The sequence below is a fragment of the Gasterosteus aculeatus genome, chromosome 14 (genome assembly GCF_964276395.1).
Source record: "Gasterosteus aculeatus chromosome 14, fGasAcu3.hap1.1, whole genome shotgun sequence".
NCBI classification, from domain to species: Eukaryota; Metazoa; Chordata; class Actinopteri; order Perciformes; family Gasterosteidae; genus Gasterosteus; species Gasterosteus aculeatus.
The window spans coordinates 6,718,425-6,980,924 of NC_135702.1; the positions used below are offsets into that span (position 1 = coordinate 6,718,425).

The 262,500-nt window shown below is 45.1% G+C and overlaps 26 protein-coding genes and 2 long non-coding RNA genes across 79 annotated transcripts in view; 18 read left to right on the forward strand and 10 right to left on the reverse strand.

The window, feature by feature from the left end:
• The window catches only part of dnm1a (dynamin 1a), a 39,641-nt gene extending 17,764 nt beyond the window's left edge, over positions 1–21,877 (reverse strand). For 8 of the 18 annotated variants that reach the window (XR_013452481.1, XR_013452480.1, XM_078087747.1 and 5 more), the window contains exons 1-16: positions 21,454–21,877; positions 14,838–14,911; positions 14,304–14,453; positions 13,987–14,190; positions 13,661–13,759; positions 12,656–12,816; positions 12,379–12,521; positions 12,165–12,300; positions 11,016–11,083; positions 10,221–10,359; positions 4,635–4,721; positions 4,423–4,493; positions 4,243–4,294; positions 3,428–3,439; positions 2,108–2,137; positions 1,674–1,787 (exon numbers count right to left, since the gene is read on the reverse strand). Coding sequence is in view for 16 of the 18 variants with exons in the window: in XM_078087747.1 (XP_077943873.1) it covers positions 1,674–1,787; positions 2,108–2,137; positions 3,428–3,439; positions 4,243–4,294; positions 4,423–4,493; positions 4,635–4,721; positions 10,221–10,359; positions 11,016–11,083; positions 12,165–12,300; positions 12,379–12,521; positions 12,656–12,816; positions 13,661–13,759; positions 13,987–14,190; positions 14,304–14,453; positions 14,838–14,911; positions 21,454–21,614 (1,701 nt within the window). In the remaining 2 variants the exon portion in view is untranslated. Of the gene's footprint in view, positions 1–1,673; positions 1,788–2,107; positions 2,138–3,427; positions 3,440–4,242; positions 4,295–4,422; positions 4,494–4,634; positions 4,722–7,110; positions 7,250–10,220; positions 10,360–11,015; positions 11,084–12,164; positions 12,301–12,378; positions 12,522–12,655; positions 12,817–13,660; positions 13,760–13,986; positions 14,191–14,303; positions 14,454–14,837; positions 14,912–21,453 lie in introns of all 18 variants that reach the window. The other 10 variants (XM_078087756.1, XM_078087754.1, XM_078087752.1 and 7 more) reach the window with 5 other exon arrangements.
• Positions 21,878–22,284: 407 nt separating this feature from the next.
• On the forward strand, positions 22,285–31,303 carry ciz1a (cdkn1a interacting zinc finger protein 1a). Its single transcript, XM_040196874.2, has 16 exons — positions 22,285–22,627; positions 23,050–23,300; positions 24,510–24,637; positions 24,722–24,921; positions 25,679–25,796; positions 25,950–26,037; positions 26,181–26,290; positions 26,407–26,486; positions 26,635–26,826; positions 26,978–27,108; positions 27,291–27,384; positions 27,516–27,629; positions 27,731–27,847; positions 28,048–28,126; positions 28,249–28,370; positions 28,633–31,303. The coding sequence occupies exons 2-16, from the start codon at positions 23,131–23,133 to the stop codon at positions 29,137–29,139; spliced, it is 2,250 nt and encodes a 749-aa protein (XP_040052808.2). The 5' UTR covers positions 22,285–22,627; positions 23,050–23,130; the 3' UTR covers positions 29,140–31,303.
• Positions 31,156–32,925, reverse strand: bbln (bublin coiled coil protein). The gene is made up of 2 exons (XM_040196881.2): positions 32,351–32,925; positions 31,156–32,076 (listed from the first exon to the last, which is right to left on the reverse strand). Exons 1-2 carry the CDS (start codon positions 32,427–32,429, stop codon positions 31,835–31,837), a joined length of 321 nt encoding a protein of 106 aa, XP_040052815.1. The 5' UTR covers positions 32,430–32,925; the 3' UTR covers positions 31,156–31,834.
• Positions 32,926–33,236: 311 nt separating this feature from the next.
• On the forward strand, positions 33,237–35,383 carry surf2 (surfeit 2). 3 transcript variants are annotated; one of them, XM_040196880.2, is made up of 6 exons: positions 33,237–33,447; positions 33,583–33,734; positions 33,899–34,002; positions 34,491–34,673; positions 34,774–34,907; positions 34,995–35,383. In XM_040196880.2, the coding sequence occupies exons 1-6, from the start codon at positions 33,373–33,375 to the stop codon at positions 35,088–35,090; spliced, it is 744 nt and encodes a 247-aa protein (XP_040052814.2). In that variant the 5' UTR covers positions 33,237–33,372; the 3' UTR covers positions 35,091–35,383. The 3 variants fall into 3 exon arrangements, with proteins under 3 accessions (XP_040052814.2, XP_040052813.2, XP_077943883.1); XM_040196879.2 differs by having other exon boundaries at positions 33,312–33,447; positions 33,899–34,059; XM_078087757.1 differs by lacking the exon at positions 33,237–33,447 and having other exon boundaries at positions 33,632–33,771; positions 33,899–34,059.
• Positions 35,384–36,765: 1,382 nt separating this feature from the next.
• surf4 (surfeit 4) lies at positions 36,766–43,133 on the forward strand. The gene is made up of 6 exons (XM_040196878.2): positions 36,766–37,136; positions 39,267–39,453; positions 39,985–40,061; positions 40,154–40,197; positions 41,062–41,248; positions 41,888–43,133. Exons 1-6 carry the CDS (start codon positions 37,089–37,091, stop codon positions 42,152–42,154), a joined length of 810 nt encoding a protein of 269 aa, XP_040052812.1. The 5' UTR covers positions 36,766–37,088; the 3' UTR covers positions 42,155–43,133.
• Positions 43,134–44,035: 902 nt separating this feature from the next.
• ass1 (argininosuccinate synthase 1) lies at positions 44,036–63,558 on the forward strand. Of its 2 annotated transcripts, XM_040198139.2 has the most exons (15): positions 44,036–44,245; positions 44,738–44,861; positions 45,752–45,820; positions 46,044–46,232; positions 47,073–47,129; positions 47,263–47,337; positions 47,857–47,927; positions 48,007–48,037; positions 52,850–52,940; positions 56,288–56,372; positions 56,711–56,775; positions 59,253–59,384; positions 60,708–60,864; positions 63,059–63,124; positions 63,239–63,558. In XM_040198139.2, exons 2-15 carry the CDS (start codon positions 44,760–44,762, stop codon positions 63,285–63,287), a joined length of 1,239 nt encoding a protein of 412 aa, XP_040054073.2. In that variant the 5' UTR covers positions 44,036–44,245; positions 44,738–44,759; the 3' UTR covers positions 63,288–63,558. The 2 variants fall into 2 exon arrangements, with proteins under 2 accessions (XP_040054073.2, XP_077943887.1); XM_078087761.1 differs by lacking the exons at positions 60,708–60,864; positions 63,059–63,124; positions 63,239–63,558 and adding an exon at positions 60,159–60,416 and having other exon boundaries at positions 44,109–44,245.
• On the reverse strand, positions 44,554–45,620 carry LOC144388203 (uncharacterized). The gene is made up of 2 exons (XR_013452482.1): positions 45,503–45,620; positions 44,554–45,412 (listed from the first exon to the last, which is right to left on the reverse strand). It is a non-coding gene; the product is annotated as an uncharacterized LOC144388203 (long non-coding RNA).
• A 3,321-nt stretch (positions 63,559–66,879) lies between the features above and the next one.
• fubp3 (far upstream element (FUSE) binding protein 3) lies at positions 66,880–90,005 on the forward strand. 7 transcript variants are annotated; one of them, XM_040197887.2, is made up of 19 exons: positions 66,880–73,961; positions 78,396–78,507; positions 80,107–80,140; positions 80,559–80,608; positions 80,780–80,851; positions 81,101–81,158; positions 81,377–81,536; positions 82,149–82,247; positions 82,435–82,539; positions 82,650–82,752; positions 83,089–83,189; positions 83,472–83,601; positions 86,520–86,680; positions 86,944–87,017; positions 87,139–87,218; positions 87,608–87,664; positions 87,903–87,953; positions 88,076–88,203; positions 88,597–90,005. In XM_040197887.2, exons 1-19 carry the CDS (start codon positions 73,752–73,754, stop codon positions 88,603–88,605), a joined length of 1,794 nt encoding a protein of 597 aa, XP_040053821.2. In that variant the 5' UTR covers positions 66,880–73,751; the 3' UTR covers positions 88,606–90,005. The 7 variants fall into 7 exon arrangements, with proteins under 7 accessions (XP_040053821.2, XP_040053822.2, XP_040053823.2 ...); XM_040197888.2 differs by having other exon boundaries at positions 87,142–87,218; XM_040197889.2 differs by having other exon boundaries at positions 80,110–80,140.
• Positions 90,006–94,177: 4,172 nt separating this feature from the next.
• Positions 94,178–97,860, forward strand: prdm12a (PR domain containing 12a). Its single transcript, XM_040197926.2, has 5 exons — positions 94,178–94,579; positions 95,877–96,067; positions 96,178–96,333; positions 96,588–96,702; positions 96,889–97,860. Exons 1-5 carry the CDS (start codon positions 94,363–94,365, stop codon positions 97,320–97,322), a joined length of 1,113 nt encoding a protein of 370 aa, XP_040053860.1. The 5' UTR covers positions 94,178–94,362; the 3' UTR covers positions 97,323–97,860.
• A 726-nt stretch (positions 97,861–98,586) lies between these two features.
• LOC120831960 (uncharacterized) lies at positions 98,587–99,545 on the reverse strand. Its single transcript, XR_005714134.2, has 3 exons — positions 99,397–99,545; positions 99,023–99,112; positions 98,587–98,931 (listed from the first exon to the last, which is right to left on the reverse strand). It is a non-coding gene; the product is annotated as an uncharacterized LOC120831960 (long non-coding RNA).
• Positions 99,546–99,808: 263 nt separating this feature from the next.
• fbxw5 (F-box and WD repeat domain containing 5) lies at positions 99,809–108,211 on the forward strand. 2 transcript variants are annotated; one of them, XM_040197924.2, is made up of 11 exons: positions 99,809–100,027; positions 101,422–101,617; positions 101,693–101,850; positions 102,198–102,381; positions 102,495–102,643; positions 102,782–103,099; positions 103,202–103,385; positions 104,726–104,873; positions 105,015–105,227; positions 105,892–106,237; positions 106,334–108,211. In XM_040197924.2, the coding sequence occupies exons 2-10, from the start codon at positions 101,431–101,433 to the stop codon at positions 106,220–106,222; spliced, it is 1,872 nt and encodes a 623-aa protein (XP_040053858.2). In that variant the 5' UTR covers positions 99,809–100,027; positions 101,422–101,430; the 3' UTR covers positions 106,223–106,237; positions 106,334–108,211. The 2 variants fall into 2 exon arrangements, with proteins under 2 accessions (XP_040053858.2, XP_040053859.2); XM_040197925.2 differs by having other exon boundaries at positions 99,849–100,027; positions 106,337–108,211.
• Positions 108,212–109,883: 1,672 nt separating this feature from the next.
• Positions 109,884–120,579, reverse strand: traf2b (Tnf receptor-associated factor 2b). 3 transcript variants are annotated; one of them, XM_040197214.2, is made up of 11 exons: positions 120,285–120,579; positions 116,825–117,027; positions 116,028–116,106; positions 115,729–115,827; positions 113,845–114,006; positions 113,686–113,760; positions 113,187–113,261; positions 112,298–112,519; positions 111,914–112,217; positions 111,540–111,688; positions 109,884–111,445 (listed from the first exon to the last, which is right to left on the reverse strand). In XM_040197214.2, exons 2-11 carry the CDS (start codon positions 116,998–117,000, stop codon positions 111,227–111,229), a joined length of 1,560 nt encoding a protein of 519 aa, XP_040053148.2. In that variant the 5' UTR covers positions 117,001–117,027; positions 120,285–120,579; the 3' UTR covers positions 109,884–111,226. The 3 variants fall into 3 exon arrangements, with proteins under 3 accessions (XP_040053148.2, XP_040053145.2, XP_040053146.2); XM_040197211.2 differs by lacking the exon at positions 120,285–120,579 and adding an exon at positions 120,088–120,189; XM_040197212.2 differs by lacking the exon at positions 120,285–120,579 and adding an exon at positions 119,835–120,068.
• Positions 114,617–124,637, forward strand: coq4 (coenzyme Q4 homolog (S. cerevisiae)). Of its 8 annotated transcripts, none has more exons than XM_078087767.1 (7): positions 114,617–114,633; positions 121,459–121,614; positions 122,799–122,895; positions 122,978–123,080; positions 123,198–123,327; positions 123,524–123,617; positions 123,961–124,637. In XM_078087767.1, the coding sequence occupies exons 3-7, from the start codon at positions 122,801–122,803 to the stop codon at positions 124,142–124,144; spliced, it is 606 nt and encodes a 201-aa protein (XP_077943893.1). In that variant the 5' UTR covers positions 114,617–114,633; positions 121,459–121,614; positions 122,799–122,800; the 3' UTR covers positions 124,145–124,637. The 8 variants fall into 8 exon arrangements, with proteins under 8 accessions (XP_077943893.1, XP_077943890.1, XP_077943892.1 ...); XM_078087764.1 differs by lacking the exon at positions 114,617–114,633 and adding an exon at positions 120,219–121,327; XM_078087766.1 differs by lacking the exon at positions 114,617–114,633 and adding an exon at positions 120,262–120,402 and having other exon boundaries at positions 121,462–121,614.
• A 1,042-nt stretch (positions 124,638–125,679) lies between these two features.
• On the reverse strand, positions 125,680–130,656 carry bspry (B-box and SPRY domain containing). Its single transcript, XM_040197215.2, has 7 exons — positions 130,535–130,656; positions 129,737–130,174; positions 129,135–129,233; positions 127,739–127,969; positions 127,581–127,606; positions 127,359–127,483; positions 125,680–126,942 (listed from the first exon to the last, which is right to left on the reverse strand). The coding sequence occupies exons 2-7, from the start codon at positions 130,115–130,117 to the stop codon at positions 126,407–126,409; spliced, it is 1,398 nt and encodes a 465-aa protein (XP_040053149.2). The 5' UTR covers positions 130,118–130,174; positions 130,535–130,656; the 3' UTR covers positions 125,680–126,406.
• Positions 130,657–131,723: 1,067 nt separating this feature from the next.
• On the forward strand, positions 131,724–137,718 carry zmynd19 (zinc finger, MYND-type containing 19). The gene is made up of 6 exons (XM_040198091.2): positions 131,724–133,111; positions 134,225–134,284; positions 134,379–134,485; positions 134,731–134,871; positions 135,073–135,253; positions 135,376–137,718. Exons 1-6 carry the CDS (start codon positions 133,061–133,063, stop codon positions 135,517–135,519), a joined length of 684 nt encoding a protein of 227 aa, XP_040054025.1. The 5' UTR covers positions 131,724–133,060; the 3' UTR covers positions 135,520–137,718.
• Positions 137,719–139,506: 1,788 nt separating this feature from the next.
• On the forward strand, positions 139,507–141,808 carry tmem141 (transmembrane protein 141). Its single transcript, XM_040198229.2, has 5 exons — positions 139,507–139,780; positions 139,885–139,951; positions 140,540–140,623; positions 140,778–140,900; positions 141,108–141,808. Exons 1-5 carry the CDS (start codon positions 139,727–139,729, stop codon positions 141,167–141,169), a joined length of 390 nt encoding a protein of 129 aa, XP_040054163.2. The 5' UTR covers positions 139,507–139,726; the 3' UTR covers positions 141,170–141,808.
• A 3,006-nt stretch (positions 141,809–144,814) lies between these two features.
• Positions 144,815–154,731, forward strand: sapcd2 (suppressor APC domain containing 2). Of its 4 annotated transcripts, none has more exons than XM_040197098.2 (6): positions 144,815–146,265; positions 148,705–148,838; positions 151,865–152,011; positions 152,293–152,394; positions 153,129–153,239; positions 153,342–154,731. In XM_040197098.2, exons 1-6 carry the CDS (start codon positions 145,545–145,547, stop codon positions 153,468–153,470), a joined length of 1,344 nt encoding a protein of 447 aa, XP_040053032.2. In that variant the 5' UTR covers positions 144,815–145,544; the 3' UTR covers positions 153,471–154,731. The 4 variants fall into 4 exon arrangements, with proteins under 4 accessions (XP_040053032.2, XP_040053033.2, XP_040053034.2 ...); XM_040197099.2 differs by having other exon boundaries at positions 153,132–153,239; XM_040197100.2 differs by having other exon boundaries at positions 151,865–151,987.
• Positions 154,732–155,288: 557 nt separating this feature from the next.
• Positions 155,289–158,276, forward strand: LOC120831578 (proteinase-activated receptor 3-like). The gene is made up of 2 exons (XM_078087770.1): positions 155,289–155,401; positions 156,084–158,276. The coding sequence occupies exon 2, from the start codon at positions 156,103–156,105 to the stop codon at positions 156,979–156,981; it is 879 nt and encodes a 292-aa protein (XP_077943896.1). The 5' UTR covers positions 155,289–155,401; positions 156,084–156,102; the 3' UTR covers positions 156,982–158,276.
• A 2,191-nt stretch (positions 158,277–160,467) lies between these two features.
• Positions 160,468–162,282, forward strand: hcar2 (hydroxycarboxylic acid receptor 2-). The gene is made up of 2 exons (XM_078087772.1): positions 160,468–160,587; positions 161,286–162,282. The coding sequence occupies exon 2, from the start codon at positions 161,305–161,307 to the stop codon at positions 162,181–162,183; it is 879 nt and encodes a 292-aa protein (XP_077943898.1). The 5' UTR covers positions 160,468–160,587; positions 161,286–161,304; the 3' UTR covers positions 162,184–162,282.
• Positions 162,283–163,014: 732 nt separating this feature from the next.
• LOC120831581 (uncharacterized) lies at positions 163,015–166,722 on the reverse strand. The gene is made up of 2 exons (XM_040197109.2): positions 166,411–166,722; positions 163,015–165,551 (listed from the first exon to the last, which is right to left on the reverse strand). The coding sequence occupies exons 1-2, from the start codon at positions 166,613–166,615 to the stop codon at positions 163,939–163,941; spliced, it is 1,818 nt and encodes a 605-aa protein (XP_040053043.2). The 5' UTR covers positions 166,616–166,722; the 3' UTR covers positions 163,015–163,938.
• A 58-nt stretch (positions 166,723–166,780) lies between these two features.
• Positions 166,781–177,644, forward strand: LOC120831579 (uncharacterized). Of its 2 annotated transcripts, XM_078087769.1 has the most exons (17): positions 166,781–167,042; positions 167,870–168,259; positions 169,824–171,311; positions 171,560–171,641; positions 171,792–172,104; positions 172,236–172,832; positions 174,289–174,369; positions 174,456–174,568; positions 174,687–174,745; positions 174,834–174,923; positions 175,010–175,053; positions 175,141–175,313; positions 175,547–175,617; positions 175,713–175,858; positions 175,944–176,088; positions 176,609–176,755; positions 176,844–177,644. In XM_078087769.1, exons 3-17 carry the CDS (start codon positions 170,031–170,033, stop codon positions 177,132–177,134), a joined length of 3,633 nt encoding a protein of 1,210 aa, XP_077943895.1. In that variant the 5' UTR covers positions 166,781–167,042; positions 167,870–168,259; positions 169,824–170,030; the 3' UTR covers positions 177,135–177,644. The 2 variants fall into 2 exon arrangements, with proteins under 2 accessions (XP_077943895.1, XP_040053039.1); XM_040197105.2 differs by lacking the exons at positions 166,781–167,042; positions 167,870–168,259 and adding an exon at positions 169,333–169,474.
• A 6,001-nt stretch (positions 177,645–183,645) lies between these two features.
• Positions 183,646–194,978, reverse strand: pax8 (paired box 8). Of its 6 annotated transcripts, none has more exons than XM_040198526.2 (12): positions 194,797–194,970; positions 192,524–192,681; positions 189,852–189,993; positions 189,545–189,742; positions 189,269–189,345; positions 188,920–189,045; positions 188,147–188,322; positions 187,869–187,989; positions 187,387–187,638; positions 186,902–187,003; positions 185,586–185,672; positions 183,646–184,636 (listed from the first exon to the last, which is right to left on the reverse strand). In XM_040198526.2, exons 2-12 carry the CDS (start codon positions 192,543–192,545, stop codon positions 184,566–184,568), a joined length of 1,374 nt encoding a protein of 457 aa, XP_040054460.1. In that variant the 5' UTR covers positions 192,546–192,681; positions 194,797–194,970; the 3' UTR covers positions 183,646–184,565. The 6 variants fall into 6 exon arrangements, with proteins under 6 accessions (XP_040054460.1, XP_040054459.1, XP_040054461.1 ...); XM_040198525.2 differs by having other exon boundaries at positions 189,852–190,017; XM_040198527.2 differs by lacking the exon at positions 187,387–187,638 and having other exon boundaries at positions 189,852–190,017; positions 194,797–194,978.
• Positions 194,979–207,396: 12,418 nt separating this feature from the next.
• Positions 207,397–211,119, reverse strand: LOC120832141 (ADP-ribosylation factor-like protein 3). Its single transcript, XM_040198206.2, has 6 exons — positions 210,165–211,119; positions 209,166–209,315; positions 208,919–209,035; positions 208,762–208,812; positions 208,343–208,528; positions 207,397–207,713 (listed from the first exon to the last, which is right to left on the reverse strand). Exons 1-6 carry the CDS (start codon positions 210,165–210,167, stop codon positions 207,675–207,677), a joined length of 546 nt encoding a protein of 181 aa, XP_040054140.1. The 5' UTR covers positions 210,168–211,119; the 3' UTR covers positions 207,397–207,674.
• wbp1 (WW domain binding protein 1) lies at positions 210,287–216,765 on the forward strand. Its single transcript, XM_040198205.2, has 4 exons — positions 210,287–210,859; positions 211,673–211,775; positions 212,023–212,190; positions 213,014–216,765. The coding sequence occupies exons 1-4, from the start codon at positions 210,797–210,799 to the stop codon at positions 213,553–213,555; spliced, it is 876 nt and encodes a 291-aa protein (XP_040054139.2). The 5' UTR covers positions 210,287–210,796; the 3' UTR covers positions 213,556–216,765.
• lman2la (lectin, mannose-binding 2-like a) lies at positions 216,713–221,192 on the reverse strand. Its single transcript, XM_040197291.2, has 9 exons — positions 220,496–221,192; positions 220,072–220,190; positions 219,578–219,695; positions 219,411–219,493; positions 219,282–219,314; positions 218,940–219,101; positions 218,690–218,804; positions 218,428–218,559; positions 216,713–218,289 (listed from the first exon to the last, which is right to left on the reverse strand). Exons 1-9 carry the CDS (start codon positions 220,680–220,682, stop codon positions 218,147–218,149), a joined length of 1,092 nt encoding a protein of 363 aa, XP_040053225.2. The 5' UTR covers positions 220,683–221,192; the 3' UTR covers positions 216,713–218,146.
• A 12-nt stretch (positions 221,193–221,204) lies between these two features.
• Positions 221,205–225,038, forward strand: mtfp1 (mitochondrial fission process 1). Its single transcript, XM_040197292.2, has 4 exons — positions 221,205–221,364; positions 222,756–222,883; positions 222,995–223,227; positions 223,324–225,038. Exons 1-4 carry the CDS (start codon positions 221,295–221,297, stop codon positions 223,388–223,390), a joined length of 498 nt encoding a protein of 165 aa, XP_040053226.1. The 5' UTR covers positions 221,205–221,294; the 3' UTR covers positions 223,391–225,038.
• Positions 225,039–225,324: 286 nt separating this feature from the next.
• Positions 225,325–226,120, forward strand: LOC144388205 (uncharacterized). The gene is made up of 3 exons (XM_078087777.1): positions 225,325–225,485; positions 225,624–225,839; positions 225,932–226,120. The coding sequence occupies exons 1-3, from the start codon at positions 225,428–225,430 to the stop codon at positions 226,075–226,077; spliced, it is 420 nt and encodes a 139-aa protein (XP_077943903.1). The 5' UTR covers positions 225,325–225,427; the 3' UTR covers positions 226,078–226,120.
• An 8,301-nt stretch (positions 226,121–234,421) lies between these two features.
• LOC120831900 (mediator of RNA polymerase II transcription subunit 13-like) overlaps positions 234,422–262,500 on the forward strand; it is a 53,668-nt gene continuing 25,589 nt past the window's right edge. For 6 of the 7 annotated variants that reach the window (XM_040197778.2, XM_040197782.2, XM_040197784.2 and 3 more), the window contains exons 1-3: positions 234,474–235,726; positions 236,005–236,172; positions 247,816–248,053. In XM_040197778.2, the coding sequence (XP_040053712.2) occupies positions 236,101–236,172; positions 247,816–248,053 (310 nt within the window). In that variant the 5' untranslated portion in view covers positions 234,474–235,726; positions 236,005–236,100. Of the gene's footprint in view, positions 235,727–236,004; positions 236,173–247,815; positions 248,054–262,500 lie in introns of all 7 variants that reach the window. The other variant, XM_040197779.2, reaches the window with a different exon arrangement.

Here is a 262,500-nt window from a genome sequence, read left to right on the forward strand (position 1 = left end):
TTAAACATGTTGAACTTGGATTGAAAACTAAATGGAAAGTTTCTTTTTTAATTATTTAAATAACTTACAGGGCCCTTAAGCCTCCGCGCTGAGCTCTAACACCAGCAGCATGTGTTGGTTTTGTGTCTCGCCCCACCCTCGCAGCTTCGCGTTCAAATAAATATACAGCACAAGAAGCGAGGGGAAAGAAGGAGGGTGGCGACAGGAGAAGGGGAGAAGGGGACAAGGAAAGAGTGGGATGAAGAAGAGGATGAAGAGGCCGATGACGGGAGGGTGAAGAAATGTTTCCTCTCGTTTTGGGGATAAACTTTTGAGGATGAATGAGGGAGCGATTCTAAATCAGCAATATTAGGATACAAAATACTTCCACCAAAACCTTTTCTCCTCCACCCTGCGCTCTGTGCTTGCATCCCTACCTCCCCCTCCCCACTTCTCCCCCCTTCACATGGTACTTGTTACGCCTGCTGCTAACCAGCTAACAAGAGACCCTCCTGCCTCCTCCTCCCTCCGCCCCGACAACCCAGCCCCTCCCCTACGCTGTGCCCCTTCTTTGAAATGAAGGTTATTCAAAGCAGCTTGTGTGTGCGTGTGTGTGTAGGTGTGTAGGGGTGTAGGGGTGTAGGTGTGTGTGTGTGTGTGTGTGTGTAATTGGGAACAGGGCAGGGCAGGGGGCTCTGGTATGCACATGTGTGTGCCAGCTTTGGTGTTTGACATGCTGGGGGGTCCCGACTCTTTGCAAAAGGCCTTCTTCATTCTCCACACACACACACACGCGCGCGCGAGTACACACACACATGCATCGTTATGTCAACGGCTGTGGCGAAGGCCTGGAGACAGTGGGATTGTGGTTAGCTCCTAATAGTTTCTGCAAGGCATCATGGGATACCGCTTTGACCAGTTGCCCCAGTAAGCAGTCGGGGTCAAATCAGCTTGGAGCAGAAAGTGGAAAAGAAAGTGTCTGGTGGAAGCACGTTGGAGAGTAAAGACATCCAGCTGGAATTATAGCCCTGGTTTAGTAAATTGTTGGAAAATATAATAAAAGTGACGTTGTTAAAATGATTCAGTCACACGGGGTGAAGTCTCGGGTTGTGCGGAGCAGTCACAATAAATCGTAATGTTCCAGTGTAGCACATAAAAATACAGTCCAGGGGGCTTCTTCACATTCCAATACGACCATTTATCTATTTAAAGTAACTTGATGATTGTCCGATCAGTTTGGATATTCCACAAACTCCTGAAGGCCACAAACAGACTTCAGCCTAAATTTGAGACCAACCTGACAGATGCCGACTACACTCTGGATACCAGTTTAACACATCGACCTTGTCAAGCCACGAAGGGGTTTCAGCCTGATGTGATTATGTCCGATAAGACAAATGTGTAACATACCGCAGAGAGAGTTCAGACACCACAGCCAGGCACTGCACTGCCCGCAGACAACTCCTACACACAACCCCAACCAAAGCACAACCGTGGCTTGCTCAACTGGCTATTTAAGATTTATTTTGCGGTAATGCACGCAATTGCAAGGTCACGCAAACGTGGAAACGCACCAATGTTAACAGAACATAATAAAATAATAACAATAAGACTACTTTTGGACAGTAATTCTGCTGGGTCCTTTATTTTCTAAATAAAGCAGCATAAATCCTGTGAAGTGAACAGCATCTCACCTCGTCGTCTTTATACCAGGACAAGGACTCGGCCGTGAGGACAAACCAGTACTCCTTGGCTCCTCCCTTCATGATGCTGATGTTGTTGATGGTCAGCCAACCCTTCCTGATCACCTGAGAGACACACAGACAAACAGAGTAAAGGGAAAGTGAATAATAATACAGCAGGCTCAGATCAGCATCCCCCACATACATTCCTCTAACTTCGCCGCCCTGTTCGTCACTTTTGTCTCTTTATGTAACACACGTACGTACCTGTGCTGTATGTATGAGGCAGCACACTCAAATGTGATATCACCTCTTCTACTGGAGATAAGAGGCGACTGCCACAAACAACAGCAGGGTGACGCACACCTACATGAACACATTGCTCACACTCTCCACCAAACAGAAACTATAGACACAAACAGTAACATGGTGTGCGTGTTATTTACCTTGAACCGATCGCTAACTCCTCTTTCCGGCTGAATGAGAATGTGGAGAGAACGCCAACGCAAGGCATTTAGTAAAGGCCAAGCACACAATGTTGGTCAGGTACCGGCACAATAAAGCTGGCTGCTGGGACGGCAGCAAAGGGGACAGCAAGCAAGACGGGTAGGTGGGGGGGGGGGGGGGGGGGGCACGGGAAGTAAGGAGGCTACAACAAGAGTGGTCCATGTCCCAAACCTTTTTCAGGCCATGCAATGAAATGCAGGAGCCGGACTGGTTTATACTGGTACGAGGACTGGGCTTGCTTTTCATTTCTTCCTGTATTACTCTTATTTTGAATTAGAGAAAGAGTTACAGTCCCGCGTATTCCATTCTATATCTGCCATTTTTATTTAGGACTCACAGACCAAAATGGACATTTGAGTGACTTCCAACCACAGATGTTATTAAACATCTGTGTGCGGGCATCTTTTTACCCATAGCCAGAATTACAAAGTTGCAAAAACTTGGACTAATTGGCAATTCAATGTAAAGAAAAGCCTTACAATTCATCCCTGCACATCTGCACCCATCTGCACCTTTTTTATACATTCCCTGATTTATTCATTCAGCAATTGTATTTGGTATCTTTAAAAAATCAGGAGGACAGAAGCAGCGGGGTCAGCTAGGTCCATCCGTAAACAGGAAGTGAAGATCACCACTATGTGCCCCCGACCTCTGACCCCGGTCCGGGTAGTTGTTATTACAACTGACAACCATGGAGGTGACATATCTCTAGCACACCGCGGGGCTTCATTCCCTCTGGCCTTCTGGAGGAATCGAAACAGGCAGGTCATAAAAAGCGGGGACAGAGAGTGGAGGTCCAGTGAAAAAAAGAAGACCTCTTGCGAAGCAATTCTAGATCGCACGAGTGACTTTCTCTTCATCTCGTTGAAACTACGGCCGGGGGGGCAACTCGTCGCCGCCAAAGCAAACTGTCCTCAGCGCTGAAGCCTTAAGTGAGCCTTTCAATACCAGACAGCACGACGCAGCGCAGGACGGTATTCGGTATTCTACGGCACACTTGACATTGTGTAGTGAAAAGTCTGTGCAGCAGCCAAGCATCCCACCCATCACAGCCAGCTGCCCTCCTACTGGGAGTACTGGTATCATGAAGCTCCTTTCACAGACACGCGCTCAATCGATCAATCCACTACCAGACGCACAAGTGTACACAGGTATGTGTGTTCTGACATATGCAGAGCGTGAATGAAGAGCGCATACGCATGAAAGCCTACCTGAGGCATGCGCACGCACAAACACTCACACAGACACACACAACTCACCATGATCTCATCCTGAAGCAGAGAAAACCACAGAGAGGGAGAAAAAGAGGACGAGAGACAGCGAAACGAGAAATCACTCGGAGGAAACAGGAGACAGCAAAACAATTACAGCTGAAGAGAATAAGTAAAAAATAATACTAATAATAAATAATAAAATGTGGGAAAAGATTCAGAGGGCAGTAGAATGCCAATCATGCAACACATTTGAGACATACTGTATACACTGATCTGATATTGTGACGTATTTGAAGCAGCCACTGGGTGTTTGTCAGTCTACGTAGTGCGTTTGTTAATAATTTAAGCACAGACCAAAAAAAAAGGTTTCGTGGAAAGTAAAGCCATGACAAAAGGCGTTATGGGATATTTTGAGGTCATATTTTTTCCTAAAATTGCAACCACTTCTGCTTTCCTATGATGCACATCTGCATTGTATTTAAATACAAAACAACATACTTAACATACATACCAAAAAAAAAAAAAAAGAATCAGTTTGCAATCCAGATAAGAACAACTGCTTTCCATTGGCGTGTGACGTGCACATGAGCTGTACAGAGCTGCATTGTGTACGACGTGGACTTTTGCCCAGGGTAACAAGACACTGTGCGGCTGTGCTAAATTTAGCATAGGCAACACATACAGCTGAGTGGGTAACCTTCTTATATTCAGTCTATGGTGCTAACGAAAAACTGTTTGAAGTTCATGCTGCTGCACAACCCAGAATCCCACTGGAGGAGTTCAGTCTGGAGTCGTGTTGTTTTTGACCTGTAAAGTGCAGGTAGGGATGTCTTTGCTGGACACGAGTGTTATCAAAGTACCTGGTTGCCAGCGGCTTTCTTCTTGTTCATTTGGTTGATCCTCTGCTGAGCGCTGCACGATAAAGCACATCGGGAGAAATTGCATTTCTGCACTGCGAGTGCTCACAAAGTGTGCGGCGAACGCAACGGTGACTTTTTTATCCTCTTGTAATGAAGACGAGAAAACACATGAAATCTTACTTGGCAAATCCAATGAAGTCCTCGTGGTTGGTGTTCATGTAAGACAACTCAATGTCTATCAACAGCATCACCTGAGCACAGAGAAAGAGAGATGTGGAACGGAGAAAATGAAATTCCAAAACTTTTACAAATATAGTACAGTATACGCTGTATAATATAGTAAATGATATATAACGTATTTTTCTTTTTCATGTTTCATGTGTTCATGTTACCTGGTTCTTAGTGCGGTTTTCTCTGTCTCTGATGTGCTGGGTGACAATTCTCTCCATCTCCTCTCTCAAACTGGGATACTGAGCCAGCTGTGAGCACAGAGCACAGTGGGTAGGCACCAAAAACAGACGCGCCAACAATCACAAATCTACATTCGGACGAAGCAACGCTGGATTTGGAATCTCAATAAGACAACAAATTATGTTAAATAAACGTGAGTAAACATGTCATGTTATGCGTAGTTTATCACAGACTTAGCTCTAGTCTCTGCACACTCTCACCAGTGGATTTCAACTCAGAATGGATTTTATGTGCAAAATGTCGAATTATTGTCAACAGGGAACAAATGCAGAGGAATAGTGCAAAGTCTGTGATATTACCACACAAACAGAATAAACAATGTTTCTGGCAGTAAAGCTTCTTTTTCCCGGCACACTGTGGGTGCTTTTTTCCATGAGCTCATCGCAAACCCACGAATGCAGACAAGAAGAAAAATCCTACACCCAAAAATCATAGCGCAGGAAAGAAAGATGTACGCTGTTTTTCTTGCAAGTTACAATGCATCTTTCATGTCTGTCAGGTGGTTTTATCAGTCGACTGGTGCGAGTTGATTTACTGCTTCCTGGATTTGGTTCAATTACAAAGTAGACAACACCCATAATGAATAGTGTGCTGCGTGAGTGAGTCCTAAAACCCCCCAATGTGTTTGCATTTTTGAACTTCTGGTTCCCTCATTTATAGTCAGCCAGTTTTTTGAATGAGTTTTGGTTAAACGCCTTAAATGAGGTCTGTGGTTAACACAAGTTTGGCAGATTTGGATGTTTTGTTTGACGAAAATACATCAGTCAAAACAGAAAACATAGATTTTGAAGCTATTATAGCTATAAAAAGGTGAGTAACAAGTGGCTTAATGAGGCAAAAGAAAACGTCATCACAACCTACTTAAAGTTCTATATACATTACGTTCTCATAAATATTTGTTTTTGCACATCATGAAAACTCAAGAACGATGTGAAACAGCCACACATCTTTTTTTGTAAATAATTCCCTTTACAGCACCTGGTTAGTTTCATGTGTCGACAGTTTAGTCAAAACACAATTAAATTTTTGGTTTTAACATATTTTGATCATTATTTGATGAGGATAGCCATCTCATTAATTCACTACGATGCTAGAAAATTGTGAAACAACAACATGAAAGTAAGAAAAATAAACGGTGAATGGGTGGAAGGAAAGTTGCATTGTAACAGGAAGACTGTCCAAAGCTGTCAAAAGCTAGTGATGTGTTCAGTGTCTGAAAAAACTGACACAGAAGCACAAAACGGAGAAGGAAACCAAGGCAGCACAGAAGCACTCACGGTGATTCAAACTAACATGCAATGCAAAGGAGCAGGGAGGGAAGGATGAGAGAGAGGATGATGGAGGAAGACTTCCAACTGACCCCTTTGTGGATTTTCCCAAACACTGTATATTATAATACAGTCTCTTTAAATACAGTTTGTCTCTGAAAGTGAAATCAAGATAAAAGTGTGATCGAGAAGAGAAATCCAAAGGAGGTCACGCCGTCTTTTGGTCATTTGCTTTGCAGGGAGGCGGCCGGTTAAAAGGGTTAGAAGACCACGGGATGGAGAGGACGAAGGGGAAATAAAAAGAGAAGTCGGCTCAAAATACGTCAGTCGGTCAGTGGGTCTAACTACACAATCAGGCAATCCACTATATTAAATCACACGGATTGAGGCAGAAACAAATAGGATTTTGATTAACTTAAAACCAAAAAGGAATATCATACATGAGGACAAATATTAAAGAAAATGATCTATCATGCAGGTTGAGAGGGACTCCATATAAGTCCAATAACTGACAGAAGACAAATGACAGATACATTTGGATAACAATGCAGACTAAATAGTCTAAACAGTAGTAAGACCTGGAGTGAGGATAGACCGATACCAGCAAGCTCAAGTTTATGACCAATGAAATACCTGCAATACTAAAGGCATTCGCATCAGCCTCAGCTTAACTTCAGCACTGATCAGAAAACGTTATCATGCTAATACTCTCAACTAAGACGATGATGTCAATACGCCTGGTTAAAAGCATTGCATAACATGTGGACCTGTAGATGGAAGCGTTTTGCTTAGTACAGGCCAGACCACACAGAAATGCTTGCTTAGCTGTATATTCTTTGGAACATTTGAGGGAGTTTTGTGCATTTTTGTAAAACATTCTCTAAAACAACAAGACTAGAAGTCAACATGTTTGGTTAATATTGTTTTTGCTGCAGTCTTTGACTTCATGTTAAAAGTGCTGCTGTTTGTAAAGAGTAAACCTCAGCACTTTTTTAAAAATAGTACAGAGAACACAGCAGTTCAGGCCCGTTTTTTTCTTTCTCATACATATTTGAATGCTCAGCCATCGGTCTACCCGTACCCTTTAATGAGATCGTGAAAGCCCCTCGGTTTCTCTTTGGCCTTTTACCTTTTGACTACCCTTTCGTATGGTGGAGGTGAGTTCGCTCACAACCATATCTATACACTTCAGTGTGGGCTCCTTCAGCTTTTGGATCTGCTTTTTCACTATGGCCTCAAAGGCCAGGTCAGGGGTGAACAGCCCCGTCCTGTAGGGATAGGCAAGGAGCGCGCGAGAGGAGTCCAAATAAAAAGGAGATAAGGAGGGTAGATGCAAAAGCACCAAATGAAGAGTTGGAGAGATGCAGAGAGGGATGGGTAGAGAGCCGATGAATCACAAGGGAGTCAAATGAGATGGTGAGGTGAAAAAAGGGGACAATAGACGGATAATGGAGTATAACAATATATGTAAGAGGTATGGAGGTGTGGGGAACGGGGGGAAGCGGGGGGGGGGGGGGGGGGGCACAGAAGGAAGGAAATGCAATTGAGACATTTGGTTACCCCTGGATGCATTCTGCCACAGAACAGCGCGGGAGTCTCTCCCTCCCTCCACCAATAAGGAGCAAACATTTAACATTGCACAAGTAAAGAGAGACAGAGAGACGAGGAAACAGAGAGATCTCCCACCCTGCACGGTGCCACCAGCCCAAAACTCAAAGCGTTGCGCCGCCAAGCAGGCCGCAGCTGTGCATTCAGCCGGCGCGCCCCGATCCCTCCACCCATCGCTTTGTTTCATCCGGCTTTGAGCGGGAGGTTCAAGCGCGAGGATGCTTGCAGTGAAGCCGCCGTGGGAAATTGTTTTGGTCACAGTGGGTCGATTTGGCTAAAGACTGGCGCTTTTTCCCCTTTTGGCCGCACTCACGAGCGTCCGTGGCTGAGAGTGCGGCCCCAGAGGCCCGTTGAAGATGAGTTCAAACATGACAGCCGTGGCTGAAGGTGCAGAGCCGCGGCCTCGCGCACTGGGCGGAGTCTGGGCGCTGAGGTCATCGAATATCGCTGTCAGTCAAACTAAGACTATGTGACTTGAGGACTAGTGAATTAATCAAATCGATTTCTAATCCCTCCAAAGAGGTGATCGTTGTTTCTTTACCACAAAGCTTGAACAGAGACGGTCTCTGGACAGACAGACGGTGTCCTCAATTCCACAATAAATACCTTCGCACTCAAAAGTGCTGTACGGGTTTGATATTTTAGACATGTGTTATTATTTCCTGTTGGTGAGAAACATTAAAGCACACCGACCTCTTGCATACTGACAGCACAGCCCACGATTGAGTACATAGTGTGGAATTGGGACGCAGCGTGAGATCAGTTCCGAGTAGAGACGTCTCGCTCTGTGTCGTTGAATCTTTTACATGCAGCAGCATTCTGATGACCACTCAGCCTCCACACTGGTTTCCATAAACACAGACGTCCATCACGGCCATTCTGTCCAGCCAAACAAGTCCGAGGCGATAACAGTAGGCAGGCGGGCAGGTGTACCACCCTGCCCCCTCCAAGGGGGTATTCCAGAAAGGAGGTTCAACAAACTCTGAGTCTATCCCTGAACTCCGAGTTGACTTACTCTGAGACGGGAAACTCTGAGTATCCGGTTCCAGAACAGCTGATCGACTCGGAGTATGTTCACCTTGAGTTAAGCGCGTGCATGACGATAATAAAAAGCCATCATCAATGGAGCCCCGATAGCACGAGTCACCATGACAACAGTAAATAAAAGAGCGAGCTATTTCACTGCGATGGAGTTGGAGGTCCTTCAGCAGGCCTACGGTGAGCATGAGGATATATTTCGCTGCAAATGCAATACAGCTGCAGCAGCGAAGGAGAGAGAGACTGCGTGGGGAAAAATTGCTGGCCGAGTCAACGCGTAAGTTTGAATGTACTGTTCCATTGACATAACATTTAACCGTCGCAGTCTGTAGTTATGAATATAAGTAGGAATGTAATCTGATTTTAATTTTAGGTGCAATCCAACAGGTATGGCATCTATTGCTATGATTGCACCTCACTTTAATTTTAATTAATTTTCTTTAATTGACTTCAGCTATTAAACAAAGTAAATATTAATTCAGTGGCTACTTGAAATAGTAAATTAAACCCCTAATAAAATGTTGTTCTTACACGTCTTTTCACTTAATATCCCACTTAGGAGACACTTACAGACACATTTTTGGAAGACTGGAGTGATAGTTGCTGGAAATTGGCCTCTATACACCAGATATATATGTAGATATTTCATTCAAAACCAGATGTTTCCATCTAGAATAGTCAATTACCACATTAACAATGTATAGAGTGTATTTCTGATTCATTTAATGTCTTCATTGAAAAAAAGTGCTTTTCTTTGAAAAATAAGGACATTTCTAAGTGACCCCAACCTTTTGAACGGTAGTGTGTGTATGTGTGTATATATAGCCTACTTTTTAAGTTATATATATCCACCCACCCAACAGTTGTAGATGGTGTCATCTGCACAGTTATACCCTGCAGATACTCAGATCTTGCCTCAGATTAGTAGTTAACGGCAATGTGTCTTAATATTATCTACTGGCAGTGCTCTGCCCTTTCACATTCTAAAGTGGAATTTGGATATTCACATGTAGACTGAAGTGATGAGCATAGATAATGGCTAACTAGCACATTCTTGTCCTTGAACAGAACATGGTGGGGCATCACCAACCCACAGCGCAGCTTCAAACCGTGAGATTTTCGGCCAATACCATGTTAAATGTGGAACTGTAGGAATTACATGTCGTCCATATGTTTCCTAGTTACCAGTAAAGCGGTAGCGTTCTAACAGAAATTCCTCTGGAAATGATAAAACGTCTAATCTGGGTCGGAAGACTCTCTGAGAAAACTGCGGGTTTCTCATAGTAAACCTGCCAGCGAGCAGGTTATGTTCACAGAGTCTGTTACCACGGTGATTGACTCAGAGTTTCAGTTTCCTCTCTATCTGGAATGAATAACTCAGAGTTTCCCTGATCTCAGGGTTAACGTACTCTTGAGTTTTCACATAACCCGCTTTCTGGAATACCCCCCAGGTGTCCCCTCGCTGTCCAAAAAACAACAACAACAACAACAACAACAACGAGGGCTGGAGAGAGCGAGGTGGTCACAGTAAAAAGGGAGTGAACAGCGGAGGGACTTCACACAGGTTATCCACTGGTTGCTATCATTTTTTACCTTCTTGGTACACTGCCTAACCGTTATGACTAGCTCAGAAATGACCATGTCCACACATTTGGCGCAAGGCTCTTTAATCTTCCCAATCTGCCTTTTCACAATGGTCTCAAAGGCCATGTCCGGGGTGAAGAGGCCAGTTCTGCCCGACGGAAAGAGAACCGGCCACAGGGGCAAACAAAGAGGAGCGTAGTGGAGAGAGAGAGAGAGAGAGAGAGAAGGAGGTTTGGGTAAAGAAAAGAGTGTTAATTGGGAATAATTATCCTCTTTTTCTGAGCTTTTCCCCCCCAAAACATGGACACAAATTAGACAGAAAGAGAGAGAGAAATAGAATGGAGATATAGAACTAAAACTAAATTTTCCCTCAAGGGTAAATAGTTAGTGGGTCACTGACAAGCCTGAGTGTTGTCCAACAAGAGCATTTACGAAATGCATGGCTATGAATATGGATACGACCACTTATAAAAGCCAATTATCAACAAACCTCCAAACATTACCATTTATTACCATTTATTACCACCTATAGCATCCTGACCATAATACTTTATAATCTATTTCGTACATTCCACACGGGCTCGTCATGTCTGCCGCTTCTCACTACATCCCGTTATAATCTGTTTCAGACGGACCAAACTATGCGCCCTGATGCCATTAGTATTCGACAGAGGTCTTTGTGATTAGATAAGCAAAGTCAGTTAGATGCAGTCCGGCCAGCAGAGGTGACAGGGATGGAGAGAGAGAGAGGGGAAGAGGGGGGGAGGTTTGGGGGAGGAGGGGTGAGTTGAAGGGCGGACGTGCCTGATTCCGTGAATGTTCTTGATGGCGTAGCTGATCTCCTTGCGGAGCTCTTTCTCATCGAACTCCATCTGCGAAGGCAAACGGAGACCACGGGTACGATTAAGTGCAGTAAAATACTCAAAATTCAACTTTACACACACAAAAACATTAACAACGGCTGAATTACTCGCACACCCTTCATTATTTCTTAAATGTCTCTGCTGCTTTGGTTTTGCTGACCTTTTAACCCTCTTCCTCCCCACCAGAGATACATTCTGTTGCATATACTGTATCATCGGAAGTACGATAAATAAGCATTCCCACAAAATCGTTTTTTAAATTTATTTCAAGGCCCCACTTTTATTCCCACTTACCTTGAAAAAGTTTCACATTTCCTTAAAAGCAATCTAAACATATAAAACATTTTTATTTTATGAGTCAGGCTTCTGGTTTGGAAGCAAACTGCTCTGTTCTCTCGGTGGGAAACCGAGGCCTCGGTCACGGGCAGAATAAGATTTATATCCTCAGAGGGAGGATGAGAGGGGACGAAGGAGAGACGTGGATTAAAGGAGGGAGAGGAATGAAGAGACGGCTATGAGGGCCGAATGAGAGAGAATGAGAAACAAAGGCTTGAGCATGTAAAACAGGGTTTTAGGTAGAAAAAAAGGGCTAAAACGATGTGAAAGGTGAACAGAGAGAATGTCGGGGTGGGATGAACAGAGACACTGAGAGATGTTTGTCATAAAGCAAGTACAGCTTTCATGCCTTTGCGTTTTAACGCGATCCCAGCAAATTCCCTTTCTTTCCAATGATTTGCTTTGTCTTTATTTAAACTTTGCTTTATGTCCAAATGAGTCAGCAGTTGTTTTTTTTCTACAAACTAAACTAGCTAAATGAGAATGACAAGTTTCCACAAGCCTGTCAAACGTTTTAACGGATTTGTGGGCTTCAAAATGTCTTATGCACAAATATTTACAGCTATAGAACTGGCGTGTTTCGGGTTTGGTGGTTAGGCCAAAGTCTCATGTTTCTTCTCTATTGCAAATACATCCTGGGAATCCCTTCCATTACCTCGTGGTGGTACAATTTATACTATATTTTGAAATACTAGGGTTTTTTTTTTTCTTAAGTGTAGGATCTGGATAAAATATAGACTTAATTTGAACACACCTTGACCAGTTCGAAGGGGAAGCGTTCGTGGAAGATGCGATTGATCCTGGCCCCCCCTGACAGCTCGGCTGTGTCAATCTGGTCCCCGGAGCCCTCTATGCATTTCTCAAAGTCCACAGAGAACTGCTGCACCATCCTGCGGGCAGGTCAGAGATGTCACTTCATCCATTATTCTGCTTTCCATCTGACGCTCCTGAATCCTGGATCTACTCACTGGAGCAGAGCCTTGGTCTTGCGGGACGGATCGTCGGGTCTGAAGTTCTTGTATTCCTCCACCTCTTTCTCTATGGAGAGAAGCTGACTTTGCAGTTTGGCCCGCAGATTAGGCAGCGTGTCCCGGATGTGGTTGGTCAGTTGCTGGGCAGGTTCAAAGGTCAGAGTTAGATCACTGGGAATATGGGGATTGTTTGTATGAAATACTGCCTTCGTTAATGGCCGTCCTATGGTCGCCTGTGACCGAACCTCTCATCCTCTCCTGCTCTTTTACACACCTGATTGAGGATTTTCTGCAGGTAGGGAGTCCCCATACGGTCAGCCAGGTGTCTGTATGACGGGTGGGAGAGGAAGAACTTCCTCTCAGCAGTCATAGCGGCGTTGATGTCCTTCCTGCCATCTATGTCCTTCTGGCTCCTGTTCACCACACCGATGTAACCTGGACAGACGGGGGGGGGGGGATCCTCAGGCATTTACAATTCAGTCTGTGGTGACAATGGCAGAAAAGTAAGTCTCATAAGGTCTTTAGGAAAAGCCCTTTCTTAAGAGACGTGCGATTCCACAAAATATATATAGACAAAGGATAAATAGAGAGGCGAACAGGGGGAAGGGGGATGAGTAAATGTCTGAATGTGTGTGTGTTTTTATAGAGAACTATAGTATATATATAGTAGTATCCTATTTTACCTCCCGTTAAGTTTTCTCATGCATCACTTTGGTTCGAGGCTGTTTCATGCTCTGTACCTAATGAAGCTTTGAGCCAGCTGCCTTGTAAATGTGGACATCCAGATTACGCAGAGAAAGACGAGAAGTCAGAAGAAGGAGGTGGACGTAGAAAAAAACAGAGGGGACATGGAAAATATTCAAACGCACATGCCGGAGTTCTAACCAAGTGCAAATGGAAAAGAAAAGTACCTCATCAGCACATTGCAATAAAGAGAAGACACACACGCCCTTTTCCAAAACAGTGCTTTTCACTTTTTCTCTTTTTGCTGGTTCTGCTCTTCAACTTTTCCCTCTTTCTGTCCGTCTGTTTATTTCCCAGCCGGTCCGCTCTCATCACACAACTCAACGCAATCTTTTTCTTTCTGTTTTTTCCTGTGTTTGGAGTGTCGTCCATTTTCGGTACGATCGCCTCACCACCACAAGGGGGAAACAGCGTGTCGACGCGTGGTGTCGCAGTGTCTCAGAGTGTGTGTGTGTGTGTGTGTGTGTGTGTGTGTGTGTGTGTGTGTGTGCGTGTGTGTGTGCGTGTGTGTGTGTGTGTGTGTGTTTGTGCTCACCCCTCCTGAGCGGGAGCAGCTTGTTCTCCAGGATGTCCTTTGCATCTGTCCCCTCGTCCATCAGGTCCAACTTGGTGATCACGCCGATGGTCCTCATGCCTACATGCACACACACACACACACACACACACAAACACACCATGATTCTGTGTTAGCAATATTTTAACGTGTCTGCAGGTGAAGCTATTTTTAGCTTTTAGCATTGATTTGTGTTCAAAGTGGCATAATGTTTCACATCAAAAGGAGCACAAAACAGACATAGACAAAGTGATCGTTTGTGATAGTGTCCGTGTGTGTACACGTACTGTCCGTGTGTGCACACTCACCCTGAGGGTCGACCTCTTTGGCGATCTTCAGAGCGTCGGAGTTGGCCAGATCAGAGTTGGCCGGGGAGACGGCCAGCATCAGGCAGTTCTCTTTGGTGACGAACTGCATCAGCATTTCTCTGATCTGGGCCTCGATGTCCGCGGGCTGGTCACCCACGGGCACTTTGGTCATCCCCGGCAGGTCCACCAGGGTCAGGTTCAGCACTGGGGGAAGAACGAGGAGCAGGAATGAGCAGAGCGAACTGAAGGGAGCTTCCTCGGATGCATTCTCGCCAGGTAAAAAAGCTCGGCGGGTATCTGAGTGGAAATGGCCTCACCGTTGGGGGAGTAGACGCGCAGGTTGATGGGCACAGCCGAGATGCCCTTGTTGGCCCCGGTGATGCGGTCGGTCTCTGCCTCGATCTCCTGTCGGACCTCATCAAAATCCACAAACTTTTTGCCCTTACAGTGAAGGAACTCAGCGTATTCTGGGGGAGATGGTAAAAAATATACTTTTATTCTAAAGAATGAAAAAAGGGCAAAGAGATCCATTTTTAACAAAGATAATGGCAATATTCCCACTTCATTACACATTTCGATGGATGTTGTAACTATGGCATCATATACCTTGATATAGGGGATAAGTTTAAATAGCATCTACTTGTGTGGCACCCAAAGCACGCTGAATTAGCAGTTGCTGTTCAGAATGTATCCCACAGATTTCTGTTCAGACTAACTCCATGAAGCAGCTAAATGTTGTGTCTTTACTGTGGTCTTTTCCCTGACAAATCAAAGGCTACTTACTGAAAGGGAAACAGGTTTTGCTGTAGATGTTAAATATCAAAATCTGGGTGGGATGTTTTTCTTTTTACCTGTGGGGCAGTTCATCAGCTGCAGAACCAAAGGACGGCGAGTCACAATGCCCGAACCCCGGGGAAGGAAATCCCTGTGAGACAACCGAGGGGTCAGCAAGCAAGACAACCGCAACCGCAACAGTGTCGAGGGGAAACGGTGCGAATCACCAAAATGTGAAAAGTAAAACATGAGTCAGTGACGATGAATCATGAGGCTTCACAAAGTACGGCCGACAATGAGTGTTAATACGTGGGTGTTTGTGTGAGCAGCGCAGTGCTGAATAACAACGAGTCCTAACACAACGCCGCGCGACACTGTAAAGTGCGTGTTTATGAATACACAAAAGTGTGTGCGTTTCCATTTTTGTTTTTATTCATGAACTGTGCACTGTTTTCCTTGAGGGTGTTCAGCTGCTTATGCAACATGGTAGTCACCTCGCCTCTGGTACTCTGTGCTCCTCAACCAGCTGACGGGACATTTCGTATCCAGTGAGGCTCGTTGTGTGTGTCTGTGTGTCGTTGTGTGTGCGCAGCAAGACCAGTAAGCTGCTGGACACGTACTGTAATTTTCAGATGCACACACCTCATCATGGGAGCCAATGAAACATGAGTCAGCTGAATTCCCTAAACTAGAAAAAGCTAATTCAGCAATTAGATGTTCAACATGAGGATCACATTTAACTGTCCCTGTTATATCATATATATATATATATATATAGTATTTGTGTATTCTTTCTGAGTGTGTACTTTACAGTATATTGTGCTCAGAAGAATAGGGAAACGTTTTGGGAAATATCTGCTTTCTGCTAGGAGTGAGAAAATATCAATATCACGCTGATGTCTTTGTGCTGAACATGAAGCTGGAGCTGCTTTGCTCCGTTAAACATTACCAAATGAATAAAATGGAAACAGCCACGCTGTCTCTGTCCAAATGAAACTACGTCTGTGTAGCAGCACCTCGAAAGCATACTAATGTACACACGTCTTACAGGCGAAACATGAGAAGCAAGTTGTAACTGTGAGATTGTCGATACCGTTTGCTAAACCCCACCTACACGTGCTACACACGGGCCACAGCACCAACCGGGAGCTCCCTTGTTGTCTCACTGTTTGTTGTAATAGTGCATCTTTTCACAACAAAGCAAACCCTGCTCTTTCTCTCTAACCCTAACTGGAATATTGATAGACAGCGAAGGATAAATTAAAATATACCTTTAACAAGCACTTAGACACAGCGTAAGTGCACTCAGTAGTCAGCGGGTGTCTAAAAGCACTTCACGTCTAACAGAAACAACTTTAACATCATTGTACAGGAACGTCCATTAGGATCTTCAGTGTGATCGATCTATAGTCGGCTCTTTCTGTCTGGGTTTATTAGGGTTGGTTGATATGGTAATACACACCATTTTACAACAGTTAAAATAGTCACAACTATCCTTTTATATCTCTTCTCTTCTCTTTCTCTGGTCATTGCTGGTTATTTTCTAAATCAATAATGATATAACAATAATAAAACAAATTAAGAGAAATTTAGTATTTTGATTTAATTTTTGCTCAAATGTGGAAAATTGATTAGATTTAATTAACAATAAACAAAAAATGTCCTCTCCCCCGTGGTTATTTGACCCTTTAACAGTTTCCTAATTCATTTTCCATGATTCACAATTCAGCTTCACTGAGTCACAGCTGAACCCTAATGTGTTTAATTCATTTTATAGCATTTTGTGTTTCCAATTCCAATGAAACAAAAACGTATAATTGAATTCATTAATTCATTCTTTGATGTTTGCCACACACACAAACATCTGGTGGATGCCAGCTGCTGTGGAATAGTGACTCCCTGCTTCTTTGTTATGAACTGCACACATTTTGTGGTGTACAAAGCCAACACACAGAGGACGCTCGCCCACACAGAGATGACCGATTCACTCAAGAGGAGAGAATTAAAAACGGCATGAAAGGGCTTCAGATATAAAAACAAGCTGTAGGCGCTTCTTGTGTTCCACATTTCCATTTTTCCATTTTTCTCCTCTCACGTTTAGTTTTTTGGTGACGCTCCGAGGAGAGAACGGCTGATGAAAGAGTGAAATACAACCCGTTTATAGCAACGAGTGTAACAGCTCAACCTCAGCGCGCTGCTCGGTCGGCCTCTTCGCGTGCCTCACATCACTGCCGATTCCCTGACACATCTAATCCTGCAATAACAACTCTGACATTAGTCAGCCAGAGCCAGCGGGCAGTTTCCCTTCCCAGCACTGCTCGCGTCTTGGACAGACAAGGCTCCTCTTTCAGTGAGGACTTCTAACAACCGCGCGTCGCTGTGCGCTAACGGTGGAGCAGGTTGCTGGATGTTGTACGTCCAGATTAGACCGGAGCCAATGGGCGGACGTGCTGCAGGTAAACAGTGGCCCAAAGAGAGAGATTAGTGGTAATCCTCTGCAGCCGTATCTCCTCTCTTCTTCTGTCTCTCACTCGCTGCTGTTCCACTGTGTCCACGCACTGTTTTAACGTCTCCTTCAGTCTGAAACGGGTTTCCTTTACGAAAAGCAGTTTGTACAAATCAGAGCAGAAATAACGTATCAGTTAAATGATTGTTCATTGCTGAGTATTTTCTTGTAAGAGCTTTCAAAAGAAGCAAAATGAAGATATGTCCATCCATCCATTACTGGAAAGTATCCTTTCCACCATTTCCTCTTTCACACAACCTTGACACTACAGATTCCTACAGAGTTTATTTCAACATTTCATGCTGCGTAGTTTATCTTCGGCGCCACATCGTCCTCTAGGAGTCCTTGCCGGCCTCTCCTTCCCCGGGTATCTTTTCTACTCTCCTCCGCTTTCATCTGACAAGAATGACGGCTTTGAAGGAGCGCTGCACCGCGGTCGGCTTTCACATGAGTGAAGCCGCCGCTGGCCTCTCTTACATAACACATTGAACCAGCAATATCATTAACTTAATCTCTGCATGGGGGGTTGGAGGAGTGATGGCAGCGGGTAGTTGGAATCGTCTGTGTTGTGGTTTTGTGTTCCCGGTTTGTGCCCGCGTGCCAGCAGCCTCCACTGATGATAAAAGGGGCTTCGGGTCGGCTAATGTGCACAGCGACAGCCTCCCGGGTTTGAGTACATCCGAGGAGAACGTGGGAGCGTTTGTGACCTTTTCACTCGTTTCTCCTTTTGCAAGCCGCTTATTAGCAATTGAACTCATCGGTGATGAGAAGAAAAAAAAAAGAAGAGTGCTCCTTCAGATCCGTTTCATGGGACTTGAACAATAAATGCATTTGTGCTAAAAACAAGGATCAGACAATCAATCAGAAGTGCATCAACAAAAAGCCTTTATGATGTTTTCTATTATCCACCGCAATAAAAATAAAACCAGGTACCCTTGAATTGTGGACATCATACAAGGAGAATAACTGGAAAGTGATCATATATGTACTGTATGTTGAGTATGTGATTTAGGGGAAGCCAATGTGGTGCTTACTCACTATCAGCTGGTTCGGGCAGAGCTGTCCGTGGTGCTGAACATGCACGATGTACAGCAGGAATAGACAACTTACAATAACCTCTGTTTTCTTTGACGGCCTCGATTTGATGTCTTTTTCTTCAATCATCCACATTTTCATTACAACTATGTAAAAACAAAAACAACTGAAATAATTGACCCTTTTTTAGAATTATGATGTTGGAACATTTTGGTCAATAAAGCTTGATACAAAAATATAGTATGAATAAAACACAATACACTTCAGAGAAAGGGCTTCAGCAAAATATGTTTCCTCCGGAACTGCAGTTCAAGATAGAAACTGTGTTGCTTCTGGTCAAAAATCCCCATGTCCCCCTGCAAGAACTGGTTTTAACCAGCTGGCAGTTTGGGGCTACGGAGCCCATTAAAGCTTTGCTTGTGCTAATTGGACTCGTGGGAGGCTGAAGAACAGACTGGGGACGGATGCTGGAGGAGAATGTGAGGTTGTGCTCAGCATCACATTCGTGAGACGTCTTCTTCTCTGTTAAATCACAGGCGGGCTGCTGGGACCAGGAGGCGACGATGCGAGTCTTCAAGCTATTTAAATTAATGTCTGTATTGAGATATTTATGTTATTCATTCAATAAGATATTAAATAAGAGCCGTTCACAAAGGCAGCTAAATACCAATTGTCTTGTAGAGAAAAAATGCATGAATGAAAACAACAGTCAATGAAAACAATGACTGAGACCGTTGTTTCAGGAGGCTTGAAGACGGCTTTCTTGATAACTGTGCGTCTTTGTCTCTCTCATTCTAGACTAACCTTGGTGCCTCCCCGTTGGAGTTGAGCACTTTTATCATTTACAGCAACAAAGCCCCTTTGAGGAGAGTTTGACCTGAGTAAGACACTACAAAGGCTGAGAATGTGAATCTATAAACAGAGAAGTGAGCAGTGAAATGAAAGCAGGATCAAAAAGCCTCTGAAGGACGGACAATAAAGGGGAATATATCAGTTTTGTTAGTGTCCAGATGTACTCTTGTTCTATAATGTGTCAATACAGCTTGTCCACTGCTCGATGGGCTGTTCTTGTCTCTGAGTCGCAGAGGTCGACTATGCTTCAAAATCGAATCCCCCGAAAGCAAAGGTGTCACATCCCATCCGGAGTCAAAGTGAACTCCTTTCAAAAATGTTTATATTATTCCTGAAGTTGGCTAAATTGATTTCAGAGTAAATGGATTATGAAATAAGTGATGTAAATATCTCTCCTTGCTATCGATCGGCTGTGCTACTGTTAGGAGCAGACTGAGGGAGAACAAAGCTTAAACTCATCATTAAAAAAGAGATTACTGTCCATAGAAATCCATTTAAATGGCTTTCTGGTGACATGTAAACACAACGCGTTTTAAGTGTGTGTGTGTGTGTGTCTGTCGGATTGGGCAAGATTAGATCACAACAACGCAAATGGGCCACTGGAGGAGCAGGAGGACGGGAGGCCCTGATTGACGTCACTGCAGCTGGACCAGGGAGGCACTTGCATCGACGCACACACCCACACACACACACTAACGGCGCGCGACAGGATGCAGATTCTACCGACACGCACGAACAAATCATTCCAGGCCTTCGTTACTGTTAAACCACCTGGTGGTACTACGATGGTGCATCCCACTGCTCCCCCCCGGGTTAGGCAACGTAATTAGGCACAAGCTGTTTCCATGACTACAGCTGGTCGAGCAGCAAAAAACGTGGCCCTACTGAAGAGGTTGCTTCAACGGCGTCTACTCGAAACTGTTGTTTTTGCTGCTGTTTTAAAGAAGGCATAAGAAGAGGCTGTAAAGCGGGGGACAAAGGTTCACATAAAATGCTGGTAAAGCACTGTTTTTAAATGTATCTACACGAAAGACACATTTGAAACAAAGTACCATGAAATAGTAACAACGTGTACTTCTAATATTTGAGTTCATTCAACTTGTGATTTCAGGGCAACGCCAGTAATTGGACACATGGAAGTGTGTTGCAGGTTTTGAAGGGTAGGCTTTAGCTCTAGAGGGAGTTGTCTATCATCCGATATATTTCCTTAAGGTCACTTGAGTCATTCGCTGGGAGCTTGTGGCCATGACGTGAATTATTTGAATCTACTGTTAAAAAAATGTAAGACAATAGATTGAAGTGAGAAAAGAAATGTGTTGAAATAGCAGGCCCTGTTTAGTGCGGGGTTAAGCTGGCTTGGAGCCACAGCACTTTGCTATAGGCAGGAAATACTGCACACTCAGTGCATCCGAGGGATTAAAAGTCCCCGTCTAGTGAAACACAAGCAACCGGGCTGATAAACAGTCAGCCAGTGACACTCATGTTGGGCCTTCGGTAAGCTTCGCTTACAGCGTAAGCACCGGCAGACAGATGGATGAGCTGAGCTGGAAGGGCTCAAAGCTCATGAGGACTCTCTCTCTCTCTCTCTCTCTCTCTCTCTCTCTCTCTCTCTCTCTCTCTCTCTATCTCTCTCTCTCTGCAAGGTCATACTGCAGCATAACAGATCACATTTACTCGCTTTGCTTTGTATCAGCAAACTGAGAACTGTGCTGAGAAGTTTGCTTAAGAAGACTGAAGAAACAACTCTTTCAACACACACACACACACACACACACACACACACACACACACATATAAAAACACTCATGTTGCCCCCCCACCCGCCTCAGAATTTTACAGCATGAGGGCTACAAAAACAGAGGCACTGCTACAGCAACACACAGCACATCCCCCGAGCTGCCTGCAACTGTATCTGCCACACCGGAAGTCAGCATACTAACTACCCCTCTGTGACTGACGTCATTGAAACAATGATACGTGTTGTTGCCATTTTAGAAACGTTATGAAGTGTAGAATGTGACATGGGGGTCATGTGACGTCATTGGTTCGCTCCCCTGAATTGATCAGTCCAGAAGACACTTCCCTGAGGATTTATGTGGGCCTAGCTGTAAAATAATCTCCTCGCCTCGGTGTTTTGTGGTAAAAGACAACGTGACAACACGATAAGACTGGTGGATTCCGACCTGCCTTACAAAAAAAAGGAAGGGAGCAGGACTTTTGGATGTGCGTGAGGTGTAAAACACACACACAAAAAGGCGCCGATGCAGCAACATGCGCTGCAGCCCGGAAAGGCCACTTACTTCCCGACGAAGTTCTCCAGCACCGAGCTCTTCCCGGCGCTCTGGCCGCCCACCACGGCGATCTGCGGCAGGTCCAGGTTGGAGTTCTGGCCGATGGCGGAGAAGGCATCCTGCATGCGGTTCACCAGAGGAATCAAATCCTCCATTCCCTGGTTCCCCATTTTTGCGATGCCAAGGGGGGGGTTGCGTAGATCTTCCTTGTCGGAGCAGCGAGGGATTTATTTCCCCACTCGCCAATCTTCCGCTTAGAGGGCGTTTTTTTTTATTGTTTCTTCTTCACTTTTCTGTCAGCCCCCTCGTGGACTGCGCCTCCTCGGCGTGTCGGACAACCTCGGCTGGAGGACCCTCTCCAACGCGTATAGTCCGCACTCTTTCTGCACCGAGCGCAGCAGCAGCAGCAGCAGGGGAGGATGAGGATGATCTCTTGTATTTCCCCCCAGGAGAGATCTCTGCAGTTCTCCGCGCACACCGCTCGGTGGCGTGTCACTGGTTTACTTTCACTGTGGTTGTCTGTCAAATTGTGAAGTTTACAGTAAACCGCGTGTGTGGGAGGTCAGCGAGAGTCTTTAATTCAAAACAAATTTTGGTCGATTTAGGGAGGTGAATGGAGACCGGGAAATAGGAGCAGATCTGTCCATGGTGCTGAAACTGTGAGCGCCAACAACTGAGGCTAGACGGCGCTATACAGCGTCTTGTGTGTTTGTTTTTATAATGCACAACAAGCATATGCGTGGATCTATCCATCCACTCGTCCATCCATACATCTACACATCGATCCATCTATCTATCTATATAGATGTAAATTCATATATAACTATGTATCGAACATATGTGTTATAACGCAGAACCCTAAAATACTACATTTTGTATAAAATTTACGAGGCCATTTGGGTTTGAGAACTAAAATCCGGCCGTTTAAAATATAGATAATACATTAAAAGCTACATTTATTAGGCAGACATCCATTTTGTTCAGTTCTCCGGACAACCACGGGGAGGCGACAGAGTGCAATAACTTTCCTACACTGGAAACGCTGGTTGGGGGTTTCTGTTTTATGCGAGTTGCACTCGGGACAGAGAGGACGTATTCAACCTTGCGCTGTGTTTTCAGTCGGCTAATTGCTCACGGATTGCCACATAACTCGGCGAAGGAAGTCGTGACCTGCGTGGCTACGGTAAAGTGTAGAAAGTACCCGAGGAAGCGCAGCTGGTTTATGTGCGACTTAGCTAGCTAGTTCGATGTGTTGCTAAGCTAACTTGTTGTGTGAGCGGAGACAAATGTAACGTTAGCTCATTTCTTTTTGGAGCAGGTGTAGATTGTTCTTTTTCTGTCACAATATTTCCATGGCGTTTGTTTTGAAACAGCATGCCGGTCTCTCTAAAGAGTTGGTTATGGGTACAAAAAACTCAATTGAGAAAATACCAAAAAAGTAAATTGTTGTTAGCGCACTTGCTAGCGCTAGCTAACGTCAGTTAGCATCACGAAATACGAGGGCGACCTGTTGTCTTTGCAGATGCGCATTGTTATCGAGCGTGTCTTTGCAAACAGAGACATCGGGGCCCATTGTGATACACCTTTTTGTTCCCTTCCATTCAGATTAATTTAACTTGAAAGGGGCGTCAAGGCGTTTGCCGCTGCGTTTCCCCGCGGTGTAACGGAGGGAATTTAAAGCCCGTGATGTTCAATCCGCACATCCATCATCAGCAGCAGCAGCAGCAACAGCAGCAGCAACAGTTTCACCAGCACCTGCGGCAGCTACAACAACTTTTCCAGCAGCAGCCTCCGCCTCCTCCTCCCCAGCCGCCTCCGGGGCACCATGTCGGCCATCACCACCACCAGGGACAGCGGTAAGCACATTAACTCGAGACCGGGGATTAGACATGGGCCTCCATGGGGGGAGACGTTCGTGGCCGGCGGCGGATGAGCGTGCGACGATTTGTTGTTATTGTCTCGGTGGATGATCTGTTTGTTAGCACCCTCAGCACCTGGGATGACTTTGAACACATTTAGTGTGTTACTTTGACGGAAGACAACTCCAAACGTAACATCGCACAGGTCCTCTGTTTGGTTGTCAAGCGATGTTTTGTGTATGCTTTATAAAAACATCCGGCTACTGCAACTTCATAGGAAGACTACTGGCCAGTCCTTTTTAGTTCTAGTAAAACTCTGTGTCTAAACCTGTCATCTTTGTTTCCTCGATCTGTAATCCATGTTAAGAGCGGTCAGACAATACAGGGCTCTCGTTTGTCCGATCTAAAAAGATCGTAGCCGACCCCTCTCACCCCGGACAAAACCTGTTTGTGGACCTTCCATTGTCGTACTGTCTGCTGTTACGCACCAACCGCCAAGTCAAATTCCTTGTATGTCCGACATATTATGGCAATACATGTTTCCTGATTCCTGAGGGCCAAAGGGACAGGCCGTGTAGCTTTATCAGACTAGCCCTCCATATCGTACCTGTTGTTTTGGACATATTCCCTTGCTGTCATTTGATGAAACCCCTTTTTTGATTTTTGACCTTTGCCTTGTGACAAAGATTTTATTGTTCGGACGGTTGTTTAATTGATTTAGCATGTGATTATATCGGGTCATGCTTGAGATTGTACGACCATTGATTTCTAAACACTTGCCGTTTAAAGGTCATTGAGTAATGCACTATTACGTTCTTTAAAAAATATGGAAGGAAAAGAACCTCTGATAAAGGATAATCCATGTCAGAGCTGTAACACAGTTATCACTATAATAAGGAAAAATAACCCGGACTGCTTGTGTTTAAGAAAACCTGTGTCCGCACATGTCATCAAGTCATTTGGCTTTTCACTTTGTATTTTCTGCGTCAGGATTTCAGCTGATCTAAAAATGGTACAGATGTGTCAAATAAAAATCCCGGTTAGTAAGATGATTTTACCCAAAGCGCTGCTCCATTTTATTTTATTTATGAATTTATTTTGCAGGGGCAGTGCACACCAACAGTTCTACTGTAAGTTAGCCAGAGAGGCTAATATCCATCTGCTGTCCCCGGCCAGATGATTTACACTTGTTTATTTGTTGTGCAGATCTATTCCTGTTGGTTCCCAGGGAGCTCCTCCGCCCAGGATGGTCAACCTGTGCCAGGCAACCCAGACTACCCTTATTGCCCCCAATCCCATGCTGCAGGGGGCCCTACTGATGCAACAGATGCAGGGTATGGTTCGGACTATAGTGAACACACACACAGGGTTATGATGTTTTCTTTGCTTATTTTGTTCCACGCTTTGCTTCAATCCAGGTAACATGCGGGGCTTCAGGATGGGTGGACAGCAGTTCCGTCAGTTCTTCACCGCTGGGTCCAGGTCCTCTCTGCTCGGGCCGGTTCCCATGGGAATGGCCATCAAGTCCCCCATGATGGGATACCCAGCCGGTCGGCAGTTCCACCCGCATGCTCGCTACTACAACAACACCGCAGCGGCTTCTTCCATCACTTCTGCTGTAATTACAACAGCCACTACTACATTACATTGATTACAATCACTTTGTGGGTTACTTTCTGTCAAGCTATTAACGTACACCATATTTGCACAGTGGACAAATGCAGCAGGTTCGATTGACTAGATCAGAATCAGTGGAAATGACCTCATCGCAATATAAGGTGATTTCAATATGGTCCACTCAAAGAAAAACTAGTGTAGATGAGAGAACAACAAGCATCAAACCATTGGCAATTATAAAATGTCAGCATATCATTTCATTGTAGCGAAGGCCAATATGAACCAAATACAATAATATAGAGCAGAAAAGATTTATCAATAAGTAAACCAGTTGACCGTGGGTTTATTGTAAATTAAAATATAATCAGTCAGTTATCGTCAAAGCCGCTTGTCCTTTGTACAGCGCCGCGGGGGGCTGGATTCAATTCAAAATATTAATGTGTCTAAACCTTTATATTTTCTGGCTTAATGGAAAAGATCCATATTGTTTTGATAGTACAAATGGTTAGGACCCAGTCTTCAACAAGTTGACCATGCTTTCATATCATTGTAACAGTTGTCATTAAATCTAACAACATTATTGAATTACAGGGGCTATCATTAGTTATTTGTCAACACAGCCTTCGGCGCACATTAAAAATCAATTATATCAAGCTCATTATGTCTAAATGGTGCTTTTGTTAAATTCCCTTTTTTAGTCTTCATCTTCCTCTCAGACTTTGATGTATATCAGTAATCCTGCTGTCCTTCTTGTGTAGGACGCCGCAGCTCGCCAGCCCGACAGGAAGAGAGACAGCGACCACATGGCTTCAGGGAGCACAGACGATCAACCAGCAGCCGGCGGCACCAATGAAGCTTCTGACAAAACCGACACAGGTAGCGCTCCAAGCTGACCAGCTGCTTATGGCCGCCGGTGATGCAGCGCCTGTTGTATCTCGAATTGGAGCCGATCGATGGTTGACATTTGTTATTCCTGCTGTGTGTTTCCAACTTATTTTTCTTCTAAATAAAAATCTTTTCAACCTACAGATGGTGCTGTGGGAGGAGTGGATGAACCCACACAGCCCTCTGAGGAACAGCTTGAAGAACCTGAAGTGAAGAGGCTGAGGACAGATGGGTAGGCAAAACAATTTCTATTACTGGAAATGTATTTGTGCTGGGAAAATCATGAGTGTCCACCGTCTTGTCAATGGAAGTAGCAAAAGAATCAAACCGAAAACTTACATCTATTTGTTCTTTTACTCTGGCTGTTTCTCTCAGGTCAGAGGAACCCAAAGACCAATGTGTTGTTGAGTCTCTCCCCATTGCAGATACTGACGGGGAAGTTCTGTCTTTAGAGTCCAACAACCCAGAGGACAGCCAGCCTGACGGTAAGACACAGAAACCCAAAGTAGAATGTTTGAAATACTTTTTATTGTAGTTTAGGTCAGTTATGATGAAAACTCTCCATAAACGGTGTGTTTGGTCACCTCTCTTCTTTACCCAGACTCCCTCGTTCTGGAAGAAGGAGGCTCCACGAGGGCATCGGATGTGGTTGTGGCGCTGGAGAAGAGCGTAGCTGCTGATGTAAGAGGAAACTATTTGAGATGTCATTTTGGGCCCAAAGCTGGTTGCCAGCATTTGTCAACCTCCTGTATAAAGGTTCTATTCTTCCTATCTCGGTTTATTTATCTCATGACACTGGATTAAGTTCTGGTTTGCGACCTCTCTGTAGGCGCACAGCTGCTTGTTGGCACCGTCCCCGTCTGGCAAGCCGAGTGAAGATGACCAGCAGGTTGATCTACTCCCGGAGGAGATGCCACACGGCAAGGCCTCACCCGAGAACCAGGAGGGCGAAGAGGAGGGCGTAGTGGAGGGCAACAAGTTTTACTGCTATCTCTGTAGCATTACCTGCTACAACCAGCAAGTAGGTTAAATGTGCACACTCGTTAAGATACGTAAGGAAATGGTAGAATTGGGTATTTCTTTTTGCGGAGATAAATCGCCGATAAAAAAGAAAGAATTCTGGCAAATTTATTCAACTCTTCTCTTCAGTCTTGTTTTTTGTTTTTCTTCAGAACTTCAGGAATCATATGAACAGTGTTTCCCACCAGCAGAGGATGATGGAGATCCAACACATGAGCAACGCTTGTCTGGTCACCCTGCTGCCAAGAGTGCAGGAGTCTCTACAGGAAGCAAACAAAGACGGGTACGTTTTGAAACCTACAAATATGCTTTCGCTTTGTTTTTTTGTTTTATATTCTTAATCAATATCGAGTTTGGACGGTTAGAGATAATTAAACCCTTTTTTATCTTTTTGAGGAATGGCTTTTAAAAGGAGTAAATTATCCATGCAATAATGATTGTAACTGATGTGTGTGTTTTCTGCAGCGTAAAGAGGGAAGACTCAAAGCTCTGGTGTCCCACCTGTCACACCCACTTCACCTGTAGCATCACAGACCACCGTCACACCGAGGAGCACAAAGTAAAGCCACTCACTTTATAGACTAGTGCAATTCCATGCAAACGTAAATGTTGAGTTGAAAAAGTGTTTCAATGCTTTTTGTAACATCTGAATAATCCACAATGATCCGGTGTCTCTTCTTCTCTGCTCAGCTCGCCAGCAGAACAGCCATGTCCTCCTGCACGGTCTGCAAGAAACACTTCAGGACCTCCCAGATCTTTGCGGAGCACTTGCAGTCCCAGGAGCACAGGCAGAAGGTGGAGAAGGTGATTTAAAAACATGACTATAAATACATGACAAGCAATTATTACTCCCTTAAGTCAAGAGGGAATCAAATATTCACACGGAGCGTGCTGCTGTTGAATAGCTCGGGGAACAGGACGACTGCGGGGCCTTAGGCAAGCTGAGCACGCCGGACGCAGAGGGCTTCACATTGGAGGAGTCGGAGTTCAGTGAGATGGAGGAGGAACGACCAAATGAACAGGTGATTTGCATACACTCGTTTTGTAATTCCCTCCAATGAGACGTTTGGGAGGATGTACGCCAGTGAGCTCAACGTCCCGAGATCTTACTGAGTTCAACCTCACTTTTGGATAAGATGTGAGATTAACCCTACTGGTACTCCTGGCTGGTGCATTCTGTCGTGGTGCAGTTGTTCACTGTGTCTCTGGTGACTTGGTGCAGGATGACTGGTCCTGCCACAAAGAAGTGACTTCAAAGGACATGGCCAGCGATGAGGAGTACGACTCTAACACCGTCTACGGTGAGTGATCACAAACTCCAGGGGGTTGAATATTTTGTGTGGTCGTCTCTGCTTATCCTCGTTGGTTTGGGTAAAGTGCTGACATTGAAGTGACGACTTTTCTTGCGTTCCCTTTACCGCAGGGTCCGGTTTTTTAGTACCAGTCGCAGGTTTTATCTGCAGACTCTGCAACAAGTTTTATCACTTTGAATCTTCTGCCCTACACGGCCACTGCAAAACAATGAAGCACTTTGAGAACCTCAAGGTTGGTGTTTGATGACTTCTCTTGCCTTGTTTATTAAATGACTCATGTTTTACTTTTGAGTATATTATTACTATTTGTGTTACGCTGTTTGTGTTAAGTAATTAGTTTCATTCATTCTATCATCACAGCTACAATCCAAGAATTAGCTGGTGTGCATTAACTCGCGTGTAAGATTGAGGGGCTTCAATGAGAGTTCTCCTTGAGGGATTGAATATTACAAAATATCAAATTTCCATTGTTTGTGTATGGATTCTCTTCTCAGAAGTACAGAGACTTGCGGAGTCAAAAGAGTGCAGCCGTTGAACCTTCCAGAGAGTCTCCCCTAGCTACAGAGCGCCTCCGGCCCCTAACAGGAACCACCGCTGACTGTTCTGCTGAAAACTCCCACTCCGATGACACTGGTTTAGGGACGGACCTGAACTCCATGGATCCTATCGTTGCGCTGAGCGCAGTGAACACGGAGACCGAAAGCCAGCCACAGGAGGAAGCGGCTGAACCTGACCAAAACACCCGGGACGCGGGCGACACGGACCAGGAGCTCTGCCTCCATATCAAGGAGAAAGAGCGCACGTCCCCGGCCTCCGCGGCTCTGGAGAGTCCAGCTGAGCCGTCTGCCGGTAGCACAGAGGAGGCGGAGTCAACGGCAGCAGCTGATGTAGAGGAGGAAGCTCATGCAGAGGAGGAGAAGGGGAAAGCAGCTGTCCCACGGAAAAAGAAGGCAAAAACAACATCCAAACGCAGGTCAGGGAGGGCCGGAAACAGACGTTGAGTCAAAAATAAGATGTGGGAAGGAGAGGAAACCTCTAGGACCAGACGGGTCAGTATTTGAAGAGGTGCATTCGTCAAAACCGAGACGAAGAAGTGAACAGACCTGCCTCTCCATGTTGGAAAGTCTGAATCAAGCACAAAACAAGAAATAGGAGGAGTGCTGGTACTTCACAGTGTAAACAAGACCTCTTATTTGATGCTCTCCCAGGGTGGGAAATTAGCACCTGACGCTATCGCATACATGTTAAATCAGTGACTGGTGGGAACGTATGTTTATGTTGGCTCCCATCGAATCATCTCTAGCCTCCACTTTAGATTACAGCGATCAAAATGCGATCATTACAACGTAAGCACACGTAGCTCAGAACAAACCCTTTTCCTTTCATTCAATTAAAGAAATACATTAATGTGAAAATACACAAATGGCAGATAAAAATTACTTTTGGGCCATCAAGGCTTCTTGGCGCTCTAGGTAACAACCACTGGATGAATTGCCCAGTGACTTGGCGCACACACACACACACTCATGTGCCAATCCGGATGGAAATTGGAATTTCCATAGTCATTGTGAGCATGTCGGCTTGTTGGCTTGAGGATTTGTCCCAAAGCACCACTGTGCTGGAGTTGTCCTCTCAGAGCTGCCGGCATCGCTCTAGACTTGTTTGTATTGTATTTGGAAAAAGCGGTACACCATCAGAATAATACTGAGCTCCATTAGAATGGGATTGGGAAGCTAAATTTAATTTATACATTATTTAACAAGTAGTATTACGTGAGTTTTCTAAAAATGATAAGGAAAACGATATAATAATCCATTTCATTTATTAGGTTACCTCGACCATATTTAAAAAATCAGGTTATGTTATATTTGTCTTTCAACTCCATTATACTTGTGCCCTTTTAAATAGCTGGAATTGCTTTTGTCCCTTAAAGGAATGGCGTCCAGGCTTTTTAAATGAAGCTGGGTTTAAGAGGAGAAAGAAGGGTCTGGATCTTCTGTTTACCGGTCTGTGAAACTTTCATACCGAAAAGTGAATTTCCCACCCTGGTATCCTCGATTATCACAATGTTGATTGTCCGATTTGTCTCGCTAGATAAATAACGAATACAACCTTCAAGCGGAGACAGTTTCAACATCTCTTACAACTTAGCACATGCTTTTAGCGAGCTGACATGTAGAATTTAACCGATTTGAAGGATTAGAGCGAGTGGTTTAAGGAGTGTTGGAATGGATGAAAGTCTCATTACCGGTTTCTTTTTTTTGAGTTCCAGTTGATGATCAGGTCCACGCCAAGTAGTTCTAAGCAGCTGTGTCCTTCTCACTAAAATGGGATCAGCAACTGGATCAGTTTTAATTTCATTTTAATTAAATTTTTTTATGTATTGGGATTCATAACGTTCTGTAGGAGCTGAACTCGAGCAACTTGTCGGAAAAAACATTTCACATCTGCGTAAAAAAAAAGAAACCCTCGTATTCATGGACAAAACTGCATCGTGTGCATTTTTCTTATTTTGACATTTGAAGAGCTTGTTAGACTGAAAAGGTTCATTTCGTTTCCATTGAACGATAATGCAGTTATTAGTAGATGCTTGTTTTTTTGCATTGCTTTTCTTTTCTTAATGTTTTGTTGGCTTTATACACTGGATAGATGGGATCACAGTTGACGTCATGAGAGGATGAGAAACTGTGCCGTGTTTGGAACTCCTTGCAAACCGTAAATTTCTAATTTTGACTAGCAGTCCCATTTGGTAGATTCTACAAATGTATATTTATAGTTCCTTTATTTCAGCAGACAAAGATTCAAGACTATTGTGCTTTGCTGGACACATTGGAGGATGTTTTAAACCACAATCTGTGGTTGTATGACGCATGTAGAAGCTCTTGTAGTCATAGTGGTGACTGTCACATGGTTAGTTCTGCATCGTGTTCTGGCTGAAGCAACAAAACATGAAACTGCTTTGAGAACAGAAGGGAGAGAAAAACAAGGGCATGTAAAGGATCATTCAAACTCCGCTGTAAGTTTGTTGTATTTTTATTCAGCTAATGACTAAATTGAGATGAACAAACAGGTGTGGTTTTCTAACTGCTGGAAGTTGTATGTATTTTGGTTTTCTGTTTTCGAGGGTATCATTTTAATTTATATTAAAATGTCTGACAATTCCCACACTTGACTTTGTGACTATCATTTGAGTTACACATGAGCTCATTCACAGCCATAGCAGGTTAATACATTATTATACATCATTACTTTTTGGGATAAATCAAAGAGGAACAGAGATAAGCTATCACAAAGCAACACACGTACACCAAATGGATCTGCACAATTCAAAGAAGTTTAACTATGACCCCTATTTGGTCAAAAAGACAAATGCTTGAGATCAGGATGAACTCTCGAGGAATGTCAAGTTACTGTCAAGTGACATAATCAGCTTCTCAGATATGACCATCAACACAAACACACCGTGACAGTCACAGGTCACTACGGCGTGCAATTTGGCTGCTAGAAGTCAAACAATCTGAACCCAACATCAGCATTTCACAGCTCAACAAAGAAAACCACGTTGAGGTGATTGAGAAGCAAAATGTCACATCTGCCGTTTGTAGAAAATAAAGAATCCGATAGGGTGGAACCTTGCAGATTAAGGGTCATTTAGTCCGACACAAGAGTGAGGAGTTTACTAAATATTTCGATCACTCATTTGGAATCCTCATTTTCGTTATTCACGTCTTCCTTGACGCCCAAGGAGGGATCCCCGTCTGCAGGACGTTGCTCTTCCTGGGTCTGGGAGCTGTGCCGTTGGGCCTTGAACTCCAGCCTGGCTTGCTGGTTCGACTCCATTAGTTCCTGCAGTTTGCCATTAAGTGAATCATTGCGATCATCCAGGTCATCGAGGTAGGAGTTAATCTGATCCAGCATGGAGTTGATGGATTCGTACTCTGTGGATACGCAGCACCAAGATCAGATCAAGACATCTTAAAATCAGAGTAGATTTGACCTGTGAAGAAATTACTGCGTGTTTATTTTTAAATACCCTATAAAACTTCATAAAAAATACATTTTAAATTTGAAGAAATACAAAATATGGACTGATATTGCTTTTTAAGGCCGTTGAAATCAAATAGAAGCTTGCTGGCCGAGCAAATCCTTATTCTGTTAGAGAAATGGAGGATTTGAACAGGGATCTCCAGTTGAAGCTCATTGGCGCATTACCTTCGTCATCAAATTCATCTTCGTCGTTGATAATACCCTCGTCAATTGGGATATTTGGATCTCCATTTGGTCCAGACATAATCAACCTTAATCCTTCACGTTAATTAACGTTACTTAATAACAAAGTGTCACGCTTACAACTAGCTGCCGAATGTTAACAAATGACTATCGCTAGCTAGGTTGCCAGCTAGTTAGCATTTGCAAACTAACAAGCAAACGTTCAAATTCAGCAAAATGATGAACTAACGTTAACTCAATATAAAATATGTAACGTATTGTTAAATAGTTTGTATAACTACGGACTCCAAGAGGAAGTCTCCGATGGCGCTAGCTAGCTTGACAGTTGTCATTGGTGAACGTCAGGTATTTGTTTACTGACGTGTTGAATGCTGGGAAATCTGTGGGCGGGACTTTAACGTCACGGTAAAGATATTGTTGTAGTGAGAAAGAGCACTCACTCTGTACAGAAATAGAGATGATTAGCCGAGTTCAAATGTCTTAAATCCTACACCTTAAATAATCTTCCCGGAACAACAAACAGAGTGAGCCATCTTCAATCGTTCTTTGTTATTCCGAGCTGTCTGATGACCTCAGTCAGCTGAGGCCTGACATACTAGCGCCTGACATAAGCCAGTAAATAGTTATGTTCACACTGCATGGTTACCTGAGCTTACTCCGTTTATTGTCACAATAGTGGCAGATATAGACTTCAGTTACGGCTCTGTGCTGAAGCAGCAGATGTAATGTGTTCCGTTAAACAATACTATTTTGCTGCTTTATTTTATTTAATGAGTTTCCCCGGGATAATGACTGCAAAATCGGTACCCCCGAATCCATTTGTTTTTTGAAAGATAGCGTGATAATTGCTGAATGCCTAATTCGGACCTTCCGCACTGTAGTCGGTGGGTGGCGCCACATATCATGTAACACAGTCAGCGTGGACGACCCACGTGTACTCATTTCCTGTCAGGGTGGACCGATCAACACTCTTTGAAAAGTCTTCCTCGGAGAGTTTCTACGCCATGGACGAGTTGGCTGCGGACCTCAGAGCGTTTCTCCTCAACCACCCTTTTCTCCAGCTTACAGATAGCAAAAAGGTTCGCCAGCTAAATCCGCCCGATTACGCGAAACCCCCCACTGTCGCGCGTTGTTATGCTAGCCGCGCTGCTAGCGTTTCCCCCACGAGCCGCGACAGTTGCGCTGTCTGCTAAACTCTATTTTGTGGTTTTCAGATAAAATGCACTCTGAACGGCCACGAGATGCCGTGCAGCCTGACGGAGCTGCAGAATTTCACTAAAGGGAAGAAATATGTGACACTGAGTGCAGCCGCGGAGTTCAACTACAGCCAGTATGAACCTCATGTTGTCCCCAGCAGTAAACAGCCGTAAGGAGGAATTCCTGACATTTTTCCCCTTTGCACCGTAAAAACACCTTCCTTATCTTACTTGACACAGTCGCAATTGTTAAGAAATTGCTCCAGATGACGACACTGCTTTGCATTTGTTTCATTGTGTAACGGATCCGATGCTTCCTGTCTTGTTTTCCCAGTAAGCAGTTGTTCTGTAAACTGACCCTCCGACACCTCAACCGGCAGCCACATCATGTCCTGCGGCATGTCAACGGGAAACGCTTCAAGAAAGCCCTCTGCAAATGTCAGTGCATCGCTTATCTACATGCACTGCACTTTCCTTCGCCGCCTAAGGAGACACGTACGCTCTCTGCGTGATGCTCACCGCCATTCAGGAAGGAAATCAGAGCTATCTCTTGTACATCTGTTGATGCCATAGTTTATAATTTGCTTGGCCAAGATTTTCAAACCTATTTCTGTAAATGAACAAAATCAGAACAACAGCACTGCCATCTCCACGTCATCCAAGCAGTTATCAAGTCACAATAGTCTCGTGGAGTTTTGATTCTAACTTGATAGACATGTAATATTCAGTCCTCATCAAGCTGTATGTTTGCACCCTGACACAGTCAAATATTTTTAATTGGAATAAACATCACCCAGATCAGAAGCTCTTTTAATATTCCATTAGTAATGTCACTATACAGTCCATGTCCACCGCTGATATATTGGAAAATTCACACCGTCAACCTGACCGCTGACGTGACGCGTCTCCTCTCCTTCCTGCCCTAGATGAAGAGTGTGTGAAGCAAGGGATTGAGTTCGTTCCAGCCGCGCTGAAACAAAAAAGGCCCAAAGGCACCAGAGAAGACCCTCGCGAGAGGCCCTCAAATCAAGGGAGTAAGTCGTGGGAACCCTCATCCAGCGACGACGACCAAAGCGACTCCGAAGACAGCATGAGCGACCTCTACCCTCGTCAGTATGCCAAGTGTCTCACTTAGTACGATGGCTGTTATGGTCCGACGGGCCGTCCTGAGTCCGCTGTCTGACTTTGCTGCATCGTGTGTTTCTACAGCGACTATGTTCACTTTGAAAAACCAGGCTGAAGACGCTACGCATTGTGTTGATAATGAGGCGGAAGATGACTTCAAGACAGACGAGGAGGAGGAAATGGAGGTGGAATCGCAGGGCCTGCAGAAACGGAAGAAGGTCTGTGGAAATATGAGATGACATCTTTCATGTGAAATCAGTTCAGACTATTTCCTTGACTGCCATTAATGCTGTTCTCTCTTTCAGGTACAAAGCGGTGGTTTTCAGAAGAAATTCAGAAATAATAATTACAAGAACAAATCAGGGCGCAAGAAATCTGGAAAAGTCCCAAATGGAAAATAACCGGCACAACGGCATTCTTGCAGTATTTTTGGAACTGTTAATTTGTCAGGAAGCGACTCTGCACTCCTAGGTTGTAGAGTAGTATTCCTCTCTGAGCCGGCCTGAACTTTTGTGCAGTTGAACACAGAGTAGATTTTTCATATTATTAGCATATGAAAGGTCTGTTTACCAAGGTGTGATGCTGCAAAGTTCCAAAGAGGCTGATTCACGTGGCGCAGTGTCCACTGGATGAGTTGTGTTGTATGGTTTGTCCAGGTGTGCTGATGTAAAATACAACTGTTTGGACTGGAAAACATTGTGTGTGTTTTTTTTCACTATAGATATATCTTTGATAAAAAATAGGAATTACCTTTACAAACAGCAGCTGTGTCATCATGTGACATTGAAGTACTATTTATAAAATCATTTCATTCATTTGTCAAGAGAAATATAGCTTAACATGCATCTAATTTTCATACATCTGTTGCACACATACTTGCTTATAGGGTTTAGACATTTTGCACCGGGGTCTTCATTACATGTCATTGGCCGACGCTTTTATCCAAAGAGACTTAAATTGCATTTTTAACCCATGGTTAATCAAATAGACAATATAGAAGCTGAAGGTAGAGCATGAAAAACAAAGAAATGATAACAAAACCTCAATAAATATGTTCAGGATGAACAGGTTCTGCCAAAAAACATTCAATCAAGAAATATCACTTTGTCTCCTGCCACTCGATGCAGCAAGTTCTTGTTCTGATGTAAAGGGTAATTTAAGATTCTGACATCTTGTCTATCACTTTTGTGTTCTAAACATCTAGTAGTAAATTACATCAGCTGGAATAATGTACACTAAACTACAGTTTGTGAAAACAAGTTTTTTTTTTTTGGTTGCTTGGCCAACCGAGTCCACGTCAAGAGTTTCTCTGTGTCTTTGGTCTCTACAGTTAACAAGCCGTCAGGCCCCCTTTTACGCCTGCACGGCGTTCCCCTTCACGTGGCTCCGCTCTCTTGTTGCAGTCTTGTTCATCATCTTTACTCCTAGTAACCAACAGCCATGTATTTGTGAGTGAATTAGCAGGGCTGTTAGCTGAAGGCAAAAAGCAAAATAAGAAAATAAGCTACGTGGTTGAAGACATTTATGGATTTTTCCCTGCATCTTAAAAGACAATGCTTTCACCCACAAGCTTTTACATTCACTGGGTTTTGACTGTACATCCATAGCATGGACAGACCTGTTGGAAAGCACTCCGTCACCGTCAACATCATCGAAATCCCACAAGTACCTCCAGTACAAGAGAAATGGCTCAGCCCCCAACACTAAGATAATCATGATGGTTTCTGCAATATTCATCTATATGCAATGCTTTTTTTTGTCAAGTTCTAATTATTGTATGATAACAAAATCATCCAAAAATTCTGCAGGCTGATCGCTTTGCCACCGGAATCATAACTAGAAATAGAAAATGAACTTTAAATATAACATGTGAAATGTTTGTTTGTTTTTGAATGAAAGAGCTGTTCAATAGTGAATAGCTCTTCATTTTCATAATCGTAATTTTCATTAATAAAGGATAACAAAGTTTGAGAAACGAGTCGAGATCTGTCACCAAAGTACAACCTTCTACACGCGGTGCACGGATTACATCCGCAAGGTTGAACACGCGTTACAAATTATAGTTAAAAAAATAATAATTCAATTCGGGTTGTAATGATCGTGTGTTTTTGCAGCACGCCGCGGCGTCGGGCCCCTGGACGGATGAGTATACGTGGCATGCAGCCGTTGCTGTAGCATGTAGGGGGGGCTCTGTCGCTCTCGGCTAACCGCGGGGCATTGTGGGGCGGAGGCGGCCTTTTCTCTGCGTACAGCCGGTCGGGGAAAATCTTTTCAAGTAAATAACGTTAACTGGGGGGGGGAGGAGCAGTCCTAGTGCAGCCTGCGACAAAACAACACATTCAAAAAAAGTGTGTGTCGCGCTGAGCTTTAGCTGTTAAAAATCGCATTATTACACAAACATGGGACAGGAGGATCTCATGAGCACAGCCGAAGACGTGGCGGACCAGGTAACTTCGACCGTAGCACGGCGGTCGGTCGCGCTAGCCGCCGTTAGCATGGTAGCCGCTAACTGCGTTAGCTAGTTTAGCCTCAGAACCTAAAGTGACGTTCGGCTTTTGACGTATTAACGTATCTGCACATTTACAGAATACAACCGCCTGGCGTTCTCCTGTCATTTTTTGTTTAAATCAACGACGATAGCTAATTTGTAATGACAAATATCGTACTGTCATGTGTCTCCAGTTGGATCACTCAGCGTTCACGCCGACCAAAGTGAAACTGATGTTTTTATTTTACCAAGCTGTCTTAACTTCACCACACCGGGTATACATATGGCTGTACCGGTTAACTTGTTGCCTTGTATCTGCCTGGTTTATTGACAGTATCCCGGCCAGACCGTTCCAGACAGCAGTTGTGAAATGACTCCGTTAAGCCTCCCAAGTTCTGCGCTAGCAGTTAACGGTTATGTGTCAACGTGTGATTTAACCACCTCATCGGTTGCCATTGCTCGTGGCTCAGTGTAAGAGAAGCATCGGTTTTGTTTTTTCTCCCTAAACCTAATGTCTGCTTGTGGTCTTGACACAGCGTGTCCATCTACACAGCTCACCCCATAAAGTGGACTTAATTAAACATACCACAGCTGTTTTTTTTTACTGCATCTAATCCACTGAGAGGGGAGCTGAGATGCAGAAATCCGATTACAGGTGTGCATGTGACCATTGTAGCAATGCAGGCGAGTTCCATATATTTGGTTTCGTATCCTTGTGCAGTTACTGCTTATTATTTTTATTTGAGAAAGTGACTGTGGTCTGGCTCGTAAGAGGCCGGTGTGCTGGACATTGTGTCTTTGCGGGGCTGGACAGGCTTTTTAATGGTGGCCGTCACCGTTATTTAAATCAAGTCCTACAGTCAGTTCTGTCCGTGTAGGTTTATGGCAGCTGTGTTGACTGAGCTCGCTCACTACACATGTCACAAATACTGCAGGGTTTTTTTTCTCCTGTTCCCTAATCCAATATACAAACAGATGACCTAAACTCTGGTGTATTGTATAACATTTAAAAAAAGGGAAGTCTTGCTTGGTTCTCTTTGTAATAGGCCCATAATAGGGACCTAAATCACCAAGGGGCACTAAGCTAACGTGTTACTTGCTCCAAAATGGTCTATTTGCAGACTGTTGCAGGGCCTCGTTCCTATTGGCTGCCATGTCGTCCATTCATGTCCCACGTGGAAGTCACAGTGGGAGTTGGTGGACGCCGATAGGCTGTCGACGTCTTCCAGTGCTGATGTGGACCGCTGTGTGGGCGGGGCCGTGGGCACGTTGCTGCACCTCTACTGGGTCACTGTACTGACTGAGGATCTGTTCGTTAAATATGTTCGCGAGAAGATTGCAAGGCGGTTTCTTTCTGTTGTGCAACCAAATGCTGTACTGCAGCTCATGGCAACACCAAAAGCACTTTGCATTCAGAACTGTAGCTGGGATGCACAGCAGTTATTGTCTCGCCATTTGTGGGCCGTGACAGAACTTCAACCCTGCTTTCTTATAAACTTCAATGTGTTCAAATCCAGTTAAGTGTTTAGTTAGTACATTTTAGCATCTTGTCTTATTGCTTAAATATTCAAGATGAGTCATCTGTAGGAGTAGAACATTGTATATGGTATGATCTCTTCGTCTCTTTTTTCATTTCTGTAATATTTTAGAGAGTGAATAACCTGTGTTGATGTTTCAAACGGCACCTAATGTACCAAACTACTAATCTGGTCTAACTTAGTAAAGTAAATACAACGAACAGTGTGTACTTTGAATTTACTTACTAAAACAAAGTAAAAAAATAAATTAAAAAAAAGCTGGTTCACAAGTTGGAATTCCACACAAAGCTGCCATTCCTTTAAATAATGGACTGTTTATGTTACTGTACAAGAAGTTACAGATCAGAATATTCTTAGTCTAAAATGGACTGTTCATGAAATCCAGTTGTGTGTGTTGCAGCATGGTCACCCAGTAATATGGTTTCCTGGTCATGTTGTTGTAAGCAAGCTCAGGATCGCATCAGAAACCACATCCTTTGACTGTTCTGTACACTTCAAACCTCCGTTTTTCTTGTCAATCATTTCCTCTTCACTTTTTCTCTGTTGCGCAGTTCCTGAGGATAACCAAACAGTATCTGCCCCACCTGGCGCGTCTGTGTCTCATCAGCACCTTCCTGGAAGATGGCATCCGCATGTGGTTCCAGTGGAATGAGCAGCGGGACTACATCGAGGCCACCTGGAGCTGTGGCTACTTCCTGGCTACGTCCTTTGTGCTGCTCAACCTCCTAGGACAGCTGGGTGAGACATGACCTGCTGTCCCTAGTTTTTGTGGCGTTATTGGGTGGTGTGTGATTCCAAAACTTGGAACCAAACTAGACCACCGCCATTGTGTCTACAGTTTGCAGAAGGTTATGCAATAGATTGAAACAAACACTGCAAACTTGCTGTCATGGGTGACCGACAAGACTGGTTGAAGGAAGCCAAGTGGCAGCACACTTTCCCACAAATCGGTTGCAGTGTTGCATCCTTAAGCTCCTTGAACTTTGAAGCAAATAGGTGGGAAGTTTACACACTGTTGAAGGCATTGATCAAAAATGTAGCAAGATCTCATGTTCTGTTCCAGTAAATTCTGGAATAGAGGCTACAAAGCTATATTACCCTGGTTTCCTGTCCTACGATTCTATGACCCCTTTTGATATATTGCATAAGAAAAGCTGCATCGTAACAGCAAAATTCACGGAAAAATAACTGAAATGAGGGGTTTAATCATGTTTAATAAGTTAAACATAAGACACCGTCTTTCTTGTCTGTCTTTCTTTGTCTTAACAGGTGGTTGCGTCCTCATCCTTAGTAGAAATTTTGTACAGTATGCCTGCTTTGGACTATTTGGCATCATAGCGCTACAGGTGAGGACAATTGCATTACAATGACATTTTTTATTTTCACCAGCAATGTGTCTTTTGTTATCTGATCTGGAATGTCTTTTTTTCCCCACCAGACTGTTGCATACAGCATTTTATGGGACCTCAAGTTTTTGATGAGGTAAGTGTCTCTGTGTATATGTTTTAGTTTTTTTGAACCTATAAAGTACAACAAACTCTTTAAACAAATTATATATCTGGCTGCACCAGCTTATTGTCTCCCAAACATCCTTGGCCATCCGTGAATACCAAATTGTTAATTCAGTGTCTTAATAGAGTATTCATTCAAATGTGTGGAATAAAAGGTCCAAATCAGAATATTATTTGCCAAAGGGGTGTACATTCATTGTAAATCCTGCACTGACGGGTGTTTTCTGCTGTGATTTATTTGCATTTCCCTGCTTGTGAACATACAGGAGAAGTGTCTTAATGACTTCTACAGCCTGCAGTGCTTTTTTTAATGCAGCATTGAACATTTTGTCCTCCTAGTGAAGGAGGACAGTTCATAATTGTTAAGCAGGCACCAACAATTAGTCACCAAGACCTGTGATTTTATTTGAACGGCAACAAGTCATCGGCCGTTAGAGAAATCCCTTAAATACATATTGTTCTGCTTCTGCAGTCTTTACTTTTGCACCTTTTATGCAGTTCGTACTAAGTTACGGTGAACTTGAGTTCTGAAAGGCAATTTAAGTTATTAATGATTGATCTTTTGAATTAGTTTAAAATACCATATTTAGACATTTCAAAAATAAAATAAGCCTTGTTGGGGTTTACATTTGCAATTCTGTTACAAAGCGAGTAAGTGGCTTATTGAACAAAATACACAGATTCCTTGATATTAAGGAAGCATAGTATTGTCAATGCTTATTTCAGTCGGTTGTACAATCAGCGGGACATCTGACTGCGTGCTCCGTAATCGAGGGATTGTTTTGCAGAGGTTACAGACACTGTCCAAAGGTAACCGTCCTCTCACCTTCCCCAGAAACCTGGCCCTCGGAGGTGGTCTGCTCCTGCTGCTGGCCGAGTCTCGTTCGGAAGGAAAGAGCATGTTCGCCGGCGTCCCCTCCATGGGAGAGAGTTCGCCAAAGCAGTACATGCAGCTGGGTGGTCGAGTGCTGCTGGTGCTCATGTTCATGACTCTGCTGCACTTTGACTCCAACTTCTTCTCTGTGAGTGCTGACAACGAACAATAACCCTAGTTTCATTAGGTAGACACAGACATAGTAAAATAAAGCTGTTGGACTAAGGCGAAGATGAAACTACACTTTATTCACTTATCCAAAGACTTATGACCCATGAGAAGTGTGTGGCGGTGTCCCTCTTACTCTCACATCTGTGTTTTTGACGTTTCCTGGCTTCGGAAAAGAGGCTTTGGGCCCCACGAGGCTGCGTAACCCCCCCAGCCAGTGAGCGCGGTCTGCAGCCTGTTCTCATTCCCAAGGTTTAATAAAGCGGCTTTGGCAACACCCACGGCACCTTATACTGTGACGAAAGGCAGCCTTTAGCAACTGTGTGACACTTAACAGCAGAGAGCCGGTTATCGGAGTTCTTTGTGCTTGTTTTGCTACGAGTCTCTCTGCCTGCTATCGTGTCACTTGTCGCTGTGTTGTGTGGAGGGCTAGATGTGTTTAATTGTTTTAATGGCTGTGAAACAACTAGCAAATAACTGAAGTGCTATATTAAATCTGTACAGAAATCCAAAAACAACATTTCAGTTTTTGAGACTTTCCCACTTGAAGCTTGCCCGTCAGTCAATGGCCATCTGTGTGAGTGCAAATCTTCACCCACCTGCTTTAACTGTCCCACAGATCCTGCAGAACATGGTGGGAACCGCACTCATCATCCTGGTGGCCATCGGCTTCAAAACCAAGCTGGCGGCATTAACCCTCGTTGTGTGGCTGCTGGCCATCAACGTCTACTTCAACGCCTTCTGGACCGTCCCCGCCTACAAGCCCATGCACGACTTCCTCAAGTACGACTTCTTCCAGACCACCTCGGTCATTGGTGGTCTGCTGTTAGTGGTGGCACTTGGACCTGGCGGAGTGTCCATGGATGAGAAAAAGAAAGAGTGGTAGGCCAAGCGAGGTAAAGATCAGAGGACTGCACAGCACCACTAACTTCCCCCGTCGACTGGGACTCGAAGAGCTCCCGTTCCTCCCACCAGGGTACACGTTATTTTCTTTTTTTTCTAGTTTCTTTTTTATTAATTCATTAACACCACCTCATCCATTTATGGACTATTCTTTTTTTTTATTTTATTGTTTTATATATATATTTTACGTTATACATGCCAGATTTTTTTTCATCACAAGAATACAAAAGCCCTATTTCAAAGTGCAAGGTTTATAAATGATGCATAATTCTTAAAGGTTCATTTGTTCTGTTTGCAGAAGGGATTAAAGTAATGTATCGTATTTTGTGATTATCATGCCATAAATTATAATAACTCATATTTTCAATCTGGCACTGGCTTGGCTCTGGATGCTTGTCTTTTTGGATCTTAGTGTCAGAGACGTACTCTTCATATCGAACTTGAGCACTGATTTGACAGCAGCTCGCCTCGACTCTCCAGGTGACATTTTCCCAGTTTTTTTTTTTCTCCTCAAACTGTAGCCTTTCAAACATCTTTGCATCTTCACTCTCAACTGACTTGGGGGTTGGGAGGGGGGGGGTTGGACGGGGTGTACATTCTGTTCAAATTGGTGCATTGCAGTCATGCTTAATTGAAAGTTGTTAGCTCCAGGACTTGTTTTTTGCCATTTTGTACTGTACGTCTTTGGCGAATGCCTAACTAGTGAACTGTATGTGATGGGGGAGGATGAGCGGGAGGTTCAACGTGAAACAACGTAATCTGCGATGTAGAAAAGCAAAGAGGACTTCGCAGAGTCTCTAGATATCTGGACTTGCTCAGTGTTTTTCTGCCCTGGGTAAGAAATAAATAAATAAAAAAATATATATTCAGTGTATTGATTTCAAAAGTTTATATTGTATTTTTGATCACTTGTTTTTTGATTTTGGAACTTTGTGGCGAAGAAATAAAAGCTCAAATAAAAAGTTACTGCCTTGGTTTTTAGTCCTTTTGATGTGCTCAGTCTGAAGGACGTTAGCAGAACATATAATGAAACAAATGTTAGTTCTGCCCCAATTAGGTAGCTAATGGAGTACGAGCATAAAGCTGCAAACAGTCCTCTTCAGGACTCATTATATATAACAGCTTTTCAGAAAAGAGTTATTAGAAATTCAGAAAATATTGTTTTTTGTGACTGGAGGAAAAGTTTATATGGACGTGTGTTCAAAGACTGACCTCTAATGGACAACGGTATCATAACCTTGCTGTAACAGGACTTGTGGAGCTGGTAGGGTGTTTGTTGTGTCTGTTCATATTTGTGTAGCATAATAGTATGTCACACATCACAATCAAGTCAAAAGTGGACACAGTTGATAGTGGGTTTGGCCTGCTGGGGATGCAATGGTACCTCAAAAACACCCACGGACTGAAACTATTGTACAATTGCTAACAGAGCTAGAGTGCAATCTATTACTAATGCGTCGTGGACTGAAAGTATGCCGCCATGAACATTTTGTAGCATTCCGTTCTCCACATGGGAACTCTGGGCCGGATATTTGCATCAGGAACTCTGTCCTTGTGTGGGTTCATTACAAATTGTCAATAAGAAACCTCAAAATACACACATTTAAACACTAAACACTCGAGGGCAGTGGACGAAATATATAGTCAGAGATAAAAACATAATGCAAATAAATAAAAAGAAAAGGATACACTAACTATGTTACATTGTTGTATATATGCTGTATATATTATTATGGCAATGTTGGTATAGCATTTGGGATTTTTAATATATTTCAAACTTTATTTAAAAAAAATAAATCTTTGTAAACATACGTAAACGTATATAGATTTCGGCATAAATAATCAACACCTTCATCACTTATGTCCTTTTTCTGCAATTCTTCAGTCAACTTCGCGCAGCGGCGAGGCGATCGCTCCTGACTCTGCATCCTACATTTCCCACAACGCCCCTCGGCATGATGCAATGTGCATTGGACCAATCAAAACGAAGCCATCTATGAATTAAACACGCTGCGCTCGCCAGTCCGTCAGACAGCGACAAACCGCCTCCTTATCTCACATAAATCACTCTTTGGTAAGTAGAAGCCACCCTCTTGTTTTTTATGTATTTATTTCGATATGATGGTTTTTTTTTCTGTCGTGATTTCAAAAGACGTCCGTGGTCGCCAGCTGCTGCGACACGATGCAAAATCACTAGTGATGCGACATCATCAGAAATGTCTAACGCCTGTTGACCGCAGATGTAAAAAGAAAATGTGTTGACAAGCAGAGGATGGCTTCACCTGCTCAGAACTCAGATGTTTCAAAAACTGCCAAAAAATACTCGAATGGTAGATGACACTTAAAATGCACCCAAATCATTAACGAGATGAACCCCTGTGGTGTTGTTCATGTTTTTTATTTCTTAATGCATTTTGTTTTTATTTTGGTCCAATGAGCAAATAATGTGAAAAATCCCACTTTTATAGTCAAATGTTGATAGTTCACTCAGGTTATACATCAACAACGCTTTGACAGCAGGTGACCTAAAGAAAGAAATGGCCTCTTCTATTTTGCCTCCCCTCAGCTTCTCCACCTGTTGACTCATCATGTCTAAAGGTACGGTGGTTCTGGCCTACAGCGGGGGACTGGACACGTCCTGTATTCTGGTCTGGCTGAAGGAACGGGGCTACGATGTGATCGCCTTCTTGGTAAGATTTAGGGAGAAACAAGTGTCTCCGTTTGTGCTTCCTACCAGCTGCGTTTGCATGTCAAGCCTCTTCACGTTTTAACGTTTTCAAGCAGCTGACGCAAGCTGTCGTATGAGCACTTTGGAGGTTGTTGGTGAAACCTGTCGGAGCTGTTGCCAGTTAACTCCCAAGCCACGCTGGATTTGGCTCCAGAATGTCGGCGCAAATCTAGGTGGATTTACTTTTTGCCAGGGGGGCAGTTTGGGAATGAAAAGCAGGCAGATTTTCGTGACGTCCGACTTTTCATTCAGAGGCTTTGTGGTTTGTGATTGTCTGTAGTTCATTGACGTGAGGCCCGGCCCTCCACCTCTTTTTTTTCTTTTTTCGGCTATGGCTCTCCACGGGGGGAGGAGAAGAAGAAGAAGAAGAAGAAGAAAAACATCCGTCAATGATCCAATTCATAATTCGTTGTGTCTGATCACACCATCCTGTCGCTTCTGGAAGTTTACAGACGATTGCATCAGCAAATCAGCAGTCAGTCAGGTTTTCCCTGGAATGTGAAAGAAGGAGCCCTGTACATGCAATCCACAAGGAATGGGAGAACGTTGTTTTAGCACCACTGAGCGTCACAATCAGGTTTTGTCAAATAAATAAAACCTCACCAGCACGGTTCGGCGTTTAGCTGCATGTTTGGTATCGTGTCTTTTCAGGAATGTGTTTCCTTGTTCAGTGTTCAGCTTCTGTGAGGCGATTCCAACGTGTCGCCAGATGTGATCTGAATTACAAGCTCATGGATTGGCAGAATTAACGCTTGCACAGTCACGAGCGGGCGTGTGTGTACATGGGGCTTGCATGTTATTCCACAAGCGCTCTGAACGGAAGCTTGACTAAATCCGGTGTGTCTTTTATAGGCCAACATTGGACAGGAGGAAGATTTTGAAGCTGCCAAGAAAAAGGCAGTAGATCTTGGCGCAAAGAAGGTAAGCGACAGAACGAGTGCCCGTTTCTGTCACAATGTTGGATCTGAATCGGGGGAAATAGAATATTGACCAATTCAACAATTATTATACTATTTTGGAGTCTAATAGGAAAGACAATTACCAAAAGGTTATATGTCAAAGCATGTGGTGATGATGAATGGGAATCGTTTTCTGCATTCACATCACATACTCGCCGCGTACTGACGTACGTTCTTGCTTACAGGTTTTTATTGAAGACCTGCGTTCCGAGTTCGTGGAGGACTTCATCTGGCCCGCGGTTCAGGCCAACGCCGTCTATGAGGACCGGTACCTGCTGGGCACCGCCGTAGCGCGGCCCTGCATCGGACGCCGGCAGGTGGAGATCGCTCGCAAGGAGGGCGCCCAGTTTGTCTCCCACGGTGCCACAGGGAAGGTAAACCTGAGACCGCATCGAAGGAGAAGAAGCCTGCTCATGTGACTAAAGCCCTGACCCAAATGAAATCTATTTATTAGTATATTTTCATTTCAATGTTGGAATGCTGAAACATTCCAGCAATTCTTTAATCGGTAGAGCGCCAAATTTTATAGTGCAGCCGGGACAGAAGGGAGTAGATCTGGGGGAAGAGACCACTTTCTTGCACTGGATTTGAACCCTCAACACTTAACACATAACTTTCCGTGTGGCTAATCCTCGTGGATGAGTCTTCTCTAAATGCAAACTAATCTGGTCCGTAGTTTGTACCGTACAATTTGGGCCAGTTTTGGAGGGTTAAACATTAACTTTTTTTTGACCAAAGAGCAACTCAGAAATCTGCCCCTCCCAGAGCCGCAGCTCATTTATTTTTTGAAGAAATCCGATGTTTTCTGCCAATCTGAGACTGACGTCATTGTCATCGTCGCCGTCTGCTGCACATTTCAGTTGTTAGTGAAATACAGATTATCCAGTTTTCCTGTAGATGGAGACAGAAACCACATAAATTTTGGAAACTAGACCTCGGTGCGCTTTGCTTCCTTTTTTAGATTTTATAATTCATCCCCTTTTAAAAAAACAATTAATGGAGAACAAAATGAAAACACCGATCCGAAAACCTCAGTCCGCTAAACCACCACTGCACACTGGCGCTGAATTGTTTGGCAGTTCATCAATTAGCGGAGTGACATAATTTAAATAATTACTTTGAGTATTTTCTTGTGGTGTTCTTTGTATTCTATGATATGTTAAAGACATGTAGAGTTGAACACTGCTGGCCTCCTTTCTGTTTGCGTTTCTCAGGGCAATGACCAGATACGCTTTGAGCTCACGTGCTATGCCCTCTACCCTGAAGTTAAAGTAAGTTTACTGTTTGTTTTTTTTACTGGATGGAGGTTATGGCTTATTGTGTGTGGCATCTGTCGAGATGATGATGATGATGCTGCAGCAGCCGGGCTGATTCCTCCTCTCTCTCTGTGTTGGTGCTGGTCAGATCATTGCACCGTGGAGGATCCCTGAATTCTATAACCGCTTCCAGGGGAGAAAGGACCTGATGGAATATGCACAGGTAAAATGTGACTAAATGAGCACAGTTCAATTCGGTGGTGTTAGTGCTGCCAACTACAGATTAATTCCATTATTAATAAATCAATAATTCAGTATTTGGTTTGTCAGTTTTTACTTTGCTCCATTATCAATTATGTTTTGAGTCTGTATCTGGCCGGAGATCAATTAACTGTTGTTTAGATGTTTTGTAAAAAAGCAACAGTTTTTAAACAAAAGATGAAATCCTTAAATCCCTTCACTGTGTGTATTGATTTCACATATCTTTAGTGAAAGATCCAATAGTAATATATTGCATCCTTACACTTTGTCACACAGGTATGGGTGGATTGCTCATCAGGTTTCCTTGGACGTTTGTAGTTTTTCCCACTAGAGGGTGATCATGTTTTAAGGATCAACGCGCTCTCGCTGGCCTCTGAACACTGTATAACACTGAACTGTTGACTTTTCCTTTGAACGTGGGCCACTTTGGTTACAGCAAACGGTCTGTAAGATAACAACATCTCTCTCTGTCAAACCGTAGAAACGTGGCATCCCCGTGCCGGTCACTCCGCAGGCCCCCTGGAGCATGGACGCCAACCTCATGCACATAAGGTGGGTCAGACCTCACATTCTTGAGCTTGCTTCAATATTTTATTCTTTCAGTCATTTTCTTAATTATGTTTCTTTGCAGTTATGAGTCCGGCATCCTGGAAAATCCCAAGGTAAGACCAGTTCACATGTCGATCAATTCCAGACCAAAAATTTAACTGGAGACATTTATATCAGTAGTGACGCCGAAAACGTGAAGAATAAGATAAAACTTAAAACTTATCCAAAGATAAAATCTTTGGATTTCTACATTAAAGAATCTGGGTAGTCAACGTTCTCTTCAGATCAGATGTTAGAAATCTATTGTACTCCTCCATAAATGATCATCACTCTAGTGCTAAAACAAACAGAACAACCAGAGACAAATGACACATTTGTCACCCAACAGAGAAGTAGAACTCAAAATTGTTTTTCTACTATTAAAAGCGCATCCTTCACTTGCAGTGACAGTAAAAATATCACGCCGGTGAAGCTGCTGTCCCTTCTGCTGACCCATGCCAGCGCCATCAGAGACCAGCACCACTCGCTCTCCCACATGTCCATGGGCGAGATGGAGTTTGATCTCTGCTGGGGTCGGGGCGGGGGGGGGGTCAAAGCAGTACGCACAGGTTGCCCTCGGTGACCCCGAATCTCCCATCCCTCGCTCGCTGTGTCTGCGCCTGTGTCTCTCCTCACCCCGGGTCTTCGCCGGGCCCTGGGAAGAGCCCGGGACACACAGACACTGACTTGTCGTCAGCAACGCTTCGACTAATTCCCGATTTCATGGGAGCCGGGAGGGGGGGAGGAGGAGGGGGGCGGTGGGGTGGGTTAGGGCGTTGCGCCCCAGCTGGGGCCTCCTGAGTTCCAGCCCCAGCTCCTCGGGCCCTCATTGTTCCACTGGTTGCGGCGCCGCGGGCTGCGACGTGGGAGGGGAGCCATTTCAGCGTGACACCGTGACACCAAAATGTCACCAGTAACAGTAAAGTACAAAGGCGGCGCACCAGACGGATGAGTCCCCAATGGACGGGGTGTCACACGGAGGCGAGGGGGTCCCCGCGCTGCCGGAGTGGAGATGCAGGGGCAGAGCCACTGTAACTCCGACCTCTATCTCTCTTTCTCTGTCCCTTTCCCACCCCTCCGCTGCCCCTCTATTGGTCGTCCTGCGGAGAAATGTTTTAAAAGAGAATGAGGCGAACCGGCTCAATAGCATAGCAATGTGTGATGACCGTATTGTGTAACTGATTCATTCAGGGGGGGGGGGGTTGGACCAGTTACCCCAATATTGAATCGATTAATGGCATTAAATACAATGAAATATTTATGGTGCAAGGGTCCACAGTGGTAAAAGGATTTGAATATATTACCCAGGGCACAAAATTATGTATTGTCCTTTTGAACAGGCAGTTTTTTTTGAACTGTAGTTTTTTTGTGGCCACAACCTCTGCCCCCTTTCGGCAATTGTTCCTTTTATAAAGTATGTTTGTTAATGAGGGTCAGAGTAAACAATGCCAACAACACAATAACTAACGTAATTCTCAGGCTTAATATTCATCTAAATGCATTTTAAAGCTGGACGTTAATGCCAATAGGGAATTGGAAGAACTAAGTTTCACATCATCATGATGCATTTTCCAACCAAAATGCTCAAACCAACATGACAGATTTTGCTCGACCTAGAAGGTCAACCCTAAAGAGGTCATCTTGTTCCTGGTATCTCCCCTCTGTATCGGACTCTCCCTCTCCTCCAGTTACAGCCCTAAAGGCTCAGGGCGGACCTCAACTATTCAAACCCCACAACGCCCCCGCAAGTGATACAAAAGCCCCTCTCTGCTCAACGCAGTCAGATTAGGAAATGTCCGAATGGTCGCTCATATGTTCTCCTGTAGATAAGAGTCAGCAGAGTTCAGATTACTCTGTGATTAACGCGGTATCCTTCCCGATAACCCCGAACCACCTCACCTGTAGAACAATGGCCTATTTTTACTTTATTTTTTTTACTCGCCTCCATCTGGCAGCATCTTAACCCTCCGTGAAGACGTGTGCGGTCACTTTTAATATTAGCAGTGACCTGTTGAGCTAGTGGTTGATTGGACATGGCCGCATTGCAATGCAACAATGTCACATGCTTAGATTTAAAGCATATGGTCCAGCCGTAGTTGGCGTTGCCGGATCCGGTTGCTGTTACCGTTCAGTATGCTACATCTCTAATGTTACATTAATCGGATCTGTTCAACAATACACCAATTAATAGAATCCCCCCCCGCACCCAAGAGTTTGTCCGCCACTTCCTCTCTCTGCCTCTCCACACATGAGCACCCTGAGGCCGCCCGACACTCGTCCCCGATCATTAAAACATCACCTCTGTCTTAATTATAGCCCGTGTCAGTGAGCCTCCTCGGGCCCCGCTGCGCCCTTTGATCAGGGGGGGGCGAAGGGCCACCGCTCGTGTTGACCAGGAGTAAAGGAGCGTGACGCCAGGCCCCCGCTCACCTAGAGGAAATGAGAACTTGTTTTCTGCTGGTCGCATGGCCGGCTGGAGAGAAGGCCGGGCTGAAGGCCGCCCGCAGGGGAAGGAAGCGGGCCTGCCGGTGTATGTGTGCCTTGGAGCAGAGAGGTCAGCGTGATTGGTCTGACCTGTAATGCTTAGCGATGGCTCCCTGTGTCCCACTACAGCCTTTCCCTCCACGTAGAGGTGCGTGTTGTTCCCCACTAAATTCGGCCGAGGTTCCGACATTAACCAAAAAGATGTCTCCTCAGCAAAGCAAGTGTAGGATGTTTTCTTCTTGTCTGAGTTTGCCATGTTTGCATATTAAAGAGAAGAACCGCCTTGAAACGTGGTGATTTAAGCGTCATTTCCAACCCATTGCGCCAAAGATGTTTTTTTGTTTTTTTACCGTCCTCTTCTATCTCCCTCCCCTCCTTTCCTGCCCCTCTGCCTCTTTGGGCTTCGATTGAAAACCAATGAGGCAACTAATATGTGGAAAGATAGAAATTTACTCGCTTTAAGTTCATCCACAGCCTTCCTCTGTGCTGTATGGGCCGCGTTTAGCACAACAATATGGCAGAAGTAAAGACTGCCAAAGGACCTGCTCTGTGCTACATGATGGTGAGCTTCATGCCCCATTTCCCACCAATGCCCCCGGCCCCCGCCCTCTCTCCCTCTACCTTTTCCACTCTTTCAGGGCCATGGCTTTGGGACAGGTCCACCTGCAGGGGGTTTGAATTGAAATGCATTGATCTCTGGCTCACTGGAAACAAGCCTATTCCCCTTCCCTTTTTTTTTAAATTTCTTTCAATTTAATCGGCCAATGGTAAGTTTAAGCTCTCACGGTTCGAGTAAGCACGGGTTTTCAAGCCCCCGCTCAACCAGAGGCATGTATTTGTATATCTCTTTTTAAACTGGTGTTTTTGAACGTTATTTTCACTAAGCCATGATGCATCATGTATGCTTTTGTTGTTTAAAAGCAGTAAAGTGTGTGGACAAGAAATCTTAAAGCATAAAGATACCCTTCAATTAGCTTGCTCAAAAGAGTTCCTGGGACCTCTTCTTTTAATGAATGCATAATATTTAAAATGTAAAGTTTTCCCTTTTTTTTTTCTTCTTTAAAAAAAAAGTGTAATCTAAGCCAGCAGTGGCTCATTGCCTGATTCTTTTTTCTTTTTTTTGAAGATTAAAAACAACAATCAATCTTTTACAACCAACATACCATAAGATGCATAGACTTTTGAATCCTGCAGTATTTCAAATTCAACCCCCCCCCTCAAAGCGTATGCATCAATAGGCCTTTTAGGGTAGTGATTTCACCCCTCTCCTGCTCGCTCTCATTTGGCATCTTTCAGGGCACTGAGGCAGAAAATAAAGGAGGGGAAGACGGGTGCCTTGCCAGTCAATTTTGGTGTTTAGTTAAAAGGAAGGAAAGTGATTGCGTTGCTCGTTGTCTCCTCACTGACAGGCGACGAGCGGATGCCGATTAGTTATTGCACAATGATTTAGTGTCTGGTAAAGCTTTCCATTTAAATGCACCCAGTAGTTATTTTGCGTAGTCTGCCCCCCCCTGCAATTTGTCTCAGCTCAGGGGACATTGGCCATCGTCCTGTCCTAATGTTGTGTAATTGTCGGAGAGGGCCACATCGCTGGGCAGACACGTCAGACCGCCACGCTCTTTTGGGTCCCAGTCGTGACTTAGGGAAATTGTTCCTGGCTCTCCCCATCTGGAAAAAAAGATGACAAACATCTGTCACCCTGGACAACTTTAGTAGATTCGGGGTGTGGACTGTGAGGCTTTGTTGTGTGATGCCCGCGTAGCAAAATTCTTCATTTTGAGAAAAAAAAAATGGAGCGGAAATGTCACTCAGAAAATCAAAACTGGAACGCGGGTAGATTAGACAAAGTGAAGTCTTTTAGGGCAGAACTGTTTGCACGTGTTGCAGATCTGACAGACAAGCAGAACCTTTATTGACACACCGTTGCTCCAATAGCTTCGGACATCGTGTCAGGTGTGCTTTGACTTGTCAAGTGTTCACTGTTTTTGAGGATGTGAGTCATTTATTTCTTTTTCCCCGCCATATGTGGCTCCTTGTCGCTGCAACACACTTTTCCCCACGTTCCCTGCGGTGAAGTGCCATGCAGGGAAAATGAAACCAAATAGAGGAGAAAAATGGAACATTGATTTATTTTTTTTCTTCTTTTATTTTTTTTTGCCCTTGGTCGACTCCTGATGGTGTTTTCAGGTTTCTCCTTTTTTTTTTCACACATCGTCCTTTTTCTTTTCTTCTCCCGCTACGTCTCGAGTTGTCCATTATCGCCTCACTCAATAGTCTCCCTTACTGCAGTGCTGTTGTTTGATGAGGTCTCAGAAGGTCCTGGCTCTTCATCAGAGCAAATACAAGTCTGTGAAATAGAGAGGGTTTAGTGTGTGTGTGTGTGGTTTTTGTCTGTTTTCCAGAGCCATGGTCCGGCTGACCTGTACCTGATGACCAAGAACCCCGAAGATGCTCCCAACACCCCCGATGTCCTGGAGATAGAGTTCACAAACGGTTTGTGTGTCCGTTGAGTTCTCTGTCTAGGTTTTACCTACCTAGGTTTCCAAAATCGGAATGCCAAGAGGGTCAAATATACATTATCAAAACTGTTTATTTGATTTAATCTAAATAAAAGCTCATGTACTTCATATATGGGCATGATATATTAAAATACAGGGAAATAGATTTAAAAACAGATAAAGAATACATACAGAATAAAACAGTAATTTAAATTTTTTTTTTTTTTTTTACTTTAAACTTTTATAAACTTTTTTCTGAAATGTATCAATATTGATAATATACTTCTATATATATATATATATATATATATATATGCTTTTTTTTTTTTTTTGTAGTCATTCACACACGAGGCATAAGATAAGAGCATTTAATGAAGTATCTGTTTGGAGCTCCGACACGTTACTTATCACCGCAGGGCTACAGCGCTTTCGCTGAACCGGTTGCAGTTTATCACCATTCCCGACCACCCAGACTCATCCTTAACCCCCTCGCAGCATTAGTTGGTCCAAATCTGCCGTGTTTTGGCCCGGGGGCCGCACACAGGCCCGGAAGTTTTAAGTCCAACTAATACACCAGGCCCCAAGGGGCCAGAGAGACGCTCATTAGATATATTGCCACGAGGGCCGAGCTGAAAGTGTCACATGTTTGCGTAAAGAGAATATGGCGAGAAACATCCTAGCCTGGGGGCAACCGGCACAGATGTCCCTTCATCCCTGGTCACCAGAGGAAGCTCTAGAGCTCCCGACATCAATCGGCTCAGAGACACTAGGCCCTCTGATCACACGGGCTTGATGGGCCGCTTTATGAGGTGATATAAGGGGTGTTCAGTGGGTCGGCAGAAGGTTTCGTGGGAATATGTGTGCCCATTAAGAGCTGCTAAAAGCGATGAAATGAAAATGACACTCCATATTCAAAATCCATCCGCACTGAAGTGGCGTCCGGAACATTTTCTTTTGGGGAACTTGGTAAAGTGTTACCAGCTTCCCCCAAAGAAAAGGTTTCATACAACAAGCAGGTTGGTGTCAGTTCATCTGGAGTTGAGAATGCCTTTGTGAGACAGCGGTGCAGTGGTAAAGCCCGGTCTGGTTTCGCGGGTCCTTTGCAGGCCTGTGCTCCGTTTTCACACATATTCTCTGTGCCTTTTATTGAGCAGCCTATGACAAAAGCTGTTTTAGTTGTTCACACAAAGGGCCGAGGCTACTCCTCCCTCTGAGCACAAGATCAGCAAAAGAATGTTTCATTTCATTCCCCCTCCCACCTTTTCATCCCTGCCTTTTCTCCCCAAAGTTTTCTCACTGATTAAAAAAGAATATTTAACAACAGCAACCTTTTCCCCCGTCAAACACTCCATTCCTCGATTCTCTCCCTTTTTTTTTTTTTTTAAGAAAGGAAAAAAAAATGTCATCCCTCCCTCCTTTCATGCCAAAGAAGTGGAGAGGAAAAGGAGACAGAGTGGAAAAATGTAAAGCAGTAATTTTTCCTACAACTGTGTCTGTGCTTCCATTGTCTGCACTGTTAGGCTGCAAAAAAAAAAAAAACACTGAAGAAAAGGATCACGGAGAGAAAAAGACCCCTCGGTGAATGATGGAACCCGCATGATGGAGAGCGCAGGGACGAAAGGCCGGCCCCTACACTCCCACGTTCAGACACTTAATTTATTTGAACCTTTTAATCTAATTATTAGGTATCTGGGGAGGGGGGGGGGGGGGGGTGGTTTCGATAATGCACCGTCCACACTACCCTCTCCTGCGCTGGGAGGTACTCCCCATTCTTCCATGGGAGCCGCCGCCATTCCCGCGATATGAGAATGGGCCGTCAACAAAGCCCTTGTCTGAAAAAATTTGTCATGTCCTTCACGTGTCGTTCCTACGGGGGGCTTTTCTAGACGCCGGGGTTGAGGGGCAGAAGTGCTGCTCGCCTCTTCAAAGCCACGTGACTGACGGTGGGCACGCTGAAGTATGCAAAGGGTTGGAGAGGGAACATCGGCAGATCTTTCCTGAGGTCCTCTTGTGTTTTGTTATATTCCCTTCTCAACACACGCACACACACGAGGCGTGTGTGTGTTTTTTTTTTCTCGCCGCCACCTTTGGCCCGTGTGGCTTACTGAAGGCCACGAATAAGCAGGTCCATGACAGTGATTGATGTGTACTTGGTCTAAGTGGCTTTAGAGAGGAAGTGTGTTGTGCAAGTGTGGGTGTTTAAATAAAAATACAAGTTAGACGTAGGATGATCGGTGATTCTGAATCTGCAAGAAAGTGTTTTTTTGCGCATGAACACACAAATACTCAGTGACGCAAAGAAATCTCAGCGTAAAAAGAGTTTGGGTAACAAAGCTGCGCGTGTAATTGAATTAGGAAAAGGCCTGCCCACAATTTCACTGCTTTCAGATGACCAGGGCCTTTGAATTTATTAGCCTTTTCTCGCCGCCTCCTTTTGTAATGGCTTTTACTTTTAGCTGACAACTATTGATTTCAGTTACTGAGATAACAAGCACTTGTCAGCAGATTTGATCAACTATTTTTGATCAACTAGTTTTTTCTTTCTCCATTGTTTTTAAAGACATTTACCAGAACTGTTGATTAACTGTGTAAAGGTTTAGTTTGAATCTTTGTGGGCCTTGAGTCAATTTATCTTTGCGCTTCATGGAAAAAATTTCTCCTGCAGACAGTTAGCAATGAGACCATAACATTTAAGTGCCGTTTATAATTGACTGTTTACATTATAGCTTTGTATTTAAGGACATCTGAAAAAATATGATTTCTTTGACAACAACAACGACTATCTGAAACATTCATCGGACAACTTCTTGTGTGAGAGATGAAGCACACATCCAAGAACAAGTGCGACCCTTTAAGATTTTGCTCTTTATTCTCATAACGTGCAAATCAACCTGCTGTGTTGTGTCAATTTGCCTTTCAGCAGCTCTCATCCAGCCATATGGTCGCTTTTGTAATGCTTCATGCATATATTTGTGGTGGGAATGTTCACTGCGTTTAACAGCCTGAGTAACTGGTATAATAATGGAAAGGTATTCCACCCAAATCACCAATAAAGTGATATCATGTCATAGAAAATAATTTGCACTTAAGCAATTGATGACACTCATGGCGGTGCAAGTATTCTAATTTTGTAGTTATGGTTTTGACTGAATGTGTAGTATGAGGTACTATTTAACAGCTCTGCTTTAGCGCCGTCTCTAATTGATTTGCATCAAAACAGTTGAAAATCACTTTTTAAATAAAATTCTTCTTTTAGGTTTCGTTTTTATGAGCTGTGGGGTTTTATTGTTATTGTTATTTGTAAATGGATGTTTTTGTTTTTTGTTTTTTTTTCCCCTTCAGGAGTGCCTGTAAAGGTGACTAATATTAAGGAAGGCCAATCCAAGGACTCACCGCTGGAAATCTTCTCCTACCTCAATGAGATTGGGTTAGCATTTATTTTTCCTAATGTCTAACATATTTAATCCAAAACACTTTTACCTCCCGTGTGTAATTTGATAGAATAGCGAGAGAAATGTTTCTCTCCCGAGCGAACGCAAGTGATCCCAGAAGCGGCGCATTGGTTAAGTCCACCTCTGGAGTGATGTGTGTCGGTCGCTGCTGGCCTGGGATCAGATCCCAGCACAGTGTGGCCTCCCCTGCCTCCTCCGCTCCGTCCTCCTCCTCTGCTTTCCAACTGTCCGCAAAAATGAAAAGCACCCGAAAGAAAGAAAGCAAAATCTTTCCTCATCTTTCCACTAAAATGTGTCCCTCTCTTTCTCTTAGTGGAAAGCATGGTGTGGGCCGGATTGACATTGTAGAGAACCGCTCCATTGGCATGAAATCCAGAGGTAAGCAATTAAAAATTATATTTATCTTCACCGGTCTCGGTTGTGACGTTTTATTCTCTTTGTTAGTCTGACAGGCCCCCTCGCTGAAAATTCACTTCAAATGCAGTGAGACGGAGACATTTGCACTTTGAGAACACGTCTCGGTATTTTAATTTTAAGGTCCATTCAAAAGCTTTCCTTTCACTGTTCGGGGCTTTCATGCAATTTGCAGTTATTTTACATGAGTGCTTTTTGTCACACTCGCTGTTCCCCCTTCCATAAAAGCAGCATGCCAAGCACACCCTCCTCAAAGCAAATGACTTCCCCTGGTTCACCTGGACTCTCAGACACTGAAGTTATTTCCATTCTCTCATGCTCGCACAAACCTATAGAACACACGCGGCGCACACGCTTCACCGGGTACACACAAATGCACAGTCAATCGCATATGTGCACATGCAGTTGCACAGGGACGCTTTTTGTCTCTTTTATCTTTGGTATCAACAGGCAACTTGAAAAGCTCCTTTGTTAGGTCTCTACATGTGTTACCACAACTAATATACGAGGGCAGTGAGCTGTTCTGGCCTTTTATGACACACACACAGCCCCCCCCCCCCCCCCCCATATGCGCTATGATTGGCAAATTGACTGGCCAACAGACTTGTAGCTGTGGCGCAACATGGCAGGTAGAAATTGGAAAATGGGAAGCCCACTTTTCTCTCCCCTCGACTAAACAAAAGATCAAATCTTTTTCCATCACGGGAGCAATAGGGAGAGGTGGAGCACGAGGTGTCCAAGTGGTTGAATAACTGCCATCAAGTGTACATGTTGCTCTCCTCTGGACTGGCAGTCGCGTTCGCACAATAGATGATGGGAGGGATTGAATGGGCACATGTCATACCCATTTGTGTTGGGTCATTTTTATTTGTGTTGGGTCAGGGAGGCGCGGCGGATGGAAACGGTTTGTCAAGAATGTTTGTCACTGTGCTGGAAAAACAGACCAACACTTCCCTCCCGTCAAAGCGCCGTCAAGCTCCTGACCTGCGCGCTGCGGGGTGGTGTAAGCTGAGGCGCACCCATCGAAAGCAGTCGGAAGTGGCTTTAATGAACGGCGCTCGCGTCCAGTCAGGAATTAAAAAACAAACAAATCCAATTTCAAGATATTCATGTGCTTATTTACATTTGTTTGCCTGTTTATGCTGGACTAACAGTCAGCCTAAAAGGGGATAAGCTCAAGAAGAATTAACTCCTAACCCTGCAGCCCTTCAGGCCCGTAGCATGGTTAGCATACCTGCAGTAAACGTATAAAAGATTAAGGCCTCAGAAACCACTGGGGGTGTTGTCTCTTCAAGCTTAACTAAACGGCCACTGTTGGAGCTTACCCAGATAGCGTTTCATTGTTTGCTCCTCTCTGATAAGCCGGCTCTCTTTTGGAGCACTTAAGTCGGGTTGGAGGGCAGTTTTAACTTATTTATCTGGTAGAGCTGGCGGAAATGTCCCTACATGCCCTCCGTGGCCTTGGATCGTCAAAAAAAAGCCACAAGCCGTTGAGGCTGAGGTAGCAGCCTTTTTGAGGTATTAGACAATTAGCAGCATTGCTAAGCTGCGTTTTTTCGGCCGGCAGCGCAAAGTAAGTGCTTCTCCATTTTCAGATCAGGAACGGTGCTGGAGTACAGATTGGAGCTCCGCTGCTCGCTGGATTGGAAGAGATTAAAGCGTTTATCTGTTAAATCTCCAGAGTTTTGGGAGTTTGAACACCACTTTGGGCGCCTGGTGTCGGTTGTAGAGAAATATCCGTTTGGCATGTTGGCGGCCCAGCTAAAATGTGTGTCCTTCAAATTGACTGATGTGCGGAACCATGTGTTGGATACGGGAACAACACTTCCAATTCCAGCTCTCACAGAAATGGCTGTCACTGATAAAGCTCCTATTTCTCGTGTCAAATCTGTCTGGTAGCATTTACCCTGCAATCCCTTTTTTTTGTTTTAGCTGACGTTTGAGTGATGGCTTCATTTCTCCTGTCATCTACCTCATCCTTTCACCCCCCACAACCCTCCTTCCTTTGTCCAGAGGGGGGTAAATTGCAGGGTATGCAGAGCCCTGTGTCCGGGCTGCAGGCTGGCAGGGGCCTCCTACCCTGTCATTTACTCAGGACAGGCTCATCCATGTTTCGGATGAGGCCCGTCACTGTGCTATCTGTCACAAGGCTGATGGCTAATGTGGGTTCAGATGAACACGGCTTGCGGTCGGTGTTCATACGAGTGACCTCTTATGATGACAGTGACTCTTGGGATACACTCGGGTGATGTATTGGAGGGAAAGGTTGTGTGCCATCTCTCTCAAAATCGTGACAACCTATGATGTCGAATGAGACGACATTATACAGGGTGGCTCCCAAAGGTGCGTAGGTCCACTTGCCGGTCTGTTCGTTCTGGTTTGAAAAGGGGCTCGTTGTTGTTTGGTGCTGATGCTTATTCATTTTATCTTCCTTTCATCAGGTATATATGAAACCCCGGGAGGCACGATTCTGTTCAAGGCCCATTTAGACATTGAGACCTTTACCATGGACAAAGAAGTGCGTCGGATCAAACAGGGACTGAGCATCAAGTTCTCCGAATTCATCTACAACGGTAACTTCCCAATAAACCATCTTTATTAGACAGTATTGCTAATGCTGTTCTTTGCATCGTTCATACCCTTTTGTGCTGAAGCGTAGTACATTTTTAAAATACAAATAATGATGGGATCAGCAAGATTGTTTATCTTATGTGTATATTTATAAGACCCATTATCTATAACCCGATCATCCGCAAAAATCCAGTATTATTCAGACAATAAGGGGGAAGGCGCAACGTCTCTTTGGCGTTTATATAAGACATGTGTGCCTGCGTGCGCGTGTGTGTGTGTGTCAGCTTTTCTTGGCTCAGGTGTCTTAATCATCCCTTCTGCTCGCTCTCCAGTCCCCCTGCACCTTCATCCACATAATAGGATCAGTGCCATTAGAGACTGACTGCTAGGCCACTTCAGTTATACCCTCCAGTGACACGAAGCGCGCACACACACACACACACACACGTGCATACACATAGAGGTGCTACCTTGAGAAGCAGGGCAGAGATTAAACCCATTGTGGGTTTAAATCATTAATAACTCTGCAGGTAGATAACAGACGGCTGGCAGTGGGCTTTACGTTAACAATCCACCTGTCGTGCATCTGTTTTGCATTAATACACCATGATTTGCCCAAACATGTTTGCACGAGGGAATCTGCAGCTTTTAAAAAGTGAAACGTAAGCTGCAGCTACACATCTATAATTGCTAAATTAACAGTTCTAATTTTTAGAACAAAAGATTGAAGCATTCATCAATAACATTACAATTTTACCCAAATGCCCTCAACACAGACACGCGGACGGAACTAACGGGACGATTGAATAAAAAAAAAAAGAGAACTGGGACCTGCGTGCTATTGTCAGACACCTTGCGCCAATCCAGAGGCAATGAACACAAGGAAGGATTGTGTCTTTGAACATGGCCAGACGACGAGGTGGAGGTCAGCTGATGAGAGGAGGACCCCTGCTGAGTGGGGCGTGTCCGACCTCTGAACATATACAGACACTTCCCTCGCCCATCTGTCTCCGGGATTGACGGGCCAGGTCAACAAAATGGGACAAAGGAAAGGGATTGTATGAACTTCACCTGAAACAGAAATGAGACCGGAGCAGAGGAAGAGCTTTAACACATGAAAAGGGACGGCGTGGGCGCCCCACACACCGCTGTGCTTCCTGCTGCTACTATTTCTCCATTCTGTCTATTGTTTGTCTCTAAGAATCAATATGAATACATAATAAACGTTCATTCAAAAAAATGAACATAATCTTTAACTGTTTTTGAACGAGCCTTCACGGCGATACTTGATACTAATGTGTGGCTTTTGTCCCGTCTGGACCTAGGATTCTGGTACAGTCCAGAGTGCGATTTTGTGCGTCACTGCATAACCAAGTCCCAGGAGAACGTGCAGGGCAGAGTACAGCTGTCCGTCTTCAAGGGTCAGGTCTACATCCTTGGACGGGAGTCGCCCAAGTCCCTTTACAACGAGGAGTTGGTCAGGTGAGAGGGGACACAATCAAACCGTGTACGTGCTTTTATAGAACACAGGAAGCCGCGCGTGTGGGTCCGAATCACAGCGTGCGCTTGTTCAGGCCTCGGCGGCCGCGTTCGGCTACATTCGGCTTCTCCACATGCTCGGCTCGCCCAAGTTCTCTTGTGACCTCCACGTCGACGCACTAAACCGCCCCCCCTCCCCGCCTCACAAAGACATCAGAGAAATGTCGAGCTGGGTTCCTGGAGGGCAGACCCGACCCCTCAGCGCGGCCCAGTGGCCTCTTAGCCGCGGCAACAGTGGGTTTGTTCAGGATGCTGACCCTTGTTGCCCTCTGGGCAGGCTCAGCGCTGACCAAAGTAAAGACCCCTCCATATGCCTCTCCAGCTCCACTCCAGCCTCTCCAGCAGTACCCTGGAGTCAAGAGAGCTAATGGCATTTTTGGCCAGAGGAGGGAAGGGATTTTCGCCGGGCTTTTAAGAATGGGAGTGTAACCCGGGTGTCGTGCTAGTTAAGTAGGTCCGAAAGAGGGACAATGCGAGTCACACCCGGCAGTCCGACAATTTTATTAGACTGGTTTGGAAAGTGGGAGAAGCCAGCGGAAAAAAAGCCACCAAGGTATATTTTGTCCTGCGTGAGCGAGGGAGATGAAGAGTTTCACTTTACTGATCTGATACAGACGTGGCAAGTCCGTACTAATAGTAATATTTAGGTGCAACTATAATTGTTTTCATTTACATCTCAAGGACTTTTTTTATTCTAATATCAAAGGTGATAACTGTAAATATGAGCACAGGCATTAAATTTGATCAGAAATGTCGTTTTTTGAAATGAGATCAAATCCACAAATAAAAAAATAAATATATTTAACTTCAATGAATAAATAGGATTTTTGCGTTGGTTTACTGTTTGAAAGTTAATGGTTGCAAAATGAACATGTATTTTTCTTCCAAACTTCTCCTGGCTGTTGTATTAATAATAGCGTGTCACGTACGTGACAGTGATCCACCTGGAAGCCGCAGTTTCTCCCACGCGCACTTATTCCGTCACTACAAGACGACCTGCCACAATCGCACACATCACAGACCCGCGCTCGCACACACACACACACACGCGCACACACGCACACAGAGCAGATTAGGCATGAAAGCCCCGCTGGCATCCTGTTGGCTCTCCGCGGGCGACAGTAAACGGCGTCATTAACACAGTGGTAATACAGCCGGTCATCGCACACCCGTCTGAGTCAGAAATGTCACCCTCCTCGCCGTCCACTGGCTCCACTCTCAATTAGACTGCAGGGTTTCTTAAAGGAATACACAAAATATCACATGCTTAAACACACGCACACACACGCTCTCAGCAGCCACTTGCTCATAATGGCGTTCAGGTGCCGGGTAGGGAGCCATGTATTGAGAGTTGATGATTTAGTTGTCGGCCTTTTCTTTTTTTCTTTCTCTTTTTTTTTTATGGTGTTTATCCTATCATTTGTTGGCAATTTCCTCTTTTGCTAAGTGCTTTTGAAGAAAGAGTGCAAGCTGTACAGCGGTAGTCGGGGGTGTTGTAGGGAGGCGAGGACTCGGCGAGGGAGTGTATTAAGCGCTGCAGGTAGAAACTGCTGTAATTACACAGCACACAGACGCACTTTGTGCGACGCTCGCACACACGAAGACGAGATGACAGCCCGAACGAGCAGTGGCACAAGTTATGGATTTGGGTGTTTTGTAGAAGAAGTGGGTGAACTTGAAGACAAAAACAACAGATTAGAAAGCCCTCTAGTCAGTTAGCTCACAGTTGATATGATGGGATTGTTTTAAAATGGGGGGTTTTTGTGCGTCTGTTGTGGTCCTGTGTACATGAGCGCGTCTTTCCTCCCGCGATATTGATTCCATGTCATTCGGCGCGAACAATGCTAAAGAGGAGCATTCGGGAGAAAATCGATCGGAACATTATTTCACAAAAAGTAGCTCATCAATGAGCCAGTTATCCCAGTAGTTGATGGGGCCCCACGTCTCTTATGTTTACTGCAATGACACCAAACATTTCAATCATGTTTTCTGTTAAATATCCTGTAACTTTTTTTCCTTCAGTTCTCTGTTGCACTTCAGCTAGGTTTCCTTCCAAACCCCCCCCCCCCAAAAAAAAAAGTACCGATCGCTCCCCGTTGCCTCACCTGCCGCTTACCTTTCATTCTGTTCACTCCAGCATGGACGTGCAGGGAGACTACGACCCATGTGACGCCTCTGGATTCATCAGGATCAACGCCGTCAGGTTAGCGCCCCTTTACAATAATTCCAAACTAAACGGTTGAGCGTAGTCTTGGGAAATGGGACTCGATCGCACTCTGAACTCCCCGTCGTATTCTTTGTCCTTCTTGTGCTCCAGGCTGAGGGAACACCATCGCTTGCAGAGCCTCGCCGATAACAAGCAGTAACTGTCGCAGTCCTGTCAATCCTATTTCTTTCTTCCCTTCCCGTTGTGTCTTAAGAAGCCGCAGCAGGATTATTAAATTGTGTGCCTCCGTTGCCACTGTTAGTTATATTTAGAGTACTCGGCACACTATTTCGAGGGAGAAAGGTGTATTTAGAAATGTGGGTTGGCATTGTAAAAGTATGTATTTCGTAATATTTTCTCAGTCTTAGCATCTGTAGGTCTGCACAAGTATTCCAACTGAATTCTTTGACAGAAATAAAATGTGAAGTGAATTGTGTTTCCTCCTCACTGCTTTACGTAAAGCATTTTCAGAGAAACATATTCCGATCATTCCATGCAAACACTGTTGAGATGCACATCGGCCCCTGACAGTTTGAATGCGGTGGTGATTAATTGTCCTGTCTTTGGCAGACAGCCCATTTATCGGCGTCCGCCTGTTTAACTCTCGTCGCTGCCCCGTGACGATTTCAGGGCAGCGACGCCGCCGTACCTTTTTATTTTACAATATGTAGATAAACGGTAGCAGAGCATTAGATGGACACCGATGAACACAAGTCAGACGGAAAGAACCAATTGACCACGTAAGTATATTACCCCGCTCTGCATGGGGTCTCCAGGCTTACGGCACAGAGCCAAGATGGAGACGTCTTTTAAAGAGTCTTGTGTCATTCATTATAACCATGTTTTAAAATAGATAATCCCATATTAAAACCATTTTTCAATGTGAAGAAATATATGAACTCTGGAATTAAACGAGATATTTAACATGTAAATTGGTGACCTTCAGGATTCCTGGTCGGTACGTTCGGTCTGGCTAGCTGGTTCCCCTGCTTCCACTTCATGCTAAGCTAGCTTCATGTTCACAGTACAGACGTGAGAGTGGTATTGATCTTACCATCAAACTCTTCCCAAGAAAGTGATTAACATCACTTGCATTTTAAATCCTATTAATTTCCATCTTGCGAGAGCCGCCGGTTCTTTTGCAGGAGGTTTGAAGAATACAAGAAACCTTTTACTTTGGAAATCAACCACTGCTCCGTCTTGGCTCTCACCTATTCAGAGATGAATGACACAATAATTTAAGTGATTTTTCTGAACACTTAATGGAAGTCAAGCTGCCTTAACGGAAAGTTTTAAATATGTAGTCATCCCCCACTTAGCTCAGAAAGGCTCCACTGTTTGATGAGCGAACTCCCAACGCAGTGTTTGGTGTATCAATAACCGGATTTTCTGAGAAGATGTGTTTGAAGTTTGTATACTGTTAAATGATTTTCCCCTACACGTTGCCTCATACCATATTACTTTCAGTCGGTAAGATACAGCAGCTGTTTCTGTGCAATCCCCGCCGCTGAAAGAAGTCCGTCCTCCATGGAAGTGCTGGAAACGGTGTGGGCCTCAAGGTGGAGTGCACAGACACAGGAGACCCCCCGCCGGGTCTAATGGGCAATGAGGGATCCTCAGACCCTTTCAGTCCCGCAAGAGCCCCTCAGCTCCTGCTCAATTACACGGCAGGCGTCTCAGTCTTTGCCTGGTCAATTACCAGCCAGCCCCTGCATTTACTGTCGTGCACTCACAGGTTGCAAGATAATCAGTGTTGAAAATTGCCCGGTTAGAATGGAGGGACGGATGGAGAGGTATTCAGATTAGTCAGTCAGGCTGAATGGGAGGTAGGAGGGATGGCGACAGCTATCAATCTCAATCTGGCTTCAGCAGTTGGAGGGGGAGGATCGAGGTGACCTTTCAACTTTTGTTTCTGGAAAGACATGATCCCGAGGAATCTTTTTGCGGTTGTGAAAACGCTCTTGTGCAAGATGTGTGGTTGTGATTTAGGAATAGAAAGATGTTTTTTTTGTTGCAAGGGAGGTTCTCTTTCTGGCTTCAGTCTCATTGAAGCACCGACTTCTTTAATTAGCAATCCTGACTGTGCGTGTGCATGTGCGCCGGGACACGCATCCACTTACCGTCTCGCCTACCGCGTCTCATATTCCACACTTCCCCTCCCTCGAACGCGTCTACCCAGCCAGCCAGGTATGAAAACTAGCTGACACCTGACCAAGGGAATTAATCATCCTTGACCCTGTACCAATTACCCCTCATTACCCACTCTGTATCCACCTCTCAGGGGAGAGCCGCGTAACAATGGCGCAACATGAAAGTCAGCGACGTCACAGGGCCGAGCCCTAATGGACACTCCCGTGCGACCGCGTCTCCTCGGGAGTCCAGGTCGACTAACCTTCAAGTCGCTGTCACTCTCCGACGGCACGGGTACAAAGGAGGCTATTGTTCAGGACCAGGGTCTGTGACCTCTCGAGATGAAGTGAAGAGGGCCGCTGGCGATGAAGAGGGAAGTCTTGTTGGAAATGGATGATTTTAAAGGGTTGAGAGAACAAGAGAAAGAGACACTCTGTGAAGAGGGGAAACTTTCTAACGAGACACTCCTTTTTAATTAATGGTTTGTCAGAGGAAACTATTTGCTAATGATTGCATTGTGATATTGCCAATCCCTTGATTTAAATTAACCTGGGGTTCCAAAAATCAAAGAGGCAGTTAAAGTCCTTTTTAATAATGGGTTCACAAAAACTATATATAGCAGCTGTCAAAAACAAATGTCAGTACATGGATCTTGGTCTGGACTGTTCACAGGCCTTTTCCAGCAGGGCAGCCAAAGTGATGTGTTATGAATGTTAATAATTGAACTACTTAAAAGTGAGTCTTAATGTTTTTGTGAATATGTATCATTACTGATTTTTTCTGTTTCCAGCTCACTATTCTTCCTCCGAATCGCTGTCTTAAACACACTTGAAGTGCAGGATTTATCAACATTTCGTACTCATGAACTAAAACAACAGTCCACGCGGGATTACCCTGCATTCATTCATTCATTCAAAGCATGATGGGGCTTTCTTAACCCACTAAGTACAAACGCAAAAATCAATGATCTTGGAATTGCCATTCTTTGTGTGGGGGGGGGACTATAACTGAAATAAAGCACACAGAATGTCATTCATTGATCAGAATATTTTGTGGTCATTCAATCTGTGTTCTTGAGCTTGTCTGTGTGGAAAAGGCCCCATGTTCACTGACCTCTCCTCTTTAAACACAATGAGACAAGAACAATGACCGTGGGGGTTAATTACCACCGATTACAGGCAGAAGTGCCTTTTCTCCACTATGCTTTTTGTAACCTGAGCTCAGGAAGCCAAATATCTCGTCAGTCTCCAGAGTTTTAGATTTTATTCAACTTGAGGATAGACAATTAAAACATCTGCTAATTAAATGCATTATACATTTCCAGAATTTGTTGAATCACTAGATTTTCTTTTGATTTCAATCCCTTTTTTTATTCGTTGGTTACTTTCATTCTCCCTTTAGTTGCTTTTATAGTCTTATCGTTTTGAATCACAGGTATCCACATATAATGCCAATTGCTCCTTGTTTTCTGAACATGTCGCTTAATGCTGTTTTACTTGGCAGGTAAGGGGTTAATGGACTGGTCCCCTGTAGGAAGCTAATGGGCCAGGCAAAGATAATGAGGTCACTCTCTTACTGCTAAGAAACAATGAGCGATTTACCGGCCAGTCCACCGTGCCAATAGTGCTGGCTTACTATTGATGAATTATTTATACTTTTTATATCCACGGGTAGCACTCATTGAAGTTGGATAAATGATAGCAACCAGATGTTGATCCACTCATATTTTCTGACCTCTGAAGGCTCTGAGGATGACTAACTTAACTTGACGTTGTAGCTTACTAAAGTAAGATTGTGGAAGGGATGCTAAGCAGAAAATGCATCGACTACTAGAGGAGTGGACATTCCCGACAGTCGTGATTGGTATTAATTTGTTAATGAATCCCGTGGCTCAGGTCCCACCACTGACGCACTCCAGCAGAGCCGATTTGTCCCAGTAGCTGAAATTGCACTCTTGAAACTTGATCTCCCGCTACAACATGAAGAGCCCATCTGCGAGGAAACATCCAAATACAGCGGGATACGCTTTGCCTTCCAGGCTGACTAACATCCATGCAGCCTGTGAGTGCAGTGATTTTTCCTTGATCTCAAAGCCTATTTTCTGGTGTCAAAGGACACCAACACACTGACGTGTACGTCCTCAAGATCTATAGACAGATGGGACCATTAAAGTCCAAGCCCCTGGCTTTGTTTGGCCTCAGCCTGTGATGAAATATTGATGGAAAAATAGAAATATTTTGCCTGCTGCTCAATGTTGCCCAACTAAAAGGGTTAATGAGTGTGATGACTTCCCAATCTCCTGTTACAACAAATGGGAGCTCTACCACCCACTAACATTGACTAGACCGGGCTGTGCAGGCTCTACGGGGCTGACAAGGATCAATATCTTTCTAAATAGTGGATTAAGTTACCCTGTTTTCAGTTGTTCTATAGCAGTGTTTGTGTCCAGGTGAAGGTTGCAAACTTCTTGGTAACAAACACTTATTGGAACATTTTAACATTTTGGGAAATACTAATCTTACATCCTGTGACTTCCTTGAAGCTTTACAGGTGTTTGTTGGTTTTGTTACATGCTGTCGCAGGCCAGCGGTTTGCAGTATTTAGTCTTTACAATTAAGCTGTTTATTTATTTATACATGAACTGTAAGTTTACAGGTAACTTCTCGGGTCGACTCTTACTCACCCAGCAGCGCCTGTGTGCGCCTCGGTACGTGTATGACCGGCTGTGATCCAGATCCATGTGGACGGCTAAACAGCATCCATCTGCTGCTTGTTTGTACACAGATCCTTTTGCCTGCTGTTGAGCCCGGCCTTGACCTGCCTGTTTACTACTTCATGTTTAAGACCGACTTCAGTTCAGGCGCGTTATGTAATCACAATATGATTGTGTCTTTTGCATTTCCTGTCAGTCCTGTGGCCTTATGCCACTTTGAAGCTCACAATGCTGACAATACGTTAACCATGTACAGTGTTTTTCATGTTTTAACCTTTTAATTTAGCACGTCAGCAGGCAAACATTGGCTCAGTAGCACTAAACGCAACGTACAGCCGAGGCTAGTGAGATTTTGGAGAAGTTATCTGTAGTGGAAGTGCAACGACAACTCCAATCTGTTCAGTGTTTCATACATTTCACCAAAAGCCCAAAATGTCTTCATCTCAGTTGAGAGATTTTAGTCGGGAATAAAGTCACGAACAAACAGAGTTACCGCCGTCACCATTACACCCTGCTGCACTTCCCAAATCCTCCGGGGCAGCAACAGTAATGCAACACGCTGATCTCAAATCAATAGGTTTATCCCCCTCATTTCAAAAGGGACTTGGTTGCTGTTCTCCTCCTCTCCCGGGGGTCTACTGGCGGGGTTTGTTTGCTGGCACAAATTATTCTCTGTTCTTCGATCTGTTGGTCTGCGAGGTGGTGGACGGACGAGGGGCCTATCGGGTTCAAGGAGGCTGTCCTGGCAGCTTTGGCTTCCCCACTCTGCGAATCCCTCGGTCAGTCTAAATGTTTAATGGCGCTGGTTATTTGGTTGTTATGGCGTGTGTAATGATGGATTGTAATGCATTGTCTGTTTTTTTTTTCATGCCGGCCGTTTGGGTTGGGTGTTTTTCATTTTGCTTAGTGGGCCTGGTATATTCTAAATTTATTGTATAAGGATTTTTATTTGATCAACTGTTCATTACTGTTACTAAATCCTTTCAACATACAAATGGTGTAGCTTTAGCCATACAATTTAGTTTTTCATACCTACAAAATGTCATCACTTCATCCCATTATAAATTTGAGACATTTTAATAATTAGTAAATATAGATTCTTGAGTTATGGTAAAACGTTGTTGTTTTTTTGGAGTGGCCTTGAGCTTTGACCTCTGAACACAACGCAGGTCATCCTTGCGTCCGAGCGGACTTTGTGCCAAATGAGAAGAAATTCCCTCCAGGGATTCCTGTGATATGGTGTACACGACAATGGACCCATTAGACACACACGGTACTCCGTGAATTCATGAAGCCTGTTGCAGAGAAGAAATGGTAATATTATGCATTTTAATGCACTTCCTTCAGGTTATCAGCCTGACAGTGGTACAGATTCATGGGCTTCGTGTCCTTTTTATACAGCAATAGAACGTCAGCTAAATCTAAGATCTGTGACGTTTTGTTTGCATAAAATGAGGAAGACTTGTTTTGCTTCATGGGGCTCGTGGATGTTTTGCCAAACTAAAGCTGTTCCAGTCGCACATTGAGCATTCAGCAGTGGGGTTTTATCTTCAAAGTAGGTTCCACTCCTACAGGGCGTACATCAAAGATAGAAAATGCCTCCGACCCCAGTAAGCTGCGAGTTTAAAGTGGTGAAAAGAATCACAACACTGCTCTTCTTTTGCTGTAGATGAATAAAAAAGAAAGAATACTGTCCATCTCTGCGGCTTTTATTTCTCTCATGCCTGGTGTTTTGATTTGAACAGCGCACCTCCTGTCAGCCTTAAAGTCTTTACGGTGGCTTGTTGTGTAGCAAAACACTCTTTGTCAGCTTCCGGTGCTGAGGACTCACAAATAAGGCCATTTAGCTATTATTCCCTCGCAGATACACACACAGCAAAATAAACGTTTATCACGGAAAAATAGGCGACTGGGAGAGGAGGGAAATGGGACAGGTGGAGAGAGGGATGAACGGCGGAGGAGGAGGAGGAGGAGGAGGAGGAGGGTGGGGTATTGGCGCCAGGGAGGGGTCATGGTGTCCCAGTGGAGCGAAATAGTGGAAAACATCCGTAATTTTCACCGCAGGATCCCATGTAATTGAGTCATTTAAAATACAGATACAGAGCTGAATCAAAGCAAAGTGGCTTGTGGAGGAGAAAGAGGAGGAGAAGACGGCAAAGTAATATGAAAGAGGTAAAAAAAACAACGAGGAAGAGGTGTATACCTGCTATTATTTGACAAAGCTGGTCTGTTTATCCTTTTCTCCTGTCAATCATCCCTCTTAAAGACAGGATGTTACCTTTGTTCTTACTCCTCAATTTCTTTTTCCACTTTCTCAAAATGTATTTTATTTTGCAGTAAGTATACTTTTTTAAATTTTATCCCTAGAAATGTATTTTTCACATTTTATATATCATTTACCTATTCCACTTTCAGAGATTACAACTGAACCTGCTAAGTTTTGTCGTGTATTGTCTTGAATTAAATAAACGTTTAACACAAATTCCCAAAAACATCATTTAACTGCAGTTAGAACACTAGTAAAAGGCTAAATCATGTGCAGAGTAAAGAGCCAAAGCTTTTTCATAGATCTGCAAGTCATTATAATTTGTCATTAGTGTCTCATAATTCTGACTTCACAATGATAACTTTCAAACTCAATTATGACTTAGATAGTATCTTAAAACAAGGATTTGACTTCTTCTTCATCTTCTTATTATTTGAATCGTTATTATGACTTACGGTCTTAAAATTAAAATGTTGCATTCATTGCTACTATTACCTAATAATGATTATAAGATGCTAAGTCATTACTCTGGGATCCTAAAACACTATTTAGGAGAAAGTTGTTTTTTTTTTTTTTTTTCATTGCAGTGGTAGAAACAGGCCTCACTATTGGGATTAGTACTGCATATGTGAAAAAAAAGTTGTATTTGGTTTGTTTGCAGGCTCGAGACGTTTTTTTTCACTTAGTAATCTGGGAATTGAAACCCATTGTAGATATTTAGAAATTGTAAGATTGAATAAAATAGTCAAATAATGATAATCATACAAAACATTATAACCCAAACCTGAAAAAACAATATTATGAAAGAAAATTTCATTTCAATTGACTTTTATAAATTGGTCAAATATTTGATGTTGATTTTGTTGGGTTTGTTTTTTAAACATGACGGCTATGAATAATATTTATTCACTGGTTCCCACTGCATGAACAATGTGTTTGTGAATGAAAGCTATGTGGGGATACCTTAGAGGTCTCACAATGAAACACTATCCCTTTCTTGTGTCCTGCCTTTATAAATGTATGCCCATAGCAGAAAACTGTGGTAATTATCAAGCAATTACAGTTTCGTATGGCCCATTCTTTAGAGATTGAGGAGAAGAAAGAAGGGGGTAAAAAGCTCAGTATTGAAAGAGAGTAAGTGTGGCAATGTTGATGTTCCTTTCTCTTAATCCTCAATTGTCAGACTGTGTCCGTCCACTTTCCTCACCACAGAAACGTTAAACTCATACACATCATTGAAATGACAATGAAAAGAAAGTGGATCAATTACTCAGCACACATTGATGATTTCTTGAATTTTTTAATTCTTGATGGACCGAATTGCTTCGCTGAAGACAAACTCCATTCACGAAAGTGAACCCTGGGAACAAGAATCTATTCTCTGGCAGACAATGACAGGCAGGAAACTGTGTTTGTGTGTGACACTTGATCAGCCTGCTACGGTAACACCATCCACACACACACACACACACACACACACTTGGTCAACTGAGTCAACTCCCGCTGCTTGACTGGCAGGATGCCAGAGATCTACACCTGCTTTATCTGCCTTTACTTTCCAGCCTGTTTGACCAGATGGGGCCTGAATTCATGATTGTGTGTGTGTGTGTGTGTGTGTGTGTGTGTGTGTGTGTGTGTGTGTGTGTGTGTGTGTGTGTGTGTGTGTGTGTGTGTGTGTCCGTACTTATGTCTAAACCGCCTGGCTGTATATGATGACCAAAACCTGACTTACCCTTTGATACTGGAGCTCTAAAATCATGTCCCAGCCACATTGAATACATTGGAGAGCACATGGTAGCAATATGTTTGAGAAGCCGGGATCATACTTCAGTCACGCTAAATTGGAGGTCTTCATTTAGAGGTGCCGGTCTGGGAACAGCCTTCAGCTCGCACTTAATTTCCAGGCTTCTTTTTAGGAGGTGATAACATGCCCAGGGGCTGACAAGGAAGGGGAATTGATATATGTATGAATGTCTGTTAGGCGCAGCACGCCAATCTGTTTGTCTCAGGTTCGAGGTCAATCATCCCTGTTCAAGCAGCTGCATGAGCATGTTGCATATAGATGTAACTGCATCAGGAGAGAGTTATTTAAGTGTAAGGAAACAGCACACAAGTTATCAAATTTATCAGAGGCTTCAGACGTGGGCATTTACTCAAACTGCTTGTGGGGTCATGTTTTAAAATAATCTGTTTGGCCTTCAGAGATTCGACAGATTTGAGCCTTTAATGTTTGTTGGCCCTTCTGGACATCATTTAAACAATGATCCAAATGCATTTAGCCTAACAAAAAGCCATGTCAGAGACTCCGAAACAAATAAACAAACAAACAAAGCCTGGAATATGTCTGACTGTTTCTTTCTCTGCTGGACCACACAAATACGTTTAATACTACAGGTCTGACTTTGCTCATAAAGGTTTGCATTCGATTTATGGAGCAGGAACTGTTTTGCATAAACAGTTTGGGAATTTGCAGCAATTTTACTCTCTTCTGTCTGCTGGCCTTTTCCAGATGTGCAACAAGATGTTTCCACATGTGCAAGGGAAAAAAAAACAATACCCGTGATGTGGATTTTTTTCTTCACCAGATGGGATTTTTTTATTATTCTGACAAGACAGCTTGCAATGTTAGGACAATACAAAAAGTCAATTTGAAAGCATCTATATGGCTTTTTGAAATTTCTTTTTTAAACAAGGTTACAGATCTTGTTGAGGAACACGAGGGAACAAGGTGGTTCACTGCAGATGTCTCGGGTAACTGAACAACTTCTCCACATGGCTTCCTCCTGACCATAGAGGCCTTCAGCAGGACCTGCTGATTGGTTGTCTTGTTTCAACTACAGTCGCCGGCCACTTTATTAAGTACGTGTAGTTGAGGTCAGGACGACTTGCTGAAGTTAAAACCGAGCATCAGAAAGAGGATTGATGTGACTTTGAACATGGCATGGATGTTGGTGCCAGGCGGACTGGTCCAAGAATGTTAGAAACTGCTGATCGACTTGGATTTTCACGCATAAGGGTTTACAGAGAATGGTCCAAAAAAAGAGAAAATATCCAGTGAGCGACGCTTGTGTGGCTGAAAATGCCTTGTTGATGTGAAAGGTCAGAGGGGAATGGGCAGACTGGTTTGAGATTATAGAAAGGCAACAGTAACTTAATTTAACAAAGGAATGCAGAATACCATCTCTGAACGCACAACACGAGGAATGTTCTACAGCAGCAGAAGACCACACGCTGGGTCTCTGAGGGATGTTTCCAACACCTTGTTGAAAGTATGCCACGAAGAATTAAGGCAAGGCATTAGGTGTACCTAATAAACTTGATCAAAATGACCCTATGCCTACATGGAATTTGATCTTTGTTTTTAAACCATCCTGGGAATATAAGATAAAAAAATAAGATAAAAGAAAAACAAATAAGAAAAGAGAAAGAAAAAAAATAGAGAGAGATTATTTGTATTTCATTGGTAATAAAAATGAAACGTCTTTTACAAATAAGTTACTTCGTATTTTCTGGCGATGTGCTCCTCGATCCACTCGCGAGATCATGTGACTCGCGCGGCTTGCGTTTGGCACGTGTGCCTCCTTTTTCCTTTTTTTTTTTTTAAGAGTGGCTCTCAGCTGCCGAGGCGGATGATGATGATGGCGGAGCTGGTTCAGGGACAGGCCTCGGTGGCTCAGCCCGGAACGAAAGATGACTTCGCGGACACGATACGCCGGGTTCGACAGGTAAAATGTTCTCAAGCGAACGCAAGCGCGGCGCTTTCTGCCCGCAAGCCACGCGTTTGCGTGCGGGAAGGGGCAGAACTTTGGTCGGGGAAACCCGAACCCCCTCACCACAAACACTCCTCATGTACCGAGTAAGCTAGCAAGCTAACGTTAAGTAGCCGAGGCGGTGTAGCTGAGGGGACAGATTAGAGTTTACACGAGACACGGAGACGCATTAAGTCACCGAGTGAACGCTGTAAAAACGATCCCACAAACCACGTCTGACGCAGAACAACGAAGGCCCCTCGCTGTGTCGAAGTTTGTGCAACTTTAGTAAGTTAACCCGACACACTGCAACCTGTTGTCAAGCTAAATAAGTTGCAGTTAGCTCAGCTAGCTTACTCGCTGTCACAAGTGTGATATCCCGCAGGTGTGAACCGCGACGTTATCGTGGCTAATGCTTAAGTTTAGACGCGAAACCTTAACCAAACCGACCTGGCCGACACGCTGTCAAAAAGTTAGCTTGCTAGTGTTTGGTCATGAGTTAGCTCAAGTATCACCCCCGGTTAAAGACGCGCACCAACCGCTTTAACGGCCATCGCGTGCGATACCGCCGTCGATTCCCCGTCTTTACCCCCCGCAGACTAATTTATAAAGCGTTTTTTTTTTTTACGAAGTAGCACGAGTGTGACTAAGCTAGCTAGGCGCTGGTGTTAGCTAGCTAGCGTGTGTCCCTAAAGGCAGCGTTGGAGTAAGGCCATGTAATGTAACGTCATCTGTTCAAATAAGCCCCCCTCCGCTCCTCCTGTTGAGCACACTTGTGTTTTTCCACCGCTGCCTGGAAAATATACACAAAATTAAAAAAAAAAATCTAACTTCACTGCAACCCTGCAGACATTGCCTAATTTGAGATGATCGTGAGTGGTGCAGAGAGTCTCTGTAGTTGGGCTGCCATTTAAGTTGATCGAGAGGAACGTTGGCTGTAATGGAAGATAAGCATATCACTGTCTGCTGTTAACGTGTTGAGGTGGACTTTAGTCACCCAGCTAGCATTTGATCAAGATTATGTCCCAACTGGCAATGTTTGGCCCTGTAATTCACACGCTAGTAATACAAATACACGTGTTGAATCTTGCATAACTGACACGGAGCTGTATGCACCTAAGGGAATTAATACATTTGGGGACATGTAGTCCAATTCTGAGTGCACCCTGGTACAAATACGGTATGTCAAGTAACTACGTGTAACCCGATTCTTTAGATCCCTCCATCAATCCTCCATTTTCTCAATTGTATGTTCACACCTGATATCAGATTAAAACAAAAAGTTGCCACATGAACGTTTCAGGCCAGCCTCTTGGCAGTGACGTCAAGTTTAATGGCAATATTAACATTAATTGTACACAATTGTCATGACAAATAACCTCTTATACCGTGTAAAAAAACATTTTTTTAAGTGTCTGCCACTTTGTATTTGAGGCTGATGTCACAAAAAAGGGAAGTCATCTTGTAGGTTTTCTTGTCATGATTTCAGACGTCCAAGAGATTAGATGGGAAGTGGAGGCCTTGTTTTAATGCGGTGTTACGGATGTTCCCACTAATGCAGTTACAACTATCGCATGTTCTCTCCGCGAGCAGCCAGTGAGAGAGAGAAGGATTTAACATTTTTAAAATAAATCAGATGAAATTGCTTTGCAATGCGTTTCATGTTAACTACTTTTGTCTTTAACGGAGTAAACGACAGTAAAGCACACAATTAACAATAACTCGTCAGCCTCAATCACCAGATGTTGAACTCTCCAGTCGGTTTCCCGTTTTCTTGGTATTGCATTCTGCGTCCTTCAACTTGATGCTTCTGGTTTGTTCATTTGTTTTTCCAACTGCGAGGGTCACAGCCTCATGTAATATGCCAATGTTTATCCTAAACATACCCATTAACATCAGACCACTGTAAACCTATGAAGACAAACCCACCAATTCTTTCTTTATGTGATTACCACGTCAACTGAAATTGAGCTTCCTGGGTGGAGATAAGTGACCACAGTTGTGCCTCAGCGGCAAATGGACAAGGTGTTCTCGGACCCTAAATATAAACCATACATACTTTGGTTCCCATGTAACCACATGTCACGTGACTTCAAATGTGTTATTCTTAGACAAATCTGACATTTAGTACATATTATAATGCTTAATAATGAAACTTAATTATAGTTACTATTCTTCTTTCTGTGTGTATTCAATCAGCAAAAATGTATGTATGTATGTTTAGGTTATTTGATCTTCAAAGCTGGCCAGACCGAATTTATAGTTATACCAGTGTAGTTTATTATAAAGGTTTTTGTGAAGTCTTAATAACCTAAATTAAGATTAATAATTACAGATTACAGCCATTTTAAACAGTTCAATATGCCGCATAAAAACACACGTCCACTTACACTTTTAGCTAGTTTATTTTCTTTCAAAGACCAAAGCTATGGTCACACATATTTACATTTTATTCATATTTACAGTTGATTATTTTTTAATGAATACCAACCTCTGACTGGGGGAACTTTTATAATTTTTTATATATATATTCCACAAAAATTAAACTTTTTTTTTTCTGTGCATACTCAACATAACCGTGGTATTTATGATTTAATCCACTGTGGAGATTTCATTTACTTAACAACGATGCAGTACTTACAAAGAGAACAGTACGTTTTTAAATATAGTCTTTCAATTCGGACAAAGTTCGTTGGTCTTTCAGACTGAGCAGCCGTCTGCATTCAAAGCGTTTGAATCGTAGGCTTCATTACAAACTCTTTGTGTTGGTGGAGCTCATTCAACAAGCAATAGATTAGTGTGAAATCAACCATGTTGCACCAGCAATCAACAGTAGCCCCTTGGACTTGAAATGAATCAAGATAATTTATTTTCTGAACTAAACCCATCAACTAAATTCAACACGTCAATACTGTCCCCTGATAACCAGACCGGGCTGGTCATTTAGGAGCTCCATCTCAGGTATTTGCTCAGCTGTAGTGAAATGTATAAGTGAGTGAAACTAATCAAACTTAAAGTTCAAGCATTCTCTTTTCACTTTGACGCGGCTACAGAGCCGTCATGGGAAAAAACGCAAACCCACACCTGCTTCCTTTGCTGCCTTCTTGTTCCAATTGCCCCCCTCATTTCAGCCGGTGGGCACTGAAGTAGATAATCATTCCTGAAAGTGATGCAAGACTAATTGCTGTCACTATATTTTCATATTGTGAAAGAATTTCCCATCAGGCACTGATGTCAATTTGGTGTAATTTTCTGAAAGGCTATACTTTTGTATGGAAGGAGAGGTGGAAGATTAACAGTTAGTGGAAAATGCTGTTGGTGCCTTTTGTGCAGCGTGACTGAAGATTTCAAATGTACATCACTGCAGAACATGCATATTTACTTTGGCAAGTGGAGGATTTTAAAAGTAGAACTATATCGTTGTTTGTTTAGCTACTCTGATGCAAATAACTGGACTCTTCAGGGAAGTTATTTGCCGAGAAATGTCAGTCTGCGTTAGCCCTAAATATGCATTATTTAAGTGATCATTGTCTTGGATAATTCTGTCCAATTCTGTTCTTGTTTTGGAAAAAGTCAACTTTACCAATTGTTTTGAACTGTGTTCTTTCAGACACGATGAGGTGTGGGTGTGAACCAAGACCCTTTTAGTTAGTTGGTGCCTTTTTAAGAGTAAAAACGGTTAAATTGCTGACAGCTGGCATTGATTTAAATTAGTTTTGCCATGTTTTATTAATAGTTGACAAAGTTCTCGCACAGTTGCTTGTCTGACACTGCTCAATAGCACAACAATTTGATTTAATTTTGGATTAAAAATAAGTTGGGCGGTTGAATGGTCTTTAAGAGGACTGAATGTAAATATGGACTTTGGCCATCCCTTTTCTTTCGCCTGCCATTCCTCATCTCCCGTACTCTACTACTGCCACTTAAAGCTGGAAGAGGCTTCACTCGATTTAGGAAGTGGAAAGCTGTATTTTGTGTCATTTTTGTGGGTAGCCCTGCAATATGTTCTAAGTTGTAACACCTTCTGGCCAATTCAATATTTTGAGGAACTGACGTGTGCTGTGATGATCTGTGGAATTCTTTCAGCAAAAGCGTGACAACATTTAGGTTAGTCAGTGAGAGAGCTGCCACATGACCGATGTTTCAAGGAAAACGCGCACCTCGGCAGTCTAGACCCCTTCAAGCCGCTGCAACATTGTGCAAAGTGCAGTTTTCAGCTACTGTCAAAAAGATAACGCTCTGCAACAGATGACAGCAGAGCTGATGCTTTTAAGAAATCAGGAAAAGAGTTTCACATTCTTTATGAAGGGTTGTTTTGGAAAAGGAAGTGTATTTCTCAACGTGACTTCCTAATATCTCCACTTTTCACGTTTTTTTTATTCCATCTGTTTTTGTGTTCTGTGTCTCCAGATGGCAGCCAAGATGGGAGGAGACCAGATGCCCAACATGAACAGTTCCCCTCCGGTCATAGACCACTCCCTCTATGGCTTTGGGGGGCAGAAACGCTCCCTAGACAATGGAGGTAAGAAGCCTTCAGCACTAAGCCATACATGTCATGGTAGAATGTTCTGATGCATTCAATCGGCTCAACTCAAGTCCAGCTCGACAGTTTGAACATATTGACCTTGTTGTACATTTTCAGTTTTCACAGATATGGTCAGTGAAAAATAGTGAAATGTACAAAAATGAAATCAACCCTGATAATAGACTAACGGTAATGATGAGAACTACTTGGCTTGTTACAGCATGTCTGTTGCTGATTAACAACCTACAGGTTGTGGTTAGCTTAAGCAAACATGTCTGCAGACCGAAGCTTTACCTATAAACTAAACATTTACATTTTTGAGATTTGGACACACAAGTGTGAAAGTACACCGGCAACTGGACCCACATAACAAAGCGATGCCCCCAGTGTGATCCACTCTTAATTTGGGGGCCCGATTTTGTTGTTCCAACAAAAATTTCTGTTTGCACTGGTGTGAACTCACCAAAACACCCGGTGTTCCTCGAGGCCTCACAAACATGCTAAATGTATTTGCTCAAAGATGATCTGAATTAGCATGGTTTACAATCAGCATCATACCAAAAGCAGATCCTTACATCCCTGACCTACTTGGGGAGGGATAATAAAACGCAACAAATCCTTTTGGAGTCAAGGAGCAATGCAGGAGATACAGTGCAATCTGAATCAAGAGCCCTGCCATTGTAATTTCATGTTCCTATCGAGTATCACTGCGGTGTCGTGAACAACGTGTCATTCTATCTCGCTGTCCCTCGCACGCATATCAAAGATTCCTTCCGTTTTGTTTCCATGAAGTGGAAACAAAAACTCTTTATCCCCGTTGTCCTCTTGTCACAGTTGTTTGTGTGATAATTCAGCCCTGAAAGCACGGATAGATGAATTGACTGTAATTCTGGTTTAGTCTTGTTTAATGCAGCAATTTGTCTTCAGTCTCTTTCTGTGACCGTTGTCCCACAATATAGTGGAAAGAACGGTCTCTTTTTAGCTCAATATTTAGTTAGCAAACGTACAAGTGTTCAAATATACTCACGGCATTCCCATTTTCTCTCAACAGTCCAGTCCTTGTATAAATGCGATAGACCTCCTGTTTTATATTCATAGCTGTTCTGTTCTCAAGCGTTGGCCCCAGTGCATTTCCAGAGGAAGTGAAATCAGTGCAAAGAGCCATAAAATTGATTTGAAGTTGCTAGATATCAACTCAGGTGCTGGCGTTTATGGCGCCCCATCCTCCGGTGACCCTGCAGGACCCTTGCTTGGTGCTACCCGTCAAAAATGCAATTCCGCACCAGCAGCCGCTGACCCGGCTGCTGCCTCTCCTTTCTGAACGGCTCTGATTGAAACACTCACTCAAACGCTCACAGACCTGATTACCATGCCGGTGAAAGCCCCCCGCTGTGGGTCAGACACCAACACGAAGGATTGGCAGGACCATCTCCATCTGCTCCCCACCCCTCTATGACTCGCTGATTTTTTTTGTTTGTTTTGTTTTTGTTCTTTCTTTGGCTGCTTCGTCACTTTCACTTTTTTAAAGGTTGTCCATTTTCCTCCATGATCTCAGAAGATTTCATTTGTGTTAATTGGTTTGCTTTCCTCTCTCAGTAGGGAACCACCTTGGTGCGATGGTACATCAAAGGTGAGCAGAGCCTCCTCATATCTGTTTCTTTTCATTTTGAGGCACTTGAGTGTATTCTTATTTTCCTTTGTGCCTTTTGTTGACTCCCTGAACCCAAAGCAGTTTTGGGGCCTATTTGTTCCCTGCTTTTCTGGCCTGTATGTCTTGCTCAAAAGTTACCCGTTTTATTGATTAAATTTTTAAGAGGGATTTTACAAAAGAAAATACCTCTTTTACCATGATGCAAAAATATGTTTTTTTAGATGAATCTGTTACACCAATTATTTTGATCCATAATGTTAAAATGGTTTAGTCCCAGATTTAAAAATGTGAATATTTTATTTTTGGGGGGCGTCTGTCTGTTTTCTGTTTGGCCTTTTTACATCAGAGAAAAGAAGCAATCAGAATGCATTATTGATCATGTCCTAATCTCTCCCAGGGCTCTTGCTACAGAAGACTACAAAGTGCCTGATAAGATGGTGGGATTCAGTAAGTAGCTCTTCAGGTCATTGCAGTCAGTAATGTTTCATGTAATCATCAGTATTGACGTTCTGCTCTGATTTCTGATTTTTTGGGTCACTGCTTAAGGCCCCCTGTCCACATTTTTTTTTTTTTTTTTTCCAAGCTGATAAACTGTTATTTTTTCTCCTGCCTCTGTAGTCATTGGAAAGGGAGGAGAACAGATCTCAAGAATTCAGCTGGAATCAGGTTGTAAGATCCAGATTGCTTCAGGTGGGTCCTAACGACACACTTTATCTAAGCCTCTGCTCTCTGTGTGAATTTTCAAGGTATTCGTTTAGTCTCGTCAAAGGCCAAAAAACCTTTTTCGTTTTGTGTTTTACCCGAGAGGCATGAACCGTAAACAATTGGACCCTTTCAAAATAAAACCGTTCTACTGTGAGATAGAGGGCATTTAAGCATAGTCATTAGTGTATTTCTACACATGCAGTATCGTTAACAGTTGTGCCCATGTTGTTCCAGACAGCGGAGGCATGTTGGACAGGCCCTGCACGCTGACTGGAAGCCCAGAGAACATTGAGTAAGTCGCACCTTTGGCAGATCTATTGAAAGTGATTGTCGTGACACCGGAGGGCCTGAACCCGAAATCTCTTTTCACGTCTCCACTTGATTAGTCGCTGAATCACCTGAGCGCCTCTTTCACAATTGACAAAGAAAGAAATGTGAGGTGGAGTTTTTGTTTTGTTTTTGTCGGGTGTAACCGTTGTGATGTAATTCTTGCGCCTCCTCCCCCAACAGTCAGGCCAAGAGGCTGCTGAGCGAGATCGTGGAGCAGTGTCGGTACGGTCCGGGCTTTCACAGTGACATGGACGGCAGTTCCATCCAACAGATCCTCATCCCTGCCAACAAAGTCGGCCTCGTCATCGGCAAAGGAGGAGAGACCATCAAACAACTGCAGGTCTGGTATTGCACCACACCAACGGAAGCGCAGCGTGTGTTCTCTCAGTCCGCAGGGATTTTGGCTGTTAAACATTTGACTCACCGACTCTGCGGTGAAATATGTATTTGGGTTGTCAAATTTGCAGAGCTTCTTTCATTGTTTTATTTCAAGTATCCATAGAACTCCGTCACTATGAGGCCGAGCTGATTTTATTGCTTAATAGTCGTAGCTCATTTGAGAAGGCTTCTTTACGTTGTCTTCAGGTTGAGATCTCTGGCTAAATGTGTGCATTTGATCGTGACTGTTTTCAATAACCTTAAACAGCCCTGCCCCCCCCCCTTACTTCTGAATTTGAATCTGCTATGAAATGGAGTGAACTTGGTTCTTTAATACTGTAAGGCACCATCAAGCTGTTTGCTAAATGTTGTATAAACTGCTCTGCTTCATTTTCACATCATTCATGCAGTAGGTATTCAGCTTGTGGTCCGGATGACCCAGACTGCGTCAAAATATAGAACCCGTTCTTGGAAATGTGGCAGATTTCCCTCCCTTTCGGCGTGACTGGTCTTTAGAGCCCCAGGTAACTCTTTGTTGTGTGTGTTTCTGCCCCTGTTGATTGTACCCCTGCAGGAGAGGACTGGAGTGCAGATGATAATGATTCAGGATGACCCGATGCCCACCGGAGCAGACAAGCCCCTGAGAATCACTGGGGATCCCCACAAAGTGCAGGTGGGTCTCAGAGGAGCTCAGTGTGCTGCTAGCTTGCCATTTTACACTCAATTTTACACATTTTGTACCTTTTTTAATGGTCCAGTTATTGGAAAGTCCCTTTGTTTTTATTGAGAGTTCTAGCTGGATCTTTAGGATTCACATTCTTATGTTTTTAATAGAATTTTGTCTTAATCTTTTCTTATAGCAAGCCCGTGAACTGGTGGTGAAGCTCATCCGAGACAAGGACCAAGGAGACTTCAGAGTTGGCAGAGCAGACTTTGGATCCAAAATGGGGGGGAGCAGTCTGGATGTAAGAGTTTGTAATTCTGATTTATAAAAATGTCAAACAGCTAAGATAGTGTAATTTGGAATAATTTGCATAAGATACTTTTGTAATCATCTTCTGTCCTCTTTGTCCAGGTGGTTGTGCCCAGATTTGCTGTCGGCATCATCATCGGCAGGAACGGGGAAATGATCAAGAAGATCCAGAATGATGCCGGGGTCAGGATCCAATTCAAACAAGGTAAGCGCTTAATCCCTGAATCTGATCATCATACTAATGCTGAAAGGCAACTTATTTGTGCCCTAAAGACTGATGATTTGCCTCTGGAAAAGAAACAAGTTTGTTGTGTTTCTCATCCGGTCCCTCTTGATGCTAATCGTAGTGCTTGGTGGCTGATTCCAGTCTATCTGGAATTGATCTTTTTTCTTATTTAACCCCCTGCTCACTTAGGGAGTGAAGTCCAAACCTCAAGATTCCATCTCCAGGCTTTTGCATAATTCATTGTATTGAAAGCACTCAAAGTAACTACGTATGCAGCCGTAAAAACCTTTTGTGTCCCTTGTCTTTGTCGTCCAGATGACGGAGTCAGTTCTGACCGCATCGCTCAGGTGATGGGTCAGCCAGACCACTGCCACCATGCGGTCCACCTCATCAATGAACTGGTCCAAACTGCTCAGGTTTGTTCCCGCTTTGTCCTCCGTGTTTACATCACGGCGTTGCATAGTTTTATCGGAATAAAGCACATAGCCGAGGCCCAACTTTTTAATAATTATAATATATGATTTTATTTTGCCATGTTGCTACCCAACGTAGTGAAAATTAAATGAATTTTCCTGAATGATTCTTAAGAATTGAGTGCCGCGGTTCGATATCTATTAAATTACATTTCCTGAATTGGAGGCTTCTCCTGCAAAATGCTTGTTTGTGTCAGAAACATGTCTCTGCTTCCCTTCCCGTAGGAGCGAGATGGATTTGGAGGTGTAGTCGGACGTCGGGGGCGGAGCGACTGTAACATGGGAAGCTCTCCGGGCCTTCAGGAGGTGACCTACGCGGTACCTGCCGATAAGTGTGGACTAGTGATTGGCAAAGGTACGTTTAAGTTGATAAGTGTGGTTGTTGTGCTTTGTATGTATTCCTTAGACTATTTTGTGACAGATTTCATTGTGAGCGTTTCCGATATGATCAGTTTCTCGCTTTCTGAGAGAAATACTAGTCCCTGAACATGAACAGCCTTAACAAGAGTATCTCCAAAACGCCAGATTGCCTTTTCCCTTTAATAACTGAATACCGTTTGGTGTTCGGCGTGAAACTGATGAGAAGAGGGGGGGTGGGGGGGGTCAGTGACCACCCTCCTATTCTCTCCCCAGGACTCATGTATACAGCACAAGTGGCATTCATTGGCTTCACTAAGGGCTTAATGACGGGGATAATGCGTGTAATGTGACATTAATTGTTAAAGGTGCATAATAACAGCCCTCAATCATGTGGAAGGCTGCCTGGCATCTAATGAGGGTCTTTCAGCTCAATGGAGTGCAGCGAGGGAATGAATAGAAGGAATTAGCTTATTGGCTATTCATGCCCACTCTATTGCCAGCTATTTAAAAGTCATTGACCATTGCATTGGAAGGAGCTTGTGTGTGTGCGCAGTGTGTGTGTTTCCATGCATGCATGTTGCCCTGGTGTGTGTGTGTGTGTGTGTGTGTCTGTGTGCGTGCAGTAGTGGGCGGGTTCGGAGCGGGCCTCTTTACCTAAGATAAAAACATGGCAATAGAAATGTCAAGTGGCTTTTGTGCATGTAGTGGGGCGAGGGAAACAAATAAACCTGGGCGTTGCGTCCCCTTCTCTGTGCATTAGCATATGAAGTGGGCCAATATGGTGGAGATGGCGGTGGGTCTGGGTGCTGTCAGCCGTCCCTTAAAGAGTGCGGTGATTAATATCTTTACGATGCCATATGCAGCCCTTGGTCCCTCTGTCCTGACCCCCTACAAACACACACACACACACACACACACACACACACACACAGCTTGATGAATCAAGCCACCCACCAACCTGCTCTCTGACTTTCTATCTGGCGTAAGTTCAGTGCGAGAGCCGAAACGGCATCCAACAACTTTACTCATGAATTTTAAAGTGAAAATTTAAACTCTTGAGGTCCACGAAAAAACTTTCAGTCACTTTAGTTGAAGTTCACTGGTAAAATGGACCATATGCATTCATGTTTATTTTGTAAAACTCTACTATTGTAATTGTTTTACAGCCAACCTTAACTTCTCATTTTAGTTTCACGTGGTTTTTTATTCACTGGAGGGGAAGAGGGACTCCATTCAACTCTTGAGGATAAGCACAGATGTATTATGGGTTAATGTTCAATTGCTTTAACTGATCATGTCAGCTCAATAACAGTGTATAACTTATAAGAACAATTACCTAAACAAACTAGACTTTTCTTTAAGTTATTGTTTGACATACAACTAGATGAATCATTAAGGGCTGATCAATTTCTTTGAGTATACTAAACAATCTTTCCTTTTTGAATGTATTGATGTAAAACTATCTTAACATAATATTGATCTCAACCATTCTGCCCGCCACTAGTTTCATGTAAAACTGCTTTTGCATTATAAATGTCCCGAGATCCGCACTCTGCTGGTGGTGTTGTCCCTCGTGGCCTGAGAGTTTCATCCCACCAGCAGCTAACCAGTCCATCGGGTTCGCCTTGAATGCCGTCACCAGTTGCACTTTTGTATCCCCTCCTTTTTCTCCAGCTCACTAAACCAGTCTCATTAATAAGGCCCGTATTATCTGCCCTCACTACAGCCCAGTCCATGAAATGAATAGTCGGGGTCTTCATTGCACTCTGCTGTCTGACTAGAAGAGCTCATAATGGCTTCATTAAGGCAGAAGTTTCATTTGGTTGACAATGGGTTAATGGGCCGTGTGCAGTCTGTTGGCAGCGTGGAATAGGCTTCGGGAGGAGGAGAGGTTTTTGATGAGCATTTTCATTCGGAGGTCAGCCGGGGTCGTCAGAGTGTCAGCCACAAGTGAACAAATGTGTAATTGATGTTGGGACAGCCCCGGTGTCCCCCCGGGAAGCACCCTCAGCCTTTTTTTCGTTTGGGATGGGTGTTGTGAAGGAGGCGGGGCACTGTCTATACCCCCCCACCCTCCCTTCGTTCACTCCCTTCTCTCATCACAGAGGACAACACAGAGTCAAGAATGAAAAGGGTAAAAAAAGACAAACGATATCCCAGGAGGAGGATACGCTTCAATTTTGGTCCTTTTCTCCTGCCAGCGATGTTTCATTTCTCTCTGCTGGTGTAATTGCTCTCCCCACACGTCGGGAAGCTGGCATCTGATGCGGCGGAGGGGGAGGTGGGCAGGAGATGTCTCCTTTTGTTTCCTGATTTGCATGGATGTTGCCACAGAATGGCAGATAAGTGGTGAGACGCAAGCCAGCGTCTTCGCGGAGTAAGCAACATCACGCCACTTTGCAGCGGCTCAATGCTGCGTTCATCTTAAATTGGAAGGATGTTGCGATGGGGAAGATTCAAACATGTGCAAGCGTTCACATCCTCGGACAGCTTAAGACAAATGCATGATTACACACTTGGTCAAGTTATTTGATTTGTCTCGTCTCCCAGGCATTCTCTGCGTAGAGCTGCTTTCTTCACAAATAATGGTATTTCGTGTGCAATGAAGCGATTACGATGCGGTTTTGCTGTGTGGCAAGCGGTCCGTCTTATGTGCGGTCTGTGCTGTGAAAGTCTGACTGAGCCGAGTACACAGCTTGTGAATGAATGATGTATGAATCTAAATAGTTTAGGCCAGTTTTATTTCTCTATCTGTGATTAACACTCGGTTTTGGACATTATATGAGACTAAAGAACTCGTTTGGCTCTCGAATCACTTCAATCATCTGACATTCTTTGGCAGTTCCACCAATACGAAAAGCAACCATTAGCTTCGGCTCCGGTTTAACATGGTGTATAACTTGCCGTCTGCAGGTGGAGAAACCATCAAGAACATCAAAGAGCAGTCTCGTGCCCACGTGGAGCTGCAGAGAAACCCGCCGCCCAACACCGACCCCAACGTGCGCATCTTCTCCATCCGAGGCACCCCTCAGCAGTTGGAGAAGGCTCGCCAGCTGATCGATGAGAGGATTGGGGTAGGTGGTCTGCCTCTGGCCCCCAAAAAGCTATTGTCTGGACCGATTATTCATGAGCGCACATGTCAATGCGCGGAGCGGCGGGTTGCTGTGGTCCTGGTGGCCGGCAGGATGTCACCAGAGGTTAAACATAAAGAATCCATCAAATGGACTTAATGGAGTGCATCAGCGCCCGGCCCTGCCCTCTGACCTTGCCTGTTGGCTCTCTTTTTAAACACAAGTGTGGTCCCTCACTCGCCTCCTCTTCCCTTTCTATGCTCTAGGGCCCGGGAATGGGGGGCAACAGCAGCTTCGGTATGAATCCCTACAACCAAGGACCAACCACTCCTCCTCAACAGTATGCGTCCATTTCTCTTCAGTCTTACATTTTTGTATAATCTTCCCGTTCAAATGTGGACCGACAGTAAGGAACTGATCGTCTTGTTTGTTACTCATGTTGTCTCGTTTCCTCTTTGCATAAGTGGGGCTCAGACGTTCATGACCGGAGGCTGGGGTACGACTTTTCAAATCTGGCAGCCTCAAGGCCAACAGGAGCACAGTGAGTAAAATGCACCAAGAACTATTGTAGCTGCTACGGCAACCTGACCACCAGCAAACAGCCATCTGATCCTTTCCCAGCTGCAGCATTCTGCGCAGAAAGAGAACAAAAAAATATATATATAAATGGTATTTGATGCGTTTTTTAAATATGGCTCTGAAAGCCTAGCCAGGCTGGTTTTATGAGTCATGTTGCTGCAGTGTATTCAGTTTTCAGCAGTCTAGCAAAGGCTGGCTCCGCTCCCTGCGGCTAACCGCCTCTTTCCTGCACGGACGCACTTTAAATTTGCCGTCTATGGAAATCATTAAACGGATGAGAGCAGAAGGTGCAAAAGAAAAGCGAAGCACGCTCTCCGTAACTCTGGTGGTGTTATCTGTGTCTGGTTTCAGGTCACAATGGATCCCAGACGAGCCAGATGGACTGGGAAGAGTATTATAAAAAACTAGGCAAGAGAAAAGGATTTTTATTTTTTTTATAACGCCCACTTTTCTCTACAATATTTTGCCTCACAAGCTTTGGTTTAAGTCTCCCATTTTTTAAAGTTTTATATGTCCACACAGACCTGATGAAGCCATTTATTTACTCACCATGTTGGACAGATGAGCCTAAATCCTGCTTGTGTCAAATTGTGGTCTCAAACTGTTCTAAGAAAACAAAATTATAACTCATCTGTTGGGTTTTCAGGTCAGCAAAACCAAGCCCAGAGCACTGCTCCTGAATACAACAAAGCTTGGGGTGAGTATTTCCTCATGGGCCCAGAATGATTTTAAGTTTCAGCCTAAACCGGCGGACTGACGTCATTTTCTTGATTCTGACATTTGTGATTTCTTCCTCACGGATGTTTTCCCTCCTTTCAGGCCAGACAGCTGGTCCTGCATCTCAGCAGACCTCTAATCCCGACTACAACGCCTGGGTTGACTTCTACAGGCAGCCGATGGCCTACTTCAACCAGGGCGCACAGCAGACACAAGCCCCGGGCCTTCAGGTGGGAACCAGCCGCCTCCGGATTCACCACGATGAGGCCGCCATCTTTTCTTATGGCCGACAAGTCCCATACAAAAAGACCAAAACGAATATGTTGCTCTATTTCTCAATGCCTCTTTACGCCGTTACTGGGACTGCGGCTCCCGCTGGTCCCTGTCTACGATGTTTATGTTTTTACAAAACAAAGGATCCACACAATTTAAGTGCATTTAACAATTTGACTTAATATGTGAAATATGTTTTTAGTGTTTCGTTGTGGAGCTCTGTATTGTGTGTTTTCTTTATTGGTTGGACTGGTCGCCAGTAAGAAAATATAAAATATTCAGAAAACAGATTTCACTGGCGTTGAGATTTAATGTCTAACAAACTTTTTTTTTTTTTTTTTATCCCCCAGGATCATTAAGAGGAGCCGCCCAGGTGAAAGACTTGAATCACTGAGGATGAAAACGACCCTTTTTTAACAGAGGGGTTATAGATTTGAAACGCCTTGAAGACTTTTTTTCTTAGTGAGAAACACTAGCTGTAGAATGACTTATATGATAAAGTAATATTTCTAAAAATCAGGAACAGTTATTTGTTACTAAATGCTTGTGTACACTGTTATTTTGAATAGACAGTATCTGGGATCCCTTTTTGGACTTGAGAGAGCTGTTTCGTTTTTCTATATTTTCTTGTCTTTGACTCAGATTGTACCGCCAAAACTGACCCGAGTTGTAACATTTCAAAAGGCAATATGATCTATTTTTTCTAGTTATGTTTAAAATGAAACCATGATTATGTGCTTAGCAGTCTTGAATACCGTTTGTCATAAGATGTTAAAAAGCGTGTTAAAATGTTTTTTCCTTTTACACAATTCAGTGAAATGAAACTGTGATGTTTTGTTACAGGAAATGTATTTTTGTTACACGGTTTAAAAACAAGGATTAATGCCAGCCACCGGCAATAGTTCCATTTAATTCCTGTCGTGCATTGTATGCTGTTTTTCATTGTCATGTTGTTGTACTCTGGTTTAAAAAAGGTGCAATATCTAATTTCACTTTTGAAACAAAGATGGGTTCTTTAATATTTTTGACAGACTTTTAACTTGTAGTTTTAAAAGTTATTTTTCTTTCTCAAATTGAAATGTCATAGATAATGTATTACAATTATCTGTTATGATAGGATTTAGGGGGATGTTGCAAATAGCTTTTTTGCCTTTGCTACCTTGTAAAACTATGTATATATGCTCATATATTTGACTGTTAATTTAAAATATATATGTTACATATATATATATACTTATATAAAAATTATTTTTTCCTGCGATCAGTTTTGCAGGAAAATTGTCCCTCTTTTTCTGTTCTGTTTTCATACTGAAAATGTTCAAAGATTGTGAATGTGTGATTTGAAATTTGATGTTGCATCTTGTTATGAAGAAAATAAGTGATAGATTTTTGTGTATGTTCTGTACCAGGGTTATTCAAGACTGCTAAGCCTCTGTACTTCTACCTGTGTAATAATTAATATAGTATTTTTATGTTTTAAGTATTATGATCAAAAACGTTCTTATTTGGTACCTCCCAGTTCACCAACTCCCCACTGAGCCTCGCTGTGGACTCAGTGGGGAGTTGGACTCAGTCCAACGCTAATAACATTTTAATTAATTTTTTTATTTCTTTGTGTGCTCAGATATAAATTATATAAATAATGATTCTGGTATTAACGTCATTTCTTAATGAAAAGGGATATAATTTCAAAATGTCTAATTATGGTGTTTTTTTTCCTTTGTGTACAGTTAACCATGTATTAAAAACATCCAGACTACCTTTATGTGTACTAAGGTTTTTCAGTTCCATGACCTTGTAGTGATACTCGGCGTTGAATATTCTACTATCGCTGAGGTGATGAGAATATATAGAACTGTACGTTTGCATATTTTTTACGCAAACTGTTTCATTTTATGGTCTTTACAATGATTTTTGCATTCAAATAAACTTCGCACAAGCCTCTTGTGGTTCACTTGAACTACATTCAGTTCTCAATTCTAACTAGATTTTTGTTTATGTACACATGACTGTGTATTATCCCCACAGGGCTGAATGAAAAAGCCAATGCTCAATATTTGGTAGATGGAGAAATGTTCATATCGACTTTAGTCTTAATCTATCAGCCATTTACAATAATCTGACAAAGTGAGGTGTTAAAGGAAACTACTGATTGTGTTTGTCAACATGATTTTGCATCTGACTTCATGGAGGCTTTATAAGCACAATATTCTTCTCTGGCATCGATCAACACGTTTTGTTAAATGAATCGGATCTCAGGTGTCATAATTGCTGCTACGTAAATTGAATGTTGACTATTCTCATTCGGTCTCTGTTCCTCTGCAGAATTGGGTTTGCTTCTCACAAGTTAAAACCGTTTCATTATTCGTCTCCACATTGCTCCACCTCCTCCACTCGTACGTCTCGTTGCTCCCTGTGAAACGTTTCCATCCTTTCCCTCTGTTACGTTTCCACTCGCAGCGGCAGTACGTCCTCCCTCAGTTCTCCTGTCCCCCAGACCCCCGCCCCCTCCTGCCCCTTCCAGCTTTGTCACTGCACATCTTTGCACTCAGCAGGGAGACGTCTTCCACAGTGGCCCCTGCGCGGCCCCATACCGTCCACTGCATTGATGCAGTGCAGCTGTTTCCAAATCCAGCCCTTGATTTTGATCCTCTTCCTTCTCTTTAACAGCGCCGTCCCCGTGGACTCCTCTGACCTGGTGGTCCATTGTGGCCGTCTAATGATTTAGTTGTTCCCGGATCATTCACAGGCTGAGGCTGAGAGGCAACATTATTATTCATACAGACCTTTTTTGTACATTTTTGTACACCTTTGCTCCTTCGGGGGGGGGGGGGGGGGGGGGTTGTTTTGAGAACCATCCTCCATGCAAACAGGAATTTATATAGTGTGTTTGTGGATTGATTTGTTGTACAGTGGACAACTCTTTAGGGGGAATTTGATGTTATGCTAATTTTAGTTACAATACAATTAAATACACATGATTACAAAACCTCCGGAACAAGAGAAACTAACAGGATGTTGCAGGGAAATAGATTGTATTTGTTTTGGTGATTTCCTTTTGATCTTATAGCTCAACTCTAATCTTTGAAGATTGTAAAACTGTAGTTTCTATGCGTTTACTGGTTTCACTCATGTGTAGAATTTGTATTTTTTGCTTGTGTTACTATTAAAACTGAGATAATGGGCTTTCCCAAATAACTTTATTCTGTTTTACTTTGTTACAAGTCATGCAAATAGCATTTACACGATTAAAGGTTTAAAAGTATTACCATTAAATATATATTTTTAAAAGCAAAATTGCCAATTTGGAAAACATATTTTTGGTAAAAAAATTGTTTGATTGTTGATCCATTGATGCACTAAGATTGCAGCTTGTAAAGGTGGAGCTATTTGGAATCTATTACATTAAATCGTAAATGTTTAGCTGATTATATATTGTACCTCCACAATAATTTGAATTGAAAGAAATTATAATTGATTAAATCACATAAAGAAAAGTATGAACTAGTCAGTATGAACTAAATTCCTCAAAGACTACAACATTTTTCTTAATTGAATGTTTCTCACCACTGTTGTTCGATTGAGAGATTTTTTTTCCTAATAATTGGAGGTGATGAATCCGATTTTCCAATTAAATATTTTAGTCTAAACAATTTAAAACCCGCTCTCCTCGCTGCGTAAATGGAATGAAAACGGCTCCTCCACATGAAGCAGGTGTCCTGGCCGACCACCACACTCCCCCCCACACACACACACACACAGACACACACTCCCCCAGCGCCATCCGACAAGGGAGGGTGGAGGAAAAACGCTCTTTTTTAGGTGGGGTAGGGGGGTCGCGGGGGGCTTCCAGCGGCACCTCTCTCACCTTTGCAACAGATGAGCCGATCTAAAGTCTCCTGCACGCTGGGGCCGCTACCTTAATCTGTTTTTAATGACCCTGCGGAGGATCCCCAGAGACTCTGCGCTCCTTCCTCCCAGCTGGGTGAATGACAGCCGTTTTTCAGACGTGTGTGCGTGTGCGCGCACGCGGGCGTGTGTGCCCAAGTCACTGATTCATAATGGGACTTGGATTTTTTAGCCAAATGTGTTTTAAAGGGGATTATTATTTCAGCGGGATACAAGCCTTTTTTTTATATAGTATTTCCTTTATAAACGTGTATTTTACTTCTAAGTTATTTCGTCATTAAAAATGTAAACGTTCACATGTATTACTTTGACGTGAGCGAGTTTATTCTCCCCACTTTTCTTTTCTCCTGATTGGCGTGAAACTCCGCTTTTCACCCACAAACAAATGCTTTTCATTCATAGGTTTCCCACCGGCTCTTTGAAATAAAACAATTACCGTATTCTTTGTGCAATAATTGTCAATCATCCACATTAAATTGATAAGCTTTAAATGGACAGAATAATAGCTTAAATTGTTTTACAATGGAACAGCTAAGCAGGATGATTTGCTATTGCTGACATGCCCGCGGCTTTACTAGCCCCAGATAATGCCATAGGTTAATGCATAAATAAGCAAATCAAATCCATGCGTTACCTCAATTCAATTCATTTAATTCCTCTTTAATAAAGAAGCGGCCCCGCCCCCTGTCCTCCGCCATTTACCTCGGATTTGTGCGATGAATGCTATAAATGTAAATCAATCTAGATGAGAAAGAATCCCATTGAAAGCGCAGAGAAATTTCATCTGGGAAAAGGAGACAAATGTAGGCGGGGCCCGCTCATAAAAAGCAGCTGTTTCACAGTAATCTTTTTTCGTGCCCTGTCACTCACCTTGCCTTTTCTCTATCTCCTCAGCTAAAAAAAAAGTTTTAAAAAAAACCCTGCGCTATTGTATTTAGTTGCCATATCTTCTTTCACGTTACATCGCCATAATCCATATTCGTCCAGAGAGGGAGAGAGAAAGAGAAAAAAGGGAGAGAGCGCAACTTGGCCGTTTTTTCGGACAATCCCCTTGTAGTTGTTGGAGTGAAAGGAGGAGTGCATGGATGTCAAATTGCCCTCAAAACACCATGAAAGATTGATTTGCAGCACTTTTCAGAGCCCTGACATTACTTGGAGGGGAGCTGAATAGGAAACCTGTGAGCCGGGGATGGAATAAAGATGTCCTCTCTGCTGGAGAAGAAGGAAAACTGCCCATTTAGCCCCAGTCCATCAAGCCCGAAAAATAGGCTGCAGAGGAAAAAACACAGTGGACTGTGACTATAGAGAAGAAAAGGGCCGTATATACTCATCTAAACGTTGTCACAATACCGAGGGGGCTCCGAACAGCCATGAATATTAAACCGCTTACCTCAACAAGGGCTTGAAAAAGTGAACCACATCCAAGCAGCTTTGCATTTTTTGCATGCGAACAATGCTGTAGAAAAGAAGAAAAGTCCACGTCGAGCTTGTTTCCATTCTTGTTATTCCCGCGCTAACTCCTCACAAAAAAATAATAATAATATTACCACCACATGAATAACAAATGCATGAGAAAAAAATGGGCAAGCAACTCCCAGACTCAGTGACCCACTTGTGCGCACATACTCACTTCATCACCTCAACTTCCAGAAAATGTCCATTTCTTATTTTTTTGAAATTCTCAAACCTGGTTGCATTTTTTAACGTTTGTAACGTTTTTTAGCTTAATTTGACTGCACAGCGTATATCCTGTTATTTGCACTATAATCTATGACATTCGTGGGCTTTTTACGCACGTTTTTTAAAAGTTCACAATTTCATCACCATAACTGTATTTATCAACAGCGAAATTTTTCACAAAAACCTTGCCAGATAATTACCAAAATAAAGTTTGGGCCAAGACCCCCCGCCCTCCCTCCTCCCCTCTCTTTCTGCGGCCGTGTCGTGGTGAGGGGTGTGTCATTAATAAGTAATTAGACAGGGGTCACCCTAGCCACTTATATAAAGAGACCCTCACAGCCAGGCAGGGCAGCTTTACGCACAGACCGTTTGGAGCAGAAGGACGCACCGAGGAGCAGCTCCGGTCATTTGTTCTTCTCTTTTTTCCCCCCACTTCTTCTCCCCCGCCCGCGTCTCCTCCATCACTCCAGAGGGCTTTGCTTCTTCTTCTTTTTTTTTTTAAACATTTTTTTATTTTCATCTGCATCATGGGCTCCGTGCTACCCGCCGACGCTTTGGCTCTCAAGTCTGGATTTAAGTGTCCGAGTCGCTCGCTCTCGGACGTGATCACCTCGGACATCCTGCACAGCTTCCTGTACGGCAGGTGGAGGAACGTGCTGGGCGAACACCTGGCGGAGGAGCGGCACAGCGGCAGCCCCAAGACCGCGTTCACCGCGGAGGTGCTGGCCCAGTCCTTCGTCGGAGGTATGCAGGCTGCTTTGCCGCGGTTCGGTTTCATTCCCACCTCAATTGTTTTATCGTCTTATTGTTGCGGGTTTGCAGGTTTCATATTTATTTTCTTCCTGTAAATAAAACGCATAACTTGAGTGTAGTTTTAATTAATAGTATTATTCCTGAAGTCCAGGAGGATTTCTTTTCCTCGTCTTTGCACTGATATACAGATGTGGGAATTGTGTTCCAATATGATTCATTTTTAAAGAAGACACCAGAACCAAAAAAACAAAGTCCACGTCTCCTCTCAAACGTTTATTTCCCCAACCTTTCTCCCACCAACGTGTTGCTGTTTTTCCTCATTTTCCCTCCTCTGCTGCTTTTATTTCGACCCATTTAACGCGTTAAGCCTTTGAGAACTTCCAGACCTCGCGTTTAGAGGCTTGTTAGGCGCTGATTGAAAGACGCGGGGCATTAAATTCATTTAGTTAACTTTGTGCTTGACCTGGGAAAGTTTCCACTTTAAACCCCCGAGGAGAGAAAGGGTTCCTTTCTCTCAGACGTCCCGGGTTTTTATCCTGCATTCATCAATCTCCGGACAGTCTCTTTTCCTCTCTTGGCAGCTATGGGGCTCCGGAGCTTTTCTCTTTCTCTCCCCTTAAAAGATTTGCTGTTCCTCGCATAATGCACCGTGAAGGCTAAATCTAATGCTATTCATTGCATGTCAACCATCTAATCGCCTTTCCATTTTTTTGTTGCAGAAATTCCTGAGTCTTTTTAACAACTCCTCGTTTCATTCAGCGCAAATTTATTGCTACAAAGTTCTTAAAAGGATAATGAATTTGGAATTAGCCGTTTCTTTTCCAGTAAACTTTAATGAATATCACATCTGAGGCGTGACGAATTGCTGGACCCTGAGCAATAGAGGACCATTTAACCCCTATTCGGCCCGGCGTCTTTTTCGAAGCTTACCAAAAAAAAAAAACGTTGATTTTGACATTAAAGAAGCGCAGGTTTTTTTTTCTTTTCCCCCTTTATAGTGGGGATAAAAATGCTTTCCGAGGGGGGGGGGGGTTCTCTCCGCAACAAAAACGTCCAATTCAACCAAATAATCGAATTAAACGGAGGATAAGTTTAATATTTCGTGACTAAAATAAGATCCAGTCCATTTCTGCTTTCAGGACTTTTGCAGTGCTTTTTCACCACCACCTGTTTTTTTTTGGTTTCTGTCATTTTTGCTCGTGCACGTTTTGCTAATGCCCGGTTTCTATGTCTGACACGTGCACCTCCAGCGCTCAACATGCCGCCCTTTCCTCTTTGCCCCTTGCAGAGGTGCAGAAGCTGTCCAGCCTGGTGCTTCCCAGCGAGGTGATCATCGCCCAGAGCTCCATCCCCGGGGAAGGCCTGGGCATCTTCTCGAAGACCTGGATCAAAGCGGGAACCGAGATGGGTCCCTTCACGGGGAGGGTCCTGTCCCCAGAACACGTGGACCTGCTCAAGAACAACAACCTCATGTGGGAGGTGAGCTGACACTTTCCGATGGGATCCGGGGACACGATGACGGGATGCGAGGCGGTGCGGGACAGAGTCCGAATTCCGCGTTGTATTAACGTCCTCGCTGTTGCGCGCAGGTGTTCAACGAGGACGGCACGGTGCGCTACTTCATCGACGCCAGCCAGGAGGACCAGCGCAGCTGGATGACCTACATCAAGTGCGCGAGGAATGAACAAGAGCAAAACCTGGAGGTGGTGCAGATCGGCAGCAGCATCTTCTACAAGGCGTCCGAGGTGAGGATCTACTTGTATTTGTTTTATCTGGTATCTTGTGGGAACCAGGTTATAGGATGTGGAAACTTCGAAAGACGATCGGATCGCTTATCATTTAAATGGCCTTTGGAACAGCGCCACCTGCTGGCCAGATAAATAAACGGACTATGAGACGTCTGTAATTCAGATAAATGGGTTGTCGCGTTGAGCCAGCCACAAAGAGCCTAAATCAAAGACACTTTCTGAGGAGCTGACTTGTGCCCTTCTTCCCTTAGACTATCCCACCGGATCAGGAGCTTCTCGTCTGGTACGGAAACACCCAAAACACGTTCCTGGGGATCCCCGGAGTTCCAGGGATAGATGAAGAACACCTGAAGAAAACCAGGAGTGGTGAGTGGCATTTACTTCTACAGCATGAGTACGAGGCTCAGAGCCTGTTTTTATCAGTCTGAGGTGTCAACGTGTAGTTACCCAGTTCATTCATTAATTTGTTACGTGCGTAATTAAAAAAAAATATTCCCTTTCGAGACAAACCTCATCTCATCTTCTTGTTCCCTTTTTTGTCACCTCTACCAGAAGACTCCCACCCCTGCGAGGGCCCTTCCTCCTGCTCCCCACCCGCCGCCACCACCACGGCCGGCCGGATGCGCTGCGTCATCTGCCACCGCGGCTTCAACTCCCGCAGCAACCTGCGCTCCCACATGCGCATCCACACCCTGGACAAGCCCTTCGTCTGCCGCTTCTGCAACCGCCGCTTCAGCCAGTCGTCCACGCTGCGGAACCACGTCCGCCTGCACACCGGGGAGCGGCCCTACAAGTGTCACGTCTGCCAGAGCGCCTACTCCCAGCTGGCGGGCCTGCGGGCGCACCAGAAGAGCGCGCGGCACAAACCGGCGGCGCACGCCGCCGACGTGACGTCCAAGGTGTCCCCTCCTCCCCCGCAGATGACGGCCGTGCCCCACCAGCACCAGATGCCCATGGTGCACCACATCCCCACCATGGTGCTATGATGACGGACGCGCGGTGGGACTGTCGCGCGGAACAACGTTGCACTTTATAGGTTTACAGCCGGTGTGGAGAAGAAGAGGAGATCCGGATCGGACAATGCCTTCGTTTAAGGAAATAAAAGGCAAAGCAACTTACAGACGTTTAAATAGGTTGCCTTGTTTGTATTGCTTGTTTCTTTGGCTATCACGTGATCAGAACTCCAGCAGAAGATGTTTTAATGTTTGTCTGTATTTTGGAAAGCCGGAATGTGCTGAAAAACCCTGAAGATTTTACAAAAAAATATGTTATTCTCGTGTCATTTTTAAAGTGTCATAAATCAATCCAAATGTGAGACGAAACGATATTTTCTACATTTTAAGGGACAGGATGTGGTCACCAAGGTACATATTCAGCTGCATCCTCACTGTAAACTGTCACTTTAATCTTGCACAGGCTGTTGTGTAAATGTAAAATTGTATTGTATGCTATATACTGTACATGTGAATGTAAATACATTTGTGCTTTCTTCTATTCTAAATAAATATGATAAGATATAACAAATGATGGTATTTATTCTCATAAGCCATGCACTGATCAAAAAACACTCCTAATAAAAAACATTTTGCAGAATTTTTTCAAAGATGAAATAGAAATGTGATCGAGTCCACCACTTTAACATTTAATTTAATAAGAAATGTCCAATACTTTGACGGTGAAGGTTTTTCAAATAATCCCAAACTTTATTTTTATCTTACTGTTAAAGTTTCAGTAATCTGAATTGGCAAACTGGTTCAGGGTTATTTTTTCCACAGGCAGTTGGCTTGTTTATTTCTAAAAGACTCCGTTTTAATCTTTAACCTTGTTTTAATGAGTATTCCATTAATTTTATTTTCCATAGTGTCAATATTCTTACTTTATAATTTATGATGTTGTATCGATGTTTCAATGAGTTGCAGATGGGCCAAAGGCATTTTCCACTTGTGTGGACAATGAAGCCCTCTTAATAAAAACATGTGAATTCCTGTTGCAATTAATAGTATTCAGATAAAAAATAGTGTTTGATTTTTGTCAAAGAGCTGGTATATATGAACATGTGTTCCAATGGTATGTACTTCATGTTCACCCTAAGTTATAAAGTAAGTAAATGATAAATACATTTGTGAGTTATCTTGCTTCGATCTCCAGGTAATGTAGTTGTTTCTTCTGCCACATGATGGCGCCAGATACCCAGAAAAAAAGAATCTTACGGTAAAAAGGGGGCCTCTCGTACAGAAACGAGACAGTCAATTACATGATCTTAATAGGCATTTATGGAATTCTTTAAATAAACAGGTGCCGATCAAATTGCATTCATACCATATAAATGATCGGTGAACATGAGATGTAAGCCTCTTCTGAGTCACTGCTGCATTTGTCCACAATCAGACATTGTCCAACTTCCAGACAAGGAGTTTTCAGACAAGTCATCATTATAACAATTACAGAGCAGCACAGATCGACTCACTGAAAGTTATTGAACTTAATATAATAATTAAGAATGTGGAAAGGTGGACATCTCTTCCGTCCAGAAGAATTAGGGAGGATTTTGACTAGATGTTGTTTCATCACCAGAGACAGTCCACACTTTCTGCCCTGGACCAGAAAGAAACAAATTACAGTTAAGGCATCACATCCATATGGATCACTTTTCTAAAATGTATCCACTTCAACAAACACGGAGTACCTTTACACTGGTACAGTCGTCCTCCAGCTGCCCTGTCCTTCATTGAGGAGCCACAGCACGAAGCTATCCATGCAGCGGCATTGCGCAGAGCTGGAGGAAGGAAGAAAAACATAAGAATATTAGCACAACACTGCTGGTAAGATAAAGTTGTGGCAGGAAACCTGATTCCACCCGTATCAGGTTCAATCTGCTCCATTTGGCACACAATCCTACAATGCAATTCCATGTTAAAAGTCTGTAGCTCATTCAAATAGTTTCCCACCAAAGGGAAACTAACTGGTAATCTATTGGGTAAATAACATCTAGTTTAAAAAACCTTTTGGTCCAAAGATGAAACTTGCTGTAATATATTTTGAGAAAGTTTGAACGCTTACCAGATATTATTAGTCACAGCATAGATCAAAGTGAATATCTTCTTTTTGAGTTAGTTTGGACTTATTTGTTCCGATGTGATCTAATGAGTGTTCCTTCTGTTACAGAGACTAAACTCAGGTGGCCACTGAAGGCCACTACACAGAGACAGGAAGTGTCGTATTACTGCTGTGGGCTTTCCTTAATGTTTTAGTTGTTTACTCTAAAACAGTGAAACAAAGACATATTGGCACTGACAGTTATTAAGATTATAACTGTGTACACAATTATGAAAAGGCCTCTTTAAAAAAAAAGATGTCCATTTTGGATATTTAATTAAAATAACAACTGCATCAAAGTTCAACGTTTTTTATTAAGGAAAACATTGTAACACGTTAAAGAAGGAAAAAAAAGAAAAATGACAAATCAGAATTAGCCTTTTGGTCATTTTGATCATTGAAGCAGTTGCCGAGCCTGAATGTCTTTAACCCGGGATCGACTGAGTTGGTCTCGTTTAGGTCGATGATGCTGTGATCTGCTAGTACAGTCTTGTCGATTCACCGTTGCTGCAGGATTGTTGTCATTTTTTCTGTGGCTAGCCTTCAGCGCTAGCAAGCCGCTCGATTTTCTCAGGAACATACTTCGTTTCAGCAGGTGGGTCACCGTTTATGTCAGCAAGTGTTAACTGATGAACTCCTAAAACGAAAGCATTCGTTTGTAACAGCGACCACGCGTTGTCAGAAATACACGTCGTAGCTAAAAGTTGAAAGCAAATGTCAGCTAACAGCTAGCTCGCTCGTTAACAAGTTAGCTAGCTTAACGTTAGCTCCAAAGACATTTCTGCTAGCTGTTTCTGCTAAACTGATTTTGAGTTAAAAACGCAAACACCGCTGGTCGGGTGACGTTCGTCCTCATGGCTCGATAGTCTATTTTCATTCTGAAAACACTTGTTACGAGTTCTAACAGCACGGCGACCAAGATGTCCATGTTAGGTCATCGTCTCCCGACGGACCGTCGCCCCCAAGAAGAGCTGCGTTAGCACATTACATTAAAAGAGGGTACCGATTGTTTTTTTGTTAAGTTCGGATGCATTTTGCCAATTCTAGCCGTTTGATCTTGCAACCCGAGGAAATGACAGGCTAACGTGGCTGTATTCTACCAGCAACTAACCAGGAGTTTCGTCCTCTTCGTTGGGCCTTTTCTTTACGTCGAGCTGCTCAAATAACCGTAAAAGGTGGGATTCAGAGTTCTATATGGACGCAGATGCCACAACAACGTTATTGATTGCACTGAACATTTTCTTCTTCAAGTAATCATATGTATTCATAGTTATAATATGTCCTACTTCTATTTGCATTTTCTATTTATTTTTCACAATTCATCAAAAAGAAAAAAAAAACATTTGCTAAGACTGTTGAAACTCCAGTATGTGGAATTTATTTTAATAGTTGGCATGTAGTGATCATCCCCGTTTCTTCCAAACAGGCTTTGAGAGTTGGGATTGTTTTTATGCTCTGAGGTTATTCACATTTCACAGTTTGAGCCCTGTTATACATCGTAAATGTGTATTTCTCCATCCAAGTCGAGAGTCCATCATCAATGTAACATCTTGAGTAGATTAAACATTTCAAACCTATTAGTGGAATATTACTGATAAGAGTAAAAGTAATCAATTTTAGCTTTGATACATTTATTTCAAGCTGCGTCTCACAAAGTCAGTAATGACTGGAGTATTAAAACAAATGAAATTGGAGTTTAGGTCACGGCTCCAGTTAAAACCAAAGTTGACAGTGTGGTGATAATGGAATGGAATAATGTTTCCATGCATTCTTAAGTGTTGGCATATCAGTTAAGCAGTTATTGCAAATCCCCCGTTTTCATTTTGACAGATATCTTATATGATCAATTTTGTTGAATTGTGCTGCAAATAAAACCACGGTTTTGCTTTTTTACACCACATCCGTGAAGCAAAATCAGCGGGAAACTGCATGTCTGTGCGTTGGAGTTGCTTCCACAGTACGTCACCTGCGTGTCTTTGCGGCGTGTAGGATGTTAGGATGGAGCGTGGCCCAGTTCTGCCGGACAGCCTGGTGTTGGAGATCTTCCTGCGTCTGCCCCATGATGCCGTGCTCCGAGCAGGTCTGACCTGCAGGCAGTGGCTGGCTGTTTCCAGAGATGAGTTCCTCTGGAGGGAGCTGTTCTACAGCTACTACCGGATCCCCCGTTCTGTACCCCGACACCCAGGTAAATCGTCCTCTTGTCTCACCAGAGAAATAAAAAGGTTTGCAGGTTTGAATAACCCGATGTTGGTTTGTGCAGCGGCGGCGTCGTGGTACCGGGAGTTCAGGCGCCTGTTTGACTGTATCCCCTGTGTGGAGGTTCAGACGCTGAGGGAGCACACTGACCAAGTGCTCCACCTGGCTTTTTCCCACAAGGGTCACCGCTTCTCCTCCTGCTCCAAAGACTGCACTGTTAAGGTATGTATCACACGGTCACCCAGGGAACTTTCATTTCTCTTTCTCTGTCTTGCGCTCCGTCGGCGTAAAAAGTGATCGTGTTTGTGCATTTCATTTTTGAAGGGCTTTTCATTCCTCAGACTATCTGGTGGCTTTACATTAGGCCCACACACTTCAGGGCCAATGTGAAGTGAACCTAAAAATAGGCAAAAACTGAACAAAATAAATTTGACTGTTAAAAGACAAAAAGAGCCAAAACATTTGGCATTTCATTCAACACTAACATGGGAAATCTGTCACTTGATCACAGATAAATAATAACAAACTCACTTTGACTCAAACTTTAGTGCGGTTCTTCTTGATTGCAGCTGTGGGACACGGAGCGGCTAGACGGTAATATCGCGATGGTGCACAGCTCCAGCATGCGGCAGTTTAACTGGGGCTACACCCAGTTCTCCCAGTTCAACGCTGACGACACCCTGCTGCTGGTGTCTGGCGTCTACATGGGCCCGCACCACTCTTCGTCTGGGGAAATCGCTGTCATCAGTCTGGGTACAGAACCAGGAACCACAGTCCCACATATGCGTTTGTCTTCTCGTTAAATCAGAGTCAGCGTGTGTGTGTGTGTGTTTTCAAACTCTTTCACATGTCTTAACACACTGCAGATAACTACACACTGTTGTCGCGTGTGAGGAACAAGCCGTACGATGTGTTTGGCTGCTGGCTGAATGAGACCCACCTGATCTCTGGGAACCTGCACTGGATCGGCAACATGACGTCCTGCTCTGTGCTCTGGCTCAACAAAGCCTTCCAGGTGAGACCCGGCAGGCGCGGCAGCCCGAGCCTCTTTGGTCATGTCGGTTAAAATTAAATGAACTTCAATTAAAAACACAACAAAAGAAGAACTCAGTGTTTTTTTTTTATTTATTTTTTTTTTACTTTTCCCCGTCAGGATGTTGAATCGGAGAACGTCAACGTGGTCAAGCGCCTTTTCAAGATCCAGAACGTCAACGCCAGCACCATCCGCACGGTGATGGTGGCCCACTGCCGTCGTCATGACAACCCGGACTTGCTGCTGGACTACGAGGCCCAGTCCCAGGCCCGGAGGCAGAAGGGGCAGCAGCAGCAGCAGCACCGGCCCCTCCTCTTTGATCTGGGAACATCCGGCAGCGAGGAAGACGAGGATGAAGAGACGGGTGGAGAGGAAGCGAGGCTTCCCGCCCATCGCTTCCCTCAGCCCTCCATGTCAGGCCTGGGGCACGTTCTACAGGTGAGTTACATGGAAAGGTCGAGGTCCCCTGATGCTTTTTTGAAAAATGTAATACTGCTCTTCAATCAGCCTCTTTATTCCGCTTCTCTTCCTTCCCGTTAGGGTTGTAAAAATGTCGGGCACACGGAGATGGCGATTGAGAGCCATGTGGCGAAGGTGATGGGCAGAGCCCACACCAAGGCCCCCGACGCCGCCCTAATGGAGCCCTCTGAGCCTGGAGAGGGAGAGGACAAAACATACCTACTCTTCACCACCGGCAGCCTTACTTACTCCCCTCACCAGATAGGTAACAGCGCTTCCAAGCTCAACCATGCATATATTCCATATATATGTACAGCCGTGGCCAAAAGTTTTGAGAATTACACATGTATTGGTTTTTACAAAGTGTGTTGCTTCTGTGTTCTTAGATCTTTTTGTAAGCTGTTACTATGGTATACGGAAGTATAATTACAAGCATGTAATAAGTGTCAAAAGATTTCATTGACAAATATTAGAGTTTATGCAAAGAGACAATATTTGCAGTGTTGACCCTTCTTTTTCAAGACCTCTGCAATTCGCTCTGGCATGCTGTCAATTAACTTCTGGGCCACATCCTGACTGATGGCAGCCCATTCCTGCATAATCTATGCTTTGAGTTTGTCAGAATTTGTGGGTTTTTATTTGTCCACCCGCCTCTTGAGGATTGACCACAAATTCTCAATGGGATTAAGGTCTGGGGAGTTTTCTGGCCATGGACCCAAAATGTTGATGTTTTGTTCCCCGAGCCACTTAGTTATTACTAGTTATCACATTATGGCAAGGTGCTCCATCATGCTGGAAAAAGGCAATGTTTGTTACCAAACTGTTCTTGTATGGTTGGGAGAAGTAGCTCTCCGAGGACGTTTTGGTACCATTCTTTATTCATGGCGGTGTTCCTAGGCAAAATTGTGAGTGAGCCCACTCCCTTGGCTGAGAAGCAACCCCACACTTAAATGGTTTCAGGATGCTTCACTGTTGGCACAGGACCGATGGTAGCGCTCACCTTTTCTTCTCCGGACAAGCTTGCTTCCAGACGCCCCAAACAATCTGAAAGGGGATTCATCAGAGAAAACGACTTCACCCCAGTCCTCAGCAGTCCAATCCCTGTACCTTTTGCAGAATATCAGTCTGTCCTTGAAATCTTGCCTGGAGAGAAGTGGCTTCCTTGCTGCCCTTCTTGACACCAGGCCATCCTCCAAAAGTCTTCGCCTCACTGTGCACACTCACACCAGCCTGCTGCCACTCCTGAGCAAGCTCTGCACAGGTGGTGCCCCAATCCCTCAGCTGGATCAACTTTAGGAGACGATCCTGGCGCTTGCTGGACTTTCTTGGGCGACCTGAAGCCTTCTTCACAACAATTGAACCGCATTCCTTGAAGTTCTTGATGATCTGATAAATAGTAGATTTAGGTGGAATCTTACTCTCAGCAATATCCTTGGCTGTGAAGCCCTTTTTGTGCAAAGGAATGATGACTGCACGGGTTTCAAAGGCAGCAGACTTTGTGAAAATTAATATTTGTGCCATTCTCAAAACTTTTGGCTACGGCTGTATGTAATGCAGGAAATAAAGTGTCACATGTCTTACGCTGTGGTCTTTGTCCCCTTTCAGGTATTAAGCGGATCAAGCCCGACCAGATGACCACTTGTGGTCCTGTACTTGGGGAAGAGCGTAGTTCAGATGAGTTCTTTGATTCCTTAGACCATGTGATTGATATCCATGGCCACATCATTGGGATGGGCCTTTCTCCAGACCACAGGTAATACAATGAAATACGTAAGCGTTCAGTATGCTTTCATGTAGGCTGCTTTTAAAAGTCTTGAAACAGCATAGAATCCACATTTCTCACATTGCGTGTGTCATCGACCCGTGAATCGACTCCTTTCCTTTACTTCGTCAGGTACCTTTATGTCAATAGTCGTGCCTGGCCAGCCGGGTGTGTGATTTCTGACCCCATGTCACCCCCTCCCATCGCTGAGGAGATCGACCTGCATGTCATTGACCTGAAGAGTTTGAGGGAGGAGAGGAGGAGCTTGCGCGCTCACCGAGCCTTCACGCCTAACGATGAGTGCTTCTTCATCTTCCTCGACGTCAGCAGAGACTTCGTCGCCAGGTGGGGGACCAACGGCCGACGGGTTTTTGGAGATTAGATGCAGCTTTGCACTTTCGTGGCCCTTTGTCATTCATTTTCCTCCATCTGCTGTCATGCAAAAGTATTTAGAAAATAATGTATTAAACATTTATTTACACCTACACTTCGAAGCTGTAGCAGATACACTTGTCCAAAACTCATGTCAATCGATTGTAATTAAATGTTCCTTTTTGACAGAGTGAGAAATGATCAGCTCGGCTCTGTGTGATCATCATCACAAAGAGTTAAAAAAAAAAAAAAATTGGGATAGAAACTAGTTGCACTGACTGAGGGGCCCCACGGATGCAGCTAATGTTTTAAATTCCAAGCAAAGACTTCACTGCCTTCATCGACGGTAACTAATGGATCAATTCCTGTATTTGTGAAGTAAAAAAAAACTGGACTGCTTAATAGGAGAGGAAATTTATTTGGCTTTGAACTTTCGGTGGGACAAAAAGAGCCATTCATCTGGTCACTTGTGATGGACAAGTTCTTTCTATTATTGAAATAATCCTCAGAAAAGCTCATTAATGAAATAGTTAGTCCTTTCGTCATTAGTAACCCACCCCGTGACCTCCCAATCACGTTGAATTAATCCCGTCACGGAGGCGTCGCTGACTTGCGTCTCTCGTTTCCCTTCCCGCAGCGGAGCCGAGGACAAGCACGGCTACATCTGGGACCGCCATTACAACATCTGTCTGGCGCGTCTGGCCCACGACGACGTGGTGAACTCGGTCGCGTTCAGCCCCGCCGACCAGGAGCTGCTGCTGTCCGCCAGCGACGACTCCACCATCAAGGTCTGGCGCTCGCCACGCATGGTCCGCCTGGCGCAGGCCCCCGGCCGCCCGCCGCGGCCCCGCAGCTTCCTGCCGTCCTGGTTGAACCGCGGCAAGAACTCGGCGCCCTCGAGCGGCGTGAACGGGAAACCACAAGCCGGGGCGGGAAACACCGGGACGGAGCAGGGGGAGGAGGTTTGACCCTCTTCCAATGTGGTGGGAATATATATATATATATATATATATATAGATAAAAATATATATATAAATATGTGTACAGTGTGGTTACAGTCAGTGATTTTCTTCGCCCAGCAGCGCTAAGTGTCTTTGGCTAACAAGGAGGCGGGGACTCGGGGGGCCCGACACAGGAGAGCGCGGTCACACCAGCAAAGGAGAGACACACGCCCCCCCAGTCTGTGTTGTTCTGTTGAGGGGATCGAGATTAAATGTTCTCACACGTAGAGATCGTGTTGAGCGGACACCTCAATGCACAAGACAGAAGGCCAGATGTGTTACAAAGGTGTTTGTTTTGTTTTTTTATCTGTAACCATGGCTACGAACAGGTCAGGACTCCTGCGCCGGAGGGGTCAATGTACGTAGAGTCCTGCAGAGGGAAAACTCATCAGCGCCGGTGTCATGTGCTGTAACTCCGAATTACTTTCACTTATTAATGGATTTGTCCAATTGATTTATTGAGTGTAAACACCCTAGAACAAATTTTTAAAATTATTTTTCAGATAATGAAAAGACTATTTGAAACCAAACGGGAAGACGACCTTTAGCTGCTTTTACTGCTGTCGGCCTCGGTTCATAATTATGTCCCCTCCCAGAAATGATGGATCACTCTGTTCAAAGTTGAATCATTGAGTAACTAAATGTAGTGGATGTAATGTAGAGTCGATGGGTAACAGTTAGCAAGACGTTCTCTGCGTAGCAAATAGTGGTACAACGGATCCGATCACAGACAGAGTGGAAACCATCAAACCGTCTACATGTTTATTAGGTTACAGTCATTTGTAGTTTTTTTTTTTCATAAAGGTACACAACTCAGTTCACAATTTAGCGCAATCAGAGATCAGCGCCTAGAAAAGCCTAAACGCTGATTTCCTGATCGCACATTTGACTCATTCAGTTGAACTTTATTTCACACTGTGATGGTTAACATTAAACTGTGTAATTAATACGCGGCCCACATTTCTGCCGAACCATGAGGGGGGGGGGGGTGCGTTACGGACCAGGGATTGACAACGATCCGTTACACCACTAGTAGCTTATCGTTATTTGGGCTTCTGTTATGTGGAAATGTATTTATACACTTCTTTTTATTTCCCCTTTTATTTTGTCAAAGGATTCTCTGAGGCAACAGATAAATCTCAGAAATGTGTGTGTGTGTGTTTTATTAAAAAACATTTTTCCATCATCGAGTGTGAGGGGCCTGAATATACACCGAGTACGACTATAACAATTTCAACTGGTCATTCTGTTGGAAAAACGGATTTATAAACAAAGAAGAATAAAGAAAAATATAAATTTGCGAGACTTTTCAAGTCATCGATCGATTTTTTTGTACAACTTAAAGGATACATTTGCTGCTGTTGGATTAATTTCAAAGGCCAAATACTAGTGGTTGAATACATGAAGTGTCCGTCCAGATGAATATCAGGTAGTAGGACGGAGACATGGAGATGAATAGAAAAAAAAGATCCAGCCTCCGACTCAAAACATTTTTGTTTTTCATTTGTTTTTAAATGTGTCTACACGACCCTTGTTACCGCTTCACTTCCCCACGTACCTTCATCTTCTCCATTGGCGGAAGGAATGGTACCAGACAAAAGCAAAACAAAAATGAATCATGACACTGGTTTTTCAGATTAGCTCGAGGTTCAGGTACTTGTGTAGATATTTGAACAATCGCTTTTGAAGGAATTCTGGTTCTGATTATTTAAAATATTTATTTACCTGGTCAAAGTTGACTGGTTTGTATTTTCATGTGGAATCTTCAGCCTGTGTGAATTATTCACTAGATCATCATCGCATTCTTACCAACAGCAGAAGGAAAATGTTCCATGTTTGAGTGTCATAAGTCGTGAACTGCTGTAGCTCCATTTCTTCAATCATGTTTCTTGTCTTCTCAAGTCTTTTTCAATCTGCCTTGAAATAAACAGCATGCCCTGAAGGGCAGGACATCTGCACAAGTGTCTGATTTAACTTTCACCCCCACGCTCCCCCAAAAAAGCTTTTTAATGGTGCACTTTATACTTTTCTTTTTTTTTAACTAGAAAGTTACACATTTACACTACGGATGATATCTCTGGTGATTAATAGTATATTCTCCTTTCTTTTGCAATTCTCTGTTCTTTATTTTGCTGTACGATGATGTTTTTAATGTTAGATTCCATTCTCTCATTTATGCTCTGAGGAGCAATGAAGGAGGATTCATGAGCGCTTCAATGAAGCTGCCAGGAAGAAGTAAATGGGCGCAAAGCTCGTAAACAGGACGCAGGACGAACGCTCGACGTTGTTTGTGTAACAGGGAACACGCCGCAGACAGGAAGCCTCCGTGATGCCACACAACATATTTCCTTGCTTCCTTTCCTTACAAGGTGAGACGCAGTGAGGGAGAACGGGATGCAAAATGGGGACTTTTCTACGTCTTTTTTCACCATTATATTCTACAGTATATTACTACTACAGAAACAGTAATATACTATGACTATACACACTATACTATGAACTTTTGATGATTTTTTGGGGACTTTTGACTGATGTCATTCCTTTTGATTGATTCTTTTTCAACTTGCATTATGACTTCTTTCAACATACTATACCCAGCTTTATTATTGACATTCTATAATATGACTTTTTCTCTAACATACTATTCCGTGATTTACCAGGACGTTTTAGGAAATACTATACTAAGACATTATTTCAACACACAGTGTGAGTTTTCATAACTCTTACAATACTAAACTTTTTTGGATACTAAGGCCCAATCACACCGTCCCCCCATAAACCCGGAGGCCTGATCCCTCGGGGGGGAGCGTGAGAGTCTGTGAGGGCCGGAAATGGTCTAAATACGAATGTCACGTCACCATGAAAACGTCAAAAAATAGGATTTACAATTGAGGGTGTTTTACTTCATACTTTTGACTCGGATTTGAACGTCATTCAAGCTCTTCCCTCATAAGGTAATTTCAAATGATGTTTTTATGTTTTTTCGTCAAAATAGCTTGATTGACAAAATAAAAATGTAATCAATAAATGAGTAAATATAAAGGCACACATTTTACTGTGACAGTCTGAACACACACGTGCCGTCCTCTTTGGTCATCTTTTTTTAACGTCTCCACGCGTTTAGTGGTTATCCCGTTCCTACGGTCACATTGCAATGACTTGTGGGTAATTCCTGTGGGCCAACTCAGCATTCGAAGCTGGCTTTGGGAAAAGGGCTCGTGTTGTGACGACTCTTTCGGGCCACCAGGGGATGCCGCTCTTGAGCGGAACATGAACCCTGAACGCCGTTCTGTTTGTGACACAACTTTCATTCCAATTTTCATGCCGGTAGTTGCATTTTTCAAATGAATATGTTATTACTTTTGCTCGTTGTCCAGTCACCTATATGTGTTATTTTGCTGTGCTGTTAACTTCTGCCTTCGCTGTCCCTCTTGACAAAATTTTGGGCCTTTTTTGACATCCTATATCCTTATATACATAATATATATATATATATATATATATATATATATATATTATATATTTTCTGTTTACCCACTTATGTTTTCCATGCTGTACATAATGAATGTGCATTATGAGCAATAAATCACACAACTGCATTTAAAAAAGAAAAAAGCAGATTCACAAATTCATACACCAGTCATTTAATATAATAGCGAACACCAAATAACTCCCTTAATGAAGTGATTAGCATTCGAGTATTAATAAAGCATATGTATATATACACACACACACACACACACGTAGAATCCATATTATATAGTAAAGTGGAAAAAACAATAAGAAATTAAGTTTTTAGCTTACTCCTAATTATTATAATTATGAATAAAGCTTCTATAAGATTATACATTTTATATGATATAAGGTAAATATTAGGTTAATAATGTCTATTAACACTAGAATGGATTTGGGCTAAATGTTGTGTAACCTGAATACTATTAAAGGCGTGCATGACTATGGCTGGCGCCCATGTAGCGAGTATCAGTGAGATCGTGAGGTGCAGAAACTAGAGAAGATTATTTTCCTTGTGCTACTTTCTTTTGTAAGTTTTGTAAGATGGCATCTTTCACTTCATGGTGCAGCCCGAAGTTGCCCGAAGTTAAAATAAACCTATTACTTGCTCCGAATAACATTTCGGTCATGTTGTAAATATTCATAATAAAACTCTCATAGGATTGACTAAGTGAGTTTGGACTGAATTTACGGGGCAGTTTGCGCTGTTTAAAAGTCAAGCGTGTGCAAAGGGAAACTTTCACCTCTGCCAGGCGGCTTTGGCCGATGTTTGACCGGTTATTGTAAAATTGTAGATACTATATACGGAGTATTTGATACAAATATTTGTTACATGATTTTCAGCTTTCCTCCGAATACCAACAAGGGCACATTAAGTGAAAGAACAGCATTGTTCTCCGTTTAGCTTTTGGAATTTTTGGGCTGTTTCCAAAATGTCATAATAACCTACTATATTTCCAAAATGTTTTCAGACAGTTCCATTTCTTGTAATACAGGATTTTCCCCCCAGTAATTTCGCCATCCCGTTTGCAGATATCTGAAAGATCGCCACTTTAATGTTACTAAAACTAAAGCGCTGACAGTTTTAAGCCCTCCAACCAAGATGAACTGAAACACTAACTTTTTACGTGATCTAATTACAGTCGTATCTCTACGAGGCATCGAGAGAAACAGCAAAACCTCCATGAGGCTCCATGAGGTTTCACAGAGCAGCGCCTCCGGATGTCCAGAAACACTACACAGCCGCCCTGTAATAGTACACATGCCTGTGTATTTGTCATAATGTGACACTTGATGACATTCTTCAAGTCTAGTTTAGATATGATAATAATTCCATATAAGATATAATTAGTGATAGTATATAGTATAAAATATTTGTGTTTCTATTATTATTATTCATTTTCCCACTATGCTGGTTTGCTCCGTTGTTGCTCAGGTGCATCTTCCACAGAATACCCCTCACAAGCCCGTGAGGTCTACAATCGCCTTGATGAATATGGTATCGTCTCTCAGATAGGGGCTCTTGCCCGCCAGCTTAGCCAGCGGACAGAACAGCGGGCAGCCGCTGGCGATGTTCATCTCACTGATTGGCCGCTGGAAGGAGGTGGAGGTGACGTCGGGGCGGAAGGCGTCGATGATGTGCTCCCTGTTGTTCTGATCCAAGAGCATCAGTGTCACCTGAGGACAGAGCAGGAGCCGGGGTTACGAGCCGTTCGTCGGGGGTGTTTGTTGTGAGTCATTACGTGCAGAATGTGAGTTTTTTTCTCGCTACCTTCTGGCTGAACGGCCATTTGAGCAGAGCGTCGCACTTTCCCCTCATGACGACGAAGAACAGCGACAGGTGCGTCCCTCGGCCCGTCCCGTCGCCGTTCAAGTATAGCCTCAGACACATCTTGTAGCCGTACTTGCTGGAGTAAAACGCTGGAGGGAGAATACACAATGTTAACGAGAGCATGGTGTCATGTGAGAATGGGAGTGACACGTTCCCTCCCTGGAGAACAACATGGGTGTAGTGAAGAGAAATTCCCCATGACTAGTTGCCAACACGTCGCGCATGACCTCAGCTGACACACGAGCTCCTCGGCGCGTGGACGGGGGACTTTTGGAAAAGGACGGGCGGTGCCCTGGCTGCGCCTCTCGTCTCACCTGGCGAGAACATGGCGGGCGTCCGGCCGGCCACGGCGTCCTGCCGGCGGCGCGAGAAGTCGGAGATCTTCCACACAAATATCCCGTCGTAGGTGCAGAACTGCAGTTCTTTCAGCAGCTGGTCCGTTGCGGACAGCTGCAAGTCCTTCATGGACACCGTCCGCTCCAGCTGAAGCAGTTTGTTGGAGAGGTTTTCGATCTTCTCCTGGTCTAGTTGGTGCTGGTGGGAGAAGGCCTCCAGCGTCACTGAGTTGCGCCCTACCTCTCGGTTCAAGACGCACACAATGTTTTCTAAAGCGTTCACCTGTGCAGAAAGAAAGGACGCGTTCAGAAACGCCGTTCGGCGTCGATTGACGCGAGAGCATCGAGTCCCTCGAGACTCGCCTTTTTTTCCATGTCCAGGGACAGCGCGGAGGCTGCAGCTCCGGCGCCCGTAGCGACTCCCTCCTCAGGAGCCCTGTACAGGCCCAGGCCGGAGTCCTCCTGCAGCTCCCCCGCGGCGTCGCCCCCCGCCAGGGACACCGAGGACAGCACCAGGGGCAGCAGCAGACGCAGGTGCTCCACGGCGCTGCTGTGCTCGTGGTCGCCCAGCTTCCCGTTCTCCATCTGAGGAACGCAACGGGGCTTTTATTTAATGTGTGCCCGTGAAATAGATACGACTCAAAGAGACAGTTTTCAATTATTTTTCAAATCACCAATATGTATCTGTGCTGATAAATAGTCAGATATGATTGTGTAAATGCAGAACACGAACATCTACTTTTTTTCGGACTCGATCTCCCGAGCGCCTGATTTGAAACCCTAACTTTATACATGAACATTGATAACATGAATCGTTTAATATAAAGAAGATTACTTGTAGAATTACATTTTCTATTACATTTCACAGTTAAAAACCCATCAAAACTGCTCCATTGAGCGATCACCAGAGGGCGCTTAGCATGGAGACCAGAGGCAGATTGTGGGACTTTCTAGACCAGTTCAGGTTTCGGGGAGGGCGGATTACATTTTGGACTCTTTCCATTCCTCATTTTAGAAGATTTAGTTACACTCGCAGAGAGTCATGCTGGCTGTTAGTCCCTGATTCCTTTCTCCAAGCTGAGCTAATCATGTCGTACGTAGCTTCACAGTAACCTTGGAGATTGATAAATCCTCTCATCTCACTCTTGAAAGTGAGTAAAGTGAATCTGCACAATTCCCCAAATGCTAAAAATGTCATCAAAACACCTTGAAAACAAGCCAAATGTATCTTTGATTGGATTGTCTAACATACCATATACTTGCAGCCCACATCATTGAATGGACAGGAACTCTTTGACTTTGCACAGGACTTGCTGTGGTCATTAAACTAGAGAGGAAGATAAAGGTGAAGTTCATCAGTGCATCAACTTGAAACTGAAAAGTGAAAGTGAAGAACACGATGTACTCAGAATGGAACTCATGCTCATAAAAGGAAATTTATGAATTATAAATGTGCGTTTCCTTCAAACGTTCCTTTTTGTGAATTTTCCGCTCATCTAGTTCAAAGTACAAATACAGGAACTTCTACTTTCTGTCTATTGTTTGTCTTTTCATGTATCCTGGATGGTTCAAGGACGATGCAGCAGGTTTTCTCAAGATCATTTCCTGAATATCCTTAAATCCTTAAAGCTTAGGTACAGCAAAAAGAAGCTAACTGTGGTTTCATGTCAAATCTTTTTCAGAATATTCTTAATGTTTAAACGAATGGGACTGAATGCGGAGCGTTAAAAAGCACTCTGAGGAGCTCCAACCTTTTCTCTTGGGATCTTCTTCTTGCCACAGTCTTTGCATTGTAAGGGGAACTTTAGACAGATCTCATCATGGGCCTAAAACACAACACAACAATATTATTTTGTGTTCATTTAATCAAACAACCGTTTGTCACACGCTCGTCTCCCTCTCTCTCTCACCTTGATCTCTTTAAAGTTGAAGGTCATTTTGCAGTATTTACAGTTGAGCGTTCTCTCCTCACATTCTCTCTCGTTGTGTCTGTCCTTGTCCGTACAAAGGATGGGCATTTTGCAGGCCTCGCACTGCATCCTTTCCAGTTCACAGCGGCCTTCATGCTGAGCCTAAAGATGGAGGACGGATACAATTACTGCATTCGCACTGCCAACAGGTGTCCCGGCAACGGCTGTTTCATAGAAGAAAAAAAGCAGTTGGTGTAACAGCCTGCTTGTGTGCAGATGGTGTAATAAACACGGCAGATGTTCAACCACGTCACAAAAGCTTTTCAGGTTGTTCAATCATTGTTGAAATGAACGCTATGAGCAAACGTCTGAACACGTTGTCCTGTGTGGTACGAGACGTACTGAAAGCTGGTGGAAAACCCCCAGAAATCCAATTTATCCAATCATCTGGGTGTAAAAAGCACATAACTTCATTATTAATTGAGTAAAGACAGTCATACTTTACTGGAAATAATTATAACATTCCTAGAATTATTTGTAATGTTTGTCAAAAAACAAAATAATTCACCTTCCTAAATCAAAATCTGGAGGGAATAAGTAAAAAAATATGAAGCACTAAAATAAAAAAAGTGAAGCATCGAAATTCTTTTCTTTGGAAAAAAAGTTGCGCAACCCATCCGAAAAGAGGGACAAATTAAAGGGGCGGATCCATAGGCGGAGTTTAGGAAGAGGAAGTGATTCTCTAGTCAGACTACAGACCGCGTGCAGCAGCCACAGAGCTCTCATCAGGTAGGCTAGCTTGTTTTTCCGCTTTGGCCGCTCACTACTCAAATAAGATAAAACTGGAAAATCTCAAACCCCAAAAATAAAACCCGCTGATGAGAATCATCTCGTACGGCTTTCCGATTCAGACAATGCCTTGTTTACTTTCATTTTGGGCGTGTGGCGCTACTCCAACGCAGTGACGAAGATGTCCCGCCGTGGGTGCACAGACTCCTCCTCGGAAACTGCAAAATGCCGCTATGGCACACTTTCACCTCATGGTCATTAAAAAAAAATAAAATAATAATAATAATAATAATAATAATAGGCGTCGGCTGTCTCTTTACGGTGTCAGCAGCAAGAGCCACATCAGCAAGTCATGCAATCATTGACCTACGGCGTCAGGTAAGTTTGCTGCCAACACATCGCTTCAGCATTTCCTGTCCCAAGTCTGATCTAGATCGGGTTACTCGGTACATGTGTACAAACAGACCTACAAACATCCTATTCCAACAGAATGACTCCCCCTCTTTAACAAACAGACTCGCCCTGCACAGATATTGACAGTACAAACAAAACTAAAAAGCGATGACGATGACACGAGGCAACTTATGATTCAGAGGGACTTTTTTTGTCATCATATCCACCACAGTACGTCTGCTGAATGTGTTCCATTGATAGAGTTCCTGTTATGTATAATGAACAGGATATATTGAATAGCTTCCATGTGAACTGGTGCAGCCTTGGACCCAGTTTCATGATCACATGCTGTTATCAGCAGTGCAGTCTGGGTTGAAGGGCCTTCATAGCCGGGGACTTTCCCACTGAGTTATTGTTGTAATCTTAGCGGGTGAGGCAGGGACTTTCCAGCTGAATGTTTAAGTTTCACTTCCTGTTACTCATTTCAGCATTACTGCAATGCATGCAATGCGCCCACGTTACATGTCACGGTAAACTCCGGGTGATCGTAATTAACTATAATAAAAATAATTAACACAGAAGGTTCGAGCGGGAGAAAACCGACCCTCGAGGTCACACCAGGGACAGCGTGTACGATCGCTCAAGCAGAAGCCAGTAAAACCACCCAGTGTTTCAAAACACAAGCCTGACCCACTACTTTACCTCGTACTCTTTAATGGAGCCTGTCCAATCACAGCCCTGGTTCAAACACTTGGCGGGCAGACTCGCTATCTCTCTTCCGGCTGCATTGTCTGGAAACGCCTGGGGGGGGGAACAAAGAACAGATGGGGGGAGAAATTAATATAGGGAATAGCTAACAGACATAAATGGTTTTGTGCGGGGGAGGAAACTCCTGTTGGCCTGGTTTCACATAGCTATCGTTTGAGAGGGGAATGGCAGACCAAGAAGATGCCTTATCAAACAAACATTTGGGGTTACAAATGACATTATTTGGAACTTACCTCATTACTATTGAGAATTGAAATGGGCTCCTCGTATATCTCCTCCTGGCGGCAGGCGTCACAAGGCTTTGGCCCATAACTGACAAACAAAACAGGTGTGTGACTTATAGCGCTGTAATAAAAATGCAACTGGCAATCATGGGAAATTCTTGAATTCAGAAAAAAAAAAGTTGAAGCTTTTTACAAGACAAACACACACAAAACAAAAAGTACATGAGAACTATTCTCATGTAGAGGCAGAAGTGGTTTTTAAACACGTCACATGAAAACCCCTCAAGTTCCCATGTGGTGTGACGGTTAAAAAGAAGTACTGACATGTAAAAGGAAATTCACAGTAAAAACTATTTGAGTCAAGTGAAAATAAAGTGATTTTGCTGTTAGCAAAATGAGACATCACATATAAGTTAAAGGTGTTGGTTAATATATGGTGTTAAAATGATTACATTTCCTGCATTGTCACCTCATGTCTAACGATAATGTGAAAGTATCGCCCCACATGCGGCGACGGACCTATGTGTTCGTGGCAAACTCACAATGCGTCAGTGACAGGAGAAAGAGGTAGAAAAGAAACAGACACCTTTAGAATGGGTCAGCATGGTCAGATCCTTGTGATTCAGGACAAAAACAAAAAGTCTTGGGTTTCAAAAAATTCCCCAGAGGCGAGCAGAGAGAGGAACACAGCATGTGCTGAAGCAGGTCCGGTGAGAAGGGAAGGATTAGGGTGGGGGGGTTTCAGAAGGGGGGGGGGGGGGGAGCATTTCACACGGCCGTAGGAGTTCTGAGGACATCCAGTCTACCTGGTGAGCTGCCTGAAGCAGTGTACACAGAAGCGGTGGCCGCACTGAGCCTGGACGGGCTTCCTCAGGACCAGGAGACACTGCTGACATTTGTACTTATTCTCCATGGGCACAGACAGGACACTGAGGGGGATCCCTGGCAGGGAGACGGGGCAGTCCAACGAGATGCGGGCCATTCTTCTCCATCAATCTGTTGCTCTACCCTGTGAATGAATAGAACATTCAGCAGCTGGAAAGAGCGTCGGAGGTACGCTTGTTGGAATAGTCAGCAAATGGGAAAGTCAGTAGTTGCACAGAAGGCGCAATATGGGAAGCATCCTAGTCACAAGATGGTACAATAAGGGCGTACTGCTGATTCGTCATTGGGAACCCGTGTACATTTCGGCTGTGTTGGAAAACCGGGTGAAAGATCTTTGAACAGCGTATTTAAGTTTCACATTGACAAATTGCTGCATAGAGGGTCCATCTCTGGGTTTTATACTTTAGATAACGCATATAAAGGCGTCATAATAAACCACCTTCACGATCTGCGTACAAAGACGGGTTAGCAATGTATCCTAAACAGGATCTCTGATACTATGGGAACAAAGTACAGCGTTTAACAAACGCAACAGCTGACAAATTCAGGAGATGCATGCGAAGCCAAAGTGGTCTCTCACAGGACCACCATGTGTTCAATCCGTCACTGTGGTTATTCCCCTGGTTTTGACATGGATCATAATGCTTCCAATCATGCCCCCGCCCACAAAATACACACATCAGCACACAGATCAGTCTTTATGCCTAATAAAGCATTGGTTCGCTTTGAAAAAGCTTAGCATTGTGGTCCGTTGCACTATGGACGATAATACTAATCTGTAACCGGCGAGACCAGAGTTTCCACCTCTTCGTCACATTCAAAAAGCTTCGGCGGTTGAAGCCAGTTTGACTCGTTGTGAGCCTTTTTGTCAACGGTTAACCAAATACAGTGGAGGGGAAAGGGCCTTATCAGCTTCCTTCTCAGAAACAATACAAGTACTGTACGTATTAATCAGATTAACCAGGGAGTTGGCCAGGTACTAAACTAATCAGCAGTGGCAGAAGTACGATGCAATGGCAGTCGGGCGAAATAACCTATTGTGGCAATGACTTCCTCCAGTCTGACACAACGGGCACGGCAACCAGCTTGTGGTAGAATTACCTAGCGACAAGACAACTTAAAACATTCATACCTTTTATTTTATATGTCATCTCCATTAATGTTTGTGCAGTTTGTAATATATGATTCATCATTTCAAAGTAATGGGTGTGGAAAGGGGCGCGGTGTGCTTTTCACATGAACCACAAGATGTCACGATAGCTTTCAACATTTTCAACACCCCCACAAATACTAGATCGATGAGTAATGTACTAGATGAGTACATTACTCATTACTAGATGAGTAATGTACTGCGGTTTCTTTAATCATTGCAGTCGCAGACAAATGGTATGAACACCATTAACGCAGGTATGTCAGGAAGCTCCACAAAACCCACAAGCAGGCATCTTGCAAGTCACCACCAACCTTGCAATATGTCTTGTTATCTGCAAATAGCTTCAAAGCTGCATGATAATATGTAGTCTGGTTTGAAAAAGACTGCAAAAAGCCAAATAGCTTTGTGCAGGGTTTTAAAACAACAATGCATTCACCCTTCAGGAGTTCAAATGTCACACATTGTATAAAAGGGAACCAAACAGGATGAAGAGATAACAAAGCTGTCGGTTCATACTTATTTATTTAATAAATGTTGAACAAAAATAGCATTGTTTGGTTACAAAAGATACTATTTATCCTGGGGACATGTTTTGGAAGAAAGGTGCCTCTGTAGGAAAAGACCGCACACACAGTTGAGGCAGATATAAGCCTACCAAACTGTGGTTTCAAAGGGAAACATCTGGATACTCCACTTAAGGAATCTTCTTTTGTTTTCAAACTATTTAATCCCTTTCCCAGACATAGGAAATCTCCCCAAACAGAGATGTAAGATTATAAGGGTCTCAGTGATCAAAACCAAGTAACTATGCAGATTATACACAATTATACATACATCTACTGAGCCAACTAAACCAAATGGTCTTTTGTCTTTGACTGAGGGAAGTGAAAACCACTTGCGAACCTAAATGCGTCCTCTTAAAAAAAGGTTTCATTTTCACCTTCCAACGAAGCCAAAATGAGTTTATATGTCAACACACAAAATGAATACTTGGAAATAATCTTCCAATGAATCCATCACGTGGTGTGTGAAAAAGCACCCTTGGTTATCTGGCAGTGAATATTCAAGAAGAACGATCTGTGATGATAAATGTGTCTCCTTCCACCCTGTAGACTTAATCGAGTGAACCTCAACAAGAATACCGTTTAAGGCGAAAACACACATCCTTCCCTTCTGAGAAAAACCCTGCTGCTTCTTCTCATGAAGATACCATATCTTCACTGGAACCATTCTCTGATTGCGTATCACATCATCACACCCAGCAGAAGATGACTAATTGCATTGTTGCAAAATACCATACATAGTAAAACTGTTACGAAACTTGTGTGTTGAAATGGAATTAAAGTTCAAATTGATTTCATAACCTCGCTGAGTGGGGAATGAGACAACCTTTATTAAGGGCATCCATGCACCCAAACACTAGTTTAGTTTATTGATCTTTAAGTTTAAGATGATAGTAAAATACCAACCCAGTGAGAACAATAATTTAATAAAAGTGTGCAGAACCTCCACAAAGAAATCGAAGCATGATGCAGGAAGCATATGCTGATTTATGCACACGTTCCTGAGAAAGACTAAACATTCAATTTGAATATGTAATATTTAACCTCTCTGAAAAATGACAGCGAGAGAGAACAGAAGTAGTAGAGCAGTTGCAGCCCTGCTTCCGCGAAACGAAAACTAAACAACAAAAAGCGGACAGGATCTAGACTTTCACGTCACACTTGTGCAAAGCTTCTTAAAAAGAAGCAACACAATCGAAACGAAGCTGTGTGCACCATTAGCGCCGTTCTGTCCGTCCAGTCTCCACAGCTTCTCCTTCAGCGTCGCCAAACACGGACCGTCCCTCGCTGCTTTCACCACCAACAGCAGAAGCAGCAGCAGCCATTTGCAGGCTAAAGAAAAAGACACCAGCCTCACCCGTCTGTGTGTCTGTCTGTGTGTGTGTCTGTCTGTCTGTCTGCCTCTCCGCAAAAATGTGCGTCTGTACGTTAATCATCTCGAGCGAGGATATCGAAAAGTTTTACTCACCCAATGCGAACAAGTGTGTTTGAAAAAAAAACACCCGTTTGAGTCGCAGGCAGATATATTGAGCTGGTTGACTCCCACATCCACGTCACGCGCCTGAACCAGCTTAAATTAAACACACGGGGAAGTTCTGTATCATTCCACTGCGCCGTCAGCTACAGCTACACTTGGACTTATTATAGCAATGCTTCTACTTTTACCTCTGAGTTGAGCTTGACCGCCGGCTTATCACACTTATCGGTGCGTGTGAGGCCGTTTGGCTGACGTGAACTCACACCGCGTTCAGCCGCCCGTTCGGACGTGTTCGGGTCACTAGAGGTTTGGATCATTTTTCGGTCCGTTTGCTCATTCGGCTGAAAAAAAGATGGTGTTTCTGCCGTAAAACAGAAACACCGGCTTGGCTTTAAACGTGTGTAACCTTGTTGTCAGACTGAGCCGTGTTTACCATCGCGTCGCCACTACTTCAGCTTCCTTCAGGCAACGGGTCGAATATACGAGGGACTTTATCAGCGCGCGCATTGTCAAGCCCCGCCCTTCCTTCTCCTTCCAACGGCACTGTGTAGAAAGTCAGTGTGATAAAGTGACGCATGCGCACTGGCGTCCAGTATGTCGCTGTCCTCGCTCGGTCGATCTTGCTGGAGGTTTAGTCGGCTACGGTGCACTTTTACCCCCAAAGGTATGAGTCTCTTCAGCTGGCTGTGCGTTAACTGGAACACCCCTTCACCAGTACATAGATGTTAGTTCACTATTTTAATACAGAAATTCGAAACGTTAGTTGTTAAATCCGTCACCAGAGGCTGCACAGCCCTCAGATAAACGCTATGTAACGTTAGCTAGTGCGCTAGCATCAGGCTAATTGTCAATGTGGTTTCCTATGTCAACAATTAGCTTGTATGTAAAGCAATGGAAAGTTCATTTTTATTTTGTCCACAATAACTGGGTGAAAATGACGTTAGCTCGCGTATCCTTTCGACTACTCGATATGACGTTATATATGTTAGCGTTCCGTTCGATTATCAGATAAGTAACGTTACTTTTATCATAATTTAACTTCGAACTTCGAACGGTCAATTGCGTTATGATTACTTGCCTTAATTAACTTTGCTTGTCTTGTGCGCACTAACGTTAGCTGAGGAGGAATACACTGTGACAGATGCACTTCTACTTACATTTTCACAAACTAATATTCACCCGTGATCTCAGACATGAGCCCAGTGTGTGTCCTGCACCACTGCCTGCATTGGTAAACGTTTGGTTTTCTGTGCGGCATGTTGACTGTCATTTTTGTATGAGAACAATAAATATGAACTAGTGCATTATGCCTTTTTGTCTTTTCTTTTTTGTAAATGTTTGTGTTCCACATTGCTGCTGAAGCAGTGTGTGTGAAGCGGGTGCACGGCAGCACCAGTGTGTTCACAGACCGCTGCTATGAGGGTCTGTATCCCGGTCATATCCACACTACTGCCCTCCAGAAGACCCTGCTGGCTGTTGGGTCCGGTGTGGCTGCACTACATGACCCCTACAGACATGGTGAGACTTGCTCTCGTTTCTTTTCCATTGTCACATATAACAGCCCGGTTTGACCTTTTTTTTTATCCTAAAAGGTCCACAAATGGACAGAAATATAAGCAGCCCAATTACATATGAAAATAAGTATAGTCAAATATGTTTAAAAAGCTCAGCTCAGTGGAAAACTGCTAATAATAAACTTTATAATAAATCAATCATAACCTATTTGGCTGATATGGAGAAAAAATACATTTAAATAATGAAGTACATCATTCCAATACAAAAATGAAAACTAATTATTCTATATTTTCTAAACTGGCATTTTATGCCAGAGTATACTACTGGTTTTCATGAAAACCTTTAAGTATGTTGAGTTTGCTGATGACTGCTACAAAAGATGCCTTTTTCTAAAGGTCAAAAATGAATGACCATCATGGCCAATACAACAAAATGTATTGCCTTTTTTTTTTTTTTTTCAGACCTAAATAAATCAGTCTTTTTTTGTACCGTTATTTGCTTTGAGAGTGAACTGTGTGAAATTCATCTCTATAAAAATTGCATTCCAACTGAACACAAAAGTTTGGGCCTGAGTAAATGACACATCTGACGGTTGGGGTTTGTGACCGAGGTTTCTGTTCCCACATGGTGTTTGAGTAAAGTCTTGAAAAAGTATCTTGGAAACAGAAATGAGAGTAAATGCAAAGCAAGTCCAAATGTCAGTCCGGTTTCTCTGAAACATGAAAGCGAAGAGTGCACCAACAGCTGTCATTCAACATTTAGTCTAGAGCCTGCAGGGGTCTTTTCCCCCTCCCTCCCGCCTGGTAAACCAGCAGGTAATTCTAACCATACACATAACTTGTAATGCTGGTATTCCGTTCAACCTTTGTTTTCTGTAGACAAAGATAACCCTGACAAGGTCAGACTTCAGAATTTCCACCAGACATTGTTTCAGACAATAAACGGCTATTTCCAAAGGCTTACTAATACTCCCACTGATGACTAGACCACGTGAACTCAACTCAAATACATTTGAGTCATATTCCTCACTTCACTTCAAGACAAAATACATGTTAACTGCAAATTCTTATCCTAATCTATTTTATAATCTTTAAATCAAAATGCACGTTATGCTCAGGCAATAAATTGTAGGTTTAGCAGCAACAATGTGAATGTGTATATGTGAAACCCTGCATGGAACTCCACAGACATGGTGGCAGTGCTCGGAGAGACGACAGGACACCTGGCGTTGATGAACCTCAGGGACAAGATGAGAAACGACCCCGAGGGCTTCACAATCCTTGCGTGAGTGCCTGAATTCGGCTCTTTTAAACAGAACTGTTTCTCCAGTGAGTCACGTTTAAATGTGTCTCACTGCTCGTTGCAGAGAAAGGCCAAGGATCCGGCTGAGTACACTTGATCTAAAAGAAATGGCCTCTCTGCCTGACGGCTCTCTTGGAAGAGAATACCTTCGTTTTCTAGAGGATAATGTGAGTCTCAGTGTTGCTTGGAGAGCGATTACCTGAGAAAACACACATTTCCTCAGAATCCTACTTATAAGTTTCTATTTCTTTATCACTCACACTTTCACTTTCCTGTTCTGTCAGCATGTGACCCCCGACTCGAGGGCAGACGTGAAGTTTGTAGACGATGAGGAGCTAGCTTACGTCATGCAGAGATACAGGGAGGTCCATGATCTGCTGCATACCTTATTGGGTATGCCCACCAACATGCTCGGTGAGTCGGGCTTCCGAATTCTGCTCACATCTGGTCATTTCTTATATATATATATATATATATATATATATATATATAAAATTAGTACACCAATATATATAAATAATATATAAATTGCTGTGAGCTTTTTATTTTGCTGACCATTTCAAACTTTATCTGCATATGTATTTTTCCTCACTTTTCTGGCTGCTTTCAGGTGAAGTGGCAGTGAAGTGGTTTGAAGCTGCTCAGACTGGGCTTCCCATGTGTGCACTGGGAGCTGTGTTGGGGCCTCTTCGGCTGAATGCAAGGTAACACCGGAGTTTCAACACATCATTCAGTACATAATTAAACATTAAAGGGCATTTCCCCAACGATGTCAATGCAGCCTGATGAGCTCATAGTGAACTTTCCTTAGGTTTTTGTTTGGCTTTTATGTGAAGTACCACATTAAGTACACACCAATGAAACACTGTAATGTACATCACTGTTACTGTTATTACGAACAAATGACGGAACAGTGTCCTACCCGTCAATCCTAAATTCTTCCTCATTTAGTAACTGAACTTCCTTGTACCTTTTTTAGGGGAATTAATTCATTAGAGATAAAAAAAAAAGCATCCCTTTCATGCTGAACCTTTGTTCTCCTTCTAGCCGTTTGCAGTCGCTGTTCACGTCCTTGGGCCCTTGGGCTCTGCAGAATGGTCGTCGGGCCCGCTGCGTTCTTAGCATCTTCTACGAGAGACGATGGGCGCAGAGCATCGAAGACCTCCGACAGGAGCTCAACATACAGACCCCTCCCGTCACTCTCACTGCTACCAAGAGAAGAAACATCTGAGGAATGAAGGAAAGAAAGGAACGAGGATTTCACAACAGCCGAACGTTGGCGTGTCATTGACTTTGGAGTGTGAAGTCATTTCTGCTCAGACTTGGTTGAAGAGGTCGTTTGTATCATAAAAGAAAGATAAATAAAATGTATGTTAAATATGTAAATAATATTGGCATTTGTCTGATATAATTAAGTTAAATTGGTATTTTTGTACTGTTTCTCGTTTAGAACTGCTGTCTAATCATTTATAATCCACATCCTGTAGACATGCAGCTGAGCTAACCTTTATGGTTGGGAAAGGAGCAGGTGTTGGCTTAAAAACACTCAGCTGAAAACAGCAGCTGCCCCTTATCACATACCTGGTCAATGTGGCCTCATTTTGACAGTAATGGGGACAATTGCTGGAAGTCAGTGTCTGTCTGTGTGTGGGCTGGCAGGTGTATAAGATATCAATTGTGTTAAACACCGTTTGAATGATCTCATTAAAGTCACACTGCATGAACTTTAGGATTTGACCTTGAAGATTAATCCCAATTTTTTTCTTCCAAAATCTTGGTCTTTGTTCATTCATTTCTTTATTTAAGGCTGCAAACTGAACATCCTGTTTTCAGTTGCGATGATCACCAGGCTCACAAAGCAACGGCTGTTGCTTTTGAGGTGGCTGGCTGTTGAGGCGTTGCTCCACACAGCTCTTGATTTACGAGAATGATCAGAAGGTGCGACATTGTGATCACAAACTATTCAAACGTGTATTTAAAATAATACTGATGAGTCAGTGAGGCCCTTACTGGATCATAGTCCCCCCCCCTTTGCTTCAGTTTTAACTCACTGCCTTTCCTCCTGCTCCTTTTGAATCATACCAGATCTCTACAACACGTCTCACTACGTGGTGGTTTCTCCGATTGTAGTCCGCACTTGCTTGTTTCTCATCTGAGAAAGCAGCCTGAGCACACGAGGAGGTCAAAGCTTGAAGGCTTGTGTGCACATGTGAAGATGGGAACAATTCATTTGACATTACTGCCCTCTGGTGGTTTTCTGTCCACCTTTTATTCATAAATTTGAGGTTTGGACAGACAAGCTCTGGGAAGATGTCACTTTGGATCTGCAAATTGTGATGCCATTTCTGACTTTCTACAACCAAATTGTTTGAAAATGTATTCCCCAGATAAATCCATAATAATAATTTGCCACGGCTTTGAGTCGCGTGGCTGGGCTCAATGGATGCCCATGGCAACTGACTTGATTTTCACCGCGCTTCAATAATATCCCAAATAAATATGCATCATTTAACTTAGCGAGTGAGTTGATTTTTCTCGGTTCGGGTGGCAGTCAGCGAGTTTGTCAATGTCAACATAATAAACGATAGTTAAATAAAGATGATCCTTTCTTGTCATATAGCTTGATATGAGCAGGAGACCAATTAAATATTTATGGCTTGTTGACAAGTCAAATGCTGCTTAGTGCCTGATAATAATATAATAAGTGATATACAATAGAAACGGTCACATAGAGGGCATTTTACGCTACTATGAATACCTTTAGTACATGATTCTACTTACATACTTTATTTGAAAAAAACATTTCCAATGCAGAACTTTCACTATATTGCCAGGTCCTGGACTACTGAGTTCAACACAACATGTAACAATTTAAAGTGATCTTCTTGCTAAGTTCCTGCAGGACACCTGATATTGCAATGTACTACTTACTGTACTTAACAGTACTACATTCTCAAATGCAGACCAACAAAATGCTGCTGTGGCATAAAAACACAAACACACTGATTTCAGCTCTGATCGTACAATAATGCTACAGAAATCACAAATCCTATTCATCAAAAAGGCCTATTGCAGAGTCAGAAATGATTACATTTAAAATGTAATAATTGGTTAGCTGAGCATATAACATTCATACATGATTTGAAGTATTTCTGTAGTAATTCTTCTACATTATTAGTAATTATAATTATATATATTATGTATACTCTTTTTCATACTTCATTCTAAACATTCCTGATGCTGATGCTATTAATAAGATTTGAACACCATTGTCAGTCAAACAAGAAGCTTGTAAAATTGTCTCATCATCTCTGAAATAAAATCTTTTGAATCATTAAAACTGAAAAACAAACAAATAAATAGAAACGTACGCCTTTCATAACTGAATAGCCAGATGGAGGACGTTTGGCTGCTGATCGCACATTTCAGAAAGGCATTTCTTCACATGTTCACGGTGGTTGTTGTTTTCCCTCTCGGCGGAGCGCGCTTTGCGTCAATGCAGGATGGTGATGCTGCGGTCCGTCACGGCGAACGCCGGCAGCAGCGGGGCGCCGAACTGATGCGTGACGGAGTGGAGGACGGCGCTGGAGTCGGCCTCGTAAAACAACAGCGTCTGACTGGTCCAGTCCAGCAGCAGGCCGATCCTCTGGGGTTTCCTGGCCACCAGCAGGGGCTCCTTCTTCCCGGCGTGCCAGAAGGAGTAGTCCCCGTCGTAGTGAGACAGCACCCAAGACCGTTCGTTTTGGCCCAGCCGCGCCTCGTCTCCTGAGCCCTTGCGCTCCAGGGAGGCGTAGCAGACCCCGACCTTGAAGGCGCCGCTCTGGCCCACGTCCACCACCCAGCTGTGGGTGCCGGAGGACACGGACAGCGAGCCGAGGGCGTTGGGCCAGCGGTCGAACCGCGCCGGGTCGTACTGGGGCAGTTGGCGAGATTTTTTGGGGGAGAAGGTCAAAGTGTAAAGGTCGTCGGAGAGGGACAGCAGAGGGCTCACCGTGCGCTCGTCGAACCGCAGAGAAGACGACCCGTAAGCTGTTGGAGGAAGAGAAAAGATCCGCCGTCACAAACGGACGCTTTAGTGACAGCAGACGCGTTTCAAGGAGGCGTGAAAATTCTTTCTACTTTAATAAAACACTTTTGTTTTGTTCTACTGTAACGCCGCAGATGGCTCTTTGTCACACACACTTAAGGATGTTAAACATAAAAGGCGAAAATAAGGCCGTGCTCCTCCAGATTTACATGGATTTAACAACACTTGATTTCTGCTAAATGTACTTACACCCATGTTCAGACTTATTTAAACTTGTGTTTATGATGCCGTTTGCGACCAAGGAGAAAAATACAAAACCACCCATCTACGTAGATAAATGTGTTTATTACACGTATGTTGATGTATATAATAAGCCTGTGCGATTCTGGATTGATATGCAACTATAATACGGACTAACCGTTGGGCCCCAGCAGCACGGCGCTGGCCCACAGGCCCCTCAGCAGCCTGCTGTCACTGCAGCCTCTGGTCAGGCTGAGCTGCTCCGTGTCACACGGCTCCCCGACCCCGTCGGCTTCCTCCACCCTGAAAGCCGGAGAAGAGAAGACGTCACCTTCTGAGGCGTCTCGAGCAAACAAACTGAATAAATATCCCCGATCGGCGTCACGTGCCAAGGCGTTACCTGTCGGCTATCTCCTGGACACTCGTCTGAAAGACAGGAAGGGGAAAAAGTCACGAGCCTTTTACGTTACTGGGTTTCAAGCACAAGTTCCTCTTATCGCTCAAACAGCTTCCCGGGTCGTCGCCGAGCCTCCTGATGAAAAATGCCCCGTCTCTCACCACCAGCTGGCCGTCCGGCGTGTGCGTCAGCGTGTGCACCAGGCCCGAGCGCGTCTGCGTCAGACTCGCCAACGCCTGGCTCCAGTGGGCTCTCTGGGTGAGGAGGCACTGCTCCACCCGCTCCTCCTCTCTCTGCACCTCCTCCAGGAGACGCTGCTCCTCCTCCTCCAGGGCTTCACGCACCGCGCCGACCTGAGCCAAGACCTGCTCCCTCGCGCTGGTCGCCGCCAACTACGCCAAGGGGGGGACGGGAGGGACAGTGAGATGTCAACATGACACACGGCAGAAGGTTGACCTTTGAGATTTTGTAGTTGTTATGTTCCCAAATGTGTGCAGACCCTCATGGGTTAGGATAAGACATGCTTTGAACCCTGCAATAAAGCTTTTTTTTTAACAAACTGTTTCATCTACAAAATAACAATTAAACTTTCCTAGAGCCCAAACTGACATCTTCACATTAGAATTAGATGGAGAATATTAAGCCACAACCAATGGATGTTTTAATTTGAACAAGCAGGTTGCAATGTGGCAGTTATCCTGTGGACCTGCAGCTCCCGTCGGCTTCACGGAGCTTCATAGCTATTAAAAATAGAAAAGCTCTAAATGTCCACTGTGATCTGTTCAGCAGCAACCAGCAGACACGACAGCTGGTGAGCAAAGTGTTGAACTCACAAAACATGTTTTCTGCTGCCATCATGTCAGTTATTGCAGGTCCATAGTAAGAGGGCAAGTCGGGAGTGCACGGATGCATATTTGCTCGAGCCCATCTCGTGAACATAAAAGCCCCACGGTTGCTAATGAATTACACACGATTGACTTCCCGTGTCGAACCATAAACGCCAAGCAAACGGACAGAGATTCACTGACCAGCCGAAGCCTGCTTCCCACCGCGTGGAGTGAGCTTATTTAGGTTTGCGCATAAGTATCGGCTTGTTGATTTGATTCTTGCTGAGATGAGCGGTTTGTTGTACCTGCCTCCGTTGTTTGCTTTGGAGGTTTGATTTACTCGCGGTAACTTGTAACCGAGAAAAGGTGCATGTCCACTGACCTCTTTAGACACACATTGTGGTCAGGTTAATAAATATGAGATGGGTCGACTTTGCTTTTGTTGCAAGGTGGTGAGAAATTGACTGAATCAGCAAGTTACAAAGTTCTAGATAACCATTTTTTATTTGTCTATAACTCATCCGTGACCAACTGCAAAATGTTACTTGTCTGGAATAATGAGATTTCGATTTAAACTTATAATTATTAGACAAGTAGATGGTGGAACGAGACATTGTAGGAGTCAGCTACATTACATTATGCACATTTCTTTATGAAGGGGAGCCAGCCAACATCAAAACATACTTGTGAGGGAGTGTAGACCTCAGCAGTGTCTGTGCATATTTCTCACCTGAAGTTTTCGCTCTTTGTCTGTCAACGTCTGCTCAATAAATCTCTCAATCCTCAGTGCCTGCAGCTGCATTTTCTCACACACATCCACCAGTCGGTTCTGGTGAAAAGAAACACACGCACACACAACCACACACACATCAGCTGGAGACGCAACAAGAAAATCCTGTCTTTTCAAATACCACACCGAGTAATCAGGAGGAAAAAGAACAGGCAAAACGCGGCACACCCAGGAACAAATTATGGAATTAAGAATATTCCATTTCAACACAGTTTTGCTAACTTTATCGGTCATTCCTCAAACCCGTCTGACCGCTAGAACTCTGAACAATGTTTGTGATTGAAATAGGAAAAGCCACATTTTCCCTAGTAAAGACACCCAGACGTTTAGAGCTTCACGGCGTGAAAGGAAACTGTCAAAGGGTCGAGAATAGGGAAGAATGAACTTAAAGTTACAAGACATTCACACCGAATGAAAGTAACCTTCACGGGCCATTTGTACCCATGCGGGTGTCCTCACTAAATGAAAACACGTTTACAGAACTTCAGCCAAACGCATTACAGAACAGTACAGGTATTAAGAGCAGGCCGATGCACACTCACCCTCACTGCGGTTACTCGGGTGGCCAGAGGGGTCACGGTGTGTCCGTGGCAGGGGCCCACGATGGCGCAATGGGAGCAGATCAGTTTCCGTTCGGTGCCGCAGAACCAGTCGAGCTCAGCTTCGTGCTCCACGCACACCTCAAATTCACCGGAGAAGATGCCGGACTCGGCGTCGGCGGTGGCGGTGGTCCCGGCCGGTGAGGTTTCCGCCTCCTCCTCCTCCTCCTCCTCTCTCTCCTCCTGCGGCCGCCGCCGCCGCTCCACGCCGCCGCTCAACACGGAGAAAATGGGCTGATCGAAGCCCGTCTCCTTGGGCCCCGAGGCGCCGGGGGTCGGGGAAGACGGGCACGTCAGGTCGCACGGTGTGAGCTCCTCGGTCATCGTGGCGCAGTGACGCGACAGGTGCACCGGCGGAGCAGGAGTCGCGCGTGCCGCGGCCTACGGCGCAGGGATACAGGTGTAACAGGTGAGCGGAACACGGAAGTAACGCGGGCAGCGGAGGTCGGACCCGAGAGGCGAAAAAGGAAAGAAGAAAAAAAAAAAACGTTTCTGCCCTTCTGGTTTCAGTTGTTTGTTTGTTGTTTGGGTGTGGAACTGATAACCGTCATTTGAGCTTTCACTGTGTTTCACTTGTGTTGATTTCCTGTAGTTGAATTTGCTGTTCATCTAAATAAAAGCTAAAGTCACGAATGTGTAGAATACACAGTTACACAACTTTTATAACGAATTACAAGGAAACAGTTGGCAATGAAAATAAAGGTTTAAATAATCCACGCATGTTAATCTCTGATCCCTTACCTTTTTAGTTTATGTCAACCTGATATTTGTTTGAATCTGTGAGTCGAGTAACGAGTCATCCAACAATATTACTAAAAGCACTTTTCTCCTATAGTTTTTCTTCCTTTTTCAGAAAACTGCAGACATTTTTGGAGCATCTTCTGACGTTGTATTTTCCTTTTCAGTTGCAAACGTCCTGATGTTTACTAGATACCATTGTGAGAACACAGTGGAAGAGCAATCCAATTGTCATGGGTGGATATAGGTGTGATGGATGTCATCACACGTGTGTGTGCAGGGATCAGCCGTGCAGACACACCTCAGAGACAGCTCTGTTTAGCAATACAGTGAGCAACACCCAACGCCTGGCAAAAGCTCTTGAATCCAGAGAAAATAATCTTAAAATTACTTTATGAAAGATGGTTCTGCTCTCATCAGGCGCAGTGATTTAAAATGACTGGTTTGGTTGTGGCCGGCATCCATAATGTTAACGTATGAACTCAACTGGAACTGGAAAATAATACCATATTGCATGAAACTGTCAAATGTATGTATGATTTTTGAATTTAGTGCTTTATTTTGACTCATGTCTACCCATGTGCTTACCTTTCACCAGTGGATGCAAGTTTTCTGTTTACATCCTGTTAAATTCTCTAAGAGGAGGACAAAAGGTTGCAGAAACAGATCGAATCTCAAGAAATTCAAAACTTGACAAGGGTCGACACACACATCCCACTCCTGTGTGTGTGTGTGTGTGTGTGTGTGTGTGTGTGTGTGTGTGTGTGTGTGAGTAACTGGATAGGAGTGATTGACAGAAGAGACTTGTGCTTCTGGCTCGGGCAAGGTGGTGTTTCCGCACATTTCACTTTGAACAGCAGAGGCACAGAGCTGCCATTGTTTCCGACATAAAAAGCAGTCTGTGAAGGTAAAAATAGGAACAGAAGATGTGTTTGCATCATGAAAGTTTGGTTTTGCGGTTACAGACTTAAGGCAATTCCTCGATGAAATAATTTATACTCTTCTTGAAGAATATACTAATACAGAAATCATTACGATAATGAGTATTAGGATATATTATTATTGTGCTGAATGGAAAACGTGTGTTTTAAAAAAATCGTAAAACTGAAAATAGATGATTAAATATATCTAATCTCACCTGACAGCAACTACACATTCATAACATAAAACTTTAGTGAAAACTAATTTTCCAACTCAACAAACGGATCATTTATCAATAATATCATCAATAATACTCATATCATTCTTATCGTTTTCCATAAAAAGTTTCAATGTTCTTAAGTTCTTGTAAAACTAAATTGTGCCTGTGATACAGATGCTGATCTCTAGAGGGAGCTCACACATAAGTCACTGATGAGAAAGTCACGCTTTATCACCAGAGTAGATGTGTTGGAAAAGAAGATGCTTTTGTGCTCACTACATCAGGCTCTGGATTTTATTTAGAGTGATGGATGCAATTCCCATTTTCTGCCGTTTAAGCATTAGAGTGTGTGTTGGGACGAGATAATGTGTGGTTCATCCCTTTAAATTAATAGAAATGGCAGTTACAATTTATTTTTAACAAGATAATTATTACTAGCAATACAAAAGTCAAAGTAAAATCGAAGAAATAACAGAATAGAACACACACTGAAAAAAAGACAGCATTAGCATCTGACATGTTCAAATATCAATCCTTTCCCCTAATCAATAGTGCAGGCACGCTGGAATCGCTGGTTGAATCACCAATAACCTAAAGAACACCATCAAACACAGAAAAGGCAGAGCAGAAATACACGTACATTTGAAACATTTGTTAGTTGTTGATGTACATCACATTTATATTATGATTCCGTTCCTGGTGCTTCTGCGCAGGTGCAGGATTCTCATACGGATGTACAGCACAGAACACTCAGTAGTCCTGCATCACTAAGCATTGCATTTCGCAGCTAATGTTTACACTCAATCTCCTCGCTGCCCATGTTTTATCGACGTCATTCAAAAAATAACCTCTAGGATAAGTTTTTCAGATAGATTAAACATTCCAATAACTAATTCAAATTGCATTTTAAAATGATGAACAGTGGTGACCACATCTCTTTTGAGATGGTGGCCTGCGAGGGAAATGTTCTTCAGATTCATCAGAGGCGAAAGTCTCGCCATCAAACATTTCGCGCGAAAACGGCTGGAAGTGGTCACGAGAGTCGAATGACGTCAAATCTGGAAGAGGCGGTCTCCGAAAAAAACAGTCGTTGGCCTGTTGAACAACGCGATTGGACGCTTCGTCTTAGCAAGAACCCGTGACGTCGCGTCTGATTGGCTGGTCGGTTTCGTGCGACCCCGCCCCCTCCCTCCCTCCCATCGACGAGCTCGGCTCTCCTGCGCCAGCAGCGGTGGTGTGTCACCGAGGTTGGGCTGCCGCCGGAGAGACTCGGAGTCACGGCAAACATCCATCCGGTCGACCGAAGCTGGACGCGCGCTGGGGCTGAGGGGCTTCGGTTTGGATCCCCCGCGCCTCTCTCTCTCTGACACCGCCGCCGTCTCCTCCCGATGTCGGACTTCAAGCTCGGGATCGTACGGCTCGGCCGTGTGGCCGGGAAGGTGAGCAGGATCCCGGGACGGCCATGTGCGGCCGTGGAGGGGGGGAGGGCCCGTGAGGGACCACAAAAGGCGATGGAAAATGTTTTTTTGTTGTAGCTGTGACGGAGCTGTTGCTGGTCAAACGCTTTACGCGGACACCGACGCGTTGCGGAGTCGGGAGTGGCACGTCTGTTCCTAATTTAAGCGGCATCTGACAGGATTAGAGGAGCCGGCCGAGCCAGTCTGGCTTTCCGTGCCTCCGTCCGCCACCGGTCTCCTGTGAAGCTAGCTAAAGCTAACTAGCATGTCGCGAGGTTTGCCTTTAGCGGTTGGCTCAAGTCAAACGGCGGAACAGAGTCACCAAAGTAAACGGACGGCGTCCACGTCACGTCGTTCTCGGTCTCCGGTTGAAACGGAGAAGACTAACGTCGCTGTCTTTGTCTTTTCGACGGCGAACCCCAAAGCATTCCCACGGTCCGGGACACTGTTAGCTGTGGCACCGCTAGCTTATTTAGAATTTAACACGGGGGGAAGTGTCTCGCTAACGAGGAAGCCGTCGCCGTGCATCAACTGATTTCTTTTGTGCAACGTGACAATGCACCGGCGTGGCATCGCGGGGTTCTTTCTTTTTAAAGCTTAAGTTACAGTTAGTTCTAGTGAGTTACGGTGACGCTACGTTGCAAGTATCGGCTGAATGATGGCCAAGACATGCCCGTGTCACAAGACGCGCTCGTGTAGGAACGACGCGTTGGGTTCGAATCCGCTGCCCCCACGCTGGGCTTTCACTTATTTGCATGACGTCACACGCTAAACCGTGTAGCTGCTAAATGGTTCCACGTGAGACCGTTATGATGATGCCGCTATTCTTAAACATGAGGCATTTGATGACTTCGACATTAATGATAATGTTTGTCTGCAGCTGTCATGTGTGAGTGCAAAATCCCAAATATGGACTTGAACATAACAGTGTAAACTGTATTTAACTTGTGACTGTTGTTGCCTTCTGCAAGCAAGCCACTTTTAATGAGTGGTGTTGTTTGCTGTTATTATGTTTTCCCTAAAAAAAAAAAGAAAGCTGCTCCTTTTGTGTGTTTGTTGACATTAAAGTATTCTCTCTCCATCCTCTCGTTTCAGACCAAATACACACTGATTGACGAGCAAGACATACCGCTTGTGGAAAACTATGCATTCGAGGTAAACCATCAAGCTGTAACTGCCACTTGTATTGTGAGAAGTATTTATGTTACCGGTTTGCTGACTCTTTTTTTTTTTTTTTTTACACTTGCAGGCGCGCATGGAGGTAGATGCGGATGGCAATGGAGCTAAGATCTTTGCCTACGCTTTCGACATTGGCAAAGGCCGCTGGGCAGGAAGGCCATTGCATGAGCTTCTCTGGTAAGTACTTAACTCCTAATTATCTCAGCAGTTGAATAAACAACATCTGGAGGAGTGGGTCCTTTTGATTTTACTGAATGAGAGGCTGTTTGCAGCAACCAGTAAAGCTGCAGGTTGGTTTTGGAGCAATTGGATGTTGTGACATTTTTGAAAGTGATATATTATTCCATCAGCGCCCCCCCCCCCCTCGCCTCAATCAGTTGCTTTGTGATTGCCTGACTTCTTAAACTTGCGTGTTGACACAGGGAGAAGCACCGAGGAGGCATCGCCCCCAGTTTCCAAGTCATCCACATCAACTCTGTGACCGTGGACAACCGGCTAGACAACCTGCGACTGGTGCCGGTGGGCTGGAGCCCCAAGCCGGAGGAGATTTCCAGCAAACAGAGGTAGGACTACGGCTTCACTGGTGATCGGGGCTGAACATAGCTTAGCCTAGAGGGGTGGGGGAGTATGGTTACTTCTTTATTTTCCTTCTCCATATCCTGATATCTTTGACAAAGAGAATGCTTTTGACTTGCTGCTCACACAAAATTGCCATTGAGTTCTTTTAGCCAAATGAATGATTGCGTGTTCCCTTACCTGACCAGAGAGCAGTCCCTGTACTGGCTGGCCATCCAGCAGGTACCGGCCGACCCAGTGGAGGAGCAGTATCTGGAGCTGAGCCGCACGCGCTACTACAACGCTAACGGGGAGCTGGTGGAGGAAGAGGAGTGCTCCTGCACCTACTATGAGTGTCATTATCCTCCTTGTTCACTCATTGAGAGGAGGGTACGTAACCGGGAAGCCTTTTTACACAATTCAGCGTGTATAGCTATTTTCTCCCAGCGTGCAAAGCATGAGCTACAAAAGCCCCGAGCCGTGCATGATCTCGTTCCCCGTCTTGTCAACAGCTCCGGGAGTTCAACATCTGCGGCCGCTGCCAGGTGGCGCGCTACTGCGGCTCCCAGTGCCAGCAGAGGGACTGGCCCGCCCACAAGAAGCAGTGTCGCGAGCGCAAGCGGGTGCTGGCTCTCGAGTCGGAGCCCGAGCGATGATCCACACGCGCACCTCATCCTCGCCCGTGAGAGGAGGAGGGAGAACAGTGGAGGGGGAGCTAGGACGGGAGGGGAAGGGGTTGAACTTATGGGAGGGCAGCAGGGATGAGGTGCGAAACCAGGAGAGGGGGAGCTGCTGAACAGAGACTTAACGGCGGAGGACAATGTTGGTTGCGTGATGGATTCAGGAGAAAAGAGGATGGAAAATGAGGCCGAGACATCTGCCACTTTCCGGAACTGGTGTTTCTCCATAGCTTGCTTGCTTGCTGGATGGCGGGGAAAGGTATTATTCTAATCCTCTCTTCTTCTTTTTTTTGGTCATTCTTTTTCTCGAGGGGGGGGGGCCCTCGAGATCTACCTGCTGCTATGGTTTTGTATGTGAGGGAGGGGGGAGGAGAGTTGTCTTGTTGATGAACTGGACAAACTTCTTTGGACCATAATATAGACCGTTGTCGTCATCCACTTTAGGTCCTCCACCCAGTCGCCGGGTGGGGTTACGTGCAGACGGGGGGAGGGGGGGGGGGGCTGCGGTACCTGCCGGTCAACTGGTACAACGGGACACAGACCTTTTCACTGTATTGCTCCCTCTCTGACCTCTGCACACGGCCGCCGTCTCTTCCTGGTCGTCGACCCCCTTGGCCACGCCCCTTCCCCTGCAGCCAACCGTCGGATGGATTTCACTGATTGAATCACTCTATCAGTATTGAGCGTGTGTGTGTGTGTGTCTGTCTGTGTATGTCTGTGCTGCCAGTATGTACTGAAGGACATTGAAATGGTCTCCATGGGTTAATGGCAGGGTAAATGTATGTCTTTTCTCTTCAAGGGGCCATATTACAGTTTTAAATTTCATACTAAATCGTAAATTGATGGGTTAAATATTTTCACTGTTCTATAATAAAGTAGCTGCCAAATAAAGGCTGTATATTTTTTTTCTTTTTCTGGATGTTTTCTTGACCCCTGAGTTAATTTATTTTTCCATCAATTTGATCAGATGAGGTACAAAGTTTTAATCACCACTAACAATTGGCTTATTTGTATTCCAGTTATTTAAGTAGCTGTCCCTGGTGATATCAATGCTCTGTAAGGAAATGCTCTCCTGTGTGCCGGAGACTCCGAGCATCTCTGATTATCTCTACCAAAGTCCCGTGGGTCTGGCACCCCTGTGTCACCTGGTTTAAATCCCTCCAGTCAGTCGCCGTCTTGTGGTTTTTAACAAACACCTGTCTTTTCAGCTGAATTTTTTGCACCCTCGGGGTGAGGGTGAGGGGCAGGGGTGCGCTCAGTTTCTTGTGTGAGAGTTTGCTCTAAGGTTTTTTTTGAAGAAATTCTATCAATGGAGCTATATTTATTTAAAACATTTGATTGTGAAACATGTTTTTGTCCTGGTGATATTTGAAGGCAAATGTTCTTAACAAAGGCAAGTGGAATTGGGACCTTTTTATGTCACATCTTTTGGGGCAGGGAGGGGACAGGACAGTCCCACCCTGTGTTTTTTTTTTTCTTCTTTTCTTTCCTTATCCCAAATGAACCAGTGAGTCCTCCTCTGTGTTGCCCTTCCAAGTTTTCCGTGAAAATACTGCACACCATTATGTCACTAGAAATCTTCCACACGAGAGATGTCTTGGAGTGTAAAACTTGAATCCCCACCCCCAGTACACACCTTTTTTTGGGGGTAGATTTTATTTGGAGAGTGGTTTATGAACTAAACCCTTTCCTGCTTTTCTTTTTCTGAGACACAGCGGTCTAAGTGAAATTTCTCTTGAGTCAACTTTATCCTCAATCGCCTGCCTTCCTTGTATTACCCACAATGCACACTTGCTTAATGTGTCCTCTCGTGTCTCAGGGGAGGAGTCCAGACACATTGTAAGCATGTAATTCACAGTTACACATGCGACTTGTTGATTGTTTATTTTTTATGCGTGTGTGTGTGTGTGCAAACAAGTTTTCAACACTGCACTAAAAATGTGGCTCCCCTTGTTAGCGTTTTTGTCTCCGATGGGTTCAAGAGGGGGGGCGTGATTTGGATGACTTGGAGTGTACAGGTCGTGTCTGACATTGTTTTGTTCTGTAAGGATATAAACATTAATCACATAGAAATAAAGAGCTACAATATGTGAATGGAAGGTCAGTGTGGAGTTTGGGGCTGTAACTGACCGTTGCTTTTCCAATGTAAAATGATAATAAATAAAATGAACCTCATGTTGTGGAGTCACTTAAAATGTGAACGAATACTCATGCATGTAGTATTATTATAATTATGGCATTCGAAATTTCAAACTACTCTCAATGAAAGGTTGCTTGTGCACTAGAGAAGAATTAAGAAATCAGTATGGTCAGAGACCGAAAAACATTCCGAAGCTCCTGAATGAAAGTTTGTTGGAGATATTTACGTAATGTACAGTTTGTGGAAGTCTAGTGTCAGCTGATAAATAATCGCAAATACATTTTAGAGTTTTCAGGGTGAAATTCTTTAAAGATTTACTAGGTTGCTTAATGCAGAAATGCTTGGTAATTTATTTTGATGATCATTTGCGAATCTTCATTAGAGATTCATCGATTTCACCATTTAGCAAGAAAACATTTGCCGGTTCAGGCTTCTCCAATTTTATTTGTACTTTTATACAATAGTAAATTAAATATTTCTATCTTGATGGTGCCTTTTTTGTATTGTATTGGGTAAATTAAATTCATTTTATTTTGTTTAGCTCAATAACTGCAAATTACCAATATTTTAGATAAACAATTATTTGAAACAAAGACACCAATAGACAAAACATATAATGAAAATCTCCCATTCTTTTGTAAAGTGATTCTGATATCTACATTTGGAACTTATATATATTAACATTCAAGTCAGGTCAATTTCCTCCATTTCTGGGATTTCTGATATGTTATTACATGTTATATAAGACTTCAAGGCTGAAATTACAACTTTCTCCTGTTATATCTGATGTACCATCAACAGTTCAAACCACTGAGCCATAGAATAGTAGAGTAGAATATTTGCTGTTCTTTTTCCCCCCTGTGTTGACATTTAAAACCCACTAAGCCCTTCATCAGCTCATTGTCTTTATCACTCGTAGATCAGTGGAGTCCTTTCTTCCTCTTGTGTAACAAGGAACAGATGTCCGGTAACTTAAGCTCTCTGTGTGGTCATTGTGTCTCAGCAGTCGTTCGTCTCTCTCCGTTTGCCTCCTCTTCTTCATGTCCAGCCTCCAGCAGAAAGGTCCCTGTGGGGTCAGAGTTCAACAGGGGGGTCAGCAGGCTGTGCTGTTGTGGCAGTTCTGAGGTCACATATGGCGTGTGAGGAACTCAAAGACGGGCAAGAAAGATGACTTATTTCATGCGTTAATCTGTTTGCTAATATTGCTATTTAGTGAACAGATCAGTATGAAATTGAAGTAAAAAATATGTGTTGTAATGTGTGCGAAACTAGTTAAAGAGAATTGCTAGTTATGGTGTACATTGGTAGCTTTAAATTAAAACACCTTATTTTCAGACAGCTGTTTCATTTCTTATATTTTATTGTCAGTCAGAAGTTTGGAGTCACAAGGTACAACTGAAGGATTAATGTTAGGATATCACATCAGATTTCTTTTTTCTGTAACAGAAAAAATGTAAAATTACTGCTGAGCTGGGACAACAAACAATCTCTCTTTGGATGAAAATCTTGCTTTAACTTTCCAACTTCTCAAGAGGGTAAAGTTACATTCTCAAATCATTATGTTGTCACCTACAAATTTTCTTTTTTTTATATTCGACACCTTAATGGTGATTCTGGTGTTAGATTTCCATGGATGTAACCTTTACCTTCATATTGTCTCTCACAAACTTATCAGTCAGAATGATTAGTAATAAGTTTTTTTGTTTAAGTTTGTTTGTTATTATATATTTCCATGTCTATTTCATGCTATTTTTTTTAAATATCGTCTTAACATTTCCCTTTTAAAGCTTCAACGTTTGTGTTGTATTGTCTTACATCTACAGATATTCGTGTTTTTTTGTGTATATTTCGTCTTGTCCTGTCGTCGGCGACGTGCTGCAGTACCACCTCCTCTCCGCCAGGGGCCGCTAGTGGGAACACAACCAGCTGTTCCGCTCGCTCTTCGGTTCGCAACACGGAAGTTTTATAACAGCGTAGTTATGAACACGGTCGCGACGTGAGCTGATGTTACGCTCCACGGAATAATACAACTACGACAACAAAATGGTCAATATCGGACTCACCAAAGTGGACGATGCGCTGGCGGCCAAACACCCGGTGGGTCCTTTGTTTCGCTCGTCTTCCATCAGCGGAGGATCGAATCATTGAGCTGCAGAGACTTAAACTTGAGTTGTGAAAGCTGTTTTTTTTCTGTCCTTCAGGGTTTACAGAGTTATGCTGCCTGTCAGTCTCATGCTTTCATGAAGGGGACTGGGACCTTTATACTCGGTAGGAGATAAATTAATATAAATTGCATTGACGATTGAATTGTATTATTGTCACTTAAATATTAATAATACTTTATGTTGGATTACCCATATTTCTGAGATAGCTTATAATCACAACACTGGTACCAATCACTAACTAATTCCTTAGATATCTATTAAAAATGATACATTTTACTGAGGTAAATTCATAATTCATGAATGTCAATTTTTTAACAAGTTCTACAAAACGACGGACAACAATATCGTTATGGCCATTGTCTACCACAAGAGGGAGCTATATCCTGCACTGGTTTCTAGTATTAATACAGCGGGATGTTTTATGACGTGGTGCACACTAAACGCAACACACACAGTGGGGACGGTTGTATTGTTATAGGGTTTTTACAATACAGTACATGTAAGTTTCAGGTTACTGGAATTCAGCACAGATGAAAAAAGGAGCGCCTGCATACTGACTCCAAACCGTGATGGATAATGTTTTGTCGAGTGACTAAGGAACTTTGACCAAAGTGTTGCTGAGGACTTGGAGGAAAATGAGTGTCGTTAATATCGAACGTTCATCGTGACTTGTACTGTGTCTCTTTTACAGGCGCCGGGGGGTTATTTGCCCTTCAGATGGGTCTCCAGAGGAAGCTTCCTTATCCCCTTCAATGGAACCTTCTGATTTCAATAGGTGAGTGATGAGACATCGCACACACACACACACACACACACACACACACACACACACACACACACACACACACACACACACACACAACCCTGCAGGTTTCTTACCTCTCTCTCTCCTCTGCTCTCTGACCTCTCTCTCTCTCTCTCTCTCTCAGTGGCATCATCAGTGGGAAGTTATGCAGTGACTCGCTGGGAAACGCAGAAATGCTCCGACCTTTGGATTTTGCTGGAAACGGGCAGCGTCCCGGACCGATCGCCGCCACCGCCGCTGACGCAGGGTGAGTATAAAGTGGGGCTGCAAACATTTGTTTAATTGAAAAAAGAACAGTGGTTTTATGGAACTGAATACATTATATTTTTTTGTCCTGGGCTCAGTACTCTGAAAACATATTTATGTGTGCCAGCTCATTTGCTCGATCATAAATCACACGAGGACAGTTTGCAGAGTTTAATGGTGCATGTTTTCTCTTTTCTCTGCCTTTCAGCGTCCAAACCAGAGGTGTCAGAAGCAACCGAGAAGACAAAATACGGCGACGTGATGGAGTGAACAAACTTGCGCATCTACTGTCAGATGCTGCAATGATTGAGTATAGTGCTGCGTGTACATTCTGTATCCAATTGCATCCAAGGGTGTTTTTTGATGAAATGAAATGAAAGTTCATTTTTTCTGAGTTTGAGGCGCTTTTGAATTTCATAACGGCATTACAGTGTGGATAAACCGATGAGTTTCCCAAACGAGAGGTCAGGAATTAGTTTCGGTTAGTGGGAAGAATCCAACTTTAAGCCTGTGATCCGGTATTATTATTGGGATGTGTGTGTCTGACATGCAACCGAATTAACGCCGCTCCACCACAAGCAGCCACTAGTTGTCTCTGCAGTGCGCCGATGTAGTTACAGGTGGAGCAACCAAAACGATTAAACGGTTTTATCTACAGTCGCTGTCATCATGTTTTCCATGAACAACATAGAGAATATAATCGTGGAATGACTCATCATTTTAAATCGATTAAAGCAATTTTCTTTTCATCTGTTAAAATGCTTAAGATGCTTAGCAGTGTAATCCACATTATGTAATTCATATTTGTTGCCTCAAGACTCGGCATGTTCATTCCTAGGTCTTCAGTGCAGTTAAACCCTGCAATATATATTAGGATCAAATAAAGCATTTGCAGTTGTTATAATGAAATTGCCAGTGGATTTAGAAACATTTAGCGACCGAGACCAAGAAAGAAAGACTCAGAAGTACATGTGACAAGTTTCATTCCTTTTTACTGAGTTCTCATCTGAGGAGTTTTAGATCCACAAACTGACTCTTCAAAAGTAAATAAATACAAAAAAACAAGAAATAGCAGTATACATACACAATTGGTGCTATTTCAGCCATAAAGTTATTTTTTTTGATAAGTTTGAATGCACTAAAGCTCTTTAGAGGGAGGTAAATATATGTACTATGAAAAAGACGTACCCAGCACCTCAAACCCAAGACCATCATGAACACCGAGTACAAATATCACAATGTATGTTAAAGATGCAAATATATCTCAAAAACATGCATCAAATTAACACTTCCATCCATCCATCCATTGTCAAACCGCTTATCCTGCACACAGGGTCGCGGGGGGGCTGGAGTCCATCCCAGCCAACTTTGGGCGATAGACAGGGTACATCCTGGATTGGTCGCCAGCCAATCGCAGGGCGACACAGAGACATTCACACTCACACATCTACGGGCAATTTAAAGTCCCCAATTGACCTGATCCCCAGAGCATGTCTTTGGACTGTGGGAGGAAGCCGGAGAAAACCCACGCAGACACGGGGAGAACATGCAGACTCCACACAGAAAGGCCACTGGGCGGAATCGAACCTAGGACCTTCTTGCTGTGAGGCAACAGTGCTAACCACCACGCCACCGTGCCGCCCCAAATAACACTTCATTTTCTAAAATAAAATGATGGGCCCACGACTGATCTGATGCAGCAACGCGTGCGTTTACACATGCGGGTACCGCTGTCGACTGCCTGCTGAGTCAAAGGCAAATAGGATAGAAGTTTGAATGTCTAACTGGCCTCCATGTATCAGATAAAAGACGAAGACACAAAATGATGAGCTCATCCAGGTGCAGCATTCATCTCCATCGCAGAGGAAGATCTTATCTACTGTGAGTGATCACGGATGGTTCAGCACTGAGTAGAGGCCTGTTGAGACGTTTAAGATCGGTGGATAATCCTTATTGGAATTTAAAACTGCAGTCAGTGGTGTTTCTGCAAAAGGGCTACAAATAGCTGTCAATCTCACTTTTTGAATAACACTGAAAAAATGTCTCATGGCATTTGAGCTGTGTGGAGACAGGATCTTTTTGTGTTGGTAAACCCGTCAACAGAAGAAAGATGTGCTCACAATTGCATCTTTTTTTAAAACTACGCTGTCCCTGAAGTTTGTTTGCACAGCCAAAATAGTTTGCACAATAATGCGTCAGCAGCTTAATCCTGCACCCTGTGGTGAAACAATCGAGTCGTTAACACCTCCAATGAACGAAGCGCCCAAAGTCCATGGGCCTTGACTCGCGGAGAACGTTCACTACTTCTGAGAAACGCAGCTCATATCAGGGGAAGTGTTTTTACAGTGTTTGCAGCCTCGCGGAGGCAGACTTCATTCAGGGATGATACGGATTTAGCTTCATCTTTTTCTTCCCCCATCTTTGTGCAGCCTGAACCAAGCCCCTCCGCTCTCGCTTTATTTCTGGCACTGTTATTTAAATCTGAACCAACGCCTCCCAACGTTTGAATCTTTTGAGTTCTCATTCTGTCATTCTCCACCCCCCCCCCCCCCCCCCCCAAAAAAAAACCCCAAACGGCTCCATGAAGCTCTCAGACTCTTTTGTCACATGCACACTGATGCTGCTGCTGGGACTGTAACAGAGACAGGGAGATAATGAGACGTAAAGACTGTGTGTGTGTGTGTCTGTCCAGTGGATCTTCACATCATTGAAATAAGGAGCGCTTGTATGGGCCGGCCTTTCTGCACGCTTGGTCTCACCCTATTGCTGCAAACTGAGCATTAGTGTGTGCGTGTGTGAGCGTGTGCGTGACAACGTGAGACAGAGAGATGAGGAGAGTAGGAGTGAGGAGCTCAGTGGTCCGACACCACGAGTCAAGTGACCACCACAAATGGACAGTGAGTGTGTCTCTTCCTGAAATACCCGACTCACTTCCTGGCTTTGGTTTGTTGTGTAAGAAGCGAGCCTGTAGATTTAAAAACAACAACATACCCCCCCCCAAAAAAAAAAATTCACATCATTTTTATCTCATCCCCCTACCGCGGATCTGTGCTCTGAAACACAAGTATCGAGCATTTGAACATCTGATCTATTTGGATCTTCTTTTTAGCCTGGAGTCACAATCAATGGCCACAAATTGACACGTCGACAAGAGCAACTGGTGTGTGATTGACCGTCAGAGGGGGCGACAGGCCGTGTGCGATGGGATTCATTGATCGCGTGTCCTCTCTGTCAGCCTCGCCTCTCATATGGAAAAATGCAAAAGGGCATTCGATGTAAACACAGCAGGGGAGACGTGCAACGCAACACCTGGTCTGACAGGAAGAAGAAGAAGAAGAACTGCATCAGGCAGTTGGTTAATCCCAGAGAGTCCTTTGTGTGAGCAGGACGGACGAGGAGACGAGAGAGCTCAGGTCTGGGCAGGTCACAGATGAACGTGGGTTCGTGCAGTGCGTCTCCCGTGTGACTCGTCCCTGGGGACGGGCCCTGTCTCCACGCAAGGACGAGGAATGCTGCTCATCCGCCTCACTGAGAGAAACCTTCACGTGCTGATCATGAGAGGGTCTCTGGAGGGAGGAAGAGACACGGGGACCACTTTATTTTGATAGGATTATTTACTCTCATTGTGGTCACTTGATAGTAGGATGGGAAGGGGGGGAATCCAACTATAGGTTTCATTGTAACATGTTACAAACTAGTAGTTAAAAAGGCAAACAAGCAACAGACAAAGCTTATTATTTTGAATTCTACAGGATAATGAACTCGTTAAAAATTGCACGTTAATAAAAAAAGCAATTGTGGGCCACTTAATGTACTTTATAGAACAACAGCTCAGTCAATTCCTGCTCACTTTTATTTGCCGACGAGTTATTGAATCCTTCATTTTTGTATTGTGTGATGAAATACACGTTTTTTTTATAGCTCGGATTGGACTTTATTCTTTTTCTACATTGCAAAGGTGTCTTTATTATGCCCGAGAAATGTAGATGGGATTAGTTCAATCAGACATGGGGCCACTGGTGAAATAAAGCACAAGTGCTCCTTTGTAGGTTGAGCAAATCCTTCTACTTCTTAGCATAAATCAACTCGGTGCTGCAAGTATACTAAATACAATGTTATTTACAAAGAAAATACAGAAAAATATCTGCATTCAGAAAGTTACTGGCTGCTAGTTGCGTTTGTTTCACTTTCACAGCGAGTTACTACGACGTTCGTACAGTTAATGATCAAACCCCTATGCTGTACGCATCTGTTAAAGTACCATTATTGAACATTTATTATTTTTAAACTTGAGCCTCTTCAGGTCCGGACCAATGAGCGCGGAGCGCGTGCACGCCCCGGCCAATGGCTGCTGCCCGCGACGGTCGCGCGCAGCCGTTTGGAGGGCGGTCCTCTCCAGAAGAAAAGGAAAGTATCGATCACAGATCGATGGGGCTCCATCGGGAAGGACGGTTAAACACGGGGCATCGCTTACACTAAGAAGCCGTATTAGGAGGCGTGTTTAGCTGCTCAGCGAGTGAGAACTCGTTTTTTAACTATCGCGCATGTTCGCCCGTGTGTTTATTTAAAGTTCGCCAACTTGTTTCGGTGGGTTTCCCCCCCCCCCCCCCGATCGATCAGTCGTTGGTCGATCACCACCGCGCTCATGGCTCTGATAGCGACCGATCAGAGCTGCAAACTGAACGAGGCGCCGGCGATTTACGCGCGAGTCGCGCCGAGGAAAGAAGCGCGCCAGGGCACCGCGGAGGGCTTCAGAATGCACCCGAAGGAGGCGGACTACTCCACCGACGGCCTCCCGAAAGCCTTCCTCCACAGCCTGAGGACCCTGTTCGACATCCTGGACGACGGCGGACGGGGCTACGTCCACATCTCCGAGATCGAGAGCCGCTGGCAGGGGGCGGACACCCGGGCTCTGCCCGGCGGGGTGCTGGGGTGCCTGAGGCGGGTCACCCCGCCGCACGGCTGCCTCACCTTCGAGCGCTTCGTGGCGGGGCTGCGGTACTCCATGCTGCACCCGGAGCACGGGGCGCCGAGGCAGCCCCGCAAAGCCGCCCCGCTGTCCGCGTGCGGGGTCGGGATACGGGTCGAGAACAAGGTCCGGCCGCTGGGGCCGAGCAACGTGACCAACGTCCGGCAGCACCGGGCCGCCTCCCTGCAGGGCCGCGCCGGGCCGGAGGACGGGGGCGGATACCCCGCGTGCGCACCGGGCCGGTACGGCCGGGGTTTGGAGCAGACTTCTGTCGCCGCGGGGGGCGGGTGTTACCGGGCCGAGCCGGGACACGCCACCGAACCCACGCAGCCCCAGCAGAGCCGAGTCAGGACCATCGAGTCGTTGGCTCTGGAGGCACCGCAGCTCCAAGGATCAAGTGAGTGTGTGTGTGTGTGTGTGTGTGTGTGTGTGTGTGTGTGTGTGTGTTTGTCGGAGCTCATTGAAGACTTAAGTCATACGTTTAACGCCTGTCTGCCAAAATCCAGGTACAAACCAACGCTGTTAATTAAAAAAAAGTGAGTTCATGTCAGTTGATGTCATGCAGTTGGATGTGCATCTCACTGCTTCATCCCACTTGCGTGAATTGGTAACAAGGGCTGGAGAGATAATGTTATTACATGCTATTAATAAGTCATTTTCTGTATGTCAAAAAGAGTCGTGAAATCCTGCAAAACATCCATTGCAAAAGCCCAAAATGAGGTCTTTTAAATTGATTGAGGTTTGTCTGACTGTCAAAACGATGATATGAAAAAGACAACAGCACATCCGCATTATAGAAAGATTCATGTAAGGCGGGATCAGCATTCCACTCCCATCCCACAATCAGAAATGCCCATTTAAACTTTTTTGACTTAAGCAAATACAAATGATTATCCGGGCACCCAAAGAGTGAGTTAGAAGTAGAGCACAAAATACACATAAGACTTGAGCGCGCCGTTTGCCTTGCATGCATAACTGAGTTCAAACGTCCACTGCAGTCCTGCCAGCTTCGATCCTACATTCCAATTTAATTGGATCCAGTGGTCCATGAATTGCACACTAGTGCACTACGTCTGCAGAGGACCTGCCTTTGCGTTCATCCAGAAGATTATCCAAGGTCAAGATGGTACATTTATAAGGGAGTCAACAACAATTATTGTTGGGTTTTTGCCAACGCACTTTTCAAGTAGGGTTACGTCACGGCTTAAACAGGCCCCATTTAGTGCCTGTTTGTGGGGTGGCAAGTTGAATAATTGCCCTTATTAACCCCCCCCCCCCCCCACACACACACACACACCTCACCCCACCGGGTCAGGTCAGAGGTTGTGTCAGAAAATGCATGAACGTATCTATCGTGAGGGCTTGACTTGTGGAGGGAGCCCGGTCAGCCATCGCCTGGGTGATGGGCCTGAGACATTTTGCCTGCTCCATTATCTCCTTTCACTCTGATACCAACTGCCTTTTGATCTTGGTAAAACACACACACACACACACACACACACACACACACACACTCTCTCTCTGTCGAGCCCTCGGGGCTCTCACCGCTTTCACCACCGGCTCCACTGGTACGTGGTTTGGCTCACATGGATGAATGAAAGGAAACGTCACCGGGCCGAAAGTTCACATACTTCCGTGCCCGTTTTTTTGTCTTTTTGTTGGCTCAAGTAAAGGAAAATCTTGTTAAATGCTAAAACGTGTAACAGCACGATGTTACGATGACTGGCGCAAAGAGGAAAGGTCCGTGAAAAGAAGGCTTTGCTTGCTTAGATTAATCACAAAACCTCTGTCGATCTTGTGGCTAATGGGAGCAAATCTCGTGGAGAGCTTTTCCCGAAGGCGCGCAGGCTGCATGTCTACGCAACATAGTTTGGGAATGAGACAGTGTTTTGAAAAAATCACCACCGCACACTTTGTTCGGGCATCCGCCTGCAGACCGGCAGGGTCCGCCTGCCGTAATCTCTCGCATGCAGCCAAAAGCCTGTTGGATTAGAGCAGATTACAGCAGAAAGGCCTGGGCTCACTGACTCGGGGCACCGGTGAAATCCTCCCCAACACCGTGGACATCAGCGCACAGTCCTGCCCGGCGCCCTCGCGTCATCACGGCTGCAGAGTTCAGCTGTGTTGTGATGGGAAACCCCTCAAAATCCGGATCAGGTTTTTAAAGTTTGTTCAAATAAAAACTTTTGGTCGTTTTTAAGCAGCCGTCTTGGAGTTTTCTATCACGTCACATGGTCTCCATCTTTCTCTTGATCACAAGAAGGCAAACGTTCCAAAAAGTGGAACGAGCTCCCACCGATATAACGACCACTTCCTTTAATCGGTGCATGTCGCTTTTTCTAGTGGAACCCGTGTGAGATGTTCTCTGGACGGGCTCAGATACTCAACACATTTCTGTCTGCTCCACTGAACTTGCAGCCAAGTCATTTGACAACGACTGAGTTCAGCTCGCAGACACGTTGGTGGAGTAGAGCGCCCCCATGTGGTGCACACCGGCAACTGCGACGGCCACAGATATTTTACATTTCATGTAATATTTTATAGGCCGGGGACTGAAACCTATCCGGAATCCAATAGAACACTGGTTTAAAAGAAATCTAATTGTAATAAAACAAAATGTATATACTTTTTTAGCTTTTTTTATGGGATTATGTTGCATGTAAATGCAAAAACATACTGCATAACATTACAACCATGCTGTATACCTCTTCTACATTCTGAATTGCCCAAATTATGAGAACGAGTCAAATCTTTTCAAAAAAGTATTTTGTCCCTGCACTGAAACCACAGGACACAGTGTGAAATGTATTAAATCTGATGCCTCCCATTTCCGTAGGTGTTGTGAAATCAGGTTTACCGAGATCTCAGAGCGAATCGGCAACGGGACTTAGTGGCGGCTCGAGGCGACACGGGCGGAGTCGGGAAGAGCAGAGGAGGCATACCATAACCAACGGAGTGGATTACGGGATGGTTGGTTCACTCACACACACACACACACACACACACACACACACTGCTCTGCCTGGGCAGAGGTGCGGCACCTTTAGTTTCTGGCTGAATCTCATGTTTCAGCCCGAAACGGGGCTGAATGTGAGCGATGTACACACACACACCTTTTCATTAATAACTGGTTGAGCAGCAAAGGAGCTCACAGGTTCGACGTTAGTCATTCGAGGGTCCTCTGTGGACCCGCCCGGCTCCTTTTTTTTACCTGCGACACCCGTGCCCACCATTTTCAAGCGGATTTCAACACTGTATGGTTGCAATCAGTTGGTTCTGTAACTCTACCCGATGAGATCCTCATTTATCTCTACTCAATAATTAGAATAAAGTTGTTCCGCGGCTGAAAAAGAGAGGGGATGTTTGTTCTCAGGCTTTTCTTCCGCTTTTCAAATGTGAGAATTTGCTGTTTATTTTCTTTGACTTATATGAGGACAATTTGAAGATCTTTAGCTATTGGAATGTTGGTCGTACAAAACGTTTAAATGTAAAAAGTTAGATATAACCTTCAAGTCTTGATGGACAGGTTTTTTTTTTAAATGAAAGGAAATGAAACTGCACAAGTTATTAAAACCAGCAAGATGTGTCAGCCGAGGAATAACGATGTAACATCAATAAGGAGGCTGTTGTCACAGCTTTCAGCTGGACATTGAGGTATCTATCACCATTTTTCATTGTCCAATAGTATCAGACGTTCAGAGAGACGCAGTCGGCTCGGACTAAATCTTTGATGGTTTTCAATGTGACTGCATGTGACCGGGATCGAGACTTATTGTATTGTATGTGGGAAAGTAAACATAACAACTCCACGGGAAAAGGTTTTCTAGTCGAGGCCCATCTCCAGTTCCCTCCCTATTGCCCCCCTCTCGCGCCCCCACTCCCCCCGTTCTGCCCCTCCCACCCTCCAGTCTCTCTCTCTCCGCCTCTCTCCCTCGGCCTCAGCGCTTCTCCCTCTAGCTCGCCTCCTCTCCCTCTTCTTCTCTCTCCCCGTCCGTGTGGACGTCTCCGTCTCTTTTCCCTCTGCGCCTGGAGAGGCTGATAGAACAGCTCCCCTCCCCCTCTCCCTCCTCCCCCTTCCCCACTCCCCCCCGCCCCCCCACCCCCGGCCCTCCGGCCGCCTTTGGCCCACTGCAGCCCTGATGGTAGCGAGCCGGGTCGGGCCCGGGGGCCTGATAGAAGCGGAGGACTCGCTGGGCCGGCCCGGCCCGGCCTGGTCGGCTGTGTTGGCCGCCTACACCACGGTCTTCATCCCGCTCAGCAGCAGCCTGTACAGCAGCAAGGCCCTGCACTTCTTCCTCTGGGTGAGTAGGGCGAGAGGGGGAGAGAGAAAGGGAGGGCGAGACCTAAAAAGGAAAGGAAAGGGAGAGACGGGCGAAGAGGATGGGAGGTCTGACATGGTTATGCAATAAGTGCATTTTCTGGATTTGTGTTTGGAAGTCTTTTAACTTGCAATACTCGGAGGTATTGTTGAGCTTTCGGATTGGAACAAGAACAGTAGCCAATCAAAACCGTTGAGTAGACAAGTTGTTCAACGAGCGAACATGCAGAGTGTGTGCTGGTTGTATTCTCTCAAATGTGAGGAGTTAATGCATTTTCTGTGTTCGTGCCAGTGTCACTGAACACCTTTTGAGTTTATCTGCGCTTTTTGTGTTGCTCTAAGACGTCATATTGTACAATGAATCGATTTAAAAATACTAAAAATCATCTCTCAGGGAGTTTGGGTCTTGTTGTTAGCACTGGTCTGTTGAGGTGTCTCATATGTTCTGGTTTCATGCCGCTGCCTTTCTCTCTGTCGATAACTGTTAACATCAAATGATCAGAAAAACACCGACTGATTGCACGTTGCAGTTGTCAGCTGCAGCTCTGAGCGCCTTTGTTTTTTTGGGGGGACTCGCATATCGCCGCTGTAGTTCACACGTTTCATGGTTCTTTGTGGCCGTCGCGTCCTTTGTGTTTTTTGACCGTCCGGCTCACGCAAGCAGGTGTCATGTTGTTGTGTGCGTGTTGTTGTTGTGTGTATTCATGCCCGCTCATTCAGCCAGCGCACAAACATACATGCACACACTCCCCCCCCCTGAGCTTTTCAGCCATTCGTTGTTCTCCTGCTTGCTTGTGGACTGTGACGCATTCAAGCAGCTCTGACAGCGGGTCGCGCTTTCACTCGAGACCCCCCCCCCCCCCCCCCCTCCGACCTCTCACTTTAAGGCTCCTTGGGAAAGAGCAGGCGCATTTTGAACAGGGTTCGATTTCAGACTCTCGAAGCGCCCTCGTCCTGATTTAGTTCACTTGGGCGACAGGCGTCACCTCGCTGATCAGAGGAATGTTCCGAGCCGCGCACACGGGGGACATGACGGTCGGATAGAAAGCTTCACACACACCAGGTGGCCGAGTGCCAGCAGTGAGGCCTGGTCTGTGGCAGTGTGCTGCACGGACAGCCTGGTCAGCACAACTCAATGCAGCCCTGCTAAGGGGGGGGGAGGTGGAGGGCACCGGCACACACACACACACACACACACACACACACACACACACACACACACACACACACACACACACACACACTCTTTCTTTCTCTCGCTGAAGTGCTGCTGTTTACCCCCATTCTTATGTTGCCGCTCAGTTGCCATGACGGCGGACTGATTGCGCCTCTAAACAGTGTTCAGGATGGAGAGAGAGAGAGAGAGAGAGAGAGTCCGCACGGCGCCATTGTCTCCGCCAGCACAAAAGAGTTTGCTGCAGATGCTCCTGTGAAAAGACGGGAGTTTGTCTCCCGTTCAGGCTGCCAAAAATCAAACATTAGATTCAGTCACGGCGTCTCGGCAGAAGCCCTCTTCGCCAGACGAAACGTGTTCTGCCTCATGTGGGTTTTGTTTGTGTCTGTTCCTAATTCCACTTTCCCCCCCCCCCCCCCCCCTTTTTCCTCTTCAACCCCATTCACCTTCTTTTGTTTTACTTTCCAACAACCTCCGCTCCATTTTAACTTTCAACTCATACAGCTGAAGCAAATGAAGGAGCTGGAGCAGGAGAAGGACTCCCTGCTGACGGGGCTGGAAGTGGTGGAACGGGCCCGCGACTGGTACCAGGGACAAATCCACAGCGTCACAGAGCGACAGCGGCAGGTCGGCCAGAGCTCCCCCTCCACGGTCAGCTCAGAAACCGTCAGTGTGCAAGACGGTGGAACCCACAACTGTATTTTTTTTTATTTCAGTGCAATGGATGACTGGATGACAAAAGTCTCACCATGAAAATATATTTCCAGCACGTGTGTAATAAAGAGTAAAAATGAACTCTTAACTACTTCAATCAATCAACCTCCTTTTACTAAAGTTGGCCCGTGGTTTGTTAAGCCATCGTCCCTCATCTCTAAGACCTTTTGCTACTTCACTTTTGGTTTTTAATAATCTTTTATGTTCTCTTCTCTCAGGATTTCTTCACAGAAGCCAATCAGAGTCACATGAATGTTCTAATACCCAAATTGCAAGAAGTCAACCGCTGCCTAAATGACCTTATTTCCTGCTCTGGGATTGTGAGTGTTGCCTCCCCATTGACAATTTCTCTTAATTTCATGCAATGTGAATATAATTATAATAACTATAATATAATAGTTGTCATTCCAGATGTGCATATGCATTTTGAGGTGGCTATTTCGGTCCATGCCATGATTCACTGTAGCATGAAAAGTAGAACTACACAATGTTTGATCTAATTGGATGTCGGAGAGAGTGTGATCGGATCAATTTGTGCTCCATAAGAAACTTTGACACATTATGGAACAATCGAATGTAAAAAAAACCCAATAATGAACCAGTATGCTCACGTCATTTTATTTGAAATTCTGATCTGTGTTTTATCTGGAGGACCTATACAAATTAAATGTGTGTAGTTAAAGAGAATTATATAATACTTTCAGATTTCAGCCGTGCTAGTGATATGGTTCTTAATCAACTATAAAATAATAATATTTAGTGAAGAAATTCCTGTTGTTAAAAACTTTCAACGGTACAAATGTCAGCCTGTTTACGGCGTAAATTAGCGTGAGCTCTTAGCTCACAGTACCACACCGCCATCGGTGGAGCAACACAGCTGTCAACGTGGTTGCCTGCGTTCTCGGGGAACTTGTGTGGCTCAAAGCCGAACGGCGTAAATATTCTAGCTACAAGCTAGAATATTTTCTAGCTATTCAAGCTACGAGAAGTTGCTTATTTTACACGTGTACATCGCAAGACTTCGTCACGAGATCTCTTCCTCTCTGTTTCCCAGCAGTCGTTTCCTTCCGGCTCTGCTCCGTCAGCAGCTCACCCCCAGCCTCTGGGCCCTGCTGCTCCCCAAGCCATCCAGAGGCTGAAGGACCAGAACCGACTTCTCACTCAGGTCCGGCAACGCGTCCACAGACGGAGGTCGCCACGCCGTTGCCGCCTCAGTACGGCCGTTTTCAGTCACTCGCTTCACTTCTTTTCCCTTCCTTTCCCAAAGGAGGTGACGGAGAGGAGCGAGCGGATCGCCCAGCTGGAGCAGGAGAAGTCGGCGTTGATAAAACAGCTCTTTGAGGCTCGGGCCCGCAGTGCGCAGGACACCAGCGTCATGGACTCCACCTTCATCTGAAGACGCACACACACACTCCACCCGCCGAAACCCTCCGACGTCGGCTGGGAATCACCGTGAGGCTGCGCTGGAGCCAATGGACCCCGAAACCGAACCACGCACTCCCGAGATGTGAACCGGACTCCCCCCCCCTCCCCCCACCCCTCTCCGCACAAACACTCCAGCTGAGTGGAGAGAAAAAAGACACTACAAAGCAAAACCAGCGGGCTCTCAACAGATCGCAGCGCTCCAACTGTTGCAGGATTGCACTCCAAATCCCAAAAGACGGTTTATTATTTTTTTTTTTACTTCAGCTGAAATGCAACGTGAACAAGATGAACTTTGACGAAGTGAGATGAGTGAGTTTCTGTTGGAATTAAATGCCATATTCTCACAGTTTAATACGACAATACATCATCTGCTACATTTGCTTGCTGTGATCTGTCCACCTTGATAGTTTGGTACTTTGACCTTAATGATGACCCCGCTTCCATGTCATTCAGTATCTCCTTCCTTTTGATGTAAATTACAATACGTTGACCTGACATTAGCTTTCTGGGTTTTATAGCGTTTCTTTTCAAATGCTGAGAAAATAGAATTGCTCAAAAGAACCGTTTTATATGTTATGGTAGCATGTTGAAACGTTAAGACGTGTTTAGGAATTTAGATTTTCTTTTTTTGAAGTAGGAGAAAAGAAGCGACGGGAGGACAGCCTGAGAGCTGCAGAGAGACGAAAGGAAAGAAGTTTGGAAGTTTGCACTTATGAGAAGGCGGAGGAGGACTTGCAGAAGACGGTGAATGTGTCGGAGCGAGAGCTCATTGGTTGGGAGAAACAAAAGAGAATCCCTTTTGTCCATCTCACGCTACATCCCCTATATGTGTTTACAGTGGATTCTTTGCATGGGTCGTATTTTTTCAGCTCCAAAATAGAGATTTTCTGTTTTGAAACCTGCAGATTAGCACAGATGTAAAAGCCCATTTTTGTCTTCTTTAGCAGGACGAGACAGTAGAAGCCGACAGCCACCCACAAAGTTTACAGGATCATAATTTAGTTAGTGGGTGGCTGTATTAAAAATGAACCTTGTAGCTTCATAACGGATTCTGTACGGTACTGCTGGGATGTCTGCACGTGACATGTTGTTGATGTGTGTTTCACACTTGTTTTGATTGTATGTGTCCTGCTGCTCAAACTGCATTATGTGTGAGTGAAACTCTTTTCCTTCTGCTTTCCCCTGAAAGTACTCAACCTCAGAAAAGAATTAAAACAATACGAATGACCAAACTAGGTTCTGTGGGTCTTTGCGATGTGTTTTTTCCCCACAAGCAATGCATAAAAGTTATTTAAAATATTTCTTACTTTTTAAGATTTCATATTTCTTATCCTTCCGTCACAGAAAAGGACAAGAAACATGTTTCAGCGTCATGTATTGACTCTGCTAACAATGATTGGTGATGTTAATGAACGGCTCTACTAGATATTGTAGCCTTCTTTTTTTCTCCACTACATTAATATGAAACGTTGATCAGTAGATTCTTTCCAGATTCAGACCACAAAAATATTACAGTATTAACAATACATTATTATCATTATATTAGTGGAAAAAAAATGTATATATATATATATTAATATTTCTATTAATACAGTAAAATCAGTACTTTTACTCTTGGCACTTACAGTACATTGTGGTTCTTTTACTTTTCTTCTTACCGATGGTACTTATCGGCAAACTTCATTGGAATGAACCGCTTTTTGACATGGACATGGACACATATGCAAAGACATGCAAACAACTGTGTCTGCCATTTCACTAAGCCTAATACCCCACGTACTTCCTATTCACTGGCTCGAGTGTAAGTGAAATGGGTTGACGAGGCTGCAGAGGCCGTGTGACGGGGTGACAGAAGGACACGGACCATTTAGGGGAGATTCGTCCATTAGTTGCCGGTTGAAGGTAAGATGCTTAACCATACAAAAACGCTACATTTACACAAGACCACAACGAAAACGACATGTTTGAAAGCAACTTTTTTTCTTGATGTCGCAACTTTTGTTCTGTGAGAAACTAAAGCATTTGAGGGAGACTGAAAGCCAGTGTGATGCAACAGTGTTATATGTTTTCTTCTTCTCTCCTTTATCCATCGCATGAGCAGCTCAAACATGCAGTTGTGTTCTTTATAAGGGTTAGGCTAAGGGACCATGCGTCAGGCTTTTTCTTTTACTGTGGTCTAATCATCATTACGGTTATTCTCATTGATTGAGGCGGTACATTTCTTACAGAGGGTTTTTAGGGGAAGTATATTTACAGTCCCTGATAAGTCAAGTTTCGCTGTCATATGATGGGTCCAGAGGGTTATTTTGTTGTTCGATGCACAACCTCCCTATTAAGAGTGTTGTGACATGATTCAACGACAGGTGCTTTTCTATAATATTTTATCTACACTCGGGGTGGGGGATGTAAGTCTTTAGTATCACTTGCATTCAGAAGCTCTGTCACCGGGCACTTCCTCTCAAAAACACACCACACAGCCGAGTTGACCATATGTGCATGTTGGAACATCAATGCTTGCGTTATCTTTGTTTCCCTTGATCTCGAGGCTGACTGACACAGTGCGTCTGTTCTTTCAATCCGACAGATCAGGTTTCTTTCCACTGATGGAGGTTTTACACATCAACTCCTCCCTGGTCCTTGTCTCCCACAGACCCGTGAACTACACTGTCAGTGAGCTGACGGTGTACCAGAAATGCAAAGACATGCCCGCTGTTATCATTTGGTACCTGGGCATGCAGTTTGTCAACATGTTCCTGGGCATCCCGGCCAACATCATGGTGCTGTGGCTCATCCGAAGTAAAAAGGGGGACTCCTCCACCTCGGATATCTTCATTTTCCACCTGGCGATTCTAGACGTGTTCTTCTGTCTCACCCCTCCGCTCGAGGTGGCCAACATAGTCCTCCTCACCCCCAGCAGCACCTGGTACGTCCTGCGCTTCTTCTACGGCATCAAAGACACCTCGCCGCTCTTCCTCTGCTGCATCTGCCTGGACCGCTACATGGCCGTGGTCCACCCCATCACCTTCACCGAGCTAAAGGACCGCCGCCACAGGACCGTCATGGCCGCCGTGGTCTGGCTGATCATTCTGGCCTACGCCGGCGCCAAGTCCGCGGACGACATCCCCAACTTCGAAGCGGTCTTCACGGCCACGATCCTGGCAGCGTTCGCCTTCATGGTGTTCTGCAACATCTCGATCCTCTTGGCGCTGAGGCAGTCCGGGCCCGGCCGAGACGAGATGCACCCGGTGAAGAAGAGAGCCTTCAAGATGGTCCTCATCATCCTCGCTATCATAGTGTTCAACTACTTCCCACCCGTGGCTTTGATGCCGTTTAAGAGCTACTTCCAACCTGGCGTGTCCCTTTGCTACGTCCACTATGTGGTCTTCGGACTGATGGACTTCAGCAGCAGCATTCAGCCGATGCTCTATTTGTCCAAGGAAAAGCTCCACTGCTGCCAGAGCGGCGCAACACAGCTGAAGTAGAGATACGTGCTTTTCTTTTAAATGTATGAGATTGTTGTGAAATATAGGAGAATATAAGATGTCAAAAGCTATTTCTACCAATCCAGAATTGAATCTTCATTTTCTAAACCCCCAAAAACTATTTTCGATCTTCTCCAACCTCCTCAAACCCTCCTCCACCCTTCTTCCGGGAGACTGTCAACTACTTTACCAAGAAAATAGCTGACATACGCTCCTCTTTCTCAAACCCACCTCCTACTACTTGCGTTCCACTGACTTTACCTCTATGGCCCTCACTTTCCTCTTTCACCCCCCTGTTTCCTAACCAAATTCTTACCCTTGTAACCTCTGCCCGTCCGACCACCTGCCCTGACCCCATTCCATCACATCTTCTACAATCTATTGCTCCTGACCTCCTTCCTTTCCTCACCTGTCTCAACAATGCTCTGTTATCTGGCTGCTTTCCCAATTCTCTGAAGGAGGCAGAAGTTAACCGACTCCTGAAGAAACCAACCCTCAACCCATCTGAAGAAAACAACTACAGACCGGTCTCTCTTCCTCCCTTTTTGTCCAAAACCCTTGAACGTGCGATCTTTAACCAACTCTCCTCTGTCCTCTTTCTTCTGGAGCGCTCCGCTGCATTTGACACAGTCAACCATCAGATCCTTATTTCCTCCCTTCAGGAACTTGGTGTCTCAGGCTCTGCTCTCTCCCTTTTCTTGTCCTAACTCGGCGGCCGCACCTACCGGGTAACCTGGCGAGGATCTGTGTCGGAACCTTGTCCTCTTACTACTGGAGTTCCTCAGGGTTCCGTCCTGGGTCCCCTCCTCTTCTCGCTCTACACCAACTCTCTCGGCGCTGTCATTCGCTCGCATGGCTTCTGCTACCACAGCTATGCGGATGACACCCAACTAATTCTCTCCTTCCCTCACTCGGACACCCATGTGGCGGCACGGATCTCTGCCTGTCTGACTGACATCTCTCAGTGGATGTCGGCTCGCCATCTGAAAATCAACCCTGATAAGACTGAACTACTTTTCTTTCCGACCCAGGACCTGACGGTCAACTTTGGCAACTCCCTAACGCCCACTTTGACTGCTAGGAAACTCGGCATCACACTCGACAGCCAACTTTCCCTGACTCTCAACATTACTGCGACAACATGATCCTGTAGATACACCCTCTACAACATCAGGAGAATACTCCCACTTGTTTTGATTGTTTGTGTCCTGCTGCTCAAACTGCATTATGTGTGAGTGAAACTCTTTTCCTTCTGCTTTCCCCTGAGAGTACTCTAACTCAGAAAAAAAATAAAACATAAGAATGACCAAACTAGTTTATCCTTGCAATGGGTTTTTTCCCACTTTTAAACAAAAGCAAGGCATACAACTTATTTCAACTATTTTTTACTTTTTAAGATTCCATATTTCTTATCCTTCTGTCACAGAGAAGGACAAGAAATATGAAAATATTTCAAAATTCATATTTCTTCCAACCAGGCTTGTTTAAATTTTTTTTTAAACAAAAGGTGATTCAGAGTATTTTTACAGTTTTTTTGTTCAGTCCAGATAAAGATCTAACCTAAACTAAGTGACTAACTTCTCCTTTACTGCTTCCACATTTTGATAAATGATAAGTCATAGGTGTTTGTAATTGCATTCACTTAAACATAAAAATACTCAACTTTAAACATAGCACTAGTGAAATGCTGGTCCGTTCTGCTTAGTTGGGTTGTGATTTCCTTGTCGTGAATTAGGGAAATGTCCCTTGATAGTGACGATGATCTGATGTAATCCACGCAGCAACATTTCCACTTTGCCTCTCCGATGTGATTAGCTCTGCTTGCTTTTAATGAGCAGTGGAACTGGAGACCTGCCCAGTTGGTGCAGTGAATTGTAGGTGGCTGCTGCCGCTGAAAACTACGCAGTCACTTTGACTTTGGGCCCTTTTTGGCACAGCTTGTGAGCCAGATTGCGAGAACACAATTCATTTATACATTTGTACCTTAACTTTGCATGTGTTTTTACTAAGAATGGTCCTCTGAATTAAGGTACATCTGCATATTGATAGATTTTGTATTTTCCTTTGAGAGACATGGGCTACGCCCTATAAGCTTGTGTTTTATGGTATAAAATTGCTAATGTAAAAATACGTCTTTGTGTACCTTTGATAATGACAATCTGAATATTGGTAAAGTAGAGGTGCTTCATGCAAAATTATTTGAATCTTTGAACCATTCTATGTGAGGGGATAATACATTTGAAAAATAGTACAATTATTCAAATATGCTCAACTGAAACTCCACGGATTTCTAGGACACGTCTCCTTCCTCATCCGAGGGACACGTCTCTTTCCTTACAGGAGGGAAACACGTCTTCTTCCTCATCGTCTGTGGTCCTGTGGACGTGACACCAATGTAAACAAGTTTACGAGACAGACACATAGGGAAAAACAAACGGCTCATTAAGCTGTTCAAACAGCCTGAAACACACATGCAACAACACACAAAACCACACACACACATTCTGCAGTAAACTGAAAAGGTAATTGAATATAGAAAATAAAAATAGAGTGGAGAGGCCTCAACATGTTTCAGCGTCATGTATTGACTCTGCTAACAATGATTGGTGATGTTAATGAACTGCTCTACTAGATATTGTAGCCTTATTTTTTCTCCACTACAATAATAATAAACGTTGATCATTAGATTCTTTCCAAATTCAGACAACAAAATATTACAGTATTAACAATACATTATTATAATTATAATATCAGTGAAAATATATATATATTTCTACTAAAACAGTAAAATTAGTATTTTTACTCTTGGCACTTAGTACCTTGTGGTGCTTTTACTTTTGTACTTTTTATTCTGATTTCATCTCTTCACAGTGCTTTTAAATGTTTCATAAAATAACAAGGAAAGGTCAAAGGTCACCCGAGAGGTAATTCAACAAGCCTACAAAAGAACATTATCTGTATGGGTACGATAAACAACAAAGAAGAAGAACTAAACACAAACTGAGAGTGTGAACCGATCTGTACCACTAGAGTCACATGTCCCTATTCTGCACGTTGGACAAAGAACACAACTACCGACGGACATGACGCCCTGAAACACGTCCTCCTCACGTAACGTGTTACTCATCGTTACACTGACTCGAATCAAAAGTGATTTCCTGGACTGTTGCATCAGTTGTTTACCGACAATTTTCCGTGAGTTTGTTGCATCATTGCCAATCGGTGTAAATGGGTGACGGCTTTCCACAACACGCAATCCGCACAAGCATTTTATTTTTTTAATTCCCGCAATTTTTCCCTCAGCTCACTTCCACACTTCCACTCATCTTAATCATTTTTTACAATTTTATTCTTAATTGTAAATGTGTGATGTCTGTGAGGTACAAGGGAGTCAAAGAAGGCGGCGTGACATTGAAGAAAAGTCCTCTCCTCCCGCGCCCTCGTCTGATTGGAGGATGAGGATCCCTGAAGGGTTGCGTCATTTTTTTTTTCAAAAGATGTTTTCTGTGGTTTTGGGCAACGGCTGAGATGTGCACAAGAGTCACAAGGACTAAGCGGAGAGTGGGCGCCCCGGTCCCGTCACACAGGAAGCATCCCTTCAAACAGGTGGGTATTCAACTCCTGACCTTTAAATTCAGATACTGCAATTTTACACATATGTTGTGTCTTGGGGGAGTTTTTCATCGTTATAGCTGTGTCTCTGTGGTAGTTATCGGCAAACTTCATTGGAATTAAACGCTTTTTGACATGGACACATATGCAAAGACACCCTACGTACTTCGTATTCATTGGCTCGAGTGTAAGTGAAATGGGTTGACGAGGCTGCAGAGGCCGTGTGACGGGGTGACAGAAGGACACGGACCATTTAGGGGAGATTCGTCCATTAGTTGCCGGTTGAAGGTAAGATGCTTAACCATACAAAAACGCTACATTTACACGAGACCACAACGAAAACGACATGTTTGAAAGCAACTTTTTTTCTTGATGTCGCAACTTTTGTTCTGTGAGAAACTAAAGCATTTGAGGGAGACTGAAAGCCAGTGTGATGCAACAGTGTTATATGTTTTCTTCTTCTCTCCTTTATCCATCGCATGAGCAGCTCAAACATGCAGTTGTGTTCTTTATAAGGGTTAGGCTAAGGGACCATGCGTCAGGCTTTTTCTTTTACTGTGGTCTAATCATCATTACGGTTATTCTCATTGATTGAGGCGGTACATTTCATGATCCCTGATCCATGTGTTATCTTTGTTTCCCTTGATCTCGAGGCTGACTGACACAGTGCGTCTGTTCTTTCAATCCGACAGATCAGGCTTCTATCTTCTGATGGAGGTTTTATACATCAACTCCTCCCTGGTCCTTGTCTCCCACAGACCCGTGAACTACACCGTCAGTGAGCTGACGGTGTACCAGAAATGCAAAGACATGCCCGCTGCTATCGTTTGGTACCTGGGCATGCAGTTTGTCAACATGTTCCTGGGCATCCCGGCCAACATCATGGTGCTGTGGCTCATTCTAAGTAAAAAGGGGGACTCCTCCACCTCGGATATCTTCATTTTATACCTGGCGATTCTAGACGTGTTCTTCTGTCTCACCCCTCCGCTCGAGGTGGCCAACATAGTCCTCCTCACCCCCAGCAGCACCTGGTACGTCCTGCGCTTCTTCTACGGCATCAAAGACACCTCGCCGCTCTTCCTCTCCTGCATCTGCCTGGACCGCTACATGGCCGTGGTCCACCCCATCACCTTCACCGAGCTCAAGGACCGCCGCCACAGGGACGTCATGGCCGCCGTGGTCTGTTTGATCATTCTGGCCTACGCCGGCGCCAAGTCCGCGGACGACATCCCCAACTTCGACGCGGTCTTCACGGCCACGATCCTGGCAGCGTTCGCCTTCATGGTGTTCTGCAACATCTCGATCCTCTTGGTGCTGAGGCAGTCCGGGCCCGGCCGAGACGAGATGCACCCGGTGAAGAAGAGAGCCTTCAAGATGGTCCTCATCATCCTCGCTATCATAGTGTTCAACTACTTCCCACTCGTGGCACTGATGCCGTTTAAGAGCTACTTCCAACCCGACGTGCTCTTTTGCTACGTCTACTATGGGGCCTTCGGGATGATGAACTTCAGCAGCTGCGTTCAGCCGATGCTCTATTTGTCCAAGGAAAAGCTCCACTGCTGCCAGAGCGGCGCAACGCAGCTGAAGTAGAGATACGTGCTTTTCTTTTAAATGTGACTGTTGTGAAAAATAGGAGAATATAAGATGTTCTTGTTTGATGTTATTATTAAAAAGATGCATTGTGCAGATGAGGGCTCAATAGATTAGTTCTTGCCTGTTTTGAGGAAGAATGATTAAATAGCATATAGTTTAGATGTGTAGAAATTTCAATATTCTGTGCCAGGAAACGTTACTGAACATTTCCTAAAAAGTTGAACTTCTGCCATAAAGTTCCGGTTTAACCAAAGACAAAGACGAGACACTTTGAGGTTAACTTGATGTTATGTATTCATGCCAGTCATGACAGTCTGGGTGGAGCTTGTCCAGGTTTAGATATACAAAGGCTGAAGAAATCAATCGACTGACACATTTTGGCATTAAATAATTGTTGAAATAAAAATAAAAATAATGCACGTTCTAGCTTTTGAAATGGGCGGATAATCGCTTTTTGTCTTTAAAAAACTAAAAGCAAGTACAACTTGTAAATTCACATCCATCATTCTCCATTGTATTGTGTAACTTGACACTTAGAAGACTTAGTAGATTTGTCTCAAATGTGATTCATTATAGAGAAAACAAACATTCAACTTAATCTTCTGTTAAAGCGTGACTATTTTAGTAAAATAAACTGCAAAGACTAAAGCCATGTGTGTGTGTGTGTGAGATGTGGTAAAGCAGGATTTCTACTTGATGGAAGAGAAACGTCATCATAAACTGTGTGGTGTTTGCACTCAGGGGAACATTAAAGACAAGACATATTGCACACCGCCTTTGATTTCAAATGAAAAATACATAAAGCATTAAAAAGTGACACAAAAATCATTTGGTTAACTTTTCTATTTAATTTGGTCACAGATCACACAGAAGTCAGTCACAATAAACTAACTACTAGTAGCCAACACTCAGCTTAACATACATGCTGTGCAGGTATATTAACGAGTCGCCACAACAAACAGTGGCCCGATCAACATGAACATGTGTGTGTGTTACCTGGTAGTAACAGTGAATAACCTAAAAACAGATCCTATCGACGTACTGACGTACTCTCGTCAGCATCGCTCAAAGAAGAATCCCACGATGAAGATAGAAAGCTGCTCGATCAATACAGAACATTTGCAGTAAGATTAATAACAGTAACATTATTATATAAATACATTCGTGTCAGTTCAACGGATTAGAGAGCTGCCTGTGTGGTTAAAGCTATGTACAGCAATATATTAATCATTTCTAATAATCATGTGACGTATCATTTTAAAACATTTATATTGTTATGTTTTTAATGAAACCTGCAGAGAAATTCAGTGTCTGGCTTCAGCAGAGTGGACCAATCATTCATTCACTTTTCTGTTAAAGCATTTCTACGTTACATTACTAACATTGTGTTAACATCCAGTCTCTATAAAAGAACAACAGTTCTTTTAGGGTCCTGCATTCTGTCTCTGCACTCCGTGTAAACAGATAAGACCACACAACGGTGATGAACTTGGACCTTCTGGATCCCATCAACGATGAGACGACAGCGCATTGCCCTTCACCACAGGCATCACAAACACGGCACGATTTCTACCTCTGGACCAGCAGTATAATAGAATAATCATACCTCATGCTACACATAATAGCCTTTTCTGGAGGTTTCAACCTCTGGGGGGGGTTAAGACAAAAATACGACCCAAGTGTTAATAATAGTAAAACCCAGCTTTGTTTTCGTCGGGGTCTTTTTCCCGCTCATCCGCTAAGCGCGTGGTTCTAACTCCTGTCCGTGTTGGACAGAGTCTCCGAGGGAGAAGGCCGTTTGGTTTCTGCCCCGCCGGTGCTCCCCTCGCTCTGGGCCTTCTGCTCCTTGGCGCCGTGCGTCTTCAGGTGCTTCCTCAGGGTGGACTGGTCCGTATATGTCTTCCCGCACTGGCTGCAGAGGAAGGCCTTCTCTTTGGTGTGGACCAGCTCGTGTCTCTTCAGGTGACCCGACCTGCTGAAGCTCTTGCTGCAGTGCGGGCAGCTGTACCCCTTCTCGCCTGTATGAGTCCTCTGGTGCAGTTTGAGGCTGCTGGCCACCGTGAACTTCTTCCCGCACTCGTTGCAGCTGTACGGCCTTTCCCCCGTGTGCATTCGCATGTGTATGGTGAGGTGGCCCGTCTGGCTGAAGGTCTTCTTGCACAGCTCGCAGCGGTAGGGCCTCTCGCCGGTGTGAATCCTGTAGTGGGTCTTGAGGTCGCCCAGGCCGTTGAACCTCTTCCCGCACTGGCCGCAGCAGTAGGGCCTCTCCCCTGTGTGGATCCTCTCGTGTATGCGCAGGTTGCCCGCGTTGCTGAAGGTTTTGCCGCACTCTCGGCAGCTGTACGGCCTCTCCCCCGTGTGAGTCCGCAGGTGGACTTTGAGCTGGTTGTGCTCGTTGAAGCGCTTCCCGCAGTGCGAGCAGGAGTACGGCTTTTCTCCCGTGTGGACCCGCTTGTGTATCCTGAGCTGACTGGGGTGGGCGTACGTCTTGCCGCAGAGGTTGCAGCTGTAGGGCCGCTCGCCCGTGTGGGTGCGCCTGTGGGACTTGAGGAGGTCGGCCCGGCCGAAGCGTTTGCCGCAGTGGCTGCAGCCGTGGGCCTTTTCGGCGCCGTGCGCCTTGATGTGGATGTTTAGCGAGGCCGCTTGGCTGAAGGTTTTGGGGCAGGTGGTACCGCGCAAAAGGTCGTCGTCAATCGGCATGAGCTCGTCCGCGGGAGAGACAGAGTCTTCTTCACTTGCCGCTACTTCCGGCACCACTGGCGGACTGCTTGGTACCCCGAGGTCTGCTTCCGAATCAGGGCAGCAGCTCGACGCAGGCTGCAACTCCTGCTTAGACAAGTTGTCGTTGCCGTGCTGCGACAACCCGCTCTGCTCCTCCTCCGTCTTAATGAACTGCCCTTCTTGCATGCGCGTGCCAGAAACAACGGTGACATTAACTTGTCCGGGGCCCAATGTGGATTCTGGAGGCACAGGTGCATACGCATCGTGAGTGTGACAAGAGACCTCGGTGGTCTCGTCTTTTACCGGCCTCATTGTCAGATTGAGAAGGGACGAAGGCTGGGAAAGGTCAATGGCATGGCTGCCATCCTGGTCTGCCTCCGCTTTTACCAATATCCAGTTTTGGGTGGACGTGCTTACCTCTTCTGAATTTGCCAGCATGTGATCAGTCTGCAGCAAAAACGGTGAAGAGGATACGCAATCCCTCATCTTGTCTTTCTCCCTCATCTTGTCTTTCTGCCTCCTCCTGAAGCTCTTCTTGTCGCTGCTGCATATGGACATCTTGAACGTGCCCTCAGTGGAGTTGACGGGACAAATGTTCCATGATGAAGTTGAAAGATTTTCAGTGGCATCTTGGTCACGAATATCTGAAAAATAGACAAAGCCATAATAATGTAGAAGTAGTAAAGTAGTACATGCTGTGTTTTTATACCTCATTACAGAACTGATATTGTGGGGGGGGGAACAGCTGGAGCAAACTCAACTGACTTACGATGTAAAGTTACATCAATAGAAAAAACTTAACTAATGGGGAATTATTTCATTCTTTATTTGGTTAATGCTGCTCAAACTCCTGGGTGTGCTTATATGTTGCTTGGCGTTGGAAAGGTAGTATAGAAGGAGCTCAAAAGATGCCTAAAATTCCCCCAAAATGAGGTGGTTAAAAACAACTGAAACACTCCGTAGAGCGACATTACATGGTGCAGTTTTAATATGAAGACCTCGATTACTGCAGCTTTTCCAAGAAGATTTCCTAAGAAGAATATTTAAAGGCCCTTTATGGTATTAAGAGAAAACTGACAAAATATGTATTTAATGAGTGCTAAACCAGTTGTATTTCACTCATGGTGTTGTGATATCCCAAATTATTTATGCAATGTGTGTGTATGCATGTCTGTGGGAGAGGGGGGGGGGGGGGGGTTACTCATCTCTTCCTGTACACAAGTATTCACTGTAGTTGTGGTGTCGTCATTAGTACGAGCGGGATGCTGTGACAGTACAGTAATGTTAGTACTTTATTACACAGTGAGGCCGGTTTGTCACCTCATCCTGTCGTACATCTACTGAAAGGCTGCATTGTTTACGTCTGCTAGCCTTTACTGCTATCGTGTTTCAGCCTTTTATTTATGTCTAGGGGGGAGAGAGAGGGAGGGGGGAGACACACACACGCACACACTGGGACAAAGGGCACGAAGCTGCACCGATCCGAGGGCAGACAACCCTTACCTCTTACGGCAGAGTCGGAGCTCTTCTGTGCAAACAGCAGAGCCTTCAGGCCCTCGTTTTCAGACTCGATCCTCCGTATTGTGCCCTGGTACTCGGACAGGGTCCGGTCCACCGAGTCGAGGACATCGCACACTGTGGCCCTAAAGATCTCGTTCAGAGAAGACTCCAGGAAGACCTTCAGATCACTAACGTCAGGCGTGGCCATGTTGCTGACAACTCGCCCGATGGCTTATACGCGGGTGAAAGTGAGAGGGTGTGTGTGTGTGTGTGTGTTTGCGACCCTGCTGCCGTGTGCGGAACAAACAAAGCAGAGACGGTCGCACAAAAGTGACGTAGAGGGGGAGACGCGGTTGTCGCCCGTTGCTAACGAGGTATGTAGCGCCCCTGCCGGCGGGGAGGAGACACGTCGGATTAGCCGTGGGCCTAGCCAACGTCATTGTGATACTGTGCACACAAATAACCACGGTGATAAATGATGTTTAAATAACAGCAAGACGAACTGAACAACTGTAGCAGCGCTGCTGGGTCACCACCAATACTACTAGTGCCACTACTACAACTAAATCAGCTACTGCTACCACTAGCTAGCAACTAACTCACTGCAACTGCAAGGATGCTCACATAGATGCTAGGTAATGCTAATGTTTTAATACCAACGGTGAACTGAATGCTAATCATGCTAATGACACAATGTTTCCTCAGGTTAACTAACGCGAGTTCGTTTGCAGAGAAAAGCTAAAAGCGACAATTGATAACCATGTAACCAACTCAAAACGAATAGCCATTATGTTATATATATATTAATTTATTATTGTTAATAATGTTGGCTATTTAGACTTCCTTAGCTCACGTGCTTGTGTGTGTGATTTAGCTAACGGTAACTTGTTACCTGAGCGCGAGGTCATTGCATTAACAAGACTGCCAACATCGAAAATGCGTCTTGTTAAATCATCAAATGAAACAATCAGCTTTCGACTGCTGACGTTAATCATGGGAGCAAATACGCATGTAATCATGAGTACCACCTTTGCGATTCTTATTACGTCGTCAATTTACACTGAACGGGTTAATCAGCTGAGATTATCCCATACAAATGTATTGTCCCTTCAAAAGATGGAGTCTATTCAGTCTCGTTGTTATTAAGCTTAAAAGCAATAATTCACATTGGTGTTTAAACAGGCTTTTCCGCTCACAGCCAGACACCAGAGGCACAGCTGGCTCTATGACATGAGTATTATGAATGTGGATACCATCTGGTTTCACCGCATGATTCCTCGCGGCCACTAGCAGGAATGAGGCAGAGCCAGTCCCCCTCACCTGGCCTGTATGTGTGGGCGTGGCCTGAGGCCTCTCAGGTGTCGAAGCTCTTGAGTCATCTGCCAATCACAACGTGTCTCCTTTTTTCCCTCTTCCCCTTTGTTGCCACTCACATTCTCCCCTATTTTCTTTTTTTTCACAGCCATACCTGCGGTAGAGGAGCAGAGCTGAGGCGGACAGAAGTCTGATCTTGATCCAAAATGGAAAGGGAGCACTAAGAAGAAGGGGGGGGGAAGACCCGAGGTTCAAACTGGGACCTGTGACTCGCATGCGTTGTCATGCGACACCACAGGCTAAAGGGCTGCTCCGCTTAAACAGTGCGGATGTGAGGCTTTTTATGCTGTGGGTGACAGATTCCGGCATGATCAACTGAGTTTGAGGTGTATAGCTGGTTGAATGTGTCTGTGAGAGTACAGCACTTTTAACGGATATTATCGCAGCATAGCACAGCAAAGGGCCTTTCCCACTCACAAGACTTAAAACCTCACCAGCTGGCTGATCATATGATGTTAATGTGAAGACCCTGGAGGGGGTAAGTCATTTTTCACAGTTAGATCCGTGCTTATGAGATTTTTAATTTGTAGTTCTTTTAAGGTTTCTATTATTAGACACACACACATTTTATAAGTCATGTCACCTTTCGCTTTGCTCACTTTGGACTTCCTCTTTTTAATTCATCCTTCCTGAAAATGTCTTTTTCATACTTTTACTTCTCCTTTTAATATTTTGTGAATGATCCTCACAGGCCTGTGCTGCTCTGTGCAAACGCTCCATTCATTGTACACAACTACTGGCGCTCTCTCAACTGCCATTTCATTGTTCAACATCTGGGTAAAAGTAGCCTGATTTTATGAATGCATTTAGAGATCTCTGCAGTCATCTGAGCATTTCTTCTACCATTTGTTTCATCAACAGTGGTGCCAAAGATAGCATCACCCACAGGGGATTAACCAGTTATCATGTTAAACACTACATTTAAAGCAGATTATACGTCAGAGTGGACCACATAAGTTGGAATTTCCGTTTATTAAACTCTTATTCCCACTAATTCAACTTACAGATGACATTCTGTTTTCATTCTTATGTACTGAATCTGTTGCACCCTGACAGGAACTGAGTAGTTAGCACCCACACAGGAAATGTGGTCACTGTCTTTCCCGGATGTTGGTAGCTTGACATGAACAGAGTTATGTAGACAGTTAAGTACAAGTATTGAAAAAAAAAAAAAGGGTTAGTTTTACAGAGCAAGCAAAATTTGTCGTAAGATATTGGGTGTCACGTTGCATCCCCAGAATAATCACATGACGTTTTCTCCTTTTGGCGGCCTTTGCTTATGTTGACGAGTCGCCGTTTAAATTTGAACCCTTTGCTCGGACTCGGGGCGCAGCGTGGCGACACAACGATAAACACTGGCTGCAGGCAGTTAAACTGCTCACCAGAAACATCCCCTCCACCCAACCCTCTCCACCTTTCTAAATCCACACCGTACACCTCTCTCTCTCTCTCTCTCTCTCTCTCTCTCTCTCTCTCTCTCTCTCTCTCTCTCGCACACGCTCACTTGCTCGGCTGATTTACTGCGTCTGTGGTCAGGAAGTACAAACGGGCTTTTGTGACATTTCACTAAAAGTCTTTTGCACTGAACACCTGCAGAGCCGCTGAGAAGTAAAAGACAATTGACAATTGAGGATTGTAGGTTTAAAAAAAAAAAAAAACCTTATCCAGACTGGATTATGTTGACGTAGGAGCGGTGAGTGTTTTTGTGCCATCAGGACAGTAAGCGAGTTTAGGCCAGTTTTGTTTTTGAAAGGAGTCGTGTGTCATTTCAAATGCTCTCCTCAGTAGTTTTCAATGTACTATTTCTCACATGAATAGAAAAAAAAAATGTTGAGCCGAAAGTCAACCCATAAATAATCTGTATTAATAGCCTTTTTGTATCTCAGCAAATCAGATGCTCAGTCAGATGTTCATCCCGGAGGTTACCAACCCAAGAAGAATCGGTTCATCAGAATCATTTTGAATGAGTTGTGACAGGATCTTACGAATGGGAGCGTTGTTATCTTCGAACATTAACACTTTGTTCATCTCTCTTGTTACAGATTTCTGGATGGCGCGATTGGCGGCCGCAGCACGCTTTAGGATTTTCCCTTCACGGGACCCCGCAGAATAATCGTTCTTCACGCGGCCCGAGCAGGAGATTTTGTTGCAAGACGGCGCTTACTGCTGCAGCATCTCTCGCCGCCCACCCACGGAAACACCCCCTCCCCCACACCACCTGACCACAGAACTGACTGAGACGCAAGCTAATGGAGGAGGAAAACTTGTGCTCCTCTCCACCGGATGTCACGGTAACGGCCGTTCAGCTGCCCCAACAAGCCCTGTGGACGTCCATCGACCACCGGCGCACCAACGGGGGGGAAGAGGCCATTGTGTGCGGCGCCATAGAGGTACAGATCGACTGGGCACATGAGGCGGATCAACTCTCCCTGGAGGCAGGACCGGGGACCCCCGAGGAGCCAGGACCAGGGACCGCTGAGGAGGCGGGACTAGAGACCCCTGAAGAGGCGGGTCCAGACACCCCTGAGGAGGCGGGACTAGAGACCCCCAAAGAGGCAGGACTAGAGACCCCTGAGGAGGCGGGTCCAGACACCCCTGAGGAGGCGGGACTAGAGACCCCCAAAGAGGCAGGACTAGAGACCCCTGAGGAGGTGGGACTAGAGACCCCTGAGGAGGCGGGACTAGAGACCCCTGAAGAGGGGGGACTAGAGGCACCTGAGGAGGCGGGACTAGAGACCCCTGAGGAGTTGGGACTAGAGACCCCCGAGCATGCGGGACTAGAGACCCCTGAGGAGGCGGGACTAGAGACCCCTGAAGAGGCGGGACTAGAGACCCCTGAGGAGGTGGGACTAGAGACCCCTGAGGAGGGGGGACTAGAGGCCCCTGAGAAGGCAGGACTAGAGACCCCTGAGGAGGCGGGTCCAGACAGCCCTGAGGAGGCGGGACTAGAGACCCCCAAAGAGGCAGGACTAGAGACTCCTGAGGAGGTGGGACTAGAGACCCCTGAGGATGCGGGACTAGAGACCCCTGAGGAGGCGGGACTAGAGACCCCCGAGGATGCGGGACTAGAGACCCCTGAGGAGTTGGGACTAGAGACCCCCGAGGAGGCGGGACTAGAGACCCCTGAGGAGGCGGGACTAGAGACCCCCGAGGATGCGGGACTAGAGACCCCTGAGGAGTTGGGACTAGAGACCCCCGAGGAGGCGGGACTAGAGACCCCTGAAGAGGCAGCGCAGTGGGAGCAGACCGTATGGCAGTTAACCTGCACCGGTGCTCCGCTGTCCTTTGCAACAGTGCGATGGGACGTGCCCGACCCCTCTGCAGCGACACCTTCGCTCGTGACTGACATCGGCTCGGCCAATGGGCCGATCCCGGGAGGCGTGACGAGTCTAGACCGCACTTCCCCGTCGCCTCAGCGCTCTCAGGGCGTTAACGCTGATCTGTTCATACGGCAGGGCAGAGGGGAAGACGATGGGTTTGATTATCTGGCTCTCGACTCAAATCCAGAGCTCACAGGAAACGCCTCAGAGGTATGTACTGTGTGGGAGGAAAAAGTGAGGTGGGATGTTTTCATTCTGTCATTATTCTAGAGCGATCTGCGCACATTCACACCTTAACATTTCCTGTCGTTAATCCGTTCGCCGAGCGCCCACTTGACCTCGGCCTTTGGGGGTCGAGCAGCAGTTGGCAGGAGCAGAGAGTCAATTGTCGGTCGGATGAGAATCACGAGCTTTCTCGCACAATGTTTGTGATCAATCGCCTGTGTTGCAATTTCCAGCCGTGTGGCACTGCAGATGTGCAAGAGCCGCCGACACAGGAAAGGGAGGACCCCACACACAAACTGATAGAAAGTAATAACGGTACGTGTCACTCTTAGGGAGGCGACTTCAGTAAGTTGTTCAATAGAAAATGTTTTTCCGTTATGAATCCTGAATCGTTTGTTTCTCGTTTCTTATTAGAGAATAGTCCAAAAACTGTGATGTTTACTTTCTCGTCTGAAAATCATCCAGGCGTTCCACTGAGGGCCGTCTTGGAAGAAGAGGAGGTGCCCTCGGCAAACTCGCGTCCTGTAACTGTGAACTCACTCCACCTTCTTGACGTGACCGCTGTGTCACAAGGTGAAGCGGACAGTTTTGTAGATTTAAAACCACAAGAGGAACCGGGGCAGCCCTGCTGCGTTCTGCTGACCGGGCCGAGCGACTCGGAGGAAGAGCAAACTTCAGCGCGTGGTGTCGAGGACGAGGGAGAAGAGCAGGAGCGGATAAACGTGTCCTGTACTGAAGAAAGTAAAGAGGCAAAGTTCGCCATTTGTCTGAGTTATGTGTGAGTATCTTAGCTTAAGAAAGGGGAACAGGAAGTATGTGTCACCAGTGAAGCGCTGCGGGCTGCTAATCATGTCGCAGCATTACGTGCTCCATTAACGGCTATATCTATATCTCGTCCGTCCCTTGTAGGGAGTTTTCTGGGGAGTTGTCACAAACCGAGGATGCCAGAGAAACCGTAAACTCGGATAAGCCGACTGACAGACCGGACATCGGGTCACATGAAGAGCCCGGAATGTGCGTGGAGGTAGATCGGAAGGCAGACCCTGAACGGTCAGAGGCCGCGGACGGCGTCGAAGAGTCGTCGGCTCGGGCGGCCGGCCACAGCGATAGGAGAGAGAACTCCCCGGAGGCGACAGCGCTCATCGAAGGATCGGAGGAGGGGGAGACGACGTTGCGGCGCGCAGAGCTCCCGCCGCAGGCTCGACAAGGCGCGTCCGAGCGGCTTGAGATGGCCGAGGAGCCGAAGACAGGCGAGTCGCAAGCGACGCAGCACCTGTCCGCCGAGCCCGGGGTCGCGCGGGAGGCCGCAGACGAAGCGGGAGGCGGCGAGGAAGGCTCCGCGCAGCCTGTCGCCGCAAGAGAGGAGCGAGCTGAGCCCCCCGAGGGGGCGGCGCCTCTTATGAACGGAGACGCGGTGAACGGAGAGATGGCGCGCCGCCTCGCCGAGCGGCTGCGCGGGCTGGACGGGATCCAACGCGCGGACGTGGTGAAGCACTTGGACAAAGAGTAAGCGCGTGGTGTTTCTTTTGTGTTATCTTTTTTTTTATAGATTAGATTAGATTCAACTTTATTGTCATTGCACAAGGTACAAGTACTGAGGCAACGAAATGCAGTTTAACATCCGACCAGTGACGAGTGAAAAATAACAAAAAGTGCAGATTATGTGCATATGTAAAGTGTAATAAGTGAATAAATAGATATGTACAGTAATAAATAGTTGCGCAATATGAACAGTAAGAAATGGATATACAATAACAGTGCAAATGTTCAGTGGCTGGAGGAAGGTGTGTGGCAGTCAAGCCAGGGTGGAGGGGGGAAGTACAGTCACTGAGGGAGATGTGTGTGTGTGTGGGGGCGGGGGGCAGAGTTCAGAGTTCAGGGGGGGCAGAGTTCAGTAGAATGACAGCCGCAGGGATGAAGCTGTTCCTGAACCTGCTGGTCCGGGAACGGAGCACCCTGTAGCGCCTCCCAGAGGGGAGGAGGGCAAACAGTCTGTGGCCGGGTGAGAGCTGTCCTTTTCGATGCTGCGTGCCCTGCGCAGACATCTCTTGCTCTGGACAGCCTCAATGGTGGGGAGGGAGGAACCCGTGATGCGTTGGGCAGTTTTCACCACCCTCTGCAGTGACAGAGCAGCTGCCGTACCATACTGAGATGCAGTTTGTAAGGATGCTCTCTATGGTACAGCGGTAGAAATTCTCTAGAATCTGAGGAGACAGATGGGCCTTCTTCAGTCTCCTCAGGAAGAAGAGACGCTGGTGTGCTTTCTTTACCAGGGATGAGATGTTGAGGGTCCAAGAGAGGTCCTTAGAGATGTGGACACCCAGGAACTTGAAGCTGGCTCAACCTCCGTCCCGTTGATATGGATGGGGATGTGTGTGCCAGTTTTCTTCCTGAAGTCCACAATTAGCTCTTTGGTCTTCTTGGTGTTGAGGGCCAGGTTGTTGTCGGCGCACCACACCGCCAGGTGCTGGGCCTCCTCTCTGTAGGCCGACTCATCGTTGTCACTGATGAGGCCAATCACCGTTGTGTCGTCTGCAAACTTGACAATGGTATTAGAACCGTGTACAGGTGTGCAGTCATAGGTGAAGAGGGAGTAGAGGAGAGGACTTAGCACACAGCCCTGTGGCACGCCGGTGTTCAGCATGAGGGTTGAGGAGGTGTGGTTCTCTACCCTAACAGACTGGGGTCCATATTATCTTCAGATTTAACTCAAATATAATCCTTTTCCTGGCGGTCGGTCCCGTAGAAATAAATGTGTGTGTGTGTGTGTGTGTGTGTGTGTGTTAGTCGTCCTCCTCTTCCTGCAGTTTAGATTAAATGCCGCCATTAATCGACGCTGTAATATTGTATTGACGTGAAGACACTTTATTTGTATTTTGACCTGAAAAAACCCCACATTCACTTAAAAAAGACAAATAATACAATACAAACAATAATACAAAATGTTTCTTTTTCTGTTTAGCAATGATTTCAGTCGAGCCGTCGGGGAGGAATACCTGAAACTATTTGACTTCACTGGGCAAACTCTGGATCACGGCCTGAGGTGAGACCTACAGAGAGCGTGTTATCTGACCGACCGACCTCCACTGGTGTGAATTTAAATGCACGTGTCTTTTCTCTCCCTCCCAGGTCTTTTCTGAAAGTGGTGGTCCTGATAGGAGAGACCCAGGAGAGAGAGCGCGTGCTGCAGCATTTCGCCTGCCGCTTCCATCACTGCAACCCCGACTCCTTCACCTCCTCAGGTGAGCTTCAGTGACTTTTTCGTTTGTCTTCTCAAAGCCGCGGCGGCGAGCGCTCACATGTGACACATGTGTCCATTTTCTTAAATATACACATCTATATATATTTTTACATCCCCAGAGTCTGTGTTGGCCCTGACGTGTGCTCTGATGCTTCTCAACACGGACTTGCACGGACAGGTGGGAAAACACGTATGACGCGGTTGCATCTTTAGATGCTCTCTGTGAGGCGTTGACTCAACCGCTCGTTTGCTCTGTTTCTAAACAGAACGTGGGGAAATCAATGTCCTCTGCTAAATTTGTGTCCAACCTTGACGGGATGAACGAAGGAGAAAACTTCAGCAAGGATCTCTTGAAGGTAATCCTGTCACTGATCCCCCCACCTCGCCCCCCCCCAAAAAAAAAATCGCAACTTCACCTTCTCATCTCCTTCCACGTCCGCAGAGTCTCTACAACTCCATCAAGAGTGAGCCGCTGCAGTGGGCTGTGTGAGTCACACGCCGCCGCCCGTCCTTCATTCTCCGTGCGCGCGCGAGGTCACACTTAGTAAGAGTCTGTCTCTCTGCGCGTTACAGGGACGAGGAGGAGCTGAAGAGCTCCGTGCTGGTGGACGAGGACGCGGCGGAGGACGCGCCGCTGCGCTCCAAGTCCAACCCCTTCCAGGACGTCCCGCATGACAAAACGGCTTCGGTGGTGAAACAGGGGTTCCTGCAGAGAAAGCTGCACGCCGACATCGACGGCAAACGCAGTGAGTGGCGCCCAAACGGAAGTCGTGCTTCAAGGGCACAATCTGTGATCCAGGCTAATGCTTAGTAGTTAAAGCAACAATGAGATTGCACACTATTATAACTATTGCTTTATAGGAGCTCCGGCTCTTTGTAATCTGATGAAACATCCGCTCATTTCTGTTCATGCTCTCACTTCCCTTTATGTGCATACTCACAAATCCTCACACACCTGCGGCATGCTTCTGCGCGGCAGCTCCGTGGGGAAAGCGAGGCTGGAAGACGTTCTATGGAGTGGTGAGGGGAATGGTCCTCTACTTACAGAAGGTCAGTAACTCGTCCCATGAGATTCTCAATAGCCCGCTGTGTCATTATGAGCTCCTCGCACGGCGTGGATAACCCAGTGTGCTCGCGTGCGTCAGGATGACTACAGGAGGGACCAGCCGATCGACGAGGAGGTGGTGAGCCTGCACCACTCTCTGGCCGAGCAGGCGGCCGACTACACCAAGAAGCCCCACGTCTTCCGTCTGCAGACAGCCGACTGGAGGGTTCTGCTCTTCCAGGCCTCGTAAGTCCCACGGCCGTCCGTGTATGTGTGTGTTTGTGTGTGTCTGTGTGTGGACGGGGTTAAAAAAACAGCCCGTGCCCCTCAGATCCAAACTGGAGATGCATTCGTGGATCAGCCGCATCAACCTGGTCTCGGCCCTCCACTCGTCGCCTCCGTTCCCCGCCGCCGTCGGCTCCCAGAGGAGATTCTGCAGACCCATCCTCCCCTCGTCGCAGTCTGGCCACACTCCCGTAAGCGCCGATACCTCTGCTGTTCATAGTTGCAAGTAACTTTGTGTACCAGGTTCAATTCTTGGGAATTATTTTTGCATGCGAGCCCTACTATGACTTTTTAGATACAGGCCAATCCGCACTTTATTGCTTTCATTTTCCATTTTAAAACAGTGCCGTTGATCAGCGGCTGTTCTGCTGCGTGTTATAAACGCATGGTATGCATCTCTTATATAGCAACATTAGCCTCCATGAGCTACTAGTCATAAGAAACCATAGAGGTCTGTGTGTACAGAGATGAGCAATGGTGCATTTTCATTGTTCTATTGAATTTGACTTGATTCACAGTATTTACCACAAGATTTGTAATAATAACATTTGAAATAATAAACACCTGTAGTGTAAACATCTGGAATAGCTTCAGTAGTTTGGGTAAGCCAGGTTTCACACCTTCCACCCATTCTTTCCGCTGTGTCTCCTAATCAGGATGTTCTTATGGTATCTTTGCGTATCTGGTGTGCTCCCCCTTCTCCCCGCGCAGGAACGTCAGCTGCAGTCTTATGCGGGAACGCTGAAGTCCTTCAAAGACGACTTGTCGTACCTGCAGGAAAACCTGCCAGAGGGCAAAAGAGCCAAAGCCAAGGAGCTGGAGGAGCATCGCGTCAGAGCCGAGTACCTGCACCACGAGGTAACGGGCGCGCCGGGAGTGAACGTGTGCGTTCCGGTGTTGAGGAACTCCCCTTTGAATGATCCTGTGTTCCGTTAAAACCCCGCAGATGTGCCGTTATGAGATCTACATCCAGGGGCTGGAGGCGTGGAGGAGCGTGACCAAGGCGGTCGGCAGCGCGCCGAGCGTCGCGGACCTGAACCGGTTCGACAAAGCTGTGTGCGCGTTCTCCCCGGAGGAGGAGGAGGAGGAAGATGAAGGCAGGCTGAAAAAGTCCCACTCCAGCCCGTCTCTGGAACTGGAGATTGCTCCCCCCGCGTTGATCAAAGTGAGACGCAACATCTCGGAGAGACGGACTTATCGCAAGACCATCATTCCCCGGTGGAATAAAGAGGTCTGAACGGGCGACGAGTCGTGGAAGGAAAGACACACTTGTGAGGCCTCCGCATGTAACGAACGCTCTGTCAGCATTTTTTTATCCCGTGCACTTTTTCAAAAAAGATTAATAATAAACCTCAGGAAAATCCCAAACCACTCTCTCAGGAAAGGAAACGGGAACCTGAGCAGCAAAATGCCTCGAGCTAATTTATTTAGTTTACTTGTGTTAACTTCGGTCAGTAGCAGCACTCAACGTTGTACAAATTTGCTTAAGTTGTTCTTTTTTTACTTGCAGAATTGTCCCCTTTTTATAATGTCTACCACTAGAGGGATCTGTAGTACAGCTCAACTGTGAGCGCCGGGGACCAGGTTGCTTTTAAAAACATAAGGAAGAAAGCCCAATTGCACTTTTAATTGTTTTCAATATTAAGTTGTTGACATTGTTACATGTTTCAAATGAAGGTTTTTTTTTCTCCGAAATGTCATGTATTATGTTCTCTTTGGGGAAAAATAAAATGTTACTTGTGTTAAACTGTTGCGACGTTTAAGGTTTGAGGGACTGTAATTCTGTTCAAATTAGAATACTTTATACTTGTAGTTCAAACATATTTCCCTCCTAAACGGGATGTAACACTAACATATGCAGCAATGTGTAACCTTTTCAACCTTGCAGTAATTTTTCACAAAAGGAATCTGCTTAGTTCCTAATATTCAAATTCTCTAAACTGGTTTTGGTGTGTTTCTGTGTCACATTCAATTCGTTCAAAGGGGAGTTCCTCCACACTAGAGCGCACACAAGGACGACTCCCGGCGGTTGGTTTTAAACATTTTGAGAAAATGTGCTTGTGTGCTCTGAGTTTAAAGGACTTCAGATACAATATGAATCACGAGGCCTCAATTTGAGTCGCAGACGGATGAAACCAATATTAACTGTAATGTTACTTTCATCAAATACTGCAGGTGTAAATTTTCTCATTCCATCACCTCAAATGCAAAAAACACAGAAGATTGAGCAGAGCTGGAAGTGTGTGTGTGTGTGTGTGTGTGTGTGTGTGTAATGGCTCTTACTGGCACGGGCCCCATTTTGTTCTCTTTCAGCCTGACATGTTGAGCAGCAGTCGACCTGGGGTGGTCAACAATAAGAGCAGGATGTCTGGAATTAAGCCCCTGCTCCCCCCCCCCCCCACACACACACACACACACACACACAGGAATGTGATGTGACAATAGGAAACGGCATGAAGAACACAGACAATACAGACGGGGACTGTTTGGGTGTCCGAGCTGGATCAAGGCCCCGGACGAGCGGACGTTTCATTGAAGCCGAAGCTCCTTGTTGACAATTATTTCAGCCTTTTCCACCCTGGACCGACAGGTGTGTAACTGACGGTCCAGGGCGTGTAAATGATGTGTGGTGCTTAGTTAACGTGATAAAGCTCAACCTCTTGTCCCATGAAAGGAAGCCGCCTCCATTCACTCACAGGAATAACAACAACTCATTAAGATAAAGTCAGATTCGGGAGATCAGGGCGACGGATGGGCCACGTGAGTGACAGGGCCTCGGGGTGTGGGGGGTGTGGGGGGTGGGGGGGGGGGGAGCATCGCGGACACCTCGAGAAGTAGCGGGAGGCGGCGACCACGACGCCGCAAGGGCGACGCCATCTTGGCTAACCCAAATGCTCTCGGGCCCGTGACGAAGAAAAAAAGAAACGTTACAGCGAGTGGCACCGAAATGTTTAATAAATCGCGGACACACAGTCCGCGCCGGAAGGTCGCTCGATGCGTGCCGGCGCCTCTCGACCACTAGAAGCCCCCCTCTCACGTGGCCCGTGGACCGTGACTTGGGGCGGGCGCGGCGGTGGCGGTGGCGGCGGTGGTGGCCTTGTTTTTGGAGTGCCGTCCCTCTCCTCCTCCTCCTCTGACAACAATAATGAGCGGCTGCAGCAGCGGGAGCCTGCGTTAGCCGCTGGGTTCAGAGGGCACCCATCCCGAGGAATTGGCCTGTTTTTTTGTTCCATCTGCGCCACTCCATTCTCCAGCTTTGTGGGACTCAGTCAGGCCTGGGTGGGTAATTAAAAAGGCAAGAGCTCAAGTTGTGATCATTAGGGGGGGGGACTTGTCCAGCATGGGCACTTAAGGTCACCCTCTTTCCCCGTTTCCCTCCTCGCCATCGCACACATCCTCGATGGCTCAGAGAGGCTCTGTGAACATGCAAACATAAACTGTGCTGTAAACACTCCCATTCTTCGCTGGGATTCCTTTTTCTTTTTTTAATCTGCCCTCGACGCTCCTCCTGACGCACATTCTCCATCTGCCGCAGACGCCTCGCACGCTCTACTTGTCACTCCTGATCTCTTATCTGCCCCAACACTTGATCTGTCCCGCTCCACGCTGCTAGAACTTGTTTTTTTTGTTCCCACTCTTGGTGTCCCGCCATCCGTCCGTCCGTCCGTCCTTCCCTCTCCACTCTCCTCGCCGAGAGCCCTCGTAGCCCCTCTGCGCTTTCAACTAGGGTTCTATTCGCCTCTCTCCCTCAGACGTGAAGCAATATCTCTGTGTTTACCCCTCCGAGCTTCCACTTGCCCCCATCAGTACTGCTTCTCCCATGGCCGGACATTTTGCCCCAAACACGAATCATCCTCTGCATTTCATCAGAGCCAACCCTCCGTGCCTCTTCGGCTCACGCTGGCTCTTTGCAGCAAAAGGAGCCTCTCATCGAGAGAGTAAAGGCAAGTGCCTTGCTTAAGGGCATTGAAACGCATGACCTCTTTTTGCCCTCTCTTCTTCTTCGGCACACACACACTCACAGTCTCTGGCCTCTGAGGACACTCCTCGGGCACAGCGTCAGCGGCTTTTAAGACGCAGGACAAACACGCCGCTCCATAGGTCAATGCAGCGTGCGGAGCGGAGCGAGAACGAAGTTATCTCCTCCATCTTATCTCGTTTTATCTTCTCAGCGCCAAGCGGGGAGCAGTTTGAACCTCCATCCACAAGCCGTGTAAAATCGCACCAACGGTTTGGTGAACTTTAGCCTGCGGTTTAATTGATGGATGAAACGGCATCATCGGGACGTGTGTGTGTGTGACGTTGAATGAGCTGTGTGTTTGACTCCCCCCGGCCTCCACAGGTCAGGCCTCTCCCTCGGGGCAGTACCTGATACCTGGCTGATTTTATCCACCTCTGTGTGTGTGTGAATAGTGTTGAATGTGTGTGTGTGTGTGTGTGTGTGTGTGTGTGTGCCTTGAAAGGTGCGTTTTTCTTGATGTCTTCCAGTCAATAGCAGCTTCCTGCCTTCGGGGCCTGTGTGTTGTTTAATAGGCTGGTCGGACACAGGGCACCTGTGTTTCCTGCCTCCGCCTGCCCCCCAAACAGAAACACCCTCTGTTTCGCCACTTTGCTCTGTTTGACTGGCACATTTGTTCCAGGTGCATTATGGTTAAAGGTGGAGGAGATTAGATAGCGCGCTTGAAATCGGAGGAAGTCGTGTCATTTGAAGTCCGCTCAGGTGTTCGGGGGGGGGGGCGGCCCTTCGGCTCTCACGCCGACGTTCGGCTGGTCCAACGCTTTGGTCCCGACTGAAATGTCTCCGCGGCCGTTCGATGGATCGTCGAGACGTTTTGCGCAGACGTTTGTGGTCCCCTGAGGATTCGTCCTTGTGTACTTCTTTAATCTTTGACTTTCCATCTACCACCACGATGAAGTTAAACGTTTCTATTACCCAGTGAGTATCTCTGCAGTGAGTATCCCAGTTTCTACACTCAGTAGCGCCACTGTGAGGAAGTCACTTTTGGTTGTCGTGACAACTGTTCTTGTTCTTGAGGTCGACTTTAGACCTCAGAAACAGTGAAAAGGAGGCGTGTTACCGATACTCAACAACATGGACTTTCCGCTGAGGAAGGTTGCAATTAAATTTGGCAGGTGTTCACATCCGATGATGGATTCTAACATCTTTGATGATCTTCAACCTTTTCTTCAGATCATCAGATAAAAGGTTGCTCACTGGTCTAATCGTTGCACGGACCGGTTGAGGTTGTCAGGTGGTTTGTTTTGGAAAGTTAAGAGAATCTGTCACAGCTCCCATAAATCCGGCGTTTAGAAAGGTGAACTATTCACACCGTTGGTCCTGTTGGGTGTAACCAAAGGAGAACGAGACGCTCGGGTCGGGTCGACACAACAAATTAATCAATCCAGACAAAAGACGATGGTTTGATTAAAAAAAATATATATAACCACCAGGTCAAAACAATCAGAAGAGGCTTCGGCTAAACAATTACCAGACGAGGTGATGGGTTCACTTGCACAGTTCGGGTTTCCTTGAGGGCCACAGAGACGCCTGAACCGGGGGCGGTGCCCGCAGAGCAGCGCCGCCATTCAATGGTTTAAAACAACGGCGTGTTCTGCGGCCCGTTCGGCCCGGACAAATCCTGTCAGCCTACATAATGCTTTATTTGCCAGGTTGAGTCGGTTTGTCCCAGTGTCTCAAACCCAGAGCTAAGTGGAGAACTTTCCAGATGACTGGCGCGGGACAACCCCCGACCCGTCAGCGCGCTGATTGCCACACACTCCTCTGCTGCCTTTTTGGCAGCAATTTCTCCAGGGGCCCCACATTCTGTCTTTGAGTTTGTCCCCGTAATGGTGATGGGACACATGCCTTCTCCTCCATCCCACACACACACACACACACACACACACACACTCACACAGACACAGAGTTAGCATGGCTCTGTGTTAAATGTAGTAAGTCCCCGTCCTGCCAGCTTTGTCTGCCCTCAGCTGTTCCGGCCCGGTGCCTGTATTGTGCTGCCGGGCTCATTACCAGAAGCACTGTGGCCCGAAACCCTCATCGCTAATAGGCCCAGGGAGATACAGAGAGTTATTTCTGCTGTGGCCCCTGCGTTGCACTGGGCTGTTTTGTTTTTCACTCCTCCGGCGGTGCGACTGTTAATGTTTAACGTTTAATCGCTGTTATTTCCCTGGCCGGACATCAGCTGGATGAGGAATTTGAAAATGGGTTTGGCGAAAATGTTTACCTTTGTCCCTGTGAGGCGCAACTTGAAAGCTCCTCTGTATACGTACGAGCCCATATGGATGTGTGTGTGTGTGTGTGTGTGTGTGTGTGTTTCTGCATGCCTGAGCAGGGAACTGAAAAGAATGAAGGAGTGTCCAGTCCGTGGATGGGCTGACCGCGGTGGGGAAGGCCACTTGGACAACAATGGGGTGAAGTGCAGCTAAAGTTTACAGGGTGCGTACAGTAGTGCGGCTGCATGGGAGGGATACAAAGAGAGGGGTGTTAAAGAGGTGAGTCGGGAAGATGGTGAAATGGGAGGAGAGGCCAGGCTTGGAGGGGCAGAGAGAAAGAGAGGCGCATACTGTAAACAGAGAGACATCTGGGCCGATCTCCATCAGCAGACGGATTGCGCTCCGGCCGAACTGATATTGAGGACTTTAAGTGGTTGTCTTAGAAGTCAGACAAAAAACGTCATTCAAGGGTTATGTAATTAGGCTTGAGGGTTTCTTTAATGAGGTATTAGGCCATGAACCGCACAGAAGTTCTTAGGGTGGAGGTTGCAGTGGTCTAATGAGATAAACTGAAAAAAAGAACAAAACCCGACTGGAGCAAGTTCAAGCGCACGTTTGCTCACTGATGGAAATCGTCCCTGCATATGATTTCATTTCAAAATGTACAAAAATAAACTCATAAAAGACAAAACAAGAAAACACCATCTTTGACTTTAAATGGTTAAATAACCTGTTTTATTGGTAACTTTTGCTGTGCTGAGGTATCTGTATTTTTTCTTGTATACGGATGTATTTTATACAACAAAAACTTTGTTTAGTTTTTTCATTTTTTTACATCACATACAATGCTGTGAAAAACTGCAACTCCTGCAGGAAGATCGATGCAAAGAAGATTGTTTGTCCACTATTTGTATTCTTTCCACATTCACTCTTCATGCTCACTAATGAACAAATGCATAGGAAATTTGGACTCGTATCAGACTGTGTACCGTGGCGTCGGTCGCGCGCTGCGCGCCGCGCCACCGCCGACCCGTGGCGTCGGTAACGCGCCGCGGCACCAGGTGGGCCGCGGCACCGACGAACCGTGGCGTCGTTAGCGCGTCGCAAAGAGGGACGAAATAATTGCAAATAAAACTACATGATGCAGAAAATAAAAAAAGAAATTAAACAGATGCGCGTGCTTTCGGGATCGTTGATTTTGTCCTTTTAAAATGCTGAGAGGTGCAAAAAAAAAAAAAAGACGCAACATTTTTAGAAGGATTTAGCGTCAAAGTCTACGTGTATTTCTACAATAATAGTAACAATAATTACACTAATAATAACAATAATAAAGATCATGATATATTTAGAATCAGAGTAACAGTAACACACTAAAACAACCTCAGCTGACTAACATATCAGAATAAAGGTAGTTTGGGCTTTTACACCTATAAAGTATTGATTACAGAATTTTGTTTAACTGTTATAGCTTGTTAAATCAAAACCGTCCTCCAAAAAAGACCAGTCAAACACTGTAAATTTGTCATGCTTTAATTAAAATAATTCTTTAGAAATTCATTATTTACATCTGCAATAATATTAATAACAGTATAAGAAAAAATAGTCACAGTTCTTAACAAACATCAGAACATCAGCATGACAACAAACTAAATTTATTCGAAGCAAAACAAATGTATTTCAAGCCTTGTTGGTTTTTTGTAGCCAAATCACCATCATCCTTCTCCCTCATCAGTCATTCTCTGAGTAAATTGCATCACTTCCCCGTGATTAATTCATCATTTACAATATGTACATATTGCTAGACAAATATATTAATTGTCTTTGAGGGGCATATGGGGGCATTTTGTCGTAATTGTGATATAATGTTTCACCCTTTAGTTTACTTCCACCACAGGAAACGCTCTTGATCTGGAATTGACGGTGAAAACAGGTCATACAAATGTATTTATCCGACGCAGATCGAGAGAACAGGAATCAATTTGTGAGAATAAGACAGAAAGCATTGTAAACAAAAGCAGGCATAGTTCAGTATAAAGAAGTTGCATATCCGTATTCACTGGATCTGCGGTGTCAGGTTGCAGATGTGCGAGGAAATAAAAAGTCTTTGGCCAAAATAACATTGAAGAGCTCTAAACTGAAATGATGCACCTTGATGCCAAGAAGGCAGGAAACGGGCCCCTGCTTGAGGAAGGACATTTTGGGCAATGTGTAAACGTGCTTGAGTCAGAGTCACCCAGGGCAACGGCATCACAAATAAATAACACGCGAGTAGGTGTGGTAAAAAAAAACAACAACTAAGAAAACGCCTTGGCTGGTTTGTCAGCAGAGTCTCGAGTTCACGTCCTCCTCTGACGTCATTCACGCCGTGGTCCTCCGTCGACGCGTCAGCTGACGTTTGGGCTCTCCTGTCTTGGTCCGGGTGGAGGGGTCGGGACTAGAGGTGGTCGTAGGCGGCCGCGGGCGGCGGAGCGGTGCGGGAGGCGGTGCTGTAGTAATAGGGCGAACCTGCGGGGGGAGACACAGATGGAGAGCCTTCAGAGCTGGGAGGGGGGTTGTCGATCAGACTTTCTTTATGCATCTTATCTGAGGTTTCCCAGCAGATGGTTGAGCTGGAAGTCTGAGCTGCTCGGACCGTTTGTCCTGCGGGACCGAGTGAGAATAATCAGAGAGGGGTGCAGAGGTTGTGTTGGTGGGTGATGTAATGGAGCTACTCCAAAACCCTCCCTGACATACAACACCCTACTTCTGAAAAATTACTCTTTACGCCGCTCACATTATCAGAGTAAAAACAGATTTGTTTGTATAATTTTGCAACATGTAGCTTTTTGTACTAACGGGATGAAATAGTGCAAGTTGATCTTGTAATCGTTACTTCAGAAAACACAATATCTGCTCCGGTCCCCAGCGTCCGGTGGAGCAACTGATGGTTGCGACACTTGTCCTTGAAGAAATCTAACCTGTATTGTACCTCATTGGGACAAAAGGGTCTGCCAAATGAATAAATGTCAATGTGGGGACGTGTGATGGTGTGAGATGAGAAGGAACACCATCATATCCAATGGAGTTGTGAATTTGACTCCTGTTTTATTTTGGCCTTTTTTGTTTTGTTTTATGTGTCGCTTGACTTCTGCCTGCAGACTATACAAATGTTGACCAACCTTAATGGAACCATGAAAATATGGGTTGAATAAGTACAAATAAATCAGAAATAGTAATAAGCCTTTTAGTGGCAGCTTGAACGCCATCTGGTGAGTCTCCCCTCGTTCCCGCAACCGCTGTTAAAAATTACAGTCAAGGAAATGTTTGTGAATCATACGGTTGATAAGAGGAAATATTCCCTTGATTTTTTTGACTTTGTGTAACACTGTGAAGGTCAAAACGATCCCTGCACAGTAAACCTAAATACATTTCGAGGTAATGTGCTGGGTCACGAGGTTGTCAGCAGCAAACATACCCAGTATGCTGGAGTTGGTGAACCTCCAGGCTTCACTGTATGTGTAGGGCGAATGGCTGTAGGTCTGACCCGAATAGTCTGTGCCCGCTGCGAGACAAACAGAGCTTCATCAAACACCAGTTAAAACACATCCAAAAACAACAAAGAGCGTTATTGAAGGGGCGAAGCTAAGACGTCGCCGAGGGCTCGGTTTGGCTTGTTTGTGTGTGTGTGCGTGTGCCAGAGTCTGCTCGGCCTTAGCTCATAATTCACCAACAGTTAGTGCAGCCTGTAAACCATTAATCTGCGCATGGTGCAGGTGGATGGCTGAGGGTGAAATCCCTCAACCCAGTGGTGCATGCAGGCAGCCTCTACGCCCTCTGTGCTCAGCACTCGGCCCCTCGCCTCGCTCCTCCTCCTCCTCCTCCTCTATACACTTCCTGCTTTAGCCTCTCTGGCACTCCTCTTTCTTTCCTTTTTTTAATATCTAATTGGTAATTATGTTGGCTGGAATGAATCCCTGCACCACCCACCACCAACCCCCCCCCACTCCCCCCCTGCCCTAACCCCCCCCCCTCCTTTCACTCAGTAATTGTGTATCAACGCTTCCTCACAGCGAGCCCACTAGAAAAATAATAAATCAGACCCTCTCATTTCGCGCTTCGGAGGGCAGACTTCAAATAAAAAAAAAAAAAAGGCACATCACACACACACGCGCGCGCACACACACACACACGCAGACACACTCTGGTGATATGCAGGCATCTTGACGTAGACACACACCAACGTACTCACGCATTAACACACAGACACACACACACACACCACAAAGACCTCCTCCTCTTCGCTGATGCCCAGACTTTAAACCCTCTCCGCCCACCCTGCATCTCCCTCTTGGGCCCCCTGGTTCCCATGGCGATGTGTGGTCAGAGGTGTCTGGGTGGGGGGTGTGGGCAGCAGGGTGGAACCCCCAGCCTGTTCCCTGTATACCCCCTGGGCCCATGTGAAAACGTGCACACGCGTACACACACACACACACACACACACACACACACACACACACACACACACTCACTCACACATACACAAGCAAACACACACAACACAGTTCACGTCACTGGCAACACTACTCATTGACTCGGCCTGTCTTCTTGTTAATCTGCAAGCCTCCATTCACTCCCTCTTTTCCTGCCTTCATCAGCTTTGCTTCCATTTCCTTCTACTCATTTGATGCCTTGAATCTCCCGCGTTAATCTCAATGGGAATTTTTAATTGTAGGTTAAAAGAAAAAAAAAGAAAAACAGGCTTAATATATATATATATATTTTGTTCATTACCTGCTACCATGCCCGTGATGGCAGAGGAGGAGTATCCTGACTGGGCCGGGGAGGGGATGTGTGGGGGGTATCCCGGCAAGGTGGAGCTCACCATGTCACGCCCTAAAAACACACATCAGAGCACACTGATTCCGTCATTGTTTCAATCTTTCTTACAAGCTACAAGAAGGTGGAAAACCTAAAGTTATTTCCTTGAGGAAAAAAAATTAATTAGTTTCAGCAACTTTGATGTGAGTTCCCTAGTTTTCTTTGTCTCGGACAGTAAATTTAGTGTTTCAGAGTTCTAGACAAAGCAAGATATTTGAAGAGGAATAGTTCGACAAGCACCAAGCTGTAAAGCTGCGCTTTTCACTATTTTCTGCATTTCGTTGACCAAATTATTTATCAGGTCCGATATTTGGCAGAGGAAAGTGACGTGCAGTAACGGCCCCTCGTTGGGCGGCCCAGGTCAGGGTGAGCATGAATGAGATGGATGCTTTCATTACCTGAGATGATAGACTGACTGCTGAACTGCCCGTACACAGGTGCATGATGGGAGAATGAGTTGAAGGCGTTGGGGTAATGGTTTGAGTTGCTGCAGCTGCTGCCGCCGCCGCCGCCGGCAGATAGAGGCTTCTGCAGCGCCTGCAGCTCCATGAACGCCAGGTTGGACAATGCCATGTTTGGGGAGGGACTCGTGCTCGTCACTTCCGGGGACATTTCCTGTTTTAGACAGAGCGGTAGCGGCTGCCGGGATTCTGAGGGCGGTGACAGCGGGCGTGCAGGTGGGTGACAAAATGGAAAACGGATGGCGAACGTTAATGGAACGACAAACTTGAGAGTGAAATGTCAAGAAACGGAAAAAAAAAAGAGTGAGCGGCCGTGCAACAGACTGACAGACGCTGATGCTAAGCGTCGGCGGGTGGAGAGCTTCAACTTGGCGCTCGACGCGGGTCAAAGGTCAACTCCTAACATCAAAGAGTCTCACCGGTCACCATGGCGTAGCTCTGGTGTGCCGTCAGGTTGCGTCCAATGGCGGAGCCGCATGTCGAGAGGCTGGCCTTGGCCTCGTCCAGGCTGCCATTGATGAGGGACAGCGGGTACAAAGTCTGAGGATGACGAACAGGGATTAGCTATTCGTGTATAAGTGAGCAAGTAAAAAAAAAACTAAAGGCAGGATTTCCTCATTTAAAATTAAGAGTACCGAATGAAACCTGAAAAGGAAAGAGAAAATAAGAAAAGATTATTTCCGCGTTGGCTTTTTACCTGCTCCGTCTTGCTGCTGGAGGCGGAGCCGAATGAGTCCGGCGGATACTGGTGACGATCGAACCCGCAGTCCAGATGTGGCGTGGCTGCAGAAAAGTGATCCATTCTCATCTGTTTCCTGGGGACGCCTCCGCTGCCCTGAGAGTCCACGCTGTGCCGACAGCTCTCCTGATCACCTGAGAGGACGAAGAGGACGAAGAGGACAGATGTTTATGTGTGACGTGTCTGTTCATAGGCCTCTAAAATTCTTCTAGCTAGATATTAAAAACACTAAGAATACTTTGTTGTAATTTAACCATCTTTGAATCATTTAACTGTAAAAAGACACTTTGGAAGAGGTGCTTTATTAAGTGTGTGTGAATAAATTGTGTATTTCTTATTTATACTGCATCAGCTTGCCCTTTAAGGCACGAATGGAATTTTTTTAATCAGTTCTCGAAGAATTTGTATTCAACACTTCAGCGCTCTTCGTTTTGTGCCTTTCGAACCACGCGACAGAAAAACATTTTCTTTATGACTTTCAGGTCAAATAAAGGTCAAATTAGTTATTACATAAAGCAGTTTGAAGAGTGAAGGGAGTTTCTCAGCCCACTGAGACAGGGTATTTCAGAGTGAATGACTTAAGTCACAATACTGATACAGAAGATCAGATAATTGTTGTTACGACAAATAAAGAAAGCAAAACCCTCCTCCCGTCTTTCACACTGATAAATATCTGATGGCAAAATGATGCCAAATGGTGTGGTGTCTCCTTCATTTGATGTAATCCTTACTGTCATCGTGGCTCCTCTTGCCCTCGGCGCTGGGTTGCGGGATACCCAACAAGCCACTAATTGAGTAGGTGGAGCCCAAAGAGTCCGAGTGCGGGGACTCGGGAGGGGTGACCGCTGAACTCGGGACTGACAGAGAGAAAAACAAAGACGGACAGATTTGAGACGGAGGGCGGAAATTATTCTGTACATTGATCCTGCAGCCAAAAAGGTCACAGGCTTAATCCTGCACAACAATGAGCACAGTCTTTAAACCCAGAACCTTCCCCATCTCAAGGTAACGCTCGTCTATATTGGACGGTGGTTGCGCCTGCGTTGTGCGTTTGTGGGATTGTAAGTGGAAAAGACTTACTTAACGTGTGTCCTGGACTCAGGCCTTTTCCGTCCAGAGGCAGATTGAACGGCTGTTGGACTTTTGTACGAATGATTCTGAAAGGAAAAGAAGACAAAGTGAGCCACATTTTCACATTTGAACACCACGTGTGCATTTTATTTCGAGGGTGAAGAACGCTGAAAGAAGACCACCATGTTGATTTCATGACTTCAGTAATGCACTGGTTCTACGCCTGACACTCAAGGGCATATCTGTACCTCTGGGCATGATTTCACTCATAAATCAGTGCGTCACCTGTTAATGGAGCTCACGCTGGGCACCGTGTCGCTGTCACACACCTCCTCCGCCAGCAGCCTGTCCCGGATTTCCCAGGCGAACATGGTGGGATTCTGCCGCTTGTACTCTGCGATTTTATCCACGACCTTTGGGGTGGCCACTTTGGGCTTGGAGCCGCCGATCACGCCGGGTTTGATGCTGCCCGTCTCATAGTAACTGGAGGTAGGTGGAGGTTTTCGGTCAGCAAATGGACTCTGGTGGTCCCCAAAAAAAACGCCGCCGGGGAGGCGGGCGGATCGGCATGCAGGAACAGAAGGTCGCTTACCGGCCCAAGATCTTGCTGACGCAGCCGTGGCTGACTCGGAGCTGCCGGGAGATGTCACAGGGCCGGACCCCCTGGTGGGCCATGTCCACGATGCGTTGCCGGATCACCTCCGGAAGTGGACGTCCATTAACAAACATTCCACCTAGTTGGTTAAGACCCCCATGACCTGGGGGAGGAGGGGGGATGAACACTCATAAATGTCATGGAACCAGAGATCTGAGGCACGCCGATGTCGCCGCACTACAAAGTCTCACACACACACACACACACACACACACACACACACACACACACACGGCAATAACACACGGCAATAACCTAAGAAAATATTTGAGCAGTTCATTCATTGCAGTGTAGATCTCTGGAAACTGAACTGATGCTCCGAATCATCTCCTTGATCATGACAAAAGATGAGTCACAAACACACACATCACACAGACGCTCCATTTCTGCTCAAATACACAAACACACCAGAGTTTCTGTCTATAGGAAACGTGTGTTTAGGTTATCAAGCAATTAAATGTTGCAAGTGAAAATGTAAGCGAAGCTCTCACAAAATGACCCAATGGAATCTGAGTAAAGTTTTTTGTGCATATTCTCAAGCAGAATATTACGACGTCCCTCGTTTGCAATGACCTGCAACATTTATCAATCATCCTTTAACAAGCTGAAGATTAGATGTGTCCGTCATAAATAACTGTAGGGCTGCCGGCGATGTCAGGAGTGTAATGAAGTTTTGCATTAAAATAGTCGAGGACGCGGGAGGAGATGAAGGCAGTGAGGAGAAACAAACCTTCACCGCAGTGAGCAAACAAGGAGGCTGTGAGTAATGGTCGACGTTCATGTTTCAGGGTTGATATATTCATTCTTATTTTAAAAGGAGATATTTAAGTATATATATTTAATATTAAATTGATCAATAAAGTTCCCTCTAAAATAAGTTTTGAGAAGTATATTTTTTATTCTTAAACTGATACACTAAATATTAATTATGAGAATGATGTGCTTCAGAATATTATTTTATGCTCCTATTTCTTTTTACCCAGCAGCTAAACTCATACTTTGAAATGGATTATTGTTTGGTTAATTGCAGGCTAATCACCTCCTTACAAATTATAATACCTGCAGGCTTGTTCTCACAACTCTCATTTATATGGCGGCTAATTAGTTTTTTGAGGGCTGTAACATCAGGCTTGGTGGGTGACAGTGAAGGTGAAATTATCAGGAAAGTTTGGTTAAGCTTTAATTATTATTAATATACCTGACATTTCCAAATATAAACACATTTTATTTCCTATGTATTTGTGTTCGAATGATTTTTCAAATTGAACATATTTTAGTGATATTAATCAAATAATTATTGAATGCTTGTGCACCACTTTGACACCAGAGTATTGATTTGTGCAAATGCGTAATGTACTCATGGATCAATGAATTACAGGAACAACCACAAAAAATCTCACAGTTATAAACCCCTATTTAATTAAAATATAAAAAGTGTTGCACGCGTATTGATCTAAACAAACAATACATCTGGTTTCCCCGGTGACCCGCAGCAGACAAAGCGCGCGCGCCGCCTTCCTCGCGGCCTCCACCTTTTCTGTGAACTGCACGGTGGTGACTCTGCAAGAACACCATTGCTTTTAATTTAACCCATTGAAACACTCCCTTTTTTTCTCCCTCAGCCTTTTCCCAGCTTTCATTTCCACATCAAACGGCGTCCGGACGAGGCCGAGGGAGGGGAGGGGGAGAGGGGGGGGGAGAGAGGGGGGGAGAGAGGGGACGCAGTGAGGGAGGGAGGGGAGCCTCTATTAACGCTGCCAGCGGAGTGTGGAAAAAAATCTCCCCGCCAAGCTTCATCAACCTGCAGGATATTAAAGCCGAGCAGACCCGGGGGGGTGGAGGGGGTATAGGGGCGGGCACGCACGCGTGCACGCGCACGGTGCACAGACAACGCGAGCACGCCAAAAAACAAAGCGTGTATTCATTGCTAGAAAACTTAAATAAATGGATCAAAAAATATAGATAGTTATATTTGATAGGATCGGACAACTTTAAGTGCCAACCAATTAACGGACTCTATACATCCTGCACACCGACAGGAGGAGAAGAAGGAGTCACCGATCGGAATCCCATTACTCTTTCTTCTGAGTGTAACTGTTAGAACCGAACAAACCCCCCATGACTTAGTTTTAAACTCCAGTGGAGATCCCGAGGATACAAAATGTCAGGCTGAATATCAGATAAACGACGCACAACCGCAAACATCAAATAGGTCCAACAGAGAGCTGGAGGCGAGTTCCTCTATTCAGCATCTGTAACACCTGAGACGATTTATCCAACACACTTTAATGCAGTTGTAAGCCGACGAGACGACGTCCTGGGACTGTTGGACTATTGTCCCGTATGTTTCTGCTCCCACTGAGGGACTTTTATTTGTTGACAAAAACAACAAGTAAACACGTACACTAACCAATAGCTTACGTGTGACTGGATGCGATATGGACTATTTATTACACGTTTGAAAAGAGGATTCAGTAGATTCATCTCTTTTTTCGTCGGGCTGCATCAGGGGAAATCTAAAGGAGAAGTCATGCGAGCAAAAGGCCAAACGTGTTCAGGCCGAACTGGTCAACGGGAGTCCGAGAGGCCAACTTGTGTTGTGTATTTACCTCTTCCAGCGTTGTTGGACATATCCCTGAGTTTTTGGTCCTTGCTCCAGCAGCTGAACGTGACGGTCGGCTCCACGCTGTCCCAGTTAAAGTGTTTTTACTCCCCGTCCTGCCTCGTCTGGCATGAGTGTGCTCCTGAGCGCACTGTCGACCACACGCTGCAGGAGGACAGTGGTTTATCAAACTGGCTGTTTGTCATGTGTGATGCCTCTGAGATCAAATGCTCAGCTGGTGGCACTCTGTGTGTCTCCAAAAAATAAAAAAAAAGAGTACAGCCTCCTGTTCAGGTATTCAAATCATCTGCGTGTATTTTTTTTTCTGGTTTATTTTACTTTGGAGCGATGTAGAAAAGGGGCTGTGTGTGTTTGTGGAGAAAATATGACAGTTTTGTGAGCAGTATTTGTAACCGTCCTACTATTTCCCTTCATTAACAGCTTTGTAATTGTGGCAATACGAGCGTCCTATGACACTCCAGGAAGAATAATCTCCAGCAACGCCACTTGGGATAGGCCCAAGACCATTCTTATTAAGGCACGCAGAGCCGTTCACCAAATCAGGGGTCAGAGACCATAAGATAATTATGAAAATATAGTTTTATTTGTTCGCTTGCATTAATCTGCCTTTTACAGCCCCGGTGTTGTATTTCTGGGTAATACGTGTATGATGATGTGGGGGTGTGAGTGAAAAAAAAGTATTGAGGAAAAAAGACTCGCTGCAGTATTGTGTTCCAATTAAGGATATTAACCTTTTTGAAGAAAAAAAACTATTTAAATGAAGTTAACCTCAATCAAATCACTACAATGAAGTGCACAGACATTAAAGGAGCTTTTCGTAAAGGTATCAAAATGCTTCTTCGTCGTTAGAGGAAAAAACACAGATGGACTCCAGAGACCTGACAGGTGATTAGGAACTGAACCCAACTAAAAGATGCTAAATCAGCTGTAAATGTGGTAGCTGGCAGTAGTTTTTGTGAGCATTGCTCACAGGTTCCACCTGCTGCTGCACACCTCTCCATTCTGCTGAAGGAACTTCCAGCTCCACAATAAAAACGTAATCATAAGTACAAAACTCGTACAGCTGTTGATTGACATCGACTGGAATTATGGGAATCGCATAATTAAAAATGTGAAAAATAATGATGTGAAAATGGTTGTTAACTTTGCAGTGAGGAAGGTTTTAATGCAATGTAAGCGTGTCAGGTGTTGTCATGTCCTGCTGGGTGGACACTTTAAAATGAACCGAATAATTAGCAGACTGTCACACACTGTTAGATTCGATGTGATGACTGACGACAACAATAAGATAAGTCAAACTTATTTTGGTTTGCTGCCCACTGTGCGTTGCCATGTTTAATTAGCTTCTGTCTTTTTATAATTACACATTTGTTTTAAATTATCGGACATTTTTTTCAATTCAGCGTCCATTGATAGGCATTATTTAGAATGTCAGGTATATAATAATTTTTAAAAATCCAATATAAATCGTGGTAATTGATATTCGCCAATTTGAAGAATCAATCAGAGAAAAAATGGAAAGAAAATAATTTAACTGTGGGTCCCCACGAAACTATCACGCCTTTATAATGTTAATATAACAAAACAATTATTAATTGTTCCTGTTAATAATTTTAATTAATACTTTTTTGCTTGTAAGTTGAAATTACTTAATGTTTGTTCCAACAGTTAACATCTAATAGCATTTGCTGTTATTAAATACATTTTTGTAATATATCTGGCACTTTTTTTGTTTTTTTGTTTTTGACTGATTTTTTTAAAAATGATTTACACTTACACAATAATAAACTATTTTTTATGACATTTTTTAAAATTTCTCTCTTTTTAATTTCCTTTTCACATTTGTATCAAAGAGTTTCACTCGCAATAGATGACCGTAGTAACATCAGCACTATTGCCCAGAGCTTCTAACTTCTAACGGCGGTCATATTCTACAGGATCATCCATGAAGCTGGCGGAGAAAATGAAAACACAAGCTGCGACTCACTCCGGAAAATTCACCACTGTTGTTCAGCTCTTCCCCGCGATAACGACATCAAATAGGCGAATCGGAATTTTGCTTTTTAAAAACAAGATGCCCCCTTTTTTCACATATCCAAATCCCCCAAAGCAGAGCGACAGTAAGTCTACAACGTCTCTTGTATTTATCTTTCTTCAGAGGGTGGTCGCGGGGGGGTCTGATAATTGAAGCATCCTCACTGCAGACGCATGCAGCCATTCAAACATCACAGATAGTGCAGCGTTAAAGTGAGAGCTTACCTTTCAACGACGCGGCTCGATGTAAAAAAAAAAATGTCCCTCCCTCCTCCCCTCCCTCCCGCAGATGTCGTGATATTATCCAAAATGCCGAAGGACTCCGCCGGTGTAACACAAGATGACGACGCGTTGTGTCGGAGGAGGCAGAGATCTGTCCGTCGTGTTGTATGTGCGCGCAGCCAACGCTCGGGCCGGGTTTTATCCAACCGGGGCCGCGCACGGGACGGGGCCCCGCAGCCATTGGAGGAAGAGGAGGAGGGGGGGGGGGGGGGGCGTGCTTTGATGAAAAAGTAAGAATCAAAACGCCCTTAAAAAAAAAAACAACCCAGAAAAGATGAGTGAGCCTGTGTTTTGATGGCGTTACACCCGCTGAGTGGCTGTACGGGAACACTTGTCAGGGAGACGGGGCTTGTTTCCCGTTCACCTCCAGCGGCGGCCCGGCTTTAATTAGACCGCGCGCAGGCTTCTTTCACACGCAATTTAGTGCCTGATTTTCTACAATCAGTCACAGATTGTTCCTGACAGGTAAACTGCACCTGACTCAGGAACAGAACAGGCACTTTGACCCCCGAACAGATTTCAGATATTCTACCTGCACACTGGCTTGGGGACTATTTTGTTAAGCGGAAGTGGAAAGATTTTAAAACAGATTCAGGTCGAACCTGTTGACCTTCGGTTAATATTGTAATCACGTGATTATAATCGCCAGTTGCTCCTTTTTGGCTCTTATAGTAAAGCAGATGTTTCATTCATTTAAATGAGGAATTTACCTCATGAATCTCTTTATATTAATTAATTAATTAATTAATTAATGTGTCTTTATTGGTACTTAAAAATGCAGGTACACGTTATTTTACCCACATAAAGAAAAAAACATCCCAAATAATGGGAAAACTCCACCTCATGTCAGGTCATTATTCCTCCACCGAGGCATATTTTTATTGTGTGTGACTTTAATGTGACCAAAGTTAGTTTGTAATCGAATGTCTGCGATGGTGAAGCGAAACAATCGCACCAAAGTCGGTGCATCATGTTCGATCGGGCTTATCTCGCTATTTCCCAGAAATCTTTTGGCCAGATATGACTAATAAAATAAATCAAAAACCAACATGCAACACTAGTGATGTCACACCTCCAGGCTGAGCACGCGAAGCTGCGGGGAACGTGAGTTGATTTTACTTTCTTCTCCACGACGCATGAAACAGGGCGCGCGAATGCACGCGTGATGTCACACCAGGGTGTCAGGAGGACCCCCACCCACTCCCCACCCCCCCTGGAGCACAATGGGGCGACTGTTTTTGAATAAATAAAACCGCGAGGAGACTAAAGGGAATCATAAGCGGAGATGGAAACAGATACAGATCCTCTGTAAAGTGGCCAGAGAGAAATGACAAGTGCCCGAGGCTTAGAAGAGGCAAAAGACAACAGAGAGGTTACCGAGAGTTTAACAAGGGATTAAAACGCACAGATTGGTATCTATCATGACGATACTGTGAATTAAAATAGCGCGTAATTATATAGGGAGGCCGGCCGAGGGGCAGGAGTCACACACGCCCTAGATCCGGACTTTCATAACAGGCCGACATTTAGAAAAACTCAAGTTTCATAAGAATCCGTTTTCACACCGCCGGATCATTTGGGCTTATTTAGGAAATAGCTTTCGGTCATTGGGAGACATTATTCATGTTAAATGCCACCAGTTCTCTATAACATCTGCAGGGACAACAGGGAAACGGTGACCGGTTTGACTGCAGAAATACGCTCAGAGAAATATACTAGAAAAATACATTTTTAGAAACACTTTTTGCAAAACATTCCGTCAACATTTGATGTATTTAATTTCGAACAAAACGCACGAACAAACGCAGTGTCTCGATTTAAAACTAAAGCCATTGTACTGTTGCAGAAACTGCTCCTTCCCCAGAAGTAAATAAATACATATGTTTCTTTTGTCATTCTAAAATATGAAATGCTTTGTTAATGCTTAACGAGGTCTTTTATAGGCTGGCACATTATATTTCATTTGTTTTACCTAAAATTCCCCGGCATCAGACGAGGTGTCCAGCAAGCAGGTTATCTGACGTTTTCTGCAACATCCCATTGTGTCCTCACAATCCTGTTAACATTATGCACCCAGAAGAAACCTTTAATACACATGATTCACATCTGCAGCATGATTTTCAGGCTGAATTTGCGTGTTGGAAACTGCGTTATTAAAGTTATCGTTTTTAGCAGGACAACCGAGTTTGCGTCCTCAGCAACACCTTCCATCGCGGAAGTTACACAACCAAGGTGACCTTTTAAAGGCTAAAGCTGAGTTAGAGAATACACAATGTTTATCTTCCGTTTTGCGTTCTTGTCTCCGGGTGTGTCTTGTTGGCGGGTGTAGCTCCGGATTTACTTCCCTGAGCAAAGTGTGTCCGAAAAGAAGAAGCAGAAGAAGAAGAAGAAGAAGAAGAAGCGGCGTGACCCGCGGCGACAGGTGGCAACAAGAGGTGAGGGTAAAAGGTCACGCCGAACACTTCCGACTGCAGCGATAAGGCATGCGTGACTATTTGGATCTTTGCTGTATTTTTCTAAAGGGGACCGCTTGGATGTCACAAAGCACAAAATAAATATTCCTGATTTTTGTCTGTATTTTGACTTTGGAAAAACAATAGAGAAAAAAATCTCATAATTCTGAAAGTTTTTATTTTAGGACAGGGATGTTGAAGAATACACTATTCTGCATTTTACAGGCGAAAACAAAATATGTTTCACACAATAAGCTCAAATTGCATGTATATTCCAAAGCCTTTATGAACAACTTCAGTGTAAAGTGTGTCTGCAATGATAAAGTGAAACCTGCAGACACGCACAAACCCTCCGAGAGCTTTATAAAAGTCCGATGTAGATTCGTCCTGTCTCCTTTCACCAACAGCGCATCTTCTCTCCATCCTCCATCCCTCACATCTCAAACCAGGAGAGCTGAGACTGTCGGACGCGCAGCGCGCGCTCCCGGAGTGGCGCGTCGCCTCCTGCTCCCCATGCGCGCTCCCGCCGAGATGAATGCTTCTCCGGGGAAAAGCGCCCACTTAATGACAACTTTTATAAATCTAGCCGGGCGAGCGCACGTCGCCTCGGCGGACAGCGAGTCGAGATGAGACCGTAATTAGGTCATAATAGCTGCAGAAACACCTCACTATTGATGATCCCATTAAAGGGGGGGGGGGGGGGGGGGGGGGGGGATGCTGGAACTCATACATGTTCTGCAGGCTTCTGGTTAATTTGGACATTCAATAATAAGGGAGGATGACACTCATACTCAATGATTATTTACTCAAATGTCTTTATTTGGGGGCAGAATAACATATTTTCATTTTGTTAAGAGCTTTTTGAGGAGCAGCGCACACACACACACACACACACACACACACACACACACACACACACACACACACACACACATTAACACACGCGTCCCAATATGTCACCATGACAACTGGGACACAACCCTCAATCTCTAAATTAAGTGCATCCCACTTAATATAAGCAATGACGATGTGATGATTTTCGTTTAACTTCTGCATGATGTTGATCTGTTGTCGACTTGGCACCATATGGGATTCAGTCACATCTATGTGTATGTCCCATGATGCCTTTCAGCGCGCTCCACCTTCACCATCTCAGCGCCGCCCGCTTTCTCTGCGGCCGGCCTTTACCATCTGTTTTGGATGCCCTCATCTTTTCCTCCTCATCTTCCTGTGTTTTGTCCATCCCTCCAGCTTTGTCTCTTAGTCCAGCCCCGTCCATTGTTCCGCCTGTGCCTCCCATTTCCGCTTTGGTGTTGCCCTCTGACCCCACAGCCTGTCTGCCACCCCCCCCTCCCCCCTCAACCCCCACTGTCCCTCCTGCTGACGTTCCCCCTCCTGTGCAGGACCCCAAATCTTCTTGTTCTTCTCTTGACTGCTCCCCCTTTAAGTTTTTTTTAGGGATGGACGGAGGGGAGGGGGGGGGGGGGGGGTGCGCTAATAACTGTTGCCGGCAAGCTCCACACAAAATCCCAGCGTGATTGCTATTGTGAGGCCTACAATGGCACACAGGCAGTAATGGCCATTAGCAGCAGAGGGGCTCGGCCTGGGAGGTGTGTTTGGTTGTGTTTAGCCCACATGCAACTTGGACTGGTGGTCAGACGTGAACTCTTCAGTCAAAGTTTCAATCTGCTCCGTCTCTTCCTCACCCTCTCGCTTATCAACTTCTCCCCAAATGGTCCGGCGGTGAAAGAGGTTGCCAACCATAGCGCTTTATGAGTTCAATAAATGTGATAAAGGCAACAAACGCACACACACGGGAGCACCCCCATCGACACACACTAGTGATTGCAGTAGACTTTGATGATCAGAGCGGTCCATCGGAGGGGACCTCGTCCTCATGCCCGCCAGTCAAAAGTCGGTCTCCGGGGAGACGAGCATCACGCCATGTTGGCCGTGGTGTCATTGGTGACTGCAGAGATGAAAAGTGCTCATGAGAACTCGGGTGCTGTTTTGGGGAGCGCTGAGTTTATTTGGAGAAGGATGCCTTCATCCAAAAGACAGAATGCGGTATAGTGCAGAAAATATCAAAGCACAACAAAGAACTTTGCGTCGTCTTGTCAGCTTTCTGACGTAACTTTCTCATCTGGCACCAGTAACTCATCCTAACTGGCACAAGAGAACAAAGATAACATGATCAACATTGTGACGGCATTACAACATCTGCATGTTGGCGTTGGAAATTGTCTCAAAGCACCTCTCCGCCTAAATAAAGACACACATGTTGTATCGTCAAGCTACAGGGAGGTGTGTAGAGAAAGAGAGTAGTTAGGCATGCATCCACTTTCACATTTATCCTTTTTTTAGACTGATTTAAAGTCTTACTGGCTTCAGTGTATTTGTCTGTCTCTGCTGTCAGCCGAAGATACAGTGTAAAGAAATGTTAACGCTGTATTGGTAACAGGCATGAAGAGAGAGAGAGAGCCTGCAGATTTACCGCTGCGATGTCCCACTGATGCGTCGTGTTGACGATTACGGACAGCCCTGGGTAATAGCAATGTAATTAGGCCTTTACTGTCGTGTAATTCTCCGTCAAGCACATTGTCAATAGCTTGGTTGATGAGGTTGAAAGTGAGATTGGAATCCGGTGACCCGGGTCAGCCGCCGTAATACCAGCACACACACACACACACACACAAACACACACACGCACACACACACAGGCAGAGTGCTCGTAATGCAGTGTTGATGCTGTGATATTTGCTTTCGTCCCAGTGTTGATCTAAGCTGACATCATGCTGTATGGCCCTGATCGCTGTTTGTCTGAGTGTTACATTTGTCATCCGTGGGAGGGCAAAGGAAGGATCAGGGAGGGGGGGGGGGGGGGGTGGGGGGGGAGCAAAGTGAGAGAGCGAGGTAGAGATGGCCTGGCAGGTGAAGGAGGGAGGAACAGAGGGGGGTGGAGGGGGGTGGAGTGTGCGTGCTCATCTCTTGTGTGTCAGTCGCGGATCTGCTGGTGCGGAAGCAGATCTTTTCCCTCAGTAACTCTATTAATTTACCTCATTTATCTTAACCACCTCCCCCTCCCCCCAATAAATACTGGAGACCTCAATCCGTGTGTGTGTGTGTGTTACACGTGTGCACTAGCGCACAAGAGAACAACCATATATCTGTGTGTGTGTGTGTGTGTGGTGGAATAAAAACACAGCAGCTCCCCTTTCTATTCCCAGAGGACAAATCCGTGGCGGAAAAACTCATTTTCCTGCAAATAGTTTGTCAGCCAAGCTAGGAGGAGTGATAAATTATCACAGACGTTAGGTGAAGGAGGGTGACTGGAGGAAGAGGGAAGCCCTCTCTCTCTCTTTCTGTCTCAAACACACACACACACACACACACACACACAAACACACACACACACACACACACACACACACACACACACACAAACACTCCGTTCTCTCATCCTCACTCACTTTCCCAAACTACAGCTCCCCCCCCATCACTTCTTCTTACCCCTGATTCCTCCCATCCTGCATCTCATACGCGCGCCACAAGACAAACCGTCGACATGTTGACAAACAAAAGCACACAAACACGCACACGCGGCCAAACACGCACACGCGGTGCGAGTCGGGAATTGGGAAAATGGGGTTGCCCCTACAACTCGAGTGTGACTCCACACTCCAAATGATAAATTGATGGCCAGAAAAATGGATTTGTTTTCAACTAGTAACACATCAAAGAAATAATAATTCTGTGCGAGGGAGAGTGGCGGGATGATGAATGGGGTGGACGGCTAGATCACAACGGAGCAATGGAGTGAGTGAAAGCGAGGGAGAGAGAGAGAAAGAGAGAGATGAAGGAGAGAAACCGTAAAATCAACACGCAAACAAAACACTGTGGAGACAGCTGAAAATGTTTGGTGTGTTTTGTAACATGTCAACTCGGGACGGACAAGTCTCATGTCCCGCAGTCTCAACGGGCTGAGTGTGGACGCCCGAGTGTTAGCTGCTTGGGTTTGTTGTGCAGGTGTTAATGTGCTGCTATGACTGCTTGCTCTCTACTGACAGGATCCTCGTGCCATGGGGAGGGAAGGGGGGCATCAATGGGGCAAAGATTGTCCAGTTAAATATACTGCATCGTAATTATAGCAATAAACTAAGGAATCGCTTCGTATTGTTATGGGTTTCTTTTGTAGTAACCTCACTTACCTTTGGTGGATTTTTATTTGTACACAAGATGTTATCTTTAAATCAGTAAGAAAATACTCCCGTTTACGTTTAATACTGCAGGTTTAATATTACAGGTGACTTGTCCAACCACACTTGACCCTGTTATCTAAATATATCTGCACTGTCCTAAAATAATTCTAGCCCTGCTTTAACTCTCAGAGAGGTCTGTTTGCTTTCTAATGCTGTTCAAACAGAATCAACCAAACCTCTTTCCTTAAATTAACACTTCAGAATTTGTAAAGCAGGCAAATCAATCTTTTAACAATGATATCAGGAAAACCAATATAAACATTTCAGCCAAACCAGTTATCCCGACGTACGAATCGTAGAATAAATATAACCTAAGAAAACGTTTTTGTTGCAACTCAACCCTCCCACTCAACCCTCATCCCACTCAGATAGTCATCCCGCTCAGGTAATAACCATTAGCATAAGCACTAAAATCACATCATCATGATCATCATCGTTATCATCATCGTGCCTGGACCCAATAGACTTACAATCATAGTTAGAGCCAATAATAACACAATTGCATCCACGTATTCACACAATATTCAGGATATTGTTTGGACTGCCATCGCGCGCAGCAGATCATTAACTGGGTTCTTCCCACTCGTTTGCTTCCTTCCCTCCAGCTTTTTAGAACCGTGCAGTGTCTATACCCAATGTGTATTTTCGTCCTGCTCATTTTTTTCCCCGACCATATCTTATTTCTATTCTTTTTTTTTTTCTCTCCCGTATGCTGCCCTCCCTCACACACACTCTTCTCTCCCCTTCGCAGTGATTGATGGAGTTAGGCAACGGAGCACAGAGCAACGTGTGGCCAACAGTCCAAGACAGCCTGCATCTGAGGAGAGAGGGGTTGGTGTGGTGGTGGTGGGAGGGAGGAAGAGGGGAGGAGGGGGGGATTAAACGAAGAGAGAGGTAAAAGGGAGGGAAGAGAAGAGGAAGGGAATGGGGAGTCTGAGTGAGAACGAGAGAGAGAGAGAGAGAGAGAGAGAAGGGGAGGGAGAAAGAGGGAGAGTACGAGGGAGAGGGGAGCTCAGCTGAAAGCCACAGACTTAATTCTATGCATCATTAAGCAGTCTCACTCAATGCAACATCCCCTATACATCATCCACGCTCAGTAAACACAACGGTGACATTACATTAGCAACTGCAAATGAATTTTCTTTTTGGAAGGAAATTGAGAATACTCTCTTTTCTCCCTCTCTTTTACCCTCGCAAAGCTTCAGCGCAGGCCATAAAAGGCAGGGAGATATAAACACAATAAAAACAAACAGTATTTCCCTTTTCTCTACTGCCTCTCGGATGGCACACACACACACACACACACACAAACACACACAGCTTGTCTGAAACAACAACGCAGAGATTCGTGCACAAATACACACCACTGTTCTGCTGTAATTTATTTAAGCTACGAATAAGAAGGTTTTACTTATTCTGCCGCCGGCAATACAGATTATTTTTATTTAATGATAAGTTAACACTGAAGCCGTTTCTGCTGCAAATTGCGAAATCCGTCAATTTGTTTTTCAGTTTGTTAAAACCACATCTAGTCGGAGAGGTGTTTGCCCGAGCTGTTCATTCGCCTAGTTATGATTCTAGTGTTAACTGAGAGGATATTTACATTTACACACCTAGAGATGAGTTGTTATTGTCAGACACTAAATGAAGTCAAACCTACACTGACTGAACGTTGGCGGACGTTTGCTTCGTAGGATGTTTCCTCACTCTGAACTAACCGCTAACTAGTCCCTTTAGTGGTTTGAAGGACCATCATGATCCTGAACATTGCTCAGGTTGACGTTAGCGTTTTCAGATATTTCACTATCATTCAAGAATAACTACATGATTACAACCAGCCGATCTTTAGAGGACTTCTCTTGAATGTCAACTTACAAATAACTTAAATTAGAAAATGTTTTTCCAGTATTAGACGTTGGTTAGGTTAGCATTACCTAAAGCAGATATTTCTCTTTCACTCTAAATTACACATAAATACTGCAGACTATATATATATATAGTGTGCTTAGTCAAATATGTTGTTTAACCACTACAACTATTATTCTTGGCAGTTACCAGTAAGTCTTTAGTACTGCTAATATTTTTATATTAGTTAACTTCACTAATCAGATTAAAAGGTAAGAGGTAAGAATCTAACAATGCACAAACCAATGAATAAATTTATCCATATGGTGACCAATCCTGAGCCCACACAACATGAGCACACACACACACACACACACACACACACACACACACACACACACACACACATATTTTAGCTTTAATGCGTAAGCACGTAAATTATCAAACAAGTCAAATGAATAATTATGTTTTTATTGCACAAATTATGCCCTGTCCTCTAAACTAGCCAGTCTCTGAAGCCTGGGAAATCTATTAAGGCCGTGCAATAGATCATCCCATCCACCGTGGCGTGTGTATAGATCGGTTGGCTCATTTGAGGAATATTGAATCGGTTACAGTAAAGTAAGCCCCTGGATTGAGTCAAATTTAAAAATCCATGCATGTGTGAGAAGCTGTCAGCGTGTGCTGTAGTGACGGATGGCGCTGGGTCTCTGTTTCAGCGAGAGGTGATAAAAAGTGTTATTATGAGTGCCAGGGAGGGACACGGGGAGTCGGGGGAGAAACAGAGAAAAGAGAATTGGAACAGATCCGTCAAATGATAAGAGCAATCAGTCAATCCGTGAACGCTTCGGACAGTGGAAAGTGTTATTTCCTCCCGGTGCAGTTGGAGTCAAGGGTCGGTGAGGGGTCAAGAGTATGACCTCTGACCTTGTGCCATAGTGAAGAGTGAGACACCAGACAGTCAGTTATTGATTCATTGCCTTTAAGATTAACCCGTGTTATAATCTATTGGACATGATTGGTTTCCAATTGCAGTGATTAGTAGTGAAAGTACTGACAAGGACTTGGATTAGCGAGTGAAAATCATAATTTCCGTAAAAGATAATGGAAATCTTCATTACGCAATCTCTTAGCATAATGAGCATTACGCTGAAAAGATGTGAAGTCCAGGAGAGCAATCTGAAACCGGCCCTTTCCCAGATCACAGCCCGGCGCTCTACCTGCTAAATGAGCGGAATGTAAAGTCAGTCCAAAGTGTTGTGGTAGCATGCCACCGTGTTATCGCTTCAGAGGTCAGCTCTCCCTTTTCTGCTCCCGGTCTCATCAAACAAAGCCTCGGACCCCCCACCGGGGCCAACCCCCCTCGCGCTCCGAGATTGACCCGCTCCCAGGTGTGAACTTCCGTCCCCCAGCTGATAGGGCCTCGCCATCATTTTTATAGTCCCCATCTCTCGCTGTTTATGACTCTGCGGTTGGATTACAGTATAGGGGGCCGCTTGGAGAGGTAAGAGCCCACGAGAGGCACGCACACATCAAAGGAGCCATGAGAGGAATGTGGACATTTGTTGTTTGTTTTATCATCCAGTAACAGCACTTATCTGCTTAATCATAAAGGATTGGCCTGGGAACGAGGAAGGAGGGACGCTGTGCTGGCCGAACAAACTATCCCCAGCGCTGTAATTGTTACTGGGGGGGAGGAGCCGGATTCATTTTGGTTGTCGCATGCAGCAGACAAGGTACAAGGGAGTTTAATTTGAGGGGAGAGATGAACAAGTCCAGGCAGAGGAAAAACTGTTGTTGTTGTTGTTGTTACAATACAGATGCATCCGAGTTATTCTGCTGAAAACCAACATATTCTCATAATAGAAATCCAAGAACATGATAGTATAGTATTTGATATAGTATATTAGAAAGTATTTCTAGAAACGTTTGTTTGATATGAATGTATTTGCACTGTGAGCCGCTGCGTCGACCTCTAACGGAAACATCCGAAAGAGGAGGAAGAAGAAGAAATTGAAATCTTGGAAAATAGATATGCACACATACAAGCGTCACCCTGTTAAGTTTGCAAAGAACGGACACACTCAAAGCAATGCTATGGCTAAATGTAATCCATTAAATTCAATGTTTAGATGATGTATTCCTCCCCGGTAGTACAGAGGTATTAGTGCATTGTAGACGTCTGCCCTGTAATATTTTACAGGGCATTACCATTGGAACAACTGGTCAGCGTGGTCAACCACACAAGAGGCCACGTAAAGTGCATGGACGTGCTAACCTTTGGTTCAGCTAGTCTCATGACAATAGCTGCGTACAACTTAAATGCACCTATGCTTTTATCTTTCCGAAAACTGAATCTCTGAACACCGATGCATCCCACCTCGCTGCTGTAGAACCGACGTGACCGAGCTGTAGTTACACACTGTTACACAACACAACACTTTAATTAAGTCACAAAATCTCCACTACCCTCCCCGCCCGCCCTCAACGTTCTCTCTCTTTGGCCCTGAGACTCAATCAGACTCTCTGCCCTTCGTTTCCCCTGTGTGGGAGGCCGGTGTGCGGGCCTGAGTAGCTGGGAAAGTCCCATGATTTATGGCCCTCTGCAGGCCTGACTGCCCCTCACCTCGCTGATGATAGAGCCAGAGGTAACGAGGACTGGTTGCTCCAATCCATTCTTTGCTGAATCCAATTTGATTCGTTTGGGTTTTAACAGGCACTTCACCCGGTTTGCCATGTGATGAACACACTATTGGTGGATACAATTGGAAAGATTTATCAGAGTACTTCTATGTGTAATTGGGTATATTTCTTACAGGCTGAGCGATAATCACACGGATTAGATGTTAATGATTAAGCACTCCAAAGGAACAGACGGGGCATTTTATCCTCGGTCTCACATGGTAGGGTTTCATTTCCTTATTCATTACTTTTTTCTCTCTCTTTTTGGTGGATGCTCCATAGCGCCTTGAAAAAGTGTTGGGACGCATCTGAACGAGCAAATTGAAGGTAGCTTCAACTGAACAACCGGTACAAAAATCTGCCGTGGCTTAATATTAACCTCGTGACTCTTGAGCCTGGTCAGGTGTTCGGCAGCGCACCTGCAACAAACTACCACATGAAAACGACACACACTGAATCATCATGAAGCCATTCCACACTTGTTTCAGTCTCCTACGGAGGATCAGGCAACTCTGACATATTAAAATCAACCAACCTTACATACGTGGAGCCACGCACGCGATCACACTCGCCAGCGGCAGCAGCAGGGCAGTAACTCAAGGCCGAAGGAGGAGGCTTATTCTTTACCATGGGTAAAGGCGCCAAATCATGTTGGTATGAAGGGGGCTATATAAATGCAAATTGTATTGGAGAGCTATTAGTCCTGGGAAAGGTTTGTATGTAAATGGCCTACAGGACAACGGCGGCGCACTCGGCCAGTTCAGATTAGTGGTGTTTGTGGCAAAAGTGCTGCAAAAGACAAAACTGAAGGGATAGACGGAATATGCAATTGCCTGGTGGTAAATCACGGCGAACAAGGTGAGCGGCTGAGTAATTGAATGACCGAGGCGTTTCCGTGGGCTTCGTTGTGCGTGCGGGAGAGCTGCGCTGAGGTCTGTTACCTGTGTGCATTTGTAAGTGGCCGTGCTTTACGGTCATTTCGTTCATGCCACAGATTTTCTCTATAAGCAGAACGGAGGGAGGCCACAAGCGTGTCGAAGCATTGCTAAATAAATGACACTGCCGATGTTTATTACCTTGTACCTTAGGACGAGACTTTGCAATTGTCAATAGAGCATAATGTGTTGACTGGAGAAGCTGATGGGGAAATTAGAGAATGAACAAATCAAATATGACTGTGGATGCCGCACATTTCGTGGCAAGTAGTAGATTAAATAATGAGGTGTTTGGTTTGACAGACAACACAAGCGCAAGGCCGCCCTCTAGCTTTAAGTACGGAGACTCACGGATCCTCCACACCAGCATGCAAAATACAGAACTTTATTAACGCCCACATACCAAATACCACGTTACAAAAATAACGGTTGGCAGAACAAGCAGTTTGATTACTATGTACATATTCACAGTATATACATAATAAAATATGCATCGACAGGGTTAAAAGGTTACATTACTGTCTTTAAAACTGCTACATAGAATTCACACTGCCGATTGAAGACGGACTGACAAAAGTGGTTCGTACAAAATTTTGTATGGACATAAAATTCAAGTGCAACTTCGGTGGTTCAAGGATCTTTTGTTTTCATTTCTTTATATTTTTGCAAACCCAGGTCATCCCGTCCTGGAAAGAAAACAACAATATGTTTGTGCTGTTAGAATTAGTGAGATTCAATGTGAGCCGCAGCTGGAAATTATGTTGACAAGTAATGCTGAATCATTTTTGGGGCGCTATAATAACAAATCAGGATTTGAGACTAAAAAATTTGATAACTGGCTGGAATTTTCTGTGGCTGCCGATACCATTCTCATTGGAGACATGTCTCTATGTGGCGGAGACACAACAGCAAAGCCTCTTTGGTTGTTCGAAACATGCTTAACTTTGGAGCTTTAATCCGTGCAATCTTATAAATAGCTGTAGTTTGAGCAGGGAGGGTCTGTTCACAGTTCAACAACCAAAGCTCAAAACAGCAGAAAATAACTGTGAATAACTGTCTTCACATGACACGCACAGAAGCAACACATTTCTTTTTCCGGTCGAGCAGTCATCCTATTGCACAAAGTCAGATATATGTTGGCTTGCTTAACATTTACCGCTGCCTCTAAATTGACTCACACTGACCAATCTGAAATACACAATCACATGTTTGCTTGGTGCTGGGAGTCATTCAAGTGATCGCCTAAGCCACCCTGCAGCTCGAGCTGTCCCAACCCTCTCCTCTCGTGTGTGCAGACTGTGTGTACTGTATTTACCTGCAATCCCTGAGCAGTGACTGCAGAGCAGGCCTGGAGTTGCCACATTCGATCCCGGATAGTGTGCAGATGGAGACACTCTACCAGCTCAGACGTTGGGGTGGCTGTCGCCAGGTCCTGCTTGTTGGCGAAGATTAGCAGTGGCACAGCAGCGAGCTTTTCCTCCTCCAGCAACTCAAACAGCTCCTGGGGGAGCAGATACACAATGGTTGTCAGTGACACGAGTGACAATTGTGTATTGGAGTGAAAACACAGAATTATAGCGACTTTTCGGCTTTAGTTGCAGCCAACGCCAGCATAAAGTATGGTTCAATTTGACTCCACTCCTACAATGACAATCTAAGTATTATTTACTAATAACACTAAGAAATATCTCATCCTATCTTATTATGTCACAGAAACGGTAAAGTGCATCTCACCAGGCTTGTCTCTTCCAACGTTTTCCTGTCTGAGCTGTCAATCACATAGATCTGCAAATGACACAGTCACAGATATTAAAGAAAATGGTCAATAACATGGATGATAGATGTGGAATTTGTTAAATTCTGGCTATGAACTATATCAGAGACGGCCTACCAGTACATCTGTGTTCTCAAAATAATTCTTCCAGTAGGGGCGGACCTTGGGCTGACCTCCAATGTCCCAAACATTCAACTTGAAGCCAGATGATTGAACACTCTTAATATTAAAGCCCTGGTGAATAATGGCATAATGGTCAATGCATTATTTTACACAGATGAATTAAAGCATGATTTGGAAATCCGGTGACTGGAAAATGCAGAGACCTATCAATGTGAGGAAAGTGGCGTATGCATGTTTGTACTTGTGTGGGGGCGATGTGGCTGATGTCTTCCTCTGCCAGCTGTTTCAGCAGAGTGGTCTTGCCGGAGTTGTCCAAGCCAAGCAGGAGCAAGCGCACCTCCCGCTCCGGAGACCGCTTCAGCCTGCGGAGTATGGACAGCAGGCCCTCCAGCTGGATCAGGGTGCATATTAGAGGGAGTGGACTTCAATGCGATGGCAGGTTTTAAGGGTGACAACGGTAAACCTCTGAGCGCTTTCTCATTAAGTTGTTACATGGGGTTAAGCACAGATCGTCACATGCCAGCACGACGTCAGGGTTTGGCGGAGGAAACGTGACGTGTGCAGGAGGTTTAGGAAGTACCATCCGCAGCATGAGGATTTAGCTGTTGGCAGCTTGCAGTGACCTACACATCTATCTGGCCAAAAGCTCTCATTGGCCAAGATTGAGACATGTGCACAGTGAATGGGGTTGTGTCCAGAGAATGGTAAGAAAGGCTTTGGCTCAAGCCATTTGAACTCTGACATTAATGCACTGTGCCAAAATGTAGAAACATGCAGATTGTCCACAGATAATTTGTCCGACGGGCGCATAACGTAAGGATTTTAGATCTTGGTTTCTTTGTTTTGGAATTTGTGGTTTGTCTTCTTGTATTTTTGTGTTGTCTCATCTGTCTCTAGTAAGCTATATTTTTTATCTCCCGTAAAGCTTTTAATGTCGCAACTGAATGATCCTAAAATGAAAATAAAAGATTGTTTTGGTTTAAAACTATTATGATTTGAAATTACCATCTTAAGTGACATTATCAGCGAGCGACAGTATCAGTATTAAGATGTTGTAGACATTTTATCACAGTAATAGACCCAAAAACATCAATAAACATCATACTAAAGTACACAATGATATTATTTTAGAAAGTTATAACTTGGCACACGTCTCAAAACAACAGCAGTATTATTCAATGGAAATACAAAAACAAAATCTCTGTTATTTCCTTAGTATTTTCCAAGTACCATAACTCACCATGTTTTCTTCAGTTGTTGGTGCTGTTGTGGGTCGCTGAGACGAAGTGGATTAACGTTGATATCTTTCAAATCCCGCTGCTTGGTAAAACACACGTCAACTTCTGTCGCCTGGGTAACCGTGACGTCAGCGTAAACAACGTGACGACGTCTCTCAGAAAGTGTCCCATGATAAATAAGGCACTAAAAATATTTGCATGACTTCTGTGATTTGCAACGTGAATAATTAGCCAAATCGATTATATTTATTAAGGAAACAATTTAAGTAAGTCATGTTTGGCATTGGACTTAAATGTTCGATCGGCAAAGGACTAATCACTAATCGATAACACTCCTTACGGTGGCAATTTGCCTGGGAAAGAACAGGAATAATTGAATTTGCATTGCGTGAAAGTGAAACTAATTCATATGTTTGTCTGCGTTTTCTCGCGCGCGCACACGGCGCCCCCTGGAGCTCAAAAAGGCGAACTGCGTGTCGTGCCGCTACAAACTGTTTCAAGGAACAACACAAAACACCAGAGCGGCGGACTCAACGGTTAACCTGAAACAGTCACCTTCAGTCACCTCAGCACCGAACGATTCGACCGACTGCTTTATGATTCCCGTCGTGTTAACGGCCGTCAACCCAGAAAGATGCCGCAGAAAGCACTGGGATCCATTGTAGGTCTGCTTTGTACCGGGACCTGTCTGGTGCAGGTAAGCCCGTCGCTCGCGCTCCCGCGGTCGGCCCGGCGCTCTCAGGCGACGCCGAGGCTTTGAGGGTGGGCGAAGGCCCCTTCTGCCGATGCTTTTTGTCTCCTCCACAAAGGGAACTGGGCATGGTTCGCGGATGACGTCATTTAGTCAAAGTTTTCAGTTATATTTCGACAGTTTACTTGCTGGACATCTTTTGTTGTAGGTTGTCGTCGTAAGCGGCGCGAGTGTGTTTTTATTCCCTGGATTTTACAGTTGGCTCTAAGATTAACGTTAGCCGTTGCTAAATGGTACCCCGGCACAAATTGACGCGTTTATTCATAGTTGTTATTAGCTCGCGGAAACAAGGCAGTCGGCCTTGAGCAGTTTGGTAGCTTTAAAGAACCACAACTGCAAACTTCATTCGAAGTTAGTTGATAACGGGATAACCAGCACAGTGTAGCGTTTCACTGCCTATTTGTTTACGTCCTGACCTTGTTTGGCAGTAACATTGACGTCATTCTCAAAGGCAAAGTCACTTTTAATGTTTTATTGTTGATAGTCACACTGTGCCGCCGTCAACAGAGTCTGATGGCAAATTCCCTCGCTTACATTGAAGAATTGTGAACTTAAATATTTTCCTTTTTTTTTTTTTTTTTTAAACCTCAGAAAATTAGCACGGACGTGCAGAAATACACAATCACCGAGGTTAAACACATTCTAAAAAAAACAACAACACACGTCACTCTTGTCAACCACTCGCTAATCAGTTCCTTGTTGACCCGTGTGATCGAGTGTTGACTTTCCTTTGTGTGTACTTCTTGTGTGTGTCTGAAGGGAAAGGAGTTCTGTTCCGGGGTCAACAACGAGCAGTACCGCTGTGAGATGGGCTACTGCTGCGGAGAGACAGAATGCTGCACCTACTACTACGAGCTCTGGTGTAAGTTCCCACCCGCGATCCATCAATCCGTGTTATATTCCATGTCTACGGCCCATTTAGCCCTGGCTAAACGTGCGAGGATTTGTTAAATCTGTGTTATTTCATACTCCCTACAATGCTTAAATTGACTTTATTATGGCCGTAGACTTCCCGCCCGTTTCCTTTTTTTTTTTTTATATTCTGTCGGCCTGTGAGTTACCTGTACACGAGGATGCACGTGTCACATTGTGTTCCCGTGCCCTGGTAGGGTTCTGGTTGGTGTGGACCCTTATCATCATGCTCAGCTGCTGCTGCGCCTACCGACACCGCCGGGTTAAGATGCGTCTTCAGCAGGAGCAACGTCAACGCGAGATCAGCCTCATGGCGTACCAGGGCGCCTCCAGCTCTTTCATTTCCCCTCCACCGCTCAATCTACGTGAGTAGGCTTTGTGTTTTCTGCCATGTGCACATTGATGATTCCCCCCTCGTCTCCTTTTAAAAAAAAAAAAGAAAAAAAAAAAGAAACGTTTCGCCATCCAATGTGGCCGTGGGCTTCTCAGAGGGATAACGTGCATGTTAAATAGAGACTAGGCGTTGCACACTGGGCGGCGGTGGTGTGAGCATAGAAGCCGAGATGATCTTTACCATAGCAACTCTTTCCAGCACCTCCCATGGGATCCTCATGGTCCTGCTGGGAGATTCAATTAGTTCTCAGATCTGCCCAGACCAGTTCCTGCTGCTCTATAATAAGGCTGTCTTTGGTTACTTACTTACTCCACGACGTATCCCACAAATTGATCCTCAATGTACCTGAACGGCCCCCGGAACAGCTGTTCCTTTTTCCTCAAGGAAACAACCACTTTTTTTTACTGAGAGTGAGTCATTTCGTCATAGTAGGAGATGCTGGTCATCAGCCTCATCTTGTCATACTTCCTGTGAACCATCCGAGTGTATAATGGAGATCATGATGTCAGTGTCGGCGGGGCATTTGCAAGCAGAGAAGCCTCACAAAGGTCAGTGGTCACTGCGGACGTTTGCTGACAGTTAATATCGTGTTACCTAATACCACAAACGGGAGTCGGCCAAGGTGTTCACTTGTTACGAGTCATGGGCCCAGAGTGGACATGTTTTTTTAAATGTCAAGAATGGAAAGTCAGACTCACACAGAGGTGTGTGTGTGTGTGTGTGTGTGTGTGTGTGTGTGTGTGTGTGTGTGTGTTTTGAGCACTAAAGCTGTTTTTTTATTCGTGGATTTTCAGGGTTCTGGAACGACTGCAAGCTCCCTGACTACGAGGAGGTAGTAGGTCACCCCCCCACGCCACCTCCGCCGTACTCTGAGAACCCCCCGGAGGCCGCATTCCTTCCTCAAGTGAGACAGCTGAGCGCCGCGGTGCCCCGCCCCCTGCCCGGGGGAGACGCGAGGGCGGACAGCCAGGCCTCGGGCGGCTCGTCGGAGCAGCAGCAGGCGGCGACGATGTCGACCCAAGCACAATGTCTGGTCGAGGAGAATGTGGAGGCATCAATGATTGTGGAGGTTGAGGAAGAGGACGAGGACGAGGAGCTCGTCACTCGGCGTCGCCACGTGACCGGCGACTCAGGGATTGAGGTGTGCGTTTGCCAGCTGGACGTGGATGAGTGCTCGGGGCTCGAGGAGGAGAGCGACGAGGAGCACCGGCTGTGCAAGGTCACCAGTCAGGACTGCTGCTCCGGACACCAGCAGCCGCCCTTCAGGCCCAAGGAGCTCGGCGCCGAGCTGCCCGGCCAGACCGCCAGCACCAGCACGGGAGACCACATGGTGTGATCCAACTTAAACGGCCAACCAGCTTGGCTTTCTGCTCCACGTAGGGTGACGTCATCGTCATCATCATCACCATCACCATAGAGACTGTTTGTGTTCATCCTTTTGATCGACACATGACATGGTGATGATGACGACAACGACTAATTCTTAACTGCTCCTGACGCGGCAACATGAATAACATTGTGTGGACAAAGTCCATTTCTTTTCGCTTTTTTCTTTTAGTGGAAAACAAGAAAACAAACAGTCTGTTTTCATTTTTCTTATTTTTGTTTTCTTAGTATTTGAATTGACGAGGGCGTCACAGATGGTGAGACAACAACAAATGATTGTGACTGTTCGGCTCCGCTTTCATGTTTCCGTTTCTGTCTCGCCGCTCTCCTTGGCCAGAGCATCTCTGGCCCCCCCTCCAGCTGACATTTTACCTCCGGCGGGGGGGGGGGGGGGGTGAACTAGGAGCATACCGACACGGTCAACGACATTTCTCCCTTATCCCCACCGTGACTGAAGCCGAGGAGTCGGAAAAAAAACAACCCCCCCGCCCCCCTCGAACACGGAAATGACTTGAGCACACATTTCGCTTTCACCCAGAGCTGTGAACATTATTATTATGTCAGCTCTGAGGTCATCGCAAGCGAGCGGCTCGTGTGAAAGTCTGGCACTTTTTTTTTTTTTTAACATCTGGGGGGGCGACTCGCTCACAAACACAGCAGGGGGGGGGTACAAGAGGTGGTTCTGTTTTGTTTCTGGGTTGTCAATGTCATTTTTCTCTCTTTGATATCCCAATGGTGATCTGCACAGCTCTGTGGTCACCAATAAGCAGCATCAGTGGTTCTATTGCCCGTGTGCACGACGTCTCCCCACTTTTGGGCTGCATTCAACTCCTCCAGGAGCCAAGAAGGTCATGACACCACTTTTGCTCATCATTAAGAAGCCTTGTGTGCACAAGTGAGCGGAGGAAGGAAGGAAGGTGGGGGGGGTGTTGTGGTGTCTCTGTGTAGCGCTGTAGCCTCTGGTTGCCGTACTTGCTCGGCACAGAGGTGGATGACTTATTAAAAGCACTGGTATTTTGCATGAGGCATGACTTGTCTGTGTTCATGATTAGTGGTTTCCAGTAGTTGAACTAGTCTCCTTTTTGTGATTTGAAGACGAGCAGTGACTGACGAGCCGGTGGATGGCTCACGGAGAGGTGGGGGGCCTCTGGTGGAGTCACTCCATCGACTGTTGAAAAAAAAAATAAATAAATTAAACTTCCATTAACCACCTAACAACAGCGTGCGAATCCGCCGTGAGGCTTCCAGGAAACTCGCAGTGTTGAATTCAAGGCGGGTTCTTCTGGTTCTTTTTGCGTTGTGCTCGGAGACTAAGCCAAAAAATGCCGCGGCCCGCTTCAAAGCGGCAGAGTGATTCTGCGTCGATTTTAGAAAGTAAGACCTGAGCTTGTTTTTCCGAGAACGTGCGCTCGCTTCACGAGAAGAGGATGCGGTTTGAAAAAGATTGAAAGCCACGAGATTTAAACTGTCCTGCTATGTAGTTTTTGTATCCGAAGCAGGTTTCTCTTTTTAGTTTTTATTTTGGAAATACTGTGCGTGTTGTTATTTAGTTAGTTGTGGCACTGATGGAAATCAAGGATTCATTTTGTGTTTTGGAGGACGTCAATTCCGAGAGATTACTTTGTAACTTTCTTGCTAAGCTGCATTTTGCTTCTTTGTAGCCGTATGCAGAAAAATAAAAAATGGGGGGGGGGCTTTTGTTCAGAGTCTTGAGTAAAGTGGAGGTCCATGGTTTTCCTTTTGCCAAACGGCTGCTCTGCCTCCCCGGTTTTTAAGGGCTTTACCGGGTCCTCTGCTGTGGACAAACGTCCATCCTTCCCTTTCCCCGATGGATTCATCTCCTCCATGTTGTCCACTAAAAGCCACAGTTGCCGAGATCCACCATCTGAATGTGGTGAGGGTTTTTTTGTGGGGGGGGTTGGAAGGTATTCTAATGTTGTACTGGAGCTCATATTTAACAATAGCTGATTGTATACGACTGTGTTTGTTAGGCTTTTACTCTGCCTTTTTTTTTTCTTTAATTGACGGAGGTGCGTGATTTTTACCACTTAATGATAACAATCCCCTCTCGTTTGTGTGGTGGTCAAGACGGTTTCCCGATCTCAGGGTTATCTTTCACAAGCAGTGCTGGAGTTTTGAATTGATCCCCTTTATGACCGACCAGTCTCATTGAGCCAAAGCGGTCATTTAATGATAACGGTTTCTCCGTAGTTACTTTTTCCTTCTGCGTCACGCATCTCTGTAGTCTACTATAGTTTACTCAACTAGGCTATGCAAAACTAATCCTACTGTTTATATGCTGCAAACCCTTTTCTCTCACTCGGTCATTGGTCAGGAGTCCCCCAGTACAAGCAATACAACTCCTGAGTACTCGTTGCAATGTACTGTAATCTACTTTGTTTCGGTGTGCGTACATGTATTTGTTTTAAGAGAACCTGTATAAAAAAACAACAACAACAACCAACCACTTGTAATTCTACCTGCAATGATGTGAGGATGTAGGCTTCAGTGTCAGCTAAGAAGCCATTCGTTTTTTTTATTAATATAATATATATATATAATCTTTTTGGCTTTTTCCATCCCTCAACCACTAACACTTTCTACTCCTGACATCATTGAGATATTGAAACTGGAGGGCGTGGTTTTCCTTGGAATAATTTGTTTGATATCTTTTTAATCCGTTTGTCACATTTCCATCCCTCGTCTTTGTTCCACTAATTTCCATCTGTTTTCTCTGTTACAGCGACAGCGTTCTGACTGTTGCCTTTTTAATCCTCAGTTATTACAGCGCCAACAGTTGCAGAACGTTTTATATATTATACACATGAAAGACCTCAACGTGGAACGTAGTTGGCTTAAATTAGGTCACATTTGGGTGCTACAGGCAACTTGTAAAACTTTTCGTTTTTTCCTCAACTGTAGATTAATACCAATGAGATGCGACGGTTGACCCATTTTATTTTTTTCCCAAAATGAGAAACACTGTTTCTACATTGTTTTGTTAATAACTAAACAAGGTGAAATGAGTGGTGAAGGACAACTTTAAAGCACTGAATGATCGCTTAAAACCCCCTTTTTTTTGTAGTAAGAAGTCTTCTGTGTACTCGTTGGGTCATCATTTGTATTTTATTTTTTTAATAAAACAAAGCTTGGCACTCAACTGACTGACATTCTTTGACCCGAACCGTAATCTGTTTAGCAGCCTTGAGTATGTCGCTGTAAACATTTCTAAAGCCTGGGAAAAAGAACCTCTGCTTCCTTGAGCACTTTCACAGGAAGTCAGCAGAAAAGTCGGATGCTGCAGCTCAAACTTAACTTTCTAAAATGAGCTGTTTTCCAGAAGATGGTCCACTCTTTGACGTTGCAAAATATTACTACATATAACCCTTTCAATGCTAGATGTCCTAATCAACGTTCACATCGGTCTTTAATGAGGCAATGGAAATAAATCCAATAAATAAAAAGATGGACGGATACATGAGGCACGCGGTTCTCGTAGAAACGTACGGATTATAAATAAATTCGTGTTTGTCAAAGTGGCTGCAGGAAAAAAAAGGAAGTCCTTGGTCGCTGCACAAACCACTACACAACCTGGAGATGATGATGTTATTGAGGTGAAGCCGCTTGCTATTTCCCACAACGGAACAAAGAGGAGTGGTCCTCCTTCGGTCGGCGCCGGCCTGTTGGGTTCACTTCTGTGTCGTACGACACACAAACGCAGAAGCCGTGTTTTTACAAAATAAGAGAGACACTAACAAAAGAAGTCATTGAAATTCCATCCAGTGCAAAGTTCATTTCTGGTATCTAAATGTATCCATCTTAAATATTTTCAGACTGATAAACATTTTGTTTCTCAAATACACACACACACACACACATGCACGCACAAAACCCGCGGAGGGGAACTGAGACACAACGTTTCCCCGAAACACACAATCTGTGACACATGCATCAATGGGACTGTTCTGTTTCCCGTGTAAACCGAGCCCGGACCGTTCATGAAAAAACAAATGTCATGCATGTTACCACTGCAGGTTGAGAATAAACAGCACACAATATAGTGTGTCAAAATGATAAGCAGGTAAAAAGCACAGATATACTTTGCCTCTAAAGCAAAGAGTAGAGATCTTTAAGGAGCGTCAGTAAATGTGGCATCATTTGCCTTTAGTGCTATTTGGTCAGCGCTTCAAGTCATAGTGTTCAGCAGGAAAACACTGGACACCTTACTGTACTTTAGGTGCTTTTTCTTCACACAATAGGATTTTTTTTTGTACCATACTAGCTGCCCGTCAGATGTCATACGGCACGTCTGCCATGTAACAAGTACAGAGGTGGAGATGTTAAGGCCGAGTCGGTGTGTGTGTGTGTGTGTGTGTGTGCGTCAGGCGAGAGTTGGACGGAGGCTCTTTGCAGCGGCCGATACGTCTCCTCCGTCTCTCCCGTATCGATAGTGTCCTCGGGGTAAAACCGGCAGTGTCTTGCTTCCCGTCTCGGTGTCTCCTCTGTGTCTGTATAGTTTCGGTTGGTTTTTCTTTCGTCTCTCAGTAGAAGCGCTTGCGTCGGCTCTCGCTCCAGTGGCCGTAGACCACCACGCCGATGACCACCAGGAAGATGCAGCCCAGCATGGACAAGAACACGGTGAAGAAAATCGCTATTCCGCTCATCCCTTCCTCAGTCTGACCCACTGGAAGAGAGGAACGAAGCAGAGGGTCAGCAGGCGGGTGGAGAGACGACAGGTGGAGGGTGGGATTGGTGCGCTTATTACTCATTTACACGACTGCGTGTGTGTGTGTGTGCGTGTGTGTGTGTGTGTCTTTCTCACGTCGGAGTAGCTCAAAGTTATCCACGCTGGGTACAGTTATCTCCTCTTCATCCTCCTCCTCCTCCTCCTCTTCCTTTGGACTCCGCAACACCGTCAGTTGGTAGAGTTTCAGGGAAATGATGTCGTGGTTATCTGCGCGTTGAGAGTCACAAAACACGAGGGTGTTTACGAACAACGCACACTGCGTCCGATTAGGGGCTAAAAGGACACCATTAGAAGTATTACTGGAATTGTAACCTCAATTCAATGCACGTGTGGTTACCTGAGAGGTCCCCCGTGACGGCCGTGGCTCCGAAGTAATATCCTTTGGGAAGCCGCACCCCGGGTATGTCGAGGCAGTCCCTCCACTCGTGTTGTCCGTCGATGTCTATCATCACCTAAAAGGACAGAAGCACGTCAGGGACTTTCGGAGACGGGGGAGCTGAATGTAAAGGCCCGGATGAAATCAAAACGAGGGTCAAACTTTCGCCGCTATCGGAGGCGGGGGGGGCGGGCGGGGGGGGGTCCCTCACCGTGAGCCTGCGGCGGACGTATCGGATGAAGAGGAAGGTGTCGTGCTTGAGGTTGCGCACCATGGCGTTGCAGCCGCCCAGCTCCGTGGGCCGACCGTCCCTCTCGTGGTCGTAGCTGACGCTGCCGTTCCCGACCATGGCCAGTACGAAGGGGAAGATCCTCTTGTGGTCACGAGAAGAGAAAGGGGGGGGGGAAGATGGTGAGCGCGATGAGGAAATGCACCGAGATCAGCCGGTCCCTCGTCGTATCGCTTGAAAACGAGGGTACGTTTGAAGTCAGAGAAGCATGCGTAAGGGCCGAGAGGTAAGTGGTAGGATTGGGATCATCTAAAAGCAGGTTACCTGTGTGCGAGGAGAGTATCTTTTCTTCTGCGCCTGCCTCACGTGACGGCACAAGAGAACAAAGTCAGTACTTTTACGAAAATATTGCAAGAGCACTCAGGCCTGAGACGTAAACAGTGCCGCTCATACCTCCAGGTGTTTCTCCTCATTGGGATACGTGTCCACAAACACACCCAAGCCGGTGAAGTTGTCCTTATTTCCAAATACAGGACCTGTAAAATAATAAGACAGTGTTAATAGTGTCGGGTCTTTTTTAATGGGCTGATATAGTAAGTAAGATGTCCTACAGCGCTTACCTTTCTGCCCACGTTCCTTAGTGTACCAAATGGCCAGCCCATCCCCATTCAGGTTCTTCTTTCCTTGGCCGTGAATCTTAAAGTGCACCTGCATCTCCCAGTCCGTCAGATGGCACGGCTGAAAAGACGCACACGGGTTCAACAAAGCCACTGAAGCACAACAAGGAATCCAATGTTGATCTGAGCGATACTCGGGTTGGTATATTAGAGACAGATGATTATTGTGGTAAGTTGAGATCAACAACGAAGAAGTCAGTCGCTCTGAAAGCCAACCCACTCTTAATATGTATGTGTATTTCCCATCACTGATAAACCATTGACCCTTTGATAACTCGCTTCTTCAGCATTTATTACGATGTGGCTGCACTATAATACTACAAACACGTCTTTGAATAATGCAATGCAAGTCAGCGGCATCCTGTGCAAATGGAAATGATGTCATAGCACGAGACTGCAATCCCACCACCACCACCACCACCACCACCAATACTCACGAGGCGGCTCCACACTGACCCCTGCCGGCTCTGCTTGTCAGGTGTGAGTCGCAGCTGGTCGGTGGTTACCATGGCATCCCCCATCAGCTCCCAGTGCGAGGAGCCCAAGGATCCCACACCTGGGCACATAAGGAAGCAAAAAGATGACAACAGAGAGAGATCAGTGACCCGGAGCGGTTATGAAGAGTCACCTGTGTTTGGGGGGGAGGAAAGGTGGCACTACGTAATGTATCTATGAGAGGTTTCCAGTATAACGGGGTCGTTATTTTAAGAAAGCGCCGGGGGAACAGATCCAGATGTTTTTGGGGATAGAAAAGCTGGAAATTGAGAATAGTTTTGACGGCTCGATGCGTTGTTCTGGAAAAATCTGTCCCCCAGCCCGCGGTGCACCGCTGTGGCCGGTCCGTGGTGCACGCAGCGTTACCTTGGTACGGCTTCGAGAGGGAATACTCCCGCTTCAGAAACTCCTCCATTTCGTGATCGCCGTCGGCAAAACACCGACTCGAGGCAAAGAGAAGGAAAGCCAAAGTCCAGTGTGGTTTAAAAGACATTATTTTCCGTCGGAACGGTGATCTCGGCTCCCAGTGATCGCTACAGCTGCGGGCAGCCATCGTGGGTCAGAATTCAGCCCACTGGATCGTCAGCCGGCCTCCTATTGGCTGGCCGTGCTGCATGGCTCGCGATCATTGGTCCGTGTGGGTGTCGATTAAAATGCACGCTTTTAATTGGACGTGCTGCAAAATCGTTGGGTTACGTAATGGCAATAGAAATCATGAACTAATGTATTAGATTGGAATTATGTACACGCTGTATATAATAAAGTAAAATATGAAACTTGTGCTAATATTAATTATATTAATTAAGGGATTTATGTAGGCAACCGATACATTCTTTCCCTCCATACATCTTGGACGTCCATAAACTTACTTGTCAGCGTATAAGCATAACTTTAAGGTACTTGTATGGATTTAACCCTGTGACCACACGTATCTCATATCTTAATAGACCAGCTGCTTTTTTGTAATTCTGAAACTAAGAGATAAGTAGCATGCATGGCAGCTATAATGATTGCACAGAGATTATGACGGCAGTGAGGTGAGTGACGTTGTGCTTTTTGCTGCTGCCCCCCGTAGATCAGGGTGCTACGTAGCCGCGCCCCCTTCACGGTCTCCGCTGCCAGTCGGTTTTCTCACTACCGAGGGATGCACTGAAGGAAGGAAAGCATGGAGCCCACCGAAGAAAAGACGAGCAAAACGGTCGACATATATCGCGACACATGGGTCCGCTTCCTAGGTACGTATCGTTTCATTTGTCCGACTCGTTTGTTTGTCTTTTAAATAGACAGTAATGAACCAGCGGACGACACACATGTAACCTGCATGTCGGCTGCCTTCTTGAAAATCTATTTATGGCAAGGTCATTTCTTTAAAAGAAAAAATGTTGTTTTTTTAAACCTTAGAACATAATGGACAAACACAGTCGTCTGTTCTTTTTTGTCCACGACGTAACGATGGTTGACCGTAGCGTGAAAAGCGTTCTAGTCTCCGGTCCGTGTCAATAAAGGTTGGTTTCGTAGTTGAGGAAGTGACTCACGCCACCGCAACAAAACCGAACACTCCCTTGGAAGGTGCACATTCCTGTTCCCTCTTTTGTTCTTCTTCTTCTTCTTCTTCTTCTTCTTCTTCTTCTTCTTCTTCTCCTGTTAGCTGAGAATGGCATCAAACAATAACAACAACAACAACAGCTGAAGGTCATTCATGCTGCAGCAGCTGTTCCCCTGCATGTTTACAACTGGACAACGGCGACCATGTCGAGTGGATCTATTTATCACCTTCATGGATTTATAACCTACCTGCTCAAATCTACAATCGTTGCTCTTCGGGGTGTTCCCTACATACATACATACAAACAAACAAACAAACAAACAAACATATATATAGTATTTTTATTGAGAATATTTGAATATTTACATTTGTGAAATTCCCCGCAGTACTCTTTGTATTCATTATTAGCATTCTGTTAAAATCAGTGCTTCTGTGCAATTTTAGCAAAGGATTTTTTTTTGTGTTTCACTAATGTTGGGATAATGTTATAACTGGGATAAAACGTTATTTGAGCCCTATATTACATATCATTATGTCAGGGCAGGGCATTTGGTTATCATAACTGGGTGCCTTGCTGGAAGCTAATCTTATCTGTGCTCTTGTTATCTGCCTCATTATACCAGTCTTATCGTCTTACATGTGCTTCTGGAGTTATTGTAGTGGACCGTTGCCACTAAAGGTCGTAACTCCAAAGTCCCTAATGATGCTGTAGTGCACAGCGATTCGTCTTAAATTATTAATCGCCTGAAATTAAATCATATTATTTGTAATAAGCCATCCATCTGAATCTCTTGGCTTTGGTGGCGAATTAAGACCATGAAGTTATTGTAGGCCTATATGTTTATTAAGGAAATCCCAAATCAAAACTGAAAAGTGTGTATTACAACGACCATATCAGAGGTTTTCATTGAATGTGGCTTATGGCTCAGGGGACTGACACAACGTCCGAGAGGAAGTTGAGGTCTGTCGGCATCTTGCATCTTGCAGCATATTCAGACAGACAGACGGTTACTTGATTATTCCCACATAACTACACTTATGATCTCAGTCTCATGTGTGTTTCTGCGTGTTTCCCCGCAGGCTACGCCAACGAGGTGGGGGAGGCCTTCCGTGCTCAGGTGCCAGTGAGTTTCGTTCGGGGAACCTACGCTGTGGCCACCGTGTACGTTACCGCCGATGCTGTGGACAAAGGGAAGAAAGCAGCCGCCGTAAGATTCACCATTTGCAGGCGTTCGCTTCATCAGCGGATGAATAAATTGATTGAATCGTGTGGTTTTGTGTGAATACGTGACCTTTCGCCCGTGCCTCTCTTCCTCGAGGCCCACGGCGACAAACCCGGGAGGGCGACGCGGGTGGCGGCGGCGGTGGTGGACACGTTCGTGTGGCAGGCCCTCGCCTCGGTCATCGTACCGGGCTTCACCATCAACCGGGTGTGTGCCGCGTCGCTGCACCTGCTGGCCAGAACCACAAAGTGGCCCCTGCCCGTCCGCAAGTGGACCACGACCGCCATAGGCCTCTCTACCATCCCCTTCATCATCACTCCTATAGACAGGTCGCTCTCGTCGTGCCTTTTGGTGAAATCCATTGAACGGTGCTCCATTGCGAGTTCGACATTTCAGTGTTTCCCTCCGTTTTTTGTGCGCTGCAGGTCGGTGGATTTCCTGCTCGACTCGAGCCTTCGGAAGCTCTACCACGAGGACGAGAAGGAAGAATGAGGACGGATCATCAGGCACTAAAGAATGGGGATGAAGAATTTCATGGAGCAAGACCCGACAGCCGGTCGCGAATGCATATAATAAAATAGATTTTTTTTACAAAGTTATTAAAGTCGGCTGAAAGGGAATTCGTGCTTCATGAAATATCTTGGAGGGATCCTTACGTTGAACCTCTCTGGGCAATCTGGGTAGAGACAACAGCGAAATGCTTATCAGGGCTGTAACAGTGTGACATTTGTTTAAATATTCACGGTGAAATCCTTCTTATTAAAGTATTCCTCGGCAGGGACACTGTTCTACTCCTCTGATCCTCCCTACAGGGAACCCCTACAAGGTTACAAACTCCCCTCACGTCGACAGGATTAAAGACAAATCCTCCCTTGTGGTCTTTATTTACCCTATTACGGGGTTCTACAATGCCAAAAACAAAAGCCAGTTTTCTTTAATGCTTCTCTTATTCTTGACTTCCTTTGGCTGTTTCTGGTTTCATTCTGAAAACCAAGGTGTCTGTTACTTTAAATACATGTTTCATGTGCACGTTTCATGGTTTCGTTTCACCTTGCTGGTGACGGGGGGCCACGTTTGCACCGGAAGCATGCGGTTGTCTTACGAACATTTCAATATAGCGTTGAGCTACTCGAATACTTGTGGAGGCCGCTGGAGAAACGGGTTTTAAGGGATTCTCTTGCACGTTTTTATTTTTTTCACTGCTTTTCTCTGAGGAGCCGAGTCATAAACTGTATTTCATGCTGAACTATGCAAAAGGAACCTGATGGGGAGGCGGGTACACGTGTGGCAGTGATAGTTCTCTCTCTTTAAAGATAAAGAATGTGGTGACGTTACATGTCATTTAGCTGACGCTTTCTGTCTAAAGCGACTTACAATAAGTGGAGGTTGTCATTGTCTTCTTTTATGTACTCCAATGTAAAACTCAAGCAATAAGTGTTTTGTGTTAAAAAATTCTCTTTGCTGTTGGGAATAATGTTCAAGGGGAGAGATGAGACTGAAATATACAACTATATTTTCAATAATATTGAATTGTCAGTCCGGGAAACAATGCACAACGTTTGTGTTTAAATTGCTGCTTTGAAATATTGTAACCCGTGTGGATTCAGCGCACGCGGCGACGGATGTTTTCATTCACTCAAGTTAACTTTGACCTCCTGTAAGTTCGAGGGTTCCGACCTTTTAATTTCAGACAGCGTGACTCGTTACAGCAGGGAACGCACAAGAGTAACACTGTAACATGGCCGAGGCCCGTAAATGTAATGCAGCCGTAATATTTTTCATGGGCTTTTTTTCCTGCTTTGATGAGCTTGGTGCATCCATTGGGAAAATGTTCAATTTTAACACTTGAGATTGTTTACGGGACTTTAATTGTCATTGATCGGTTTTTAAACCTGTTTTCAATGTTTTTCTCTTGAATTTTGGGTTTTAATAGTCACATTTTCAGCTTTAACTGAAAAGGGAAGATTAAAACCTCAAACTCCATGTTCACCATGTGGAGAATACAGTGTTTTTGTTTTCAAATGAAAGCAGCTGTTGGAAGCCGAACTTCCATTTGTAACAGTGGACAGCCACTATAAAGCAGCCGCCCTGCTCTGTGACAACTTCTGACTTTGGGAGGAATAAAAAGATGAAAACGCCACAGTTTGATTTGGAGTTCTTGCAAAGTTTATTGGCAGCGTTCATTCTTCATTTCATTGTTCATCACTCTTGCCACCGTGCGGCTTCCGGTGACAACACCTTTCCAAAGTGTGATTTCTATCTTTCTTTCTTTGCGCCGGCACAGTTTCCACTTCCTGAGTAACTGTTGCATTGAGATCAAAGAGGCCCAATCAGAGAAGCCCAATCCAAGGGGCCGTTTAACCAATGAAACGCATGCTCCGGAGGGCAAGCCGCCCTGCGGTGATTGGCGGGGGGGCCGCTTGCAGTTACTCAGCTTGATGGAGGCAGGAGGCCACAGCTGATGCCAATCCCGTGAACAAGGAGCCTCCTTAAAGGGCCCAGGAAGCACCAGCAGCCAGAAGCGCAGCCATGTCTCTTCTCAATCTGGTGTTCGCGGCTCTCTTGGTGTCGTCGACGGCTCGGGGGGGTAAGAAGAACACACAACCTTTTTAAAAAAAAAAAGAAATGTTTTTTTTTTAATCTACATTTGCTTTATTCTTTTTGTATCTGTAAAAAAACAATCTTGCCGAGTCTCCCGCACAGCTGACCTCTTGACACGCCACAGGCGTTCACCGAAACCTGCAGGGCCAGTGGGTGATCACCAAGGACGACCCGCAGTACGAAGACACAGACTTCCTACCCGATGACGACAGCACGTGGCCGGACAGCACGTGGCCCGACAGCACGTGGCCCGCGAGCACGCCGGGGGACGTCGCGCCTGTGACGCCGGAGGACTACAACTCGCTGACGACTCTAGAACCGCATAGCATGACGGGACAAGGTGACCGCGGTGCTTTCACAATCCAGAGTGTCGGGGCCCTTTTTTATTATTTAAAAACGGTGGCTGATCTTGTTCCCTGTTCTTTCCCGAAGAGGGAGGCCTGGCGGTGTGGCAAATCGTGCTGGTGGTGTCCGTCCTGCTGGTGTCCGTGGTGGGGTCTCTGAGCGTGGTCTACTACATGTGCATCTGGAGAGGAGGCCGGATTCACTATCAGCCGCAGAAGGTGGATTATACTTAAGAAACCTGACAAAAATGCCAATAAAATGAACTTTATGTAGAAACTGAAGGCTTCTTGAATGTTTTTGACGGTTTATGGACTCCATGTGGGGCTTGTTGCCTCTCCTAAATGTAACTTAATCAGAATTTGAACTTTCATTAATTAACAAACTCCTTATGAATACATGTTTATTCGAACATTCGTTTCCCTTGTGGTGGTTTGCACGATGTGTCATTTAGGCAGAACAGTGGTTTATTGGTCAGGTTATCAACTGGAGTGTAAATTAAACTGTTACTTGAGCTCTACTATCACTTTTTGGGTGCTTTGAGTGGCCAAGCATCTTCATGTAAACCCTATCAGAGTGTTCATGAGCGGTACGCTCTAGTTTTATAGTCTAGTGGTCATCTTGACAATGGCCTTTAATCATCCTGCATAACTTTGCCCCAAGTGCTTTCTCAAATAAGATTGGATTGTTTTTAATTCTAAAGGGGCTTCTCTGAAACTTCAATTCCCCTCTTGCTGTGCCCAGTTATTATAATGGCCACTAGAGGTCCTCACCATCACTATTTATGGCTTGCTCCACCTATCTGGACACAACTGAAGATATGTTCACTTGAGCAACGCTTTCACAACAGATTTGTTAATACGTGGTGCCTCAAGCACCTGTTTAATGACTCCAGTGACGGACATTGGGTCATTCATGCATTGGATTTGAAAAGATTAGCAAAAGTTAAAGAAATCTGTCTGAATTGAGATTTCTGTAGATCGCTGGCCACATGATTCAAGTACCGATCCCTCCCTGTGAACGTCAATGGTCTCATCGTGATGGGTGTAAAAGTTGCTGTCTACTGCACATTTTTTGCTATTTAAGGGAAATTCCCAACTTGATGTGTCATTTTCTGAGGAAACCTTTTTAAAGATTTTGTGTATTCCAGCTAAGGCTCTTCTGACACTCAACCTAAGCTACCACTGTTGTTCGCTGCCTTTGGCAAACATTTTCCTCAGTTATCTTCATCACGACTGGCAGACCGCCCAACCGTTACCCATAAAAGTAATGTTTAATTCCGTGTTAAGCAAGTAAGCTCGCATCAAACCCACAACTGCTTAAAGTCCCCCCTTGAGCAATATCAGGTGGCATTAGGGGGCCCAAGGAGACCAAAAGCTGATGAATTGAATTAATCTCCCCTCCTGTGATGGATGGGCCTGTTCGTAGGGGGCTGGAAAATGGGGGGGGGGGGGCATTGTTCATCTGTCACTCAGATTGCCATGTCCCTCTATGATTTGTGTCTGGGTTGTGAAGGCCACAAGTGGCCAAAAGACCTCCTCCTCACTCGTCTCAAAGCTTTTTTTCCCCCCCATTAAATTGCTGGCATCCATAAGAGAGAAACAAACGCGTGTTTGACTCTTTATTTTATACAACAGTTTGCTGGGGTGAGTTGTCAGATAAAACAAATCCCCAAACATGTATAATATTCAAGAGGTGTGTAATTGCATAATGTATATTTTTCCCAATAGTGTGGAAGTTTGTGTTCCTTCCATAAGTTTACACAAAACTGAATTGCTTGTATAATTGGAAATAAACTGTCCATGAAGAGCCCAAATAAAATCCTTCCTGGCGGCTATTATCTCTTCATTTGAGATCACCTGATCAACATGGGTAGCGTTCTATGCTGCCTCACATTTTATGCCAACAAACAAATTGTGATCCAGCTTTTTGGCAGTGAACCCAATTGGGGGCAACCTTCTTGGCTCCGAGTCTTTAGACTCCTTTGTTTCTCTAAAGCACCTGCCCCCTTCAAAGGCACCTGCTCCTCCAAGGGAACAGGTGCTTAAAGGTGATTCAATAGAGAAAACGGCTCTAATTCCTTCATGGCTTTGTTGCTGTGTGTGGATTACAAATTAAGAGATAAAATCCGGTGCCTGAGAGCAAGAGATACTGAAAAGGATGTGATGCCACCGTTGCTGTAAGTGAACAGAGCGAGCGAGCGAGCGGATCGAGGTGTCATAAACTTGACCAGAAAGTAAACGCGACGAGCCGACAGCCGCGCCAGCTCCTCTGTGAGGCCGAACTGAGGAAAAGGACGGCTTCCAGCTAAATGCTGAAGTCAGCACGCTAACATGCTCACACGCATCGGCCTGACATGCTGAAGTTCAAAAGGGGGATATATATATATATATATATATATATATATATATATATATATATATATATATATATATATATATAGTATACATAAAGATATATCAATGTTTAATTAGCTACAATACGCCTGTTCATTTGAATTCCTCTCTTCTCTCACTCACACACACACACACACACACACACACACACACACACACACACACACACTCAGAGCTCTCAGTGCCCCCCTTTAGTGAAGGATGTGTTTGCGTAAAGGCCACTTTAAGGGCACTAACTGAAATGCTCACATGTCGATTTATTGAGGTCAGCAGAAGGCTACGTTTAGAGAAACAGAAGAGCGCGTTTGTTTGGATTGATTTTCATGAATGATTTTATGCTTCCAAACAAAAGACAACTACAAAGGAAATAAGGCAAAGCCACATAAAAAATGAAGGGCAAGGCCAGAGTCGTGTCAGTGAGCATTACGCTGATAAATATCAGTCTGTGCCTGTGAAACGTGGAGACAAAGAGCGTGGCTAATTGTGCTGAAATATTCTTTTATGTGAATTTGATCAAGTTCTTTACTCTGGAGGGGGGTGAAATTAACACTATGGGACATAAGTGGTATTGTTGTTAGGGATTTGTTTTTTAAATTGTATCTTAAGAGGATAAAAACAACATTTAAGCTATAAATGCAGGGTTGAACTAATGATCGGCCAGTGAGACTCATAGAAGTAAGTTAAATGAAATGGATTATATAATTAAAAATAGAGAAAAAAAAGATAATTTTGGCAAACACAAAATACAGCACATATTGCCAAATCCGACCTTTATGTTGACGGAACGGCTCGGAACAATTCTGATTCATGTGAATCAATATCTATTGTCTTGATACAAATTCAATAAGCTTAACAAAGGGCAACATGACGTCGCTCGTCTTAACAAAGAGGCTGTCAGTGATGAAGTGGTGATTCGTGATTTGACAGCGTGCCGCGTGAGACGGGCTGGCTAATCTGTATGCTGACAGGCAGCTCTCTCTCTCTCTTTGTGAAATGAATTAGGTGAACATGAAAACTGAGTAGACCTTCAGCAATACATTATGTATGAGGAGCTTGAAGGCCCCTACTGGATTCTGTTCAGGTGGCATCAGAGGATGCAGCCAGGTGGAAATGCTGGCCGGTCACTTAAAGCACACTATCTGTGGTAATATTTCTACTTGAAAGCGCATGCATGCGGCTTCGGCTGCATTCTTCTGCTTGCAGGTTGAACGGTGCAACACAAGCAGGTTTCTACAGCGGCCACAGAGGAGGTTTACTGGGGCAACAGGGGATTAAAGGCCTCGCTCTAACCTTCAGGCTATCTCCTACCTTGCATAACCGTAAGCTGCCATTTGCAATTTAAATTAAAATCTATATTTCGTTCTTGCACCCGATTTACAAGTTACAGTACTTCTGCAGTTATCATCCTCATCCGCGGGGTTAGAGAATCTTTGCAGCCCACAGGTCATCTGTGTATCAGTGAGTTTGACAGCTTGACATCATTTGTAAATCAGATAACAAACCATATGAGCTCCCATACCCAATGCCCATCCTCTGTAGTTTTGAGATAACGTCTAATTTCCCTTCTCTCCAGTAATCCCACAAAGACATCGTCGGCTCGCCGCGAAATCAATATGGTGGGGAAACACCATTACAACAGTCTTCACAGTGCTTGGGTGAATCATTCGAGATCACAGATGAACATGCAGACGCAGGCAGACGCACACACACACACACACACACACACACACACAAACAGGTACGCGTACTCCGTGTGTGCTTTGATACTACCAGACTAATTCAAAAGTACAACAGTGCTCAGTTTGATTTGAATGTGTTCCAGCGCCTGGTGACACGTCTTTGGCACATTGAGAAATGTGCAAGAAATATGACTGAACCATTATAAGGATGGATTATAATTGGTGTATTGGGCTCGCTGGGGATTGTGGTCAATAGAGGGTGTCCATGATATTTAAATAAAAAACTGTAAATGATGGCACTGAAGGACAGGTGAGGCTGATCACCAAAGTCAGTAGGATTCATCCTCTGACGACCATGAATGTGTACAAAATCAGACACATTTCCTCCTTTTGGTGGAGCTAGAAAACATCCTCGTCCTCGGGATTCAGCCTCTGGAGAAAAGAATAATCTGTCAAATATATCAATCATAATAATCTGCAAGATGTTTTTAGATCGTGGCAAAACAATGCCAAACAAAGTGTGTTCAGCTTTTTAAATGTCGTGATTTGCTGTTTAGCTTTGGAAGAAATGTCACCTTGGCCTCTGGGATTATTACGTCCTCCCATTTAAGAGACCAAGTAAACCTAAAAAAGAGTAATCAACAGACTGTATGATAATGGAAGTCATCTTTAGCTGCAGAACCAGTCACATGAATAGAAGCTTGACAGACAATTATGTAGAAAACAAGCACTCGAGCAGTGGAAACAGACTGAAGTACATGCAAGGTAACATGCCTTTACAGAGCTGCAGTCGGTGTACAGTGAACGGACGGGCAGACAAACGGTCCAGTCTCCTTCTGGAAGCAAAATCACGAGTGGGGGAGAGTCGGGGAGCCACAACAATGAGCGCATGACAGTCTAAGAAGAGTTAAGCCTGTAGACGTCCTGTGATTTAAAGTATCTCGCCCCCTCTCCCTCTCTCTCTCCTTCTCTCTCTCTCTGGCACTGCTATAATTTTCCTGGGTGGAATGATGGATGAGGCGGTGTCAACCCATGTTCATTATAATGCACACCATCTATTCTTCCCAGCCAGACTCTCTGCGCTCCAGGAAAAGAGAGAGAGAGAGAGGACAGACTCTCATCTGATTTTGTGGAGAGAATTTGCTGCTAGGTGTGTGTTAACCTAGCACACAGTGATCCATCAATCACTAATGAAGATACTGCGAGGTGACACAGCTTGTTCTTTAAAAAAAAAACACAATCCTCTCTGAGTACGAACGATAATTGCCCTTGCATGTTCTTATGAGCTTTATCCTTTGCGATTTGCTTGTTCTAAATTAATAACGAGCTCGCGCCGACAGTTAGCTGTATGCAAAATATGCATAAAAACATCTGGAAGCAGTGTTTGTCACCATGACCTATTTGGAATGTAGGGAAGGCCGTGCAAATTGCATTTTTTTAACCTCTTACTACAAGCGATGGGAACCTGCAAGGACACATTTTTATAACAAATGGAGGTTGTTTTACACTATAGAGTTTTCTGTTAACATCAGTTTCAAGTGGGCGGGGCTCTGTTACACAAACATTCATGTACCAATGAACTTCACCGTTTGAATCAAAATGATAACATTTGTGGTGGTCTGTCAATCAAATCTGGTCATATGATATGGGGACAGTCGTAATTACTGAGGTTGTCTGTAAATCTGTAGCCGCCCCCCCAAAAAGGAAAAATAGGAATCTGTGTAAACTGGAATTTCATGTAGCAACTGTTACATAAATTGATTTATTTTCAATTAATTAGTGTTACTTGCATGATGCTGCATTTCAATTAAGAATCTGGTCTGATTTTTCGTTCACTCTTGACTCTTGACTCTTGACTCGTGAAGTACATTTTTTTCTCACACTGATAGCATCTCGTCCTATCAGCCTCCCGCCAAGTGTGCCAAATCGCGTGTGACGGTCTTTTGAAAGCCTTCAAAGATGTATCGAACGAAAATGGGAGGAAAGTCTCCGAATGAGTTCTGGATCATTCTTGGGATCAATAACTGCCCGGCTATAAGCCCTCGCTCGTCCATCCGGCTCGTATACCTTCCTCGGCCATGTGGCCATGTGCGAGCTGCTTCCTCACGTGAAGCCAAAGTGATTCATGTCACAATAGTGCTCATATAATACTGACCTTAAAACTGTTTTACCCAGATGTGTTGCACCAAAAAACCACACAGCTGTCTATAAGTAGCTCTCCTATTTACACTCAGTTGACATCTCTTCCATGTAGAAATTCAGCATGACTGGCAATAAATTCTGAAGCAGAAAACAAACTACTGCCACTGTGCAGCCGTCGAATGTCGCTCTGCGAAGATGTGAAACTCCCAATGCTGCCACATAAACATACAAATCCTGTGTGCCGTGTTCACCTGACTGCAGCGGTTAAATAACAGTGGTGGATTCGAATGCCAACGCTGTGTGTGGAAGTTCAACTTCTTGTGTAACTGTTTATCACTTATTCAAACGTGTTCTCATCTAAGTCTTCACCCAGTCACAGGGACGTGCAAAGTAAAGCACAGCGACAAGAGATTCATAAAAGGACGGTTCATTTGGGCAGTTTAAAAATAGTGGCACTTTTACAACTAGGACAATGGGATTTACATACAAAAAGTGTTTTGTCTGAACTATTTGCCATTTTAAAGGAGTCTGCTGCCCGAGTTCAGGAAAACATTAATTTACTGGCAGATAGAAAAGCAGAAACCAGAAACCAGCAAGTTTTTCAGTCCAAAACCTCAAGCCTACGTAGCCCCATATAATAAATTATTGATAATAACACAAATATTTGATGCACTGATCCCTGGATGGCCTCCTCCTTCTCCCTCAGGAAACAGCGGCTGTATTAATAATCTTTTGTTCTTCAGCCTCAAAGGGCCCCACCACCTGCAATCATGGAGAAGAGAAAGAACCACAGACAGTGTAAACAAAACCTCCGACGACACGCAAACACAACAATGCATCGCAAGCCGCCCGGAGGGCAGGAAGTTTGGATGTAATCGTCGCCCCTTATCATTGAGGACGCTGTGGCGCAGTGTGGAGCAATTCCAAGGCATTTAAATTGAATTGCCTTTCAACAAACAAAATGAGTGAAGAAACAAGCCGTCGCCGCGGTGCCGAGTTTAATAAGTTGACAGCTGAGGGGGAAGAAGCTGTTCCTGAGCCTGCTGGTCCTGCAGAGACAGATTCCTGTGGAGATCACATCTTCACCTCATAATGTTTATATGGCAACCGTGTTAGCACGCAGCAGATGTACGGACCAACGCTTTGGAGAAACGTTTGCGGTAACCTGAGGATTTTAAGTCCAATACTGAGTCTCCTTTGGTGCATTTTAGCTGGTAATAATAATGTAGGGATTCATCGTAAGTGATACCTTTCTGGGAAAAAGAACATCTGAGGAGCCGGTGGTCTTTGCAACCAGCAGGCCACAGGGCCGGCCTTTGACCCCCCATAGTGCCCGTCTGCTGCCTCCACCAGCGAACTCCAGAACAATGGTTGCCTACAGGTATATATACCGATCTGTAAAGGTGTGAAAGTTAGTGTCCACACCTCTGGGAGTGGTCTTCTGATGAGTTCAATGTAACTCGGATTTCGAATGACCCTCAGTCAATATCAGATGTTGTGCAAGTATTACATGCATTCCAGTTGATTACATTACATTAAATACAATCATAACTGTACTTAGATATTATTCTATTGATTACAGTTTCAATATTACAGTGGTTTTACAATATTGTCATTACTTTATTGATTACACAGTTTCAGAATCATGGCTGTATTCTGGTGCCTTCTTTTGCACACGGCTCTGTTGTCTGTTCTGAATGTTAGATGTAGCCACGCCCCCTGATTTGCATATAAGAACGTGAAATGTAAAACGGCATTGTGAAATAAGTCTCTGGAAAGGAAAAACGGCATTATGAAATAAAAGACTCTGGAAATGAAAAGTGGCATTGTGAAATAAAAGACTCTGGGAATGAAAAGTGGCATTATGAAATAAAAGTACCATGAAATAATTAAATGTATTTAATATTTATGTATTTATTGCCTCATTTATTTATTTCATGATGTATTTCAAATACATATTTCATGTATTTACGTATTTATTCATTTATTTAATTTTTACTAAAAGGGCATTCCATAGGGCCACATAAAAGCCTCTTATGAAAGAGTCATCCTGACCTCCATTCTGTCACATCCACACAGTTACATTATGTAACCAACAAAGAGACACCAACACAGCGATGGAAAAAAAAGGGGGGGAACAAATCAAATCATATCATCTTCCTTTACAGACGGACGGACAGAAACAGCAAAGGGAGCTTTAACAACAAAGCGCGTCTCACTAACAATAAAGGAAACCGCACACGTATCCGGCGTCAAATCAGAAAGATACCAAAAAACACTACCGTAAATCCCAGACTTTGATCACGTGATCGCAAACTTGGCCAAATGGGAAGGCGGCGTCTCTGTGGTGCGCTTCCGACCGCCATTACGTTACAATGCGCGGTGGGCTGGACGATCGTGCGCGGAAAAAAAAAAGAAAAAAAGAGAAAAGAGAAAAGAGCTGCTCAGGCGCACACGGACACGCGGGGTGAGGATGACACACTCGGGTTACACGCACACTTATTTGCCACCACCACCACCACCACAACAACAAGGCGCCCGCGTGAGATAAACAACGGGGCACGGAGGAAGACGCAAACAAACCCCCCCTAAAAAAAAAAAATCCGCGCACATGTCGGAGGATTTAATTCAATCATCGCATCGCTTCTCGGGAGAAGGAGGGAGGATTCGCTGTTAAATGTGGCGGAGGTCGCTACACAGATCTGCGGTCTTTACGTCAGTGGTCGGCGCCCGGCGGGGAACTGTCACTTAAATTGTGCGTCCACCACCCAAAAAAAAAAAAAGACCGAAAAGGAGGATTTTTCATTTTTGTTTTGTTTTGTTTGTGCAAGACGCTGCGGGCTGTCGTGGCCGCGAGAGGACGTTTCGTAATGATATAAAACTGAAAGGAAGGAAGGATTTTTTTTTCTTCTTCTTCAAAGCTCTTGTCTACCGAAGCGTTTTTGTCGTTTTCCAGGCGGCGGAGTGTAAGAATAGTTTTTTTTCTCTCTCTCTCTCTCTCTCTCTCTCTCTCTCTCGCGCTCTTCTTCGTGTGAACGCCTTGACTCATGACTCGAGGTAACCGGGAGCCCCGGTCGACTTTGTCCGCCCTGCCGCGGAGGATCACCGGGGGCTTTTTTCCCTTCTCCGGCCGCGACCCGAGGCTCTTCTGACTGAACGGCAACAAGAGGGATCCGAGCATTCCAGCTCGCGCGAGGCGGACAGGGTTACATTGTGCGAGGAGCCGCTGTGGTAAGAGAACGGGGCTATAAATAGCCCGTGCAATTCTCCAAAACTATCACAAGTGGTGCATCAGCTCGCGGAGCGAGACGGAATCCGATATCCTGCGCGCAGACGCCTCGGCTTTCAAGTTTTCCGGATCGTTTTTTTTTTGCACAGTAGCGAAAACGTGCGATTTTTCTTTTTTTTTTTTTTAAAAGAAGAAAAATCTAAAGTTTTGACTTCCAATTTCTCTTTTTTTTTGGACGGGGTTGGAGGGAGGGGGGTAATGTGGGAGGGGAGAAAATGAGTCGTTTCCTCATGGATTATGGTCATTATTTAACGAGGAAACAATCAGCGGACAGACTGGTGTGGAAACCCGCCGATGCGCCCCCGTGCGCGGATTGAGATGGATACATTTCTGCGCTCCGCGCCTTTGACAATGATCACGCTGGGAATCGCCTGACCTGGTTTGTAGCAATGTTTTGATCACCCGCACACGCTTGGATTTACATTACAAACGGTATATCCGGGGGGGGGGGGGGGGGGGGCGGCTGGAAGGGGTGGGGGATCTTTGTGGAAGCATCCTGCACTTCTTTTTTTTTCAATTATTGATGTATATATACGTATATAGATCGGTGTGTATATATAGATCCATATACACGGGCGCATTCCCTCGGCCCCGACCATCGCGAGTCTTACTATCTGGACCCTCTTGTGAGGTTGTACGCCTGCTTGTTTTTGGCAGACTCGCACGGGATCCTATTTGTCAGCCCTGCTCGGTGTCGACGCCGACGTAGGATTTCGACATGCCCAGCGCTGACGACCCCAACGGCGGACGATTATGACTACGGCAGCGAATTGGGTGGCTAACGGGGCAAGCCTTGAGGACTGCCACTCCAACATCTTCTCTCTGGTACGGTATGCGAGCCTCCCCGGGAGGAAAATAAATAAATAAAATGAATGCATTTAAGCACGCTGCTCACAGACACGCATGCCGGTTGTTGTGATTGACAGGTCACGGGAGCTGCGGGAGGCACGCGTAAAGTGTGCGTCCCGCGGTGCAAAAGGTGAAACCAAATAGCACGCTGCTGCGACGAGGTGAACGCGGGTTAAATGCACCGCGTCTCACCTCCCTGAACATGTTTATTTTTATTTTTACAATGAGATATCTCAGTGTTATCGGATTCAAAGCCGTGTCCTGGTGCTTTTCAAGTACAACGTTGAGACGCCACCAAAACAAAGTGACCCTTCTGTTTTTGGCAAGGGTCGAGCTGATAAACATTAGACTGAACACTCATTTCTTTCCATGTAGAGCACACGGCGTGCTCCGGCTCTTATCCTTTCAAATGATCACGTGCCTGTAAATGTAGCTGAAACTCTGTTTCATTGCCAGGCAACTTACTTGGAAAGGAGGAGAACTGCTGCCTCTCGCCAATATTTCTAAAGCCAGAGAATAAAAAGAAGAAGAAGAAGAAGAACACTGTTAATGGTTTAACGCGCCGATCTACAAAAACATCTCACCGGGGCTTTAATGGGAAGATTAGGGATAATTTGGTGCTAATTTGAACCGGGTAGCTCACAAAGGCAACATTTCCAAAAAAACCCAAATTGATGCGATAATAGCGTCTTCCCGCAGAAGAGAAAGGTTAATGCGATTTTGACAGGCAGCGGCATGTATCGAGCACCGAGCGGAAACGACACCTTCGCACTTTATCCGAAAAAAGGAGGCTTTTTTTTGTTGTTGTTGTTGGACTCCGCAGGCGGCGTGATTCTTGCGGTTGTCGCTGGTTTTTGAGGGCGTTTTTCACAGTTTTCATCCTGCGATCAGCGAGTTAACCGTCCCACTACAGCAGGCAGCCGAGTGGAAAGGCATGCGGCCGACGTGCACGGGCTGCTCCGGACCACAACAACGCCGGGGTCCTGAGGGCCTTTTTCGGTGGATCGTGCAGGTCGTCCACCAGCTACAGCGGCCGGGCCCTGTTGCACTGCGCGGGTTGCGCCCCAAAGCTAGAGGAACCGAGCCCCGTTTGTCAATTTCTGTGCACTGTGGACGAATTCCTGCACGTGTAACACGCGTAGCAATAAATGGCTTCCGATTCCGTCCCTGTCAACGTCTAAGTCGAGGTTATTCCCTGGCGGGAGGAAGCTTTCATTCACTCGCCGTGGCATTGTTGGCCGCCGCGCCGGCCACCGGTGAACGTCCCTTTCAAACGGAGGGAGAAAGCGAGCATCCATCAGCCGGCTTGTTGAGAATATTTATGACTGGCTGGTGCCACGGCGTTGGCTCACTGGCAGCGTAGTCCAAGAGAGAACAAAACACTAATGACACACCAAGTGCCCTGGTTAGAGGACATGACTGAAAAACAAAGAGACGGAGGACAGACACACACACGCAGACACACACACAGAGGGATGCAGATCTACGGCTTGATGTTGAAAATGAGACATTTTGTCAGCATGAAGAGCCCTAAGAAGTGGAGGCTAAAGAGCTGTTATTCTCACTGGAGTCGGGTGATGAGACCTTGAGAAGTAGGTGTTTGATGTGAAAAATTGCTCAGTTAAGGTTTTCTTTTGCATGCGTTTGGCCACCCTATCGTTGGGTTTAGCGTGCAATTAACACATTTGCTAATGAATGAATAAATTGGAGATTTTTAGTTGGAAGGGTGAATGAAAACCAGTCGCTGCTTTTCTCTGTAATCAAAATGGAAAATCTTTTGGGGTTTTGCCCTTTTTTGATTCAGCAAGTTAATGATGTCATCTTTGTTTCCAGACGTGGAACAACATATGGAATCAATCTTTAAAAAAAAGGAAAAGATAACGCTAACACACCTCAGTTTTAAGCATGACCTGGACATCGAGAGTGCAAAGAATACACCCTCTGATGTGAGGTATTTCCTTACCGTTTCCTACAGGGCTTGTTGCATGTCTTCCTACACAAAGGCCTCGCGGATAACCGTTGAGCGCTCACATCTGACAGCCTGTTAAACTGCATTCCAACATGCGCTAACCCCCCCCCCCCCCCCCACACACACACGTTTACTGTCTGTTATTTGAACCCGCATCAATGGAAATTCCCTTTTTTAGAACACAAGTGCCCATATTGGGGAACTTTATGGAGAGCCGGCAGGTTACTTGTCATGTGCTCCGTGAGACCGGCGTCACATACTTGGGGTCACAAAACGACCTGAGTCGCTGGGGATCGTCCCGTCGGCGACAGAAAGCAAGCGAGACACTTGTGAGTGGGAGAAAAGATCCCGGCGTGCGTTGGAAGTTGGAAGCTGCGAACGGAGGAGGGACGGGAGGAGAATCGGAGGAATGTTTTTTTTTTTCGCCGGCCGAAGGAGCGAGTGAGACGGCAGCCAAATCTGTTTTTCATTTTAGGAAAGTGTTATGACTGATGTGCATTTCCTGAATTCTAGCCACAGCCTATTTAAGCGAGAAACGGTGAGAGCGAGACTGAGAGAAAATTAAAGAGGGAGAGAGAAATGTAACGAGAGAGAGAAATGGGGGAGGGAGGAAAAGAAAACCGTCATCTCTTCTGTGGAATGGGCCACTTCTCATGGCACCCGTCCCAGCTTGAATATGAAATGCAAGGAGACAGTTGAGAGCCTCACGAGTGTGTGCGTGAGTGAGTGCGTGCGTGTGTGTGTGTGTGTGTCTGTGAACCATCTAGACTCGGGAGACAAACTTCAAACACCCATCGCATTATGCGCACACAGACAAATACACACATGGATACGTTTCCCAACACTGAGTGAGGGGAGAAAAAACCAAACAGAAACCAAACACCCACATGCACACACACAAACATATGTTTTGCAAATGCAACACGCGTGCACGCGCTAAATCCTCCGCCCACGCTTGTTTTATTTGGGCTACATTCCAAGGACGTGGTCTGTAAAGATAAAAACAGGTAGGATGCAGCACCCTCGATTTAAAGGGCACCCCGAGTCCCCTCATCGCTGATAAAGTGTCCCCAAGTGGAGGTCTAATGCGATCGGCTAAGAGGCGCTCATTAGCCAAACTGTGCTCCAATAGGGATCTTTTATATGTGCAACAATGATGCCGCTGTCTGTTATGGGAATGGAAGAGCTGAGGCGGCGCGAATAGCAATAAAAGAAGCGGCTTTTGATTTACGGCAGGTGAGCGGCGGTGCCTCGTTAATAGAAGCAGGTAATCAGGGCCGTCTGTTTTTTTTTTTTTAATTTTTTTTTTTAATACGGGCTGTTTGCATGTCCCGCTAGTTAAAGGTGGGGGTGGGCGTCGCAGGACTGCTTAAGGATGAGAAAGGGGCGGGGGGCTCACGATCCCGACGGCTAGCCGCTGGCTTCACCTTGAGGTGATGTTTTTGTGCCATAACCGGACAATCTGGTGATCTGGTAATCTCTTTTTTTTTTTTTTTTTTTTTTCTTCTATTAAATTGTCCTGGGTCTTATCCAGTAAGCTGCCGAGGTGAAGAGCAGGCAGGGAGGGGAACCACCGCTGGTCCCGGAGGCGGAAGCCGGGGTCGGGGATGGGCAGCAGCGTTTTCGGAGCGCGGTGGCTCGAGTGTGAAGTATGTAGGCCCTGCAGCGCCAGCTGTGATCTATTCTTAGCGCCCGCTGGTGTTCCTGCATGTGTGCAGAGCGACAGAAGGCTGAGTGGGCGACGAGGGTTTGGTAGGAATGGGCCGCGGGCCGGTGCCGCCAAGTGCTTGTGATCGCTGGAAAGTCGGCTATTTGGCCGGCGCGTTGAGATTCGCAGATTCCAAACGCATCTCGGTCGCGGTGTTGACGCTTCTGTGTTTTGCAAAACAATGTCATGCTGAATTTCTGTGGGCGGGTGAAGTAGATCCTAAAAAAAGTCTAAGCAACAGCACCACACGGTATAAATACGAAAAATGTGTACTTTGACGGATGTTTCAGAATTGTCCCTTCACGCATGACGACAGTGCTTTAACCTGTGAGCTGCATCGTAGGACTGTGGAGTTGTGTACTTGTTGGGTGGCGATCATGCATGTGTTCTGTGCTGCATAGGAAACCCATCTTAAAATGAACCCGTAGTTCGTTATTGTGCAGCGAACTTGTCTCAGGAGCATTTGAGTAATCAGAATCGAGCGATTGTATCTCTTTTGATGAAAAGATACACGCGACACTGAAAATGAATTAACTCGATAAATGTGATTCTCTGGACTGGAAGCGACTGATATGATTTCACCAAACTTGCCCCGCTAGTTAAACACAGATTCGTTTGCATGATGGACGTAAAGAAAAGCATCTGGGATTCACCTGCTTCTGAAATCCCCGAGCGAACGTGTCTCACCGCTGCTGAATGCAGTCGTTTACGTACAAAATGGTTTAGAGGAAAGTGGTGTTATTCCATCGGGAAGAGACGCCAGCATCGATGAGATGAACTGTGCGTCGCTGCAGGAGACGGAACATGTATTCAGCAGTGGTCAAACACATTCACTCTAGTGTCCCAGTAGCGGTCCGTGCATCATCCCTTCACCTGGCGAAAGAGAATCTCTTCTTTCAGGGTCGATACCGAACCTGCTTGTAAATATTTTCATGCAAGCCAAACGGCTTCGCCAATAACATGGTTGGCTGGAATTCCATTGCAGTTAAAGCCCACTTAGGTTAAAGGGAGTTTAAAAAAAATATATATTTTTTTTAGTGCTGCATAACAAGGGAGAGAGAAAACATTAATGTTAGCTGCTGGGCTGTTGCAAATTCTAATTATCATGTGTTCGTGTTCCAGTGAGAGATTATCTGCGACCAATCAGACCGGCACTTGACGAGAACAAACACACTGTGTGTAGTCTGTTGATTTGTTTGTGGCGCGTTGATCCCCCCCCCCCTCTCTCTCTCTCTCTCTCTCTCATCTTGAATTAGACGGACACATTAGACGGATTTTTCAGATGCTAATGAAAATGTGTGCAGCTCAATTTCGGCCCTGGCTTGCCTCACAGAATAAATGGACCTGTGCAGTGTGTAAGTGAGACACAAAGGGGGGTTTGATGTTTCGAAGGCGTGACTGAGTGGCCATAAGATATGAACACGGTAGCGTTTCATCTGTTGTAGTGAGTGAGGACTCGAGCGGCGTTACGTTATGTGGTTAGCAGAAGAACGTTGGACCTCCGATTGGCTCCCACTCAGTAGGCAAACGCGTCGCAGTCGGCAGCCCGGCGAGTTGCAGGTTGGAACCTGTTGAGGTGAGACCTACGCAGTTTTCCAGTTTATATCTGTTTGTTTGGCGTGTGATTTGAAAAAAAGAAAAAAAGTCATGCTGATTCACGCGAAGCTGTCATTTGATCTCATTTTTCTCCCTGCGGGGGGGAAAAAAATTAATGCAGGAAATTAAAAGCCAAATGAGATATTCTTCATACCGCTTATGCTCCGTTTGCTCGATTTCGGCGCCAATCGGAATATCAGCCACGTTTCAGGAGCCTCCGTGCTAATTGTACAATTAATGCATTGGACTCTGGTTCTCTCATTAAAGGGACTGCGTGAGTAATCCTATCCCACAATCTTCGCATCTTTGCAGCTCCCGGCAAGCCCACGACTTTCCTGACTCATTTACCGAGGGCTCGGCGATATCATCAGCCGAATTTGAGCTTGTGAATTCCAGCTGTAAGGGAACAAACGGAGGTGTAGTTGTGCTCAGGAGACACAACACCCGAGACGCTTGACACGCTCCTTTTGGGATTTCTAACCAGGGGAGCGCTTGAAGTATTATATTACCACTGTAACCCTGGAGACAGAATTCTCTATAATTGAAAACCTTGCTGAATTCCTGTATATGTTTCCTAGCAACTGTTTAAAAAAAAACAACAACAACTTTATTTCGCCCCCTTTTATGATTCTCAGTGTTTCTGTCTTTGTGTCTTTTGCTCATTCACAGCCTCCCGGGGGCCTGTCGCGGTTGATTAAGTTGCACCGGAGACCCGCAGTAAAGCAGAGACTGTTTTATTTATTTGCACGTTAATAATTTAGTCTTAAGCGGGGGCCACTGCTTCAGCCCGTCCCGCGACGCTTCAAAAGCCGCCTGACGCTGCAGCTTTTGTGTCGTTTTATTTGCCCAACGGCCTTCCGGATGCTGCACTGTGCGCGACGCCTCGCCGTCCTCATTGATCCCCCCCCCCCCCCCCCCCCCCCTCCACCCTTCACCACCCTCCCTTTTGTGTCGGGTGAGAAGTCGTGGCTTGATAGAGGCTTTCTGCCGCGTGATTGGCAGGTCCATCCGTCACTCAGCCGCGGGGGGGAGGGGGCGCCGCCGCCGCTGCTCTAATTAGGTCGCTCGGCTTTGCTCACCTCCGAGGCCCGGATGCCGCCGCCGGGAGCGCGGATCAAATAACGGCCCCTTGCTTTCGAGGGGACTTGAAAAGGTGGCGGCGGAAGGCGGTTGGAAAGTATCTGTTTAGCGTCCCGGAGGCCGTCCTTCTACACCTGTTCGGTGCCTTTGTCTTGCTCCCGCTCTCAGACAAGTGCAGCAGCGTGCATCGCTCTTCATTTGGGGTGGAAGATGCCAGAGGGGAGCACGACTCCTTGTGGGTTAATTTGATTTCGGCGGGTTAATTGAGGAAGGGGGAGTCGTTGCCTGCTCTGATTTCTGCCACCGGCTCTTCTAACTGGTGGCTTCTCTCAGCTGACTCGTCTTTTGTTCATAGCCGCTTCCACCGTTTTCATTAAAATTCCACCTCTGGGGCCTTAAGGGCCTTTAGGTTACTGTCTTGGTTGGAGGTGTCAAGTGGCAACAACAGGTGTTGTTTAATACTACGAATATAACATATAAGAGCAGTCTGTGGTGTCTGTTTACAGCCATACAAACGGACGGGAACTGCTGACACAAGCCGCCTCTGGATGGCCTGACGCGCGTCCTTTTCTCAGGCTCTCGCGGTGCAACGTGAGATTCCCAAAGAAGCGCCCGTCTCTCTCGGACGACGTTCTCAGCTTCTGCCTCCCCGAGAGAGGAAGCGCTCGCGTCCGTTGCAATCCTGAACGTGAAAGTGTCCCCCTAAGAAGGCTCAGACGTCTGCGCACAACCAGATTAAATGCTTCTTTCTCAACGTCTTTCTGTAAACATCTACGGGCTGTTCTTTTAAGTGGTGGAAGTAATTAGGATTCTTCATCATGGGTGATTTTTTTTTTTTTTTCCTTTTTTTTTCCGTGAGAGTGAAAGGAAGCGCTGTACCAGTGCAGGCCGGTGTTTACATGTGCTGTCATGACATGCCTGCCTCCGTCCCGGGCGGCTGCTCAGCCTTGTCCGTGTGGAAGAAGTCCAACACAAACACGCACTCTGCTGCATGGTGGGAAGTTTTAAGAGGTCCGTCCATATGGTCCCAGAAGGTTTTTTTTTCTCTTTGAGAAAGAACAGGAGGAGTGAAAATACTTTCAGTCTGCAGGAGCGTACATGCAGAGTGCATGTCAAGTGGGCCTTCCGCTCGGCTGTGCTATCCGAGTAGCTTCGGTTTCCTCCGCGTCGCTTTAAACAATCGGCAGCCGACGGTGTTTTAGGCCGACTCCACGACCAACCTTTTTGATTTTCCTTCCTGCCCAAGTCACGTGGTTCATCCAAGGGCTTCTTGTTCGAGGCGCTGACTTCCACATTTCCTCTTTGATCACAAGCATATGTCTGGTGCACCGAGGTTGACCTCTGCTCCGGATGCAGATGATGTTTTTCTTTTCCAAGCTTTTTTATATATAGGAAATTATTCTCAACTCTCTGCTTTTAAGTTAAAGTTCCATTTTTTTTTTTTGTCAATTCAAAAGCTTGTAATAGAGGATCCACCTTACTGCCAGAAACCAAAAAAGCTGTTTTAATTGAATACCTCGAATGGAGCACATATGCCTCCCCCCCTGTGCCAACACACAGATATTCAGGTCGGCTGTTTTTATTTCCCTCTGTTTGCCCGGGACGTAAGCGAGCGGAACAACACGCTGTCGAGGGGGAGAGCGCGTGAGATCCTCCCGGGTGTCTTCAATAGGGCGTCCGTGGCGGCGAGAGAGAGAGAGAGAGAGCGGGCGGAGATGAGAGGGAGAGCGTAGACGAGGAAGATAATAGAGGTGAGAGCGAGGTCAGAGCTTTGCTCCTCCGCCTTAGCAAAGGGAGGAAGAGCTCCGCTTTTTGGTCCCGCACTCAATCAGAAATTGAACCGGCTAACCAGAAGAACCAGGGGCTTGGAGAAGCGCCGGCTTTTATTGACACTGAAACAAAATCCACGTGTTTTTTTTTTTTTGTCCCTTGACCTCTTTGCCTCCCCCCCTCTGCGGTAGTTTTTCAAAGGAGACCGAGACCTCTGCCTAGAATAATGGCTGATTTGCTCTTTCACACCCAGAAGATTGGGAGGAATTTCAAGCCTGCCGTTGCTTTTTGTGCAACGTAGATCCGCTCACTGTCCTCCCAGACGCCCCATCATCACCGCATGTGCGATAAGGAATTTCTCTCAAGATTAACGAGAGTGAAATCCGCTGCCTAACCCACTCCATTGCGCTATTACACTATTGCCGGTTCTTGGTATAATTGATCTAAATATTCTAAGCAGCGACATTTCATGAATAATAATGGAAGGACTAAAAACAAATGGAGGTTCTTGTTATTTGTGGGGGACAGGAACTTGCTTTCTCGCATGTGTTAAAAGCGTGATCATTTATTCATACTGTGCAAATGTTAGAATTAGCTGTAATATTATTTGATATTCCTTCAGCGCTGTTACTACTGCGATGCCACAGTCTCCAAACGCGTGGTTGTTGCATGTAGGCAGATTTCAGCTGTCATCAATCACAAATAACTGGAAAGTCTGTGGGCCTCCTGATGCATGTCGGGGTTCTTCCAGCACTCCTGCATCACAGCTGCTGTGCGTGCGGTCAGTGTTTGTGTGCAGGCATCCTCTAATCGGGGGAGTGTGTGGGAGGGGGAGGGTCAGATCAGTTGCACAGGACCAACAAATACACAGCCACACGTCACCTGAAAATACAACAATAGACCTCAGGTCATATTTTCGCAGGAGAAATTGAACAGGTTTTTGCCTCGAAGCCATCCTCCACTCTGAAATGTGTTTTTAATTATTGTTACTCGGCGCTTGAATGTTTGACCCTCCCTGTGAACAATGATGTATGTGCAGTGGGACACTGGAAGGCTCAGATCCGTTTCTCTGCCAATCCTTACGTGTCAGATATTACAGCTAGTTTGGTTAATTTGGTCTGCAACATACGTGTGATGCGCACACACACACACACACACGGGCACTAACAATGGACCCTTCACTGTAGAAGTTGCAGGCACAATAGTCAAGGAGTTAAAAATATTATCGGTAGTCAAAAATATGTTTGCACATTGGCGGTGTTATTGGATGTATTCATGTCACCCTCAGGCTGAATTGTTGTAACGCTGCTGATCTCTTAATAGCGACATCATCCGGTCTGAATTTCAATCTGTTCAAAACCTTGATGTTTGATTAAAAAAAAAAAAAATCAATGGCATTCAAGATGGTGAACATACAGCACCGTTGAAAGCTTGTCGTCTGCCCATGTTAACGTGCACGGGCTGAAAGCATAAACGTGCACGAGCGCAGCCTCACGCAGCCCATGAAAACCACACGCCATCATTTTATATGTTAAAAATGTCTTGAGGGGTTCTTTAACAACCAATTCCGCAGGGCGCACGCGTCGCCTCCATACTTCCAACAACCGGTGCGCCTTTTTGTTTTCAATCTATTTATTTGACGATTCACTCGTCCTCTGAGACGGCCGCGGCGGGACCTCTGACTGGGGGGAGTGACGAGGCGGTGCGGGCAGATGTCTTTCCTCTTTTGCTCCGGGAGAAGCGACGTCCTTGACTCTGCCGATGCTAATTTCGGGGCTTGGCTTATCACAGCGCCAACGTTTGTATCTCCCATTACACACGCTGTCATTACAGGAGGGACGCGCTTGTAATTACCGGTCCTTTCCGCAGTCGGCGGGGGGGTCACGTGTGCACCTCGCCGTCTGCTCACTTATGAGAGGCTGTGATGTGTTTTTTTTTTTTTTTTTTAATTTAGCAGAGGCTTCCTCAAAAGCAGGCTTGTTGGCTAGATTCTGGATTTGGGTATAACCCTGCGACCCTTTTGCGTGCACCCCCCCCGTCTCTGTCTAAAGCCATGGCGGCCTCCTTTTGTTCACCCACTCAAAGACACTATGGCAGGCTTTAATTATCTTGGAGCTGCTCCTTTCTACCTGTCCCGCGTGTTTAAAAATGGGTCAGTGTTTCTGTCCGCCTCCCTCAGCCGGTCCTTCACCGAGTCAGTGTGCCAAACGTGATCCTGGCGGCCGGGTGAGCACGGGAGAGGAGGGCAGCGCGACGCACACTGGGAGACTCCCACCCACCCCCGCCTGCTAAATCTCTGTCCTGTTCGACAATGCCTTTTGTGCACTCTGCTCATTCATGCAGAGACAAGGACACAAACAAACATGGAAAAGAGTTTCCGGAGCACGCATGAGCATCACAGGGGTACTGACGTGTGTGTGTGTGTGTGTGTGTTTTTTTTTGTTTTGTTTTTTTGCGGGTTTGCGGTTGTATGCTGATTTTACAAAATGTACAATCCTAGAAGTAGAACTTTAAATGTGTCACGGCAGAGATTTTGCTCAAACACCTCTGATCGCATGAGATCAAATGGAGAAGATGTCAGTTGTTGGGCCGGGCTCCGATCACTGACCCCAACATTTCCTCCTCTCCTCCCGGCTCTGTAGCTGCCTTCTGTACCCCCCCCCCTCCTCCCCCCCTCCTCCTCCCCTCTTCACTCCCAGCCTTTCACTCAAGGCCGCCTTTTATGTCTCACCGTCCGCCTCCGCCTCTTCTCTCAACACCCTTTATCATATCTTTACAGCACGAACCGCGGCGAAATGAGGCCTTCAGTTAAATAACCACACAGCAGGGAGACGTTAAATATGTTGAAACGCTTACACAAGGATCACAGGCGGGTAAACAGGGAGCCGGTGAAGATATAACATAATTGGGCAGAGTCGGTGCAGCTATTGATTGAATCGACATTGTCTGCTGCTCCCTTTCATGTGGGAGAAATCCATGTTTACTGAAGTGCAGTACTTCAAGGTTAACATGGCACTAATGAGGCTGCTATCGCGTTATGGATTTATGCATAATGATGCTTTTTCTTTTTCCACCTACTGGATGTGTAACGTTAGATAGTGAAATGAAAATGTGCTATTCCAAGTTCTGGATTAATAGTCATTAATGACAATTATATTAGACATTTGTGGTTGCAACTAAACATTTTTTTTTGAATGACAATATCTGAATCAATTTTTTTAATTTTGTTGATAAAGTTCATCAAATAGAGAAAAGGTGCTATCTGAGGCTGAAATGAGGAAATATTTGGTGTTTTTGCTTGAAAAATGACTAAAATGATCAGTACATTTACAACATGATTGCGTATTCTGCACAAATCAATAATTTGTGTCAACATTTACGCTGCACTTGATTGCAGTTCAGCGTCCAATAAGTCCACATAAAAACAATGCCGTTGTATTTCAATGTTGCTGAATGGACCGCTCACGCCTCTCATCGTTTCCCCCTCCCCCCGCAGGCCGAGTTGACGGGCATCAAATGGCGTTGCTATAGCTTCCGCGGCAGCGGGGAGTGCGGGCCGGTGATCTCCTCCCCGGCCCAGGACGACCCGGTTCTGCGCAGCTTCATGCGCTGCGTGCAGGCCAACCTGCTGTGCGTGTGGCGCCGCAAAGTCAAGCCCGACGCCAAGGAGCTGTGGATCTTCTGGTGGGGCGAAGAGCCCCGCCTCTCCGACGTCATTCACCAGGAGCTGGAAGGTGAGGAAGCAGTGGGACACGTGTGGCGAGCAGCTGGACGCCATGGCTTTGAATTGTATATGCAGAGTGGCAAATGGTGTTTTTTTTTTATTTTTAATTTTTTTTATAGTGCAACAAAGCGCCTGCATGTTTTACAGGAGCTGTGTTGCGCCGCTTGGTGTTGTGCGGATGCACGCGGCTCAAAGTGCGTGCCGTTGTGCCGAGATGCGGAGGTTGCATCGATCCGGCCCCGTATTTGAGCCTCCTGCAGCACATCTCCGAATCACTTTGGCTTTGCAACTCCAGTGTCTAAATGCGGCTTCAGGACTATCGCAGTGATGAAGCGCGACGCGAGAGGAGCAGGTTTTCCTCATCTGTGTGCGCGCGTGTGCTTAATGTCTTCCGTGAAAATTACACCGCGATATCTCACTTGAAAGCGTGCTACTGTCAGCGCTATTGTCCCTATTTATAGAAATATTTTCATTATCCCACTGCGCACGTGTGTAGAAGTCATCTAACATATCGACTAAGGCTGTGGAGGAGGAAACAGGAGGGGGATTATATTGGGTTGGGTTTAGCAGAACAACAGTTGTGGAGGGGGGGGGGGGGGGGGGGGGAATAGGAATATTGGATTGAGAGGTCGAAGCAATAGTGAGAATTTCAGTCCTTACCTCTTAAAGCTGACTTGATGTGAAAATGCCTCACAGGCACTAAGGCAGATATTTGACAGATGTTTTGACTGCTGTTGGGGGAGGGGGGGCCAAGGTATCTAACAGAGAAAGATACGGTGTTCGTTTCAATCAAGTCCTCATTGCATCACCAACAGGCGCTTGGATAACGTCTCCCTCTCCGTCCCGACATTCAAGCCATGTCTCTCGTGTCCTTTTGGATCATTTTAAGCTGTGGCGCTCGCCGGCGTTAAAACAACCGAAAACAACAACAAAAACACACACTGAGTGCCTGTGATGAGCAAAGAGCGGCAGGAATTGGGCTAAAGGTGTATGGCGAGAAGCAGCAGTATGACATCCGAGCATTGCTTCACCAATTTGCAGACTGCCACAGCTGGCAGCCTGAAAGCCTGTCAAATACTACTCGCTTTGAGAAGCACACTGAGATCTGATAGAGTTAACAATAATCTCTGCTTATGTCATTGTATTTTACAGCCTTTTGATTAATTAAGGTTGAGGAACGCGTCGGTCCGAAGGATCGGTTTCTATGGAGACCTTTTGATGCTCAATTTACTACATTTACACATAGAAATAACCCACTAATCTGACAATTCTATTGGCGGAATATCATTTATAGGACAAAACAATTTGTGTTTCCTTGGTTTTGTACATTTCCGCTCTTTGTTTTCAATTTGCCGATTTCATCAAAATTGATGAAATATCTGAAAATCGTGACAAATGTCCTTCACAATCTCTCTTTGAGCTTGACAGTTCAAATCTGCAATGAAAATCTCCATCGAGTTGTTTTTACACTTGAATGGACTGAATGGACGTTGCAGTCCATTAAAACATATTTCAAGTCGTACTGGGCTGCTGGGAGAGTCCATGTTGGTGAGAAGGAAACGTTCACGAGGATAACTATCAAACGCACACGTGCTGCATACAACAACTATAAAGATAAGACCGTTTAACTTTAAATGTGTTTCCCCGCACAGTCCCTATTGAGAAGTGAGAGTAACACTTGGGGTGTGTGAACGAGTAATTGTTAATTAAGGCTGGATTTTCTTCAAATTAGATTGTGTTGTAACACGGGGACTATCTGATTTGAAATGAGTCTTAAGGAGCGGCACACCTGAGTTTCTATTTGCTGTGGGAATGTTTTGTGTCTTGGATTTTTCTCCCTCGTGTCGCCTTGACTTCTTCCCGTCTCTTTCTCCCCTTTGTCGGTCTGTTCCTGCTGAGATGTCTCCCCCTTTTTGGTCCTGACAAAAAACTCTTATTGACACGAGCTGAGTGACCTTATTATACTGTTGACATGCGACATTAGAGCTTCATTCTTCTTCAGTCTGAAAGCAAAGAAGTGTTTGCACAATGTGGAAAAAAATAGTTTGTGCCATTATTCTTATGTACATATTTTATATACTGTAGCGGTTCAGCTAAAGTGTTATCATGGTATACAGATTAATTCAAACCCGTCATGAACTACACTTGTGTAGACAACAGTCTTATGCACATTATACATATCATATATATTACTTTTTACTCCACTACGGTTATTGTTTAGATTATTATTTTAATTACAGATAAATGGCAGATGCAGTTAAAGATCTAAACGACGATCAGGAACTGCGGGATTCATGACCTACGACGTGACGCCATGAATCCCGCACAGTGTGGCCGCTGTGTAGAACCGTTCTAGTCCAGATAAATTACGCCGTTGAGGTTGCGCCTGCCGTATGAGCAGCTATGATCTAGCATTACCTCTCCGCTCCTCGCTCACCGTACTCTACCTCCTTCATATTTTCTTTGGTTCAGTGATAAGTGCTTCGACGCACCGTGGAGTGTCTTGAAATCAGACTGCAGTGTGTGTGTGTGTGTGTATATGTGTGCGTGTGGGTTACATGTTGAGAGGAAACCGGATTAATGTGTGGAATCAGCTAAATCGTCAGCATGTTGTCAGCGCAGCCAAACGCCAAGGGACATATTTTGGACACGAGACATAAATATAAATGCACACACGCACAAAAGCATGTATGCGGACTGTCGTGCACAGACACGCACGTTCTCATACCAGCACATGCACATTAGTATGTGAATGTACACTCAATCTGAGCCTTGCTTGTCACCTGCTCTGTGGCTTTGTGTCTTCTGACACGGCAACGGCATTGATGCAGTCAGTGTCTGCTGCATTATTCTTTTGTTAATTACTCTAAGCATTTTTACTTTTGTTTGGAAATGCAGAAGTAAGCACAACGAGGTGTTCTTGTACCAAAAGTCCGTATTCATGTTATTATTTCCAACTGCCCATTTCTTGCCATTACAATACAATTGGGCATCAAAACTCTAGTTTTGGTGATTGTTTATTGAGAGACTAAATTCTGTGACTTGCTATGTTACAAAATAGACCAAAACTAATGGTTTTCATTTTAAAAAATCAAGATTTTAATGTAAATGAAGAATCAGTGACAAAGCAATTGGAAACGATGCATTTTCTGCATCACTCCATTTCTCATTTGCTTCATCTGTTTATTCCCAAATTGTTAAACTTGGACTGCAGAGAGGAGATCTATTTTCACTGCTCATAACCTCCACTGGAGTTCCCCAGGGTTCACTACTGGGCCTCCCTCTCTTCTCTTTATTGTCGTCTAGTCTTTGGCTCTTGCTTCACATCACATAGCTTTTCTTGTTGCTCCGAGACAAGCAACACTACCTTTTTATTCTCGCTCTATCTTCTGCTATCTATCAGCTCTAACAGTGGGGAGTGTGCCACATGGGGACTAGTAAAGCCAAGCAGTGTTCTTGCATTCCTGCCTTCCCAACATCTGCAGTCGGATAATTGTCCTCCACCTTTAGCTCAACCTTGACAATCCTGTGCTGCTGTTTCATCTTTGGGCAAAACCCATGGGTGACCTCCCTGTCAATACTGGCAACACTGAGTAAGTTGGATAACAAAGCGCTCTGTCAGTCTAACATCATAGTCATGATTTGGACCAAACATCGCTCCCAAATTAGACCACCGACAGCCATAATTTATCTCGTCCAGCCGCAGCCAGACTTATCCTCGATATTCCTACATGTCTCCCGTCGAATTGCATCTGCTGTACTGCCTTTAAAAACAACTCGTACTGTACTTTTCAGGCCATGACCTAGACTTCCATGCTCTCTGTTCTGATACAATTGTCCAATTATTCATCTCTCTCCTTGCAGTGTCCTTTTTAGCTGCCTTTTTTCCTCCCAGTGGACGACTGTCTTTCCCGCCTGACTTGGCTGCGTATGACTCATTACCGTGTCTCTATAACAACGTCACTCTTTACGTGCCTGCAAAATTTTTATAGCACTCTTCCAAACAATCCATCTCGTCCTCCTCCCGGATTTGTTTTTCAAAGGATGTAAATATGCTTGTTGTAATGGGTGGAAGCTGAATTCAACTTGCACTTTGTATTGTCTTCTATTCCAAGTGTACAACATGTTTAATGTTTGCATTCATTACATCTGCAGATGCACTCTGTCTTAAATAAAGGCTGAGTCAGTAAGAGGGGCAGTGCAGCAGCTCCTAGAGGGGCTTGGTGACTTAAGAATTTCAAATAACTCAACTTTTGCACCCATCCAAAATTCCTTTGCATGAAAAGCGTCAGCAAGATCAGTAAAATGTAAATTACAGATTCGTTAGGCAGTCCGCAAATGCGCTTAAAACTCGAAACAAGCCTACGATAATGGAATTGATTATGGATTTGCTGAGGAGTGTGTGGGTGTATGTACCTTATCTAGTTAGGAATATCTTCAGTAGAAAATCTAGGGGGCTGATGACTTTGATAACACCATAGGCGGTGCTGCTGTGTGCCACAAAGCCAGCATGTGGTCAAGGTGAATGCAGGAGGAAGCGTTATTCACTTAACGTTCCACTCTATGCTGTATGATCACAATCATTTCAATTGAGGTTGATATAATATATTTTTCGACCCATATCAAATTATATGAGTTATTTTTTTTATGGGATTTAAGATGAGTTACCTGCATTGCTCCCAGTGGGAATATCTATGTTTCTTTTCAAACAAGACAGCCTTCCACCTCCCTGAGTCTTCATTTTCTTTCTTGAAACTGTAGTAAAGCTGAGAGGAATACAAAGTAGGGGAAATCCAGCCTCAAAAAGATTGTGACTGGAATCAATCCTAGCTGGGGGTGAATGTTGTTCCACAGACGGGAGTCTTAACTACACTGTCTCAGGGAAATGATGTGCATATTTAATTCAAGAGCCCAATGTAAATATTACCAACTGAGAAGGAAGGGGAGGCCGGGCAGTGCAGAGACGAATGAGCGTAACGCAACATGTTTAAATAAACCACAAAAAAATGACTCACCTGCAAAGCACTCTTTGACATTTTTCTTTCAAAATGACTTTCAGCCTCATTCAGTGCGTTCCCCCGATGTCCTCACAGCTACCAGTCAACATGAGATTAAGGGAGAAAGGAGGATTTAAAACCCTCTGTCGTGTACAGCCGGTTGGCTGGTGCAACAAAGATATGTGACCGACAAGTGGATTAGAGCAGCAATGCTTATGAGAAAATAATCAGAGAAAATGGAATTATCAGAACAGAGAGAGGGGACTGAGCTGGACACGGCTTCAGGCGCCGGGTTTAGACACAACAAAATCAAAGCAGCTCTGCCAACATATGCATGTGAGCATCTCAGTCGGTCCGACTTCTGTGTCAGGAAGCTGCAGCCGGCTGCTGTGTCCTTCATAAACACCACTGGTTGCCATATTTTGTGGAGCTGGAGGGGTCGGATGTGTGTTGATGCACACGCCATGACAGGTCTGTGTGTGTGTGTGTATGTGTGTGTGTGTGTGGCCTGACTGACCGTTATCAATACTTGTGTGTGTCCGTAATTGGCCAAGTGTGTGTGTGTGTGTGTGTGTGTGTGTGTGTGTGTGTGTGTGTGTGTGTGTGTGTGTGTGTGTTGGCAGAGGTCGCAAGGTAATTGTCCTGTGAAAAAACGTTTGCCAAATGTGTGTGTGTGTGTGTGTGTGTGTGTGTGAGTGCAAAGCGCGGGAAGGAGGGCTAACCTCTGCCTCCATCTGTCCGCGTCTGGCTGTGAACTCGTAATCCGGCCTGTGGAGACGAACCCTCTTCTGCTCGCCACCTGCTTCAGGAATACAGGTTAGATTGAGGTTGTTGCTGCCGCGGCTCTGCTGGCGAGGACGCTCCGTTAGCGGTGAGCCGGACGTAATCGTTCCTGTCCGTATCCGGTTCATTCAAAAACTGGACCAAAAGCGATGTTCTTTCTACATTGGGAGCACGTTGATTAATGTTTTCATTCGGGGCGCCTTCTGCTGAGCACAATGAGTTGCTGACATGTGGAGCGTTTCATGTATTTCTTTTGAGAAAGTGTTTGTTGTTTACGGCAGAGAAGCGTTTGATTTGTTCTAATTATGTGCAGCTGACACGGCGTACATGTTCTAAAAGAGGTTGCACTGTCACAGTCACTTAGAAAGACAAGTTACCACTCGGCATTGCAAAGGAACGATGCAGCAGATGGAAACTTCAAAAGACACTTTTTTTAGATATGATTCAGTATTATATTCAAGACAAGAACCAAGCATGTATATCCTCCAATTAAATCATTTTAAAGTCTGTTTCCTTAAAGGAATAGTTAGACTTTTTGGAAAACATGCATACTAAAGTAGTGCTGAACTATTTATTGTCTCTGCTGGTTGCCAGGCAACCTCATTGTTTTGTCAAATCTCTAGGAAGTCCCCTCCACCCTGTCAAGAAGAAACAAAAAATATATTTTTACTTGCGTTCTTCTGCAGACGGCACAAATAACTAAAATGTCCCACACACAACAAACAACTATTGCGAAATTTACTAATTCAAACCATTGATCAGTTCTGAACCAAGTCACATTGATTTTGTCATTTAACTTTAACTAAGAAAGAAAATATATGTTCTACAATGTCAAACAATTTCTTTACCGTGCTGTTTTTTGTTTGTTTTTTTTTTTGTCATTTTTTTACTGCAAACGTTTAGCGCGGCAATTTTATGGCGCAATCACATGGCGGCAGATACGCTTCGCCCCGTCCCACCTGATAGAACTATCTAATCCAGGCTGGGCAGCGCTGCCACTATCTTCTACTCTCGGCCCGTCCTCGAATCGCTGACGGATTAAATGTTTGGCCGAGCTGCATCCCAGCAGCTGTTGTTAAGTGGATGGAGACTGGTGTCCGTTTCTGCTCCCCGATGATCTCAGCCAGGATTCAAACCGATGATCTTGACGTGCCGGCGCTCCTCGCGCGTGAGCCGCAACACACCTGAATACGCTGTATGCATCCAACGGTTACGGCTGTACTGGTGCTGAGGCATCCCCAGGGTTCATCATAACATGTAAAACTTAGGAATCTGGGAAGCAGTTGGGAGCTATGATCTGTTTTATGATCCCATCTCTCCCCTTCAATTTGCTTTATTGTTTTCCCTACTTTCCCCTGCTTCCTCTTCCGCCAACCCCTGTTACCGATATCATCATCATACTATACATTGGAAAATTAACAAGCAAAGAAGAAAGTCATAAGTGAGGTGATCACAGGCTCCAAAGCGGAATGATGAGCGCTGTGCAAACCCGTCAAAGCGATCTTCCCAGGATGCATTTTGCATGCTGTCAGACGGAACAGACCTCGTCATGTGGTGAATGGGAAATGACTGACAGGCGTTGTTAACAAGACAAGGGCCACGTGGATCACTTTTTGAGGGTAAAATAAAGCGGGTAGAAAGTGGAAGACGCCCCCCCCTGTGACTTTTTTTTCCTCTTTTTTTTTTTCTCAAATAGAAAACCGTTGCTGACGTACAGAGCAGATATTCATCACCCGTGGCCCTTTTTCTGATGCAACGATAGGATTTCACTGAAAAATAAACACGTTGAATCAGCTGACGATTCTTTTTAAACACAGGAAGTGTTGCAAGAGTTTCCTCTGACAAGTCAAAAAAAACATCCCTGATCCAAAATGATTCTGCAGCCCCTCTTTCTGTGTCAACAAGTTACACTTGGCACTTACTCATTCTTTCCTCTTCGCCTCCCCTCCCTTCGCCTGCTGCTGCTCCTCCTCTTGTCGGGCTTTGCTGTGCTTTATTTTCTCCTCTCCTCCCTTGTTTTCGGGGGTTTCTTTCTGTGATGTTAGGGTGGCGAATGTCTGCGAGCACGCTCAGTTCCTTGGCAAACAAACAGCGGGGTTGTACGGTTGCCAATTAAGGCCTACTTTCTTTTTATTCCCCCGGGGTTTCGCTCTCAGAAGCAAAACTCAAACAGCGGGAATGAATAATTATCCCCCCCCCCCACAATTTTCTTTTTTTCTTTTTCTCCTTGAATCGGGAACTAGGTCGCTCTGCTGACACATGTCTCAATAGCGAACAACCTCTGTGAAAGGGGGGGGGGGCCCGTGTGGAGGTTATAAGAGCCCCATAAAGGAATGCTGCTCACCTACTGAGAAGGTCACAGAGAAGACACAAGCATTTCACTTATTCCCCTCCTTTTTTTTTTTTCTGCTCTGTCTGGCTTTTGCTGGTGAAAAAGTGAGTCACATGTAGAAAGCGGCGATTCCATGATAGTAAAATAGAAAGAAAATGATCACCAAAAAAAAAATAGGGGGAGGAGAGGCGGGAAGCAGTGGAGGGAAGGGGGAGGACAAGGGAGAGACGCAGGAGGGAGGGAGGGAGGGAGGGCAGCGTGCGGAGGACGGGAATCCATGCTTCAAAAAGAAGGGAAAAATAAGTGATTTGTTTGGAGGGGGAGAAAAACATCTGTGATTTCTCGCTGGGCCGTTAGATATGCAGTTGTGTTTTTTTCTCCACGGCTCCTTTTGAGGCTGCGTGTTTGCTGTCAGCAAAAAGACATCACACCACTGGATGGACACACGTAGCATCCGGTGTGCCGTCACTGACGTCCCTCCGAATGTGAAAAATGAATTTTTCCTAGACAGCCCGAAAGAGGGGAGGGATGGTGAGCGAGGAAACAAGGACTGAAGGAAGCGAGCCGAGGAGCCGAGGGGGAAAAAAAAAAATTCTCCGTCGTGTTTACTTGCCTGTGAGTTTGGTGGGGCAAGGACCAAGAATCTCTGATTTCCTTCCCGCCTCCTCTTATTTTCCTCTCCGCCCTCTTGTGGGGTTGTCAGGGTGTGGTGACCTTTGACCCCCTGACCCGGCACTGTATTTGTGTGTGTGTGTGTGTGTGTGTGTGTTGGAGAGCTGAGATGAGATGGTAGGAGTGAAGTTTCCCAGCTGCAACGGGAAGGGGTGGGGGTGTGCGTTTTTTTTTTTTTTTTTCCTTTTGGTTTTAAATGCAAAGCCACAAACTGAAAGAATGAGAGCTTTGTGTGTGCGTGTTTGGGGGAGAGACAGGGAGTGGGACTAAGAGTAGGAGTGCAGCAGAAGTAGACGGAGGCTGTGAGGGAACTAGGAAGTGACGGGAAAATAGTGTGAAAGTTGAAGGGTGGGGCGGAGTGAGTGAGTGTGGGGGAGGGAGGGAGGAACAAGGGAGGGAGACTATGACATCTCTGTTTGGCATCGAAGGCAACGTGGTGCCAACAGAGAAACACAGGTTTATATGAATGCCTTAAAACAGACGGTTTATTTAGCTTCTCTTCTGTTTGCTCCTGCCTACGTTCAGTGGGAAAGAAGTAATCCCTTTGAATGTATTTCGGATCACTGCATGGAAGATTAACGTGTGAGATACTTTAGAGATTGTGGGGCCAATATTTCTTTAGCTTCAGGTTATACATTTCTTATTGTTTTTATTAATGAGCCAACTCTCAACCACAATGATCTGTGCAGTAAAGACTTAAAGCATACGTGTAGTGTGCTTACAATAGGATGACGTACTGTATATATGTACATTCAAAATGTTTGACAGACTATATGTTGTAGACATATAAAGCTCTTTGATGCCAATTTTTCCTTATTTATTATTTCAGGCTACATACGTCTAATTGCCTTGTGTGATCTAATACCAAGCAGCATTAGATAAAGGTGCAAAGCGAACATCATTTTGGTAGAAATGAATCTACTACGTCTTTCCAGAGTCAATAGTATCAGATTTTGTTCAAAATAAAAGCACCTTGGACAATGGAACGTGCTGTTGTTTATTCAGATAGATCCAAACAGCCCTCCTGCAATTGTTATTTCAGATTTTAAGATTTACTAAGTAAGTATGTTGACGTGCAGACTAAAACCAAATTTGTCCAACACCAACGAGGACCGAGCTGTCCGTGTATAATAAATGATCGAGGATGAAATGGCACGAAGAGCGTTGCTTCCTTTTTGATCCTGGTTTTTGAAGACTGGCCAGCGGCCTTTTGATATGTGCAGCTTGTGAGCTCTCTCAGCCGCCATTGGGTGACCTCCACGGCCAAATGGATTTTCTCCCCTGGTGTTTTTTTTTCTTCTATTCTATGTGCTACCAACACAATGCCTCTACAATAGCCAGCCATTGGGACTTGAGCTGTTTGTTAAAACAATTAACAGCCTAGATGTAGTCACGCTCCTCCAATACGCTCCCTACCGAACAGGTACCTAAAGACGGGCCATGCGAGAGAACGAAAACACGGCGCTGAGAAATGAAGCCTTTGGCGCCCAAAACAAGTCGGTCCGGATAATTGCCCGACCTTAAAGCCGAAATAAACTATGTTTTAATATTTTGTCTGTGGCGACGCCACGGCCATATTTTATACAGTCGATGGAATAGACCTAGTTTTGAGTTATAATGTTTACTTTTCAGTTCCTAGCAGGCCGAGGTAGCCAGTCTGGGTTGGAAACCCCTTCCTGGTGATGCCGCTCAAAAGAGTTACCGCACTCTTTTTTTACGAGGGGCTGTTCTGTCATCATCAGTGTGTGTTTATCCTTGATCTCCTGTAACCACATTTTCGCCTGAAATGCCAGAGAAGTCTACCGATTTGTCATAAAACCCCCCAGATAATTAGACCCTGTGAGGCCAAAAGCAGAAATGATCTGTTGGAAGCAGCAGTCGCACACAACGCTGTGGAAACTACTTTTGGATTGTTTTGTTTTTTTTCCCCCCTTTTCGGTCACAAGACTCATTTTCTTGTAAAGGTTGAGTTAATATCACACTGACTGTGACGTGATTTAGAACTTAAGTATGTTCTAAATCACATACAAACAATTGAGCCACACTTGGCATACTAGACATGAACTGATGTCTGCAGATGAGTCCTGAGGACACGGACACAACCGCGAATGAACAGAGAGGAGAGCTCTCCATCTCTCTCCCTCCCCTCTCCCCTCTAGTGGCAGTTAGGAAGCCCAGTGGAGTCCCGCTAAGCCTCTCAATAGCTGCCCTGCCTCCCACCTCGAGGCCCATTCACTTCTAATGAGGTGCTCAAGTAACAGTGGCTTAACACCGGGGTCAACATCACAGAAACGGGGCCTTTCACGCCGCTCCGGCAAAAAGTGATTAATGATATCTGCTCTTAACTTTTTAATCGTCTGTTTTCATTGGGTTGTTTTTGTGCGCACCGGACAATGTGACAATCAAGCCAAATATTAAGTTGCTTAACAGATCTTATACCTATGTAATTGTGGGGGGGGGGGGTGCTAGCTATCTGCCTGTGCGTGGCACTAGAAGGTGCTTGACTCATTGTTTAGAATCCACAGGAAGTGTCACTTCCCTCCACCTGAACAACACTCTGGATGCACTTGAGGTGGTGTTGCAGACGGCAAACAAAAGCCTCTCCTGAGTTTGCGGTCCCCCTTTTCGGTGACCGCCGGTCCACCTAGAACGCCGGGTCCCATCGCGTCGTCTTCTGATCAGCGATCCCGTCCAGATGTGGGTTGTTTTTTTTTTGGCGTGAGCCGAGGCCGCGACCACGTAGGCAGTAGTTCATTTTCAGGTCGGTGTCGTGGGAAGTTTAGAAGCAGGTGAAACCGGCCGCATGAAGTGAAAGTGAGAAGGAAAAGGAGCTGTCACTCTTTCAGGTCGCTTCCTTTCTGATGGTTTTTGAGTCTTTTCTACCAGCGTTTGGTGAAATATCGTCGGCTGCTCTCCTGTGAATCTGTGTGTTTATTCCTCCCTTTGTTTAACACTTAGTCTGTCTTGTGTCAGCATCTAAAGGATGAAGGCTGCGCTGCACTTCACAGCGCTTCACAACTCCGTGCGGTTAATGGCTTGTCTGGCTGCAGTTTGTAGAAGTCTTCATTTTAGATTTAAAGCCATTTTACAACAAAATTCCGAGAACTACAGCGCGAAAGGCGTGTTTCCGGTCACCGCGTTCATGAAAACACGAGGAGTTTGGTGCATGGAGATGAGCAGTTTGTTCAGCCCTTGCAGGAGAAGAGAGTCCAACGAGGAGACACTAACCCAACGGAACATCGCGCAAGGAAAACCTCCCGCAAATTTTCCGCCCATTAGAGAAACGTCCACCTGCCGACACGTTTTCAGCAAAATCCCAAACACCAAAACAGGAAGAGGAGGGCATGAAATACACGTTCCCAGTCCACCGCCTGGAAATACCACTGCTCAGAAACATCTGCTCGCATTAATAGCAAACTGTAAATACCAGTCACCTCGCAACAGTCGGCTGTGAAAACGGAAACAAACTGTTACTTCCTGTCACTTCTTACCACAAGGATTCATTGTGAGATAAAAAGGTAGACGAGACATTTACTCTTTACTGTGCAGTTTGTGAGCCATACAACCTGAAAGGAACATGATCAGCGATGATTAATACTGATCAGAAACAACACCCATGATAAAGTGAAGGCACGAGTCGAACACCTGCACATTTTTATATTCCAAAGCATATTTGCTTTGCTTGCTCAATGTTTACGGACTTGAGTTTGTTTCTCATTCCCTCAATCCAAGAGGAAATAATGACGTGAGACCACAGAGACTCGGTGTGTTTTCTTGACAATGTGTGCAAAACAGTCCGGACACGTCGTCCAATGCATTTATTTATTTCTCTGTGACTTGTGGGAAAATAGTTGGCAGTGACGTCAGCAGCATCCCAAACATGAAACATTTTGTGTGTGTGTGTGTGTGTGTGTGTCAGATGATGTAAGGTTGCGGTATACATGTCGGCTTTTCTCCGCCCGGCTGTTTCATTTTTGATTGTCAGGGTTAGTCGGAGGCCAACGCACACACACCAAACGGTCACTGTCAGCTTCATACAAATCCCATTTTTTATTTCCAACCCTTTGCTGCCATGACTTTTCAGACCTCTTTTCTTCCTTCTTTCTTTCTATTTTGTGTTCCAATTTGCTTTCCCTCCTCTTTAACACTACCTTCATGTAGTTGAACCTCTTAACCACAAAATATCACACAACTCCGTTTTTGTAGCCGGTTATGAGATCTCTCGCTTTGCACTTGTTGTTGTTAAAGCCGTGGCTATCTCCTCTCTAGTCACCCTAATTACACCATCGCCTCTGCTTTTTCACAGTAAAAACCCTGTGAATTATTAATGGAAAGTGTCAACATGCTGTTACTAACGAACCACACGAGGTATCACTCCGATTCCGCGCTGGACCGACTGGTGAGATGCTAAATAAATGAAGGTACTGACGTGTGATTTCTGCCCACCATTGAAAAGATGAATGCGAAGCTGAAAGATGTGGGAATATACAGAAGGAAGTGTTTTAATCTCCAAAAAGTGGAGCAGCACACACTGGCCTCCCGTGATATCTGCTGCCGCTCTTCCTTGGCTTCAGGAGAACATCTGAGCCGTGGGCAGCTGGTGTTTTCTTGTGTTAACATGATGCCTTCAGTGATTCTTCTTTGTTGCCTCAATTATGTATTTTCCTCTTTTTATCTTCCTGCGTGCCCATGATGAAATGCTTCCTTTTTTGAGTTTTTTAAGGCGTGCATCTTTTGTCTGCGACATAGATCCCTGTTTGCAAACAGCGGCTTTCTCCTCGGTCACTTCATACTTAATCTGTGTAACGTCTTCTTAATCGCCCCTCAATCTTCTAAGCCATTCGGCACGAGCAGCCGGCACGCATACAGTGACCCTCCGCTTGCGTGTCCTCTCCTCATTAGTATGCCTCATGCACGCCAGCAGCAGCGATGCTTTAAGCTCCTAATATTCACACCTGGTGCCGGCTGGCAGCAGTGTGAGCCGCTGTGTAGCAGAACCCATGTGAGTGAACCGCAATGTGTTCCCCTCAAAGTGACTTGATTCATATTCTGTGCGTATTGTCACGTCCGCAAATTCAGATCTGTTCTGCGAACCTCAGCTGGATGGAAGCGTTCCGCGCTCACAAAGTTCCTGTTTTTGCAAAACATTTTTTATTTATTTTTTTTCCTCTTCTTTTCATTCAAGTCAAATTTCCCCCGTTGTCAGAGCCAGCGACGTGTAACGAAGCGCTGCGAATGCCGCGAGGGGAACTAGGGGAAGTTGTGTGAGGGGCCTGGGTCGCTGCCAGCCGCCCCGTTCTTACCCTCCGCTTTGACCTCCGCCCAGGAGAGGTGGGGCTGCAACTCGACTCCTCCGCCGTGCCGTCGAGAGAGAGAGAGAAGCGTCCAAAGCGCAACCAGGCCGATTCAATGCAACGCGCGTGAATCGTTGCCCGGGCGAGCGGCCGCGTCGCGGCGCTTTTGTTCGTCGTGCCCGTGTTTGTGCGAATGCATATGTTCGTGGCACAACGTTCACACCCTGGTCCCTTCGCTCGCCGCTCCGCCTGACTCACTTCCCACAACTATGCGAGCAACTACGGCTCAGTCACCTAATTGATTCCAGACTTTCCCCCCATCCCTTCACTCTGTGTGAGCCTCCTCCTCCTCCTCCTCCTCCTCCCTTCTCCTCGGTGT

Bases quoted from the DNA above. Each gene is read 5' to 3' on its own strand.
- ciz1a (XM_040196874.2), top strand. From the start codon at position 23,131: ATGTTCAATCCGCACATCCATCATCAGCAGCAGCAGCAGCAACAGCAG. The intron at 24,922-25,678 runs GTAATTACAACA...CTTCTTGTGTAG, and splicing joins CTTCTTCCATCACTTCTGCT to GACGCCGCAGCTCGCCAGCC. The intron at 26,038-26,180 runs GTAGGCAAAACA...TGTTTCTCTCAG, and splicing joins AAGAGGCTGAGGACAGATGG to GTCAGAGGAACCCAAAGACC.
- bbln (XM_040196881.2), bottom strand. From the start codon at position 32,429: ATGTCTGGACCAAATGGAGATCCAAATATCCCAATTGACGAGGGTATT. The intron at 32,077-32,350 runs GTAATGCGCCAA...GCGTATCCACAG, and splicing joins AGATGAATTTGATGACGAAG to AGTACGAATCCATCAACTCC.
- surf2 (XM_040196879.2), top strand. From the start codon at position 33,373: ATGGACGAGTTGGCTGCGGACCTCAGAGCGTTTCTCCTCAACCACCCT. The intron at 33,448-33,582 runs GTTCGCCAGCTA...TGTGGTTTTCAG, and splicing joins AGCTTACAGATAGCAAAAAG to ATAAAATGCACTCTGAACGG. The intron at 33,735-33,898 runs GTAAGGAGGAAT...TTGTTTTCCCAG, and splicing joins GTCCCCAGCAGTAAACAGCC to TAAGCAGTTGTTCTGTAAAC.
- surf4 (XM_040196878.2), top strand. From the start codon at position 37,089: ATGGGACAGGAGGATCTCATGAGCACAGCCGAAGACGTGGCGGACCAG. The intron at 39,454-39,984 runs GTGAGACATGAC...TTGTCTTAACAG, and splicing joins CAACCTCCTAGGACAGCTGG to GTGGTTGCGTCCTCATCCTT. The intron at 40,198-41,061 runs GTAAGTGTCTCT...CACCTTCCCCAG, and splicing joins GACCTCAAGTTTTTGATGAG to AAACCTGGCCCTCGGAGGTG.
- ass1 (XM_040198139.2), top strand. From the start codon at position 44,760: ATGTCTAAAGGTACGGTGGTTCTGGCCTACAGCGGGGGACTGGACACG. The intron at 48,038-52,849 runs GTAAGACCAGTT...TCTGTTTTCCAG, and splicing joins GCATCCTGGAAAATCCCAAG to AGCCATGGTCCGGCTGACCT. The intron at 59,385-60,707 runs GTAACTTCCCAA...GTCTGGACCTAG, and splicing joins CTCCGAATTCATCTACAACG to GATTCTGGTACAGTCCAGAG.
- fubp3 (XM_040197887.2), top strand. From the start codon at position 73,752: ATGTGCTCCTCGATCCACTCGCGAGATCATGTGACTCGCGCGGCTTGC. The intron at 81,159-81,376 runs GTAAGTCGCACC...CTCCCCCAACAG, and splicing joins GGAAGCCCAGAGAACATTGA to TCAGGCCAAGAGGCTGCTGA. The intron at 82,540-82,649 runs GTAAGAGTTTGT...CTCTTTGTCCAG, and splicing joins TGGGGGGGAGCAGTCTGGAT to GTGGTTGTGCCCAGATTTGC.
- prdm12a (XM_040197926.2), top strand. From the start codon at position 94,363: ATGGGCTCCGTGCTACCCGCCGACGCTTTGGCTCTCAAGTCTGGATTT. The intron at 96,068-96,177 runs GTGAGCTGACAC...TGTTGCGCGCAG, and splicing joins ACAACAACCTCATGTGGGAG to GTGTTCAACGAGGACGGCAC. The intron at 96,703-96,888 runs GTGAGTGGCATT...CACCTCTACCAG, and splicing joins CCTGAAGAAAACCAGGAGTG to AAGACTCCCACCCCTGCGAG.
- fbxw5 (XM_040197924.2), top strand. From the start codon at position 101,431: ATGGAGCGTGGCCCAGTTCTGCCGGACAGCCTGGTGTTGGAGATCTTC. The intron at 102,382-102,494 runs GTACAGAACCAG...AACACACTGCAG, and splicing joins AATCGCTGTCATCAGTCTGG to ATAACTACACACTGTTGTCG. The intron at 103,100-103,201 runs GTGAGTTACATG...CCTTCCCGTTAG, and splicing joins GCCTGGGGCACGTTCTACAG to GGTTGTAAAAATGTCGGGCA.
- traf2b (XM_040197214.2), bottom strand. From the start codon at position 117,000: ATGGCCCGCATCTCGTTGGACTGCCCCGTCTCCCTGCCAGGGATCCCC. The intron at 116,107-116,824 runs GTAGACTGGATG...TTTGTTTGTCAG, and splicing joins TGCTTCAGGCAGCTCACCAG to TTATGGGCCAAAGCCTTGTG. The intron at 115,828-116,027 runs GTAAGTTCCAAA...TCCCCCCCCCAG, and splicing joins CAATTCTCAATAGTAATGAG to GCGTTTCCAGACAATGCAGC.
- coq4 (XM_078087762.1), top strand. From the start codon at position 120,691: ATGTCGCTGTCCTCGCTCGGTCGATCTTGCTGGAGGTTTAGTCGGCTA. The intron at 121,615-122,798 runs GTGAGACTTGCT...GGAACTCCACAG, and splicing joins ACATGACCCCTACAGACATG to ACATGGTGGCAGTGCTCGGA. The intron at 122,896-122,977 runs GTGAGTGCCTGA...TGCTCGTTGCAG, and splicing joins GAGGGCTTCACAATCCTTGC to AGAAAGGCCAAGGATCCGGC.
- bspry (XM_040197215.2), bottom strand. From the start codon at position 130,117: ATGACCGAGGAGCTCACACCGTGCGACCTGACGTGCCCGTCTTCCCCG. The intron at 127,607-127,738 runs GTGAGAGACGGG...CCTGTCTTTCAG, and splicing joins CGCCGGACGGCCAGCTGGTG to ACGAGTGTCCAGGAGATAGC. The intron at 126,943-127,358 runs GTTAGTCCGTAT...TTCCTCCAACAG, and splicing joins CGTGCTGCTGGGGCCCAACG to CTTACGGGTCGTCTTCTCTG.
- zmynd19 (XM_040198091.2), top strand. From the start codon at position 133,061: ATGTCGGACTTCAAGCTCGGGATCGTACGGCTCGGCCGTGTGGCCGGG. The intron at 133,112-134,224 runs GTGAGCAGGATC...CTCTCGTTTCAG, and splicing joins TCGGCCGTGTGGCCGGGAAG to ACCAAATACACACTGATTGA. The intron at 135,254-135,375 runs GTACGTAACCGG...TCTTGTCAACAG, and splicing joins GTTCACTCATTGAGAGGAGG to CTCCGGGAGTTCAACATCTG.
- tmem141 (XM_040198229.2), top strand. From the start codon at position 139,727: ATGGTCAATATCGGACTCACCAAAGTGGACGATGCGCTGGCGGCCAAA. The intron at 139,952-140,539 runs GTAGGAGATAAA...TCTCTTTTACAG, and splicing joins GACTGGGACCTTTATACTCG to GCGCCGGGGGGTTATTTGCC. The intron at 140,901-141,107 runs GTGAGTATAAAG...TCTGCCTTTCAG, and splicing joins GCCACCGCCGCTGACGCAGG to CGTCCAAACCAGAGGTGTCA.
- sapcd2 (XM_040197098.2), top strand. From the start codon at position 145,545: ATGGCTCTGATAGCGACCGATCAGAGCTGCAAACTGAACGAGGCGCCG. The intron at 146,266-148,704 runs GTGAGTGTGTGT...CCATTTCCGTAG, and splicing joins ACCGCAGCTCCAAGGATCAA to GTGTTGTGAAATCAGGTTTA. The intron at 153,240-153,341 runs GTCCGGCAACGC...CCTTTCCCAAAG, and splicing joins AGAACCGACTTCTCACTCAG to GAGGTGACGGAGAGGAGCGA.
- LOC120831578 (XM_078087770.1), top strand. From the start codon at position 156,103: ATGGAGGTTTTACACATCAACTCCTCCCTGGTCCTTGTCTCCCACAGA.
- hcar2 (XM_078087772.1), top strand. From the start codon at position 161,305: ATGGAGGTTTTATACATCAACTCCTCCCTGGTCCTTGTCTCCCACAGA.
- LOC120831581 (XM_040197109.2), bottom strand. From the start codon at position 166,615: ATGGCCACGCCTGACGTTAGTGATCTGAAGGTCTTCCTGGAGTCTTCT. The intron at 165,552-166,410 runs GTAAGGGTTGTC...TCTATTTTTCAG, and splicing joins CTCCGACTCTGCCGTAAGAG to ATATTCGTGACCAAGATGCC.
- LOC120831579 (XM_078087769.1), top strand. From the start codon at position 170,031: ATGGAGGAGGAAAACTTGTGCTCCTCTCCACCGGATGTCACGGTAACG. The intron at 172,105-172,235 runs GTGAGTATCTTA...CGTCCCTTGTAG, and splicing joins GCCATTTGTCTGAGTTATGT to GGAGTTTTCTGGGGAGTTGT. The intron at 174,370-174,455 runs GTGAGACCTACA...TCTCCCTCCCAG, and splicing joins ACTCTGGATCACGGCCTGAG to GTCTTTTCTGAAAGTGGTGG.
- pax8 (XM_040198525.2), bottom strand. From the start codon at position 192,545: ATGTCCAACAACGCTGGAAGAG. The intron at 190,018-192,523 runs GTAAATACACAA...CTCCTCCCCCAG, and splicing joins GTCCAACAACGCTGGAAGAG to GTCATGGGGGTCTTAACCAA. The intron at 188,323-188,919 runs GTAAGGATTACA...TCGTCCTCTCAG, and splicing joins CAAGAGGAGCCACGATGACA to GTGATCAGGAGAGCTGTCGG.
- LOC120832141 (XM_040198206.2), bottom strand. The intron at 209,036-209,165 runs GTACAAACATGC...ATTATTCACCAG, and splicing joins GCCACATCGCCCCCACACAA to GGCTTTAATATTAAGAGTGT. The intron at 208,813-208,918 runs GTAGGCCGTCTC...TGTCATTTGCAG, and splicing joins TTGAGAACACAGATGTACTG to ATCTATGTGATTGACAGCTC.
- wbp1 (XM_040198205.2), top strand. From the start codon at position 210,797: ATGCCGCAGAAAGCACTGGGATCCATTGTAGGTCTGCTTTGTACCGGG. The intron at 210,860-211,672 runs GTAAGCCCGTCG...GTGTGTCTGAAG, and splicing joins CCGGGACCTGTCTGGTGCAG to GGAAAGGAGTTCTGTTCCGG. The intron at 211,776-212,022 runs GTAAGTTCCCAC...GTGCCCTGGTAG, and splicing joins CTACTACTACGAGCTCTGGT to GGTTCTGGTTGGTGTGGACC.
- lman2la (XM_040197291.2), bottom strand. From the start codon at position 220,682: ATGGCTGCCCGCAGCTGTAGCGATCACTGGGAGCCGAGATCACCGTTC. The intron at 219,696-220,071 runs GTGAGTATTGGT...GCGTCTTTTCAG, and splicing joins GGTCAGTGTGGAGCCGCCTC to CCGTGCCATCTGACGGACTG. The intron at 218,805-218,939 runs GTGAGGGACCCC...CTGTCCTTTTAG, and splicing joins ACGTCCGCCGCAGGCTCACG to GTGATGATAGACATCGACGG.
- mtfp1 (XM_040197292.2), top strand. From the start codon at position 221,295: ATGGAGCCCACCGAAGAAAAGACGAGCAAAACGGTCGACATATATCGC. The intron at 221,365-222,755 runs GTACGTATCGTT...GTTTCCCCGCAG, and splicing joins CACATGGGTCCGCTTCCTAG to GCTACGCCAACGAGGTGGGG. The intron at 222,884-222,994 runs GTAAGATTCACC...CTCTTCCTCGAG, and splicing joins AAGGGAAGAAAGCAGCCGCC to GCCCACGGCGACAAACCCGG.
- LOC144388205 (XM_078087777.1), top strand. From the start codon at position 225,428: ATGTCTCTTCTCAATCTGGTGTTCGCGGCTCTCTTGGTGTCGTCGACG. The intron at 225,486-225,623 runs GTAAGAAGAACA...GACACGCCACAG, and splicing joins GTCGTCGACGGCTCGGGGGG to GCGTTCACCGAAACCTGCAG. The intron at 225,840-225,931 runs GTGACCGCGGTG...TCTTTCCCGAAG, and splicing joins GCATAGCATGACGGGACAAG to AGGGAGGCCTGGCGGTGTGG.